Source organism: Oreochromis niloticus, linkage group LG19 (genome assembly GCF_001858045.2).
Source record: "Oreochromis niloticus isolate F11D_XX linkage group LG19, O_niloticus_UMD_NMBU, whole genome shotgun sequence".
NCBI lineage: Eukaryota > Metazoa > Chordata > Actinopteri > Cichliformes > Cichlidae > Oreochromis > Oreochromis niloticus.
In genome coordinates, this window is record NC_031983.2 from 25,625,902 (window position 1) to 25,914,259 (window position 288,358).

Below are 288,358 nucleotides of genomic sequence, written 5' to 3' on the forward strand. Positions count from 1 at the left end.
ATGTAATAATTTGTCCCAAATCCTCCTCCGGCAAACCTCTCAGCTGTGAGGTGAAAACCCCAGATTAGCACAGCCAAACAAGCCTGGAGATGCGACTGGGCCAGTCAGTCAGCAGAACTTCCACCCTTATTGATGCCTTTGTTGTAAACCTAGTTTTTGATCTTTAAAACGAGTTTCTTGTATACCTAATGTGTTTGGTTTTTTTTCAGTGGTTTAAAACAAATGTGCCATCCAGAAATACCGGTTAAAATGCTGTCATGCAAAGAATAAGTGATATGTTAACAGGATCGAGAACTGCAGCTGTCTTTTCTGGACCACAGTTCAGTTAAAAGTGACTGAGGCAAAGTGGACACCTGTGGTCAGTCTAGTTGAAATTTTCAGTTCTTTTTGGAAAACTTTGATGCTGCATCCTCTGTTTTAAAGAAGAGAGAAACTACTCTGTTTGTTTCAGCACTCAGTTCAAATACCTGAATCTCTGATGATATGTGGGTGCTTTAGTGCCTATGAAATTGACAGCTTGCACATCTGGAAAGACACAAGTATACAGGCATTAGAAAAATATATGCTCATATCCACACACAGCATGTTTTCAGCAAACAGCTTCCATAATTTGACAATGCTAAACTACCTACTGACCCAGGTCTACTGAGCAGCTAGAATCCTATATGAGATGAGAACAGGATAACATTCCTCTCTCAAATGTTCAACAGCTGCTCTCCTCAGTTCCCACACATTCTGTTTTTAATAGAAGAGGGGATGCTACACAGTGGTAAAACTGGCCCAGTCCCAACTTTTATGATGTGCTATCAAATTAAATTATTTTTTGCGTATTAGCTCAGTTTAAACATCTGAAATGTATTAATGTTTTATTGCGAATAAAATATATGTTTTTGAGATTTACAAATCATTACATACATTCAGATTTTATTTACATTTTTACACAGCATTTTTTGGAAATGGAGTTATAATAAATATTTAATTATAAAATGGATAAGCCCCATCAGGGATGTTCTGTAGTAAGATTAAAAAAATAAAGAAAATCTACAAAAAAAAAATTTGTGCTGTCAGCGTTAATCTCGTTAATATGACGTTAACGCCAACGAGGGCTGCACGGCGGTAACGCATTAACGAGCTAACAGCGCTAACGCGTTGACGCCGTGCAGCCCTCGCACAGGGCGATCCGCGTTAACTCGCTAACAGGGATTTGCCGCGTTAATGCGCTTATGGCGTTAACGTTGTATTAAAGAGATTAATGCTGACAGCACTAGAAAAAAATCTAACTAAAATCTAAATCTAACTGTGATTACAGAAATCTAAAAGTAGTAAAGTTTTGTTTCTTTGGCCGTATTTGCATGTCAGTAGGAGCACATGTACAGTACAGTGTCAGAGGCATAGATATCTACTGGGTGCTGAATGTCTGATCAATGGTATGACAGAAAAAAATGACAGCATGGCTGCACCAAGGGATCACTTGTCTTTGTGTGTCACATGACTGACAACTGTCACTGAAGCTGTGCTCTCTTTGCAGTTGAAAGGCTTTGCTGTCATGATTGGTGACCGTCAGCGATGAAGAGCTAGTCATCATCAGTCAGTTATTTACAAGTCTTTAATATAGTCTACTGTTTAGTATCCACATTGTGAGAACTGCTGGTGAAAGACTTCAAGTCCAGCACCATGCATGAATATTTTGCTATAGCACAGTTATTCAATAAAGTGCCAAGAACTTCAAGTATTACTTTAGCTCTATTGAGGTAGGTAGGCCACATAAACATTACAGTGGAAATAAAACAATACCCTTCATCATCCAGAAAAGATTAAGCTGCCATCTGCCTGCATCATCAAGACTTGACAAAGTCTGTGCACAGCCCGGAAATGCTTCCGCATGCAAACAAATAACTGTAACTCTAGTACATGAATGGCAACCCTTAAAGCTCCTTAATGGTCTGTAAAGGCCATAAAGCATGTATGTAATACTAAATGTATTACCACTAGAGTTTAGTCTTGAGATGTTGGCTCAGAGTCACAGTTGAATCCTGACAAAAAGTCCTTTCAGCTTTTGTCATGCCATGCTTTTTTTTTTTTTTTTTTGCACATTTTACCTGAAGTAGAATTTAACGTTTGTTATTAGAGAGCAAACGACCATTACGGGGGCACTACTATGCATGCTTACTCAAAGCAGACTGGGAAACTGGTATAATTAGAACAACTTTTCATCCACGGTGTTCACAGCTGTCCACATGGGTCTTTACAAGTGACAGAAAAACCCAGCTTTAATGCACAAGGTTTGGCTTAAGTTGCTAATGACCTTTATTAGAATGCTCTTGTGTAGCTTGCAGGCCAGTGATGTAATGTAAAGATGTCAGGCATCATTGCAGATGGTAATCTGACATCTCTTTCAGTATGACACTGTTATTATTGGCTTAAAGAAAGTAGGAAGTGCAACAAACCTTCAGAGAGAATTGAAGCAGGCACAGGTCTATGGAGTTTTTCAATATCTTTATTGATTTTTTGAAATTGCATGAATATCATGTTCTATATGTATATTTTGTTCAGATCTATGGCTGTGTGATCTCTGCCTTTTTATCAGTGTTGTGATAGTGATTAGGTCATCTTTAAACATAGAGTTCTTTATCTGCCATCAAATTGACCAGATCGCTATCTGCACATTAAAGTCCTGAGCAATGTTTGCCCAAACATTTCTATTTAACTGCAGAATCAGGCCATCTCAGTCCCTGCCATGTCATGGCGCAACAGCTAATGTAACACAGCAGTACTGGTATTAATACTGAAAAAATACACTAACCCAAACTATATTCCAAAAATATATGTCTGAAAAAGTAAAGTTAAACTTTTATTTGTGTTACAAATAAAATCTTGTGGATTTGTTTTGTCATTTTCATGATTCCTGTTGACTTATAAATAATACAGAGGCATTTGGACTTGCACCTTCTACAGCATCCGCTGGCAGAGGGCATAGATCTGTAAGTCGGTGTGCAGATGCATCAAATCATCAAAATGCCTTAGGCAAGAGATTCAATGATGTGCTGGCAATGAGGATAAATGGTTCTTATTACCTCTGTGAGTTGCATCTCCAAGTTAAGGATTCGTCCCTAAAGTCAAGTCTGCAAGCAGGAGTCCATCCCCCTCCTGCGAAAAGTCACGCAGGGGCTTTAAACCATATGAGTGCATAAATATGCCTCCTGAGGAGATATTGTGTTTTATAACGATTCACATAGAGACTAAGATGTGGAGATTTGAGTGAAAATTAGTTCAGGTTTAGGTTCATCATGCCCATTATACCATTGCTTCTCATTCAATGAATCTCCACATTGTCAGGTCACTGTCCTCCCTAAATACCCTCATACATAGTGATGGATGTGGCCAGTTTCCAATAAGTTTACCTAGTCCAGAATGCATAGTCAGGAGGTGCCATTAATCTGAGTAAACTCCATTCTATTGATCTGCTTTGCTCAGAGAGCACTATTTGGGAGGGCAGTAGTGGTTTCTGTCTGCGCTATGAAAATGTACACTCAGACAATAATTTAACATTAAGGGCCACACAAATACTTATTTATTGTTCAAAGTACTTACAAATACTTAGATATACATTATTTAGGAAACATTATCATTCATATATTATGTGCTGCAAAGTCTTCACTTAAATCCTGTGTTATTATTGCTAGCAGATTGCCTGACATCCATGCAAACTACAGTAGTAAAATCTCAAACTGAGTGAAACACAAATCGGAAACAGCCACCGTTTGTCTTCAAAGTCAAAGTTGCTCCTTTTGAAATGTGTTGGTTTTAGCATTACAGCACAACTTATACTGTAAACTTAAACATTCTGTTTCCAGTTAACGTTGTAATATTTCACTTTTTTAAGTATCAGTACCACTCTGCTGAATGAATAAATACACATTTTTCCCTACCGACTAGATATTTCTCGGGGGTCACCGACCCGGTTTCTAGGTCTGTGTGACTGAGGCTGCGGATGAACTATTTTTAATCTATTCTCATAGTGTAGCTTTAAGGTTAGGAATCAGTTAGCTGTCGGTAGGCCAGTCTACCATTTTGATCCAGACTGACTGTCTTAATAGATATTGGATTAATGTGGAATCGCCAATCCCTAGAGGATGAATCTCATTTTCTTTTGTCTATTAGATGGCCAGCAACAAAGTACTGATTACAGATCCTCAGACGTTTAAACTAGGACATAAATTAATTTAACTAAAATCCTTGTTTTTATCAATCTCCTTTTAATGTTGTGACTTTTGATTGGCGTCATAGCTGTTTTTATACGTGCTGGTACGATGACAAAGAATCCTAACTGACACAGTCTGCAGCTTGTGTGTTACAGATTTAGCAAGAATAGTAAAGAATAAGTCAAACCCCTTTTTTGGCATCTTTTATTTTTGGTGATTATTGCACTCACTTGCAATGACTGTCTCATTTGCAACCTGGTAGTTGTTGAAATGAACCACAGTGACTGAGTGTAATTTAAATCTCCCTGTATTTAAAGCTCACTGTTAGTGAGGTCGTGGATCATTAGCTGTTCTTCATCTTCAGTCCTGTCTATCGCGATCTATCAAAATATAATGAATTATAACAACGTGACCTGGGAAAAATAAAAGGAAACAACACATCACACATTTTCTGACTTTGCTACACATGTATTTACTAGCCCAAAACAGTCTAATTAGAGTGTGCTCTATATCAGGTCTCATTGAGAGTTTGAGAGTTTTCAAATGTAATATCTGTTGTATTAAATGGTACAAAAGCTGGGTTATATGTAATAAATGTGTCCCTATTGCTGCAGTGAAGTGTATCTTCTACCACTTTTAGAGATTTCAAGGCTACATGAAGAAAGTATAAATATATACTGTGTCTAAGTCATATTTTAGATCCAACTATAGAACTGTCTCATGAGTTCTGACACCCGTATTAGTAACGCTCAATGTAAAAAAACATTTAGGTAACACCTTTTAGCACCTTTAGCTGGTATTGTGTGGTGTTTATTGTCTGGTGCATCACTTCATAACAATAACACTGATGTATGATTAGAGTAAACTGAAGTTTACTGTAATTCTGCACTCAAACACAGAGAGCCTTCTTCAGTCAGAACCATCAAAATAATCATCATATCATGGGAGAAATTAAAGTTTTAGTTTAGACCAGTGGTTCTTAACCTGGGTTCGATCGAACCCTAGGGGTTTGGTGAGTCGGTCTCAGGTGTTCGGCAGAGTCTCTGCCGTGACATGCACGGTTCATTTTGTGCACCAGTAAAAAACATATCTATGTCTTGAATTTGAAAAAAAATAATCATATTTTATTTTTCACTAAAGAGGGGTTCAGTGAATGCGCATATGAAACTGGTGGGGTTCGGTACCTCCAACAGGGTTAAGAACCACTGGTTTAGACTCTTTAGAGTTTAGATCAATGTAAACAAATTGTGAACCTTGACTGAAGCTTCTGAAATCATAAATCCATAAACCATGATTTGCAAGCCCTATAAGGAGATTCAAACAATAATTAGGATAAATGAAACTTTAATTTAACCCAACAGTTACAGCTAGAGGACATGGTGTTATTTTCTTTTACAGTACACTCAAATGTAAATTATCTATTCAAGAATTTAAATCCATTTTAGGGAAAGATTTTAGGATTTTAGGTATTTATGCAGGGGCCAGCTGTTAAAAAATGTTTTTACCATTCCTCTGTTTTACAGTGGATCCACAAATTTCATTTAATAGTTATCTCTGTATCTCTACATTAGCTTAAAAGTTGTGATACAAGAAGAGAGAGAGAAATTAGTCACTGTAATTTTCTCATATGTTTGTGTGCAAATGTTTGCTTTCTTTTAGTTTTCATTTAAAAGTTAATAAGAATAACATTTCCTAAATTCCTAAATTTAGTGTAAGAAAAGAAATAAATAAGAAGTTAGATGGGGAGGCTACAAAGATCCCTGTCAGAGGTGTCAGAGGGACAAAAGGCAAACGGAAAAGTTGAGAAAAGCAACGGTGAACAAGAAAGAGATTAGAAGAGAAGTTCTCCAGGTTTAATTTACTATCTCCCTTTATCCTGTAATGACCCCGCTGGCTCTCTTTGTGCTGTGACTTCAGCTATGAATATAGACAGACCTTTAATCACTGCCTCGTGTATCCCACTGCAGATAATGTTCATCCGCTGAGTGCAGTGATAACAGTTGCAGGGCAGAAGCTTATGCGAGAAGCTTTACCCAGAATGTTCATTCATACATTACATTTACTTCACAGTACACTTTTTTGAGTGTGGTTAGCAGCAGAAGCTCACAGCAGAAAGTTTGTACCTGTGAAGCGTGATGCTGTGGCTTTGTTAAAGTCCAGCTGTCAGTTGTGTTATAATGAGATAATCAGTTTATACCAGTTTATACCTAACAGATACCTTGGCATAGGGCTTCTACTCGTTTTGTGTGCTGATCCAATACCAGTGTTAAATCAATGAGCTCCTTCTGTGAGGAGCAGCCTGGGAATTATTCATTTGTCTTTAAGGCAACCTTAACTTGAACATTGCTTCTCAAACCTTGCAGCAATTAAATGCAACCAAGAGGATACATTTACTGAATTGGTATAAATTAGTAAAGGACCAAATGACAACATAACAAAAATGGATAAAAATACAAATAAAAGCTGATATTCAAGTTATTTGCCTAATTTATGTGCACTAGTGTCACTTACGCTCAGTTTCATAGGCTACATCATGCTGCTGTTTGCGGTCACATTACCTCTTCCCTTCCTTTTTTCAGTCTGAGTGCCCCTCCCTTGGCTGTTCCTCAATACACACACACACTCACACACACACATCATGTAAAGTTGAACTGATAAGAGATGAAGTGAAATATTAATGGAGCTGGTGAAAACACGTAATGTTACTGCAATGAAGTGAGACAGACGTCACTGTTTTTCCACAGTGTGAACTCACTTGACTAAAACTGCTGAAAACATACAAATAAGCTTCAGTGAATTAGCAAAACGCTGTGCTTTGTTATTAGCTTCCTCTACGCCACATTACCTTTTCTGCTAGCTACTGGGATGTTGCTGGAACAAAGAGAGAGAGTTTTTTTTATTTCTTTTTATTTCAAGGAACCCTGAAATTATTAATCAACACCAGCAACAGTGCAGATGTGCATCATATGAGTACATCATTTTACGAAGAATAATGAATAAACTCAAAAACGTATCTCAGCTGCCACAGTGACAAACATGAAAAATAAACCATATACTTTTTATAACACCAGACTATCCCTTTCTTAAGACACACTTGCAGGCAGCCACATTGCCAGCACTGCATTACCAATGTAAGCAGTTGTTCATACTGATGCAGGCACATGACAAAAGTAAATGGAAAATGGGAGAAAAAGGAAATGCTGTTCAAAATATTTATTTGGCACTTTAAAAAATGGCGGTGTTGACATTTGCTGCTCCTGTTTGCTTCACAAAGAAATAGTTCAAATTGTGCTGAATTTAAAAGGTTTCAGAAGAACAGTGCAGTAACCGAGGGGCAAGTGTATTGAGTTCATAAGCTCGGGAAAGTCTCCCTGCTTACATTTTTTGTATTTGAATACTGCACTACTGGGTGTTTTTTCTTCACTACTATAGTGTTGTCATTCTGAAAACACAATGTTGGTTTGTCAGCTCATGCACAACTTTGGGAAGGATTAAAATATATGTAAGATAACCATCTACTGCTTTACAAACTCTAGCTCTAGCCAGAGGTTTAAGTCTGCATCTATGCTTTGGACATCCTTTTACTCCTCCTAAAGTGTCACCAAGACGTTTATATTCACCAAGGGCTGCTAGAGAATGAAGCATGATAATTTATAGGTCAGAAGTTTTTCATGATTTAACATCTACAGTAAGGGATGGATGAATGGATAGACAGACAAAGAGACGGTCGGGCAGGCAGACACATAGATTAACTTGGATATTATACATGTATTTTATTATGACATTCATTGTTCTCAGGGTCTCTTTCATGATGTGTTTTGAGTCATCGTGAAGATTACCATGAAATCTGGTAACACAGAGTTTGCATTTCAGTTATTTTGCCAATCCTCAGACTTTTCATCTACCATGTAAGAACTGGATAGTGAAATCACGTACGCATAGCAGTTTTTTTTTTTTATATCAATAAATGATCAAGAATTAGGATATACATTTTATTGAATGAATTTCTGTGTTTCATAGGCTAAGTCAGTTTACACATTTCAGGCTTGTAATGTTAACCCTAGGCCTTGCTCTCTGTTGTTGGTAGTCACTAAAAAGCAGGTAAAACACACATTCTAGGTCAGTTACTGTATGAGAGAGCTGGGTTTAACTGGGTTACTTTAGACTGTACACCAGATTTTCACAGCAGGTTTGCTACAAAGACGTCACTCCTTGTTTCAGGATTCGTAAACTAACAACTTTTCATGATACTGTGGCTCCATAAATTCCTTGTAGCCATGTTCAGGCTTAGAACGAGTATTATTGAATTAAACATTTAGTTTAAAGCCAAACGGTGACAGTGATCAGCAAATAGAAACATGACCTAGTGATGCATGGAACCATCATGAATGAGAAATGACATATGAATTTATTCATATAGTACAAAAGAGGCTGCACAATTTTGTTTAGTGTGTCTTGGTTCTGGATAGTTTGCTCCAACAGCTGACTCACCCACTCCTGTTTTCCCCTTCTCCCACTCACTGCCTCTTCAGAGTTTCTCTTCAGTGTCTAGTGAAGATGTAGAAAGCATTCTGTAGCATCGTGGTCATGCTCAAGTGCCTCTTTTGTGTGAGTGTACTGAGTTTGAGATAGATTACATATTTTTTAATCTGAATATACAGGATCGAATCAAAAAATAGGAAAAATGATCTATATCCGCCGCTAATTCTAAGCTCGTGTGGACGCAGTAAACATTAGTGGTGGAACGGATCACGGTTGATTCGTAATCCGAACCGATCCCACTCCACGGTTCGGCACGCACGTGATCCGAAGATTTGAAAAAGAAGAAAAAAGTATGTGTATGGTGCGCGTGGTCAGTCTGTCAAGTGATAGCTATGGTCAGCGCTAGCGGTCCAAGTGGAGGAGCAGAGGAGTTTGCGGTATTTAAGCAGCCTTTTGCTGCCCAATCCGACGGGGCTAAAGCTATTACAAAAGCTATTGGGGGTGTTTAGCTGCAGATGGAAGGCAGTATTCTGTTGTGCAATACAAGGGGTTTAAACTAGTCAACGCGTTAGTTGACGCATTGACATTCAGCCCCACGCACGGGGCGATCCGCAGTAACTGGTTAACGGAGATTTGCCACGTTAATGCAGTTATGGCATTAACGTCTTTTTAACAAGATTTACGCTGACAGCACTAGTTTAAACTATGATGAACATGCTTGAGCCACGCTATGATATCCCGTCGCACGTCCACTTCAGTGACAAGATCGCTCCAAGCATGTATGAGCAGGAAAAGTTTATAGTTATGGCTGAACTGTCCCAGGCATCTTCTGTTGACCTAACTACAAATGGGTGGACCTCCAGGTCAACGGAAAGCTACATGACCGTGACCGCTCATTATATTACAGCGGAGTGGTAGATAGAAAGCCCTGTACTGCCCTATATTGCATCTTAATTTGTTTTTATATAATTGCGTGGAATGAGTCTTGAGTTGAATGTTTTTTAATAGGCAAAAAATATTTAAATAAGTAAATGGCGAGTTTAATTTTTGTCTTTTTTTTCTTTTTCTGCTGATATGGAAAAAATGTGATCCGACCCGAACCGTGAGACTTTTGATTCGTTGCACCACTAGTAAACATGATGTCTTAACATAATGTATACGCAACAAATGGCATATTACACTCTCATTATTTATTTAAGAAATATATAATGTAAGCCAAAGTGCAGAAGCAGTGTGTGAAAAATTACATACACTCCATGATTCATTTGCTCGTCAAAAAGACTTTAACGCCAATAATTTGAAGCAACTTGAAGTAAATGTTTTCTGCATGACTTTATCAGTCACTCACATTCTTCTGAAGGAATTTTAGCTCACCCTTCCTTAAAACGCTGCTTTAGTTCATTTCGGTTTTCAGGCATTGATTTATTCATAGCTTTCTTTAGTTCCCACCACATCATTTCTGGCGTGCTGAGATCTGCACCACTGTGACTCTTTTGCTTTGCAGCCATTCTGTTCTGTAGTGGATTGTGCTTGGGATCATTGTCCGGTTTCATGACTTAGTTTTGTCCTAGCTTTTAGCTGTTGGACAGATGGGCCCACGTTTGACTCCAGAGTAGTTTGGTATAGAGGAGTTAGTAGTCAACACAATGAATGTAAAGTGCCCAGGTGCTGTGGCTGCAATACAAATCCACATCAGCACCCCTCCACCACCGTACTTCACAGCTGGTATGAAGTGATTGTGCTTATACGGTGTTTCAGTTTTGGCTAACGTGGTGCTGTGTATTATGGCTAAAATCTCCACACTGGTCTTGTTTGACCAAAGGGGAATTGTTCCAGAAGTCTAAAGGTTTGTCCGGATGCAATTTTACAAAGGTAAGTCATGCACACACATGAAACGATAGACGTAGTCTCACCACATTGTAGCACATGAATTAGCAAATTCAAGATTCTTTATTTGTCACATGCATAGTTATACAAGTACAACACGCACTGAAATGTATCCTGACACACTCCTCGACTGTGCAAAAGGGGAGAGAAGAACATTATATACATTAAGTGAATATATACATGGGGGGCATTATGTGCAGTAAGTGGCATTGTGTGGAACAGAAGTTGGAACAGTTTGTTGCCAGGATGGGATGGGTCCTTCAGTATCTGAGTTGCTCTAGTCCAGCATCTCCTGGTGTAGATGTCCTGAAGGGGGGGGAGCAATCCTGCCACAGCGTTCTGCTGTTCGGATCACTCTCCGAAGAGCTTTTTGGTCCTTAACACAGCTGTTCCCAAACCAGGATGAGATGTTCTGTGTGAGGATGCTCTCCACAGCGCCTGCATAGAAAGTCCTGAGGATCACTGGTGAGACCCTGAACTTCCTCAGTTGTTGGAGGTGGTGCAGGAGCTGCCTAGCCTTTTTGGACTGTATATGAATGTGGGCAGACCATGTCAGGTCTGAGGAGATGTGGACACCAAGATACTTGAAGGACTGCACCCTGTCCACTGGAGCTCCACTGATAATAATAGGCTTTTAGTCCCTGTGCTGACTCCTTCTGAAGTCCACTAGTAGCTCCTTGGTCTTGCCGACGTTCAGCTGGAGGTGGTTATCCTGGCACCACGATGCCAGACTCATTGTTGTTGGAGATGGCGCCCAACACCACTGTGTCGCCCAACACCATAATGGAGTTGGAGCCATGGGTGGCCACACAGTCTGAAGTATAGAGGGAGTAGAGCAGTGGCGAGAGTACGCACCCCTGTGGTGCTCCCGTGTTGATGGTGATGCTGTTAGAGACGCATCTACCCACCCTCACCCACCTGAGTTCTGCCAGTGAGGAAGTCCAGCACCCATGCACACAGACGGCTGCTGAGTCCTAGATCACTCAGGTTTGTGAACAGTCTGCTGGGCACTATTGTGTTAAACACTGAACTATAATAAACAAACAGCCGTCTCACATAGTTACCCTGTTTCTTTTCCACGTGGCTAAGGGTGGTGTGCAGGACATGGGTGATGGCATCCTCTGTGGATCTATTGGGTCGGTAGGCGAACTGGAGCGGCTATGTGTTGTTTGGGATGGAGGAGGAGTTCTTCAGCAGCCTCTCGAACACCTTCATTACTACCAAGGTCAGTGCAACTGGCCAGTAGTCGTTCAGGCATGAGGGCTTGTGGTTCTTGGGCACAGGGATGATGGTGGATCTCTTGAAGCATGTGAGGACCACAGACTTCGCCAGGGATTCATTGAAGATGGAAGTGAACACACCTGCTAGCTGGTCAGCACAGCAGCGCAGCAGACGGCCGGTGATGTCGTCTGGCCCCGCCACTTTCCTTGTGTTCACTCTCCTCAGTGCAGCTCGGACGTCGTGCTCTGTGATGCTGATCACCGGTCTCTCGCTGATGATGTCACTGTCCTCAGTTGTCAGGCAGTAGTTAGCATTAGCCGCCTGGCTAACCTTAAAACGGGCGTAGAGTCGGCGTTGATCGGCGCAGTGTCCCTGGCTTTGCCTGGCATAATGGTCATAGTCCCTGCCAGATGCTTCGTGTATCGCCCTGGTGGAAGCAAGGCTCCTGGTGGAAACGCGATACCGGCGTTTGGCATCTCTCACGCGTGCCGCACGCTGTATGAGGCCGCTTTGTAGGTGCGCATATTGCCAGTGGCAAGACCCGCGTTGTAGGTGGCGGTCCTGGCATTCACTGCAGCGCCGACCTGTCCACGCATGGTTTCTGGTTTGGGAATGTGGTGACTCTCGCAGTGGGAATGATTCGATTCAATTCAGTTTTATTTATATAGCGCCAAATCACAACAGCAGTCGCCTCAAGGCGCTTTATATTGTACAGTAGATACAGAGAAAAACCCAACAATCATATGACCCCCTATGAGCAAGCAATTTGGCGACAGTGGGAAGGAAAAACTCCCTTCTAACAGGAAGAAACCTCCGGCAGAACCAGGCTCAGGGAGGGGCGGGGCCATCTGCTGCAACCGGTTGGGGTGAAAGAAGGAAAACAGGATAAAGACATGCTGTGGAAGAGAGACAGAGATTAATAACAGATATGATTCGATGCAGAGAGGTCTATTAACACATATTGAGAGAGAAAGGTGACTGGAAAGGAAAAACTCAATGCATCATGGGAATCCCCCGGCAGCCTACGTCTATTGCAGCACAACTAAGGGAGGATTCAGGGTCACCTGGTCCAGCCCTAACTATACGCTTTACCAAAAAGGAAAGTTTTAAGCCTAATCTTAAAAGTAGAGATAGTGTCTGTCTCCCAAATCCAAGCTGGAAGCTGGTTCCACAGAAGAGGGGCCTGAAAACTGAAGGGTCTACCTCCCATTCTACTTTTAAATACTCTAGGGACAACAAGTAAGCCTGCAGTGCGAGAGCGAAGTGCTCTAATAGGGTGATATGGTACTACAAGGTCTCCGCTAGCATGTTGACGAAGCTTACTGCTACTTCCGTAAACTCGTTGATGTCGACTGCACCAGGAAGATGGCGTTGTGGTCAGACTTCCCAAAAGCCGGGTGTGAAACAGCTTTGTAGCCCTGCTTGTATGGCGTTACTGTGCAATATGTAGGAAACATCCTGAAAATTTAGTCCCAAGCCGAGATATTCTTCAGCTTTACTTAAACGTAGGCTGGGCAATTGTTGTATACTGTTTTTACTGCTTGATTGATACAAATTGGTTACTTCAGTGGCCATGAGCGCTCAAAACACTGCGATTTAGGAAAACATGCAAAAACACTTTTTAAAATCCCTTTCCACAATTAGTAGTGCTTTCACATCCAGGCATTTAGTCAGCAATTATTAAAGCTGAATGACTCTCAGGAATCACACAATTTGAAATTATTCTAAATAAGAACCAGCTCCTGATTATCTCTTGTAATTATCAACCCCATTTTGGCAAATGAACATTTTGGTGTCATTCGTTGTGTCATGAAACATTATTATGTCAGTTTTTAATGAAACATGAAGTTGCTGTTTAAAGTGCTTTTACAAGGTAATTACCCCAGAAATGGACACAGTAGTCATGGATTCTTTTATTGTGTCCATGTGCACCCACTGACAGAAATGGCAATCAATGGCATGTTTTTACTTTATGCTGTATAGGAAATGATTTCCACAATAATACTATTTTCTTGAGGGCGTAAAGACTCAGACTAATTTTCTGACATTTTCTTCCCTTTACCTAGTCTCTCTCATGCTTATGTCTCTCTAGGAATGCCAATGTTTTGGAGCTTACAATGTGTTGGCCATGCCCGTATGAGCCTCTTTGAGAAACTCTAAATTCGTTGGTCATATCAGAGCATAGAGTTTATTAGTAATGCCAGCCTTGTTGTTGTTCAGTGCTGAACGAATAAGAGGCTTGCAGGGGAGGCTTATCTGTCAGGGTGCACACGCAGGAACAGACACATAGCCCCGTACGCAAACACACAGTCAATACAAAAAGGCAAATATGTCGGCAGAGGCTCAAAAATGCCAAAGGAGCATGCATGTAAGCACAGATAGTAACACAACTGTTGGCATATGTAATGTATGGCATGTAATGACAAAGGCACACTAAACATGCAGACACACAGCTCCCTTTGGTCATGGTGAAGTGTAAACAAGTAAAAGACGGTTTCAGAGTGATTGTGGCCTTGTCTTGTTAGGTACAGCATGAATAAGAGGCTTGCAGGGAAGGCTTATCTGTTTGCCAGCGCACACACACACTCTTTTCTCACACACATGCGCACAAACACGCATCTACACAGTTTTAGAAGCCTTATCTGAGTTAGGATAGATAACATTGCAAGGTAGAGTGTATGGAGCAGATCTCACCATGAAAAGAACATGTACATGACAGCATACACACATGCATGCACACAGACACATGCACACAGAAGCACATTCCAGTGTTTCATGGTGTTATGTTAGGACAAAATGTTCAGGACTGTTTGATAAAATAACACATTCATGCAGTTCTCCTTAACTTTTCAACATCTCTTATCTTTTTGTCAAGAGACTTTGATCCTTAAAAGAGTATTTTATGAAATATCACAAATGTAGTGAGCTTTTACAAAGAACACTGGGTTTGCCATCTTTTAAAAACTTTATTTCCCATTTTACAGCCACTTCTTTTGCAGCTATTGTGTAAGAGGTTTTGCAGGCCAACATATTCTGCTGATAATTTGAGCTGGTTTTTGTTTTTTCAAATTAAAAATGTTGTATCATCGTTTACTATAAGGGGCTAGAAAGTGTGACATTACTGAAAATCTGTAGCTCAACACTAGGATCCAAAATGCTTAGTAATTACAATTTCATTATTACAAAAACACATGCAACTACACACACACACACAGAAGGGAAAATTATATTTGTATAGAAACTGTGTGGTGTAATGTTTGCATTTAGCTTTATTGCGGTAGTGCAAAGATAACTCTAAGAGTCTGTTTCTTTAAGTGTGTGTGTGTGTGTGTGTGTGTGTGTGTGTGTGTGTGTGTGTGTGTGTAATTTAGTATGGATAAAAAGTGTTTCTCAGCCTTATTATTTTCTAACAAAGCTGACTGTGTCAGAGCTGTCAAAACTTTGGCTGATAATGAACCTCATACTGTAGACTGTCTGTAGATGCTTCATGCACTATAGATGACTCAACAGTATAAAAAGCCTACTTTAGTGCCTTAGTGTCTTACCCATGGAAAATATTTCTTTTCAGGCTTAAAACCATGTAATATTTTTATTTAATTGTATTTTATAGTTCCCATTAACCTGTCTTCCACCATATTGTGCGGCTATGTATGTTTTTAAGCAGGTTGGTCTGTGCTCACATACTCTAAATCAAATTAAACTGCAGTAGTAGCATACAGCTGTATTTTTAGCAAGAACATCTTTTTTTATTTTTAAATTATTCTTTTATCCCCTTTCAAATAATGGCAATAACATAGTATATTGGAATATACTGTCAGTGAAAGTACAGACCAATAAGAAACCAGATACTGTGGACACAGTAATGTTAACTGTATAAAATAGGTTTTGTGGATACTTGTGGAGTTCGGTTCTCTGTTTCACTAATGCTGAGGCATTTAAGACTGTAGAACCAGCTGACTGATTCCCTGCATTGTGCTGAAATAGTTGAGCTCTTTGATCAAAGCTCTCTGACTTGTTTAAAAATGTAGTAAATATCAAAACAACTTACTTTTGATCTCATTATAAGTAATAAAATTCAGGCAAGTACTGGTTTAGTTCATTTAATAAGAGCATCAGTGCAGTCTTGTTGTGACTCTTGCACTATCCACTGTATTGAAAAGCTCTGATCTAACAGCTTGAAATGGCTCTGCTGCCTTTTTTTTGACGGCTAACTCCTTCTTTGCACAGCAGGGCTGTCTGTCTGCGCTGGCATATTGTCCAAGATGCTTAAATTACCTCCAGTTTTAGCAGCTATACTGAATTTAATGAGGGTGAACTCTCATTAATTCGAGTTCCACAACAGAATAAAAAAAGGGCAGGCAGGGGATTACTCATTAGTCTGCTTTCCGTATTAATAATATGCAGCCTGAAGTTGTCAAAGTATATTTCTTTTTTGTTCTTGCAAGTTGCAGTTAATTATCAGAACATTTAATAATGTCACAAATAATTACATTATTTCTAGTAGTGTTATGTACTACCATCAAAGCATCATGGCTTCTGAACTGAATGAAGCAATGTGGTCAACAGGACCCTGCAGAGAAATTTCAAAATAAATCCTTAAATGTAACATTTGTTTAAAATTCTATCCTTGTAACTTATATTCCTGATATGTATAATAGAGTGAATATGTGGACACACTCACCTGTATAATTCAGGCTTCATTGTGTCAATTAACTTTGGTGTTTAACAGGAACACATCCAGCTTTTGGTTGTGTTCGCTTTCTAAATTTGGCACACAATGTTCCAATTACATGATACCAACCCAGCTTGAAATTTTCACATAAATTCACCGTACTGCAGGGGATTTATGTTCACTGGATCATCTGTATTATGTGAAGGGTATGCTGCACAGCCACTTCTATCATTTACAAAACAAGATTCAATCATAGCTACAACCTGGTAATGAGTAATTTTACAAGACCGATCAGAAACACAGTATCTAATCATATTTTCTTTATAGTAGGATATCCTATATTCACCTATATAATTATAATAGGGATAAAATACTGTTTAACTTTTCAAATTACTGAAAATTTCAGCGGTCTGATTCCAAAAGCATCCTAGGGCTAAGACGATCAAAAAATCCGTGTTATCAGTCCTCCTAAGCTTAAGAACCATTTCCCTGCACCACTATAGCTTAAGATGCGCTTAGAGATGATACCAAACCTGCAGGAAGCAGGAACATTACACTTTCATTTGATTCATCTGCCAGTTTCTCCCCTCGTGATCCTCAGCTCCCATTTCCTGCTACTGTAATCATCCTTTCTGGATGAAATACCACTCTCCCAATACGTTCTATTTTCTTTTATTGGGTGTTGCACATTGTATGCCTACAGAATGTCATTTACAATGGATGAAAAGCATACTCACAAAACTCACACCACCACTGCTTTTAAGTATTTTATGTGCAGGAAGGAAATAACTTCCTGCAAGAGCAACTAAACTGATCAAAGTTTTCTGTCTTATAAAAAGCCATAAACAGCAGTAAGCTGAAAGCTGCTGAGTTACAAAATGTGTTTCCCCGTGTGTAATAAGACATGCGGTTTGTGATTTATTGTTTTTTTTGTTTTTTGTTTTTTTTACTAAAGCTAACATATACAGTACAGTAGCTTAAGATAAATTACTATAAAGTATATTCAGTAATTTGTCATCTAGAAATTAAATGTGTGTGTGTGTGTGTGTGTGTGTGTGTGTGTGTGTGTGTGTATATATATATATTACTATATACATAATATATAGTAATATATAAATTAACTATATAAATTTTATGAATTCACTTGCAGGGACCAGCTAGTTGTAAAAGTTGGAGATTTCAGAAAATGAAAAAAGAGGTATGTGCTCTGCTGGACCTTTTAATCAGTGCAGATCCATGTTCTCATAGAATTTTTACACTTAATGCTTAATATTCATGTTGTATGGTATATATGTTGTAATTTTTTTTAAGTTTTAGTTTGATTAGTTTTGTCCATTGGTGTACATTAGTACAAGTCCTTTTTCCTGCTGCCTGGAGCAGGGCACCTAGTGAGGTCATTTATGCATGCTCTAAGTGTTTTTGATTTTTTTTTTTAAACAAATAAGTAAATATATAAAAGATTAAAAGAAAAAAATCCTGGATTGCGTCACTGGTGAGTAGGTAGGCCTACACCCCTGACCACTCATCTGTGTGCAAATGGACTGCAGTCAGTATTACCTGCTGCCATCTGCGAAAGCCATAACAGCTAATCAATAGCTTGATCCATAGTGACAGAAGGCTAAAGCTTCGGCAGCTTATGTTGATACTTACAGTGCTTTTGTGCTCCCATCTCCAGGTTTCGCTCCAGTGGATCGAGGATGGCACAAATAGTACTTGTCCTGGGGATTTTTGTAGCTTCAGTTACAGCCAGTTGTATGAAAATATGTGTGACCCAGTTATATTCTGGTAAATGAAGAGAATTTAAAAGATTATCTCAAAAGAGTCTGCTCTGACAGCTGCAACAGGTTGGACTGTTCTAAAAGGCTATTTCTGTAAAGCAAATGTTCTAAGGTGATACAGAATAATAATACAAATATCACTGAACTACAGCTGCTTTACACAGCCTTACACCACATCAGACCTTATCTTCAATTGGTTACTGGATGTCTACCTCTGTGATCACTGATCCAAGTCTCAGTGAGCGGATTTTTATCTAGCCATCCAATTATTTCCGTCTTACCACTGTTTCCAACATGGTCCCCGGATGATCATACAATCAATGCACTGATCGGCACCACTGGAAGTCTCTGCTTTTCTAGCTCAGAGTGTCAAGAGGATCGGTCAGTGACTGCTTGTGCCACTTTCCTTATTATATATTAAACTGCAGGTAGGACTGATTTTAGTTTCAAATAAAAATGACAGAAGATTAAAAAAAGAAAAGAAGAACTGTCTATAGTTTGACAGGACATTTGTCAAAATTTGTCCTTCTTTATCCAAATTCACTCATAAACCATGTCCCATGCTGATTAATGAAAATAACAACATCCCCACCATCTAGAGGAAAAGCCAAAGGATTACTAAAGTCACGATGATGTGTTTGTCAGGGCCATAAATGTCTGTATATAATATCGTCATACAAAACGAAATGGGAATTTTATCTGAAGGTGTTGGCATTCATTTGATTGTACTCATAAAGTTAACCTAACCACAACAAAGTGACACTTCAGGACCTATGCCATCACTGCATAGATTATCATGATGATTTTTTTAAAAATGCCATAGTAGATGAGTCTGATTAGGTTTCAAATGGTTAATCGATTGTTGATTTCACACATTTGTGGCCTCTTGGCTAACAAATGGATTGCGATTTCAGCAGGGAGCAATCCCATCAGCCAGCTGACAATGTCGCACTGATTTTAACATCTGTTAAGAGCTAATCAATAAACTGATTGGCAGCAGCAGTAGCCTGAAGGTTAGACTTTGTCCATTTATTGTCACTGCCAGTCAGTCTGTGGCACTGAGGTCACACATGTAACGGTAAACATTCAGCTCTATTAAGCTGACATGTAAAGTAGCTAGTAGTTAGTGTAGCTGACATCAGCAGTTCTTAAGTGCTATTTGAGTCATAACAGGAAAATGACCTTATTTAATCCCTCAGATATGACTTCCATCCAACAGGACATTCCAATTCAGCATTTTTTAATAGACTACAGCAGTGTTCACTCATAACAGCTTTACAACTCTTCAACAAGTAAATCAAATAGAAAAATATACTTTTGCACAACATGTTGGGTTATCGCTCATTCACCATGCAAATTTAGCATGGCCAATAGAGACTAAATAGAGAAATTATTATGGAACATCCCAGGTTAAATGAAAACTCATTAGCCTTCAAGGCACCTAACCCAGCAACCCTGTTGATGATTTAGAAAGACTAGCCCATTGATTAATTAAACATTAATGATTACAAAATGAGAGAATCCATTAGTCAGTAATGACATCTTGACTGTATGGCAAAGCTACACACAAAACTGCTCTCTGATTTTTTCTTATTTTTTATTTTTAATTTCCTTTCTGCTCCAGCAATCCTAACCATAGACCACCCAGTCTCTGATTCCATGGACCACCAGCATTTCTTATCAGTGTCCTGCAGAAAAGCCATATCTTAAATTTTGACTTTTGTGGAATGGAGAGCTGATAAGACCCCATACATCTGAGCGGATCCCCTGTGAACCACCGAATCTGATATCCCCTGATTTTATCCCTATCCTTAACAGTTTTAATATATTTAAGGTATGTGATGCCTTGCAGCCTGGATCACGTTCTCAGACTACATATCCACTTGTCTCAGAACATCATGTCGACTGTGAAGTGGGTACATAAAAATCAGACTAGATCCACTTCAAACTGTATAAATTCTCTAATCTCTGTCAGCAGCTTCACCTCTCCCTTCCATGTCATTATTTTACAGTGTTCTGCTTATCAACGCAGAGAGGGGTCACTTGATTACTCACTTCTTTCTTTTCTTTAAGCCATAACCATCTGTCACATAGAGACATAGGAACAAGAAGAGAGTGAGTTGAATGACAACATGACAGGTGATGCATATTTGATGTTTAGAGTACTGTGGACTTCCAAATGAGCCAGAACAGAATGACGACCACCGTCGAGACTAACTGACAGGGGAGATGGAGGCATAGACAAGAAAAATAATTTCGATAAAGAGGAGAAAAAAATATGTTTGCGGTTCGTGCGCTGCACACTTGGAATAAAAATGTTTCAAATAAGAACTTCCACGCACCTGTTCTGAGCATTGTAAAATACCACAGGGTTATCGGTGGGTATTCCGGAAGTATGGTCATTTTATTTCAAAATAAAAGCGCAACAATTCCATACACAACGTATTCTGGTACTATGGTCATCAGCGTTAAGGTTGTTGAATATTATGGTTAGAAACTAACCATCACCATACATGCCAACCCTCCCGATTTTTCCGGGAGAATCCCGAATTTCAGTGCCCCTCCCTAAAATCTCCCGGAGTCACCATTCTCCCGAATTTCTCCCGATTTTCCACCCGTACAACAAATTTGAGAAACCATAAACCAGATTGGCCCAGCCAATTCCAGTTTCCAACAATGGCTACTACTACTGCAGCTACTTAGTTTTAATATTGCTCGTATTACTCTTTCTGGGTCGCAAAATAAACTTTTAACATCTTTTCAGGTGAGAATGTAGGCGTGTAAACTTCAAATATCTGAGCCGGGAGAACAGCAAACTCCCGGCACATCGTTTTCAAACCGCGGTCTTTCGCTACTCAGGTTAAACGTGATATATAAGTCACTTAAATAACTTAAACATGTTATTGTGTGGCTTTTTTCAGTGTGGCTGATATTAAAGTTATTAGATTAGATGGGATAAATAACACTTTATTAATCCCTCGGGAGGAGCTGAATAAAGTCAAACAGAAAACTGATTAAACAGAAGTGTGAGATGGTCGAAAATTTACAACAGCGTCCAGTTATATTTTAGATAGCAAGGAGCAGACAGCAGAGTTTAACTCCACCTAGAGATCACGTGATGTAATTCTGAAGGCTAGACCGTCCAATTTCACATTGTAAAATTCAAGTTTTTTGTATATATATATACACCCCCCAACAGGTCTTTTGAATGTCTCCCTAATTCTGAGGTTGGCAAGTATGACCATCACACCTACCTGGCTCTCTTTTGCTCTCTCTTAAATTGATATTGATTGCATTTTGTTTAAATACAGGTTAAAGTTAATTTACCATATTAAACAGATTATTTTAGTTTAATTGACTCAATGCGTTTGTTAATTGGCCCACATTGGCTAAAGATAACCCTCAGTTCTCTGCATTGCATAGTCAGCAGTCCCCTTAAAGCAGGGTGGGCAATTAATTTTCCCAAGGGTAACATGTGAAAATGGGACAGTATCTATTTATGTCTTTATAAGCTTGTTGGTGCAGTCCTCCACAACAGCCTGGTTTCTTGTGTAAACCCTTGGGAAAATTCATTAAGTGATTGGTAGCAGAATTCGTGTTTACATAGGAACATCACGAAGCAAAGGGCTCTTCTATGGGCAGACAATGAAAATCAGACACTTAAGGACTATGGACAGCCTCAGACATTTTTATATGACTACTTTATCAAGAGCGGATGTCAATTAAGCTTCACATTCATGGCATGGGGGGTGCCTGGGGTGGGGAGTTCTATTACCATTCAAAAGTGAAGACTTTTAGGAATTTGGGAAATTTTGGAATGAATTTTGAATGATATGCACCCTTGCATGGGTGGATAGATTCCTCAAATGGTATTCAGCCATCTACCACTGTAGCACCAGTGGTGCAATTTCCTAAATGTTCCAATATCCAGTCACATTTTCAGATTCTGTCCTTAGCTTCAAAACCAGACCCATATGTTTTTTTGTTTGTTTTTTTAAAGTACTTGAAAAGCGCCACTCTCTGCTTTTATTTTGAAATGTGTATGAGGAAGCGGTGTTCTCCTCTCACATGAAACATGGCACTTGTCGGACCCGACACGCTCCGGGGATTAACGGTAACAGAGCAGCGACCTGCGAAGAGGATCGCGAAGCAGGTTAAGCTTTCAGTGAGCGAGTAACCGGGCGACAGCTTGGCCGGGACGTTACTGCTCTTTTTATTCTGCTTCATTTTCTGCCCTTTTATACATTTTCCTCTTCTCTTTAACTCCTGACTGCAGCGGAGACCCACAGAGTTGAGAGAGGGTGAGCGACGGGAAGAGACACTCAGAGACAGAAAGAGAGAGAGAGCAAGAGAGAGAGGACAGCGAGAAAGAGAACGGGAGGGAGTGGGTGTAAAAGAAAATCCCAAATTCGATATTAAAAGCTTGTCTGACAAGCCAGGAAATGTACTGGTTTGGATTTTTAAGTGCTTAATAACCAACAAACTCTCCCTAACCCGCGGAATTTTTCTGGATTAATTTGAGTTTTCCACCCCCTTTTTCCTACCTGGGATATTTTCTGCCTTGCAGCGGAATTCTCCCTGTTTCACCTGCCCTAGGTGAAAGAGGGAGGAGAAGGAGCGGAAGAAGAGGCGAGAAATAGAAGACAAAAAGAAGGAAGATAGAGAACAGGAAGGAGACGGGTGGAGGGCTAAGAGAATCACTCCAGTTTTCTCTCGGATGGGATTCTTCCCTTACCAAGCGGATGGAGGGATGAAACCGGGAGAGAAGAAGACGGGGGAGAGTGTGAAAGAGAGAGGAGCGAGAACAAGAGGAGGATGTAGTCGTCGGGCGCTGTGAGAATGCAAAACGGACGCACCCCTCCGGAAGACCGGATTGAACTATAAACCTAAACGGAATTTACAGACAACCAAAGGATATTACGCACATTTACTAAGATATATACGTATATGGGGTATATTTTCGTATTTGGAGCCTATTTGTGTGGAATTACAACTATAATTGTCGCAATAATGGGATTTGGAGAAATAATTGCGCGCTGACAGCCGGTGAACGAAGAAAACGTATCCTTGAAAGAGGTAAAGTTTAAACTCTTTTATTTCTTGTTTAACGCACAAAATGAAGGCTCGGCTTTCTCTTGCCCTCTCTATCTATCTACCTATGCCTCCAACTCTTCCTTCTCTGTGCCTGGGTCTGCTGGAGCCGGGGAATGGTCGTCTGTTGAGGGGTAAAAGAGTTATTTCTAGACACCCGTGCGCTGACATTTAGTCTGGATGCTGATATGCTGCGGGAAGGAGGCAGAGGGGGTGTAGTTTTGATAGCATTGGGTAGGTGGCTGGAGGGCACAAAGAAGGGGCTAGTGCATTAAAGAAAACCACCGCTGAGAACATTGTAAGGTCAAAATTGAACCTGGCGTAAGTTACAAAGGCTCTGTGTGAGTCTGTGGAGGTAAAGCCTACATTTTGAGCAGCTCTGTGTGTGTGTGTGTGTGTGTGTGTGTGCGTGCGTGTGTGTACGCGGGCGCTGGAGCCCGCGAGCCCAACCAGAAAGAATGAACAACTTGAGCGTGCGCGCAACGTGCGTCTCCAGCGAGCAGAAACCCACTTAAATGTCCATGCAGCGGTTATTAAAGCGCGCAGGTACACAAATCTGCACTTCAGCACGCCTTTTTGTGCAGTACGCGCCACACCTTTACCTGATATCCGCGCGTGTGTGTGTGTGCTTTTATGAAAAAAATAAAAATAAAATCATGCATCAGTGTTTGTGCGCGTGCGTAAAGCAATTAAACCCGCACACAATGCAACTACAACGATGTAGCTTTAGTATCCGCCGTCTGTCAGTTTGAAATAATGACAGGGATGTTTTGTGTATGTGTGTGCGTGCGCGGGCACGCGTGAGAGAGCGATAGAGGGGGAGAGCCCGCTACCACTGAATGGCATAGGACATATTTTGTGTGCGTGTGTAAAACCGAGACAACATCAAAAGTACAATATCTAAACAACCTGAAATGTTATCCATTTATTGATTAATTTCAAAGTTTCCTGCATTTTCAATCCATTGCGCTGATCTTGACTCTGCATCAGAGCAGATTATGTGCAGGGCCCATGTCAAATGTGCTCTTCGAGCTGGAACTGTGGCATCCACAAAGATATAAAGTCTACAGTGTGATAGTAGATATGCTTACACAACAGAAGCAAACTGCTAAAACCGCAAGCCTTACACATATTGGCCCAGCTCTGGACTGTAGTCCACTGGCACTCCATGTAAACATGGTCATCCATGCCTGCAGTTCATATGGGTTTTCAAAAACCATCATTTAAGTTTAATGTTTGTTTTATGTATCATTTTTGACAGTGTGTAGCTGGAAGGTTGAATATCCCTCCAGCCCACAGGAAGTATTTGTATAAAGAAATGAAAGCAGTTTTGAGCTGGCATTGTGCTCCATCCCTTGGCTCAGACTCATTCCTGCATTATAATGTATGAAACACAGAAAAAACACACACAAAATGGCTGCAATGAAATTAGCTCTAATAATAAAATAACGTTTATAATGGAATATGCTATTGCTAAGTTTGTTGCTGTCATTCCAAAGAAAAATCCTGTTCACAGATGTCCTTTCAAGGGGTTCATTTAAAGCAGAATGAAAATTATTGACCAATTATGTGTATTTTCTTTTAATTAATTATGCCCTTAATACAAATTTTTACTAATCTAACCAAATTTGTTCCCATGTCATCGTTACCCTGTCTCTGGGGTTTCTTCTTTTGTCTTTCCCACGGTTCTGCATTTTGCTGGACTGGAGTTTCGTCAGTTTTTACTAGTACAGTAGCTTGCATTGATTGATCAAGGCAATAAATTTATGCACACGAGCCACTCGTGCTGGTGCTAATGGCCCGTGGATATGGAGGCATTATGCAAATGCATCCCCTGCTCTAGAAAAAGAGTGTGGGTGAATGAGCGAGGAGGGAAACTGGTGATTTTTAGTCCATTTTAGTTGTGTTTAGCCTCCTTTTTATGCCTAAAAGGAGTGGTTTACCATACCATTAGGTTTGGGATGAATGACACTGCATGCGTGTTACAAACTGAGTTTTCATTTTGAAAGACTTGGAATAAAGAGTTTTTATTAAAGCTACTTCAGAATAGTTGCTGACATTTGATTCACCTTGGTTGCATCAGTGTAAAATTAATAGCATTTGATGACCATCTGATGGGCTTGTAAGACTTGGTTTATGCTTTTTTTGTGTGCTACTGTCTATGAAATTTCTCTCAGGTGTAGGTGTGATTCAGAAACATTATTCTTTACCTTGCATTACCACAACCTCAAAGCACAGCAGGATAAAGAGGTGGTAAGGCTGTTATTTATTCTTTATTATGCCCATCTTTTTTCCCCCTCTGTTTATCTGTCTCCAACTTTTTCCCTCTCTCTTTCCTCTCTCTGTTTAGCTATCTGACAGAGGGCTGCAGGATCCTGCAGAGTGGGTGGTGGAGCTCTAATTCAATTTATTCTACTGCTCAGAGACAGACAGAGAGAGCAGGAGAGATAGTGAGAGAAAGAGGGATGGAGACCACAGATGTTAGGGAACATTTCCTATTAGCAGAGGAGAGGCAGGCCTTATAGGGAGCTGGCCTGACGATGTGACATCTGGAATGCTTCTGCGGCCGTCTGAAATTATGTGTGCATGAGTGTGTGGTCATTATCGAGTGAAACAACATGTCCTTAAAATGCCATCAGAGTCTGGAGGACCAAACAAAAACAAACCCTATTCTTCTGTCTGCTGTTCACCAAACTATCAGCTGAGGCACACATGAGTGACAGCTCAGAGCTGTCAGACAAACTGACCGGTGACATTCACTGGGCTCGTTTCTTCCAGTAAAAAACGAGCAGCTGAGAACCTGTTATCTTACAGTATGTTGTCAAAATACTGCGTGGAAAATAATCTATTAAATGACTTTTCTGTCATAAACCACAGAAGTAAGTAAACCCTCAGTCAAGACTTTATTGGATCTTAAAGTAGCTTTTAAAAAGCCAGTATGACTGCATCAGAGTCACTGTTTCCTAAATGGTTGAGATGTTTCTCATTATGCAATTAGAGCTATTCTTTTTGATTGGTATTGGAGTCTCACCTGGCATTTATGTATTGCGATTGTTGTTTGCATTAATCTTCACTGATAGTACCTTATCACTGAAGTGTGTCTGTCTTATTGCCCCTTAATATGCCCCATAATTAAGCATTTGTCTCAGAGACTGTCAGTGTTCTCTTTATTTTATTAGAACATGTCAAGTGTCAAGTTTAATTAGGTGTATTCAGCTATGTATCTGCAGTCAGCGATGATGTGCCTCAAGATTTGATTTGGGTCCTCATTTCTTGTGTATATGCTTCCATTAAGTGAATTATTATGGATAACAGCTGATATACAAATAACACAGCCGCTGGAGGAAGCCAGAGGCAGGGTGGGTTGGAACTATGCCTCCCATATCATATATTTCCATGTTTGTTTGTTTTGTTTTTTTTAAATCTCACCAAAATATTGTTGTTTTTTTACTCTGGCATTAACCACAAATTTGCCTACAACGCATCAATCAGGCTTTTCATTTGTTTGAAGAATATTATACATAATTCCTGAATGTTAACCCAATTCAGTGGTTTCTGTTTGAGTTTAGAAATTTAGCATTTGAGCTCTTAACTACAAAATTCACTGCTCCATTTTGTTATAAACAAAAGCAAATCCATAAATAATAATTATATAGAATTTACCAATTAAATTAACATACCATTTCACATACTAACACTAAAATACTGTTAGGTATAAACTAAGTAACAATTTGATTGCTTTGCTAACACACACTAATAAAGCTATAGTGTATTTGAGCTACTAAGTTACTTAATTAATAGTCTTTCTCTGTAAGGCAGGATTAGTCTTTGGCTGATTGGTAGCTCTAGTTAAGATCCTGATTGAAACCCATTACAAAGTCTGTAATTATTGTTGAATAGATTTGTATAAATTTGTAAATTTAGCTCATCAGCTTCTTAAGTGCAGCTTCAACACACCATCTTTGTTTGTAGTAAATATGTTCTATTTTTCTTCTCATATGGCCTCTTTCTTTCTTACGTAAGTTACATAATGTTCACACCCACATTAGCCACCCCACCCCTCCCCATGCTACCTTTTTTCACACACCTGCTGGTTCACAATCACCTGTGATGTGTCTGACACTGCATCCTGCTTTAGGAAGCTGGTGGAGAGGGTGTTTGGGTGTACGTTTGGCTGTGCGTGTATGATGGTGTGAGTATGAAGACTGTGTGACATGACAGATGTGAGGCATGTTGGGCGATAATGAGCTGTGTGCAGCACAGATAACTGAATGTGACACAATACAGATTTCTGGCTCAGTGCCTACAGCACTGTTACCATGTCTGTGTGTGTATCTGTCAATCTATATGCTACTGTGAGTGACACATATGCATTAAGTACAGGCTGATTAAGTAGACATTCACATTAACCTATGGGCCAGATTTGTTAAGTGGGAAGCACTGGAAATATGTGATTCCACTCCCATGGCAATGCAAAGTTGTGATCTACTTAAAATGTGCTAATTTATAAGCAAGTAATGTAATGGCCAGCATTCCACCAAGACCAGGGGGCAGCTAAAGAAGAATTGATTTGTTTTTGATTTTAAATGTAAACTTAAAAATTGCTTGAGGCTGTGTGTTGATAAATGTTGGTGCTCTTTGGGTAAATCTGTTTGCTCCAGAGGAACTCAAGACTTAGCCATAGGAGGGCATCAATTACAGTACAATCAGATTCCGACCCATCCATTTATTAATCCAGTTACTGTTATTGTAAATCTGTGAATCACATTCATGTACTTGGGTGATGAGGGCGATGATTTATTTAAGAGCTGCAGAACAAAAGTAAAGTTTTGCCACTTTGCTCACAGCTTCAAGCCATCCATATGTGCTGATTATGCACTCTATACAGCAATTTTTCCCCATCTTTGAAAAAACCAGCAAGTGCAAAAACAAGATTTCTTTTTTTAAAAAAAGATTCAACACAGTACATAGTGTGCCATGAATTTAGTAAATCACACTTGTGTGATTCATTTAAACGCTCTTCTTCTAAAATTTTGTATACTGAAAATGCAATTCTTTATTTCTTTTTGAATGCATATGTAATAAATCCTAAAATTAAAAGCTTTAAACTATTAGCTACCCAGGAATACCACCATTAATTCATTCTTATAGGCTTAAATATTACCAGGCTGTTACACATTAACATTAACACACTGTAAACATTAAAGAGACAAATTTGAAATCAGGCAGGAAAAATAGAATAATAACAAACCCCTAATGTTTTATTTCCCAACGTGCTAATCACCTTTAATCAGCTTACAGTCTCTTGAGTCTGTCATTTCTGGTTGAACGACCAATCCCCCAGTTTCCAGACCTCTCCATAGTGCATCCTTGCGCCAGGTGTTCTCCAGGTAAGCAACGCACATGCACGCAGCCATCCACGTGATGAAAAAGAAAATGTGATTTATCAGACTAGGCCACCTGCTTCTATTGTTCTGAAACAGGGTAGGCAGTTAGAGCTAGGCGATTCCCCTCGCTGCTGGCTAAAACTAGTTTCATAAGCTTAATTACAGAAGAAACAACAAATACATCCAAAGAAGATATTGACTACTTGACTGTGACTTCTTTTAAAACTAGATTTAAAAAAAAAATTAAACAACTTTGTGTGAAAGTACTGAAGACCACAAGTATTGTTTGTTGCTCTTCACATGTATACCAAGGATACCATATATAATACCAAGGGACTATGTATAATAAAGGGCTACAATTTCTACACTGTACAGAAAGTCAGATGGCTTAAAACAACACAGTCAAAAGACAATGCGATAATGCCTTGCCCTCTTTATGGCTTGTGCTACACAACATGTAAAGCTATATTATGGAGCTACACTTTTCAGGACAATGGACAGCGTTAACATGAAGCAAGTAGTCATTTCAGCACCACGGACAGCTCAGTGTGCGCCAGTAGTTTGACTGTTACGGCTACAAACAGGTTGTAGAGGCTTTAAAGAGTTCAGTGATGGTCAACTGTTGTTTTTGTTTTTGTTTATGCTACGCTCTCTCTCTCTCTCTCTCTCTCTCTCTTCCTTTTTTGACGCAGGGCTGAAAACCGAGTAGATTAAATGGTGCATTTAATTAAGAGGCTTGGGATCAGGAAGTCAGAGATCAGTGTTGGTTCTTGCCAACAATAGCTACATTTAGCCTAGCTTGTTAGTGCATGCCATCTGTTCACACGCAGATTAACGCTACACAGCAGGCTGGCCCCTAGCTATGGGTGCATTTTGCAGTGTGGCACAGTATAGGTTGCTGTTTAGCAGACTTGAATTCCTTAGGAAGTCTTTGGGTTAAGTGAACTAAAAGGTCACCTTTTTAAATTGTAATTATTAATACAATACAATGGAGGTCATGACTCTGTTGTTTCTTCCTTTTGAGCTATGACATTGTGTCTCATTAAACTCCCCAACTCCAAGTTAATAAAGTATATGCCTTGCTTCTTCTGAAAGTGCAGAGCTGAAAATATTATATTCAATGCACAGTTAATTGCAGTTAAAAACTCATTTGCATCCACATGTGCTGGTTGTTGTTTAGGGTTCCATGCTGATTTGTTTTCTTTTACTCTTACGTGAAGCCTACACATAATAGTATGTTTTAGGGTGGTTTTGCTTTCACTTGAGGTTTTATCCATCTGCTTTATAAGAAATAATGACTTCCAAATCACTGCATCCCACTTAGCTAGCTTTTACACCAAATACTATAAATAGCAGCCAGCTAATCCTAGCTGCTGGCTGTATTTTTATTTATTTTTTTACTCTTTCTACTTGGCAGTAACCTGAGCTCAGCAAGCTGCATCCCAGCAACAAACACTTCAAAATCTGATGACTTGATATGTTTGGCTAAGGGATATTGATATGGTTAGAGGCATTTTCCAAAAACTTTGAGGATGCTGAGCAGTTAATTATTTGGGGGGAAAAAAAGAGCTGGGGCACAGTGTAGCAAGTCTAAAACAGATCGATTGGACAGCAACTGTGCTGTGTGTTTTCATTAGATTAGAAATAACTGTACATATAGAGGTTGAAGTTGTGGAAGCATTTTTGCAAGTATTTAGTAGGATTTAAATCTCCTTTAAGGAATGTGATTAACCATACTAGTCCTGCACAGTTCACTTGGCCATTTAGCACTCTTCAAAAATACATATTTCTTTAACCTTGGGGGTTATAATGACCAAATAATGTCATATATACTCACAGTTTCAGTTTATGTAACCAGGTTGTATTAGTTACTAAAGAACAAAAAGCCTTCATTTTAGAAGGACAGAGTTCTTCACTGAATTTGCATAGCAAAGAAACTTGCTGTGCTTAGTTTCCCAGAATTCTTTTATTCATGGAGAACAAGGCCTTCATGTTGGCTTTGTGGAGTTGTTGCTGATCGAATTCGGGGGTCTTTTCAGGTTTCTAGGTAAATAAACAAATGAGTAAAAAGGTAGATAAAAATTTCAAGAGGGTTATGTAGTTAAAGATAAAGGGATGACGTTTTCATGTAATTTACAATCAATGGCAGTTTAAATTTGGACCTGTTCTAATCCTAGACTGAATTAAGTCTTTAAATTGAAATGGTAGCTTATTACTGTTAGCTTATAGACGTTAGTTCTGTAACATGAGTTTTTCTCTCATGTGTACCTTTTCTATTGTGTGTGTTACTCTTGTTTCGTATATATTCCTGATGTTTGTTATTTATTCCTGCTGTCTTACTATTTATATTTTATTCTTGCAAAATTGGTGTGGAGCACCCACATTTTTTTTTTACATGTATAATTACAATAAATGGCTATTCTATTCTATTCTATTCTAAGCTAAAATATTTTTATGCATGTTTTGTTATAATGAGTTATAGCTTTGTTCCATTATCTTTACACTTAGTTTGCTAATGATTTTTTTCTGGTTTGATGGTTGTTGTTAGTGTAGAAGTCAGTAAGGCAGGATTCACGCAGTTTTATGCGTCATTGCTCTCACTTAGTTTGAACAAGGTGATGTTGTGTATTGTCAAAATGAATCATGGATGCAAGACTTTGTCTTGCATGCTCTGCTTGCACTCAAAGTTGAAGTTTTTTGGGGCAGCTGCTGCTAGCCAGTCAAATCACAGAATGAAAATAACACCACAGGAGCAGGGCTCCTGCAGTTCAACAGAGTATGTATATAAGCAAAGATAATAGAGAGCCGAGACAAAATACTTAGATATTTAAAAATGCCATGATTTTTTTTTTTTTGACAACAGACTATTACAGCTGCTCTTTTTGGTGGTTAGATCAAATGAATCCATAGACCAGCAGATACTCTTTATGGTCTCTCCCCCCACCTCTGTGTGTGTGTGTGTGTGTGTGTGTGTGTGTGTGTGTGTGTGCGTGTGTGTACTCATAGCCTTAGGGGCTGTTTGTCTGTGATAATGAGCTGTCATTTTGTCAGTCAGAATGGCTTGATCTATCTACCACTCTGCTTTCTCACAAACACACATAGACACACAAACATTGTAGGGACAGACTAATACAATCTGTTACAAACTAGAAACAGAAAAAAAAGAATTGTTTTAACATCCTTCTATCTTTATAGCCTTATCTGCACTTGTGCTCTTTGTACAAAACAGACTCACAATTCACACACAGGGAGCCGTGGCTGATGTTTCGCATTTTGCTTTTGGTCTTAATTATTTGGACCTGAGGAGCAGTAGGATCAGTATTTAGACGTTTTATGGTTACATAAGCTTTGAGAGCCAATGAATATTCTCATCCTGCAGAGTAACAGATGTGAACCATGTCTAAACTTATTTTAATTACACTAACCTGTTATTAAGACACAACATTTGCCAAAGGGCCTAGAGTATGGGGCACCGAATGAGGAAGCTGTCTGGTATTAAGAATGGGTTTACCATTCTCATGCTTTGTCTGTTGCATAACATTTTGTGAAATAACAGATGGGAATTATAGTGATTTATTAGTTGGCAGTTAATACTGTAACATTAAAGCTTACATATGAATAAACACAAAATTGTTTCCATTAATGCAGCAGACTTAAAACTGCTAATAATCTCCACTTCTTGAAAATGGTGGACTGCTCTGCCTTTTATCTTTTGCCATACATGATATCATGAATCCTTTAAATGTAAGTGTACTTAAAGCAGATGAATATCTTCTTATCTTTTTTCTCATTATGCCGATAATTAAAGAAGTTATGTCACATGTGGCACAATGCTTGATGAGACACTTTGTATTTAAGAACATTTGTACATTAAAACAAATATGTTATTATAGTAAAGGAATTCATGTTAGGGAACTGCAACATTGCGGTTTGTAAGAGCATCCACTACTATGGTTTGCAAACATTAACTTCTGTGCAGACTTGTATCACAATGCTAAAATTAGATTTTTGATTTTTTTCAGATTAAATCAGTAAGGTGCTAGTTTAAAATTGATGGAGAGGCCTTTCAAGATTGATATCGTGACTTGCAATCTGTGTATCTAACAGTATCAGGAGTGTCTGTTGTGCAGGAAGGGCTGAAAAAAGCAAATGATTAATGGAGAAGATGCAGGGAGTAGCAGAGTGTGGATTCATATAGCACAAACACATATTCTTTCCTGCAAGTGTGTACACACACACACACACACACACACACACACACACAGCATCTACTTATGTAGGCAACTATTTGCACACACACAAACATAGCAAGTAGGCTGATAAAAGGATGTACCACATTACTGCAGCTGTCCTCTGGGAACTAAAGTGGAGGCTTGATTCAGCCATTTACCAGCACCACACAATGACTCAGCACATTTACAAGATATGGACTAGGCACACTTTTGGACATGCATACATTAAGAGTAATCCTTGGTAGGTTTTGATCTCAGTCTTGATTACAACTGGGTGTTGTTATTGTAGTAGACCAGAATAACATTGCAGTTGTGGAAGGGGCATGTGTTTCCTGCAAGCTGGAAATGCAACAAAGTGAAAATCTTGTTCTGGTTGACCTCTGGTGGTTTATCCTTTCCCATCTGTAGCACTGTGATGATAAAGTTGCTATGTGACATTTTCAACTGTGGAAGACAGTAAAATACTGATTTTCACATTGGTCTATCTACCCTGGAGGTCCTTTTACTGAGACCAGGCCTGTGTCTCTCATTAAAATGTAACCCAACATCATTTTTAGATGATTTCTATGCTTAAATGAACTAAAGTGAGTGTAACAATTCAGTTCTTTATTTCTGCTGCATTCAGTGCGTAGTAGCATCAACTACTCTGGCTGATAATAAATGAGAAGTCGAATTGAGAATTTTTGCACCCCAAGGTTTCATTTTGGCCTCACAGTTGTGAAGTGATCACTGATTCAATGTTGAAATGTTTTTAAGGTGGAAATTGAAATTCCTGAAGCTTAAGGTTTAGCAGTGTTAAGCCTTTCTTTTTCCTTCATGAAAAAAATCACAACCGGCAATCTAATTCCTTATGTGATGATTTTGATCTAACTCTCATGGTGTCAGATTACAATTTAATTTTTTGGTAGTTTTAAGTAAATGCTTTACAAAACAGCATTCACTCCCCTTATTTCACAGTTCTTCAGGGCTGCATTCAGCCCAAACAAAATGCATCAAAACATCAATTTAATCTGCTATACGTTCAATTTCAATTCAGTTTTATTTATATAGTGAAAAATTCATTTATATTCTAAGGTAAAGACCCTATAAAAATTAATAGTTAACTATTAATTTCTATTAATAGTAACTAGTGATTGAATATAGTTGTGGGGTATTAAACACACAAGGAGGGAAAAAGAAATGCTCAGTGCACCCCCAAGGAAGCCCCCCAGCAGCCTGAGCCTATTGCAGCATAACTAAAGGATGGTTCAGGATGACCTGAACAAGCCGTAACTATGAGCTTTATCAAAAAGCAAAGCTTTGAGCCTAATCTTAAAAGCAGAGAGAGTGTCTGTCTTGAGAATCCAAACATACAGTTATGTTGCCACAGTCTGGAACCCATCTACTACTCTCTTGACCTCCGCTCTGATGGCAGTGCTCTGTACTTACTAGGCTTCTGTGCAGTCAGTGATATCCAGGCCAAGACCTTCTGTTCTGTCTTCCAGTCTCTATTTACATGACTTATAATTCATGACTCACATGAATTATAATAGCTTGTAAAAATTAAATGGTTGGCATACAATTTAGCCCATGGTGTCAACACTATGTTCTTCTTCGTTCCCCACAGAGGGTTTTCATACAACTTGCAAGGTCAAATATACGTAATCGGTACTACTTGGACTATAAATGGAAACCAGAAAGCTTCTATGTACCAACAATCTTGTTTATTCCTTCTGATTTATATGCAAGGAATACAGATTGTTATCATGCCTGCCAAGCTGTTTTAATATTACAGTGTTTTCATACAGACCACTATTGATAAAGTTTATTTTACACTTACACCATTTTGGCCCGATCCCATTGAAAAATGCTGCAGATTCAAAATGTTCATGCTCTGACCTTTGGTATTAGAATGCTACTTTTACTTTAGCTTTATGTACATTTGTCTTTTTGTGGAAAATAAGTTAAGAAAGCTATAGTATACATCATGGTCTGCACCATCCTACACTGACTAATGGCCACATTGTGGTACTGACCTTTGTTAGGGTTTGCTGAGGGAGAACCTCAGCATAACACAAAAATTTACACCTCCTCTTCCTGCTCCCAAAGATAACAAGTGGCAAGACAGCTGCAGTCCACAGAGATTTGATTTAATTGTTAGTGAAATTTGAAGTAGTGTGTGGATCGACCAAAACAAGTAAAACTGACTCAGGTTTCATGAAATAAAAAGAAAAGAAAACATCTTACCTTCCTCAAACCAGAAAAAAGAAAATACAACAAAACAGGCTTCTCACTGCTACTAGGACGGTTCTTTTATAAGGCATTTACGTTATAGATAGGGCTGGGTATCGTCACTGATTTCTAGAATCGATTCGTTTCCGATTCACAAGGTCCCGAATCGATTTGATCCACGATTTGATTCAATTCGATTCGATTCGATTCAATTAAATTCGATTTGAATCTGGGAAATTTTGACAGTCAGAAATATTATAATTCAGATCAGTACATTTACATATTTTTGTATCTATAAAAAGGAAGCTGACACACGCAAGACTTTATCAAAGGTGTGAGTGTCACAGCAGATGCCTTTGTGTCAAAGTAGCTGAAGATAAAACACAGAAAAACATCAAGGTGGTTTTCCTGGCCTGGGATTTTATAAAAAATATTCTGCAGTACATCAAAAACAAAAGAAAACCATTAATCAACATATGAACGTTACCTCTGACGTTACAGCGGTTTTATTAGAGACATGGCTAAGCGTTTTGCATTTTGCATAATTTTAAAAAGTTTAAATTTGTTCAGTATTGAATGGCAGAAATTAGGTTTTCTTTTCGGAAGTAAGTAAAAGGAAAAAACAGAGGCCGACAGCGCTGTAAACAACAGTAGACTTGTGCGGAACAAGCAAGCGAATAATGCAGAAAACAGATTTTTAGACGGGAAACTGTTCTTGAAGTACAGAGAGAGAGAGAGAGAGAGAGAGAGAGCTGTGCATGAAGTGTGATTTTATCGTGGTGGAAGCAAAACAGTAAAAGTCAGAGTGATTTCATGACGATGTTTATGTGAAGCGTAGTTTGGATCTTCTTTTGCTGCTGGTTCAGTCAATATTGTTTGGAGAGAGATAAAACTAACAGCTTTAGAATCAGCGCAAAAACGGCGTGAACACAAAGCGCGGACCCGCCGAAACATCAGAATCAGCGAGCTGTCGGCTTTCAGCCCCGACTAGAGCAGGGCGATATGACCAAAAATATTTATCACGATATACATTTGAAAATTTGCGATAACGATATAACTGACGATATAATTGACACTAGACAAAATACTTTACTCCACAACTTTATTAGTGCAAAAAAACCCATCAATGTATTTTCACTTAAACAAGCAGCTGTTTTTTTTATGTGCAATAAAGTTATATAAAAATGTAACAGTGCAAATTCCTCGCTGACAGTTTAACCAAAAGGCATTTCCAGTGGAAATTGGCCCACATATCCTCAGCATAACCATGTATAATATCCACAAAACTTAAAAAGAGGTCATACACACACAATACGGTAATATTATGTTGAAGCACAGTACGTATCACTCCGCGAGGCGCCTGCGTACGATAGCCATAATGCTCCGACAATCCATCAAGCTGTGCGGCTTCGTAGCGTAGCAAAGTCGTACTAAAACATTTGACAGATTTTCGAGCGCCGTGTACCACATAAAATCGGTTCGAGGTCAGTAAACACAACCAGAATTCATACATAAGGCACACGGGATTATAAGGGGCACTGCCGATTTTCAGAAAAATCAAAGGATTGATTTTAAGTGTGCCGTATTTTCCAAACAACACGGTAATAACGACGGCCCGCTAGCATGCGCTACCAAAAATAGTGCTTTGTTGTGTATCTGACGGACGAAAGCTAAACCAGTTCCACACCACTGAAGTTGCAGCATTTTTACAAACCAGTTCTGGTTCATTCAATTCAATTCAATTCAATTTTATTTATATAGCGCCAAATCACAACAAAAGTCGCCTCAAGGCGCTTTATATTGTACAGTAGATAGCACAATAATAAATACAGAGAAAAACCCAACAATCATATGACCCCCTATGAGCAAGCACTTTGGCGACAGTGGGAAGGAAAAACTCCCTTTTAACAGGAAGAAACCTCCGGCAGAACCAGGCTCAGGGAGGGGCGGCCATCTGCTGCGACCGGTTGGGGTGAAAGAAGAAAAACAGGATAAAGACATGCTGTGGAAAAGAGACAGAGATTAATAACAGATATGATTCGATGCAGAGAGGTCTATTAACACATAGTGAGTGAGAAAGGTGACTGGAAGGGAAAAACTCAATGCATCATGGGAATCCCCCGGCAGCCTACGTCTATTGCAGCATAACTAAGGGAGGATTCAGGGTCACCTGGTCCAGCCCTAACTATATGCTTTAGCAAAAAGGAAAGTTTTAAGCCTAATCTTAAAAGTAGAGATAGTGTCTGTCTCCCGAATCCAAACTGGAAGCTGGTTCCACAGAAGAGGGGCCTGAAAACTGAAGGCTCTGCCTCCCATTCTACTTTTAAATACTCTAGGAACAACAAGTAAGCCTGCAGAGCGAGAGCGAAGTGCTCTAATAGGGTGATATGGTACTACAAGGTCATTAAGATAAGATGGGGCCTGATTATTTAAGACCTTGTATGTGAGGAGCAGGATTTTGAATTCAATTCTGGATTTAACAGGAAGCCAATGATGGGAAGCCAAAACAGGAGAAATATGCTCTCTCTTTCTAGTCCCTGTCAGTACCCTTGCTGCAGCATTTTGGATCAGCTGAAGGCTTTTCAGCGAGTTTTTAGGACATCCTGATAATAAAGAATTACAGTAGTCCAGCCTGGAAGTAATAAATGCATGAACTAGTTTTTCAGCATCACTCTGAGACAGGATATTTCTAATTTTAGAGATGTTGCGCAAATGGAAGAAAGCAGTCTTACATATTTGTTTAATATGTGCATTGAGGGACATGTCCTGGTCAAAAATGCCTCCAAGGTTCCTCACAGCATTACTGGAGGCCAAGGTAATGCCATCCAGAGTAAGAATCTGCTTAGATACCATATTTCTAAGATTTTCAGGGCCGAGTACAATAACCTGAGTTTTATCTGAATTAAGAAGCAGAAAGTTAGCGGCCATCCAGGTCTTTATGTCTTTAAGACATTCCTGCAGTTTAACTAATTGGTGTGTGTTACCTGGCTTCATGGATAGATAGAGCTGCGTGTCATCTGCATAGCAGTGAAAATTTATGCTATGTCTTCTAATGATGCTGCCTAAGGGAAGCATGTATAATGTAAACAGAATTGGTCCTAGCACTGAACCCTGTGGAACACCATAATTGACCTTAGTGTGTGAAGAGGACTCTCCATTTACTTGAACAAATTGGAGTCTATTAGATAGATATGATACAAACCACTGCAGTGCAGTACCTGTAATACCTACAGCATGTTCTAATCGCTCTAATAGGATGTTATGGTCAACAGTATCGAACGCAGCACTGAGGTTCATCCGTTTCATTTAACGATCCACTTTCGCTCTTCTCATTCTGCGTCGCCGCCATGTGCGTATGTAAACATAGGCACTGCGCATGCGCGTTTTACCCATATTCTATCGCGATATTTCATTTTCCTATCATTGCCCAACATTATACCGGTATTACCGTGAACGGTATGATATAGCCCAGCCCTAGCCCCGACCGTGTCCGTGCAGTTGTTGTGCCAAAAAGTGATTGTCTGCCAGAAAGCGCGCGCAGCCGCTTAAAGCTGCAGCGCACGTCGGATGAGAAAGGCGACATCTCACTGATTCTGATCCGCGGGTCCGCGCTGTGTGTTTACGTCCTTGTGCAGAATCCGTGTACCTGCTCTCGTTTACTGTCTTAGCTGTTTGGTGGTTGTTGAAATTTTGTGAGGTTTCACCTGAGATTCTGGCGTTTCGGGCAAAATAAATTTATATTAAAAAATCGATTCAGGATTTTAATGAATCTATTTCACGTTATCCAAGCCAGAATCGATTTTAATCGATGAATCGATTATTAAAACCCACCCCTAGTTATACACTACAGATGGCTGTCAATGAACTTTAAAAGGGCATCAGTGAAGCTTCAGTTTTAACTATTATAGTAAACACAAATACTCACAAATCGCTCACAAATAAGCCTACATTTGGATAATCCGATAGATTAAGTTAAAGACTAACCGCAAACTTTCATTGCTCCATATACTGAGTAAACAAAAATGTTTGACAGTAATAAATGCACAGCAGTGGAAGTCAGAGAGAGCTCTGTGCTGACGCCACTTTGCTGGGTTAGTTTTAATGAGTCCAGGTATATTGCAACATACAGTGAGTCACAGCCTGTGACCCAGTTGAGCTTTGTTGCTCAGCATGACCTCATTCTGACTGCACAGTAAAACAAATCTGATGCTACTGCAGCTGTCTGATTTGGCCGTAACACAATCTGGAGAAAGCTAAAAAGTTACCTGAGCTTTTCAAATGAGTTTTGCCTAATTTCACAGATCTTTATTGTGCTATGTAAAAATGTCACTCCTGCTTTCAGGCAAAGCCATAAATGCATTCAGTCATTTCTGGTGTCAAAACAAACTGCCTGACTTTTCAAAATGAATATACAGCTCATGTTATGTGAAAAAGTGAAGTGTGTGTGTGTGTGTGTGTGTGTGTGTGTGTGTGTGTGTGTGTGTGTGATCTCAGGTGATGTTGCGCTAACAGAGAACAGGCTAGTTGGCCTTAATCCTACCCTGGATATGTGTGTGGTAGTATTAGATGTGTCATACATACAGTAGCGGGTAACCAGTGCTCACAAGACCACACACATATGCACACACACGTGTTCATAGCGTGCATGATGAGATAAGCTTGTTAGCAAGGCTTTGGCTCAAAGGAAATATCTTATTGTGCCAACAGTATCTAGGCAGGTTTTATTTCCTTGTGTGAGTGGCAGTAGGAAGCAGCGTATACGATCACAGTTATCACATGAAATGGAGTGAAAAAATATGTCTGATGTCAGCTTAAAAAACAGTTTTAATTAAAGATTTACCTTTTGACTTATGTTAAAGAAAGTTGGCTAACACTTTAAACCATATACCCATTTAACATCACTATGACAGCATTGCCAATAGCAATGTCACTCGAAACTTACATGGGCTTAGCTATAAATGCATTTCCATTTCCTTACATGTTTCCTAACATGTTTGCTATGCTAACCCAGTCTTAGTGGTACATCCTCTAGATGTCAAAATCTGGTTTTTCATGCATTTGTAATCCTTTTCTCCTTTCTCCTCTTCCCCTTTCTTCTTTTTGATGTTGTTTTTATGCTTTTATGTTTTTTCCCCTTCTTTCAGTGTGAGTGTGTTTGTGCATGAATGTGTGTGATCATTATGTCATGATCTCAAGCCATCTGGGTTGGCTGGCTTGTTTGCATATCTGGTGTTAACTGTTATACATATTCATGACCAGGGTCTAAACTGGCATGAATATTCATTTTGTCTCCGGGCTGTAGACGGGTGGAGTGGGTGTGATTCCAATCAGCAGAAAAGAAATTAACTCAACCTTTTGTGTGGTGGACAAGAACACTTGATGATTGCCATGGGTCTGTTGGTATGCCTGGTGAGCGTCCCGTGTATGCGGGCTATTGCATTTACTTAAGTCATGTGGCAGCCATTGGCAAACAGTGTCTGTGATACAGGAGAAGATGAAAGCAGAAACAAAACAACCTCATGATATGACAAAAAACATTTAAAGAGATATGTCCTTCCCATGAAAGGGCATGGAAGCTGCTGGGCAGAGTTAAAGCAAAGTCCACTTCCATTTATCCAGTTTTGGGTTGCAGGTGGGTGGAGCCTGTCCCAGCTGTTATGGCGTGAGAGGAAGGGTACACCCTGAACAGCTCGCCACTCTTTCGCAGGGTTAATGCAAACAGACAGACAACCATTCATGCTGACATTCACACATAAACACTTCACAACCACATTAATTAATTAGTAGACTGTTTACTTACTGTTTGAGGGGATACACATCTACCGCACTTGTGGACTATTGTATAGATGACAAAAAAATAAATTTCAGTTGGTTAATATCAGCCGAAGCGCATCCACAGCTGATGTTTTCCTTTATTCCTCTTGCTAAAGCCTGCGATTTGGACCTTGACATCTCTGTTCGCTGTGGCAGTATCAAAAGAAAATTTGTTTCTATATTTAATGTTATTTGATTTTCATCCAATGTGCCTGACGTGTTTCTGTCTTTGATGTACTCTTCTCTCACGACTTTGGATCCTCACTTCTGCCTTTGTGTTGGAGGAAAAACTGACAAACCCAATGATGATAAATGTGTGTGAAAATAGCAACAAGCAATGCTGGATGAGTAGATATTACCAAGAAATGTGTGATTAATTAGCAATAAAAACAAGTGTATGACTTTTGCGATAACCAAAAGCAGGGCTGTATCACTTTGAAGGTGCCCAAACTTGGACCCTGAAGTATAAACCCCAGGAGACATATTCTCTCACAGGACTACACATTCAGCAAAGCACAATATCAAAAAGAGCCTTAGACCCTGTTTGAAGGAATAAATTATATTATAATTAAATACATTTTAAAGGTCAAGACAAAACTGATCAAAGAAATAGAACCTGGTTGACACAATGCTAAGAATAACCCAAAGCCAACGTTGATTATGTGCCTTTCTATCAAGCAACAATACAACACTCAAGTTAGAATCTGTAGGATTGTAGTCGTATCAAACAGAATCACTTATACTAAATTAACTGCCATATATTCTGTTATAACCACAACGTTTACACAGAACAACAATGATTAGTTCCAGAGTAGCTCAAATGGCTTCCAGAGAACCACTGCTCACCCTATGGTAGGCGGAAGAGTCTGTCTGTGTATTAGCCCTGAAAAAGACGTAACAGCTGGGACAGGCTCCAACCTACCTGCAACCCAAAACTGGATAAGCGGAAGAAAAAAATGGATGGATGGATAGTTCCAGGGTCTTCAATTCCTGTTTTAGTGTTGCATGGCATGCACAAGACATTTAGAGAAATGCCACATGTATGCTCTAGAGGAAATTCGTAAGGCAAGAGCTGGCCCAGGCATGTACCGAAAGCTTTCAGCTGCTCCTTTATTCACGATGGTTCACCAGACTGGGTAGCTCCATGTGTTTTTCTTTTGTTTTGTTTTTTTAAATTTGGTAGATGTTTACACTGGATGCCCTTCCTGACCCAACCCATCAGGTATTTGTGTCTCCTCTTAGTTCAACTCGATTCAATTCAGTTTTATTTATATAGCACCAAATCACAACGATAGTTGTTTCAAGGTGCTTTATATTGTAAGGTAAAGACCCTACAATAATACAAAAAAATCAGAGAAAACCCCAACAATCATATGACCCCTTATGAGCAAGCACTTTGGCGACAGTGGGGAGGAAAAACTCCCTTTTAACAGGAAGAATCCTCGAGCAGAACCGGGCTCAGGGAGAGGCGGCCATCTGCCGAATGTGTAAACCACTAAATTTGTATTGGTACAGTTATAACTGAGAAATACTTACATTTTTACTGAGATGCACTTTAATTTACCTGATGTAAATGCATAGGCAACTGTAACATATCACCATAAAGTTTTGGGAATGGTTCTAAATAATATCAATGTATGTGTGCTGAATCCTTCCCAGTGTGTTAAAATGATCATCCTTGAACTTAATTTTAATTTCTGCAAAGTGGACCAAGTTGCTGGGAGCAAATCTGGAGAGTGGAAAATGTGGTGAGCTAAGATTGTGTTGTCAACACACTCTGTGCTGGCACAAGCTGGCACACACCGAAGGGTGTTTCCATCGATCGTTCTTTCTCAGATGCCTCAGGACATTTGAGGAGAATTTTGAAATGACAGTCGAGCCTGGGGGACAAATCGAGGGTTCAGAACCCCTGGAATGTTAAAGAAAACAATTATAGTCCTCGCTTTGCTCCTTACCTGAAAAAAAATGCCTTTGGGCTTGGAAACTGTTGGACTGAAAAGTGCTTGCTCGTAGCTGGAAATCCAGCGCCTATCGGCAGTGATGATTACTTCAAATAAAATTCAGGTCAGTTTAAAACAGAAGTTGATGTTTGTTCACCGCACAAGTTTGAGGTCCACAGTGGCATTGCAGAGCACCCAGTGCAATCTAAAAATAGTAGCCTTAATGGGATCTGTCTAGACATGCACAACACGATCATCTTGAAGGTGAGAATAGCCAGTTTTAAATTAGGTCAGGTGTTTGATTTTTGAGTTTTGATTACACCTCATATTTCTAACATGGTAGCTGAAAGGAGTCTTAACACTATATAAGTTGCATTGCTTTTAAAAAATGTGATTGAAAGGTTTAAATCATTTCAAATTGTGGTTAACTTTAGCACGTTTACTTGTTTCTGACTTGGATGCTGCCATTTTAAAATACGCTAACAAACTGAATCAAAGGTTTTCTATATCAACTACAAGTGGAATTAGGGAATAACTAGATGTAGCTGTTTAATGGCATAATATTTTTATATAATACCTTTTTTTGACAGTACAACAACCACTGACTACTGGTTATGAACTGTTATTGTAAAATTAAACATCTAACACATGCATACACTGTAAGGTAAAAACACTGTTATAGGAATTTTAATGCATTCATTTACTGCAGTGAGGCTCTTGTCCTCGGTTCAGCTGATGATTTAAATGTAAAAGTGTCTCTGAGTGTGTTTAAGTACATACATCAGTATGCAGGACAGAGGGTTTAGATAGGGCTGAACTAAAACGATCTCTCAGGTTCTGTAATGCATTCCCATAACCAAATTGCATTGTTTTCTAATGCTGGGGTGAATACTGATAAAAACCATATTTTAAGATGGTTTCTCCCATTTGGAGAGAGACACTCGTTTACTCAGATACACAACACACTCACTTAGGCATGCTTTATAGAAGACATAATAGTAAAATTCACACTTTTATGTGCTTTCACGCTCGCAGTGCATACCCATATTTGCAAGAGAACAACACCGGCAAGCACATCACTAAGGCACACCCACACATTTACCAGCATACAGAATTCACATTTGATATTTCTTTGTTGTTTGACAAAAAAAAAAAAAAAAATGTTTTCGGAAATATGACTTGCTTTGTTTTCTGTGTTTGTGTGTGTGAGCATGCATGTATGTGAATAAAAGGGGGAACTGGAGTTTAGCTTTGTTCAACCACACAAATGCTGCACACATACACACTATCCCAAGTGCTTTAAAAGAAAACACCAGGAGGGAGAACAGAGAGCCTCCTTGAAGAATAGACATGAATTATTCACTCAATCAGATAAGAGGACAAAGAGAGAATGAGAGAGAGACAGAGAGAGAGAAATGGAGATGGAGTGTGGGTGATACAAAGAAAGAGACAGACTGATGGATTGACAAGTACAGTAGGGTTTTATGCTGTATTACCAGTAATGACAAGAAGGTCCTCAGGAGATTTGAAATTAAACAACACAGCTAGCTATCATCCTCTAAACTGCTCCCAAAAATCCACAAGGTACAAAACTAATAAATGGCTTTAAGTAAATAAATAAATAAATAGAACAACTCCTTCTTGAGGTACATTGCAATACTTATCAGTAAAAGACAGATGCTTTGGAAATCTGGGTCTTTTTCTTAGCGGTAAGGTGTTTACTTTAAGGAAAAAGTTTATCCAGTGTAAATCCACAGGCAGCAACAGCTTAGCTGTAGAATCTTTGCTGCTTTTCAGCCAGATATGCTTTATCAGATCTAATGTGGTGCTTCTTTTGTGTTCTACTGCTAATGCAGTGAGGCTGTAGTAACTTCAGTAGCAGCAGACAATTCAGGTATTCTATCTAATATAATGAAACTAGTGACAACAAAGTGTAGCTGCCTTATCAGCTTAGCACAGTTGTTGCCTGTATTTTAGTGTTGTGGTGGTTTTTCTGGTGCAGCTGACTTGGCCTATTTTATGTGCTGGAGAGTAAATACATATTTAATTAGGTTAGTCTGTTTTTACATGATATTAATTGTTGTGTAATATTTTCTTATAATTACAACTTATATAGCTGGATGCAGACATTCACACATCATAATGAGTATCACATGACAGTAATGAGGTTTATTTCCCCTTTTGTTTTAGAAGAGAACCACTAGTCCTGTAGTACTCTTGTAGCAATTACCACAAGGAGGAGAGATAAAAAAGATTGAAATAAGAGAGGATTGTAGGATAAACAATTGCATGAAAGACTTCAAAATCTCATCCTTTATTCAATTGCTGGAATTAGGATGAGAGGCAGTAGCACAGAGCGAAAAAGAAAGAGAACCAAAAGACTGGAGTGATTGCAGAGTCAGATTGAATTTCATGATTTATTCAATAGTCCCGGAGAATGAGAGAGAAAGCCGGGACGGTAAAGTGAGAGTGATTCAGAGAAAGAGAGTGAAAGAGCCTAAGAGGTTTTAAGAGACCCTGTAAGAAGTTTAATATCAGGTTTCCTAATCGTCTTTCTCCATTTCATCCATCAGCCCCATAGCTGGCAGACAGTCAGAGGACGGCAGATCTTACACTACTACAAACAGGTAATCATGTTAATGGTAAACAGGGTGCACTTTCATTGCTGCAGGATGAGGCAATGTCACAGGATTATGATGTTAGGTGGCACAGGATACCACATCTCTCTCCTTTAAATTCTGTTAATGCAGTTTAACTGCTTCCCTCTCACCTGTTTAGCTGTATGACACAGTTCTACTGTGTCAGTGATAATTCAAAGGTATCTGTAGGACAAAAGTAGTGAAATTATGTAAAAGGACATATAGATACAAATCCGGGTCACTCCATTGGGAACATAAAAGGCTTTCTGAGCAAGTGTTAGCTCAAGCCAAACTTTCTTTAGATTAAATAGATTGGATGTGTGAATGAGCAGCTGGACATTTAGTTAATGGAAAAGGATAAATAATTATATCCTCAATAATAATATAATCATAACTCATGGGGCTTTAATAAATCTGATGCGAAATCAGTACGACTTCTTCATTTTTGGCTGTCTGTTTCATGATCCATACGTCTGTTGCAGTTTTTAGAGTTGCTGATTGGATAAGATTGTGACAATTCACCAACACGCAGCCATTTGTTTCGTCTGAGGCCCCGGGTGACACAGGAAAGGTCCTGACTGAATAATGTGACTGCGTTCCTACAGTAATCTGTCTCCAAATCTACGGGGAAGCCAGCTACTTGTTTTCCGTTAGCAGCTGTTCCAGCTGTAAGCACATGGTCCACAACAGCTCCAAACACACACATACCCACACACTGGGTCAGGCTGCCAGATGCTGCCCAGACAAGGTAATTGAGAGGAGGAATGGAAGGACAAAAGGAGCAACAAGGGGAAATGAGAGAAAAGAAAGTGCGAAAGAGAGAGAGCAGTGCTCGTTAAGCCCTGAGGAGGAAGGTGCGAATGTCAGGAGAAGAGGAAACAGGAAACACAAGAAAGTCATATTTGAAAAGTGTGAAAGGATGAAAAGGGACTGAGTGACATGGGAGAGGATAAAGTCACATGGGGTGGCGCAGTCAGATGGAGAGAGAGACTTCGGAGGAGGAGCTCCAGGGGTCAAATTAGAACAGTGTGCATCATACTGCATCACCCATGAGGAGGAGTAGGTGAGTACAAAGAAGGTGACAGGGGGACTGCAGGATGACAGAAAGCACAGTTAAGTGGTGAGGAGTAGCTAATTAATGTTAAATATATATTTTCAAAAGTGATTTTTAAACTTTGCCAAATAAGAATATGCAGGGACGTTAAGGGGAAAAAGACGACAGGAAAAGGGTGGAGAGACCGCAGAGACAAAAAACCAAAAAAACGCATACTTATGTGCAGGTTTTTATTTGCTCAGTAGATCTGCTCGTTTGATTTATGATTTTGCTTTATTTATGATGACTAGTAGGGGGTTCATTTAAGAGTTGCTATATTACTTTCTACAATTCCATTCCTAATTTTGCTGAATGTCAAATGAATGAATGAATTACAGTTGCATTATCAATCTTAACTTAATGAAATGTCATACCTGTTGTCTGTACTTGGCTCTTGAAGGATGGCATTGTCCCAGAACATCCATCAGTTTTCTATCCAAGTCAGGGTCTCGGGGGGGCTACAGCCCATCATAGCTGTCACTGGGCGAAAGGTGGGATACACCCTGGACAGGTCGGCAATCTATTAGAGGGCTAACACAGAGGGACAGGGAGCTAGACCTAGCTCCAGTTCAGATTCTTCTGTTACTGAAGGAATCTTTGGACTGTGAGAGGAAGCTGGACTACCCGAGAAAAAAAAAGTTCCAGCTGGCCATCAGATTCAAACCCAGGAACCCATCTCTTTTTTATTGGGCATTTCACAATGAATTAACCATTATTTTATTGAGAGCAATGTCACGTATAATTTATTATTTTTTAACCAACTGTGGGGCAAGTGGGTGAAGTAAAGTATCTTCCCCTGCCTTCCTCCTTCCTCGTTTTTCCATCTTAAATAATTATGTTCACCCATTCCTTCTTCATTCTTGGTGCTTAAATACTCAACACTGCATATCATATTTGTCTCACTTCCAAAGACATAATGAACACACACATCCCCACTCACACACGCACATGCACACGCGGGTATAACCATCTAAACGCTGTTTGTACAGCTCAATTCAGCTCACAGTGGGCAAGCTGGGAGCAGCCTCACAGCCAATTCTCTAAATGCTCCTACTGTGTGCGTGTGAGACTGTTTGCTAATGGGAATATGGCTGTGGGTTAACTTTGCCACCAAGTCTCTTCATTTGGGTTGTAATGACTCAATTGAGAAAATGTTGAATCGTGTTCCTGCCGTTATCCTTACCAAACTTTTAGTTGGTTGGAGTGAGAAAGCATCGGACATATAAGAGAAAGCAGAGTGATGAAGACTGTGAAGTAGCTCTGCTTTCATTTAACGTTTCAGCACACACATACATGCGTGCAAAAATACTTAAATAGACAAAAGTCGATTTGTTACTGCCCTTGTTTGCATAAATTACTAATTGAGCCCCGGCAGTTAATTTCATCGTGATTTAGGGAAAAATGTGACAGAAAACAACAAATTGCCTTCCTACTATTCCCATGTTTTAGTCTGAATAAATTTTCCTTTGAGTGAAGCAAAAACACCCACACACATGGATGCATTTGATAGGTCTCAGTCTTGGCACTGAGCCCTGCCTCTGTGTTCCTTGACAAACCGGGGCCATAATAGATCCTGTGTAACACCAGCACTCACACTCAGGGAACAACACACAACTAAGGAGCCATAATTGAGATGTTTCAACATGAGATAGGGAGAATCAGTGCATGATGGTATGTATGCAAATTCAGGCAAACAAATCATGCTCGTAGACACACAGCACACAGCATACACACAAAACAAAGCTATATTAGCCCAACCATTAGTCTCTTCAATAAAGAGATGGGAGCTTAATTTACAGAGGCTTTTAGTGATTATAACCATGGGAAAACGTTAAGTGGATTGTGTGCATGTTCTCTATTTCTGAGTACTTAATGCTCTTACAAAATACAGAGTGGTTTTCTAACATTTAAGAGATACATCAAAGCTTGTTTTGTTTGTCTTTTCAGCTACTATGCCCCTTAAAGCTCAGTAGTCCTATAAATCACATTGCACCTTGCAATTTATGCCAACTGTTCTTTTTTTTATACTCACTTTATGTTGAGGTGTAAAGTAAGTTAGTGGAGGTCATCGTGATGGATCGGTGCGCCTCTGAGTTTTATGTGTGTCATATGACTGCAATTATAATTCAGTCATTCTCAACATTAATCTTACCTTTACAGCAGTGTATTTGACCATGACACTAATGCTTTTCTATCCTAAAAAGGTGTGCTTTACTAATTTAGCACTATGCCAACATATTTCTATTAGCCATTTCATTTTTAGCCCTATGCATGATTAAAGTTTAAAAACTGTGGAACCTAAACTTGCCAAACAAGACTGCATTCTTGCCATTCTTATCAAACAACCAAAGTTTGGAAAGGATACAAAAATCTATAGACTACAAACTCTTCTGAAGGCTGCATCTTATGTATAAAAGTCTTGCAGTACTCTTTTAAGGTTAACTACATGTAATGTGGATAGATGTGAAAATATTGCAAAAACCACATTTATAAATATTGAACTCAAACTGAAAACAAAAGAACATTTTCTAGAAACATGAATTACCAAGATCAAATGCACTAGCAGTGTTAGAATTCATATTCTGTCCATGTCTGTCTCCTGAAGTCATGTTTCCAAGTAATAACTTTAATAATTTACTATTCTTTTAATGTCTTTGTCTCACCCAGTTGCACTGAAGTCAATTATTTTAGGCTAGCTTCAGGCTTCTTCACTTTCCCTCATCTCTCTTTTGTGGTTATGAAGAAAGTAGAAGCGATGTGTTTTGCAGTTTTCAGACATAGATGAACAAAAACAGTTTCTTTTGATTATTTTAGATTTGGGTCACAGGAGCATCCCGCAAGCCTCTCAGTAGCTCTTGACCTGACGTCTGGCCACAACAATGTTTAGAGTTGACTCGAAAAATCAAATATTTGCTAAATATCTTAACAGATGGGGCCAGATGTTATTAAATAATCACATTTTTGGTCAATCTATTACTGAACAGAGACCTTTGGCTTATTTATGAATATTATTGCTGCATTAATATAACACAGGCCCCTACAATCAAACATTTGGGCACACATAAATTCAAAGCTTTTCCTTCTTTATGTTTACTACTTTCTATTTTGTAGAACTATACACACAGAAACAAAAATGAGTTTAATTAAGTAAACAAAATAGTTTCAAAACAAACCAAATAAATGTTTTATTGTTTAAAGTCCACAGTGTTGCACACTGCTCGCAATATCTAAACATATCCCGTATGAAGTATGTTAAGATATTCCCAGATTAACAGGTGAATCTTCCCCTGTGGTCAAATTGCTTCCCTCCAGTTGTCTTGTGTCCACGTTATTCAGCAATTGGCATTATTTAGATACTGTTGTGACCAGTATCATGGCAACACCCGCGGTTACAGATAAGTTTTATTTTAGTTACCAGCCTTGAATTAATTCAAAATCATCGTATTTCCTTCTGTTATATTCCAGCCTGTTTTCAGATTTCGGTTGCTAGACACCCCTGAACCCCAGACTGGACTCTGTGTTCCCTGAATTCTAACACATCTTTCCCAGCCTTTACTTCTCACAGCAACTACAACCTGTGCTGTCAGGTTTATTATAATTTTTTTCAGGAAAAGTTTTTTTTAATTTTTTTTTGCTGAGCCATGGTGTTCTTTTCCAGCAAATGTTGTGACTTTCATTCATTTATAGCACAAAAACAACTTTTACACTATTCTGCTAGCAAGAATGGTATCCAAACACTGTTAAGTATCTTGCTCCGTGGATTCTTAACAGTATTTATTTTCTTCCATATCAAGTATGACACTTTTGTAGTCTACATTAGGAGAATTTTAAACATGTTTCTTATTCCCCGAGTAGACCCACGATAGATCCCTAAGGTTACTTACTAGGTGTTAAACTGTAGAGCTGTTTAAAACTGGTGAGCGTGAAATCATTCTCTAACCCGTATTTTCAGTCTTGCTGATTTAAGCGCCACTGTGTACAGAAAAGGATGAGTTAAGTGGAGGAAAGGGGGAGTATATGACAGAGTGTTTGTGAAGTTGACAGGTGTTAGAGTTGCAGGGTCATTAGCACCATAATTACCCAGTAATGACACAGTGAAAAGGATGTGAAGAAAACACTCCCCTTTGTCCTTTTCTGTCTCTCTACATCTCTTCACCTCTCCTCCTTGACATTGCAGCAATCAGTCAGTATGCACGATTCCTCCCTGATTGCCCAGTGCGTGCACGGCTGTCTATGCATGACATAAAATAAGTGCAGAACACCATTTGGTGATTTTGAGCTTCGTGTGAGTGTGGGAGTGACTGCTTGAAAGTGCATGTTCAAGTCTATGCCTGATGACTCAAGGGGAAAGTGGTTGTGACATGTGGCATGCTTGGTGGGCAGCAGCGTGCCAGGAAGTTGGACGCACACAAGTGCAGCGAACAACCTGTCAGCATTGCATTAAGAGCTTTTAGCACTTCTTAGCAAAGCAATCTTGCTTTTGACTTTGAAAAGACACATGGAAAAAACTGCATAGCCGCACACACATACTGTGTGTTGGGAACAGAAATGGAGTTGGAGTCAGAAAATGTATTTATGTTCAAATCGACCTCTGGGTTCAGTACCTCAACTGCATTCAGAACAGAGTGACAGAAGTGTTTCCTCAAAATAAAAAGGCTCTCATGTTCTTCCAGCAATTTAAAGTTAATTTGCTGTGGAACAAAGCTGCTACAACTGAAGACAGTCAGACAACATTTTGCCAAATCTGAAACTACTTCCATTTGTTTATCAACATAAATGATTTTGAATCCCATACTGAACCATCCTAAATGTTCATTGGTAGATTGTCTTGATCTGTTAAAACCATACTGCTTTCATTTAGCTCAGAGATATTCATTTCAATTCAATTCAGTTTTATCTATATAGCGCCAAATCACAACAACAGTCCCCTCAAGGCGCTTTATATTGTAAGACCCTACAATAATACATACAGAGAAAAACTCAACAATCATATGACCTCCTATGAGCAAGCACTTTGGCAACAGTGGGAAGGAAAAACTCCCTTTTAACAGGAAGAAACCTCCGGCAGAACCAGGCTCAGGAAGGGGCGGGGCCATCTGCTGCGACCGGTTGGGGTGAGAGAACGAAGACAGGATAGAAGACATACTGTGGAAGAGAGACAGAGATTAATAACAAGTACGATTCAATGCAGATAGGTCTATTAACACATAATGAGTGAAAAAGGTGACTGAAAAGGAAAAACTCAATGCATCATGGGAGTCCCCCAGCAGCCTATGCTTATTGCAGCATAACTAAGGGAGGATTCAGGGTCACCTGGTCCAGCCCTAACTATATGCTTTAGCAAAAAGGAAAGTTTTAAGCCTAATCTTAAAGGTAGAGATAGTGTCTGTCTCCCGAATCCAAACTGGAAGCTGGTTCCACAGAAGAGGGGCCTGAAAACTGAAGGCTCTCCCTCACATTCTACTTTTAAATACTCTAGGGACAACAAGTAAGCCTGCAGTGTGAGAGCGAAGTGCTCTAATGAGGTAATATAGTACTACAAGGTCATTAAGATAAGATAAGATGGGGCCTGATTATTTAAGACCTTGTATGTGAGGAGCAGGATTTTGAATTCAGTTCTGGATTTAACAGGAAGCCAATGAAGCGAAGCCAATACAGGAGAAATCTGCTCTCTCTTTCTAGTCCCTGTCAGGACTCTTGCTGCAGCATTTTGGATTAACTGAAGGCTTTTCAGGGAGTTTTTAGGACATCCTGATAATAATGAATTACAGTAGTCCAGCTTAGAAGTAATAAATGCATGAACTAGTTTTTCAACGTCACTTTGAGACAGGATATTTCTAACTTTAGAGATGTTGCACAAATGGAAGAAAGCAGTCTTACATATTTGTTTAATATGTGCGTTGAAGGACATGTCCTGGTCAAAAATGACTCCAAGGTTCCTCACAGTGTTAGTGGAGGCCAAGGTAATGCCATCCAGAGTAAGAATCTGCTTAGATACCATATTTCTAAGATTTTCAGGGCCGAGTACAATAACCTCAGTTTTATCTGAATTAACCTCCTAAGACCCGAACTCTTCTACGGCATGCATTTTTAATTTCTCTTTGATATTTGGGCATATTGGGGCCCAATGATTCTAAAAACAAAGAGTTACCAGATTTTTTTTTTTTACCTGATTTTTGTTTTTAAGAAAAATGAGAGCCACATATGAGGATATTTGTTTAAAATTTTGATAGAACAGTAGCAGTATAATGTCCTCGTAAGTGGATATCAGGCCCTTGTAGAGCAAAATTGAGTATTTTGGTTTAAATAACCCAAAATGTGATGTCCACATATGTGGACGCCAGGTCCTAGGAGCAGAAAGTTAGCGGCCATCCAAGTCTTTTTGTCTTTAAGACATTCCTGCAGTTTAACTAATTGATGTGTGTTATCTGGCTTCATGGACAGATAGAGCTGGGTGTCATCAGCATAGCAGTGAAAATGTATACTATGTCTTCTGATGATACTGCCTAAGGGAAGCATGTATAATGTAAACAGAATTGGTCCTAGCACTGAACCCTGTGCAACTCCATAATTAACCTCAGCGTGTGAAGAAAACTCTCCATTTGCATTTACAAATTGCAGTCTATTAGATAGATATGATACAAACCACTGCAGTGCAGTACCTGTAATACCTACAGCATGTTCTAATCGCTCTAATAGGATATTATGGTCAACAGTATCAAACGCTGCACTGAGGTCTAGCAGGACAAGCACAGAGATGAGTCCACTGTCAGAGGCCATAAGAAGATCATTTGTAACCTTCACTAAAGCTGTTTCTGTGCTGTGATGAGCTCTGAAACCTGACTGAAACTCTTCAAATAAGCCATTTCTCTGCAGATGATCTGTTAGCTGTTTGACAACTACTCTTTCAAGGATTTTTGATATGAAAGGAAGGTTGGAGATTGGCCTATAATTAGCTAAGACAACTGGGTCAAGAGATGACTTTTTAAGTAAAGGTTTAACTACTGCCAGCTTGAAGGCCTGTGGTACATTGCCGATTATTAGAGATAGGTTGATCATATTTAAGATTGAAACATTAATTAATGGCAGGACTTCTTTTATATATTGTGCTATGCTTGCAAATGCTGGTTTCTGACTTTCATTAATTCTTTAAAGTCTCTGGTATTTTAATAGGGGAAAAAAAGAAAAATCTCTAACGTCAGTAAAATTTCACAACTATAGTCAAATGATGCGCTGCCTGGCAAAATAGAAACAAAGTCCTGGGATTTTCTTGCCTCTACTTGGTCCCCACTCTTTGTTAAGGTCATTTTTTTTAAGATTATTACCGCTTACACTGAAGTAACGATTATTATTCTTTCACTGATTAATTAAAAAATGAAGTAGTCAGAAATGCATAGCAGGACTCAGTGATACTGAACAGGCCAATCACAGTAGTTACAGACTGTGTGGTTACTTTTCCAGGGAAGTGCACATGAGGTTATGACATCGGAGAGTTTTTGAGGTTAGTTCGTACCTACAATGTAGAATTCCAGCTGAAGCATAAATCCCCGGTATGTTAAGAAAGATTTTCATCTTGAATATTTCATTCATCAAGAGCCAATGTGTGATTCAAGTCTTTCCTTGAATTTTTTGAGCTGTATATATTAGCACATCAAAAGTGTGAAAAAGCAGATTTGAGATTTGTAAATGAGTTGGTAGAGCCGATACTGAAGGAGGCAGTGAGCTCCAGCAGTTTAGGCTTTTACATCAGCAAACTGAGCTGTGTTCTAGTGGGCTTTGACCAAGTTTATCCTCTGCCCACAGCTGTTGTTGGTCCATATATTATATATATTTTCATGAAGATCAATAACAATGATTACGACACTATTTTTCATTTGTCTGATGTAGTGAAAAAATACAATATTACAAGAATTTTTTATTCTCTTTCATAATACCAAAAAACAAAAAAGATTTTAAGGTTGTTTGAGGTAATGTTGTGCTTTTGGTAACTTTTTGTTCTGATCAAGTAGTTGCTACAGCAGCCCGACACTGTTTCTGTCTACTGGCTGGAAGATCTTTCTCAGCTTTAATCTGGGACTTTAAGATAAAAATAACACTTTTTAGACACAAATAATTGTGTTACCCTGTTACTCTAAAATCGTGTATTAACATAACAGATGGGTAGGGCTGATAACATTTGCTACCTAATTCCCATGTTATCATTTTATTCCCAGCTATAGCCTCTAGCTGCTACCTTCATGATAACAGACAGCTAATGTGGCTTTTGGGTAGCTGGTGATAGTTGAACTTTTAATTGTAACATGCACCGACCAGGCTGACATTGATGATAACGTTAAAACTTAAATTTGAAATGGGAGCTTTACTTCCTGAAGTGTTGCTTGGGTGGCTTGGCTGCCTGTCTGCAGTGGTGCTGTGTGAAGATGACACTGTTGAAAATGAGGATCAAATCCCATTTAAAAAAAAAAGCAGCATTGATTAGTATCTGAATATTGAGTTTTTTGACGAAGGCTAAAAGAAGGTAACGACAAATCAAATGGAGGCTGTTACTGTGCTGAACAGGACTTATCTCCTACAGCACTGCAGGTTTGTTATAAGAGTGAAAGATGGCTGGCTGTTACTTTCTTGAGGTGAGGAGAATCCTTTTGATCTTCCAAAGATAAATCCTGGGAAGAGCACAACTGTGTTTAACTGCCGCAGGAGAAATGGTAACATGGGTAAACCAGTTAGTAGAAAGACATGGTGTGGCAGAAAGAGATGTAGCCGGGGATTGCTTATTTTCACTCACGGTCACATTCTCTCATTAAGATGCACTTTATAAGTTATGCACAGTGATCTGTTTTGGGACTCTCTGTAATTACCGTCCATCGTTCTGGGATCCTGTAGCAAGGAAATTCTTTTAGTGTGGAGATTTACAGCTAAGAATGGACTGAAGTCATTGTGTGGATTGGGCATAAGTACACCAGCTGTAGTAAAATCACACCAGTCTGTGGATTAAATCGCTCATTACTCAAGTCAACAAAGGAGACTCAATCACCACTCAGATACTAACTTGTATATTTTCTTATTCTGAAGTTAAGTGTGTGTGTGTGTGTGTGTGTGTGAGACGAATTAAATCCTGTTAGTTGTGGATATACACAAAATGTTTCACCACACGTCGTTGAAGCGCTGACTTTATTTTCACACTGTAGAACAATAACGAAAACATGAAAATTACACACCAACACATACGGGAGTATATAGTGAGCCAAATATGTTTTCATTCTTTGATTTTTCAAAGTAGCCATCTGCTTTGCTTTGATAACAGATTTGCATACTCTTCCCATTTTCACTGTTGGCTTCCTGCGGCAGTCATCATGTATTGAAGAGCTCCTGCATATGCTGCTTTTCATTCATTTTACGATCCAACTCATCCTAAGCCACCTCGGCTGGGCTTAGATAAACATTTTCCCTTGTCAAATTTTCATTCCTTTTGTTTCTTGGGTCTAGCGAGTTTTTTCTTTTCGGTCTTGGTCCTCAGTTAAACTTGATATCAAGGTAAACTGGTGGCGCTTTGAGGAACTTTTGTCTGCATTGAAGAAAGCTGTAGAAATAGAGAAAAAGCACAAAAGAGGAGATATTTGCGCAGCATAAAGTAGTACTCTGAAATTTACGACAGATGTGTACAGTGTGTGTTTGTGTGTGTGTGTGTGTTTATGTAAACTGTGTACATCTACTCTTGTTTGTGTGTGCATGTTTGTAGGGCTCATATATCATCTGTGGGCTGACAAACTTCTCTGATTAATCACCTATACACACATATGAACATAAACAAAAATACCCTCCCCCAAACACACACACAGACGAATAATGTAATTCAAGGTTGTGGTCCAGTCATTTTTACCTCTGAGTACATGAGAAGGTGACATTATATTTGCAGCCTGCTGTGTATGCGTGCATATTTTTCCCTGCAAATCTGTGCCTACTGAACATTCTGTGGGCAAACATCAGTAATGACATATTAAGGACTCTCTCATAAGCAGTGTACTTATCTTGTACCTTAGTTTCAACTTAAGGAAAATCAGGCTTCTGGTTGCATTATGTTTAGAATGAGTATGAAAGCGTGGTAAGAAGCAGAAAGGTCAGTGGAACAATAAGTGCTCGATCCTACTAAAGAGGGTCACACTGAAAATCTGAAGCTTGGCAGAAAAGTAAAGAACACCACAATCAGTTTTCTTTTTCTGTGCTAAAGACAAGGAGGCAGTTTTCATTGACATAGTGGTGTAGAGTAGGCAATAATAACAAAACAACAAACTGAGAATTTAAATGGCCAATGGCTTGCTGCTCTGCAGGAGCAGAGTAGCACGAGTTTTGAACTTGGAATCTTACTGCTAGATAATCCTACATGCAAGCACTACCACAGGAGCCTTTCAGGGTATAAAAATGCAATTCATTTTGTGAGAAGTAATGTCGTTCACATAAATCAGGGTGCAGGGGTGACACAACAGAGACATGGTTTGCTGTTCTTTTTCCAGAAACATTTTCACACTACAGGAGTCAAAGATAAACTTATAGTGTTGTTTGTACATTTTACAAATGTATTTACACACATTACTGTAAAAAGTTTTTCATTTTTAATGTGAAATGGAAAAAAACCCTCATTTTACAAACATCAACCCATAATACCTGCAAAAGCATGTTTTGATTTTTTTTGCTTTTCTAAATTGCTGAAATCTCTGTCTTAAAAGTTTGTTTTTAGGGAACTTTTGGAGCAAAAGCAAAATAATTATCCACTTTGATGGGTCTAAAACAAAACCATTCAGGCAGAATTTCCAGTATGATGTTTGGCAGACTCCAGCATTGCTCATGATTTAACTAATCCATTGAAACATGCTTTGAAACATGGTGGTAGCAGCATCATGCCATTGAGATTTATCTGTGCAGCAAAAATATATAAATATTATAACTGAGGGCAATGATGAAAACTGCCAAATAGAGCAAGGCCTTCGAAGAAAACCTTCTCTAGAACTTACTGACTGAGACAACAGATTACCTTTAATCCTAGAATGACCTACAAGTATTCTGCCGAGGCAAAGCTGGAGTGACTTCAGGGCAAGTCTCCGACTATCCTTGGATTGTGTGGCAAAATCCTAGGCTTAAGGTCTGTAGCAGATCTATGGAGTGACCAGAAGATGGAAAGATCTCATAGAGCTTCAGAGATTCTGTCACAAATAATGGGATAAACCAGCAAAATCCTGCTTTCCAAAGCTTTTAAAACTCATATCTGTAACTACTGACAAAGGACTAGAGTAAATGGATAAATACTTAAAGTGTAAGTTACAAATGTTTACAAAACATTTCTATTGAAAGTCATGTAGGGGTGTCACTATATATTATACAATATACAATATATATAATAATATATATTATGTTCAACACCAATAAATAGTCTTTTTGTATGTTTTTCTACATTTGTAGTTACAGACCCCTCATATTTTGAGTTTAATAAATATGCAATATGCAACACAATGCATAACAGATAGAAAATGTAAATAAATTACACAAAAATAGAACAAACAAGTGAAGCGTTCAATAAATCAAAATATAAATAATATAATAAGGAGCTTCATAATTCAAATCTAACACATAAATCCTGACATTGTTTAATTCAGGGCCTTTTTATTTATATCATGCCTCAAGGTGCTTTATTTTGTAAGGTACAGAACTGACAATAATACAGAGAAAACCACAACAAACAGATGGCCCAAGCACTTCTCACTGCTGCCAAGCGCAAGAATGGGAAGAAAAAAAAATCTGTTTTAACAGGAAGAAACCTGCCACCAGTTGGGGGTGAGTGAAGGAAGACAGGACAAAAGACACAATGTGGAAGAGATCCGGAGATTTATAATAACTAATGATTAAATGTGGTGTAGTGATGTATTGTGGCATGAAGTAATAACGATCTGTCCTTGTTGCAGTGGAGCTAAAACAGAGTCTTCCGCTGCCTGTTAAGTAAATGGTGCTGAGGATAGTCAGGATTCAGCATAGCAGAGTCACTTGGATGACCTCTGTCAGCCCGTGGAGGACTCCAAACAACTCTATTCAGAGTAAATTCAGAGTATAACAGCAATGATGGAAGAGAATTCTGTTAGTGAGTAAAACAGCCACATTCTACAGTTGAAGTTTGATATTCAGGGATTCCTTTGTAGCAACATATCTCTTTTAAGATTTCAAATATATGTATTCATTGTTAGTAACAGAGTAAATATAAACAGAAATTGGTCATCGTCCATTGGAGAGTAACAGACTAATATTATTACTCCACTGAAAAAATGAAAAGAAAGGTTAGAGAAGTGTTGTGTCATAGGGAGATGGAATACAACCTGAAAGCAGTGGCAAAAGTTGAAGGCAAATTTAATGTCACTGGGACAAAGAGAGGACAGCAGTAAAAAGGTATAAGTCAAATGTTTTTTAAACAGACACAGTCACTGTCACCCTGGCAAGACTTTAGTGTCTGCCTTCATGACAGAGCGAGACTGAGAGAGGACAAGAGTAAGAGCAAGGTAGAGCGAGTGTAATGTCATCTCTGAAAGTGAGAGAGGTAAAGGCTACAACCTGTGTATAGCTCACAGTACCTGACACAATGACTGTTAACAATGTAATTACATCAGTCTCTGGCAGACAGCCCAGCTCTGCCTAATCCAATAAAACAGAACCAGCATGGTCAAAGTAAAGTTTTGCTAGAGAAACACCGGGAAGACAAAAAGTGGAAATCACAGCACTGCAATTCAATACTGACACTGGTTCAGGAAGGTTTCTGCTTCCTTGTCTGGTCATCTGCCATCCTTGTATTTTTTTTCCCCACATCATGTGTGCGGCCATAGGAATATACAAAAGATTTGGGGGCTTTGGGAAAAAGTAATGGTGGACCTTCTAAAAAGAAACATCAATTTATTTAACATATCCATCATGTATCTTTGATTAATAGAAGGTAATATGCCTCTTTTTGTGAATCATCTCAACAATGATGGAAACTGAGCTTCCTGGCTATCTGAGATCCATAAGTTGCCTAAAACTAAATGGGAGTTTTTCTAGGAAATGTGCATTTCAAATTTATATTACAAGTAAACCCATTTAGTTACATTTATTATGATGCAATTTTCAGTTTGAAGTCAGGTAGCTGATGTCAGCTTTTAGTCAATTTATTATATTTTTCTACAACTTTGCAACCACAATATCTTCAGTAAGTGCATGCCCCTGTATATGAATATATAGTTTGTTGCGTCATCAAAATAATTACACATTCTCCAGTAAATGTGGGTTTTACATTTGCAAATCAGTAAGACATGTGATACTGTGATATCTGGATTGCTTTTGCTTATTCTTTTATTGTAGGGTCTCTAACTTACAATATAAAGCATCTTGAGGCAACTATTATTGTGATTGGGCACTATATAAATAAAACTGAATTCAACTGAACATAGTGAATGATGGTATACTGTGTTGGATTCAATAGCTGGAGTAAGAAACAAGTTGACTATTAGTTACTAACGTCATTGTAACCAGATGGTGGGTAGTTCCATCATGATCTTATGTAATGTAGGTATTGCTGGCCTGTATTATTGTGCAACATTAGTGCATGGATTAAAGAGCCGTCTGTCACAGAATTTGTTGTAGGTTTATGAAAACCATGACGGTGGAAGCCTGAAGGTAGGCCACTGGCAAGACAGACATATTAGTGGTTAGTGTCAGCTATTAAAACATAAAATTAGTGATGCAGCATTCATATCATACAGTTACAGGTTAACACCCCCCCCCCACACACACACACACACACACACACACACACACCACACACACAGACAAAAAAAGATAGCAGGTCACAATTTTGTGAAGTATTTTTATAACATATCCATACTCTAAGTAAAGCTAAAGAGAGGTATGTATGCCATAAAGCTGAGAAAATTGCATGAATGTGTTCATGCTGCTGCATTCATGTGGATCAGCTGTTATCAAGAATGAAGCTCTCCGTAGCTGCATCCCTGATGTTCCCTGCGAGCTGAGGATGCGAGATCCCTTAACAACAAAGTGGATGAATTGGTGGCCCTTACCCAGCATCAGCGGGCTTATAGAGAGACCCGGTTAATTATAGTCTGATATGTGGCTAACTCTGGACACACACTTAAACGTGGACATCTTTTTTTTTAATCTACTCCGTGCTGACGCTGCAACAACCTGCGATGTTATCCATACAATACTCCGGTGATTTTAATCAGGTCTCCCTGTCCTCCACTCTGCCCACCTTCACCCAATATGTTACCTGCTACACGAGAGACACTAAAATGTCTGTACACTATTTCTTTCATTATGTTGTAAATAGTTTTTTGAATCTGCATGCTCCATCTGCCTGTCACTTTGCTGCTGGACATATTCTATTCTATTCTATTCTATTCTATTCTATTCTGTTCTATTCTAGTGTCTCTTTGCTGAATTGTATGTGTGTGTGAGATGTGTAAAGAATTGTAACTGAATTGGATGTATCCATACTGAACTTGAGCCATACTGAAATTATGTACAGTACCCAGTGAACCTTTCCAGCCTTTGAACAAAAAGCTCCAGTTTACAGTAATTATAACGGTTTTTATAGCACAATAGCATCATTAATCATGAAATAAACATAATTCTGTGTGGTCATTCATATGTAATGAGTCATTGTCATGCGTTTGTTTCATTTTGTTCCCCAATTCAAACACTTTTACAGAGATACACTGACTCAGAACAAATTCAAAGCTATAGTATTTTTTCCCATGGTGCCATGAAAAAAAACTAACAATGTTAGTTACATATGGAAGTTAACTTGTTTGCTAGATGCTCACTCAGATTTAGCATGCAACTGATTTCACACCATATAGCAGCTCATGAGGCAGTTGTTTTTTTCAGTTTGTGAACATAAACAAAGCAATATCCTCTCATAAATGCTCACAAATCTCAATGTAATTGTGCAGAGTTGATAATGACTAAATGGGCAAATTCTGTGGTGTATTTTTCCCCTCTGAGTATTTTAATATGTATGGGCCTGCTGGTTTATAAACGAGATGCAAATGCAAGTGGAAAAGCAGTCAGAAGCACTTTAACTACTAATGAGACTTGTGAGTATTGGAATGTTTGGAATGGATTTCTGGCTCTAAAGTTAAGCATTTTCCAATGGTCTCAGTTTAGAAAAAAACATTTCCTAACTAATATGCAATAACTCAAAGATTTGGTCTGTTGCTTGTGAATTACAGAATTGAGTTAAGATTGAAGTAATGAGTCAGTATGTGAGAAATAGACTACTCAGCTGTTGGATCACATTTGCAATCAAAAGCACATTATGCATAGAAATCGTTTTCATTGGGCTGTTGCCTCATATTGTCTGTGCATTTGTTAGGAATATAGAACAAGCAGGGGCCATGAGTTCAAAGTTTTCAACTAGGTTAACTAAGTTAAGTTAATCAAGAAAAGTGAAAATCTAAATCCTTAGAATCAGAATACTTTAATAATCCCCAAGGAAATTATGTGGCAATTATAAAATTGCTGGCAATGTTGTTGTACACTTACATAGGCTGTGTTTGAAGCTCCACATATATAATTGCAGAAGTATAATTTAGGCGTAACTGCAGATGCTTCTCTAATATGAAAAATTCCCATCAGCAAAAATCCAAAGGCTTGATTGGAATTTCCCAAAAAATATAGACAAACCAGAAGGGTCCTGAATCAGTTTTATTGACAGATGAGACCAAAATCAACAGAAAGTCCAAAGTGTGTAGAAAGATAGGAATCCAAACAATTCAAACTCATCAGTGAAACTTGGAGAAGGCATGGCCTTGGAATGTGTGGCTGTCTCTGGCAACTGGCTCAGTGTCTTCATTGATGATGGCAGCAGCAGTTGGATGAATTCAGAGGTGTACTGACACATTTTGTCTGGCAAATCCTTCAGTCTCATTGGCCAGATCTTCATCGTACAACAAGACAATGAGCCCAAACACACAGTCTGCCAGCTGAGGCTTCTGTGATACAAACTGGAAGATATTAGACTGGCCAAATCAGTCATCATATGTAATCCCTATTGAGTGTTTTAAATGCGGAAAAGAAGCCTAAAAACACTGAGCCCCTGCTGACTTCAATAGTGCAGGCAGGTACTTTGAAGGGCTTGAAAAAAAGAATAAATTCTAAATGTTTAGTAATGTAAGTGGGTTGTAGACTTGATACTGTTATTATGTTGTCTGTAACTATCTCTTACATTATCCCCTATGTTTATTCAAATTGCAATGTCATGTAGTTCATGATCACAAAAGTGTAAGTAATCAACAAATATAAAGCCAGAGTGATGAAACAATGTAGGTCAGGGGTGTCAAATGCCCAGCCCGGAATATAATATCCCATGATAACCAAGATTTGTTTTAATCTGAAGAAGTACAATTTACATTTAATTTAATGAAATATCCTTTTGTAAATCAGATGAGGAACATACTGAAATGTATATATTTTTAATGAGTACAGTTTTAATAATGAGTTTTTATTTTTGATAATTCCAACAGTTTGTCAAGATTCATGAATACTTTCTGTACATTTTCACTCAAGTGAAGAAATACTGGCATCACCTCACCAGAATGGCGAGTGTATTTTATTGAAAAATTTAAGACATCCCTGCAATTTTTACACTTACAAAGCCATCTAGTAGTCTAGCTTGGACTGTTGGGCTGGTTTTGGTTCCCTGTTTTACACCACAGGTAGAGATAACAATAGATAGTTTACTGTCTATCCCTGTTAAAGGCTCAATTCAGCTTTAGACAACTGTAGATTTTGTCATCTGTTGCCCAAATTTCCAGTAAACTCAGTTATGAACAGGAGGAAGCTATTCATTGTGTAAATGGCACCTTCACGACTGTTTTACCCTTTAAAGCCTCTAAAGTTTATCATTTTAGCTACATAAGTTTTTGTGAATTTTTTAGACTTCTACATCATCAGTGTGATTTTATTTTGGTTTTTCAGGGCATCATACTGATGATTCTTAAGGAAAAAAATATTTATATTTATTTATTTAGTTTCAGAAGGTTCAATTAACACTCCATTTTTCCAAAAATTAGAATTTTCATGGTTCAGGCTTTAAAGGATTAAGATGGACTCTCTTAAGAACACTGTAACAAGGTGATGGAAAGTTAGTGGTGGTTTTCTGTCGTAAACTGCCAAATGACACTTTGCATTACAGCAAAAACCCATTGTTTGATTAACAATATTGTTGGCAATCTTTCTGTATGACTTTCAGCGGGTGTTCACCATTGTCTATGGATGGCTAGAGCTTATGGCCTCTCCTATCTGACACACATCATCTCATCCAATTATAGCTTTTTTTTTGCAATTGTTCTTGTTGATTTATAGACTGCTTCTTACAGTTTTGTCCATTTCTGTTTTGAGACATAAAGAATTCAGTGATTCTCATGGGACTTGACTTGCTGCCTAGCAACCGCCTTCAAATATATTGTATCTGTTGCCAAATCTGCATTCTACTCTCTTTCTTTGCTTGGTTGTTGAGTGTGTGCTACTTCCTGACAAGCTGTGCAAGTTGGAAGGATTTCGTGGTTTGTTAATTCTGATCCACTTTAGTCAAATTATAAATGACATACCCTATGGAACTTGCACTATGACAACAGCATGTAAAACCTGTGGTTATGAATCTGTGTATGTCATTGCACCAACTTTCCATTCTTGAAAACTACTTTTTTCTCTTTGGTAAAAGATGGAAACATAACTGGAATAGAGACACTAATTCTGTCCTACATACACGCACGGACACGCACTCACGTCACAAACACACTCTAGAAGAGTATATTCTGGGCTATTTCACAAAATAATGGGATATGCAATGTGTGTGTTCTGTGTACTTGTCTGATGTCCTTTGAAGTCCACTGACATTTTGCAGAGAGAGATACAAAATTATGCATAACACAAGCACACACATACACACATCTATACATGCACCCATGCACTGCAAGAGTGTAAGATAGGCTGGGCAGTTTCATGGGGCTACAGATCAAAGGCATTTGTGTCTCTGTGGTGAACTATCTTCTCCCTGTTTCCTCTCCAACTATTTGCAATATATATATGTGTGTATATATGTGTGTGTGTGTATATATATATATATATATATATATATATATATTGATATGTGTGTATATATATATAGATATATAGATATAGATATGTATATGCCACCCTCTTTTTTTTTGAAAGGGACCAACCAAAAGCGATTGACTCAAAAGCTATTTCATGGGCAGGGTGGTCATTATCAATTAAGCAGATAAAAGGCCTGGAGTTCATCTGAGGTGTGGTGCTTGCATTTGGGAGATTTTGCTGTGAATAGACAACATGCAGTCAAATGGGCTCTCCATGCAGATGAAACAAGCCATCTAAGAAATTGCTACAATAGTAGGAGTGGCAAAATCTACAGTCTGGGTCGTTCTGAAAAAGAAAGAAAGCATTGGTGAACTCAGCGATGCAAAAAAACCCTGAAAGTCCATGGAAAACAACAGTGGTGGATAATCGCAGAATCATTTCCATGGTGAAGTCAAACCCTTTAACAACAGCCAACCAAGTGAACAAAAATCTCCAATAGGCAGGCATATCGATCTCCAAGTCTACCATAAAGAGAAGAGTGCACGAAAGTAAATACAGAGGGTTCACTGCAAGGTGCAAGCCACTCATAAGCCTCAAGAATAGAAAGGCTAGATTGGAATTAATCTTGGTCCTTCAAGGTGTTCATCAAGCTTGGGTCCTGTGCCGTATCTTTGCCACTCTCTTCTGGACAGAGATCTTAGATGTTGTTCCTGGCCCACACCCAAGTTTGAGAGACACTACCCTGAGTGCTCCAATTACCACAGCGAGCACCGTTTCCTTGACCCTCCACATCTTCCGGACTACCCCTCTCTGCCCTTGGTATTTCTCAAACTTCTCGTGTTCCTTTTTCTTGATGTTGCTATCACTCAGTATAGCTACATCTATTACTACGGTCGTCTTCTTCTGCTTGCCTACTACTATGTCCAATTGGTTAGCCATCACCAATTTGTCCGATTGTATTTGGAAGTTCAACAGGATCTTAGTTTGGTCATTCTCAACCACCCTAGGAGGTGTCTCCCATTTTGACCTTCGGACTTCCAGGCCATACTCATCAGAGATGTTCCTGTATACTATGCCAGCCACTTGTTTATGCGTGCCCTGCCTGCTAACATCTTGCATCCTCCTGTTATGTCCTGGATTGCCTCAGGGGCATTTTTACACAGCCTGCTCCTGAGGTCTTGCCTGGTGTGGTAGACCCCAACCGCTATGGAGGCTGAGACCTTGTGTTTAGAGCTTGTTCCTGTGCTACCATGATTAGTGTATCTGTGCTTTCTCTTCCTAGTTTGAAACACCGAACTAGTTGTTTTGCTTTTGGTCTTGATGTTGGGTATGAAAGATTCCATAGGTTCCATATCCTCTTCATCTAACTCTTTCTGCTGGGATTACTTGGTTAGTAGCATACCAACAGCAACCTATTCTCATCCCTTGCCCATGCATGCCTTTTTGTTCCGGTAACCCACTTCTCATCAGTATGTCCTGGTTCCTTCACCACCAGACGCAGACCTTGTTAATCTGGGTGATGTCCAAGCCGGTATGGCTTCAGTTATATCTCTCTTTCCCATATCCAAGGTGATGCTGGACAAGAAGGTCTGGCTTGCGTTCTCTATCAGGGATAGGACATCCCAAAGGTGTTCTGTCCGGTTCAGATCAGGACTCTATAAACCTTGCTTTGTACACTGGTGCGCAGTCATGTTTGTACAACTTGTACATTTTTCTAATTGTTGTTTGTTGTACATATTAACATATGCAGTCAAGAGTAATATATTTCTAGTAATATTTCCAACAACTGCATAGCCTAATAATAGCGTGCATACAGGGAAAACTAATTGTGGAAACTGTAATGTATCTGGTGACTTAAATCAGCCCTGCACATTTCTCTTAATCTCCATGTTCCTACACTAAACTCTTAACAAATCTAACACTTTCTTAATCTAATTTGGACAAATTATTCTTACTCTACTTTTACCCACAAAATTTGACTCAAGGTGACAAAACTTAATCACCGATTTTCTGTATGCAAACATCTGTAGAATGCCTTAAAAATTTTCTACATTTATGGTTTAGAGTGCCACTCGGCTCCGTTTTTTTTCTCGTTTCTCTGTTTTGTGTGGACAAACCATCTGTTTGGTGGGCTGTGAAAATGTATTCAGCCTGAAATATCACTGAAATGCAGCTCAATGGACTTAACGGCCTGGAACAAATAACAGTATTATTCTGAGTGGATTACTCTTAAACATGTCTGAACCACCTGTTTCGTGAAATCAAAATGGCATAAATCCCCAATGAAATAAATAAATTTGAATTAAATAAATAAATAAAACTTTGTTTCACCATGGGAGATTAAGCCTGTGTTGACTTAGAGAATGAAATGAAAATACTCTACAGCTGTTTGTCTTGCTGGCAGGATCGCAGGTTCGCAGGTTGGCTTTCTGGCATCACTGTTTTAAAATAGGGAATGTTCCTGACAGCACAACCTGAATTACTGGTAAATTCCCAACCTACCTGGTAAAAGAAGTGTGGTTGTGACTGCACTAAATTTGTTGACTGCAAGGGCATTTCTCATTCATCCATGCTTCAAATGAGTCTGTTTCAGTTTGAAGAGCAAAGATAAGTCACTCTCTGAAAGAGATATAAGAGACCATGTGGCCAAGTTTGCAGTCTGCAGGAAAATGAGCCTGCTAGGCTCATTTAAACTGCTTTTGTTTTAGTGAAGAGGATGCCGTGAATTTAAATGCCAAATGCAGACAAATATGACTCCAGGATGACTTTGAAATACTGTATAACAGCGGTCCCCAACCTTTTTTGCGCCACGGACCGGTTTATGCCCGACAATATTTTCACGGACCGGCCTTTAAGGTGTCGCGGATAAATACAACAAAATAAAACTAGTACCGGTACCGAAAAAAAGAAGATTGATTCATAACACACGTGAAAAGACCCAGGAAAACCGAGTTAACGATAAAAACGATAACAAAATAACGCTGAAAACCGATAAAAACCCTGAAAACCATACATTTCACACCCGAGCCTCAACTCTCGCGGCCCAGTACCAAACGACTCACGGACCGTTACCGGTCCGAGGCCCGGGGGTTGGGGACCGCTGCTGTATAAGATGATTTCCTATTATTCCTATAGTTATCATTATTATGATAACTTATGCAGGAGGTTTGTAAGACAAATTTTTAAACAATTTGTTACCACCTACAATTTGCATGCAACCAGCTATCACAAATTACTCACAAACGGGTATCTGATACAGATGTGATGCCCTCCACTTCTGTTTGAACATGCCAGATTTCTAATTCAAGCTAAATCCTGAGTGAATACCAGTCATCAAAACAACTTGGTGGATTGATTTATTATCAATTAGTTCACTGAGACTTTTATTTAAGTACCAAAACATTGGAAAAAAACGAGCAAAAATATTCCATTAAAATTTAAAACGTCCCAGTTGTCTTGTTTTGCTTTGTTTTAACCAAAATCACAAATATTCACTTTCTTTATTTGGAACACCAGCTTATTCATGCATCCAGCCAGTCGTGGGGTAAAAGTGCAGTGCAAAACGTCCTGCAACAGCAGATCAGGGAATTCAGTTAAATGTGAGAAAATAACTGATAATTGTAGGGACACTATTATTTAAAAAGCAGCCCTTACAAGTCTGGTTTTGTACTTGAAATGTGTGAATTTGATGCCTACCGCAGAGCAGATTACTGGGATAAGGAGGCTAGAGTTACTTATTATTTTGATATAAATAGTTTAATTAATTGGCAAGGCTATTTAATCAGGATCTTTAATCCAAGCGATTTAACTGACTAATCTCTTCTTTCTGCAAAAGCATGGAAAACCACAGCCTCTATGAAATCAACATTTGTGCAAATAATCCATCCAGATATTGGGCCCAGTGTCCAATTGTTTAAACTGAGGTAGCTTACTGGAGAAGAATATCAGGGATTTTGAATTTCTTTTCATTCTCATTGGTGGGAGTTTATTGTTCCAACATGCTGAATACGTCTCAGATAATGAGTTTCTAAAAGCTGACGTCTCAGCATCTGGCCTAGAAATTGTTGAGTCACTGTTATTGATCAACCTTACACCTCCCACAGATTATTATGTGCTGTGTAGCCTCTTTGAGTGCAGTACAGTGCATCTCTGTGCATCCACTAGTGATGTATCACATGCAATAATTTCATGGAGTTTTGGATCGTGAGAGATTGATAGAGATGTCTACTAGTGATTTATCAGTTACTCAGCAATATTTGCGGGTTGTGTTAATAGAATCCTGCCACCAGATATTTAAGACTGAACTGTTCGCTAACCTGTATAAACATAATTCTTGAAGCTCTTAACTCAGGAAGAAGTCTTCTTGTAAACAACAGCTGCTGTCTATGTGAAGTGAGTCTATGTTACTTTTTTCCTTTGTTTGTACATAGTTTGCAGTAAAATACTGAATAAGATACAAGTTCTCTCCACAACTCCAAGGTCTAAATATACCTTCCTTTGATCACCTGCAATCATTAAACTTGGATAGTGATCCAGTGTGTGATCCCTTTCTAATTCAGTTTAATGGGTAATATATAATAACATGATATGAAGAGAAGCAGGTGGGATGCTAAAGCATACTGGGATCTTTGTGATTTAAGAACACTGTCATCGACTGAAAAGGCTTCTATATCCATTATGTGTTCAAAACGGACTCAAACTAAGAAAAGCAACCTGCATTAACCATGCAGTCATAACTTTTCATAATGACACCTTAACTACAAAACCTTGGAACCACATGTTCTGTTCAGTGCAGAAAAAAGGTATGCAAAGTAAAAACATCAAAATGGATTCCACACTTCCACACTTCAAATTCTAGTTTTCTTAACAAAAAGGTGTAGTAGCATTTTGCTGTGCTCCGAGGACGCTGAAAAGCACTAACCAGGAAGGTGGCCTTTTGCAGCATGTCTTTTTTGCTGCAGGTGTTAGTGTGAAAAGAGCTTAAGTGGAGATAAGTCACTAGCAACGGGATTTTCTAGGAAACCCTGCTTGCATTCAGAGGAACTTTTTCGCACATGCATGTGTGTGTATTGGTGCTGAATGTGCATCTATGTAGGAGTGATGCTGAAGGTGTAAAAAGAGTGCCCACTTTCTTTGCCCTGCTTCTGTTCTTTCATTGTCGGCCTGTAAGTTTGTCTTTTTATGGAGCCACTGGTGGAATATGAGATATGTCTGCATGTTGTGTTAAACAAACTATAAGCAGGTATGGTCCATATATCATTGGCTGTTCACTCTTCACTTATTAGATAACATTACTAACTATGTTGTAATTCTTCTTCACCACAACATAATGATGTGCTTTGGTAATACAGAGATGGTTTCTCTAATAATTATTGGAGCAAACTTCTGATGACATTCATTATCATCTACACACATAGTTAATGCACTGCTTTACAGTACCTAGATGAGGTTTTTATCCCTACTCAACAGCAATGGTTAATTTCCAGTTACAGTAACATGCTCAAGTTTAAGCTTATCAGTGATGTCACTTACAGCCATCTTAAAGTGGCAGGTGGCACCCAACCTGAGCAGTGTTTGAATCCTTATTCACAGCACTGTCTGGCCAGATCACAGCCTCTCTCCTCAAGGCTTCCAGTTGATTTCCTCACTTCTATATCAGAGCCAAGAGGTTCCACCCAGGTCACTCCCAGCCATGGGTTCACTGCAGTAGTTGTCAACACACTGTTACGGCCGTGTATGTCTTTTAAAGAGCTTTCTGCCTTGTTGATTGCAGTGCTGGTGGCCCACCTCTGCTCTGTTATTACTTTTGTTCACGGTCTTGGCAAATTTGAAATTGCCCATGGTGGTGTGGCGGTGCACTGGTTACAAATTTCCCCTCACAACAAAAAAGGCTCCAGTTTTGACCCTGTTGAGACCTGTGTCGACAGTTGTGTGTGCAGACTAAAAGGTTCTTGACATTTCTTTGTAGGACCCAAGACAGACTGGTGCCTGTCTGTGGTTTTAAAAAAATGGATGTGGGGATGGTGTGCGCTAATTTCTGTTATGTATCAAAATGTGTCTTTTATGATGTTTTCTTTCCTCCTTTTACACATTATTTTTTTTCAGTACCTTATACATTGTGTTTTGCTAGAAATAACTGATGGATGCATTTGCAACTGTAACAGCTAGTGAAATGGCATAACTCTCATACCATTAGGGAAAGGTGGCATAACATGCACTGACCAGAATTAGTTTTAAATGTTGACACAAACAGTGAAATCCAAACACAGTCTTGATCTTACGTAGCTGAAAACACTTTGGTTTTCCACCATGACAGAACAACAGGGGGTAGATATCCCATCATCCCTCAGTACACGCAGGTGTACTAAGGGATGATGGGTAGGAAAAGGGACTTGGGTGGGCAGAGATGGATGGATATACAGATCAACAGAGAGAGGCAGAGTTACAGAGGGCGGAGTGGATAGCAGTCACTGAGATGAAGGGATGAGGTGGTAAAGAATGACAGGTGCAAGGATGAAAGATTGCCCAGCTGGAAGCACCACACCCCACCCCCAACCCCTCACAAAACGCACCTCCCCACACATGCACAAAATCCTCTCATATTGGGTCCACGATTTTACACTGAGCTGTGGTTTTGTTTTTGAGTGGCGTTCTGAATATTCATCAGATTTCAAATTTAGCAGTGAAAAAGAAAACCAGAAACTTAAGTTCAGCCACACCCCATTTTAAGAGACCCAGAGCTACAGAAATATACAGACATTTACTGCTGCACTCAGTTACTGCACATATAAAAACACAGATGTAGGACCTGCTGGTTTCCCAGGCTTCACATAACAAATACACAACACATAACGGATTACAATAGATGGGCATAAATATGCTAATTGTCGCAAAAAAAAACAATGAAATGGTTGATATTTGTGACAACAGCCATACATTCACAGATCTTTGTCAACAGTCACATTGTCCATATTAAGCAATTTAATAGTGTTTATTTTCCTAATGGTAGTAGTACAGCTGGGATATCTTACAGCCCAATCACAACCCTGAGTTGGATAAATGAATGGATGATAGTGATATTTGTCTTCTGACATCGTAATTAGGACGTGGGATTTTATCAACAACATTAATGTCGAGGAAATATGAAAAATTTTGTTAAATCTCACAGTTCTGTTCGATAAATTAACTCTTTTGTTTTGTGCAAAAGATGATTAATATGATTGTTCGGGGGTGACCATAGTGGTTGAATGTGTTGATATAAAGAAGCCATTGCAGTCTGGACAGATATTAGAGATATTATCATCTGTATAGGTCAAGTCCAAAACAGCTACCTGTTTTTAAAACCCAGCGTTATTCTCTGAGAATATGCAAATCTTAATTGCTCACTGGCTTCATTTGAATTTGGAGACAGACATGAAACACACAAAAGCAGCAATGAAGACAAACAAATCCCAACTGTGGCTGAGTGCTTGTTCTACAGGCGTGTGGTTTATTTGCACAGTTTCACAGCTGGTGAAAGTAGCATCACAGTAGTGAGACATGCTGCACATACGCTTGCTTGCTAAAATACACTCATCGTTGCTGAGTTGTGTAACCGCAAGTGACTGACCACACCTCAGTTATATAACTGCTCTCTGTAGTACACTACCAGCTTTTAGAGTGACTGGATGAGTTAATGCGTATAAATGTGTGGGAGCATCAATACTGCGCTCTATTACTACTGAGTGGGTTGGACTCGAAGATAACACTGCGCTAATTAGACTTACTCATTTTCCAGTTCACAGTATGCACTTGTGCAAAGATAACATGGTGCATTTGTAAGATAAGCTGAGTCAGGATGGTCTTTATAGTCTCCTAGGGGGCATGGGGGTGTGCAGCAACAAAGAATACAGATGTAAATTGGAGAATAAAAGAAGAAAGGAAAGCATATAAATGCAAGCAAAGAAACAACAAACAAAAAGCATCTTTATTGTAATAATAAAACAAGAGCTTCCAGGGCAAGAATAGTAAGAAGTACTGATATCCCTGAACTCTGAACACAGCAGCTGCACTTTGATGGTTTTATTTGTGTATTACTGTCTCTATCTATCTAGATCTATCTACATTTAGTATTTTCTTGCCAAAGTAAACAGTTAGCAGCAGGCACACCAGATTCATTTCTGTTAAAATGACAGGTTCATGCGATGTGTTGATCATTGTTTGTTTGTTTGTTTTTTCTTTTACTCAAATCCAATCCTTTACTATGTTTGAACTAAAACCCAAACCAAAGAGAGCACATTTTATTAAAAGAAAAGTAACGTTTTTACTTTCCTTTTTTCCAGGATAAAAAAAAAGCCAAAAACAAAGTCCAACAACTCGTTTGTGCATCTGTTCCATTGGTGCGTTAAATATCACAGCAGCACAGATCAGAAGCGCTGTCTGGCTTCTTTATATTTATCTCATCTAGGAACATTGGTTACCCTTGGTATTTATACTGCTGCGCTATTTATTTTGGCTGCTTTTGGTTGGACAGAAAAACGGCACAGGACAACAACAAGAACAGAAAAGAGCACAGCTGCTCCGAAGCTTCTTCTTCTGAATTTAATGTGACTGAGAAATATCAGCATTTTTTAGGTCATCCCAGGTAGATGTTTTTACTTTCCAGGTAAATTTTTTCGGATAGAGCTCTGTATTCAAGACGTCTAACTATTTTCAACACACCTAATCCTCTGTTTGCAGCATTTTGCATTTGTTAAAATGTTGACTTGTTTTCTATTTATAATCTTAGTGAATAGAAGGCACGGCCATTAATTCCCTCTATAGAACACAGCAGAAAGCTTAAGCTCTGAATTTGCAGTGCACTGCTGTGCACAGACAGACAATCACAAACACAGACGTACAGACGCTGTTCTCCTCTTGCCTACTGACCTGTTTCAATAATTCAGAAGAGTGACTTGCTGGCTGGCTGGCAATGGGTTCTATCCATGGACTCAGTCAAGCGTTACACACACACACACAGACACAGACTCACGCACACAAGTAAACTTGCATAAACAGGGCTTTATTATGCCTGGCACTTTTGCTTCCACAGTTATACTCACTAGAAACAAACTTTAAAGATTTGACCACAACCTGTCTGTGCATACAGAAGTCTATCCGACCCAAAACATCTACCACACATCATCCATAATGGGTTAGTGGAGTGTGGAGTTGCAGGTGTAGCTGGAGTTAGTGTTTAAATGACGAAACACATTCATTTGAACACACATTATGCCTTTCTTTATTTATTCTATGTACTGATTCAATGATGATGATACAGTGATTTAAACAGTTACCAATAATAACATCAGGGTATTTACAGTTAATTCCTTGGAGCTGACAGCTCAGGCTACAGAGTGCTCTAAATGCTCAGTCTTTATTTTTTCTACTTATAGGTTTGTATGATATCAGTGAGCAAAGAAATCCAGCTGTACAAACCTTTTGTTTGCAACAATCAGCTGTTAGAAGAAAGTCTGCTTGAAGGCAGGCTAGGAAAGGAACTAAAACTTCTTTAAGACAGTGGATGAACTGAGGGGCTGCACCAAGGACCGATGTAAAGCACAAAAGAAGAATTTTGAACTGTGAATCATGCAAAGCTACACTAGTAGAAAGGGACTTGGAAAAATAACATTATAGGTCCCATTTCAGAACATAACAGGAAATAATATTATAATATTATTATAATTATTATTATAATAATATTGTTTATCTAACTATGAGAGTCGTGCTGGTAATTAAAAGATGTTCGTTTGAATGAAGTAAACTAATATGCAAATGAAAGTCTGCACAGTTGTCAACTATGAAACCATAAAGACGTTTTCTAACATTTTTTCCACTGTGAATGACATCATGACATCATATTGCAGTGATTTGCTGGTACACACCTCCTGGCTTTGACTACAAGAAATCTTTGATGTCTGTGGTGTCTCACTATGCTGCCCATACTGTGAACTCTAAAATACAGAATAAACAAACTGTAACTCCGAAGACATCCTGTGGCTGTTCAGCCTACTTATGGCATTTCCTGGTTTGGAGTTACATAAGATATTGAATAATTGAAAGCAAATATTTTTAGGATCCCTTTTTCTCTTGACAAATTGGAATTCTTCTTTTCACCTTGGGATCATTCAAAGCTTTCAACATCATGGGGAAACCATGTTGAACAAAGTTGCTATGGCACTTCACCCCGGGTATCCAGGCCTCATTAAAGATAAATGCACCCATGCAAACTCCAGACTAAGGTGGAGTTAATGTAGTCTCACCAGGATGCAGGCTCAATAAGCTGGACTGGTTGTCTTGTCAAGCTGGGAATCTAAAATAAATGTATTGATTCACAGTTTGTATAATGCTGGGTTTTTTTTACAGAATTCGGTACCGATCACTACTTAGACTTTTAATTTAAAACTGTACCAATTTGAAACTGTAAATCAAGTCTTAATAACAGGTTTATAATCATGGGTAGGGTTAAATTATTCTCTGTCAAATTGGCTGGGGACTGAGACAGTCAGTAAGGAAAGGGTTAAAGTAAGGTGAGAAAGACCTGACTCCATAGATGACTTCTATTTGTCTGTTTGTGTCTGTAAGTAGCTGCGCTAATAAGTTTGGTGTGGAGTTACATAAGAGCCTTGGACGAGATTCTGCTGCACAAGCGAATTAATTGGAACACTTTCCACTCTGTATTCGTAGTTGTGCCTCCCTCAGGGTCATTTTCAGGGTAGCAGAATTCAAAAGTTTATTAATAAATGAGTATTTAGGGGAGGAAACAGACGATGAGTAGCACACTGAATCAATCATTCAGTAATTTGTTTTATTCAGCAACAAAACATACAGTATAAAAAAAAGCAACAGAGATAGATGATACTGTGTGCTTACTAAAACATGCATTTTTTTTCTGCCCCATGAGCCCAATAGATAGGCCTCATTGCCTTGCATGCATTGGCGGGTGCAGTTGTGCATGTTAACACAAGTCAATCACTTTTGCTGCCAGTGGCAGATTTGCTGACAAAGAGACTTTATCTCACTACAGAAGTTTCCTTTTCCTTTCCAAGGTCATCTTAAGAACTATGAATAAAAATTAAAAAAAATCTGTCTACAGTGTCTCTGTACAGTAAAACATTTGTGTGAATGAGACAGCAATGATAAATAAATAAATTGTGTTGAAACCTGTGATAGCAATCCAATGGGTTGATTTTGGAAAAGTAGATAAAATGAAGTACCTGTGTTTGCGTTTTTTAGGGCAGATTTGTGTGTGAGTGTGTTTGTGTGTGTGAGAGAGAGATCCTGCTGATACAGACTGATACACACTTTTGATGTGAGAGCAATCTCTCTCCATCAGTCTCTGTCTTCGCCTATCCTTCATCTTTTCTCTTTCACATACCTTTTGCCCTTTTTTTTTTTTTTTACCTCCATCCCTGCTTCATCACTCTCTGTCTCTTGGCACAACCTGCACCCCTCCCCCAACACACACACACTTGTGCCTTCATTTTCTTAGCCCTGTCCTACACCCCTCCCTTCCACCTTCTTCCACCTTACTCTTTGCCCTCGTTCTTTCCTGCTTGCCTCACTTTCATCCCTTCATCCTCCATCCTTCCCTGCTTCCCTCCTTCCCTCCATCCTGCTGGCTCAGCTGGTATACAGGCAGCCTTTGTTTCAGCTGTGTCCTCTGTCCTTTGAAGGAGGAAAGCTGAAAAGCAAGAGCCACAGAGGGAGGGGGAGGATAGAGGAAAGGAGTGAAGCAAGGGGCAAAAAAGGAAAAAATCCATGTGGAAAAGCAGGATAAAAGACAGAGGAGAGGAATTTAAAGAGAAACTGGGAGGGGATAAAGCAAGCAAGGGAGAGAGAGAGAGAGAAAGAGAGAGATATCTCTCTGGATCAATGGTCTGGGTTGTTCAAGTCATTGATATCCAGTCACAGCAGCGTATGAGAGCACATTTCCTGTGTGGTAGGATCAGTCTATGCGACACGGGCACTCACCTTAGCACACTTCCTCCTGGTTCAGTGGTGCACAATTGCAGCTCTTTAGTTCTCAGTTAAAGGCCAGCCAAGCAATTTATATATAATTAGACTGTTTTTGAAGCCAATCATTGGTGTGGAACTCTGTACACCACAGCTACACTATAGGCCAAAACACTTAAAAAAAGCCACTATAGATCTTAAAGGCAAAATATGGCATGGAAACACTCAATTCTATTTATGTTCACTGTTCACTATTTTTCAAGTCCAGTAATGATGTCCTTTTTTTACCTCTATAGTGAGAAAAACCCAGGAGAAAATTTTGGACCTGTACCTTCATCCATGATGCTGTAGCTGTGGTAGCCTTGGTAACATGTGAATCCTGCGGCGTGTCATCAGCATTTACATCTCTAAAGGTAAGAAGTATTTTTGTAATTTAAAAAAAAATACATTTGATGTTTTTTCTTGCCATGAGCTTGAAATTGCTAGCATTCTCATATAAACTAGAAGGCCAGTAATTTAGCCTATCATAAAGCCCGAACAAACAGAAACAGTTGTCTTGCCAAAATTGTATCAGATGTACAGAAACAGTTTTATAGGAAAATGCTGTGCCAACAGTTCTAGATTGAAAGCCATTATATTACCACAATTAGTTGATTTAAAAATATGTCCTTTGTATGGTTAATATATCCTGTTGGACACATTCTAATGGTATAAATATTTCACGTGCCAGCAAAAAGTAAAATTCCCCAAAAAGGAATTTTATAATGGGAACAAAGATCCTCTTAGTTTTGTTTGCTACAACAGAGGCTTAGTGGAAGGCAGGCCAGTCTCATTTCCGTTAGCAGACACCAGGCTTTGAGTTGCAATAGAAAAGAAAAGCTGGTGAAATCTGGGGCAACCACCATGTTTTGGTGGGTCATTTGGATGCCAGGTTAGCTCAGTTTGACTTGATAGTCAAGGATACAAGAAGTACGGGGGCCAAGGTACCCTTGTCCCAACGGTCCCCATTTGTCATGTCAACACATTTGAAGCATTCGCTACCTTATTTCAGGTTATTTTGTCCTCATTAAGAAGAGATTACCAGCCATCACAACCAGTATGTACAAAGTGTGGTGGCTAAGCTCGTTAAGCTTCTGTTTATAAAAACGAGATCAGGCATTTGACTTGTGGGCACAGCGTATTATACAGTGACCATCTTCACACTTTTTTAATGAATCCGATGCCCTTGCTTGTATTTGAAATGTAGATTCAGTGAAAAGCAGCTAAGCCTTTTGGCATTTTTGTGGTGAATATCAGCAAGGTGTTATCTCATTGCCCTTGAGTTTGCCTTGGGGAAGAGTTTGGCCCTGCAGTGGAAACGAGTAAAAACAAGGCTATACTACAGAAATTAGTAGCCCCACTGGACTTAATAGGTTGCATGATTGTTCTTCTTTGTAATTAATAAGTCCTCACTTATTTTATTTCCATCTGTTTTCTTCTTTCAGTCCTTATCTCTTATCTCCCCCATAATGTTTTCAGGCTGAGGTCTAGTAGCTTCATCTTCATATTAGCTTTTTTATGTCAGAAATCCACCTCCAACCTCCTTAACGTCAGAGACTTTGTTGTTGATTCCCTCTCCCCAGTGCCCCCGCTCTCTCTATGGCTCACTTTCCCCTGGCCTGCTTTTCCTTTCCTCTCTTCAGCTAGTTGTTAGAGCTACACTTATAACCTCAATGTGTCCCTCTAGGGCGTGGCTGACTGCTGAACTCAGCTGTACCTCTGAACAGGAAAAATGACAGTGAGGAGACAAAACAAAAGGGTGGGGTGTGGTGTGGGGTTATGAGTTTGTAGTCTCATTTGATTAGAGACAGTGCACTGATTGTTGACTAATCTTTAAAGGAAATTTTATTTAAATGTCCCCAAAATAACACTATATAGATAACTGTGAAATTAAGCAGATAATTCAATGATGAAAGGTACTTGCAGCCTAAACGGTGTCCCCATGTGTATACTGGGGTGTAGCTATTTTCACAGGTTAACTACCACTCTTAGAGTAAACTGTAAAATTAATGAATCAGTAATTTCACTGACACAAGAATTAACTGCATTGCTCTAAACATTAATTATAATAATTCTATAAGCTTGGCATTTTATTGAATTATATGATAATTGTTGTTTATTCCGGTGTAGCCAGGAGATATTTCAAAGTGCTGTAGTTTCCAGTAATGCAGATACTACAGTGCAAATGATGGTGTTACCCTTTGTGATCGCCTGCAAATTTGACAGAATCTGGACAGACTGAACATATGAACCGAACACACGGACCTAAAAATATGAATTTGACCTCATAACAACAATGAATTTGGTTCTTGCACATGGGTCATTCACACGCATACACTTACTGGTACAGATCTCTGCAGAAGGATCTGTCTTGGAAATACCCAAAACAATGTCGATTATAATATCAGGGAAACTTGTTATTAGGCTTAGATGAAAATTACTTATTTACATAGCAGCAAGGATCGTTTGGATGCCCCCCACCCCTTAATAAATGAAATCATCATTTAAAAAATGCATTTTGTATTTAACCATGGTATCTTTGTCTGATATTAAAATTTGTGTGATGATCTGAAGCATTTAAGTATTAAAAATGTGCAAAGAATAGCACAGCAAAAAGGGGTCAAGTAGCTTTTTACAGCCCTGTACTTTCAGCTGCTCCCTTATTTACAACAGATCACCACAGCGGGTTCTGTAGCGTCACATGTTTGATTTGTCGGATTTTGATGCTAAATGCCCTACCTATCATATTGCTCAAGGGATTTGTCTCTCCTCCTGGAATCAAACCAGGAATCAGTCAAACCATCTTTTTTCTTTATTAACTCCTGTGAATGTGCAGATAAACCAAGAGAAGAAATTGTGGTGATTTTATGTATTTATTTATTGACCATTTTTTTTCTCAGGGCTTTAGGGGGAAAAGAGTGAGAGAGGTGCATAGAAGTAGTATGAGATGAGAGATCAAACAGCAGCCTGTGTTTGTTTTATCTTCTTAATGAACAAAGTGCGACACGTTTCAGTTCTTTAGAGTTCACTCAGAGGCCTGTATGCCAGCTGGGGAATTCAACCTGCAACCGTGCAGACTCTTGTGAGCAACTTGAACAAATGCTTTCCTTAGAGATGGATCACCCTTATGTGTGTGTGTGTGTGTGTATCCATTTGTGCTGAAGCCCTCGAATTCTTAGCAAAACAGATCAAAGTCAAAGTCGAGTCTGCCTGTCCCCTGCTCACTTTGATGAATGGAGACCTGGCTTGATGGAGGGATGGGGAGGAAGGATGAATAAAAGGGGGAATGAATATATGACTGAAGTATAAGAAGCTCTGAATGAAGTGACAGGTTGGAAGGATAGATGGGTTTCACCTTTCCATCACCTTCTTCAATGATGTTCCTGTAAGGTACACTTTTAGTCACATGTTCTCGTTTCTCCCCCTCAGTTGTTTTTTTTTCTGTAATGGACATCTTTCTGCTCTCTTTCTGTGATGCTTTTACTTTTTTCTTTTGCTTTTTTCCTTCTCTCATTTTACATTTCAAGTCTTCATCACATATTTCCATTTTTCCCTCACTTTCTTTTTGTGTAATCATACTACATTCCTTCTGTTAACCTCCTCCTTACCTTTCTGTGTGATGGCCTTTTAGCATATGTGTCTTCTCTCTACTAGAGAGTTGAAGGACTGCCCTCATCCCAGGGGGACATTTGGCAGCCGAGAACAGCTGAGGGCAGGCATAGTCTGGGTCACCCAACTAACCTATTCCTTCCTTCCTTGCCTCTGGTCCTGTGGGATAATAGGTGTGAGGAGGAAAAGGGAGAGGACAGGGAGAAGAGATAAAAGAGGAAAAAAACAAAAGGAGGAGTATAATTCACACATGAGAGGAGACGCAGGTACATAGGACGCACACTCTAAGGTAATTAGTCATGTTTACAAATCCCTATTTCTCTCTCTTTGTTTTGCGTGCAGCTGTTAGTCATGCTGAACACTTCCAAACTGGTTTCTGTGTATTTTTTTTTTTAAATGAACAAAAAAAGAGATGGCAAGCACATTTCCTGCAAAAGATAAATGGAAATTATAAACTTTGAACAGATGTAACATAGTGTGAGATTTTATATATGTGTCTAAAATAAGGATCTGATCAAGGTTAGATTAAAACAGTTATTTAATTTATGACTCAGTTCATCCTGTTACTGCGAAGAACCAGACTACCAATTGTGCCAGCTAGTCAAATGGCAGATCGGTAAATTGCCACTCGGACCCCTGATAAGCTTTCTGGCAAGCGACTGAAGAGACTACCAGTGAGAGTGAAGAATACGTTTGACATATGAGCTGCTAGTAAATGCTTTAGAGGGTCACCCAGGTAACCCGAGCAAGGCATGTCCGCAGCAACCAGCGGGCAGCTTCATGACAAACAAATCTTTTTCACTGTGTATGCAGCTTTACAGCTGAAAAGATTTATCTTCCCAATACATCGTAAAGCAGTAAAAGCTTGTGAATATGTCCATTATAACCAACCAAGGGAATGATTTATTGAAGGTACACAAGCAAATCGAAAACAAAATAAAAGAAATCTCAGCCGTGACACATGTTAAAGTGTGTACTTTCGTGCTAAATGAATCAGTTATCAAAAGAAAAAAGGTATCCCTATATTAAAAACCAGAAAAATAACATCATATGGGTGTAATGAAGGATTGGAACGGGCACTTACTGTTAGACTATGTGGAATAAGATGACTTTAACGACCTTAAAGCTTCTTTATGGACGATGGAAGGTGAAACCTGGATGTTAGAGGGTTTATTTTTTGAAGCGTAAAGAAGATAAAGCTGCCACGACAGGTGCCAGCAGTCATGCTGCCTATATTGTTCACTGAGTTAATTTGGGAGTGATTTATGGATGTTTAAAAGTGGAACATGTTTGTTTGGCTGCATACCAAAGATTAAAGGATGTATATCAAACAGAAAAAGCTTCTCATTTTCTCTTTGTATCTGCTTTATTAAGGCCATTTCTTTTTGTTTATGAGATTTAGAAATGCCATTCTTCACAAAGAATGCCTCTCAGGATTTGTTATCTTTCGTACAGGAAGTGAATTCCTGTCTCTATTGCTACCTCGTCACATCGCACACACTTGTATTATTTCTGACTTCCTTTCTAAAAGTCTCTGTCTCTCTGTTGTTCTTGTTCACCGTAGGCAGAAGCAGGAAATGGAGTCTGTGAAACTAGACGTGAGGGTAGCCATACTTATTTATTTTAAACGGAAAGCCCACAGGCTGGCTAGAAACCAATGATGGATGACAAAGATGGACAGAGACAGTGAGGTTAGGGACAGACTCTGGTCCTCAGCCTGGTTTCGATCAATCAGACAAAGTAAAAATAACTATAGAATACAAATGTATAAGTTAATCTCAGAGATGGGCAGTAACGCGTTACACGTAACGCCTGTAGTCCGATTATTTTTTTCAAGTAATGAGTAAAGTACTGGATTACTATTGCCAAAAAAAGTAATTATATTACTGTTGCTTTCCCATAAGCACGCTGGGTTACTAAACCGTGATTTTGTTTGTAAAAGTGTCTCATGACAATGACGTATGATCAACAATGGATAATATGGAGTGCAGGAGAGAGTACGGCCATACAGTGTTTAAAGCGTGGAAATACTGACCTTACTTTGAGTTTGATTCAGTAAAAAAGTGACAAAAACATTAGCGTCCGCTGTTCACTCTGTGTGGGAAGAAAACTTCTTTCTACAGCGAAAAATTAAATTTCAAATCTGAGCAAGCACCTAGCACACCGCCACGGGAATGTGAAATTCACAGAGAAACCCCCGGATCCGCCCTCTGACATGACCCGCTGCAGTACCGGGCAAACCTCCACCTGCCCCACTCCTGCTAAACAGGTGAAAATAGATTTAAGAGAGACAGGGCTTAGTCCTGCTGAATCTTTGATTTTATTTATGTTTTGCTGTGTTTTACTTGCATGTATTTGAAAGAGTGAGTGTAAAAACTAAAAATTATTTTATTTTATCTGCTGGAATATGCAGAAAATAGGTTAAAATGTTAAACAATTTTTGTCAAGTCAGAGACTATTGCATATAATTTAATTTTTGCTTGATGCAATGTGCATAAAATTAAAAGATTAAAACTAATAAAACATTTTTTTTAAAAAGAGACTTTTCCATTTGATTCAATTTCGCATGATGGATTATGCAGAAAAAACAGAATTGGGCTAAAAGGTCTGTTGCTTTATTACGTATTCAGGTTGTGTATCATGTTTTTAAAAGGAACTAAGTAATAAAGTAACTAATTACTTTTGAAAATAAGTAATAATGGGATTACTTTCCTGGAGAAGTAATCAGTAATTAGTAACTAATTACTATTTTCAAGTAACTTGACCAACACTGGTTAATCTACACCTTAGAGGTGTGGACTAACATATCAAACAAATTGAAGACTCTTTTTTTGGTGTATGAGGTTATCCAGGGGCAGCATGGTGGTATGGTGGTTAGCACATTTGCCTGACAGCAGAAAGGTCTTTAAATCCAAACTGGGGCTTTTCTGTACTTGGTACTTGGTACTACAGTCCAGGACAGAAAACTCTGGCTACGTTCACACAGCAGGTCTTCATGCTCAATTCCGATTTTTTGATCAAATCCGATTTTTTTTGTCTGCTTGTTCACACTACAAATAAAATGCGACAGCAAACGCGCTCTAGTGTGAACGCTCAAAGCGGCCCGCATGCGCAAAAGAAGACGTCACACACAACGCGCTCTGTTTAGACCCAGAGCAAACAATATTGTTTGACTGATGGCCCTTAATATAATGACTTCGGACTTTACGTTTCCCAATTTTTGCTTTAAGTTATTTTGTTATTTACATAATAATGTAAATAACCTAATAATTATCCTTATTGGTGTTTTAGAGGAGCGGTGCTTCAAAGGATAGTTGCAGATTTCTGTCAGAATCTGCAGATTATACAGTACAAATAAAATGTTCACGTTGTCTTCCCAACAGTTTCACTGACATCTACACTGGATGGCCAGGAAGCGTTCGCGATGTCTTCTCGGGCGCTTCTCCGGCGCTGATAATTGGCGTCTGTCTTGTGTCAGTGACGTAAAAGACGGATTTAATGCGACATGACCGTTCAAACAGCAGTCGCCTTCTAAAACATCGGATATGTATCGGATTCAGTACCACATACGAAAGTGACCCAGATCGGATTTGAAAATATCGGATTTGTGCCGTTCACACTGTCATACCATGATCGGATATGGGTCGCATAGGGTAAAAAAAAAAAAAAATCGGATTTGATGCGCTTTCGCCTGCAGTGTGTACGTAACCTCTGAGAGCTGCGATAGGCTCCTTTGACCTTGAAATGGATATATTATACAATGAACTGAATTATTAAATAATTAACTGAATCTTTAAACAACAACAAAAATCTTTGTAAAATACTGGCTACAGTACTTGATTCTTTGGTTTTAAAACTGAATATTTTTGACTTCACTTAGTGAATTTGTTGGGTGGATATGCTCTCATCACAAGAACAACGTTTAGTGTTGGCTATATTCCCCAGTGTACTTTTAAAATTTGCTGTTTCCTTTCTGCACATCAAACTCCACATTTCTGTTTCACTCAGACGCCCCGTTTACTTTTAAAACCAATGTGTTCAGGCAGACAGCAATCCTACCTTCCCTTAAGCTAAATGTGCCTCTACCAACATATCTGGCTCCGTTTTACAGCTTTGGCCTCTGATGTGTCTGATGTCTTTTTTTCTCCTCTCATATTTCTCCTTCCTGTTCCTGCTTGGTGTCTCCTATCTCTTTTCATTGTCTCTCAGTCCCATTCGCTCTCCCTTATTTGTTATTCAGCTGAGCACCCAGAGATTACAAGGTTTCTTTTCTCTTTCTCTCATTGTCTTTCTTTCTTTTTCTTTTTCTGTTTATTTCACTATTTCTTTTTGTTGGAAATCTCTTTCTCTGTTTCTGCCTCTTTGTGTAATCCTTCACCTCAGTCTCTCTCCTGATGTAAAAATACATTCAAGAACATGCTGAATTCTTCATATAAAAAGTGCTAAGTGCATGAGTTTGCATTGATGAATGCATGTTCTCTTGTGGAGATTCAAGGATAATGTTGGAGTTTCAGCAAGTTCGTATTTTCCCTGTACTCCACTTAAAGCTGCAACTTACTTTTGCATACTGCATAATGATGTGTTTATTCATTTTTAGTGTGGTCTGTATTTTGGTGTGCACTGACAATCCCCAAACTAAAAAGCTTTTCTCTGGATACTTACAACCCATCTCTGGTCCAGATTAAAAATGTTTGAGTACTCCTTGTAATTTTAAACCGGATCTGAACTTTGTATTGCTCATCTAAATGTCAAAGTCCTCTTCCTAATCTGGGTTTGGTGAAGATTTGAGTGACATCATCAGATACTGATATTCTTGTTTGAAGCTTGGCTTAGAAAACTAATTATAGACATTTCAATTACAGATTCAATCTGTTTCACTGTGACCACCTCAGAAAAAGGTGGTGGAATTGGAATTTGCGTACAAAAAACAAATGCTGTGCTACTATCTGTTAGTAAAGAATGTACATTTTTTGCCCTCAAGAAGCCAGCTCTGAAGTCGTTCAACCTTAAAAAGGTCCTACCTCTCAAAAACCATTTAAATAAGAAATTCTTCTTACTTGGATGCAACTACAAATGAGATGCCAGCTCTTGTTGGAAAAGATTTATGTACTTTAACTGAAATGTGGAACATTTCTCAACTGCATTAATGAACATGTCTGTCTGTCTGTTAAGTTGTACAAACCCTCTGTGCTTTAGTCCCATTTAACACAACTTAAGTTGATGTTAAGTCTAAGTTTATATGATTCCCAAAGAGTCTTCATCTAAAATTCATAGGTTCAACGGCGCTGAAAGGGCAGAAGTAGTCATACTGACAAAGTTCTCTTGGTCAATATGACTATTTTTGCTGTTGCTCTTGTAATGATCTGATATTCAGGTTTCTTTGTTCTCTTGCCTGTACTGAATATCAGTTGTAATTCTGCCTTTACTTATTACGTTGATTTGTGTTCTAGTTTGTGTATTTTCTGTAAATTCTGTAGCCCTCTTGGCCAGATTTCTCTCGCCTGCTACAACAGCTTGTCAAACTGTAAACAGATCTGAGGCAGTGTTACTGGAATTTAAAGGCCAGTTTAGATGCATATAGAAAGTAGCAAGAACATATGAAGCTTTTCAGTTCTGCTTTGGTGAATTGTGCGTGAAGTCTCATATTTAATCATTTAATTAGCTTCATGTTATTATATGATTTGTTTTTTTACTCTGACATTCGTCAGACTATGTAGACTTAACTGTCAAAATGTGCTTGACAGCTTTTGCTGTCAAATACATGGTTTTACAGCACACACACACAAGCACACACACACGCACACACACAGTTACTTCATTAAGAAACTGTAGGAAGTGTATTTTCTGTTCAGGGAGTTCACAACATATTTCTCTAAAGAACCTACACCCATGCATGTGCAACAGCAGAGCATCTCCTGCCTAAATTTTCCACATACATCAGCAATTAACAAAGGTATCATGGGACAGAAGGTTGAAGAAGAAAGACAGCGAAAGAATCAAAAGGAATAAGGGATGGGAATGAGCATAAAAACACCTAGTTTAACTTTTTATTTTGCTTTGCTGCGTTCATTAATCTGTTTATGTAATGATCATCTATTCAGGGTTTAGGGTTTTGGGGTTTGCCAGAGTTTATGCTAAATGACAGAAAGGCAAAAGGCAGGGTGCACACTGGACAAAAACAGCTTTCAGTGTAATAAAAATATGATGCTGTCTACTGCTGCTGTGCTGATAAAAATGCAGGCGATGAGCATTAGTAGTGAACATTTTAGAAGTGTCCATTCACCAGGCTGGAACGCGAACAGCTTAGAGAATAAAGGATGTCGATGTGGGATGCTGCAACTATACTGCCCACTCTCGTACTGTTGTATTCTCTACATACTAGAAATACCTTGATGTATTAAATATATGGACAGAAGTGACAGAAAGGATAAAGCATTTCCCATAGCTTTAGGACACTCATTCAGTACGTCTTTCACACTGTCCAAGGATGTATCTGTCACCACCAATTGGAGATGCATCACTTGCTTCGCTTCACTTTCACTGCTGAATTTCTCTTTGCTTTCCAACCAGCATAAGGCTAACCATAACTGCCTGGAGGCAACCACCATTGTCCGTAGGGAACTCCTTGAGCTGAACTCCAGATCTGAGAGGCACAACTTTATTGGGCACATTTGCAATGGATCTGCTTTTACTGTATGGACTTTTAAAACCACAAGGCCTAGGAGAGAGAAACATAATCTGCTTGCGATCATGACCTCCACACCTCTCTAGCTTGAATGGTGACTGTGTGTCGCTAAGTGGCATATGCAACCTCTGTGTGAGTATCTACAGCCTTGGAAGTCTTGGAATCAGCCACTAAGCCAATAATCTGCATCTCTGAGAAGTCTCAGAGGTGAAGCATCACGCTCCACAGTGTGGTTCCAGAGTGATGCTGAGTGCCACAGTCTCCAAAGACACTATACTTGAACCACAAGCATAAATCCAAGCTCTTCCTTAGGGAGAAGTTTAAAAAATAAAACCTGCTGAACCTGTGTTTAACCTTCTTTGCTCCACTACATAAATCATCACTACCTACCCTTTGAGAACAGTTTTTCTGCTTCAAGTATCTTGGTTTCTTATTCTCAAGCAAAAGTCAAAAAGAAATGGAGTGATATCAACAGTAATGCAGAGGATCTACTGGACCATTGAGGGAACATTTAGAGGAACATTTCAACTCTCACTTGCAGTTGTAAGCTTTGGGTAGTGACTGAAAGACTCAGATGTGATCAAACTAAGCCGCCTCCTTTTGTGGCAGGACTCATACTAAAGGAGAAAGTAAGAAATTCAGACATTTGGTCAGAGATCAGAACAGCAAGAACATTTAGCTCTCATGTGGCCTGAGAGTGGCTTGAAATCCCCCAAAAGAACCTGTAAAAGGCTGTTGGTGACAGGAACAACCTGACAGATTTGCTTAGTCTGCCTTGTGTGCAGGCGAGCCCAGGATTAGCTACAGATAAAGACTTTCTAGGAAGATTTCCTAAGTTTCAGTTAATGAAAAGAAGGAAGAATGCTTAATGCCTGCTTCTGAAATATACCTTTGCTGACAAAAGTTAAATTATGACCTCTCAAATGGTATCGCTTACCGTAGCTTACATAGCTCATGTCAACCTCGTGCTATTGCAACTTAATGATGGATAAGGGTTGCTGTGGGCATATAGATGTATAGGTAATACCTCACCAACTGTCAGTCCAAAATTAATAACCTCAGGCTCTATGAATAAGAGTTGCTTGGGAGAATTTTGAGATATAACAAATCTACTTTTTCTTGCCCAGAATGACATTCGGAAAACCACAGGAAAAACGTGATATATATATATATTTTTTTGCTTCTACTTAATCAAAACTGCTAGATGCAGTGTGTAAACACAAATGTTGTTGAATCAGATCTAAACAAATATATTTAGACAAAAAACCCAAAAACAAAACAGTGCTAAACCATGTTAACACATGACCATCCTTCTGAAAATGCTTATTTAAACATTTTTTTTGGTCAATCAAACTGTTTAGCTGTATGTGCTATTGGTTAGTTTAATCTATTAGAAAGTATCGTATTAAATATATCCATTACATATGGCCATATAATTGATCTATATCATTTTATATAAAAGTTTAACTACTTGGTAAAGAAACTTCTTTTTCTTTTTATTAATTAATGTGGCCAAAACTTGGACAAGAGGTTGCTTCACAAAAAACAGTAATAGACAGCAAAACAGTTAACTCCAGTAATTATGGGGATGTTTCTGACATATATTCTAAAAGATGTGAGATTTTTAAGCTTTTTCTTTTTTGCACATACAAACATCATCATCATCTTTCACCTCAGTCACTGAATCATTCTATGACTGTGAGGTGACAAGTAGCTTTTGATGGATAAATTTAGATTAGTCACACTCTCAGATGTTGTGAAGTGTGTATAAATCCTGATATAAAAATAGATGTGCATGTATTTTTATGCCACAGCTAATGTAAGCACACATACGCACAAACACAAGCTGTATTTAGTGTAATTGTTCTGTTGATTATTTGTGCATGTTTTTATGTGTACACACATGAAAACACACACACAGAGATACACCATTGATCTGTATTTAACCTAGATACTGAAGTGATTAGCCAGTGGCTCTTGATAAGTCTGTCACACATTAAAGGCAACATAGCACATCCACTCTCACATGGACACACACACACACACACACACACACACACACACATACATGGGTATTGACTATGACTTGAGGCCTTCTTGTAAGATCTTTGTAACTCACTTGTCATATTTTTCAGTGTAACTTTTGCATCTTAGTCCAAAAGCTGAGAAAAATAGAACAGGTCAGAAAATTACGACGATATCACTGGTAATCAACCAATATTATTAAAAGGGATCCATTATCTAAATATAAAATCTATAAAAAGTAAAGTGAAAATTGGTGGATATAGATAAGGCATTATTACACAGGTTGAAATCATAGGCAATTTCTGTAACTCTTTCAAAGAAGTCCTTTATGAATAACTTTTAATATTAATTGTAGCATTATTAAGACTATTTTAATCTTTAAATTAAATGAAATTAAATGAAGGGGTTTTAGGAAATGCAACAAACAGCAGGTAGCTATTTTTTTCAGAGCAAAGAGTGTATTTCTTTTCCCTTCAGCTAAAAAAACTACTTTACATTTACACACACTGACACCTGGGAAATGGCTAGTACAACCACATTGTTCTGCATTTAACCACTGGCCTGCTCCACTGAAGCAAGCAGGGTAGCACAAGAGTCTTTGCTCAAAGGCACCTTGGGCATCACTTTCTCTGTATGGCTAAGTCAATTCTGGAATTATATTTAAAAAGTTATTGCTTGTGTACTATCAGCTTTGGGGAAACAGAAGCAGTGAAAAACCGCAGATGACCTGACCACAGTACTCTCACCCCCTGTTCGCTTTGAAGTACTCTACTACTATTTTTATTACTATGACACGATGGGACACCAAGGAGCAAGGTAAACACTGAGACAAAGGTCTATGCAAGTTTAATATTTTCCTCACATGGCTGATTTCCTCTAGCCATGTCTCTTACTGAGATTCGCCTTTAATCTTTCTTTCTTCCTTTCGTTTTTCCTTCTTGTGCCTTTCTCTTTGTTGCTGTACACTTACCGAGCATTTGTTAATATTTCATCTCTTTCACTTTTTTTCCCAATGCAGAGCACATTAAATTTAGCGTTTCTGTGTGATTGGGTGTTAAATGTACTGCATGTAAATAATGTAAGAGTGTGCTCATGTTTGGATGACTATAAATTATTTATCCCACCCCCAGCCCACACACAGACAAATACAATATCCCCTGCGACAGACTGCTTGCACGCTACAGTCCTACCTGTTTGTGTCTATCCGTCCCTCCTCTCTTGCTCTCTGTATCTCATTTCTTATTGAGAATGTCAGTTAAAAATTACAAGAGCAAGAGAGCTTTTTTCCATGAAGTAAACATCTCAGTGGCCTGGCTTGAGACCAGTATTTAGCATAGTCTTTTTCAAACTTAACTGTGTCTTAGGTACATCCTCCAGCTACACTCACAGGGGGGAAAAGAGATATGAACATTCTTTATTTAGTAACTTGGATAACACCAAGATGCAGGATAAACTAGGTAGTCCACTGGTTATATAACCTCTCACTGTGAAGTATTTTAGCTCTATATTTTCATTTATATTTTATATACTTTTTAGCAAAGTGAACCAAGTAACTCTGCTTTGTGCATTTTTTCCCAGATAGCTTGTGTTGAGGTACTGCGCAAAACAAAACTTAAATTGTCAGCTTTCAGCTTTCCTTAAAAAATCATTATTCAAATGACTCAACGGCAGAACCTTTAAGAAAGTAAAGCACAAATGGTGCATTCCTATTTAACTCTTAAGTAAATCCTAAAATCAGGCAGTGACTGAACAAATTAGCGTGATGGATGTTGCCCTTAATTCTTTCGGTATTAGACTTCTGCTGTACTAGTGTTACATGCAGGAAAGTGTGCAAAAGAGAACATCATGAAAATGTCAAAGAAAGAAATATGTTATAAGGTGAAAGATAAGACCAGCATGAAGATGACAGGAAAGCAAAGTGTGGTTAAAGAAATCAATTCTTTTAAAAACGGAGGTGTGCTATGGGGGTGCTTCGTCAGGTCACTATGACAACACCCTAATAAGTATAAAATATATAGTCGGGGCATTATTTATCTATTTAAATGTTGCCTGAATAATAGGGGGAACATAGAAGTAGAGAGAGAAATGAATCTCAGTGACTAAATCTGAGGTATTTAGGTAGATATAATTTGCAATCAGCTTTCACACTGATGACTGTCAACAGCTGGTTTGACTATTGACAGAGATGCCAATATTGTGTTATTGATTCCCCCGGGGATGTAAGGTAACTAATGTCTATAAATGAAAATATAATTACTGAACTATACACAAATAATAAAACAAAGACATTCCTATTCACTAAACACTATTAATATTTTTTATCTTGTGTTATCAAAGTAAAAAAAAATAATAACATTAGTAACCATTACTTATTTCCCCCCTTTTTCATGTAGGTAAAAAGTAGTATAAATACCACACAGTATGAATGAACCAGAAAACAAACAGTTCTGACAGAAGGCATACAAGCATGAAGATTTGCTTTCTTGAATGTGTCACTTAAGCATTTGTAGAATGCTTAAGTGTTTATGCTGCCAAATAACACCGAATCATTGCAGAGATGTTATTTAAAAACCAAAGTGCAGCTTTGCTCAAAGCTTCATTTGCTAGATTTGACAAAGTCTTGGAAATCTGCATATTATATGATACTAAGACTTGCACATGTAAGATGCCATTTTGGCATTTTGTTATGGAATAAAGACAAATAAAGTTACAATATTATACTAAGTATTATTCATCAGCATAAACCAATTAGCTGGTAATTAGCTGTATCTGAACTGCCTGGATGAAATAACATCACTTTGGTGCAAATTACATATTTTGTGGTGTAGCTTTGGATATTTACGATTATTTGTTTCCTATGTGATTAAAGGATGCAAGATCCATATTTGCAATATAATAAGCAGAAACCTGATTATCTTCTTTTAAGATCAAATTTTCGAAAAGAAAAAATGAAGAAAACCACATTCAAGGTTACATTCAGAACTGCAGAGGCTGTTGGGGATTGTTAAAGGCTGTAGCTGTTTGATTGCTTCTGCACCGACACAGAGAAAAGTCAATAGTTGAGATGTGAGGGGCTCGTGCTGGGACAGAGGAGAATTTGGGAAGAAGAAGCTTCTCCTCCTCTAGGAAATTTCCTTTCTGTTAGATTTGCAAGCTGTGGTTTTCCAGCAAGAATATTGCTGTTTTATCTTTAATTCCTTGGAAGACTAAAGTTGACTGCTTCTCGATTATCATTTTCAAGTGCCTTACACACATGCACACATGCGCACAGAGAAATACACACATGCAATCTTAGTGTCAAATGCACTAGTGCAGTGCAGTAGAAAATAAGATGAGAGACAGACAGGCACATGCGAGATGTGAGACCAGAGTGTAATGCTTCCACATTCCACGTTGTGCTCTCATGCAGGCTATTTTCAGATACCACACACACACAGACCGACAAAGTGTCATTACAAGCTAATGCCATAATATGTTTGCCATGCCCTCCCACAACATTTTGCTCTGTAGGCCAGCCCCATTTACTGATCTGCATATAAACAAACAAAAACAATGTCGTTGTGTGTGTTCAAATGCATATATGTGTGTTTTGCGTGTGTATTCTTATATAAGCGTGCAGCCTCCTCTTGCCTGGAGGATGATGATGGAAACTGTTTGTCATCCTCCCACCTTTTTCTGTCTTTCTCTCTCTCTCCCGCTCCCTGTCTTCATCCATTCAAATCAAACGTACTTTATTGGCACAAAAAAAGGCATTTGCAGACTAACATGAGAGTGCCGACATACGCAAATACCCACTTAATTATGAAATCTGAACGCATGTAATGATGGAGAAAAAGTGACTGCTAAAAGTGAGTGAATGGTTCAACGTATGTGTGAGTGTTCTGGGCAGCTTTTCAATGCATTTTAGTAATGAAAAATGCAGCTTTATTGCATTTTATTATTCCTTATGAAATGATCAGTTTCCTACACTGCTGTCAGATAACACCCATGCATTCATTTAAAATTATGCCCCATATTGCAATGCTTTCAGTTGCTAGAGTAATGGAAGAGGAAATAGTCCCGTTCAATAAAGCTTTCTCAACTAAGTGTGTCCATTAGGCATCTTTGACAGGACACTCTGCAGCTGGTGCAACAATTTGTGAGTGATTCAATGTCAGCTACCGGACCAGCTGACCAGGAGGTGAAGCTGGACGGTTTAAAAGATTAGAAGAAACTCAAAAATTAAACACCATAAAACAAAGTGTTTTGTTCTTAAATAAAAAAGACTGTGTTATGGGGCATATTGTTGGGAACCTGACACATATCACAAAGACTGTGTTCACAGCTAGTCGGGTAAATGTGTTAATTGTGTTGAGCTTGAAAAGGTTCCTGTGATCAATAGAAGTTTTGTTAGTGTTTCTGTGCATTTTAAGTTTTAGATACAAAAATATATGGGGAAAGAAAACCTAGCAAAACTTTAACTGTGATTTTCTCTAAACTAAAAACGCTATTTGTGCACATGGTGCTCTCAGACACTAGAAAGGACTGCTACAATATGACTTTGCTACTAACTCCAATTCAGCATGTCACTTTGTATATATTTATGGCTAGATTATGTGAATATGTGTCTGAAAGCAGATTCTTTTCCTTTCATAGTGTCAGAGCACTTGATCAAAGTGCTCTGGCAAACTGGTTAGAAGAAAAAAAGAGCTCACCCCTTAAACAGTCACCCAATGGTAGAGACCAAAACAGAGATTAGGACTTAAATCAAGCCAGAAATTCAACTCTAAAAAAAATGTTAATGTCGCTCTGTTTCTGATAATTGTGTTGCATTTTGCTTAATTATTAACTTTATGAAATCATGTAGGTGGTGTTCATGATTAATTTTAATAACCCCAAACAACCCATAAAATAAAGTCATTCTACATCAATACTAAAGAATATTCATTTTTGCTGGGATGTATTTTTATTAGCTATATTAAAGCCATTTTTGATGTCTTCAATAAAGAGAGTGTCCCCTTCTTTTTTTGTCTTTCTCTCTTCATTTTATGTTATCTTGCTTACCCTCGTACTGTATTTGAATCCATTACTGCCAGTTTCTGTCTTTCATTTATTCTAATATAAAGGAGCCTGACCCAATTTATAGGGCTTAAATAAAATATTCATTGCCCCTTTCCAATTCACGATTAATACTTTTTTTCACCCTAGAGACCTAATTATGAAAATAAACCCTTTCTGTGTATCTTTCCCCCTCCGAGTCTCTCATTTCTTCAAATTCATCTCAGTAATCCCACTTCCTTTTCCAGAAGGGGTCGATTCACTTGTTTTGCATTTATTTATGTCAGAAACAACACAACATTTTGCTTGTAAAATAATTCTACTGGTTAAGTTCTGGTTTTGCTCAGTTTGCTTGTAAGTGTACACTCTGCTGCCACATTGACGTCCAACCCTCTAAACAGGGTGAAGACATTTACAGTACATAATATTTTTAGCAACAAAAGTGTATTACTGACACGCCACCATTTTTAAATTAAGCATGTATTAGTATTAATATTGAGAAAGACACATTTTTAAAAATGTTTTTGTATATTGAAATAACAACCTGCATGGTTTTAATTTGATTGTAATCTAGCTTCCATTTTAGTCCAAAGCATCCACCTTTGTCACTCCAGTCACTGCAATCACTACATTTGTAAACCTCCTCTGAGGTTTTTTCCTCCATCTTCATGCCCTTTGTTCTGTATATTCAAACTGCTCAACGTGAGCTGTCCCTCTGATACACTCCTTTCTAACTCTCCACCTCCATCTCTGCCTGTTTTCTTTGTGTTAATGCCACTTTCTGCAAACCATAAATCATAGCAGGTTTTGTTAGTGGGGGGAGTGGATGGAGGGCACTCTCTTCTTCGCCTCTCTTGTGCATAGTTGATTGCGTTGTATTGTTGGCCCCAGGTATTTGAACTCATTCCTCTTCTCTCCAAATCATATCTCCACCTCTTCAAGTCTCATCACTGTCTCGCTACCCTATCATGTGATTTCTCTACATTTACAAAGACACAGTGCAGCTCATTCTGACCTTCTCTACACTTCTCTGACAACACTCTCAAAGCAAACATCACATTTGTAGTGCTCTTTCTCGACATAAAGCCACGCTGCTGCTCACTGTTGTCGCCTCTCTTCTTAACCTACCTTCAACAGCTTTCCGTAGCTCCACGGCATGGCTCATCTGCTTTATCCCTCTGTAGTTACTACAGCTCTGCACATCACCCTTGTTCTTAATTCCTCAGATATCCACTCACCCTGCAATATTGGGAACACTTTTTTGTCTATATTTCCTTTGTGCCGTGTTGTAGGTTAAAATGTCGTTTGATTTTTTTAAGGTGTGCTTGCTTGAATGAGACAGAAAGTCATAGTTGTAGGCAGCAGATGCTTCCCTTCTCTTGGTTTGCCACTCTTCTAAAAGTTGGTAATGGCTCTCATTTTAACTATATTGGGTGGGACTTGTCACAGTAAAGGGACATACAGACTTTGATATGTTAGGTGTGTCCTTCTAATTTCTTCTCATATATACATGCATGAGTATATGAAAATGAAGTGCATCTGTAAAGATGGTATAGATTAATAGAATTAGAGAAACATACATACCTGTGCTTCAAGTATGGGATGCATGTGGTATGTGATGTAAACATTTAGATGACAGAGATAAATGGTACTCTTTATTTCAGCGTAAAAATGAACAACTTTATCTAAGGCTGTTATTTACGCACTGTTGCAGTTTTGATTAGGCAGAAGTTATTAATGAGTCTTTTAAGCCTTACATTTTAGGAAGGATTTTAATTTTTTTTCAGTTAAAACTAAATAACCAGGAATTTTGTTCTCAAGGTTAAGCATTTCAAGCTAGACCTCATGGCCATGAGCAGGAAAGCAGGTTGATGAAATTGAAGTGAACCCTTTTTTGCTTCAATCCACATCGTTCTGTTATCATATGTATTCACAATTTTAATGCAAAAGCACTTTCATCTGTGTGCTGCACTAGTAAAGAGAATATTTTTCGAGAAAATTCTTCATACCGGTCTCCAAACTGCCTTTTTTCAAAATCAAGGGAATGCTTTTCAAAGGAGACTCGCAGTCACTTTTCATACTGTGACTATGAGTCATAAATGCTTCTTTTATTCACCTGTTGTATGCACTCAGAAAAAATGATGCCCAGCCGAAACAAAGCTTGTTAATCTTAAGAGAGCTTTCCAGAAGATCACCAAAAGGCCTTCGAGCTGTACTCACAGCCATAAATAGCAATTATTATTTACCAACCCTGCATTAAACATACAGTAGCTCTGGGCATTTAGGAACCATTATTGTTTTTATATTGTGACAACCTAGATTTTTACGGGGTGTACTCAAAACAAATTGTTTGTTTTGAGCATTCACGACTATTTTAACACATGTTAGAGGTTTTAAAGTGTTTCCTGTGGATTGATGGAATAAAAACATCATTTTTTTTTGTTAGGATGACAAAACACAAACACCTAAAATAAAATCACTGTGCTCAATCACTAAATGTTAAATTCCAGACATTGCCAACACAGAAAAGTGCTAGTATGCTAAAGGATGCAAGTACAACTAAGGATTTTGACAGTCTCATTTCTTTTATGGATATTTTTATGTTTTAAAATGTTGAACAGACTTGGCCCAATCATGATGCTACATCTAAATCCAAAGATCATCTAAGGATACTACAGTGAACATCAAGGCAATCCATGAGATGCTTTATCATTTCAAATGCAAAATCTTAATCTGCATGTGAAATAAATGAGTAAAACAATGGTTTAACATATCAGATTAGAAAAATTCAGGACATCACCAATGCAAGTGTGATTCATCTTCTGGGATCAATTTCTGATGTATTTTGTTCTGAATATGCGGTGAACCATCCAATTAGCTTTCCAGTTAGTTTCCAGTTAGCCTCATTCAAGATTTTATCTTAATTCAGAATGCATTCTAATCTAAACCACAGTCACCAAAAGTCATTGATACCTCATAAAACAATGAGCTGAGACAGTTTTACACAATGTCTTCAGCAGCTTTGATGTATGCATCTGTGTGCGTTTTGACAGGTAGTAATTTTATGACATAGAAAGTGTATTGTGAACATGAGGGTGCATCCATTCAGTGATAGATGTACTTTGCTGTCTCTTGAAAAATAGTGGTGTGATGCAATGTTGCAGAAATAAAATTGTAGACCAGATATTACACAGCTTCTCCATGAATCAGGCACTTAAAGCACCAAACCGCCAAGATCTCATGTTACAAATCTGCTTTCTTCCTTTTACTGCTTCTCTTCTGTTCCTTAGTCAAACAAAAACAGAAGCGAGTGCATTTATAACTGAATCTAAAATCAATACATGTCTCAGTATAGTACATCTAGTATACATTTCTGTGTGCATGCATTAAACATGCTTCCACATCAGTGTGTAGCCTATGGCTTTAGGGCATGTGTGTGTTCTCACGTTCCACTCCTATTAGAATGACCTTGGCGGTGATCATCTTGAATTTCGGGCAGCTCGTGTACTCCTATAAATCATCCAGCTGGCTGTATCTGCCTTTGATTGGTTTGATTTGAACCATTAAATCCAATTCTGTCATGAAGCAGAGATTGTGATGCAGGACAGGAGGCAGGCTTAAGGAGGATTTCTCGTCCTTAATGCAATGAAAACATGCATGTGCAGAATGAATTCAGTATAAAGTGAGGTGGAGAGACTGAAATGGACTGTTCAGTAAACCCCTTTCCTAACCAGCAGTTGTTCTCTCTAGGTTAATACATATAACTGGGAATGAGAGATATTTATATACAAAACTCACGTTTTTTAAATGCCACAAAGACCAGAAGTATAAAAAATGGACTGCACAATGTGTTTACCTGCTGCAAACACGAGTACCCAGCGGCATTTGTTTTTTTCAAAATTAGTACTTTTAGGTAATTTTGGGTACTCGCAGTTGAAAGTTGTTTCTTCTCCATATTATTTATAAACTTTTATACTCTAGTTCCCATGACTTTTGTTACACAGAATAGTCCTTATCCTGATACCAAAATATTAAGCTAAACTATACAATTCAACCTGAATATTACCTGCAAAGGTGGCACTCCATTCAATCCTGATATAAGTTGGTCTTATTGTTTTTTTTCTTTACAATATATAAAAAAATATTCATATTACAGCCATTCTTTGTTCAAGTTATGCATTCTAACAGTATTTTCGGGATAGTGTTTGTGGGAACTATGGTGTTAAACCTGCTTCACCTCTCAGCTCATCTCATACTAGAACCAATAGGCTTCTCAGATAAATCCATCACCACAAATAGCGGTGGTTTGTATTTTTAGTGATTGATAAAGCCTTTTTTTTTGCACATTGACCACTGAGATGAAAAGGTTAATTGAAGAATGTTTTAACACATTTTTAGGTTAGGTTGATATTTTTTAAAATTATTAAGTAAAATCTTTGGCAAATCTATCACTATTATAATTAATGTGTGTCTGTATGTACACAGAAGCTATTGAGTATCTGTTTTAAATGCAAAGCTTGCATACAGATTAGACTTGGTGTGGCTGGGATTCATTTTCCTGTGTGTGTGTGTGTGTGTGTGTGTGTGTGTGTGTGTGTTTAGGCCTACTCAGCGCTACGTTCTCAAAGTGCACTAATTGAATAAAGAGTAATTGTGATGTATTTAGGCAGCTGCTGACCCCTGTTGTTCAAGTGAGTAAAGCATTAGCTTAAGCATAAGGTTTACTCCAGTGGACGCACAGAAAAACAAAGCAAACGGTGCAGGAGAGAGAACAGAAAGCCAGCAGGTTACTTTAAGTGGTCTGGGCATTGGTGCATTTTGTTATGCATTAGATGCTGGTACAAGCCATGAAGGTGCATTCTTGTAGCCACAGAAGACCATGTAAGCTATTAATTTGCTTGACAAAATGAAAAAAAGGAGCTCTAAGGTATTTCCAGCAACAACAATTATAAGCTACAAGCTCTAATTCTCTTAAAATCTGTGAGCATGCAAACACTAGTGCTGAATGTTGTTACATTTAGCTGAAATTTTCTTTCGATTGTCCCAGATCCTCCTTTAATAGGTGGGTGCATTTCCTGCAAGTGCTTAGGTGCATTAATGAGTGAAATTAACAGGGGATTGGGAACTTTTTCCAACATGGTCTAAGGAGCTTGGACCATGTTGGAACATGTTTTCCAACATGTTTCTCCAAGTCAAAAAAGAGCACACAAAACACAAGAAATCTTTTTTGATTCGATCTGACATTCCTTATTAATGTGAATAACCACAATAAGTTGCATTCATTGTCATTTAGTGTTAATGGCTCATGTCACATGCTGAGCTAAAGAAAACACAGGGTCCATATATTAACTGCTCTGGAGCTCTCAATCATGTCAAATGAGCTTTCCCAGTTGCAATATCTACAAGCACTTTAACCCTTTCCACCCTGGAGATTCCTGTACAAGGTTATATTATTGACCCGCTGCCACTTTTAGAAAGTGGATACAGTGCTTTGTTTCATTTCTGTTGCATCCCGTTTGGTAGGGTTGCAGCTGAATTGCAGTTTGGAGGAGGCTAAAATAAAACCTTTTTTTTTTTTTAAATCTCCTTCTCGTTTAGTGTTTAGGACAAAAATTCTCACACGTTTTTTTATCCACAGAGCTCAAGGTTATTATTTTGAATTACGTTCTGAAGACATGTCTTGCTGGATTTTGGGGCTGTTACTTTAGTTGGAAACTTCAAAAGTAGGCTAGAATCTGTTGGGCTATATTCTCTTTAATGTGCTGAAAAAACAGAAAATTAAATGTGATCATTTCTGTGTCAATAATCTGATGCAATGTGGTTAAAAGCTACAGAACAGCTCTGAAGTCAACCTCTCTTTTTTGTCATCCTCGAGTCAGCTTGAAAACTTTAAATGATTAAAAACGTGAATTCATCAGATTAAAGGAAAAATGCTTGCTTGTTCTTACCTGGTGGCTGTCGGAGGTGGTGCAGGTCATCGACTAATCTGGAAGGTTGGTTGTTCGATCCCTGGCTGCTCCAAATATCCTTGGGCAAGATATTAACCCCAAGTCGCTCACTGATGCATCCATCAGAGTGTGAATGTGTATGAAAGTTTGATAAAAGCACTTCAACAGAAAGAAAAAAAAACGAGGCGAGTTGTGTAAAGTGCATTTACCATAACTAACACATGTAACAGCAACAAAATCACTGAAAGCATTTCATTATAATATCTGATGTTGATGTTACAACACAAGGGAAACTTTTCAAACTGGGGTACATCATAAGATACTTCTGTTGTACTAACTATTCCAAATGAATGAAAACATTCAGGAAAGGCCTGTGATATAACATCTTGCACTTACATTTTTGAAGAACGATGAGGTGAATTATAAGCCACAAACACATGATAACTAAAATGTGAGACACATTATCTGCAAATAATACAAAATCAACAGCTTTATCATAATGTCATAGATTAGCTTGAGCTTTGCATGTTATTTTCCCTAATAGGTGATTGAGATGCACCTCAGCTAATGCTTAATGTTCTTAAATGTAGTCCCTGCGGTAATCTAATTGTCTATATCACTTTAATATCTGGAGGTTGTAAGCTTCTGTGTATTTTTTTGCTGTCTGGAAGAATATGTTGCAGTAAACAAATGTCACTCTCCCCAAAGAGAGCCCAGTCCTCTCAGACTGTGGGAGGACCCTTAAACGTGTGAAGGGTTTTCCTAACACTGACATAAATAATCTATTTCAACACAATAAGTGCTGTAGTAAACTACCTTACGCTCCTCAGTAAAGAGCCCTGCAAAACCACTGGATGACACTTTAGAATTGTCAGAATAGCTTCCTACTTGTGATGCTACATCCACGTCACGCGGTAAAGATTGTTGCTACGAGCTCTCGACTTACAACAGTCACTCAGAGATGAATACGAGCGGAACAGGTGCTGTTTTACTTAACGATTCACTTTAAATAATGATAGGTCGTTTTTAATTTTCATCTTTTGTGCATCACTTTTGCAAATTTAGCCTGGTTTTGTGGTAAGTCACTGGAGAAATACACTAGGCGCTTAGTTCCTACTATACGTGCATATTTCAAATGATGGGCAGTCTATGGTCTGATTTAAATTTCTGTGCAGAACCTTTGTTGAACCTTTGTTTAGCCTATGACATAACCTATACAAGTGGTTGAAGTCGTTGACAGCATGTATGCTTGTGCTGATTCTTAACGTATTAATAACTGTGTGGTTGTGTTGGGGCCACCCGAGAAAAGAATAAAATGCAGGGACTTTATTCTCTCCTCTCACTTTGTTAAAATCAGTGTTTTTTTTCAGGGGCAAACATGTTTGTCTCTGTAGTTTTTCCTCTTCTTTATACATTCCCTCCTGTCCATTCCAATAGTTTCAGCAATCTCTCTCCAGGAATTTGCTGACATTTGTGAGTCCTTATATTTGTGCTTAGATGTTTATTCCTCATACTGACGCGATTGTTATTGTCTCTCTGATAAATTTCAAAACTGTAGCGAAAAAGTAGCCAGAAATGCTCAGGAGGAATTGGTGTTAAAAAATTTGCTACGGTGTCATTTATTAGGTTTACCATAAAGTGCATGATCACAAATGTGTCACTCGCTTATTGGATGTGTGAAAAAGCTGATCAGGAAGAAAAAAAACACTCAAAAAATCTTCAGTCGTGGCTTCTACGCAGCTTCAAACAAGTTTGAATGTGTGAATACTTCCAAGCCATCGCTCTTAACTGCCAAGTTGTTCCTCTGGTTATCCCTTTGAGATTTGAATGCAGCCCGAGATCAGTTTCAGTATATGGAGCGTGTGGAGAATCCATTTGAGCTGTCCGGGGAAGCCAGTTGTTCATCAGTGAGCAAGCCAGGGGTGAAACTGGCTTTATGGGAGACCTTCGGGGGAACAGGGTGGATGGATTTCAAAGAAGTGGATAAAGCAGCCTGCACACATGTGTGAAACAGAATCGTATTTTACACATCGCTGCAAACAGAGCTTAATTTGTCTTCCTTACCCATAATCCCTTTGGTTAATTCACCATTCCATTTGATCCCAGTGGTCCTACATGTCACCTCAAGCTACATCAGGTTGCGAGTGACGAAGAGTTTGTGTGAAAATTAAGTTCAGTGCTGGTGAAATGTTCACTTTTATATGTGTGTGACATATAGCCTTATCCCTCCTGTATAGCGGATGGCTTTACGGTTTGCATATCGCATATAAAGCGTGACAGAACAACTCTTCATCTATCCTGCCTTGTCTCCTCTCTCTAAATGAAATTCGTCCCTCTCCCCCTTTTCCTTTCACACCTCAGCACTCATTTTAATTAGCTGGCTCTCTGATCTCTCTTTTTTTCCCCTCACTCTCTCTGATAATTCTCCCCGTTTCCTTTCCATTTCTCCGTCTCACTCATTCATTCTCATTACAGTCATTTCTCAGAGTAATTAATGAGGTGATATCTGCTTTCGTGTCAGAAGGGTCAAGAGCTGTCTCTCGCTCACTCTCTCTCTCTCACTCTGTAGCACCAGAGCATATGAGTCATCCGGCGATCTTTTTAGCTGCTGCTCCATCTTTCTGCTCTTCTTTCTCTGCACTCAAACAGAGAGGAAAAGAAATACAGGAATTGTACGACCTCTGACATCGTAGCAAATTTCACGTCAGTGATTACACACAGAAATGAAAGAAGTACAGAGAGGACCTCACAACTAGACTACGGATTGGTGAATGGTTTCGTAATCAGTCCTGGGTAGTGAGTTAATATTACACGACTCTATATAATTTATTGAACTCTAGTCTTAACATACAGGTGCCATTTACAGTAGTTCGAAACTCTAAAAGTGGCAAATAGTAGGATACAAAAAATATTTTTGACCTCCAGGTAGGTTATGTAGTGGCCAGTGCTCCAACCTGACACTCACCCCAACATTAAATGCCCATGGAAGGATTACTGAACTGAACATGGACACAGACTCAGGGATGCAAAGGGTCAAGAAGATCTGGCTCAGATTTGTCTTTTCCAGTCAAAAGACAAGAGAGGACAGGATGCAGAACAACCTAAGTAACACACATAAAGAAAAACACAGGACAAAACAATAAAATATCCTCAAAGTGATGTGATAAGATAAGATAAGAAAAGATAAGAGCTGCAAAACAACCATGAAGAGGCTAAGTATGACAACAAAATGATAACAATGGAATAAAAAACAATGATACACAAAAACAAAGCGACCACAGAGAGACTGGAAGTGGTAGGATCTTGTAATTCTTCTCCAGGAAAAATACATCTGACAAAAACAAAATGTGGTTCCAGTTTGGAATAAACAAGAGAACTGTGAGGTTACTATGAGCAGTGTTGGTTGTACTAACAGTGTATGTCTGGGAAGTGCAGTGCAGGAACACCACAGTGATGAATTCACACCACAGATGGAGGCAGAATTGAACAAAAAAGCATTTTGATTTTAACACCTTCACTGTGTGCTTGTTAGTGATGGGAATGACATCCAAGGACTGATGAGACGTGTTGCTTTCTACAAGACATTTGGTTGTGCGGCTCCTTTAATACACAGGGACTCGGGTAATGGTATGAACACCAGCTACGCAAGTTGGTTAGATGAACCGGCTGTACCATGTGCTTTCTTTACAAATACTGTGGCTTAAAATTCATTTTTCTGTTGAAATGGCTCCAAATGCTGCTGCTGTTTCATTCTGCACTCATTTCCTTTCCACTAACTGGCTGCTTCTCAGCAAAGACACTGATTGGAACAAATCAGTCTCCACAGTAATGACATATGATGGGCAATTCTCTCAAAGCAGACCAAACTAAGACTTTATTGTTGAGGTTTATGGTTTTTACCCTGCTTGGATTCTCAGATTGTAAAAAATCTGTTTTGTTGGATATTTTTCCCTTTTTGGTTTGGATTTGATTTATAAAGCAGTAGCATGTCATGAATAAAACAGTTTACCTATAATCATAATCATGGTGTGTTATTTATAATAGGTTATCTCATGAGCAGTATTCCCAGTTGTAACTTTAAAACGTCTTAACAAACCTATTATGGAACACACAGCATACAAGTTGTTTCTATTGTTCTGCTGCATTTTAGCTCAAATAAAAAGTGTGAGAAAAGTTCACAGAGACAAATCCTCAACTTCAGTTTCACCCTCATCAGGTCTGTGTTGTGTTTTTCTGTGAATGCGTAGATGTTTGCGTGTGTGTGCATGCTTGTTTGCACTGTGATCTGTTTAATGGTGATTCTCCCATGTCCTTCAAACCTGAAATCAAGGTTGCCATTAATGAGGATTTTCTCTGACCACCCTGCACTCTCGCACTAACACTCCTCTAATTAACTACAAGCACTGCGGCTTGTTAATGATGACTGAGTATGTGTGCTTTTTCACTCATGTTCATGCACAATAACACTGCTGAGCAATAAATGAGACTAATAAAATCCTCCTCTTGTTTGGTGGTCATAGTCATGTTGGGTTCTAAAGATTTTTTTTTTTCTGATGATCATGACTGATCACTTTATTCTTTGATATGCACAGAAAACCACATAAAAAAACCCACCACAAGTGATTTTACAGGCCCAGTCATCTGTCTCCTTACTGCACTCATCATCATATCTACACTTGACTTTTAATATACATCTTTGCATTTACAGTTATTTGAGTTGATATCAAAGGATGTGCAGTTAGTGATAAATAATGTATTACTATAGAGAAGCTTGAGAAAGTACGTCCTTCTCCTTTTAAAAATACTTTTGAAGGGGAAGCATGTTTTATCTCAGTTTCTTTGTCACAAGTTCCATTGGTATTTAACATTTTACTTGTGCCATAAGTTTTTCCTTCTTTCCTATTGCAGCATACATATCAAACAGATCCACATGGCCTCCAGATGGCTGTAACAGTGATGATCCAGAAAAGCAAGGACAGGGTTTATAACATGGTTAATACTGTGGAACAGTGTATGTGACTGCAAACCAGGAGTTTTGTTTCCTAAACATAACCAAGAACTTTTGAGGTGTAAATCTAACCAAATCACAAGTCACTGAACAATAACTGAAACATTTATTAAAATAGTAATAACAATAATTCATGTGAAAAATGGGGATGGGACCACTTAACTTAGTTATATGCATCTCATTTCAAATGTTGTTAACATCTCTATTTCTCTCTCTCGGTCTGTCTTGTTTCCATTTATTTTAGGTGTTGTTTCCAGGTACGGGGGGTAACCATGGAAAGGCTGCTACTGTGTGTAATGCTGGCCGTCGCCATGGCTGTGCGGGCACAGATATGCCCAAAACGCTGCGTATGTCAAATACTGTCACCCAACCTGGCAACCCTCTGTGCCAAGAAAGGTCTACTATTTGTCCCACCCAACATTGACAGACATACAGTGGAGCTACGACTGGCTGACAATTTTGTCACAAGGTGATCACATCATATCAATAATAACGATACTCGTGAGACTACAACCATTTACATTAAAACCCTTCGATAGCTGCTGTTGAAACTCTACTGGTAGAACGTCTGCATTACTGCAGTACATAATGTTATTTCCCAGCATATGCCACTCTCGCTATGCTATATTTTATAAGTGTAATGTGGGTCACTAGTATGGCAGTTTGTTAGGTTAAGGCTGTGTGCAGGCAGGAGTGGTGGTAAGGAGGACCCAAAGTGCAGACTCTCGGAGGCAAAAAGGTGAACTCAAAAACAGCTTTAATGCTGAACTCAAAGTAACAAACTTCCAAAGTGCAAAATAAACTCAGGCAAGCAGACAGAAACACACAGCATAGTAAACGGTAGATCGCGACAATGACAAACTGAAACACAGGGCTTAAATACATAGAGGGAGCAATCAGGGAATGGGCAACAGGAGGGAAACACAGCTGGGGCAAATCAGGACTAACGAGACAAGGAAAGCAAAACCAGATACACTAATATGAAACACGGACTTTCAAAGTAAAACAGGAAACATAACACAGAGACGCGAACTTAACAAGGGGATACAGCCGACAGGGGAGACCGAGCAACTATAGAACATAGAGACAAACCATAAGACGGAACTCTAAGAAAGAAACCAAAGACTAGAAATGATAAATAATATAATGAACTCAAAAGCCCTGGGTCAATGACCCAGGCATCCTAACACAGTTACTTCAGTTGGGAGGTTTGCTATAGCTGTTTGTAACAGATGGATTGTTAAATTTCTTTTTTCTAATTGAGTTTCTACTACTGAGCTAATGTTATAGCTACTCTGGAATAAAAGGGGAAAAATCATACGTGTCTACGGATAATTAAAGTGCTAATATCAAAAATTATAAGTGCAACTTTTGCTTGTACATTTAGAAATATCCCAAGGTTATCATATGCAGTAAGATCTGGGATATAATTATTACAGTTATTACTGCCTAAAACAGTGACCCCATACTTTTTCCTGATAAAATAGTGTAATTATTGCCTTTGTTCACTGAACCCTTATATTAACTGAAGATGAATTACTTCATTGTTAACTTGATCATCAATAGATACCTACATAAATAAATATGATAGCCTGTGGAAAGTTTAGTGTTAATGTGGATAAAATGTTTCTTCAAAACTGGAAGCACGATCCATGATGTCATCGGTCATCCCAGCCTCAAGCGTCTTGGAGAAATAACTAAAAATAACTAACTGGCTGAATTTCGAACAAAACGTCGTCACCAAGTGAGCCTTTTATGGGGGATTCAGACAAATTATCTTCAGTCATAGTCGGTTTGTTCTCAGCGGAGCAGCTCAGGGCTGTCTCCTGATGGAACTGCAGTTTAGAGACTCTAAACTGCAGTTCCATTGGACAGAGTTGTTCAAGCTCACTAATATTGAATGAGCTGGAAAGGATAAAAGGAATACCACACACAATCTTTGTTTGAGAATGTTTTTTTATCTCTAAATATTCAAAGAGTTTCTGCATTTCCCCTGTTAGCGATGACACTGCATTTCAACTCTGTCCTGACTCGCACACATTTAACATCAACTCTTCATTTTCATCTGGAGATTGACGTGTCAGTGCTTAAAACACAACATATTTAGTCCTGGAAGAACAGATATAGAGTTAGTCATGTTCATTTTAACTGTATTTTATCTTTGTCTCATCTTTGCCCACAGTGTGAAAAGAAAAGATTTTGCAAACATGACGCGTTTGGTGGACCTAACATTATCCAGAAACACCATTTCCTACATCACACCTCATGCCTTTGCTGATCTGGAAAACCTCAGAGCCCTACACCTCAACAGGTATGAACTAAAAATAATTTCTTACAATGTGAAATCTTATTGATACATTTTCTCTGAAGTTTTATTTCTCTTGACTCTCCCACAGCAATCGACTGACGAGGATAGGCAATGATACATTCAGTGGGATGTCCAAGCTTCATCACCTGATTCTGAACAACAACCAGCTGGTCATGATTCACCAGGGAGCATTCAATGACCTGCTGGCACTGGAAGAATTGGATCTTAGTTACAATAACCTCGACTCTATTCCATGGGAGGCCATCCAGGTTAGAACCTCTTTAACATGCAACACTACTTTGAAGCTTGTTTGGCTGGAGGGCATTGAAAAAAAAAAAAAAGCATCCTGAGGCAAAGACCTTAAAAAATGTGGGTGCATTTATTTTAGACTTAAATGAGCTTTGGGACTAAGCAGAGGTCATTATGTTGACAGTTCAATAACTGTATATGCAGTTTCACTGATGGCCAAGATGTGTTTGTAAGTATTGTCAGTACTGTAATGCTTGGTAACTAAGTATAGTCAACTTTAAAACTTTAAAAAGGTTGTTTTTTTTTCACCACACATTTTATTTCATTTCTCTGTTCCCCTTATAATTATCGAATGACTGAAAATGTAACCACATTGAAAGAAACAACAATTAATGTCTCTTTTATTCCTTTATTTATCCAGCGAATGACAAGCCTCCACACGCTGAGTTTAGACCACAACATGTTGGAATACATTCCAGAGGGAACCTTTTCCCTTTTACAGAAACTAAACCGGCTGGATGTCACCTCTAATAAACTCCAAAAGCTACCACCTGACCCACTTTTTCAACGAGCACAGGTATTCTTAGAATTTTCTTTCCCACCACATTCAATCAAAAACATTAAACACAGCCTACCACACAATACCACCGTATTTAGGCAATTAAATCCTGGGGGAATTCACGCAAAATAAAGAAAAAACAGGTTGTGAATCAGCAGGCTAAAGCTGTTTATCTATTTTTCAGTGCAATTATTGAATCGATTTATTTTACTGTAATGTAAAAAAGCTGCAAATCAAATGCAATCAAAGTAGGTGTGACCACCTCTAAAACAGTTAGTATGTGCATTTTGCTGGGCTCAAGCACACTGAATATCTCAGCAAAAGATCAGACCATGCAATGCTCAGACAAACTGCAAAAATACAGCAGCTACATCTCAGACTCTGCAGCCCTTATTTAACATGTTAAATGTTAAAATTGCAATAGTACAAATAGAAGGGAAGTGAAAAGTATGGTTTGTTTGGAAGATTTGAAAGGAGGAAGCCTTTCTTATCTAAAAAGAAGAGTCCAGAGTAGAAGTATTGATGGCCATAAAGCACAGTGGCGCATTTGGTGATCACCAAGCACAGCCTATCTGCACAAACACCTCATACTAACTGTCATGCATAGAATCGAGAGTCCATTATTTGGACTTGTTTTGCAGCCTCAGGTCCTGGGCACCTTGCAATCATTGAGTTGACCATGCTTCTTTGTATACCAAAGTATTCTACAGTCAAATGTGAGGACATGTCTCCAGCACTCTTACTTCTCATTATTTAGTAGTTTATATTAGATGGAGCAAGAAATACACATTCAACTGGCCAAACTCGACCGAACGTAGTGGAATTGTCTATAAAAATGTTGCTGTTCTAATTTTTTTAATGCACTTGTGTTGCACTCCCAGGTTCTAGCAACGTCAGGGATGCACGCCTCTTCTTTTGCACTGTCATTCGGTGGCAACCCTCTCCACTGCAACTGTGAGTTACTTTGGCTGCGAAGGCTGAACAGGGAGGATGACCTGGAGACGTGTGCCACACCCCAGCACCTGTCTGGCCGATACTTCTGGTCCATCCCTGAAGAGGAGTTTCTCTGCGAGCCTCCACTCATCACCAGATACTCTCACGAGATGAGGGTCCTTGAAGGCCAGAGAGTTGCTCTCAGGTATCAGTTCTTGCTAGAAATGCATCTAAACATAATATGGTGGTTATGAAATCAATAATAATTAGGGAGTAAAGTTCTTATTATGTGGTGCAGTTTTGCCATCATCCTGTAACCACCTAACTTGCACAAACATCCAAGAATATGAAAAGCCTCACTGCTTTCTGATGCACAAAACATCAGAGAGAGACAGAAACATTACCAAAGACTTTACAGGACAAAACTAAATCAAGACAACAACAACGTTTGAGAGATGGTGATTATTTCATTTGCATATATATTGGTCACATACTTATACTCATGATAGCTGTTATGTTTCCAGATATGGAAATATGATGAAAAGGGGAAAAAGAAAATCAGTGAAACATTATTATCCCCTTTTCTTTCATTCTATCTTGTCGTCAGTGTCATATAAAAGGTATAAGTGGACAGCGTGGGCCAATCTATTTAAATTTGTAATCTCGTGTAATACCAATTTATTTCATGAAATTCAAAAAGTGGAGAAAGTGTATGGTTAGGTAATTAGGTGTTGACAACACATTTTTATACCCAGCACTTACTTTATCATAGTAATATTGTTACTCAAAAGAGTGACCATTACTTGTTGCTTTTAAAAAATGGGGGAATTATTTTACACACTTTTCACCACTCAAGTTTTCCTCTGCAACATCTGAGGTGCGCTGTCACATAATTACCAATTACCTTTAAAAACCTTAGGTAGAAAATGTCAACAAATCAACACTAATCTTTAGTAATTAGAAGAAGAAATGCACAGTGCAGTTTGCATATCTTTACCCTTTAAAAGGTCTGGGGTTAGGGTTGAAACAGCTTAAATGTATGTGTTTGTGTCACTTTCATTTCTCCCTTTTTCACTTCAAATAAACTTCAGATCCCAGGAGCCCTTTTTAGTTCATTTCTAACATTAACAACCATGTGTGGAGAATGTGTAGTGTGACTCCAGCTGAAAATTAGATTTTTGTTAGCTCTTATTCTATAAGTTTTGCAGCACTTCACAGTAATTGTAATTACCTGCAGAAAAAGGAAAAGCTAAATTACCCTGACAAACATGCTCCTCACTTTGATTGTTTCTAATTTTGAATCCTTCAAATTGAGTCTGCTTTGTTGCAAAACCATTTTTGTTTGATGAAATAGAATATTATGAGCATTGTTTTTCTCTGACTCTTTCTTTTGGAGTAATTTGTGTCACTGATTGATACCGTTTCTCGCTGTTTATTTGGATCTCTGTCTCAAGAGAGCTATAACTATGACACAAGAAATTTTAATAACTACTTGTTTAGTATCTTAACTTACTAATTTTAGACCAAGACAAGGAATTTTTAAATGTCAGCATGGAGTTAAAATAGTTGTATTGATCCAGAAACCTTTTAATATAGAAGTAATACTACTTCAACCTAATACTACTCCATTATTAGCTAACCAACTGTAGTACAAAGGCTATCATTTGTACTCTAATTCAAATTAATGTGCTCTGTCAACATAGTAGATAAGGTTTAGCCTCTCTTACTTTTCACCCAAGTCTCAGAGGAAAGGTAGCAGGATTCCAGAAACCATTAAGCTTTGCTTCTACTGTACTCTTGTCCCTGTGCTGTCTTGTTTCGAGTTTCAATTCACTGGTTTTCTGTCTTTTAAGGTGTAAGGCAAGAGGTGACCCAGAGCCAGCCATTCACTGGATCTCTCCTGAGGGTAAACTGGTCTCTAATTCCTCCAGAACACTTGTCTACGCTAACGGAACTCTGGACATTGTCATCAGTAAGGTGCAAGACACTGGCTCGTTCACCTGCATCTCCTCCAACCCCGCCGGCGAGGCTCACCAAACAGTGGATTTGGTTATTATCAAACTCCCGCACATTTCCAACAACACAAACAACATCCAGGAGTCTGACACGCGATCGTCGGACATTTCCACATCAACCCGAGGCGGCGCCAATGGGAGCAACGCGACAGGTGATGTGAAGAGTGGTGTGGATAAGAGGGTGGTGACAGCTGAGGCCACGTCATCAACTGCACTGATCAAGTTCAACTTCCAGAGGAATATACCAGGAATTCGGATGTTCCAGATACAGTATAACGGAAGTCAGGATGACTCACTGGTTTACAGGTAATCTTGACAGCATCACTGCATTACATTCATTACACAGAGTGAGAAATTGAGTATGATGTGGCCTACTGAGAGAATGAGCCAAGCCTGAGCAGCACATATCAAATTACATCAGAATAGATCTAACTTTAATGATCCTCTTGGAAAATGTTTTCACCCGAAATACAAGTGGAACAGCTGGAGATAAGTGAGAATGTAAGGCATTTGGGCACTGACATACCTACAAGGCTGATATATTGGCACTGCAAGGTGACTATAAGAGAGTTATTAGGCCACTCCAAGTGGGCTACTGGGGCACTACGAAGAAAGAATAGTGACCATGAAAGGGATACATGTGGGAGTTGTAAGGTCACTATGAAGTCTCTGCATGAGCTCGAAGGTAAGTGAGATGTATGCACATGGGCAAAACAAGGCCATGGAAATTCTAGGTTAAAATACCCCAAAAGACAAACAAAAAATATGTATTTGCCAATTCTGTTTGATCATGAAAATGATTATTTATTCACTGTGATTTTTTTCAACCTACACACTTCCTTGTCTGAAATTTGCATAATTAATCCTAAAGTGAAAGACATAAGCTTGGTTTTTATCAAAGCATATGCACAGGCAATCTGTCCTTATTTACTGCCTTACATGACAGACAAAAAGTTCATATCAGGGCAAGTTCGACTAACAAGGATATGAGACGAGGATGGAAAGCAAAGAAACATGAGTGTTCAACCTCATCGCAAACTAACACAACACAGTCCAGCCTGCTGACTCAAACAGGATGGCCTTGACGCCGAGGACTCTGCTGGCCTTTCTTGACTTTTGTTGTTTGCACAGGATTACACAGATTAGATCAGTCTCACAGGAAATGATTGTTATTTGAGCCAAATATTTACTCCAGTAAATTAGGGGGGAGAGGGAATTAGCAAACACCTCAAGCTTCCATAGGGAAATCTCTTTCCTATCACTACTAATCCCTACACGTACATCAATATGCATAATGGTCAACAGGAACTCGAGGAACACCAGGAATGACCAATTGGGTCATCATGACCGTGCCCTTGGTTTCCAGGAAAGTCTTCTTTCTTCATAATTCTTCGTCCCTAAAGTGTAACATACAGAGATGGGACAAGTAGGATTTATAGCTGTCTGTCTTTTTAAGATAACATTGTAGCTGTTTTGTTGCTCTCACTTAGATTCACAGCACAGAGTCTGTGCATTTAGACCTTCACCTTGAGACTTCAAAATACTACATTAAGTATTACAAACAAGCAGCTTTCTGTGGGGCCACAGAGGAGGAATGATTAGACAGCCTATCACGACCCATGCTGATCATTCTTCTCTCCGTTAGATCACTTTCCCTTTCGTCTTGTGCTTTCATATTCCCCGCTTCCCCGTACTCTCCCTTTTTTCAGTAGGAAGTCGTTGGTGTGTCTGTGTTATTTTGCAGTTCCCTTGTCTTTAGGTAACGGATTGATTTCCATTCAACACCTCTGCTGGCACAAAGCAGCAGCCAATTGATTCTGCTTTTTCATTACCTGCACATCAAAGACAGAGAAGAGGGACAGAGTGGTAAAAAGAGAATAGTAAAAGAGGGAGAAAAGAGAAGGATGAATGGAACACAAAGAGAGATGGCAGAAAAAAATGGTGAACGTAGGCAGGAAAGAAAATGATAGACACGGGAAACGTGGCCCCACTGTCACTGTCAGATGGGGCTCTTACTTTCCAGGTTCAATGCCACAATAGACATTTTGTACTTTACTCCCCACCTGCTCAACATAATACCGTTGGGTGTTGGATGGGTTCTGTGTTTCCTTCATACGTCGAATGCAGTGAGTGACGGTTTAAACCTTCACAAATGTACCCTTTCATTTACGTTAACCTTATGACCCTGCTAGTTGCTGCAAATCTGAAAAGTAAGACTTATAATACTTGATTCTGTATCGATTTGTGCAGGGAAACCTCACCCACTACTTCTTCCTCAGGGAGATTGGGGTCAGCTGGAGAACAGAACCCCTGGAGCTCACAGGGATTTGGTGTCTTGCTCAAGGACACTTGAGACCGGCAGATGTTTACTGATACAGTACTGCTGTTTTAACGCCAGTCCTGCTGCTTAAGGATTGTATTTCTATTGCGGAGTCCGGTCTAGTCGATAGTAAACCTCTCTTCAGAGCAGCAATCTCACTGCCATTCTAGTTTTTATTAACATGAGTAATTTCTTTGCCTTTAATGTTAGAGAGAGAGCCCAGCAAACTGCATGGTTTTAAGAGAGAAAAAATAAAGACGAATAGCCACGTTTGTCTGATTATATACAGTATGTCTCTTTTGTTTGTATGGGGATGTAGATCAGAATCTGGAACATGCATCTCTCAAACTGTCGTCTTCCAGCTTGACCTGGCAGTGCTTAAATGATGGAATTCTCAGACTTGAATACCACTATACAATTTTTTCCATATTCAGGGTACTTGCTATAAATGTCATGGAGTATGATGTTTGCAGAAAGATAAGATAAGATAAGATAAGATAAGATAAGATGACCTTTATTAGTCCCACAGGTGGGAAATTTGTTTTGTTACAGCAAAAGTGCAAGTTATGTAGCAGAAATTAGAAAACACTGGAATGCAATAAAATAAAATAAAATACTATATACAATAGAATAAAATAGAATATAATAATATATACAATAGAATAAAATAGAAATACAAATGCTATATACAACTGAGTAGGAAAATACAAAAGTACAACTTCGTCAGAAAAAGAATTGCACATATAGCAGTTTTATTGCACATGTGTGGATGTGTGTGTTTGATCAGCTGCAAAAGTCTTTGTTGTGGAGTCTGACAGCAGTGGGGAGGAAAGACCTGCGAAATCTCTCCGTCCCACACCGTGGGTGCCGCAGTCTCCCACTGAAGAAGCTGCTCAGTGCTGTCACAGTCTCTTGCATGGGGTGGGAAATGTTGTCCAACAGGGATGACAGCTTAGCCGCCATTCTCCTGTCACTCACCACCTCCACTGGGTCCAGAGGGCATCCTAGAACAGAGCTGGCCCTTCGGATCAGCCTGTTCAGTCTCTTCCTGTCCCCAGCAAAGATGCTGCCGCCCCAGCAGACCACACCATAGAAGATGGCTGAGGCCACCACAGAGTCATAGAAGGTCTTCAGGAGTGGGCCCTCCACTCCAAACGACCTGAGTCTCCGCAGCAGGTACAGTCTGCTCTGTCCTTTCCTGTAGAGGGCGTCTGAGTTGTTGTTCAGATGAACACCAAGGTACCTGTCGCTGTCCACAGCCTTGATGTCCATACCTTGGATGTTCAGTGGTTGCAGTGGAGAATGCTTGTGCCTGCGGAAGTCTACCACCAGCTCCTTGGTTTTACTGGCATTGATCTGGAGGTAGTTCAGCTGGCACCAGTCCACAAAGTCCTGAGTCAGTCCTCTGTACTCCTTGTCGTCCCCATCAGTGATGAGGCCGACTATTGCAGAGTCATCAGAGAACTTCTGCAGGAAGCACTGGGTGGAGTTGTGGGAGAAGTCTGCAGTGTAGATGGTGAAGAGGAACAGAGCCAGAACCGTTCCCTGTGGGGCCCCCGTACTGCAGACGACCCTGTCCGACACACAGCCCTGAGTCCTCACATACCGTGGTCGGTCGGTGAGGTAGTCCAGAATCCAGGTAGTGAGGTGATGGTCCACTCCAGAGTTCTCCAGCTTGTCCTTCAGAACCGAGGGAAGAATAGTGTTGAAGGCACTGGAGAAATCGAAGAACACGATTCTCGCAGTGCTCCCAGCGGTCTCCAGGTGAGTGAGGGAACGATGTAGGAGGTGGATGATGTCATCATCCACTCCAATGCCAGACTGGTAGGCAAACTGAAGTGGGTCCAGTGATGAGCTCACCAGGCGCCGAAGCTGAGCCAGGACCAACCGCTCCAGGGTCTTCATCAGGTGGGATGTTAGAGCCACCAGCCCTTAGCTGTTGAGGTCCTTGGGGCGTGAAGTCTTTGGCACTGGAACAACACAGGAGGTTTTCCAGAGCTGTGGGACTCTTCCCAGCCTCAGGCTCAGGTTGAAGAGGTGCTCGATCACCCCACACAGTTGGTCCGCGCAGGACCTGACGACCCTCAAGCTGATGCCATCTGGGCCCGCTGCCTTCTTGCCATTAATCCTCCTCAGTTCCCTCCTAACCTGGGTGGTTGAGAGAGACAGGCTGGAGCCTTGTGTTGAATGTGTATTGGATGCTGTTGTTGGGGGTGGGGAGGAGTGAGCAGGGTGAATAGAGGAGGTGTGAAGTGTCTGAGGTGTCAGAGGTGGAACAGCAGCAGTGGGGGTGGGTGAGTCTGCAGCCAATGTTGGAGACTGCCTCATGGCTGAATCAAATCTGTTGAAGAAATGATTCAGTTCATTTGCCCACCTCACATCCCTCCCAGGCAGAGAGTTCTGATGTTTGTGGCCTGAGATGGTTCTGAGGCCTCTCCAGACTTCACCAATGTTGTTTTGCTGAAGCTGGTTCTCCATCTTCTGCCTGTAGCTGTCCTTCCCAAAGCATGCTCTGGAAAGAAAAGGAATGAAAGTCAGTAGAAGTAAGACAGAATACCTGTGTGTGAATGAGACAGGTGGAAAGGTGATGCTGGAATGAGTAGAGGTAGTCAAGGTAGCTGAGTTTAAATACCTAGAGCCAACCATCCAAAGCAACGGGCGGTGCACAAGAGAGATAGGATGGAGTGGGTGAAGATGAGTGGTGACAGAAAGACAGGAGCAAGAGTGAAAGGAACAGTTTATAATGTATCACTTGGAGACAAAGTTACAGAGGTAACGCTGAGAATCGTTTAGACATGTGTGGAGGAGGGATGGTAGGACCAAGGATGGTGAACATGCAGCTTACAGGCAGGAGGAAAAGAGAAGAGGGTTGGTGTGAAGAATAATGATTCTGGGAATAGGGTGAGATGGAGGGAGTGTGGTGACCTCTAAAGGGAATAATGAAGAAAAAGAAGTGTACCGTGATTAGTTTTATTTAGGGTGGGCAGCATTATGGTTAGTGGTTAGCACTGTTGCTGAAGTTGTGAGTTTAACCCTACTGTCCTGCTGGGGATTTGTGTGTAGGCCTCCACTGTGCCTGTGTTCAAACACATGCATGTTAGCTTGTTTGTTTGAGGATATTTTCTATAAAACATATTCAGCTACGTTATTGTCGAAATGTTGTCCTCAAGCTTTCTCTTCACAGGAAGGTACATCATTTTGGAGAAGAGTAAGAGAATAATCCCCTGGATTTATTCCATAGCCATCTGAGTTACATTGAATATTTGGAATCCCAAAAAAGGCAGCTGGACTGCAACAAAATATAATTTGACATTATATGTCAATCTGAAAAACATTTGTATTAACTGATTAATGAGCTATTGTCCTAATTAATAACTGCGTAGAAAAAAATATTGTGATGAAATACATATCACAGTGTCCTTTAACGCAAAGAAATCCAGCAAATCTTTGCATATTAAAATATTAAACAAGATAATATTTTGGTTTGTCTTTAAAATATGACTAAATTATCTATCATCTTTTTTTATAATATCTGACATTCTCCAAAGTATTACAGAACATTTGAAGTCTCGAGTTGTGATTATTAGTCACTTCTCAGTCCATTTGGACCAGTGTCCTATGCGATAAAGCTGATCAAATTCTGATCTTTTCTTTACTATTTGCCTGAGCTGCTTTCCCCAATTAAAGCCCTGCTCTATTTCGCGGGGTACAGATTGCTTTTAAATTGGATTCTTCGCGTATAACTTACATTCATGCAGAAGTATCTTGGATGTTTTTTTGCTGGCGCTCACTGTCACTTTTACTAAGTAACATGACAAATGGTGCCAACACCAAGCAAGGTCAGCTTTGCTAATTAATGTTAATTATTGTTTAGGTGGTGACAGAAATGTCACTGTGAACTCATGCTGCAGAATTTGTACTCTAGTACTCTACTTAATCAAAATACTATTTTGATTAAGTAGTTTGCAGCAAATTAAGGTGTGTCATGTTAATTAGGTATTTAAAGTGTGTCTGATATTTATTCAGCATGTACGTAAATAGAGTCACATCATGCCTGATACTGGCAAATATCTTATATCACAGAATTAAGATTAAAGCATAAACCAAGATATTCCTACTGGCTATGGCCCCAGTTTGTAATGATTTTTTCCAAAGCTTTATAAATGCCAAATTGTCCTCCATAAACTTCATTGTTCATCAACCACAGTGACCAAAAAAATAAATTTGGTACAATTTTTTCAGGGAACTTTTAAGAGAACTGCTTTGTCCGAAAGCAAAATGAATCAACCTTATTTTACAAGGTACTCAAGGTCTTAATCGAGCGCACCAAGAGCACCACACCATTTAATTCAAGCCACTTTATAATGTAGAACCAACTGTGGATTCAGTAAAAAATATTTGTAGTTCAATTATTAAGCAGCCGTTATGTCTCATCATCCTCTCTTCTCATGGTCTCTATAACTCTAAACTTGGATTTGGATTTTTCTCCTTTCTTCATTCTTAAACAGACATAACTGCCAGAGGAAGTAAATTGAGTCATCAACACAGCTCATTTCCAAATTTAAGCCTGATATTTCAGGGTCATGTCAAGTAAAGAGTGGTATTGAGTAAATAATGTGATGACCTTTTACTCATGACTAGAGCAGAAGCAGCACATATAGTCCCTGGCCTTAACACCTGACTGGTTTTATTGTGGAGGTCAGAGCCACGTCGATGATGATGATGCTGAAGCTCACAGTGAGTGTCGATACGGGCGAGTGCAAAATGGCCACAAAGTATAACACATTCTTATTACAGTGAAGAACCAATTTCTGTATTTAATTAAAGGTTTGGATGAATACAACCTATTATTGGATCAGAGAAAAAAATCAATTTGGAAATTATAAGATGAATAGGTGTCTTGTTTAGTCAGTGAGTTGCATTTTATAATGGTGATGGTAAAAGGCCTCTTAAAGACATGTGTGCACTGAACATAGAAAGAAATGTTGATGAATGCTGTTTTCCAGTGAAGTGGAGCAAAAGCAAAAATAAAGATAATGAAATTAGAAATATTTAATAGCAGTTATAAATGGTTTATGTTGCATTAAAGATCTTCTCGAGTTCAAAACTTTAGACTCGTTCACAACAATCTTGTGTAAAACCTAACTGAACCTGATGTGCATACATGATGTTTGAAACTTTATGAAAAAAAACATTTTCAAAAAATTCCAGAGACACTTGAACACAGTCACATCCATTAATTAAAAAACAGTTTAGAACAACAACTTAGATTGTTTGAAACGGCGTGCACAGTGCTCCATTAATATCCACTCAGATAACAAGCAGCTCTGTCTCAGTATATCCAGTTAAGTCTTGGTTCCTCAGAGCAGAAAAAAACAGAAATTTACCTCTCTATAGAGAGAGAGACAGAGAAAATTGACATTATAGCTAAGAGCGAAACCAAACTGACTTTTGAAAATGACTAAATAAAAGAACTTGTGCTGCACTGTATATACCCATAAACTCAAGCCCTGGAGTAGCAATTTATTTAAAGCTACAACAGGTCCTGTGACATAAAGACTTCAAAATATCTGCCAAATCTGAGGCTATGGCGTATCAAAAGACATTAACTCTCTAACTCTATATTACTCTCTGAGTAATATAGAAATGCACACAACCTCTATTGTGAACTGTGCTGCCATTTGTTCTTTGATATTTTTTTTCAGCTGTTGTTTTCCAGTCCAGCAGATCCATCGAGCTACAGGGGCTGGTTGCCATTTGCCAGAAAAACTACACATCAAGCAAATTGTGTGGCAAGCTTTTTTATGCGACCACACAACAGGGGGTGGGGGATGAAGCCAAGCTTTTAAAGAACACATACACTCACTCCCTCTGTTTCTCTCTCTCCTCTTTCTGTAACAGGAAGTACAGTAGTTTACCCTTGCCAGTGGTCCCTGTGGCCCAAGTATACAGTAACACCTAGCTCAACTGCACTTAAGACATGAAAAAGCATCCGCCTTTATCCCGCCGTAATGTTCCAATTCTGATTTTATAGTGCCATAAACATATAGCAGGACTAACATAACACTCTTATTGCTGTAAGTAGTCTATTGGGTTTTAAACTAACATAAGAAGTACAAGGAAAGTATCACAGCAGTGGGGATGAGTCTAAAGGAAAGAAGTCATGGTAAAAGTGAAACAAGGGGTAGACAAAGGGAACATAACGATTTATATGCCTTGGTGCAGCAGAGAAAGGCTGAAAGTGTGGAACAGTTGGGAAAAGAGAAGGAGGGAGTAAAGGATGGAAAAAAGAGGGTAAAATGATGAAGTAAACATGGAGGTAGGTGGTAAAGGGGGTGTGAGAAGGGGAGGGAACGTGAGGGCAGCTGGAAGAATAACCAAACTGAAATGGTTCAGAAAATGAATGATTTAGGAAAGAGAGAGAGAGGTCGAAAAAAGAAGGCAGCAAAGATGAAAGGCAGGAAAGTAAATGACAAAGAGGAAAGCTGGAAAGGAGGCAGAAGGATAGGAACAGAAAAAACATGAAAAACATTGCGGGAGATCAAGAACAACAGATTTAAGAAGTAACATTATGCAGGGAGGATATATAGAAGCAGCCAGCCAGAGCATTAAGGAGATGCAGATGACTCAGCGAAGCTGGAAGAATGGAGCTGAGCTGGGCAGATGGAGGTCTACGGCTTGCAGCAGATAATGCTGAAACATCTTTTGCACATCTGGGACAGCTTTAGCTGCATGACACTTTGACATCTAGTCATAACTGTAATGAGATTCAGCTAAGACTTTTTACATTATTTATTTAATAATAGTTTAGTCTCACTGCAGGTTGTTTATGTTATGTAAGTTACTGATTTTGTTTTCCTCACTCTACATATTTCAAGTGAAGTCAGTGGTTTTGTATATGTTCCTCATATAATATTATTATAATATTTTATTCACTCTTGTGTTACCCGATCCTGCTCTACCGCCTAATTTGGTTGAGGCAGTAGGGCAGTATTAGGTTTCATTTACCATCATATTGCTGGTCAAATGTGAATGTTTTGCTTCCCACTGATGTCACACACAGTGTCTTTTAGATGCTATCTTTGGATGCTCTTTGGTAATTTGTGGTTGTTTCATCTGGGCTGTTTATACGTTAATTTCTTTGGAAATTATGATGATGAGAGAAATCATCCAAAATACAGTATTAAAGTCTACCAGGTGACTGCGGTGCAGGAGCTAGAGCAGGCCATTCTTCAGTCCACATGTTCCTTCTCGAGTTCTTTGTCTTTGACAAGCTTTCATCTCCAAATTACCCTGATCCATATGTGAGACCATGTTATCACTCATGCACATTGCAGCACTGCATGAGTACAATTGGTGCTGTATGAAATGTGCATAAGTGGGTAAGTCTAGCTCATAGTGGAATGTGTTGTAAAAATGCCAAAACTATAATGAGCTAATGAAAAGCTGCACAGTTTATTAAAAAGTCTTCTGTTAGTTTGACACTGTAGGCAGAACCTTTTCACATTTGAAATATCTGTTACAATAAAAATCTCAACTAGAGCAGTTTTTGAATTATGAACTTTTATTCTAAAGTGTCTTTTGATCACAAATAAACTCAGTTTGATCTGCTCTATGTTACGTTACCCCTGAGAGGTTTTTTTTTAATATTCATAAAACTAATTTTAGAACTAAACTTCCTTCATTAATGAAATCTTTTATTGATGGTCACTGCAAGCAGTAATTCACATTATGATTTCTCAAGACCCCCAAAATGGCGTCTTTGATCAGATTGAAATTTTTACAGCCAAGTGAGAACGAACACTGATCTTTTAAGCTACTTTCATTCAGTGTGTAAGGATGATTATCTGGAAAGCAATTTGAAGGGTTGGGATAATTATAGTTTTTAGATAATGCTGATACACTCTGGCATTTAAATGAGGTGGCAGTGTGTTTTCTTGGGAACTGTGATATTATGACTGTAATTAAAGTAATTTCTTAACACTGTTTGTAGAAATGTTTTCCAAAGCTTTTGTTTTATTCCTTTGCTGCACCACAGTCTGACCGCATACAGGGTTAAATATGAAAGAAATGCACAAGTTGTTAGGAGTGCCCACCTGTCCTTGTCCCACCTATGACTACAAGCTGCGTGGGTGCTTGTTAACCATTAGTTCTGGTGTCAGGGGCACTATGCACGGTAACACAGAGATATAAAGCTCACTACTGCAATGTTTTCTGTCTGCCCGAGAGACTTGGACCTATTAGCATGGCGTGGTGCCATCTGCTGTGTAAGCTACATTAGCTTTGAGGTTAGCAGTAATGGAGCAGGTGTGGAGCTACCATTAATCTTTTTCACTTTGTGTATATAAACCTGTTATACGTAACTGGTTTGATTGTATTTGTGTTGTCGGATTGTTTGCTCAATTGTTTAGAAAATTAACTTGAAAGTTATTTTCAGTAGCCTGTGAAAGTAATGACTAATGTGAGTGATTGCTGTGCAATGCAAACCATTTTTACTACACAAAAGCAAAAAAGCATGTAATAAAATGAAGCTAAGGCATGTTTAAAAAGTGCTATGCAAAGAAAAGTTTTTTAAAACCTATAACTGCTTTTGCAGGCTATTTTCTTAGCTTATCTGACAAAGTTTTCCATGTTCCGGGCTATTTAATCTAGACTAGCTTCCATTGCAGTAACATGGAAAGCTCTAGCCAGAAGCACTGCATACAATTTTCTGAAATAATTGGACAACCTACTTTTAGATATCTGTGACCCACATTTTGGTCCTTTCTCTGTTTGAGTAACACTGCTGTGCAGTTTTACTGTGTTTTTCTGTTCAAATGTTGTTTAAGGAAAGAAGATAGTGGTGAAATACAGCAGGTCAAATAATGAAAAAGTAAAATAGAATTCAGTTGTAGTGCGTCATATCACATGAACTTCATCAGTACTGTTAATGAGATGACCAGTTCTATTAATTTTCACTCTTAGTGGTTTGAGTGTCATGGGTGATCATATATGTGCATACACTGTTTTGTTGTCTCAAATGTATTTTTTCGCATGGTCACTCTCAAACTTAAAGTAATCACAAGTAAAGTATGTAAGGAAGTAAATCACAAAATCCAGGCTTCAGGCCCAATGTTGTCTCCTCTTCTCACATCAAACTGACATCAGATCATCCATGCATGACCACAAACAGTGCCTGTTTTGTTGTTGCCAGAGTTGTTCAGCTTGTATTCACTTGCAGACTTAAGAAAACCCCTCAAACTCTGAAGTTGGAAAAAAAATATAAAAAGCCAGGATTTTGCAGGTCAGAAACAGGGAGGTCTTAAAGGGACATTTCCACTGTGGCTCGCTCATACAGAAGGCAAACAAGTGAGAAAGTACATAAAGTATTTTTATATATGTGTACATATATGTAAATATGTATTTTTAAACTGGAAATACTCCAATGAAATACCAGCACAGCATAAGCTATAGACCTCAAATAAAAACGTGGTATTTCGTGAGCTGTGGAGGCACTGCGCCTCCATAGCTATTTTGTTATAGCGCTATGGCTTTCACTTCCTTTTTGTTTTAATGGCCAGCAATGCCACGTACCTAATTCTATCATAACTGTACGTACAAAAAACAAATAAGTACTGTATACTTTTCAAAATGTCAAACTAGCCCTTTAAAAAACGATCTTCAACTTTTTGAAAAACACATAAACATTAAGCTAAAGTGCTAAACTAGAAAACTCTCTCTCTTCTCTGAAATGGAAAAAAAAAGATTTCCCTGCAGATACACAAAACGACTAATGAGCTAGCCGAAGCAGTGAAAATAATTGTGTGTTGTTCACCCAGTGTGTCACATATGATCTAACTGGACCGTGCTGCTGGGGGCAAGGACTACAGCTGAGCTATTAGAAGTCCTCGGCCCATATTGCAAAACTCCAGCTTGACCTGAAGGTCCTGGTTTTGTGTGTTGCACCACTGCCATGCATGCCTCCAAACCTCCTGAAAGACTGCATATCTGTGGCCTTTAGGCTTTGTCCAATGTTTAATCAAGTGAAAATGTCTGAAACAGAACAATCTGGTATCAGAGTTCACTGTTCCATTCATGGATGGAAGCATTTGTCATGAGACAGAAAGCAGGAAGCAACAAATTGAGATGCTTGCTTTGACCTGAACCGGGGTGAGAAAAGCGAAACTCGATTAACATGCACTCTAATACAACGCAGAAGCCACAACCGTGCACATGCAGGCTTGTGTTTACAATCATATAGACGTGTTAGTGATGAAGTCCAGGAGTCCAGGTACGGTGACAAACAGCAGGAATAGTAGACTTGCAGTGGAAAAGAATATTACTGTAATGGAACTCACACACACAAACACACACATAATAACATACATGTAGCAGACACATATAAATATAAGTACATAAATGGATACTCATAGAGAAACATCCAAGCTGACATTTTCTCTTGTGTAATGAAAGTGTAATGAAACCCTGAAACACACACACACACTCACACAGAGGCGCCCTGGGCTGAGGGCTTGGCAGAGCAGAGTAGATAGATTAGTGTAATAGTCTCGGCCAAGGCAATCATCTACCCACTGTAGGGCTTCAAAGACTGGCAGCAAGATCCAGCTCAGACACAAAGAAATTAACCACAATGAATGAGTCACTTTGGATGAGTTCACACTGCTAACAGCTCAAGAAGGAATGTAAGGGGAAAACACAAAAAAGAAGAAAAAAAACACACAAAAAATGTGAAAAAATGTACTTTTGTGTGCTGAGTAAAGCCCAAACAGATTTTCAACATCTTGATTGTTGATTGTATACATAAATTATAAATGATGATAGCTTTGCTTCCACACTGAAAATGAAAACGTTTTTCAGTATTTCATTTTAATGAAGAAACATTCTGATTTAGTACCTGTAAAAAGGAGGGCTCATGCAGCTAATGGTTTCTTGGAAAGATTCATGTATGGCAAGGAAGCGAACAAGCCCTCGAGCCCAGTGCATTACTCCTGCCTATTCTTTTCCCGGTTTGTTTTTGACAGTAGAAAATGCTTTTTACTATTTAAAATCATATTTTTTCTGCCTCCATTGTAAAAGCGGAAAATGTACATTTTAGGAAGAAATGTTTAGGAAGAACAGCATTTCCCCTGCAATATTTTCTTTTCCTATTTTAAGTTACTTTTCTAACAGACAAAGGTGGACAAAAACTGTTGATGATTATGATAAATATACTTAAACTATATTTAAACAGCCTAGATTTTCTGATCCAAGAACTGGACTGAAAATGACTGGGGGGCAAAAGCAATGTCCAAAGAAAAACTTTGACCTCAGAAGGCCTGAAGAAATATTCCTCAAAACCATTAAAATAAATAAATAATAATAAAAATAATAATACTACTACAAGGAAGTCTGACTATTTGAAAGCAAATAGTTGAACGATACTATACTATAAAACCAGAAACACTATTTCCCACATTGCCATTGAAAGTTGATGACTTTTTAAACCCACATACCCTTGAAAAGCATTATACACTACCAGTCAAAGGTTTGGACACAGCTTCACATTTAATGGCTTTTCTTTATTTTCATGACATTTATTTTTATAACTCAAAACATGTTTTATATTTTAGATTCTTCAAAATACTCACCCTTTGCTTTGATTACTGCTTTGCACACTCTTGGCATTCTCTCGATGAGCTTCATGAGGTCGTCACCTGAAATGGTTTTCCAACAGTCTTGAAGGAGTTCCCAGAGATTCTGAGCACTTGTTGGCCCTTTTGCCTTCACTCTGCGGTCCATCTCATCCCAAACCGTCTTGACTGGGTTTAGGTCAGGTGACTGTGGAGGCCAGGCCATCTGGCACAGCAATCCAGTTTCGTCATAGCAGTTGCTGGTTTTTGTGACTTCACTTGGGAACTCATTCAAAGTGTTAGCTATTTTCTGGACTGACTACCTTGAGTTCTTAAAGTAATGATGCATTGCCATTTCTCTCTACTTAGCTGATTGGTTCTTGCCATAATATGAATTCTGACAGTTGTCAAATAGGGCTGTCAGCTGTGTACCAACCTGACTTCTGGTCTACTGGTGGCACCAGTGTCCGGCAGCCTCGCCTATGTCAGTGCGCCCCAGGGTGGCTGTGGCTACAATGTAGCTTGCCATCACCAGTGTGTGAATGTGTGTGTGAATGGGTGGATGACAGGTTATGTAAAGCGCTTTGGGGTCCTTAAGGACTAGAAAAGCGGTATATAAATACAGGCCATTTACCATTTACCCAAAGCAAGCACAGCAGTTAATAGAGAAATTAATCCCTGTCTGTGGATGTGTATCCAAATGCAGCTGCTTGTGTTTGAGCTTGTAGGTACCAGTGACTTTCATTCCTATCATTAACCTGCTATCTTCAGCATCCTTGTATGTGTCCCACCATTGAACTAATGGCATTTTCAGGATGTGTGTTTACGTGTAGTCAAGGTTCACCACTATTGTGATAAAACCATTTAGAGAAGCAAAGGGTAGAATTCTCATGGTCATCCACTGTTTAGATGATCCTATTAGTATTCATAGGGTCATATGAATACCCTTCCTCACATGCACTCACACCCACTTAAAGCCTTGTGCTGTTATTCCATAGAGGGTATAGTGATGACCTGCCATTAAATTCATCCCCGAGCTCTTAATACTAACCATTAAACCTTAACATGTCTTCTAACCTTCGCTTAACTCGAACTCGAAACCAGATGCTTTAACCTGGCCAAAGTAGCCCTCTGCTGCTCTCAGTGCACGCTCGACCACGGGCTTGTGAACTAGCTGCCCTCTTCGGATTTAATGAGGAATTTCATTAGCATTTTAATGACGAATTCCAGGACCGCTGACAAGACTTTTTTTTAGAGAAACTGAAGGACAAATGTGCAAAACCTCCAGTCAATGTGACAAGTGTCCAGTAAAGAGCAACAAATTTGACTCAAAGTGGCCGAGTGTCCAAGAGAATATCCAAAATGATTCATTGTTTATTCATCCTTATTGTCAAAACTGACGAGGAAAGACTGAACGGTTTAAGTATACTTGTGCATGGTCACAGGTCCATGCTGTCAAAGGTTGTCGGCTCAAAACTTCTGTGCCATAATAAGTCTTTTAATTAGAATCCTTTTTTTGAGGCTTCAGCATCCAGCTACACACAATGGAGCAGAGTGTGTTTACTCTGTCATTTCATTTCTTGATTTTTTTCTGCATTCCTGTCTTCTTTTAAATACACTGTACTGTTTTATTACTCTGGAGGATGGTGTCACATGTTTGTAGAAACAAAGCAGTGGATATATTAATTATTTAGATTGTGCAGAAAATATGCACAGTGTTTTCGCTATGATGACATGAGGAGCCCATTGTCTTGCCCGTCTTACAGTCGTACACAGGAGAACTGAGAAGAAGTTCACCTGATGTCAGAAAATGGTTTAAGGTTATGAATGATGGTTCATTTGAAATAAAAAAGAGTAATGTCCTCCCACAGCAATTATTTCATGTACTTTTCATATTTTTATGAAAATCTCCCTGTTTAGTTCAACTTTATTTTTAACATTCCATGGACAGAATAGAACAACTGAATATAGCGAGGCCACTCAGTCTTGTTGCAATTGTGATACTGCACCTAAACTATCTCTTACAGTGCTAATTATGTTAATTTCCTTCAACCTACAAATGTTAAATCTGCAAAACAGCCACAGGAAGGGAATACACTGGGCTAATTACTGGTGTATGTAACTGCTCCTGATTCTTGCTATTCTGCCTCTTAGGCACTATTGCCATGACTTTAGTTCTTTATTTGTCAGGAACCATGCATAGAAGCATTTAACTAGTATCGACTTTCTATCTGCACTCCTTAGGCAGGAAAACACAGCATTAGTTATAAAATCAAAATAATAGATGTTGAGTCAAATATAATTACTAGTTTATTTGTTTCTCTATGAAGGCTACTGTTTTCCAATAAGGTAGACTATATTAGCCATCTCAAAAAGGCTTCAAGAAGCTTGATAAAGCCAAGAAACTGCTGACACTCACATGTTGAACTGTCATTTTGCCTCCCCTGTCTTCTTGCCACAGAATGATCCCTCCATCAAGCAAGAACTTCCTAGTCAACAACCTGGCAGCAGGCACCCAGTACGACCTCTGTGTCCTGGCCATCTACGATGACGTTATCACCTCTCTGACAGCGACGCGAGTGGTCGGCTGCGTGCAGTTCACCACCGAGTCAGAGTACATGAGATGTCATTTTATGCAGTCTCAGTTCCTGGGCGGGACTATGATCATTATCATCGGAGGGATAATAGTGGCCTCGGTTCTAGTTTTTATTATCATCCTGATGATACGATATAAGGTGGGTCTATCTCTGTCGCTCTTGTCCAGTCTAGCCATAAGGCAGCAGGAATGAGGCAAGAGAGCTTTTAGCTGAATGATTGTCGTTATGGTGATCATGTAACAAGAAAAAGTCACAAAGTGATCTAGTGATTTTTTTTATTTTTTGGTCTTTTTTGTATCTTTCTAATCAAAACTGTAAATTAGAGCTTAAAAGCATTAAAATGATTTGTCTACATAAACTGAAATTTTTAAGCATTTTAAAGTATCCTTAACTGATGCAAAAGCTGCATCTGTTGTAGTCATAGTGGTATTAGGTGGCCTCCTGTAAATTTTTAAATATCATAGCATAATTTGTTTTATTTACAATAGCAACTTAATCCTGATACAGGGACCAACAGGTTGGACTCAACGTGAATTTAAAAGGGAAGAACCAGGTGAAGACGTACTGGAGAGCTCATCAAAAGGACTGAACGTGTGCCTTAAGATGCATAAAAGTATAACTCAAAAAGTGTTTTTCTTGTTACTTGAAAGGGTTCAAAGGGAGACACTCAGGATGAGAAAAATTGGATCTAAATTTCCCTTTTGCCTATGCTTTTTCCTCAGGTGTGTAACCCTAGTGAGGGTGGCAAAGGCATTTCAATGTCAATGACCAACGTTCACTCACAGACCAATGGGCAGCAATCACAGGGCTGCACCGTGACTCCAAGCTCCTCTAAACATGGCTCAATCGGATTAGACGACCTCTCAGGAGGCACAAAGAGGAGTGGAGCTGCAGCAGTGGGAGGTGGGGGAAAGGATACAATAGCTCAGGCCTCTGAGTCTTCCCTGCCTGACTGCTCCACAGCCACATCGGTTCTCAGCCAGGCTTGGTCAGCCAGAAGCCCAACAGCTGGAGCCGAGGAACGAGAGAAAACAGTTGAAGAGAGAGCTCAAGCCGGCATTGCATCACCCACCACCACCACAGGCTCCCTACACAAGCCAAAGCGAAAGCCCGCCCCAACTAAGCCCGGCTCTGCTTGCTCCAGTGGCCAGGGGATGATCGAGAACCTCCCAACTGCCTCCTCGACACGGCCACCTTCCTCCACTTCCACCGCCTCCTCCGCCCTCCTTCATTCCTCATCCCCCGGTCCCCTGGAGAATCTCAACACCAACCGAAATAACTCCACCGCTCTCAATCAGACCCCACCACCTCCCTTTGCCTCTTCCCCTTTCTTCAGCCCCATCGCCACACCGAGCCCAGTCCCATCTGTGCGATTCAGAGAGACGCCCATCCTGCGTCGGGCTCCTCGCACCGCCGCCTCCTCTGCCAGATATCAGACTCTTCCTGTGGAGGAGGGAGGAAGAAGCAGAGCTAGGAGGAGGTACTCACTCAGTGAAGGAGGCTCAAAAACTCACTCCGCCCACCAGGGAGGAGGAGGAGGAGGAGGAGGAGCACCCAAAATAGGGCGCGTAATACGGAACAAAAGGAGCCAATCAATGAGCGGTATGCTACTCCCAAAAGATGGGGACGAAGAGTCGGACAAAGGGCGGTGTGACTCTGACTGGATCTTAGAAAGCACAGTTTGAACTGGAATGAGCCAGTGACCATAAAATGAACTTTGGTTTATTCATTGTTTGTCCTTTGTGTGAGTGGATGCGTGCAGTGTGAATCAAAGTTTTGTTTATAGGCGTATGCGTGAAAAGCCTGCTTGTGTCACGAAAAACTTTGTGTGTTGTTACTGTGTGTTTTCCTGTTTGAATTTTCTTTCTAAACGTGTGACAGGATGACTGTGTTTCTGGTAAACATGTGTGCGCTTTTTTTTCTTTTTTTTTAAAAAATAATCAATCTTTTCATAACTTTTCTCCACAGTTATTTGTACTTGGTTTACAGTTTACAGTTTTGTTTTCTGATTTTGTTTCCACTTCAACAGTATCCATTTTGCAGTCAATCATTCAGCGAGTGGATAACTTGCCTTGTCTCATAGCGTCCTCGAGTTGTCTCGTTGGTTCCACTTTATAGCACAAAAGAAAAACAAGACAATGGACTCGCCACGTCATTTCCCGATTCACGTTCACCTTATCTGAAAAATACCACAAAAAGGGAATTAATACAGGAAATAAGAGGAATAAAAAATACAAAAATGGGAAAAGCACACCATTCTTAATGTTCACAAGCTCACAGAGATGTGCATCCATAATGTGGCAAGAGAATAGCAGTCGGTGCCTTCTTTTGCACTAACAGACCCTCACTAACAGATACTTTAACCGGATTTAGGACTCCACCATGGCTCCACGAATGAGGGGACGGATTAAGGAAGAGAGATTTCACACATAGCCTTTCTTACCTATTGCGGAGTACCGACCTTTTCTGGACATATAAAGACAAAATGTTACAGACAGATGAAGACTTTAATGAACCTCTTATGAAATTGATATTTTTTAAAGGGAAGTATTAAAAAAAAGCAAAGAAAAAAAAAGCAACGTGAGAACCTTGTGAGCTTTTCACTGACACTGGTATAATACAGCCTGTGTTGGTCACAAGCTCACAGAAAGCTTCTGTACAGAAAAAGACAACATGTACTGTGTTGTTATGTTGTGTAAAATAAAAAAGGGATAAAATGAAAATGGGAATGTTATGGGTGTGCTTTACAGCGAATATACAGCATGTCTAAAATATACTGTATTGGCGTATTGCTCCAGTTTTTCATACCATTATTATATATTATCTTTTCAATTGTAAAATTGTTTGAATGACGCGGCTTTTCATTCGTCTATTGATAATTTGATGTATCGGTGTTTACCTTAAAACCTCAGGCATAGTTACACACACACACACACACACACACACACACACACACTCACACACAGACATAGTCTGGAGGTTTATTCAGAGCACAGAATCTGATTTCCATACCTCCCACTTCTCACTGACTGCATTTATTAGAGGGAAGCAATTTAGGAAAAAGTGCTCCCTGTGAGGCTTTGACAGTTTGCCAATGTGCCAATGAGTAAGGCTCACGTGACCTGTTTTTAAGTGCTTACAAAACAATCATAGCTCTCTCAAGAAAAATAGACAGGGAAGCCTGTTGTGTAGCACATGAGAAATAAGAGAGGGAGCACTAATTCAGCTCCATACAGTGCTTTATGATTCTCATATAGAGCGCTCTTCTAAAGTAACAGGCACTTCTTATAACAGAAGAGCTACTATCCTCTCCACTCAAAGGAAACATGCTGTTGTATCTCTGTCTGTGGTGAGTTTTTAAAAGGTCTTATGCATGGACCAGAATGATATTCAACAAAATCTACATCCAAAATCTGAATGTGGTAATGAGGATAAATGGAAGCACAGCACAATTGCCAAAGAAAATTATTTCTGTTGATTCGCTGGCAAGAACCATAAAAATCTTCACTTGTGTGCAGAAGACAGGAGGGTTAATATTACGTGGATTCAGAAGGTTGCAGTGAAGGCTACAGTTCAATTCTATTCTGTTCTATTTTAGGCCTAATACAGCATAACTAAGGGAAGGTTCAAGGTCATCTAATACATCCCTATTTATGACCTTAATCACCTTAATCTTGAAAGTAGAGAGGGTGTCTGTCTCCCGAATCCAAACTGGTTCCAAACTGGTTCCATGGAAGAGGGTCTGGAAGCTGAAGGTTCTGCCTCCCATTCTACTTTTAAATACCCTAGGAACCATGAGTAAGCCAGCTGTCTGAGAGCAAAGCTCTGTTGGAGTTATACGGTACTATGAGGTCTTTAGGATAAGACGGCGTCCAATTATTCAAGACCTTGTAAGTGAGGAGCAGGGTTTTAAATAAATTTAGCAGGCAGCTGATGAAGAGAAGCTGTTGTGGGAGAAATATCCTCTTTCTATTCACTTTCAGCAGTGTTGCTGCAGCATTCTGAATCAACTGAAGGCTTTTTAGGCAGCTTTTCGAGCAAACTGAGAATAATGAATTACAATAGTCCAGCCTAGGTGTAATTAAAGCATTATTACTGAATTATCATATATATATTGGGTATATGTCTGAACTAAGAACTGGTGGACTTTGTAGGACTCTGTGTTACAATAAAACATTTAAACCCAGATTATTTCCTCAAAAGAGACAGTAGAGTTGAAGGGCTGATGATTCCAAGTGAATGGGGTTGTGACGAGATATGTCACTGATGCTAGAGGAGCCGGTGAACAGTGGCAGTCTATATTTGCAAGCATGAGGTTGATTTGGTGGTGAGTGGGATTAACAGATGGCTGTCTTGCTGGCACACAAAGGAAATCTAGGGCACAAGAAGAACTTGATTACAAAACTGGAGATCAAAACAAGAGCAAGAAAATTAGACAGGAGCCTGGGTGTTGTTTCCCACTACAGCTGACAAACCAGACATCAAACATCAACGTCTTTTTCATACTGACCCAAATTTAATGTGAAGAATCATCATTGGTGATGAGAGGTGGGGCTACAGCTACAACCAGACAATTTTCAGTGAAACAGTCCACAGCTGTCAAACCATAAGGCAGCGCTTTAAATGAGACCAGTGCACAGTGGTTATTTTTTCCCCAACATTTACTGGGTTGTGTATTTTAACATCAAACATGAGACTACGCTACTCATAAATGAAAGTCGGGGATTGGCATTTTGACATCCTGCTTGGAGGGCTAACTCCCATAGCACAACAGAGGCACTACAGAAAGGGGAGAAAACATGACTTCCAACTTAAAGAACAAACTTAAACAACCCTCTGTATTGTAACTGCCCCATTTAAAAAGAAAATATCCTGTTTTTTGAGTTAACTATAGTTTATAATAGTATTTTGTGGTATTTTTTTAAATTATAAGGTGGTATATTAAGTTAGAAGTTATAATTATGATATACAGAGGTAGTGATATAGATAATTGTATGACTAATGTCGTCAAATTATTATGCACACATCTATCCATTTTCTCCTGCTTATCGTGGACCAGACCACCGGGTCAGCAGCCTAAACAGAGAAACCCAGACCTTGCTCTCATCAGCCACCTGCTCCATCTTATCCTGGGTAACATCGAGGCATTCCCAGGTCTGCCAAGAGATATAATCTCTCCAGTGTGTCCTGCATGGGTCTACCCAAGGCCTCCTCCCAGTGGGAGGTGGACCTGTGTTGAACTGACACTAAAAGCTGATTTTTCTCAAACATTTTGTTGTGCGATTTTGTGCTAGTAGATTTGTTGATTTTGGAAATAATTCAAACCGACAAAAACCTCCATATTGTAGCCTGTAAACTCCACAGTCAGAATGTGCCATACACTCGCACAAAATAGGAACAAAAGAATTTCCAAATAGAATTTCCACATCGACAAACACAAAGAGTAACGAGGCAGTCTGTGGGCCACACTCAGTATGGGTGAAGTCGATATTAGTTAACATCAATGCAGGAAATTGATTCACTTTTAAATTAAATTACCAAAAAATTGTTTGACATGAAACTGTTCTGACAGGCAATTGCCAATTGATGTTCTCACTTCAATTAACAGACACTGTTGTTTTAATTAAGTAAATTGAATTGACAGAACTAATGGTGAGTCATTACTGACCTTTACAAGCAATTTGAGTGTTTATTGTGGTTCTTCTTCCCGCTCTGGGTGGCATTTAGGTTAATATATTAATATTAATATCAATGAAAATTGTGTTTTATTCTGATAACACAATTTAATTAGAGTGGGAATCTTCAAAACCAAAATCCCTCCCCCCCCATCACCATACCCATATCACTCCCTGGTGTTAAATTACAGCAGCTGATGAGGCAAGCAGACATGGAGTAAATGTTTAAATAGGAACTCGAGCCACTGGAGAGTTACAGGAGAAGATGAGAGAGGAAACAAAACACCTTCCTACAACTCTCCTTGATTAATTTGTGTAAAAAGTCCACGGTAACTAGTGGACAGCTGTCCTGTTCGTTCACAAATGGGAATATGACACGAGGTTCACTCATTCGTAGGTTTCCTGTCAGCACACAATGCCAACCCAGTTCTACGGTTTCTCACAAACACTTTCAGCAAACATGAGAAACACATTAACAGAGCTTCTTCATTACAAGCCCAACTCTGCACAAGCTTTCTTAACAGTCCTCTTTTCCCTGCTAGCTACGTGCACCACCTCTGCAGGCCCAGCAGAGGAGGCATTACTAAAATACGGAGAGGGACTGATTAGTCTCTGCAGAACAGGTGTGTCACTCACCTCACCTGAGCTGTCCCATCAAGCCCAACCTCTCCTGTCCGCAGCCAATCAAAGAGCTCACCCCACCAACACAGGGAACTTACACATTCATAAGCTTCCTCTCTTTAAAAGCATATCTCCTTCAAATGCCTGCCTTAAGCTGTGAATGCTTAATGGTAAGATGCTTTGGAGGAGAATATCCCTCCCTGTATCCTTCTTCCTCAATTCCTTTCCCTTTAAGCCCAGCTCTCTTTCCCTTTCCACCCTCCCACTGTGGTTCTTTCATTTCTGATTTTATATTTTGAGGATTTAAGAGCAGATTTTATACAGTGAATGATCGTTTTTGTAACAGAGAAGAAGCTTAAAGTAATAATCTGAGGCATTTGCAGTAAATTTCACTTAATATTCTGAGTAAGATGGTAAATGAATAAATAACTGTGGTGAAGAGTGATCCATAGCTGGGGAACAGGATATGGAAGAGCAGTCTAATGGAGGCCATCTGATCAAGCACCAGCTGAAGTGTGAGTCATCTGGAGGAATAAGGGGTTGGCTAGAAGTGTGCCTTGGAGACATAACAGTGAAACTGTGGAAAAAGGTGAGTTAATTAGAAAAATCTGAACATCTGTTGGACACCATAGTACAAGATCCAGTTGCTTTCCTTCTAAAAGAAGGACAATATCCCAAATCTTAAACTATGTATAAAGCCTGACATCTAATGGTGAAAAACAGGCCATGTTGCAAAGTAAAGGACCAGTCAGGGTGGTCTCAGGACCCCTTGGCATCAAACACACGGGGCACAGTGGGTTGTTGCATAGACGTGAACAGAGGTCCCTCTGGAAACTGCAGCTGAAATGTTTTCTTGTGGTGAAATCATTCGTGCCTAACATATTGTGTTATTCAAGATAATGGAAGAAAAACTTGATGCAGGTAAAAAACAGTTGGCTTTTAACATGTGTTTTTAGTCTCATTCTTTAATAATAATAATCTCATCCTACATATGACGAACCAGCTTTCTGACAATGAGCCATAATTTTCTTTTTGGTTAGATTTTTTATTTTGGAGTTTGTGCCTGTCATGGTCTCCGTGCCTGCCCGGCCGGCCCCACAAGGCTACATGTTCTGTTTTGGTTCTCTCTCTCTCTCTCTCTCCCTCTCTGCCTGGGCGGAGCTCACTGCGGGCTCCCGCCCTTGGCCCACACACCTGTCATCAATCACCAGTCATCACCAGGAGCACTACTTGAGGCTGGGACACAGATCCTCTCATCGCTGGATGATTGTGCTTAACACGTTAGTGACCCTCTCAGCTCTTGTGACGTTAGCTTGTGTGAGATTAGTGACTTGGAGTAACTTGCCTTTTCCCTGTGTGTTAGTTTTCCTCCCTGGACCTGTGACCTTCCCGCTGTGTGGTTGTGTGTGAGTTGGAGTAAGAGGAGGGGACGAGTGCGCGAGCGTTTTCCCCTGGATCTTCCCTGGGACCCTTCTCCTACCCGGATTTCCCCCACTGTACATATTCTGCACTTGGTGTTGTAAATAAACTCTGTGTTGGAACTGACTACCCGCTCTGCGCTTGAGTCCCTGCACCAATTGTGACAGTGCCACGATATTGATTATTAAATAAAATAGAACCATAGTCTTTGGCACCGGATTGCTATCCATCTTTTGTTCACTTAAGATCAAAGTGTGGCCCATGATGGAAAATGTAAAAAATAAGGGCTTAGTTTAACCCTGACTTGATATTCATTTATTTGTGATATTTAGTGGAAACTAAATTCCAAAAATATGTCTGCCTTCATACAAAAGAGACTTGTATGATACGATAAAGAAGTGCCTAGAATCCTACTTCTTTTCCGGGAACTCCCCACACACAAAATTAAATAAATAAATCAGGGAACACTTAACCATATAGTATGACACAGTCTGTCCAGTTAGGAAGCAGAACCCTCTGTAAATCCATTATCCATTTCATCTGCTTTGGTACAAATTGAAACGATGACTTTGGTGCTTTGGAGAGGCAACAACAAAACACCCCCCCCCCAATGGTTTTGGAGGTGATGGCCACTGTCCTTATCCCTTCTGACCAATTTTTCACTCATTTACATTTTGCTATAGTCCTTGTCACTGGTGGTACCCACAGACCAGTCAGAATGCATAGGTAGTCCAGCTGCTCCTGTTCCTACTCACACTATTGAGGAAATACTGGTCCTGCTCCTGTGCTGATGCTGTTCTATGACCCTGCCCAGCTCTCCGTGTCTAACACCCAATCCCCTGATGTCTCCTTCAAGCTATTAACACTGTGCTGAGGACAGATGTCTCCTCTAAGTACTACTTTGAACAGAAATATGAGAGTTATTAAGGGCATGACGTTCAAATTCTTCAGAAAAATGAGTTCTATAAATGAACATCAGTAGTGAGAACAAAAGGTCACTAATCAGGCATGTTGCAGTTTCAAAAATATTTTACACATCTACCAAGACATTACGTCCATTTTTTACATTATTTATTTATTTATTTTTAATGACATAGTTTCAGTGCTTTTACATTCACTTGTTCTTGAATACATTTGAAGACACAAGAAAAAGATACTCTTCAGAATAGATAAAGGGTCCTTGAGATGAGGCAGCTTATGTAAATGGTTGTGCAAGTGGATACGACATCATTTGCTGCCAAGACTGTGTGGCCATGTGCAGTTCTGAGGTATTTCTACATAATATAAGCAAAGCCATCAAATATTTTGTTTAACAACGTGGACACACATGAAAGGAAGACTGATGTGCTTTCGTATATGGAAAGAAGAAAATGAAGAGCGGGTGAAAAAATATTTTCAAGGAAAGAGGACAATAATAAAAAGGTTAAGCAATATCCCATCTGACTCAAGACAAGGTGACCTTGAATATTCAAACTATGCATGACACTGAATTGTCCTTTATATTTTTCTCATGTGAAAAACTCAGGACACTTTAGGGTGTAGATTTGTACCAAGGGGCCAAGAGTTCGCCAAGAAAATATCCCCCATACCTTGACGCCACGAGATGCAGTGTGAACCATTTATACAAGGCAGGATGGAGCCATGCTTGCATGTTGTTTAAATCAAATTCTGTCCTCTGAATATCAAAGGAAAAATCAAGACTCATCAGACCAGGCAAAGTTTTTCCAGTCTTCTGCTTTCCAGTTTTGGCGAGCCTGTGCAAAGTGCAACCTCAGTTTTTAGTTAACAGGAGTGGTCCTTTGCTACTGTTGCCTATCTGCATTAAGGTTAACCATGATGTGTCAAGAGACTCTCTTCTGCAAACCTTGGTTGTAATGAATGGTCATTTAAGTTACTGCTGCCTGACCTGCTGTTTGACCGCTAACATTAACCAGGCATTTCTTCCCAGAGCATTTTTTTTTAACACTTGATATTTTCTACAACACATCACCATGGCGACTTTACGTTATTTGCTATCAATCACAAAAATTAAATAATAAATCAAATCATCCATCAAAATGTCCTTCCATTTATCTCATTCACTGTCAAGGAATAAATTACAACATATATTAAATGAGTAGAAATATCACAACCACGTAAGTTTCATCTCAATAAATCAGGTGAAAAAGTGACATATATCGACAGCCATGTATGGACTAATAAGTAAAAAGCAACAATCCAAAACATACACTTAACATTAATATTAATATTTCCATTGTTTTCATCTGTCTCAAGATTGGCTTCCACTCTTACATGCACGATCTTAAATGTGCCCTCTTTTCCTGTGGTTGTTTAACGTTACACTGCTGGAGACTGAGTGCTGCTATCTCCTTCATAACATTAAAAGCCGGGTACGGGTACATGCATTAATTACAATTTCCTTCACGTCTTCAAGGAATTCAGTTAAATATCAGATCCATTTAGGTTCCTGTCTGAATTAATTTAGTGTCACAAATGATGCTGCTTCAACAACAGATACATGTTGCATATTAATTAGAAGTGTTTTCCTTCTCATGACTAGTCACAGTCTAGTTTTGCCACTTCCTTAAAAAAACATCTTGGCATTCAATTGTGCTACTACTGTGTTATTGTAGGTTGTATTCACACCTCTATTTTGGATTACTTACTTGTAAACAAAGAAAAAAAACAATGCTTTGGTGCACTGTAGTTTCTTGTCCATGCTCATTCATTTATTACATTTACTCAACAAATATAATGACATATCATTCTGAACTGAACCAAGATGAACCAAGGAAAAAAAGAAACATTTAATTAATTACACTGACCAAAAGCTGGTCATGCGGCACTTCACTTCAGTCATTGCTTCGCTGCATTTCTTCCTGTCTTTTATGCGGTTCCTCTGGATGTGGGTGGTAGTTTGCCAAGAAAAGTAAAAGCGCACCAAAAGAGATAGGAAAGAGAAAGGCTGTTAGTGTTGTGGAAGTTGTCATGTTTGAAAGTTGCTCATATTCTGAAGAAGTGAAGAGTTAGTGCTATGAATCACATCCAATTTCATGCAGCATGGGAGAAAGAGGCACATAATTTTTAGTTCAGCCCCTGGGGTGCTGGGTTTGTTTTTTGGTGTGATTATGTTTGTTTGAGCTCATTTTCTCACTTGTGTCTGAACCCACACGTACATGAATAGGTGGGGTGGTTGAAGAAGACAAGACTGTATTTCTTTAGTACCAACTCCATTTATGGATTTTCATTTTTGTTATCTTTCAAATAGAAACGGTATGGTTTTGTTAGTAGCATCATTTTTCTGGATTGTATGGAATAAACCCGCATACATGTCCGCAAAAGTGTATCCTTCTCTCAAATGAAACTTGATATAATTCAGTCATAAATTCCTCAGAATATAGGCACCTGTTAAACATCACAATGCCAGCAACCATAAACAGTAAAACTGACAAACTACAGCCAAGTTGGCTGTAAGTTATTCTGAATCTATAATTTCTTTTTTATTATACATTGCTCAAAAAAAAATAAAGGGAACACTTAAACAACACAATGTACCTCCAAGTCAATCTCACTTCTGTGAAATCAAACTGTCCACTTAGGAAGCAACACTGATTGACAATCAATTTCACATGCTGTTGTGCAAATGGAGTAGTCAACAGGTGGAAATTATAGGCAATTAGTGAGACATCCCCAATAAAGTGGTGGTTCTGCAGGTGGTGATCACAGGCCACTTCTCAGTACCTGTGCTTTCTGGCTAAAGTTTTGGTCACTTTTGAATGCTGGCGGTGATTTCACTCTAGTGGTAGCATGAGTGGCTCTTCCTAACTTTTTTTTTCTCCAACTCCTAAAACATCTTCCGAAAAAGCTCTGAGAGAGTGATGACACATTGTAGCCAACAACAGGATGACACTACAGTGAAAAGGCTGTTTCAGTTCCAGATTGTGTGCTCTGGAAGTTCTGCTGTCCTGGAAAACAAACAAGCAAAAACAATCGTTTTTCGCCGTGTTGCTTTTACTTCATGAATTTGACTTGCCAACCAATTAGTCACACAGCTGAGCTTTAAACAGAATAGGAATAGCTGAAGTAAGAGAACAAACACCTTCCTGCAGCCCCGTGCTGAGCTGGGGATGTCAGCCGTGCTCACTCACCACAAAATGTTAAAAATCAGAGACAGAGCTGAGTGCCAAGTACACATGAAAGGCTTTGTGTCGTAAGGGACTGGAAAGACGGATGAAGGAATGAGGGCAGTGCTTGTACAACCCTCACACTACTTTCTCATCCATTTTTGCCACCCTTCCATCCTAAAGCACCTTAAGTGTGCACTCTCCTGCAGCACTCTCCTAAGGGGGCCAGACTAATTTGAATATCCCATGCTGTCTGACTTTTCATGTGATGCCCCTCTTTTTTTAAGAGGCATAGATGAAAAAGCCAAGAGGGTGGAGTATGGGGTGGCGGGCTGTGCCGAAAAGGAGAAATGGCATCAGGGTACAAGGGTAAGTGAGGTGTGAGAGGAAGAAGGGAGAATGTAAGGAGGTTTGAATCCATGTTTATTAACTGTGAGGATGAATTGTTGAGTAGAAGACAGGCTGCACTGCTGAAAAGGTATAATTTCTAAAGTGTAAGCATAGTGTTGTCAAAACAGCATGTGTTAAAGCTGCAGCATAACAAATGCATACAAACAAAGCACAGCATGCCACTCTACATCTTGAGTTGAGAAGCTACAGCACAGTGTAAGTGCAGAATTCTAAATACCTCCTAAAGACTTCAATCCACAGTAGGCCCCATATGGGGATGCAAATTCTCTTTTCATTTTAGAAAAAGACACAACGGGAAATTCAAAGTCAGACAATTCAAGAACTTGGGGAATAAGCTAAAGTGCTTTCTTGCTGGGAATATGTGATACTAATTTAGGTACACGATGCGATTACATGTAGCTCTGGAAGTAAAATGAGAAAGGAAAGGCAGCTAGCTTCTACATGCTGGCCCAACTGACACTTGCTGACTTTGCTAATTTGCAAACCATTCAGCCCTCAGTGAGCACTCAGCTGAAACTGAGGTACAAACACATTTTAAAAAATGAAAAGCAAGAAAGTGGAAACTTGAAGAAAGGCCAAGAAAAAAAAAAAACTTCTGTTTCGGGTGCAGCTTCTTTTGTCTACATTTATTAGAATCAAGCTTCAGTCCCTCAAAACAAGGCAGTGAAAAGCATCAGGGTCTTTAGGAAAATTGCTGAGTAGATTGGTAAGGTTATGCAAAATTTATATTCAGACTTCACATCGAATTGATGGAAGGGTGTGTTTGACAGAGGAGAATGATTGTGTAAAGAAATGGGAGCAAACATGGTTAAACATACTTTACTGTGGGATAAATATGCTGTGAAAAAGGGAGAAAAATCAAAGACAAAACAGCAATTAAGGAACAAAAATCAGATAAGAAACTACTCCCAGTCCAATCCAAAGCTCACCATTCTGCTTTCATTTTCTTTTCCTCCTCTCTTCCTTCTCCTCACCCATTCCCTGCATCCCAAAAGTGCAGACATGGTTCACCAATTTACTCCACTCTGCACTGTGAGCACATGTTTCTTTACCTCTCTGCAGATGGATGAATGACTGCTAACTGGAAATATGTTTTGGATGAATATATTGGATGTTCTTGTAGACTGAGAGAGAGAAGGAGGAAAAGATCCATGAATGCATGTTTTTTTTAAATGTGATGTTGAGCAGAGAAGATTTTTTATTTTATGTTTTGAAATGTGTTGACAAAGAGAAGTTGCTCAGGGGCATTAGATAACAATGTGTCACATTAAAAACATCAGAATTTATGCAGCTTTTAAAAATCTTTTTTGTACATATACAAAAAAGGAGTACAACTACTCAAACACTGCAGGAGTTAATTCGTGTATCTTGTAGTCCATGGCAAGATTTTGGCCAAGAAAGCATAATTGGGTCTATGCTTTTACTTTAGAAATTGCTTCTTGAAGACATATACCCTGCCTCTTCCTCTATGATAGCTGGGATAGGCTCCAGCAACCCCATGGCCCATGAAGATATTCATCCAGCATTGCATTTGAAGTCAACTTTAGCTTCTTCAGGCAAGTGAAGTTAAGACTGAGATTTTAGAGTGCACAGGGTGTGAATCTGGCACAAGTGCCATGACACAACATGTTTTTAGCAATATTAAAAGATCTCTCACACTTCTCACATTCAGACACTTATTAATGAGACACTGGTGTTCTAATGAGTTGAATTTGTTTTTCAACAGGTTCGACACTGCAGTGACTGCTCACATCCCCACAACCTCGACTGTAGTCAGCCTGGAATCCAGAGCCACACCGCTGTGTCTGCCTCTCTCTCCACATAGCGCTGCTGCCTCAAGTGAGAATCCTGGCACCCCTTCCCCACCCATCACTTTCACTCAAGACCAGGTTCAGATGCAAATGAGCTGGCTCCACTCAGGCAAGTCTGCTGGACCAGACGGAGTGAGTCCCAGCGTCCTCAAGGCCTGTGCCCCCCAGCTGTGTGGAGTCTTCCATAAACTGTTCATGCTAAGTCTGAGTCTACAGAGGGTCCCAGTGCTGTGGAAGACATCATGCCTCGTCCCTGTAGCAAAGACACCACGCCCCAGTGGCCCCCAGGACTACAGGCCTGTGGCACTGACCTCCCACATCATGAAGACCCTGGAAAGGCTCATCCTGGACCAGCTCCAACCTATAGTCAGACCACATCTGGATCCCCTTCAGTTCGCTTACCAGCCCCATCTCGGAACTGAGGACGCCATCATCTACCTGCTTAATCGTGTCTACACCCATCTGGACCAGCCGGCAAGCACTGTGAGGGTCATGTTGTTTGACTTTTCCAGTGCTTTCAACACCATCAGGCTGACCCTCCTGGGAGATAAGCTGAGAGCGATGCAAGTGGATGCTTCTTTGGTGTCTTGGATTGTTGATTACCTGACAGGAAGACCACAACATGTGCGTCTTCCACAGTGTATGTCTGACAAGGTGGCACCACAAGGGACCGTCCTCTCCCCCTTCCTCTTCACCCTCTACACCACAGACGTCAGCCATTGCACAGAGACCTGCCATCTTCAGAAGTTTTTTGATGACTCTGCAGTGGTTGGATGCATCAGCAGGGATGATGAGTCATAGTACCGGGCTGTGGTCGACTCCTTTGTCACGTGGTGTGAGCAGAATCATCTTCAGCTCAACGTCAAAGACCAAGGAACTGATAGTGGACTTCAGGAAGACCAGGAAACACTTGACCCCTGTTTCAACCCAGGGGGCCAATGTTGACATTGTGGAGGACAATAAATACCATTGGAGTATACATTGACAATAAACTGGACTGGGCTAAAAAAACACCACAACACTTTACAGGAAGGGCCAGAGTCGTCTCTATTTTTTGAGGCGACTGAGGTCCTTCAACATCTCCCGGACAATGCTCAGGATTTTCTACGAGTCTGTTGTGGCCAGTGCGATCGTCTACGCCATTGCATGCTGGGGGAGCAGGCTGAGGGTCGCTGATGCTAACAGACTCAAAAAACTGATCAGTAAGGCCAGTAATGTTATGGGGATGGAGCTGGACTCCCTTAAGGTGGTGTTGGAGAGGCGGATGTTGTGCAAAATAAAGACAGTGTTGGATAACACCTCCCACCCACTCCATGACATCCTGGTCAGTCACAGGAGCACGTTCAGTGAGAGACTGAGATTACCAAAAAGCACCACTGAACGACACAGGAAATCATCCCTGCCTGTGGCCATCTCCCTCTACAACTCATCCACTTAACACACTGTTTACTGCAACAGCCACACCCTTTTTGCACACGCTCTTCTTCTTATTCAGCTATTTATCAATAAGTGATTTATATGTATATATTGTGTCTATTTCTTACTTAGTGTATTGTCTGTCTTTGTTAATGTTTATACTGGAGCACTGTAACCAAAATAATTTCCCCTAGGGATCAATAAAGTATTCTGATTTATATTCTGATAATAAATATGCCTTTATCTTAAAAGTAAATTTTATTGGATAAGCCTGATCAGCAGGTGAAAGTTAAACTAACCAGCGAGTAACAAACAAAGCAAGAAAAAAACAAAAACTTCAAAACACAAATGTCCCAAATGGGATATAAGCTGCAATTTCCTGGCTTTTTCCACCGCCACCACTCTGGCATCATGATGTGGGCTTTATAGCTTTTCAAAACAGTTAACTTGTAATAATCAGGAGTTTTCATTAACTCATTATGGGCATGGATATCATGGCAATTTGATCCTTTCAATTATTTCTTTGAATGTTTCTCTTTCCCGAATTAAATGATTATTCAACATGCATGTTATGGCCCCTGGCCTTGGAAGAAGTGAGCCAGCCTTCCTTCTTGCAAATTCGAGTGTGGCAACCCACACAGACAATTGGCTGCCTGGGAACCTGTGGTTTGCACCTCCAGGGAACGTCTATGGGACAAGCTGAGGAATGCCAGACCAATCAGCAACTGATTGGGCACACCTGCATCTTTAAAAGGCTGTAGAACATTCATGCAGGGGCTGCTGCTTTGTGTTGAGTGTGCAGTCTGCCCTGTATGCTTCTGTCTATGAGCCTTGTTTGCAAAACCTTGTCTAAATTGTGAGATTCTCTCAAGTAATATTAGTTGTGCTATTGCCCGTGAAGCAAATTTTGATTTCTAAGCAAGCAAGTTGTTTTCTGTTCGGTTGTTTGTTGCTATTATTTTTCAGTACAGAGTTTTTTTGTAATAAAACTTTTTTGACACCGATCTCCCTCGTGAGAATCTCATTTATGTTACCCCCCCTGCCCCCTAGCAGAGGTGGGTTGTAACAATACATCATTAATAACATATAAAAATGTGTACAAAATTATTATTTGTTTTGTATTCTCTGTTTTCTGTAATTCATATATACATACACTCATTTCAATCTTTTAAATATTGCTGAAGGTTCTACAGTTTCTTTTAACATGCCAAGGCATAGTAACTTCCAGTTATTGATTGACTACAACTGGTAGTTTTTCTTTGCTGGCATAAAAAGGATTTGTTTGAATAAACTCATTGGATTGACAAATACTCAGAACTACAGGAAAGTCCAGTGAACTTAAGATCTAAGAAGGAGAATTGTAGATTTAGACAAGTTGGGAAAGTCTCGTGGAGCCATTTTTTTTTTTTTTTTTTTTTTTAAAACAACTGCAGATTTGCTTGACCACCAGCATCACAGTCCACAGTGAAGCCAGTTTTACATTGGCATTGGACTCAGAGGTTTCTGGCTAAGAGAGAAGCCCATGCTTCAAAGTCAACACCTTTAAGCGCAATTGAAATGTGGAGGTGCCTACATGGACGTGCCAAATACCTTTTGGAGAAAAGTTTGGATGGAGTAAAGGTGAAACTTTCAAACCTCAGATGACTGTACTAGCTGTGTGGCATAGTGGTGGTAGAATCATGCTCTAAGGCTGTTTTGCTGCCAGTAGTGCTGATACATTGCAAAAAGTGGACGGAATAATGATGAAGGAGGACTACCTCCAAATTCTTCACTTTCACCTCAACAGCTAGATAGTTGAAACTTGGGTTTCCTACAGGACAGTGATCCCAAACAAATAAAAACTGGTATTGAATGGATACAACAAGATAACATTAAGCTTCTCAAATAGCCTTTCCAAAGCCCCAAACTCAACCCTTTGGAAAATGTGTGGACTATGTTTAAAAGCTGGGTCTGTGCTAGGAAATCAACCAACTTAAATGAACTCTACTATTTCTCCCAAGAAAAACAGTCAAATATCCAGCCACAACTGTGCCAAAAGCTTGTTGATGGCAACCAAAAGTGGTATGCTTGAGGTACAACTTCTGAGGGAGATTGTGTATGTATTAGAGCCTGTATGTATAATTCTGATCCACAGTGGATTAGAGAAAAGCCAAAATAAATTCAAACACTTCTTGTTTGCTGTATAATGTATTCTGTGCAAACCTGGAAAAGGAACAGTGCAAAAAGCCCCAAATTACCTTGACATTCATGGTGAATTTATGTAAACCTCTTAATATTTATCTCCTGGCAACCAATATTGCTGTGCCAAGTGTGTCAAGGCACCAAAGCCAAAGGACACTTCGCATTTGATTAGCTTTGACATTGGATGCTGAATTAAACGATCACCCTGTGGTTCATAACACAGAACACCTAGCACGAAAAATAATACCAGATTTCAAAAATGAAAAGGGGACAGAATTGTTGTTAGATCTACAAATTTCTTTCAGATCGGTTTGGTTTGGATTTTGTTAAAAAAAAAAGGCATTGATGCAGAATTGATGCTCTATGATATGCAATTTTGCAATTAGAAAATCATAAGGTTACATGTTTTGTCTTCACTGGCAAGCATTCATCAGCCTCACTACCAAGTTGTGCAAGATGGAGCAAAAGTAACCCTCAAAGCTAAGTTGTCCATTATGTACAATACAAAAAAACAAAAAAAAAACATCACTAGCTGTAGGTGTTAGTTTGTCATCTTTTCTCACTGAAGATGACATGGAAAGAAGTAAATGACTTCTTGAGGAGCTGTGGTAGGCAGCAATGTAGAAATGAGAGACAGACGTCTGGAAAATACACTTGAGGTCAAGGAAGGATACGAAGAAGGCATGGGAGAGCATGCTGGGGGAGCAAATCTGACATGGGAAGATGAACAAGAGAAAGATTAGCATCAGAGAGAGAAAGTAGGAAGGCAGATGGAGTAGAGTAGCTGCAAAGATCAAAGTAAGTTGAGTTGGCTGTTTATTTTATCAATCCAATACTTCCTGGTACATGGAGAAGCGAGCGTTGGAGCACAGGAGGAAGAGAAGAGAAAGAGGCGATTCATGGGATCAAAGCAGGGCAGTTAATGTGTGTGTGTGTGTGTGTGTGGGGGGGGGGGGGGGGGGGGATCAGAAATTAATGTGTTTATATGGAAAAAGAAAAATGTGTTGGTCTTTGCTAACTGCTAATCTTACTTGCTAAATGATTTTTATGACAGAATATGTTTATTCTTTAGAGACTATCACCAGAGTTATGTTTTTTGCTGCCATTAACATGCATGCATCCATTTAAAGCAACCCAGGGGCATGCTGCGCTGCTCCTCTAACAAATGCAGTTCTTCTGATATCACTTCTGAATGCCATGATCACACTACCAGAAGTGTATGTTTTTACCCAAAATGAAAGAGAAACTCACTAAATCTCCATCCAGTCATTATTCATTATAAGCTCTGTTTGCATTGTCACTGTTTTGCACGCCTAATGAGGCAAACCTAAAAAGAGTTTTCCTCAAAGCAAAAAATATAAGTGAGGGAAAGTAAGTAAAAGTTGCATTTCACATGCTGTCCAGCATGCTTTGCTATAATAGCTCAGTGCAGCACTGTGTCTGAGATGTTTTAGGCATTTCTGAAAATAATAGGTGCCTGTGACGCCTCTGAGGTAAGTTAATCCTCCGCCAGCAGACAGCTGATGCTTTGTGGTAAATACATCTTTAGACTCCTTGCAGGCTTTATTAGCTGTATGAAAAGGAAAGGTACACCAGCATGATGCTTTAAACCAGGCTATCTTTTCAATGGCTTTGTGTACTTGTCTGTGTGTGATTTTGTGTGCATGAGTGTAGTGACAGTAATGTAATTACTACTATTGGCAAATGAACAGAGGGCGACAGAACATAGCACAGACAGACTCATACACAATACACATCAAAGAGAAGAAAGCACAAGACAGAAAAATCCCATCTTGGCAGAGACGCCGTCACCAGCACTCAGGAAACACTCTGGACTTCCTATTCTAAACTGACTGACCCAATACTGAACCTGCTGATGATGTGATGCTCTTCTTGTCCATGTGCAGCTCGACTCCTCACTCCCACTTAGTCTAGACTTCTGAAAATAGAATTGTTAGAACAGATTGTTTACTTTGCAAGTCTTTTTGTTGTCTGACCCCGCCCCCTCCCTTTTGGGAAACTGTAGAAACTAACATTTCTGCAGTTAGAGACAGAATTCTTGTAAATTCCTTTTTGCACACCAGCACAGTAGATTTTAAATGAAACAATCAAAATGAAAGTGAATTTTCTGGTTTAAGAAAGAAATGCTGTTTTATACATAGTCCCACATTTTGTGTCATGGTCTGATGACTCAGTGTTTTGCGTTTATTAATATTATCTTATGTTCTTGTTTAAGGAGACAAAAACAAGGTGACAGAGCTTTTGTTTCTGTGGCTCCCTGACTCTGGAACTCTCTTCCATTGAATTTGAGACTCTGTCAGTTCTTTTAAAAAACAGTTAAAAACCCATCTTTTTAAACTTGCCTTTGGTTGATGTTGTTTTATGTTATGTTTTATGTTCTGTGAAGCACTTTGTAATTTTATCTTGAAAGATGCTATATAAATAAAATTTTACTTTATTCTGGTTATGTATTCTGTTAAGATTTGCTAGTAGTTAGATTTTGGTTCTGTACTCCCTCTGTTCCAGTTCAGTCAGGTCTCTGTGTAAAGCTCGTGTCTCTGAGTGTGTGTCTCTGCATATGTGATGAGTTTCCTGTTTTATTTTGAAAGTTTTTGTCTTATGTCAGTGTCAGTTTTGTGTGCTCTCCCGTCTCGTCTGTTTAATCAGTGTCAGCCGTGTCTCCCAGCTGTTTTCTCTTGATCCTGTTCACCTCTTGTATTTAGTGTCTGCATGTTACCCTGCTATCGTTGTGTTGTCCCTTATTCTACACTGTGTGGTCCGTCTGCCAGCTTGCCTGCCTGTTTAGTTTATTTGTATGATCAGTTTAGTTATTTTTCTGTTTTTCTGCAATCCAGCAATAAAGCTGAGTGGTTTTGAGTTTGTTTGCCTCTGTGAGTCCTGCTCTTGGGTCCACCATTCCTGCCTGCCTTCACACAGCCGTGACATTTTGACAGTTTCAAAAGCAATTGACTGAATATCATTGCTAGGGGAGGTCTGTTACCTCATTATTTCATAATAAATTAAACTAATGAAATTTCTGAGTTGATTTACAGTTTTGATGTTTGCCTTTTCTTTCTTTTTTTTTTTGCGTTCCCCTTTTGATGTAAACTCCACTGTCACTACATTTTAGGCCAATGTTTGACAAATACTGTCAAGTGAAATGCTGTTAGCATTTGGGATGACTGTATGCCCATAGCACAGGCACTGGCTGAATTTGTAAAATCCATAGTATTATAAATTTGTAAACAGAAGACAAATACACAAAAAAACACAACCTCTTTTTAATCTTGTGATTTGCTTTAGAAATCTATGGTTTCTGGCTTAAATAGTAATCTTAGAACTTCTGAGATTATGAGGACTACTGATTTAAAAAGTCGGGGTTGGGGGAGGGAGACAGCTAACAGAAACCTGCTGTACCCAGATGAAGAAGCAAATAGCACCTTTGTACTCTCCTGTCATGTCATGCTTTCGACCTCCAAACCTTTCTTTACTAAGGGGAACTTAGCTGTAGAGCTACACCTGGCAGTACTGTCATCGCTTTAAAGGTCCTGTCAGTCAGCAGAGGGGGAGGAGTAGAACTACAAGATCCATAAACAAATAGTGTTGGAGAAATTTTGAATTTGTTGAGAGTTTGTTGGCTGAAAGAGTAAATATCATGTGCACATTTTCTTATTTGAAGCTATGACATAGAAAGTTAAGTGCAGGCATCTTTATTTGTGTGGGCGTGGCACATGCTCATGGTTACCCATGCTTGTGTCCTGATGTGTTTATGCAGGTGTCAGTCCGTTTGCAAACTCTCGCCACACAGTTGCAGGGTTGAGTATGTACACGCTTGCCAGCACATGTAAGTGCATGTGACATTTTCTTTTTACCCTCCTGTTTCCCTCGGTTTGCTTTGAGTGCTGTAAACATAATGCTTGTCCTGCATGTTTGTGCGTCCTCAGTCGCACAATTTTACTTTTCAGGGAGCCTCAGGAATGACTGAGTGAGCAGGCTTCAGGATTATAGGATTAAAAATAAAGGATGACAGTAATTCTGATTATTACCTGGATTATTTAAAAAAAAAAAAAAAAAAAAAAAAAGCACCGGTATCCAATATCAAATGATATAAACAAAATTAAAAAATATATATAAATAAAATATTTGGCTACAAATTTACTTTTTTAATGATTCCATAAAACAGAATTTAGACAGAAGGCAGGGTTATGTCTACTGAACCTATATAACTGAGGTTTGAAAAATTATGTGTCCTTCTTGCCTTTCCATCCAATTAATGTTTGTATTCTTGGGTAAACGTAGCCATATCGTACCAGTTTAATCTGGTGTTCATTGTTTTACAAAGATATATGAATTATATGAGTGCTCAGCTTCTCGTCTTAAATAAAATGCACATTCTGTATAAAATCTAAGGTAGGCTTACAGTTTTTCAATAAAAAGCAAAAATATTAGTATTTTGCAGACTGTAAATGCTTGTAGTGTCTATTGTTGTGTCCACAGCCAAGGCTTTTTGTTAGATCGGTCTTTTCAATCAACACTGGCAATCTTGTAACTCTTAAATCCATGCTGCTAGGGGGGAAATGACTCAGGCTTTGACTTGCACTACAATAAAATACACCCACTTAGATACTGCGGTGAAGCTTAAAGTGGTAGGTGTTAGAATCCAAGACAGTGCGAGTCGCTTTATTAAATGAAGACCTCATTTTCCTCACAGACACAAGGTCAGATCAAACCAGAGCAAGTGCATGAAACCTCACTCACACCATCTCTGCAATGATATGAGGGGTCCGTCAGGAATTTCCCAAAGGAAATGATGTTTTTGCAGCCTTAAAGTATTTGTGTTCACCTGGGGTAAACGGGTTTACCACTGATAACAGGACACAGGGGCTAATGTACCCTATTGCCTGACTGCCACCTACGTGTGGTCACCAAATCAATCTTTAAGTTCTGATCTCTTAAATCTGGGACAAAAGATGATGATATTTGCTTTGAGAGGGTTAACTATAAACCAGGTTATATGACCTGTGAAAATTCTTAGCAGGTCCCAGAGGGCCAAGACATGATTGTGAGGCAATAAATCAAGGAAAATGCTGTAAAGATGCTAAAAACGGCCAGTACTCCTCCAGAAACCCTCAAATGTGTCTGTACTTCCTAGATTCCCCTACAATATAGTTTTCAGTGTGAAGTATATCAGATAAATACCTCTCAAGATCAGACAACCAAAAATGTAGACTTGTCTGTTAAATAGTGTGATCTACAACATAACAATTTAAAAAGAAAATATAGCTCTGACGGGTGTGGATCAAGAACTTAGTGGTTTTACGGCTGCTGATACCTTTCTGATTAGCTACTGCCTTACCTGTGTGTATTACCTGTGTGCCAGTGCTCTTGCTGACTACTTCAGGGCTTACTGCTACTGCAACAATAAGCAGCAAGTAGCAAAACCAATTTTATTGCAATGTGCAGTAACATGTAGCAGGTTATATAAACCTTAAAATGACCTTATTTAGTCTTGCTGCAATCTGTATTCAAACTTGTTTAACTTGTTGATTGCACCGCAAAGCAAATTCCATATAGTTAGATTTTATTTGAATTAGCTGGCTCTAGAAAACTTAAAAACCCAGTCAGTGACCAGGGATATCATGGCAGTGACAATCAAGTTTCTTTGTACTCACAGGCTTTCTGTTTCAGGCTCTGTTTATGGTTTAACTTGTCTATTGCACATCAGTGGAACACTTCAGTCAGGAGGAGAATGTCATTGATAGTTATGAAGAACATAAAAAAACAGCAAAACAGAAGGCAGGTACTGTAGCTAAAACAAGAGATCTATGCTGCAGAAAGCTGTCAATCTCATGAATTCATAAATAAATAAAGCTGTGTAAAACAGATTTGGCAGCATATCTGGATCAGTCCAGAGAGAAAAGAACAAGTGAACTGAACATATCTCCAGATCAAGTTATGTGTTCAGAATAAGTTACATAACTCTTGCTACAGGCTCAACATAACCTGCTAACACATTAATCTCACATATAGTATACCTCTCAGATAAATCCCACTGATGATGGTAACTTAACAAGGTAGTGACATGAGGCAATGTTAGGTAAGATTACATTATTTAGATAAAGAATACTAAAAAATTCTGGAAAAATCTGGAATGATTTAAATGGTTTTCATGAAAAAGGCTGGTGCACATTGAGTGATGAATGTATTTCTGCATGTCTGATGCACTGGTTTCACTGCATGTTGCTCAGTTCTTAGTGCTTCATCACCCTTAATCAGAAAACAGTGACTGACCAAATGGTACACTGAAAGAATCAATATTCATCACACATCAGTCTCTTTTCCCTCCTCTCTATCTCTGGCCTTGACTGGTGTTGGCATAGCAACATTGCACTTCCTTTAAATTATGGTGTAGCACTGAATCAGACACTAGCAGTGACCCTGGAGAGGCAGCAATAGCAAATCAGCTTCCAAGAAGAAGTATGTGCGTATATATGTCCTATTGCCAGATGAGAAAATTCACATCTTCATCTTATGTTGAGAAGGGACCTTTGACTCGAGGCTGTCTGAACAATTTTTCATACTTTTGATGGCCTCCTCTGCTTCCTTTCGCTGTTCTTCACCTGTACTTGTCCTTGTCACCTTTGTACCACCTGCCAAGATTTTCTATGGTAACTATTACTGGGATCAGAATCTTTCCCCTCCTACGGAATCAAAGAGAGGATAAAGATTTTACCACCTATCACAGTGAAATACCTCAAGGCCTACTTTATTTTTATGCAACATTTGAAAAAATAAACATAAGACTGATAAACTTCACACATCTGTATGTTACAAATGTCACCCCGCCTGTAGAGTCCAGATTTAGCTGTGCATTTATAGTTTGATCCGGGCGCACACTGACACTGGCGGTTTAATGACTATTCGTAACATATTGTAAACTTTGTGTTTGGCAGCTGATAAAGAAGCAAACTGATGGTTTGTCAAGGAAAGTGTGTTATATACAACAATAACAGATTATCCAGAACACATACAGAAAATGTAGAAATAAGAAAAAGCACCAGTGAGCCTTGTCAAAAGTGAATTGTTGAGATCTCTTTGTGTTCCTGCAGAGCAAATAGCACTGTTGGACTGCTGTAGTAGCCATTATAATGCAAGAACCACAGAACTACATTTGACTATTTAGGGCCACCAAGGTTTATTCCTCAGGTTAGATCAGTAGCCTGTGGTATCACAATAGATGGATTACTGTATGGGCAAAATGAGTAGATGACCAGGCCCTTAAGACTTCTTTAATGTCTATGGCAGTGTATTGATGTTTTGTAAATTAGCCTAGTAATTGAGACCATAATGAAGAACCTATAGTCACAGCATGGGAGAAAGGCACAATGTAAACTCAAGCCTAAATTATCAACAGCTGTGCAGATGTTAAAATCCTGCCTCCTGTGTAGGACTAGGATTACTTTCTGAGATGAGTGATATTGGTGGTGTAGCCATGGTAGGCCCCAAAGGACTGGAAAGATTCAGAGCACCATAAGACATTTGCACTCGGAAAAACCAGGGGCATGATTTTGGATTACATACATCTTTGTTAGCATGTACAGATAAAACTATTTGATGCTACCTGTTGAAGATGGGCACAGAGAACAGTCCTTTTTGGAAAAGTGCAGGATATTATAAATGATACAGGATAATGCAGAAACTCCTGAATAGCCTCTCACTTACTGTCACTGAATCTGAACTGTCTGACATTTACTTAAGTTCTATAGAAATTCAGCCAGACCTATTACCATGTTGCAAATATATAAAAGATGTGATTACTGCAATACTGGCTGGTTAAAGACATCGAAAAGTTGTCATTTTAATGCCCACTACTGTATATACAAAGAAGTTTCCAACAATGCTTTTAAGCTTAAAGTGAACAAAACTTGAACACACAGTTGAATACAGTCTGGCCTTCTGTCATTTGATAGATTGAGTTCTTTTTTTCCCCTAAAGCCTTTCTGAAGTTTTCAAACCAGAGACTATCCTTCAATAACAGAAATAGTGTTACTTTCTGTCTGCTATAACTTTCTGTCTAGACTAGCTTTCTCTAATTACTGTTTTGTCAGAGCTCTCTTTTTATTCCCAGTTTGTCTTATTTTAGTGATTTTTCTTTCGTTCTATCAAATCAGCTCCACACTTAATCTCATTAAAGCTAACAACAACTAACCTGCTGAGAGTTGAAAGTTTTCACTTTCTCTCTGCATATTTTGTCTGACATAAATACAGGGTACTGTTCACAGCTGTAATCTGAAGTGGAAGCCTGAAATGCCAGATTTATGAAATGTAGCATGAATCCAAAAACATAGCAATTAGAGTGTGCTGCATAAATAAGCATTTGAGGATGGAGGTGGTAGTTCTGCTTTTATTAGAGGAAACGTTCATTAAATAGCAAATTTTTTTTTCAGCTTTTTTATGTTTGAGTGTCCTTTACTTTCTTTCTGTCTTACCTCTTATTCATGTCAATTTTCCTTGATAATATCTCTTTCTTTTCTTCCAATCTTATCAATGTCAGTGTTTATGACACTGATAAGATTTAAGTGTGTAATGAATCCACGGTTTAGTGGTTTCTTTTTCAAGGCAGACATGATTACTTGATTAAGATTTGATTAAGATGAACACTGTTATTCTGATTCATTTCCTGTTTATTTATAGCCCGAACTTTCTTTTTGCTTACAAGCCAAAGCTGCACAAAGACATGACTATCTAACATGCCATTAAATATTCCAGTTATTAAAGTTATTCTTCGGCTTGTACAGTAACTACTTTTGTTACATAGAATAAAGAAGGTTGAATCAAGGATTTCAAAGAAATCGCCTCCGTTTCCCAAAAGTCTGTCTTTTTTCAGTGGTCAGAACAGTAAATAAAAATATGATTACAAATCTGCCAAATCTGACAAAAACATCATGCAGTCATGTCAAAATCAGGATTCAGCAAACAACAAACAATATTTCTGAGATCCTTTTGTTTCCAGACCATGAGTAATTTAGAAATAAGATGTGGACTGGGCCAAAATAACCCGCTGTTAAATGGCTAGAGTTATCTGCTATTGTTGGTCCTATAATAAACCAAGATGAATCCATTATTATTGCAGTGCAATGCGTAACAGCCTGCATCATTATGCCATGTTAGTTTGCAAGGGAAAAATGCTTAGCTTTTCTTGTAGATTACAGAGTCTTTTGAAAGTGCAGAGTCATACACTGGAAAACTGCAAACCTTTGACATAAATGTAGATATAATATAACTTATATATAAGGAGGTGCATGAGACAAATATTGTCACCCCATTCAAATCAATGTGATTTTTATTATGTGAATAGGCCCAGTTTACTGGAATACTTTATTAAAATAATTAAAGGGCATGATAATATGGTGCTCTTTTGTTAAAGTAACATGTATTTCCCTATTTCCTCCTAATGTGTTGTATAATGTAATAGAAAAGATGCTGCCACTTGCCTGCACTAAGTTACCTGTGTGTATACAATACATACAGCACACACAAGTTGTTGTATAACCTTGGTTGTTAGTTTGATTTCAAATTTTAACCTAACCTCCCATTACACCCAATTTAACACATTAAAGTCCACCAAGTTACTGGAAACATATTTAGGGTTTGGGTTGAGTTATCTTCCACCTCTGCTTGAAACACCCTGACTTTATCTGAAACGTTACATCTTCTAGTTTTCTGAAAATGTGTCTTCTGTAAATATAACATGTGGATAAAGCAAAATCCAAACTCAGCGAGTCAACAGGGACCTGGTGGTAGGTAAGAGGTTATGTTTCTAAAGCAGTGACAAACTCTAAGCACTGATTTTGTTTTCATTGTTATATGTTGTACTTCCCTTTATATATATTTATCTGGCATTCAAAAGTGATGCTTTGCTACTGCCTTTTCATGCTCACAGTTCATGACTTTGTACCAACGAAGTCTCCTGTGAACTGGGCTGTGGAGGGTAAACACACACAGGATAAACCCCTTCATCATCCTGTCACTTGGTCCTTTGAGGTACGGGATGCAGCCGCCCGAACCTCAAATGTTTTCTCTCTGCAGACTGAAGCACGCTTGATAAGTGACTCATGGCTGTACCACAGCCGAACCTGCAGACTTTAGACTGTATTAAGCTCCTGCTGCAACTCATCAACTCTTAAACTCATGTTGATTTCTAATCCTTACTGCCAGTGTTTGGGCTGTATTTACTGGATCTCGTTGCCTTTGAAGACAATTGTGCTTCTCTTACAAACCAAAGAAGCAATAACAGTGTATGTAATTGGTAATTTTCCTGTGTCTTTCTGCTGTGTGATGACTCACTAGCTCTACACCAAAGCACTAAACTGAGTTGGAAAACTCAGCAAAACAAAAATCAATACAACAGATGAAGCTGTGTACTGCAGAACTTAAAGCCGCACCATCATTGTAGAGGTTCTATTTTTAGGAAAGACTATGATGAAGTGTGTGACACAGAGACAAAATATCACCTGCCATTTTCTCCCCCAAAGAATATCTGTTAACGAAACTGTGCATTTATGTCATTTTTACATTTTTGTTCAGATATTAATGCATCTCTAGGATAGATTTTAGCACTAAAGTGTTTTTCCTTGACTAGTAAATACATTAAATTCCTCATGTTCACACCTTGATATTATTTAAATAGTACATTTATAACTGGAAAAAAAATTAATCTCAGTTTCCTGGAATGAAAGTTAAAAATTCATTATGTCCTTTTTATTTGCCATTGTTGTAGCTTTAAATCTGCAATGAACATTCTTTCAGGAATAAAATTGTTGTTTGAGCTACTTGGGATTTGCAGTAGCTTGCATCTATCAGACCTGCTCATTCAGTCCTACAGGAAAAAACACACAAAACAACAGATTTTATATTTAGCACAACAGACTGTGTGAGATTTTGAAATGTCAGCCCAGTGAACCAAAACAAAACTAAAAAGAACTAAATTTGTAACATTAAATAAAACATGCCAACAGCAAATGTCTCTTTCAAATAAATGTTTTAAAATTGCCTACAAAGGTAATCTTTTCTGCCTAAGGCTGAGGTTTACGAAAAAGGGAAGTAGCATGGCTTCTATTCCACTTGCCACTGCAAAAGCACTATGAATGTTCCTTCCCATTGAGACACTAGATTAGATTACATTTGAGGTAAAGCTATCTCTCTCTGAAATTTCACCAAAGTAATGGATCCACAACCACATTATAACGATGACAGAATGACGCCATACTCAATCAGTGAGCTAGTTTATCAGCCTCAGCTTTTCAGTGCTCTTGGTTTCTAGCAAGCTAGCTAGCATGCTGGTCAGGTTTGGGTCATAGTGCTTCTCGGTATGAATCGGGTGCTGTCGGGTGTGTCTCCCGTACCACTGTTAAATAGATTCTCACTACAACATCTTGGACTGCTGTTAGCAAGGATAGTTCTTGAGCTGCTCTAGAAATCTACTAATAAGAACCTACAGCAAGCAGAGGACTGTTTATGTGCCGCTATGGAAAGCTTGCCCAGTCTGCAGACCAAACGCTGACTGTGAGGGTGGAGTCCATCCGTGGGATAAGATTACCTTACAGGAAGCTTTGTTCTTTATGTGTCACAAAGCGGTTAGAAATGGAAATATGTGCAAAAGAGTACCTCAGAACTGCACTTGGTAAAGTTAATTTCAGAAGTGAGAAAAAAACAGAAATATTAATTTTTTTTTTTAAAAACCTCTGAAATAAAAGTCCATCTTGACAAATGCAGAAAAGGGGAAAAAAAGAAGACAAACTGCAAGTACCAGTTGAGATCACTGTGTGCTTCACCAACAAAAGAGCTGAACTGAGAGATGTGAAAATAACAAACTGGAATTCAACGCTGTGAATCATGAAAACAGGAGAGAAGAGATAACAAAAGACTTGAGAGACTAATGTGTTCTCAGTTAATAAATAAAGCACATGATGTTCCTTGAAGCAGAGAAAAAAAAAGAAGAAAAGTAATGTTTTTCTGTGAAAGCAGCGTTATTGCATATACAGTATCATGCTTCCAAGCACAAGGTAAGATACAAGAGGGACAAATAAAGAGGAAAAAAAGACTGTTCCAGTATTCCAGTCCACTGACCACAACTGACAAGGTCCTCTATCAGTCTGGCAGTGTGCTGATCCCGCTCACTGTGCTGCGCTGAAAATATGTAAAAAAAAAAAAGTCTTAAGACTGTGGAGGATGGAAATAGGCAAAAAGATAATAAGGAACAAAAGAAAAATATAAGGTAATAATAAAAGAACATTTATATTAAAGAGAAATTGGTTCTCTTCCACACCAAATGCTGTACTCTGTTGTGTGTTCATTTTCCTTCTCCTTACCTGCATAGGGGTAAATATTGGACAACATTTTAACATTTTAATAACAATCTCTCTGGTAAAAATTTGATGATGATCAGATCTGGTGATGATCGACTGCATAAAGAAGACAGATGTACCCACCATGATATGAGTCATGTCTCAATGTTCTCAAAATGAGCATTTCCTTCCATCATCATCTTGGTGTGGTGACGAGCGAGGGGTGGAACTAACTGGAAAAGCAAAACCAACTTTTCAGTCACGGTAGACCCACACTGTTACTAATAAGTCAAAATAATACGTGTCTAGTTAGAAATGAAATCTTAACCTCACCACAAGATCTTTACTGAGTTCAAGAGATCAAGTGAGTACCAGACATCTAAATTCAGACATATTTTTAACCAGAGTAATTGCCCAATACTCACCATTAAAAAAATACAGGTTTCAGACACACAGTCTGCGGATGCAAAGCTGGAAGCCTGAAGCTGAGTGAGTCAGTCGAGTATGATGTGTTTGCATTAGAAAAATGCCATCCCCTGAAGCGATATACTATCAGAGGCAGAGATTTTATGGCAGGCACAAATATAATCCACATAGTTTAAAAATAGCATTAATGCTGGTATAGTTTTCGTGGCTGGCACATAGCTTCTCATACTTGCCAGCCTAATATGCTTTCACCTATCTACGTGTCATTAACTCATCTTTGTTACTATCTGAATCTATTCAGTGATTTAAGGTACTAATCAATAACAAGTTTTATAAAAACATTTAATAGTCTACATATTTTATATTAACAACAAACAATATTTCCCTTTAAAATGGCATCTGCCATTACCAAAAATGCAACTTAAGATTTAGAGACAACCGGGGGGGTTCACATCTAGAATAGTACAGATTTTTGTAGCTCTGAGTCGTCATTGAGAGGAATTTAAGTCAGATTTAAGGGACAAATTTAAGCACATCTTATCCTAGATACACAAAAGACTTTCCAAAACTTTTTTGTTCTTTTCCACATATTTGTACTGTCTAAGAACTGCAAGGAAATCACACTTATAACAAACATTTAAATAATATCTCATGATGCTTTAGTTGCTTGATTATGGGACAAAGCCTTAACAGCTGCTGTAAGTATGTATGCATACAAACGTGTACCCTTCATATACAAAAGAAAAAGCTATTTTTGAAAGTGAAAAGGCAATCTGTCCAGCAAGTCTGAAAAAACTGAGTTGCACCTACAGTGTAGACCAAGTGCATATCTAGACTGAAATCACATTTCCATACTAGGTGTAAATTAAGTCTCCTTCTCTATTCTCCCTTTCCATCCCTTGTGACTGGATTAGTGCTGAAGTGGACTCCTCAATCTAAAGCTGCTATTGCTCTCCGCATTAGCCATGATATTTTCACTCTGACGGGTGATATTAACAGGTCACTGGATTATTTAAAGGTGATAGGAAAAAAGAACAGCCAGAAAGGCATATGGGCAAATCAAACACAAAACAGCAGATGAGATAAGGAGATGAGAAAGGCCAGTTCCTCTAACTCTTGCTGACCGGTGTGATTTCAAAAGAGATTTGAATCAAAGGTGCTTTGATCTACAAAGGTAAACATCACAACTGACGTGTATTCAAAGAAACCTGAACAGCACACTGTCAGTAAAGCTGGATTTCAATCCAAGAGAAATGAAAAAGTACCATATTAACTATTGATTGGTAAAAGGTAAGATCTAGAAAATAGTACATTTTATTCAAAGTCCTTGAAGACCGAAAAAAGTCACATCCTTCCTGTAGACCATTACTGTTTAATATGATGTGGTTACGTACAGCAAAGAGCACTGGAGAAATTTATTTAAAATAGATGATGTGATTAATCAGATACATGCACCACACATAACTGACAAAAATGCTGTGGGCTCTTCACACCTTTCAGGAAGTACCCTGCTATAACCCTGCTACTGTCTACCACAAGCTAAAACAGATGACCATGCCTATATCTATATCCTATCTATATACAGATGTCAAGACTGAGCAAAGCACAGAGTGATTTCAAAACATTCAAAGTGTAATATGCAAAGAAGTGGTCTTGCACAAGAAGGTAAACCATGAAACAAATAAATGAGTCAAATCAGCTAAAGGAACAATATGAAAATAAACATACAAGGAAAAATAGATAAAACGCCACAGAACAAAAAGATGCACCAGACTTACCCAAAATAATTTTTTGGAAAAAACAGGGCTAATGATTTTCACGCAAGGTAAGGACTAGAAAACACAATGAAATGCTAAAATTATCCACATGAATAAAACCATTTGGCGAATGTTAGGAGCGACAGGGGAGGCATGCAGGGGTGACTGGCAACTGAGAACTAAGTGTTACAAAAACCTGTGACTACAGTAAACACTAGAATTCATTTTGCTAGTCTTACTAGTTAACAAAGATTAAAGCGATTAAAGACCAACCAGGTTGGAAACCTCTATGACAACAGTGTTACGGAGCTACAGTAGCATTGCGGCTGTGTGGGCTGTGTGGGTGTGTCCTGTTTTCCTCACTCTGTGCTCCAGTGCCAACCACTTTCTCCTGTAGAACCAGTGCACAGCTGGCTCCACTCAGCAATCACTCACCTTTGCAGTATAAAAGCTGGGGAGACGCGCTTCTTTCTCTCAGTGGGCCAGCCTTAGTACAGTTCTGAGCTTCAGTGTAATTTTGGGCTTAGTTTGTGTACCGAGTACTGAGCTGTTAAGGAACACCTACGTTGTCCAGCCCCCTGAGCAGTGTGTGTTGTTGTTGTTTTTTATTTGTTTGTTTTTATTTAATTCAGAATTTAGGCTTTGCATACATGTTTTAAATTCTTTCTTAAAAAGACGGTGGTGGAGCTGTCTCTTTAACATTTAAATATATATATTGATTACTATGCTCATCTCCTGGCCCAATTTACAGAATGTAACAAGCAATTATACCTTATCAGAATAAACTAACAGTGAAGCATCTTCTCACTAGTTCTCCCAAGCTCATTTTATTATGGTTTACCTCATGCAAGGTAATGTATGTGTATATCCTAGTGTGGTCTTACAGGTGGCTGTACCACTTGTAAAATTGTGACTGATGGGAAGCAATATACAGAGAACGACTGCCACACTACTTTTTACTTAGTTTAGGGTCTGCAGTGTGTGTGTGTGTGTGTGTGTGTGTGTGTGTGTGTGTATGCATGTGTAAGCATGATAAATAAGTGTTTGCGTGGCTGACTAAGTATGCGGGTGGGCATTTACTCTGTGTGTACTGGTGCATGCAAGCATTTATGCATATCTCTGTGTGAGTGGAAATGGACAATTTGCTGCGTGACACCTGGCCATCAATCACTGTCTCTTCTCAACCCAAATGAGGTAGCATGTGGTGGTCGACAAGGGGCTTCTAATTTGCTGGCCACATCACAATAACTGACATCTACATGCAGAAGGAAGGATGCTTTTTATTGCCTTTTCTCTCGATAACCTACAGAGCAGCAGCAAGAACAACTATAAAAGAGGAACAGCAGCTGGAAAGTTTTAATGATGTTCATCAGGCCACCAGATGAGTTTTCTGTTAGTGTACCTGGGTTGTTGACCCAGTGTTTGGAGTTTTGCATCATTATTGAACTTTGATGTTGTTATTATTTATAATTTATAGTCTTTTGGTTTCTATGTTAGAGTTCTTAATCTTCTGGCTTCTCTCTCTGTGTTCCATGGTTGCTCTGTCTCCCCTGTCAGCTGTACCCCTTGTCAAGTCTGTGTCTCTGTGTTATGTTTCCTGTTTTACTTTGAAAGTCCGTGTCTCATGTCAGTGTTTCTAGTTTTGCTTTCCCTGTCTCGTTAAGTCTAATTTGTCCCAGCTGTGTTTCCCTTCTGTCTCCCATTCCCTGATTGCTCCCTCTGTGTATTCAAGCCCTGTATTTTCGTTGGTCTGTGTGGCGATCTCCCTCACCCCATGCTGTGCGTTCTGCTCGCCTGCCTTGCCTATCAAGTTATTTTGTATTTTCAGTTTAGTTATTTTTGTGTACAGTAATAAAGCTGCTGTGAGTGCACTTTTCACCTCCTGGAGTCTGCAATTTGGGTGTGCCATTCCTGCCTGTTGCACACAGTACATAACATTTTCTAAATATTCATATAGCCTTCATAGATATGTCTGTTATAGGCATTGAAGATGAATAACATTTACCTGACCTGTTTATTCCATAAATGTTCCCATAAAGTTGGAGCTGTTGTATATTTAGTTGTAATGCATCTGCTTAACCTAAAAATTGATCACAGATGCAGATATGAGTATTCATTGTTTGATTTTAGCCCTGTGGCAGACTGGTAAACTGTTCGGGGTGTTAGCCTAAATTAGGTAAGTGTTGTGAATAATTAATAATGTTTCAGAAGCACACCTTTGTTTAAGGTCTCACTTTCATAGCAAAATACTCCTTAATTCTTTGTAGAAGTCTGCAATACAACTGTGGCCTAAATTTGAGGAGTTTTCTAAGGACATAGTGGCCTCAGTAACTGTAAAATAGAAAAAGTTTGGAACAACCAGCACTCTTCCCAGAGTTAGCTGCACTGAGTAACTGAGAACAAAAAAAAGGCCTCTGTCAAGGACCTGACCAAGAACCAAACAGTACTCTAAGGGGTTTTCAGAAGTCCTCAGCAGAGATGGGAATTCAGCAGCACTTCATCAATCTGACCTTTAAGTAGAGTGTCCATCCACCAGAAATAAAAAGGCAGCCTGCTGAGTATTTGCCAAACAGGAAAGAACACTGACAGTGTGAGGGGGGAAAGACTCTCTTCTCTGATGTATAAAGTTAGAATCTCCCTACTGTCCGCTGAGCAAGCAAAAACATTAACAAATACTAGTTGCATACTTCAAAAACAAGTCACCTTTGTCTACTGGTATAAGTCTGCATGATGCAGAAGATACAAAGGTAGTAGAATGTGTACTCAACTTGTATTCCACGTCAAATGTTCAAAATGCAAGAACTACTTGAGAGTTTTGCTCATATATGCAACTACAGTCATCTATTGTCCAGTGAGCTTTTTGTCAAGTAAACCACATGTTTTTTTTTCTCCACTGTTTCAGAATGTAAACAACAGAGGCTAAACACAAAGCCCTCATACCATCTGTTGCTGATGGAGCTAGTGGCTTTTGTTAATACAAGCCTCACTGCAGCAGATGTACACTGCCCTCAAAAAGTATGTAAATAGTCGAGGGAAAAACATGTTTTTGTGCTTCCATTTGGAATTTGAGATCAATGCAAGACAGCTACCTCAGGTCTCTGAGCAGTTTGTTTAGAGCTGCTGTCTTGCATCGTGATAAAGGTGGATGAAGGCAGTTCCTTCATCTACTGGTTATTGGTTTGTTCTCCTGAAGAGCTGGAATGGTTTATCTATTACCAACACAGTCTGGTTTTTCTGGTCAAAGGTTGGGTCTGTTTTAATAAACTTTTAGTCAGCTATTTCTTCAGCCTCATAAAAAATCCCTCAGCGTGACTCAACCCTCCTGTCTAATTCATATTCAATATATTATTAATATACAATGTGTCACTTTTTATTTTTAGCTTACTTTGCCCAGTAGGGAGACGGAGACAGAAGATCAGTGAAGGAGAAGAGGGATAGAGGGACTGAAAAATATGTCAGTGGTAAGAAGGAAGTCGAAGGTGGAAAGACAGGGCACAAACACAGAGACAGATTGATGTGGTCAGGAAGCTAATAAAAGTGACAGTGTTTTGCTCAGTCTCCAAACAGGATTGGACTTCAACCCTGTGCAGTCTGTGCCTAGAGGAGGGAAATTAACAATCTGTCTGTTCGTTTAGTGACTCGTCGTTTTGCTGACGCCTCCCGGGTGCCTGTTAGGAATCTTAACAAGGACAAGACATGGCAGCACAGACACAGATGGAAGGTGACAAAGAAAAACAGGATGAAACTGACATATATGCTGCACTTATTTCACATGAGAGGTGGGCTCCTTTTCTAAAATGCAGATCCCTTTACAGGTGGTGAACTAATGAAGTTTAGAAAAACAATCTACTTGACTGTTCACTTTACATGTTTGAGAATTTCTTTTTAAGTGTAAGAAATGATTCATTACATATAAATAGATTCCTTTTCAAAGCAGACATATGACATATGACTCACCAGTCAAAATTAAAATTTAGACTGCGCCAAAGAACATCAAGCTAATAAAGTTATACATAACTTTTTGTCCTCAGCAGAAAACTCACTTTTAGTCTGTGTGAATCACAGTTAAAAGCAATGTGACATTCTTTTCCTTTTCTATTGAACCCATAAAACACATTATGCAGCTCTACTTCATGTATGAAAAAGCACATTTGAAGAAGCTGTGAGCGAAAGAAAAGTCTCCCCTTGCTGTCTCAAGTGCCTAAAATGAGCTTAAATTCATGAATGCTTTTTAGCTGTTGCTTTAAACCTGCTGGACAGTTCCAGCAATACTAGACGATGTGACATATTGATGGGTTCACTGCGTTTTATTCCAAAAAGATTTTTTTAAAAGACAGTCATTCAATAATTCTCTCAGAAGTGCACATTAAAACAAGAGGCAATTGGTTATTTTATTTTATGAATTCAACAGAAATCTAATTATAATAGTTTGCTTTTTGTACTCAACACATCAATGCAGTAACAGTGTGGCTAAATTTTTTTTATTTTGATATTTAATCTGTCTGATATGTGTGAATAGAAAGATGGAGATATTCTTGACTACACCGCTATATACAATTTATCCAAAGAATAAAAGGTCTGACTGAAGCGCTGACTTTGAGCTCTTATTCAAAGTTTAAATAAAAGTATTAGTCATTTTTGATACTTTTTAAATAGCTTATACAATGTAACAACGAACTGTAATACTTGAACCCTTTGCAATAAATGACTGAAGTCTAGAACGCATAAATTTTTATGAAATGCAGTTTCCTCCCTCGTGATGCTTTGCAGTAGGGTTACATATATGTGAGTATGCTTGCCTTTTGATTTTGTCTTCCTTTTCTTTACCTTAAGAAATTCTTGGGTCTTTATGCAACGTGGTTTGATCAGAAGGGAAAACCTTTGTAAAATAGGAAGAGCAGTGGAGGAGCCAATAAAACTAAGTTTTCAAGCAAAAAAACAACCCTGGCCAGGGACAAGAAGAATTTAAATTTAAAAAAAAACTTAAAAAAATTCCAGCAATGACAGCTGATCAATTAAAACCGCTAAATGTCTAATGAAAGTCCATTAAAATACTAAGGCAGGGCAGCGTCCTCACACGTCCTCTCCACTCCTTCGCTCCTGCGCCAACTCCAGAGCTATTAACTCTGCCCATTGCTGTTCTCTGCTTGACAACCGTGGTTTGTGTCTCGCCCTCCGAATAGATAGGACCACCGTAATCTCTTCCAGCCATGGTGCTCTTTGGTGGTCATCATCATTATCATAGAGTCCTTTTGTCTGTTACATGCTGCTCTGGCAGCCATGTCACGTTTCACCACCCCATGACTGCCCCCTCATGTTTCCCGCCAAGGCTTCTTATTGGTCTTTAGGTGCAAGCAAGATTAACCCTGATTGGTTAATGGCAGAGTTCTTACAGGACATGGACAGATGTATAAAATTAGTGATGAGGTGTGATGTGTCTTCCAAGTCAAACACAAATATCACAATAAAAGCATACAATAAAACTGTAAGAACAAAAACCCTTAATATTATTAAAAAATTAAAAATAATAACACACGGCAACCCATGCAAAACAAGACAAACTTATAAAAAAACACTTATCATTTATTTAAGGTAATGAATATGAGCTTAGAAAACAATATATGCAGCCTGCTACTAAATATTTATGCAGTGAGATGTTTCCTTATTTATATTCTTCTGACTCTTATTATTCTGGTAACTAATTCAGCATTGGTATATACTGACTGGCCACTTTATTAAACTGCTATTTGTCTCAAATATCTAATCAGCCAATCACATGGTTGCAACTCAGTGCAATTAGAATCTGAACATGGTTAAAACAACCTGTTAAAGTTCAAAAATATAATCAGGATTGGGAGTAAAGGTGATTTAAATGACTTCAATGACTAGTCTGGGCATTTCAGAAACAAAATCACCACTTTGATTTACAGAAAATGATCTGAAAAAGAGAAAATATCTTCTGAGCACCAGTGATCTTGGTGAAAATACCTGTGTGAAGCCACAGGTCAGAGAAGAATGGCCAGACTGCTTTGAGCTGTTAGGAAGGCAGCAGATGGGCAACAGCTGCAGAAGACCACACAGGGTGCCACTTCTGTCACTCAAGAACAGGAAATTTGAATAGCTATTTGCTAACTATGTCTTCAGTACACAGCTAAAAGGCGGTAATAGTTAGTTAAAATTAGAAAAAGCAAGGCCTTTTCTTCACCGCTTCAAGCCTCGCGTTATGAAATTGCACACGATTAACAGGCAGGTTGCATCTTATCACTAGGCATATTTGATTTTAGTGTCATTTCTTGAATGATATTGTACCTTAACCTTAACCTTAACCAATCTGCATCACATTGAATGCTGTAAATGGCCCAAAAGGGTTAACGTGACCAGCAAAACTGGCCTGAAGAGCTCTTTATACTTAATCCTAAGATGCTTTTTGACTTTATACCAATCATCTTGGGATAAATTGGATGTGATATCAGAGTGTGTAGGAGGCAGTGCACTCTGGTGAGAAAAAATAATGATTTCATCATGCAAGAGCACTTTCTTAACTTTAGATGTAATATGTTTTCATGATCCTTTGGACTTTTAAGCACCATCACAGATATATTGAAGATTTTTGGCAGTTCATATTCCTTAAGGTTTAATAGTGTCCAGCAGCAGTGCTGTAAGTTTTATCAGCTTTGATAAATGAGGAAAGAAGACATTGCTGCTTTCCAGCCAGTTACTATAAACCCATTTCTTTTTTCCAGGATAGATTTTAAACTGAATACATTAACACAATTCTGCTCACTTTTTCATAGAAAGATTAAAGCAGATGTAATAATAGTCTACCATGTCGATCTGGGATTATATGAAATACCAAAATCATAATTGATTTTGAATATTTATGTGTGTGCATGGTAGTGAGATACTCACATACTTTAAAAATTGTGTTTTTCCCCATTCGAGTAGTTTATGTAGCTTTATAATTGCTACATAAAAACAGACTGCCTATTGATGGAATACATTTCAAAACATACAGACTACAATCTGAAGAACCCCAAAAGTAAGGATAGTTCCAAGCCCTACACCTTTGATGTTTTTTGTTTTTTGTTTTTGTTTTTTTTACCTTGCTTGTGGTAACTGGTAACCAGTCCAGTGGCCTTAAAGGTATTTTTGATTTTGTTGCATATCAGCCTTCAGGTCTGCAGACTTAACCAGTCCTCCTACACAGACCTGATGATGACATCATGGAGTCACTCTAAATACTATCAAATAACACTGAGACAGCCTAAATGTAAATGGATAGAAGGACTGTGGCATCCTCTCTGGTTCCCCTACTTGTTCCACCATTTTTCTGTTAAATTTGGCAAAAACTGGCACGAAAAACTGAGCCTCCAAATCAACAGTAGCTGTGCCAGTAGGAATATTTGCACTTTTTCCAGATTGTTACACACATTTTCAAAACCTAAATCAATCTTATTGAAGTATAATTCTTCCACAGCTCAATGCTGTGTGCGTTCTTTCCCCATGATTAAGCAAAACAACACTGAAATGTCCACCCAGAGTATGTTCAGTTAATAAGCACAGACACAAATTAGAAAACACCAGGACCATACCCTCCTGTATCGATACAACAGTGATCCCGTGAAGCTGTGAGTTATTGCCTCTGCATGTGTGACTCTTTAATTCTATTAATGTCTCATCTACAGTGCCAGCAGACTCCCCACAATGACAATGATTTATCCTGAACCAAACTAATCAGCTAATCAAAGAGCTGCAGACCGGCTGACCAGATTCATTGACTGCGACAATACACAGATCAGTTTAAACACCCTGGCACTTTGATGAAGTGGGGAGCCGGAACACCAACCTAGTAGTTGAGTCCAAATAAGTTAGTTAATTTCAAAATAACACATTAAACTCAATCACTGGAGCCAATTAAATAAGATCTCTGCAAGGTGTGCATGAATGCATACAGTGGAACTTACTGTTATTTTTGAACCAAATTATACACAGACTTTTCCTAGACAACACCAGATATGTTTCTTCGTGTCTCCACATGCGGAAACATTTAAATGAACTATTTAGTGTAAGATGCAACAGCCAACCAAAGCGCCTCATACAAAGGACACAAAATTGACTCATTTTAACTCATAAATCAGCATAAAGATCATCTTTCAAATGAAAAAGTGGTATCTGTGGTATCCAACTGTGCCATAAAACCAAACCTTTCTTTTTATTGATATGTGAAGAACAGGATCCTCGTGGCCACTAAACACAACCTAATTCAGGACCAAAATCTCAGTGGGTTTAATATTCTGAAAAGCCTAAAATCCACCCCAATATCTTCACCGAATTACAAATGCATTCAGCACACATCATTTTCTTCTTCGCTCAACACAATATTGCCATTGAAGATAATAAATGTAGCAGTTATATTTCCATCACCGTGTTTGTGGCCTAACGTCCTTTGATTACAAAGAGCACTGAAATACTTACAAGGACCATTTTTAGGCTCAGTATCCGTGAAACAAAGTCACATTTTTAGGTTCATTGTGTTTTATTATTGTACTTATATATATATATATATATATATATATATATATATATATATATATATATATATATATATATATATATATATATATATATATATATATATATATATATATATATATAGCTTTCATTTACCATTTCATATGCTCCTGACCTTGTTTTAGGCATCAAGCATGCGTGAAATTTTCTAGGAAAGTCTTTTTGCCATAAGCAGTCAAACAAGTCAGTCTTCAAAGGGAAAATGCACAAGGTAAAGTAATATGTTGTCTGACACAACATGTCTACAGTGTGCAGTCTCACTACATGTCAGAATACTTAATTTGACTACTTCTATCAGTGGAAGGAAGCAGTAACACATACATCCTCCCGAGGTGAAAAGCTTCTTATTTTACTCACTATAGCTTTTGGAAGTTGATAAGAATTCAACTGAAGACTGGCAATGGCTGACTTTAGTGTTCAATACTGTTAGTCAATAAACAGCTCGTGCCTGACAACCTAAATGATGATTCATCTCACTATATTTTGTGACTATATGAATATGAATATAGGGTATCTGCACTTATCTGATTGCAGATAAGTGGGGTCCTTTATCCTTTACTGAAGCTTTTTTCTTAAACAGCAACCTATCATAGCCTCACACATATTATAGATATTCATTCTGCGTCTCAGCTGTGAACTCTCCTCCAGCTGTGACTGTCAGTTAAAGCCAAATATCAGGCATATCATGTTGATAAAAAAAAACAAAACATGCTATTTGGCATGAAAAAAGGGAAAAATCAAAAAGGCCATATGATTCATGCATGTCTTGGTCATTTTTTTCAGAACTAGATGTTCAAAAATTACTAAGCAAAAAGCTTTTAAAAAAGAAAAATCATGATGTTGCAAAAAACATCACTTTCAGGACTTACATGCAATATTATATTTTTTATGACAGTAAGTTATTACACATATTTATTACACTTTGAGTATGTTTATACTATATACTCCTTTTAAATACACCATTGAGGTTATTGATGCTATTGTCATTCAGAGTAAGGGCCATGCTGTCAATCCATCCCAGAAACTCTTGTCAGATCCCAGGAGTGCTACCATGACAACCATACTAATCAGGCTTCTGCTGCCTGATTAGCATCACAGAATTAATTGGAGCATGGAGACAGGCACAAACTCAGAGCAACCTATCAGGTCTGGCAAGTGTATTTGTGACTTGCTCTATCTTTATTAAACTTCATCAGCCTTTTTATTATTCTGCACAGGCAACGCTGGGTTCTCTCAACACTCCTTTGTTGATGTATGCAAATATATAAAAATTTAATTAAGCATTTATGAAAATGTCTAGGTTTGCATCAAGCTACCAAATAAAAATCACAGTATAAGACTTTTCCTATAGTATTTTTTTTTTCTAATTTCCAATGGGCATATCCCAGTGACAATAAAATCAGTTTCCATCTATTAGAACAAGTTCTGCACTCATGCATATAGAAAGTTTAGAGACAGAATAAGTGAACAAATATAAGGAAAAGACAACAGGGAAATTCTTGTGGCAGTACAAATTACTGGTTAACTATGCAATCCATGCTTTTTACTTACCTTTGTTCCTCTTATGAGTATCGAAAGATTCTCATTTCCAACATGCCGTCATATAAACGGACACTTGGTTGTGTGAGCATTTAGATTTAAACTTCAGACTTCAAGCATTTTCATTCATTTTTATAAATGTCTTGCTTTGCACATTTGACCTCAGAAATGTTTTTGAACTTACATCCACACTTCTATTGGTTGAGAAAATGTCTGAACTTGGAAGTTAAGCTACCTAACACCTTCTTTTGGATACTGTTCAAAAGCATTAGGGGTTTTTGACTGAATGTCTTTGGGCAAGCTTTTCTGCTAAAGAATATTTCTTCTTTCATATCAGCTAGACTCGAGCATATTAATGAAAACCCCTGACGGGCTGAATTAATCTGGGAACAAGTCTTAAATGGAAATACAACCAGAACATTTGAGATGACCCGCATGCTTTTATTTTGTATTTCTTTTTTCTTTTTTCAGATCACAGCAAGAAGGAAATATAACATGAGCTCTGATATTTTTTCTGCAAAATCTATCACAACTAAATTATATACAGAAGGCAAGGACAAAATTAACTGTGAGCGCCATGCATACTCTAATCCATGGATTTGTGTGGTGGCTTTCCATTGAGCGCACTGCATTACTAAAAAAGCAGCACATAGAATGTAAGTGCACAAACTCAAACATAAGTAGAATTATGTGTAAACAATGTATATTAAGGATGGATATGGCCAATTAGATGCCACCTAATGGTTTCTATAGTTTGGAGTGACGTAATTGGGTAGTGCAAGTTAATGCAAGTTGCATTCATAAACTGTACGGACACAAACTACAGACACACATAGTGGCTAATTAGTGCTAATTTACAGACTAACAACATTGTGCTTCTCTTTTGATGAGGAAAATTCTACAAACTACACAGCATATGTTTATTAGCTACATACTCAAAGTTATAAGAAGTGGACTGCAAATGCACCAAAACCACACATTTTATTCATAATCAGAATTAACCAATCATCTCTGTGGGTAATGAACAGAGAATGAACCCATATGGGTTACAGTATTGCTAACATGATATGGAGCATTGGAAAAGCTGACCAAAAATGCAGACTGAGCATCCCAGCCCCCCCACCCCAAACAAGTAAACAAAAAAAACTAGCAAACAACGGGGAAGGCCGCTTAATGTAGCCTCACATGCCTACCGTAGGGTGTATGGTGTCTTGTAAACCTTGTGGTGTTATTCACAGAAAAATAATAATTTACAAACTTGCTACAACTGAGGATGAACTATTAACTTAGTAATAATGGAAAAAGATTAAAGTTTAAATAAGCAATTCATAGAAAATACACAAAGATAGAAAAATAAAATCAGTTTTTTTGTATGTTGATGTTAAATTTTATTTTGGGAATTTATTAAATTTGCAGTTTAGTCTTACTTGCGTGCTGTGCTTTGCAGTTTCAATTTGGACCTCAAGCTTCGTTATGCTAATGAAATCTTATTTCTGGCTACAGCTGAGCAGCATTCCGTCAAAGAATCCCCAGCCAGACCACGAGAATGCATCTCTTTTATTTTTTTTCTTCAACTAAGTAAATTGTGTACCGTGAGATTTTGGCCACACCAGCATAATCTTTGCTCACCACCTGGCTCCTGTGATTTTTGTCCACTTACCAAAAATGAAAACCTAATTAAAATAACTGCTGTTTTGAGACACTGGATGGGATCCAGCATGCATTTTAGATGAATGCTGGATTCCAAGTAGAATGGGACATAACAAGATTTTTTTTGTGCTAAAAATAGCGGTTTGATTTAAAAACCAGTGCTTTATAAGGTTTGTGTTAGCATGTTTGAGCAGTGAAGTTATAAAATATGATGCCAATAAGTCACTCTGCCAGAGTAATAATTTATAAAAAGTGGAAATCATTAATTAGTAATTGACCGATTATTTAACCTGCTCCCGTTATCAGTCACTGGCATTTTATTCAACAGGACATGTTGCTCTAGAAGGTATTGTAAGAGGCAGCTGAGTACAAATACATACACATGCAACAACAGCTGTTCCTCAATGAATACACGTGAGAATTAACACTCTTCACAGGTGCACAGTTGCTGGAAGACATACAATCTTTGACATAAAATCTGCATGTGCACATATACACTCCCACACGTTCGTCTGTGATCACGTGGGGTTAAACTGTACAGTGTGGATGTAAACACACACGCACATAAGCACACTCTTACACAGCCTCCCCTCGATGCACTGAGCTGAGTACATTTCCATGCATAATGAGCCTGGGTCACATCTGAATAATTGATAGGAGAAAATGGATTTGGGAATCCATTGTAATTTCTCCTCCGAGCAAAATAACCACCTTCCCAAAACAAGACACTGATGAAAAATTTATACCAGAGAGAGGGTGTCAGGAGATGGAGAGGGGGTGTGTGTGTGTGTGTGTGTGTGAGCAAGAGTCAACACAGTTAAGTGTTAATTAAATCAATATTCACATTTACCTGAAGCAGCCCGTGTTGCCCTTCACACTTCCTACCTTTGCATTTCCTCTGTTTCAAATCCATACATCTTTCTCCATCCATTATCTTTTCCTACCCACCTTTCTCCCCACTTGCTCCTTTCTTCACCATCTGAGATTCTGTTTTGCTCTCTGTAGTGCTTTTAACAAATACTGCAGTTATAGACCCACAGTGCTCATCCAGGTACCCAAGGGTATGGCTAATACTCCTGGTCTGGAATTTTTGGGAGCCTCATGTGGATATTAGTATTTTATATGCTAAGCTTCAGACTTGGTTTGAGCATTCCTTTCAGTAATCAAAACCCAGTTATACTCATGTAAATGGTTTGACAGCTTTGCCAAGGATGATGATTTTGTACTTCGATGGGAAACGTGCCAGGCATGAAACAAACAAACAAACAAAAGATAACAAAATAAGTTCAAATGAAAAACCTTGTGTTCTGGAAGAGTTAGGAAAACTTTTCATGCAGGATAATTCAGCCCATTTATTAGATCCTTGCAGTAGCTTCCAGTCAAATAAAGAATTGAATTTAAGGTCCTTCTTATTGTCTCAAAGATCTGGGTCCAAAACATGCCAGCGATTTCTTTGTTTAGTGCAAGCGTGCTAGATACCTCAGATCTGCAGAGACTGCTCAGTCAGTGTTGCCCAGAGATCAAACCAGGCATGTGGAAATGCCTTTCAGCAATCTGCTGGTAATCTGCTGTAATCAGCTCCACAAGGAAATCAGAAATACACTAAGTTTAGCAACTTAAACTAAACAAAAGACAGTTCTTGTTTCAGGAATTTTAAGACAAGTTTTTATGTTGCTTTTACTTACTGTCTGAATTCTAATATAAACTTGTATTTTATAGCTTTTAGGCTTCTTATCTTTTGTCTGTAAAACTCAGTTTTATTAAGATTCTTATGACCCACAAACAACAAGCATTTGGGAAATTGAAAGACAGGCTGAGACATGCATTACTGTGGATTAAGGTTAAAATTTCATTACAAACATAATCATAGTAGCACATCTTTTATATTTTGGATGTATTTTAGAGGGAAAACTCTAAAACACTTTATATTAGATCTTAATGCAGGTTGTAAGCTTTGCAATATGTTACAAAAAGATTCAGCTGCATTACAAAGGTGACCAAGGTTCACAGATCACAATGAAACATTGAATAAAACGTCTCATATCCATCCTGCAGCATAATCAGTAACAAACTTCCACAAAACATAGTGCAAACGTACTGCGTCTGGATATTCTGCAGTTCTTTATATTTGCTTTAATAACTTTGAGTAATTTCATGAAATTACTGGCTGATACTATACACCAACAATGAACTGCTTTCAAAATTATTTACACCCCTCAAAATACAAAATATTGTGAGAAATCACTTCAGCTAAAGAGATAGAAGATAAGGTTATGTATAGCTCTATAGAGAGAACTTTGAGACCATAATATTGGGCTTTTTAAAAGCAATAAAAATAAAAAATAAAGTTTTCTCCCAAAAGACAGGCAGTAAAAAGAATTCAACCCGAAAATCAATGTTTTGTGGAGCATAGTTCTGTCTTTATGACCTACAATAAATCTTTTCAGTATTTTCTCCCAAACTGTAATTTATTTGAAATTCTGGTCCATCCCGTATGAATAAAAAGCATTCAGCCTATTAATATTCTTTGGTTTCCATGGTGTCACTATGTTTTAATCAAATTGGATTCAAATTCAAGATATTGATTTTTGTTATATGTTTGAGATTATCGTCCTTTTAGAAAGTCCAGTGATGACACACTTATAGTTTACACACTGAAAGCTATACATTCGTCGTCATACTGGTCTGGATTTTAAAAAAGTCTATAAAGCTTTCCACATAAAATTCCTGCAGCAGGAAAACTGCTGCTGTTAATCTGGTACTTTGTTTTGTATAGGGCTCAAATGTTTCCACTTCTGTGCAATAGCAGTTATTGTATTAACTGTAACAGTGGTACTAGTATCAGCTTTAATAGATGTATTGTCAAATATTAAATATCTGTTTGTATATTCGTATGTAAGTGAGAAATGATTGTTTCAGCTAGCAGAATGTAACGAGTGTTTTGTTGAGTTTGTTGGCTGATGAGCTGAACTCTTATCTGTCAAATACCTTCCTGGCCTGAAGCCATAAACTCTCCATCTTGTCAGGCTGAAGGCTTGTAGGCTGTGGTCTTCCAGCTGCTCACTGAAATTATTCATTTGTGAGTTACACTCTTATACAGACATCACAGGAATCTAAATGAATAACTGCCAAGTACTGAAAGTAGGTAAATATTATTTTTTACTGAACAAGTCACAGTCAGAGGGCAGAGTGAATGTTCCACAATTTGCCAAATGCTTCGTCTAATAAAACCATTTGCCTGTTGGGCTCATTTCCATAAACAATTATTAACCTGTAAAATACTGATAAAGAAAAATAAGCTCACAATTCTAGGCAGAAATATATGACTTATGGAAAGTTCTGTGACATGCTGCCTGTTTTTGCCGCTATTGCTAAACGTATATATATTTATATATTAAAACACTAAAACTAAACATGTTCTGACATTTAGACATAAGATTTGTGATCTTTTTCTTGGAATATGTGGAAAAACATGCATCTCTCCCGTTTTTTGAAATTGCTGTTGTTATTATTACTATATTTATACTTATACATTTTCTTCTGCTTATCTAATTCAGCTGTCGTGTAGTGAGAGACTGCTCTGTTGCAGAGCATCTGAAAAATCATGTGACTGTAGCAGCAGAAGAAACAGTTAAAAAAAAAAGCTTAAACAAATTTATGTTGTAAATTGTGACAACATTGTTCCGCTAGTCCGTTTGATCCGTTAGTCATGCAAGTTGTGAGGTGGGACCTCCGTGGGTCAGGCTTGCTTTGTCTAGCACATCCCACAGATGCTTGATTGGACTGAGAATTTGGAGAAATTTGGAGGCCAATCAACACTGTGGTGCACACCTTTCTATCAGAATCAGGATTAACTCTTTCATCAATTTAAGCTACAGGAACTCATCTGTTGGAACAAGTCTTTGTTCAATTCAGTTCAATTCAATTTTATTTATATAGCGCCAAATCACAACAACAGTCACCTCAAGGCGCTTTATATTGCACAGTAGATCCTACAATAATAGATACAGAGAAAAACCCAACAATCATATGACCCCCTATGAGCAAGCACTTTGGCAACAGTGGGAAGGAAAAAGTCCCTTTTAACCGGAAGAAACCTCCGGCAGAACCAGGCTCAGGGAGGGGCGGGGCCATCTGCTGCGACCGGTTGGGGTGAGGGAAGGATAACAGGATAAAGACATGCTGTGGAAGAGAGACAGATTAATAACAGGTATGATTCCATGCAGAGAGGTCTATTAACATACAGTGGCTTGCAAAAGTATTCGGCCCCCTTGAACTTTCCCACATTTTGTCACATTACAGCCATAAACATGAATCAATTTTATTGGAATTCCAGGTGAAAGACCAATACAAAGTGGTGTACGCGTGAGAAGTGGAACGAAAATCATACATGATTCCAAACATTTTTTACAAATAAATAACTGAAAAGTGGGGTGTGCGTAATTATTCAGCCCCCTGAGTCAATACTTTGTAGAACCACCTTTTGCTGCAATTACAGCTGCCAGTCTTTTAGGGTATGTCTCTACCAGCTTTGCACATCTACAGACTGAAATCCTTGCCCATTCTTCTTTGCAAAACAGCTCCAGCTCAGTCAGATTAGATGGACAGCGTTTGTATTGGTCTTTCACGTGGAATTCCAATAAAATTGATTCATGTTTGTGGCTGTAATGTGACAAAATGTGGAAAAGTTCAAGGGAGCCGAATACTTTTGCAAGCCACTGTATAGTGAGTGAGAAAGGTGACTGGAAAGGAAAAACTCAATGCATCATGGGAATCCATGCAGCCTACGTCTATTGCAGCATAACTAAGGGAGGATTCAGGGTCACCTGATCCAGCCCTAACTATATGCTTTAGCAAAAAGGAAAGTCTTAAGCCTAATGTTAAAAGTAGAGATAGTGTCTGTCTCCGAATCCAAACGGGAAGCTGGTTCCACAGAAGAGGGGCAGGCTCTCCCTCCCATTCTACTTTTAAATACTCACCGTGTTCATCGGTGAGCACTGTTGCTGATTCACCACTGTTCCTTCCCTGGACTACTTTTGATAGAAACTGACCATTGCAGACCAGGAACACCCTACAAGAGCTGCACTTCTAGCCATTACAAGTTGGATTTTGTCAAACCTGCTCAAATGCTTACGCTAGCCCATTTTTCCAGCTTCTAACACATTGAGGCCATAATGTTCACTTGGTCCCTAAGATATCCCACTGACTAACAGGTGCCATGATGAAGAGATGATAAATGTTATTCATTTCACCTGTTAGTGGTCATAATGTTATGCCTGATTCATGTACAAAGAATAGATCAAAATGTCTACAAGAGACGGTAATAATAGGCACAATAGCTAAGAAAGGGTCTCCAGAGTAGAAAGCATCAAAAATGTAGAGACTGACTGATATCAGCTATATGCCAATATAATACTATCAGCATTTATAATGAGTGATCAATGAAAATTTTATAACAAAAAATCAGGAGAAACACCTTTCAATCATGTTACGAGTGTTGATGTTACATAGTTTGTCCAACAGAGGGCACTCTTCAACTTCTCAGGTGTCGACAAATGTTTGGAAGACCACTAACACAACAATCAGCTAATCTGGTCGAGCAAAACACAAACGAGAAATCCTAGACCTGTTGTGACAATAAAACAAGATTATTTTAAACTGCACTTTAAAATCTTAGTTATATCTTAGCATGGATCCACTTTTTGGACCCTCACTTGTCATTGCATTTAATTGTTACTTTAGCAGACAAAACACAACATAAAAATAAGGTGGAAAGTTTACTTATTTAACATTCAGTAAATTTTAATTAAATGCAAGGCATGTGCTAGTTTAAAACATGAAACATTGGTCATGCTGTTTTAGTCATTTCTAATGTACAATTTTTTTAATTGATTCAAAATGATTTGAATATTCGATATACAAAATTGTTTTTTCTTTGAGACACATGAAACAAATAGATTGTGCTCATCAATAACTACACATAAGAAATGCTAGGCATCCCTGTCTGTGAGCTTCATTTAGAACTGAAACAACATAGCATCACATTGATATTCCTTTAACATCACTGGTGACATCCCAGATGCTATGCAGCTCTTGCCAATAACTGTTAACCTCTGGCACCCATCGCATGGAAAACACAGATTTCCTTTTAGAAATTGCAGATTTAAGGAGGTGACCCTTTCAATCACATTCTCATTCCTGCTCAAGCAGTCAAGTGCCCTGAATTATGTAGAAGAAAGTGACAGAGAGAGATAAAGTAAGGTGAAGAGAACGTGACTGAGCTGGACGTTAAGAGGCTGTATAGCTCGATATGCCCGGGAACCATGTTTAAATAAACATCAGACAGGCAGAAAAGGTGAGAGCCATGCACAGTCATACTTCAGGGATATTCTGCTCAGCCCAGTCATACATAATTCCTCTTGCTTTCTGGAATATCAGGCTGCCCTGCCCATGTGTAAGTGTCCATAGCTACTGATATCCATGCATATACAATACCAACTGTAAATCTCTTCAACCCTCCCTTCTTTCTACTATTTCTTGAATTTGCCTACATGGGGTCTTGCTGCTGGATGTAAATCCTAATCTCAATTTTATTCCTCTCCTCGCTTCTCAGAGTTTAGCTGCATGAGGTCTGCAGCCAAAGACAAAGAGACTCAATGAAAGAACCGATCAGCCAGCCTCTCTTTTCAGTTTTGGTCTCTAGCCATTCGTATTACATCTTGTGAGGTCTACATGTGAATACTGGTATATACATTTATAAAATGGCATTTTGAAACACGGTAACAATTTTACTTGGCTAAATAAAAGACATAATAATGTAAACTTAAAAGAGATGAAAATCAGGAATTGCTTGAACCAAGCAGGAGATGACATTTTAAAATCATGAAAATACATTTATAAACTTCACTTAATGTTCAGCTTACCCTTCCAAATGGGAAAAGTGTGATTTCTCAGTGACTTTGAAAGTGCTCCGATTGTTGGTGTCAGACGGGCTGATTGAGTATGTCTGAAACTGCTGATCTCTTGGCTTGTCACCACAGCAGCCTCTAGAGAGAAAAACAAATCTTTTTGTTAGCTGTAGACCTGCAACTCTCAGCCAAAAAAAGGAAATCTGAGGCTACAGTGTGAACAAGCTCACTTAAGCTGGACAGCTCAAGACTGGAAAAAAACCTGTAACCTAGTGAATCAACGTGCCCAGGCTCCTGCTGCTGGTAGTCTGCCAGTGTGTGGAATTCCTCAATATGACTGTTGACCAGTTGCATCTATTTAGGCCTCAAATGACTTCTAATATCAGGATAATGCACCAAGTCAAACTGCTTCAATGGGCTGAATATACCCAGCAGACATAGGGGTAACTTTGATATTTATTTTTATTATAGTCTCCCAAAGAATGAGAGGTATTCAGTGGTATTCAGTTTGTTCCAACATGAAAATAGTCATCTTCAGTAGCCATGCTGACTTAATTGTCCTACAGTGGAGTCTCCAGCATGAGTTTTTCTTCTTTGGCATCCAAGAAATGACGCAAAACTAAAAGAGGTAAGAACTACAGTTCAGTAATCATTTTATGTCTGTGGGGTGTCATTTGATAATATATAAATGTAATATAACAAAATATAAAAAGGTTTTGAAGGCAACTTGAGTGAGTCACAGCAACATCATCATAAACAGCTGCTTTTCAGATCATCTCTTTCTGCTCTGTGTATTGTCTTTGCCTCTGCAGTTTATACTCTCTCCCGTGAACTCATATTTCTGTAAATATTCAATATCGAGATAAGATGATAGTGTGTTGTCATTTTGTGCTTTGGCAGTTCAGTTGTCAAAACGTGACCACAATGCAAGTATAAAAAATTTGGGGAAGAACTTATAATATTAACTTGGTGTTTGAGATTCTCCTCTTCCCGAGTTGTTGTTAGGACACCATCTTCAACTGCATCTCTAATGCAGCAAAAGTGCAAGAACCACTTCAGTGTTGATTACAAAGGAATAATGAACTTTGATTTTCTCAAGGTCCAAAAACAAATGTCTTTGGGGAACTTATTTTAGATGGTTGGGAAAAATGGAGCTTTCAAGGCCATAATTTTATCCACCTCTTTCAGAGGCAAACAGGTATCAGTCTCCACTGTTTTGGTGAACCATCCATCCTTTGGGGTCTTTCTTTAATTGGAGGACAGTTTCCTGGAGCAAAGTTCACCTCTTTCCAGTGAGCAAACACTGTCTTAATTATTAAGACAGACACTTTTTTTCTTTTTTATCTATGCAAGTTTCAAAATTTTTTACACAGTCACAAACAGCGGGACAGAGGAACACAGACAATAAAGACAACAAAATGAAAATCAAAACCAAAAACAAACACACACAAACACACACACACACACACACACACACACACACACACACACACACACACACACACACACACACACACACACACACACACACACACACACACACAAAAAAGGCAACAAACCCAACAACAGCATACACGGCCAGCACTTATTAAGAACAGCAGAGAAGGAAAAAGCAAATGGTATAGATGTCAGACAACTCATAGTCCAGTGAGTCCAGTCCACATTGAAGATCGAATCCAGAGATCCAACGCTAGCAGGAGCCGATTCATAACAGTTATGGGCAACAGCTCAGAATAATAATAGTTAAGACAACGTAGTCAGGACCCAGGGTGTGGACTGTCTTTCTTAATGTGATCAAAGGGACCCCATATCTTCCTGAACTTCTCCATGGAGTTAGATGTAGAAAACCGAATTTCTTCCAGGTATAAACAGGAGACCATCTCTTCGAGCCACCTCTTGAAGCAGGGAGGGGAGGTCGATTTCCACTCCTTTAGAATTAGACGTTTGACAAGACAGATTTGACAAGTCTCTCCGATGCTAATTACAATTATTAGTTATCGCCTACATTTTCTACTTCTCTACAAATATTTTGTAGAGAATATATGTGTTTCACCATATAAATGCACTTTTTAGTCATTTAGATTACTGTACAAATTACTGCATCTGAAAACTAAAGATATATCTTTGTGTATTATTACAGATTCAAAGGCTTCTGTGCAGATCCAAATAATGCTGTTCAAATCCCAAATTCTCCTGCTGTGTTTAAAGAAATTATTTTTAAATGCAGAATATTATCTAATTAAGACTGCTTTGGGGGGAATTAATGTAATATTAAATGAAGATAAATGAAGATACTAGACTGAAATTGCTGTCGAGAGTCTCCTCTGTGTTGTCTCCTCTCAATAACCTTTAGAAAGGAAGCCAGAGAAAAAGAGATAGCAAGGAAGGAGGAAAAGACCAGGAGAGAGATGTGATTAACTGCTTTGAACTTTAACTGATGACAAGTTGCTCGTGTCTGCTAAGCATATGTATAACCTATTCTTTTCTCTAATAAAGCTCCTGTGTTGTTCCCCCTTTCTCTTAGCTCTCGGTCAGGGTGTTTCTGCACCATCATCTTTTGAAATTGGTTTGAGGAATAAAATGCTGTGTGAATGATCAGCTTGTCTGTGATATGTGACAGTGAGTCACTGACAGGCTGAAGGCAGATGGTAGCAACATCTGACTCTGGATTTAAGTGCTTTCTTAAATCTTCATCTGCTTAACAATTTTCCTTGTGTTGAGGTATGTATTGATGACTGAAGCCCCCTTTCCTCTACCTTGGACCAGTAGATCTGAAGGCTTAAGGTTGCAAAATACCAACCCAGTCTCAGAATTACATGTACATCAAAACCCATCATTCTCAGTGATGTTTTCTTTACATTGAACTATGATCAAACATGTATAAACTGCAAAAACTTTTAGTTTAGTGCTAATAAACTTGCAGATATAGCTTAACATTGCCTAATATTGCGTTTAGATTTGTAGCCTAATTTAGGGTGTGTTTTCCACCAATGCACTACAGTCCAGTTGTCATAGCTGACCACAGCTGCATACATTCTGATTAAAGATCTAAAAGAATATGATAACCAATCTTAAAATAATACGATATATTTACTTGACAGTATAAGACTGATCAAGCTCCTATTTTTGATGCTTTAAAAATGCATACATAATGCAAGATACAGTATATGTCACGGTACTGGGTCTGTGACCCAGTGTTTTGTGTATTTTAGTTTTATTCTTTGATTATTTTATTTTCTCAGTGTTTCCTGGTTTATTTTGGAAGAGTCTGGTGGGTCTTTGTCATTGTGTTTAGGTTCACTTCCCCTGTGACGTCGTTAGGTTCATTTGTGTCACCTGTTTCCTCGTGTGTTTCCACTTCCCCTGATCAACCCTTGTGTGTATTTAGTCTGTGTGTTTCCGTTCACTCATTGTCAGGTCGTCTGTTATGCCACGCCATACTTATCACAGTTTTCACCAGTTTCATAGCCCATTTCTCAGTTTAGTTGTTGTACCCCTTCACCTTAGTTTTCATGTGTGCTTCTGCCATCAGCCCAAATAAAGGCTTGTTTTTGGTACAAGTTGAGTTCCATCTCCTGCGGTATCTGCTCTTGGGTCCGTTTAACAAACACATCGGCACACCTCGCTGTGACAGTATATCCTTGTGAACAGAAAGCAAAAAGCAAGGCAGAGGAAGTTCATTAAAAGGAAGTGTTAAGATATGTCGACAAGGCAGAGTTTCACCCCATTCTTTCCCTCAAGTCTATTTCCTGTAAAAACTATGAGTCTCTCTTAGCCCAAGGTGCTTTACCTTTCCACTGTTCCTCCTGAAGTTGTCTCCTGCAAACACAGAGAGAAGAGAAATGTGACAAAACACTGTGAGACACAATTACAATCTTGCAGAAAACTCTCGGCTACTACCACATCTCACAACACCCCATTACTTTTGGTATGTTTGTTTTTAAGGTTGAGGTATTTTTTTATTTTTTTTATTTATTTATTTTTAAAATGAAAGCCTCTTTGTCAGATTACACTGCACAATGTGTCAAGAGAGCTGGTGAAAATAGACGCAATCCATTTCAGTTACAGTGGGTGAACTGATGGATTTTATCTAGCTCAGTGGGACCAATACAGCTGCAGCAGCAAAGTCCTATGTTAGTGAAGTCAGACCACAGCAGACACTTAGAGTAATTGGATATACCGCACTTTGTGTATTTTTGTGTGGGTGAGAGAGCAGATAGCAACATTTGAGTGAGACCTGAAAGCATAGACGAATTCCCTTTTTTCCCCCTTTTTGGAATTTGTGATCAAATTAAAATAATATTCCATTAATTACTTCTAATTTGCTCTCCTTTTTTGAGTAAATGGGGATCTAAATACATTAGTGTTATTAATACTGTAAAGGAACAAAGCACCAAGCTCATCATCTGGGAACTATCAGTTCCATTTAAAAAAATAAATAAATAAATAAAAATAAAATAAAATCAGTGCCTTTTTACGCAATTTCTGTGATAGGAGACGAATTTCAAGCAATTCCTAAGTTAACATGATTGATCTTCTTAAGTTCAAGTTCCTCAAAGTTCTTCAAAATCTACCAAAATGATTTTTATGACCTAACATGATCCTTATACCAGCACTGCCATCTCTAGAAATGACAACAAGAGCTCATATGATCAGACTTCCATCCATTTATCCTCTTCCACTTATCCAATTAAGGTTCACTGGGGGCATGGACCCTATCACAGCTACAAACTTAACTTGTTTAAGCATAATTTTTGTCACTACCACGTTTGGTCCCCAGGTCTTAGTGACATTCATTCCGTTTCAGGAAAAAGTTCTTTTCCAGATTCAAGTCAGAGAATGTAGAAGTGGACAGAGATTGAATGATAGATGAATTAAACACTTTACCTGTCTAGCTGCCTCTCTGCACATACAATAGGCCTTGACTGACACGGGGAAGACGAGCTACAGTGGAAGGATTGGGATACAGAGAAGGTTGCAATGATTGATGAATAGAACCAATACAGATGGTTCCCCAGGTTTATAGAATGTTTGGGATAAAAGGATTGGAAAACTGAGAGAAATGGATGTCGACAAAGAATGACTGATTGATAGGAATTCCAGAGAGGGCTCTGGTAGGTTAAGAAAAAATTGTCATGAATGTGTCTGCAAGCAAAAACACACTCTTTTTTTGGGGGGGGATCAGATCTGTAACATTATGTGTTGCTCACTTGTCTCCATTTATCAACCATCAAGCCAGTCCATAATAGGCAGAACAACTACAGATTATTCCCAAACTAATTTGAAAGCATGGCCTGACAACACTGACTGAAAAGATAAGAACGTAATAGGATAAAGTCTTGAATTTTTCATTTTGTTGTCAGTTTTTATTTGAAGTCTTGTAGTGACTTGACATGCAGAGAGGAAACATCGGCTATAGCAGGAAGAGATCCATATGCCGAGAGAAGTTCAGATGCTTTGCAATCCCACAGCTCACAGCTACGCATTCAGCATCAGACATCAGAACACACAGTCTATTGTCAAGGGTAATGTTATCTCATGCTACAGTGAGTTAGCAGTTTCTTAATATCAGACCATAGCAGTTTATTTCACATCTGCTGCATAAATCTATTTTCCTGCCCAATCAGATCACAACACTTTAATGGCATATAAGTATGCATTACTTAAGACCTAATGATAAAATATTTTTGCTGGGCAAATGTAAATTTGCTAAATTGCTGCAAGAGTTTGCAGCACCCACTTACAGACGACGCATCAGATCATAGCTCAACAAGGCAATAAGAGTGGCAAAGTGTGAAATGGACATGTTGGACAGGCATGTCTGTTTAACACTGCACTTTGTAAGATCCCAACACAATATCACGGCAAATCTGGAATATGAAGACCAAGTCATGAGGAGAACAAAGTGCGGAAGCAATTGAGATTAAGTCAAGTCTTGCTCTAGCATAACTTTTCTTTCAACTTGAAGACTGCACATTTATGACAAAGTCCACAATTAATACAAACAATAAATCCTAAGCAGGATTAAGTATATACATTAATAATTTGAAATACTATAAACCAGTGGCAGGTTGTTGGGGTGCTTGAAACTCCATCAGCTTAATATCTTGGTGGCATAAACCATAAGGCATGTTCAGAGGTCTTGTACAGTCACTGCATCTTATCAGTCATATCATAATCACCACTCTTGCCTTATATGCTCTTGACTTACTAAACCATAGATTCCACAGCCCTCCTGAAGCTTCCCTCTGGTGTCAATCTTACTCTGGCTTTCACACTTGCTTATTTCTCCTACATAAATTGACTTACTGTAGGATATTTTTCCTTATTTTCTTTACCTTGAAAGGTACAATTCTTACAAATTAAATCAAAACTGTTCTCTTGTCCCGTGAGTGGTCACAATTGTTTTCTTTATTCCACAGACAGATAGCATATTGTTTATAATTGGTCACAGTTTAAGTGTCTACAGCATTCGATGATTAATGTGCTGTCTGTACATGTTTTGTGTTATCTGGCATTTTTGACCAATGGCACATGAAAACACACATTTTCTTCCACTCTTCCACAGCTTAAACTGCATAAACATCAACCAGAGTAATCTGCAACCTTTCCAGAACATTCAGACTGAGAGCAGAAGGTGAGGGATCATCACTTCACTGGCAGGCTGTGAGCTTTACAGCATATCTTAAAATCCTTACAGCAAGTCATTACATGGACTTGCACTCTAATACCCAACCAATTTACTTCAACTTTACACTTGGCTCCAGCAATGCCAGGCTCTTAACCGTCCCTGTCATTTCCAAAATGTGAGCAGGTGGTAGGTCATTTCATTTTATAGAAACAGTCTGCGTTGCCATGTCAAGGAATTAGAAGCAGTTTCTAATTTTAAAATGAGAAGGGGGGAAAAAAAAAAGCAAAGCCTGTTTTCAGACTTTGCCCTATACCTGACCCAGCCTCACATATCAGGTCTTTCCATCATTATCATCTATATATCAATAGGTAGGAGTGTATGCATTCACTTCTCCATTAATGACTACCTGTGCTACCTAGCCAGTCATTAAAAAAACAGCAGCATGAAAAAATGATGGGAAGGGGGGAAATCTATGCTAAATTAATCATTAGCTATATTTAGTCCAGCTGGGTTTGATGGGTCTTCAGCAGCTGCATGTATTAGATTGTGAGACAAAAAGCAGCAGGATTTCAAAAATAATGAACACATAATTGGACATGAAATTAGTTTCAGTGTTGGAGAGATGGAGCAGAAAAAAATAACAGATGGCTAACAATTTGAATGTTTAAAGATAACTTCAACCCGTTAATCGTCCAAATTGCACAAAAACCATTTTAAGGTGCAAAACAATCAAGCCAAGACACTATAGCTGATGCCATTCCTGGCTATTAACAGACAATAACTAAACATAGAATAGGATGTTAATCACCGTAGTTACTTTTGCCTGAGGATAATTGTTACTCTTAATAGTCATCCAGTCTTCAACATGTAGAAGCTGCTTTTCTGACAATAAACATGGCAGACAGGTAAGAATGTAACACTGAAGAAAAAGCTTTTTGTTAAACATTTTTAGTGTTTGCACTGTTTTAAGTTAATTAAATGTCACATCCTCTCATATAATACTGCTTATTTGCACCCAGCACCTTATTTGCAAAAGCTAAAACTGTTTATCTTGGTGACTTAACTGATGATAATCAAATGAACAACACTGAATGAAAAGATGGCTTTGCCAGTTATTTGGAATCTGGGTTAAAATTGTGGTGTAATATGACTGGAAACCTCGTTGCTGTTCCTGGAGTAAGCTCAGAAAAACTCTTCTGAGTTAGACTGAAATTCCTCTGATTTAGTGTTAAGCATCATCAGGTTGGAGCCCTAAAAGGTTTAAAAGACTGCTTTTATTGACAGTAAAATTAAAAAATACCCAAGGGTACATTTCCAGGGACACAAAAAAACATATTATGACCCAATGTGCCTTATGTAACCAAACCAATGAATACCCAGATAGCCACAGGAGATGGACACTGCTACTGTGAAGTCATCTCTATGTAACTTTTTCCAAGAAACTGTCTTTTCAATCCTCTGATAATACTCTTGAGTGCAAAGAGCAAAAAATATTTAAGTTCTGATGTATCATCTGCCATTTGCAGGATGGCATGTACACTCTAAAAAATATTTTGTTGCCTCAACTTAAAAAATTGAGGCAGCAATTTCCACTCAGCTTTTTAAGTTACAAATTTTGCATATTATTAAGTAAATCCAGCAAGTAATTTTTAGGTTTGGCTAACTCAATTTGTTTAACAAACCAACATGATTTACTTTGACCTCCAAAAGCATAATTAAGTTTATACAACCTAATATTTTACGTTTATACAACCTAATATTTTAAGTTTATACAACCTTAAAATTTCTGGTAATATTAAGTTGAGAAATTACATTAGTTGAGTTACACCAACTAACTTTTTTACAAATATCATACTCACAATTATCCATGCCAATTAGTTTAGGTTTCTATAGTAACTTTTCTAAAATCACACAAAGCCATTTCACTTATTCCAATTTATTATTTTATTACAAAACTTTTTCAAAGTAATACACTTCTGTGTCAATACAACATAAATGAAACATTACGCAGCCCTTTAATTATAAATGACTAAGCAAAAAAAAGTTCTTCATGTACATTAACATTAACTTAAATTGGTATCAACTTAGTCAACTTGTCACAGAATCAAGGAAATGAAAAAAGATTTTAATGTTCAACAATGGAACAATCCAAAGCTAAGGTTATATGTAATACGAACTTCTCTCAAAACTACATTCATGTAGGACTGCATACAAAAACGTAAGAGGCACATCGGAATGCTACACTCCAATTCACATTCGTTTCACAACAGAAGTTTGCACTTAAGAGACATTACCCGTGGACTGGCTTTAAGCCCATCAAGTTCCAGAAATACCTTCTGGAATACCTCTAGAGTGTTCTTTACTTGTTTTGGGTAGCTCAGATTGAGAGCGTATATAAGCCCCATCATTAAGGCACACGCTCTGGGCACATCAAGGTCTTCCAGGACTGCTGTTCCTTCAATCACAATTTTAGCGATGGCTGGGAGAGACACTGCTGCACGTCTGGTGACTACAATCTTTACCACTTCTTCTGGGAACTGTTCTTCACCATCCTGGCAAGTAAGTAGGTTAAATGGAAACATGTCAGTATTTTATGTGCCATTTAAAAATAAAACACAAAAGAATGCGAGATTCACCTACCAGCTGTTCTCTGAAGAGATCCTCTTCTTTCTCTTTCAGATACACCATCAGGCAACGGATTGCGACCTCTCTCTTTATTTCCACCGAACTCTGGAGAATAAAAAAAGCAAAACAAAACTTAAACTTACAGTTTATTAGGTGAAAAGTCAAAACTGTTACATTTATGTGACTTGCATTGTGCCAAATATTGATTTTAAATATGTTTTTAAAAGAATTAAAGATTTCATCTTTGTAACTACAATTTAAACTGTTTTAAATGCTGCTTTAAATGCACCCTTTGCTAGCAGTAGGATAAGGTGAGTAAAGTAAATGTAACCTAAATGTAGAGACTATTTTAAACTGTTTTTGTTGAGTTGTGTTCTAAGGATTAAACTATAATTGTTAGATGTAAAATATGTGCAAAAGTACCTGTGGACGAGTCTTGCAATGATGTGATAAACCAATAAAAGCTCCTATCCACCCTCTTTAATGTGTTTGTGTAACTTGTCTTCCTCATAAACATTCATTGTGCAGTTGATGAAGATACTTGTAACACTCCAAATTATTAACTCAGGTTAGTCTCCTCAGGTTATCTGCAACATGACCAATACTTACATTAATGTATTCTCAAGTTACCAAGTCACCTTACATGAAAAGTACCTATTTAAATTTACCAACCTCAGTTTGCAATAATGTGACCAAAAGTTATATTAAAGGCCTTTTAACACACTTATGAGGTGCAAGTTTTATTTTTTCTCTCAAAGCTCAGTTAACCATTAAGTTACAAGTACATCACTGTAATCTTGACTTGGACAACCCAAAAAACAACAAAAATAAAAAATAAAAAGCATGTTTTGAGTGATGTGCATTTTAGCAAATTTTTACTCTGTCCACCTCCGATTTTCACTTATTCACTCTTCAATAAAAGATAGCCAACAATGCTCCTAAGATAATGAATTAGATAATTAACTTTTGTTGTGTAAGATTATCAGTTATATTCACTTTTTTGATTCTTACCTCTTGCAGCATGTTCCTGATGCGCTTGATCTTAATTTTTGCAGCACCTGCTTTTGAAGAGGCCAGGGACATTATTCTTGCGGAATACTGGTCCAGTTTTGCCATGAATGTTGTTTCCAAGTTAACAGTGGTGATCCTTTGGAACTCGTCATTTATCTAAAAAAAAAAAGACAATCAGTACAACATGATAATGTAATACACAATTTCCCAATTACAAGTTATACTCTAAATTATTTAATAAAATCACCTGTGTTGCATCAAAAAGTGCAGGCCATCTACTTTTGAAGTCACTGACAGGTGGTGCCAGATTAACAACTTCCTGTCTGCGACTCGAGAATGTTTTGGCCATTTTTTCACTGATGATCCGATAGTTGTTCCTCTTCTTCACTTCATCAAGAAGTTGCAATCTTTCCTTTTCCAAACTTTCCTCTGTTTCTCCTTGTGGGTTAGGTGGCAAATAGTTCACCTCAGCCTTTCTTGGCTTTTTAAGATTCTTTGAAGGTGTCTTCTCATGTGCTTGCTTTCTTTTGAGAGAGTTCACATCCAGCTCAGGGCACCCAAGCCCTCTGAGTTTACTTCTGTAATTGCCCATTTTATATTTTAGTCTTTGTTGCCATCCATAGCATCCATTATAGGATCCTGGTTCTTTAAGGCATGGATGCTGTCGAACAAGTGCTTCAGCTACATCTGCTAACTGTGCAGATGTTGGGTAGGCAACATACTGAAAGATCGTTTCAGCCAATTTCTCAAGGATATCTGGAAGAACTGGAATAAAGTTGAGTTTAGTTCCATCCTTTTTGAAAGCTTCATTTCCTGAAGCAAGTAAAAGCTCAGTGTCATAAGCAAAGCGAGGAACAGAAAAACTGGTAGGCCAGCGCTGTAAACGCTGACTCAGATGTTCAGGTGAGGAAAGAATTACTGTATCCTGAGATCCAGATGAGCAACTGGTGCCACAGGACACACTGGAAGTCTCTGACATTGCTGAAGCATTGACCAAGGTCTCTGATGCAGATATAAAGGAACTGTCTACATCACTAAATGTCAGAGTAACTGTGGGGGGTTCAATAATCTGAACCACCTTGAGTGTGTCCTTGTCCTTGATATCACCTGTTGATGTCAGAGAAAAATATTCTTCTCCAAAGTCAGCATCCTTATAGTGCAAAGTAAACTTTCCATCAACCTCAAAAGTGTCTTTCACAATAGATTCAAGTTCCTCCACTGTTCCAGGGATTCCATGTGGTAAGTCCAATTTTCGAATGTTATGGTCTTTGAGTATGATCCGAAGTTTAGCAGGATGAGACATTGAGATACCTACATAAAAAGGAAAACAAAAACGAAACAGAATTTGAGACTTCAGGCAGAGCAACAGACTTGAGGCAGAGCAAGGTAGTTGTACTACTAAATGTCTAATTATTGATTGAACATTACTATCCACAAAATTATACCATTTGAGCTATAGTGAAAAACTAAAATAAGGAAGACAAAGCAGCTTTGACAATACTGTATTGAAATGGCTACTGTGCCTTCTACGGCACATAGATGTGGTGCTTTAGGGTCACCATACGCTTCCCTGCTACAGTGTATGCTGCCAGTGGGATGATATCAGACAGATCACTGGGCTCAATAACTTTAACACTTCTTGTGTTTTCAAGCTCAAAGCTCCTGAAATGTTCAGAATACCATGCATTTAAGCATTTCACAATGAAGCCAACATTTCCATTAACTACAACCATCTGAGTCAGTTCCACAAAATCTGGCAGACCACCTGTTGATCCATGTGCCAGGATCATTCCAGTGGTGTAACTGGTGCCACTGTAAGACACAGTATTTGCCATCTGGACATTTGACTCCCCAGGGAACTTATTTTCCACTGCTTTCCTAATGTCTTCTCTTAGCACAGTCAAATTCACAGTTAATAGTTTTGTTGCCTGTAAAGAGGGCTGGGCTGTTTGATTTCCATGTAGATGGTAGGCAATCATTAACTGATGCTTCACTGATAAAGACAACAGAATGTTTCGAAAACAGTGGGTATGCCTCACCACACGCTTAAAAAAGCTGTGCTTGGCTTCAAAACGCATAGTCCACAGAAAAACAAGTGGACCAAAAGCTTTTATGAGTTGTGGATAGTGCTCTAGGAAATGATGTTTTGGTATCAGTCTTTCCTGTGGGAAAACTTCCTGAAATCTTTGCCGATGCTCAAAAATCTTGCTGTCAAGAAAACAAATTGTTGAATCTGTATGAACAGATGAAAGGACAAGTTCAACTATATCCTTAAGGTTGAGAAGCAGCAGCCATGCTGGCTCACTCTCTGGTATTCTTTCCCCAACTATAAGGGGAAGGAGGCGAAGCAAAGCCCAGTTTTCATGCGCATTCCCTCCAACTGTTTTTTTTGTTGCAAAATTCAATGGAACTGGTTGTGGTGCATCAGTTTTATCAGCCCATCTGTATGGAAACTGTTTAATTGATTTGTTGAGCTCGTCTAGAGTAAAACACTTTCCCTTGATTAAGGTACTAAGGCAAAGTGCTAATTCCAAAGGTACAATACCTTCAAAGAGATCATGTAGCAAATCCGGTGGATAGCCAGATAAAACATCAAAATGTTTTAGGTTTTCGGTCAGTGGGCACAGTTTTTTTACTCCATAACAGTGAGACTCATTTTTATCTCCTTTTACAGTGTCAACATGTACCCTGTGTTCTTGTACTGTTCTTTGACTAAATGCTCCACTTCGAACATCACTTACTTGGATTTGGGACCGTTCTCCAAGACAAAACCTGCAGACATACGCACTTGAGAAACTCTCCACAAATCCTCCAAGAGAGTGTGCACCAAGGTTGTCTGCAACAACACAAAACACAGTTCCTTTGACACATATGCCTAATGAGGGAATGTAAAGTCCTTCTTCTTCTAGGCATGCAAGATCTTTCAACAGTGGCTCAAAGACAGCAGTGTAACCAAATTGTTTTATATCATCAGATTTGCATAGAATGGCTAGGTAGATTGATGTCAGTGAGGACCTGAGCAATGGTGGTACATTAGCTAAAACCCAATATACTGCTGTAATTTTGTGCTTTTTTCTTGAGGTGCCAAGTGGATTACACACTTCAAACTCATCCACATACAAAATGAGGGAAATGGCTGGACTCTCTTCTGATAACAATTTATTGTTTTTAAAATTAGTGCCATGACGAAATGAGGTGTATTGTGTTTCAGAGCTAGTATCTGTTTCAGAGGCCTGTGTGAGGAAATCTTGGATCTCCTTTTTTTTCCAAGACTTCATTCAGGGACTTTAAAACAGGTACATACTGGAAACTTCTCCGGTCCCCAACACTAAGCAAATACTCAGTGGGTTCCACCAAACAAAAATGCTCCTTGAAATATTTGCTTCTTTTGTAAGAGGTAGAAAGAGGACCTTTATTTCCAAAAGCCAATGTGACTGGGTTGCACTGACAGAGGTCTGCCACCATATCTGAAATCACTAAATCATCAACAGCACAATTATGCTTTTTTAGGCTTAACTGTAAAATCTGTTTTAGAATAGGACCTGAAGCAGAGGAAGAAATGAATTGTAACTGTTCAACTAATTCATCAATACACCTGCGAGGTACATTGTATATACTTTCCAATTTTAGTAGTAGGTGGGCTAAATGTTTCTCAATTAAATTAGGCAATTCACCAATTTCTTCATCCTCTGCATTTGCTTCATCTTCACTCAATGGATTTTCAATATGTTCCTCAAGAGGATCATCTCCTGTATTCAAACGATTGACACACCTCTGTATCAGCTCAGGCTTGAAGTCATCCAATGAGTGAGGAGTGTGTTTTCGGTTCCTATGAGAAGCATATGTTCCATGAACATTTGTTCTGAAGTTACAGTTTTCAAAAACACAAGCAACAGTTTCCAGTTTTTTTAAATGGTGCCCAATATGCTTAAAATATTCCCTTTCAGTCGAAAATGTCCTTAAAGAGCAACATGGACATTTGAAAGATAAGACCTCTGAAAATGTCACTATATCAGAGGATGAATGGCTTCTTGATAAATGGCTTCGGAGGCTACTCCATGTTTTAAATGAGCAGTAACAATCCCAGTATAGGCAAGGCATAAACAGTCCACCATGGCTATGTCTAAGCCTGTAATGCTTTAAGAGCTCACTCCTTCTTGATGTTTCAAATTTGCAAATTTTGCAAGTCCAGTGCATTTTGAAATTTACTGCAAGCTTTTGTAATGCAAAGAATTATTGAAGCTTTTGAGTTAACAAGCTATTTTAAGTATAAACCTTCTCTAAAACACTACAATGCAACACTGAAAAAAAATTAATCATAAAGACTGAACAAAATTGAATTTTAAAATGTACATCTACAGACTTCAGTTTAAACTTGTAATAAGGTGTCAAATCCAAATGTGTAAGAGAAATTTCTTTTAAACTATTTAAATACCACTGTGGACATGCCACAATCCCACACTTTACATTATGCTTACAATTACAGAAAGCAAATGCAAGTCGTATGCACACAAACACAAAATATTATTTTGGGGGGTTTTTTGCTAGGTCAACCAACTTTAACCTCAGGCAGAGTTCCCAGTCGAGCTTAGAACATCAGCACAATTGATATAAATACTTTTAGTCAAGGATAAATTCACCACATTTTACTCTGTCAGTAATTAGTTACCTCACCCGAGACCATCTTGTGGAAACACGAATTTACTCTGACACCATGATAAAAATGCAGACAGCTGCTGACTGGTTAATTTGAACATATACGGGTTCAAATTGAACATGCTCTGCTGTCGGCATGGTCTATCAGCTAACCAAATGTACCCTGACAAGTCACATATTTTAACTGTATCTGTACTCTTTTATTTGTGAGGAACGTTTGCTAGCTAAAAGAAACGGCTAGCTAAACTTAAAAAAACACAACAACAACTCTACTCTGCTAAATTACGATTAAAACCATCAAATTTCAGTTTTTTAAAGATGACATTTTAAAGTGTACAAATATAACTTGTAATTCATCCATTTAAAATTCAGTACTTACTTAACTCACCGAACACAGTCAAGGGCAAACACACCTCTTCTCCCACGAGGCCACAAGAATCCAGAAACTGTTGTGCACGATACGAACATATGCTACGGGGTTGCCCTCTGAGGTCTGAACGGTCTCAATTCAAACAGGAAGGATGTTGAAACTCATTTTTACATGTTACACAAACTTAATATTTTCTGTTGTTGATTGATGACAAAAGTATTTTATTCAATATACTCAAACATTTAAGTTAAGGAGCTGTTTTTTAATTTTTGTGTTGCACTGACTTTTAACATTGATTAGTCAACTCACTGAAACGTGTACATGTAGACAACTTACTTTTTTTAGCAGAAAAGTGGTTTTTTGTTAAGTTCTACCGACAAACACAACGAATATTTTTTAGAGTGTATCTGAGTGTCTATATCGGGAACTGGATTTCAAATGTAGCCCAAAATTAAACTGAACTGGGCGTAAAAAAATGGCAGAAACAATTAAAATATGCTTGTTATTCTCACTTTCTGAGCTGTTCTGTTATCCAGATATTAGAAGGTGGGTTGTTGAAATAAGCAGCTGGTGTTGCTTTTCCAGATGATTGTCAAGATGTCCCAGCTGAAAGAGCGCTAGTCAAACAGTGACAATGAATATAGAAACCCTGTATAATAATAATAATAATAATAATAATAATAATAATAATAATAATAACAATAACATATATTATTAATTCAAAACCATCCATGACTTACAATAATAACAAGTCTATTTCCTTTTTTTGGCATATGGCTTTAACTAAAGAAACATTTATTCATTAATAATTCAATTCCACACCTCAGGGCATTTCATTTATTAGTGGTAGTATAGCAGATGTCTGCCAGGTTTCAACAAAGGACAGTACAATGAACTTGCTCTTGGGCAGAAAATGTAGCAAGGTGTTAAAATGTAGGCGTTTTGGGGTGTTAATTAGTCACTACATGAGAAAAGTAGCTCTAAGGAGACCAAGCAGGACCCAGCAAGTTGGCCAGGCAGGAGGAAGACAAAGATACCAGTGTCTACTACCACCAGGAGGTGAGATCACTGTCTGTTTGCTGAGGGGAACGATGCATATTCTCATTTGGTCGGCACTCTGGGTGGTCCTACTGAGCAATGGTCATGTGAAAGCTGTGACAAAAGTGTCCATTCTAGAAATAGAGATCAGCTGTCAGGCTTTGTGCAGTATGTCTGTTCACTAATGTTAAGAGTAAAAAGAATTAGAGAATAGAATTAGAGAGAAACTGAATACAAGAGTTTAATATGAATAAATGTCAATGTGAATACAGAATGTATACTGCAGGAGAAAAAAAGATAAAAAGTGGATTATAAAAAGGAGGTAAAGGATTTGAAAGATACAACAAAGCAAAAACAGGAAAAGACAAGACAGTGTTGAACAACTGCTATCAGTCTCAGTTCCTGTCCAGCTGCTTACAGTAGGAAGGACTGCAGTGTCCACACACACAAATATGCACACACACCAGACATTCTGCCGATGGCTGACACAGATACTGCAATGCAGAGAGATGAAGGGAAGGAGCCAGCGAGCAAACGAGTAGGGGGGAGAAAAAATGAAGAGAAGAGGGGATCATACTGTGACTGAGAGGAGGGAGGGGGAGAAACAGAGTAGGGTTACTAAGGAGCTCTAAAGTGGAGAGGAAGAGTAAAGAAAACAATGAAAAGACAGTGGTTGACAGAGAGGGTGAAAAATTAGGAAGGATGAAAGTTGGGAGGCAGACTGAGGGCAGCAGAAGGAGAAGCATGGACTGTTAATGAGAAAGTATTTGTTTATTCATTCAATTTTTAAGTTTGTGATTGTGGCAATTTAAATAAATAAATAGTAAATAAAAAAGAGAGTAGCAGGAATGCTTACTTTCAAAATTTTGAGCTTCTTAATTGCCAAGCTCATAGAATGATCATCAACAAGAAGCATGAATTGGTAATAAAATTGATGCATCCATATTATAAAAGAGATTACAAGAAAGGTCATCATTTTACTGTTTGTTTTCCTAAATTTGGTGAATTTAACAAATTACAGCCCTGAATAGGGTGTCCATCCATCAGAGCCAAAATAGAGAAGAGCCAACTAGAAGAAACCTTTCTGTGCATTGACGGCAAAGTGTGTAAAAGACATGCTTGAAATGGACACGCATGTAGAAATTGCATTACCAGCAGGGGGAGATTATATATTTAAAGCTATGAAGTCTGTAGTGAGCATAAAAAGTATTAATTACATTCCAGAAGCCTTAATTGTCCGAATCTATTAATCCCTTTCCCGTTATTATTTTCATGTTGGCTTAAAATAGAACATCTCCCTCTGCTGTTACTGCAGATTACTGCAACTTCTGCATGAGTGTACATTTCATGTTTTGGAGAGGCAATGCATGAAATGGACACAGTGGACCACCATGTCTATTGTGATATCAGGTTGAGGTGACCTACTAACTACTGGAGAGTTGTTGGTGTATTGTGTCATGTAATCACATCACATTTTTCAGTGTAAAGTGTTAGTGTACTTATCTGCACACCGGACAAATAGAAAACAAACAAACATGCCTTTTCTTCGTCTGCATTAGCAGTACAGTTATAGTGGGGTGGGGAACAGTTTAAAGGAATTGGAATTTTACAACTGGGCTAGCTAACTTTGCAATCATATGCACAAAGAGCATGCTAACACAAAGCTAGCAAAAATTCCATAATGTAAATGCATGTATAAATGTACATCTAAAAAATGTGTTGTTTAATTGATTAGTTGGTCAACAGACAACTAGAAAAAACAAATTGAAACAATTTATTTTACCTATTTTTTTATTGTCAAAACAATTTCAGAAAAATGTCATATCCATTTTCTTTAGCCACTTCATTAAACATGCCACACTCAAGTAAATGATCTGAATTCATCTTCCACATTGATAATGTTATTTATTAAAAGAGAACTGGTAAACCTTTTACATGCATTGTTAGATTCCAGATTCCACTCAGAAAGCTAAAATAGGGTGCAATGAGTGTGTTTACCTTTATTATTAGACTTAAAGGAGCTGGACGAAATACATTTGATGATTTATTATATTTAGAAGAATGTAATTTCAAGGGAACTAAAAATCAACTTAAACTTAGGAGAACATTCTCCTATGAGGCAGAGAGATACAGGAAGCCCAAGGTCACAGCACTTAGAAAAATCACTTATATCCACTATTTATCTACATCTTTTCCCATTCCCTTTGTCCTTTTGCCGCTCATTATCTTGGTCTGCCTTCGTTTCTCCCTCTCCCTTGCTTCCTGTTCCCTTCTCTCACATGCACATGAACAATAGCACAATTCTTTCCAGGATGCAGGATGATTCACAGCTGATGCAACTCCTGCTATTCTGTCACATGTCCTTTTCTTTCTGTGTCCATTCTTTTTCATTTCTTTCTGTGCTCAGTAGATAGAACTATCATCCCCATAGCTGCCGTGTGATGAACAATAATCTGGTGATAGACCATTTTACAGTGCTGCCATCACCATTGTTGTTGTGTAAGTGGATGTAGTTGTCTGGATATGTGGAATTTTGTGTGTGTGTGTGTGTGTGTGTGTGTGTGTGTGTGTGTGTGTGTGCGCATGCGTTTTTACTGGAAACTATGAGTTTGATTGATACTGTACCTTCCTTCCTCTATTATTGACACTAGTGTCTTTCTTCACAGTGGCAGCTTTTGTGTCTGAGATTTATGAGCTGCACAAGAAATACAGTAATAACCAACTTTACAATAAGAAAATCACAACAAACATTTGTAGACTTGGATTTGTCTCCTACTTTATTGTAGAGCTGTTTAGCAATTTAAGAAAAAAAAAGTTTAACAATTGCTAAAGTTTAACAATCAGTTATAGCCTAACAGCAAAACTGTTGTGCTTGTAGATATGACCTAACTGCAGACTGAAGTAATATGACAAGAGGATGCACAGAAAAAGAGATTTGTTTGAAAAGCTAGGATATGGAACTGCTTTTTAGTGAGATTTTACAGATGCAGCTTACACCTTTGAACACAGGGTAATACAATACATCCAAAGTTTTATTACTGGATTTTACATGGCCTGAAAATATGTTAACTTTATATTCCTTAATTTTGATTCACCTTCACTTTGGATTCACACATTGTGTTTTTCCTGAGAGCTGCTTTCTCCTTCTGTAGATATTGGAAGTGCAGAAAAAATTTGACAACATGAAAATTGATTTGCAATAACTGAAAATCATTTTAACACCCTCCCGGGCCTTTTTAGATCCAGGGTGGCAGGAGTGAGAGGATGGTGGTGGTGCGTATGTGTCATATTTCCTGTCTTATTTTGATAGTCTGCATCCTACGTCAGTATCTAGTTTTACCTTCCCTCATCTCATTATGTCTGATTTGTCCCAGCTGCGTTTCTTCCGTTCCTCATCCTCTCATGATTCTACCTGTGCATTTTAGTCCTCAGTCTTCCCCTGCTTGTTGTCCCATCGTTAACCTTTACTCCCTCTGTGCTGTGTTTTTCCCGTGCTGTGTTCTGAGAATTTCTTAGCTCATGTTTCCCAGTTTCCAGTATACAGTTTAGTTTTTAGTTTTCATGTTTTGGTTTGCTTTTGTGAAGTTCATTATTTATGTAGCGTTTTTCCCGGCAATAAAGCTGCACCCTGAGTTTAACTTCATCCGCTCTGCCACGCAGCACTTACCATGACAGTAGCAGGGATTGTTTTACAAAGTCTGTCTGTTTGTTCATGCATTTCTCCATTAACCTGGGGTGTACACTATTGTACTGCATATGAACCAGCTGTAAACAATATAGTCAATAGTTTTCCAGCAGACTACTCGGTAAAGATCTGAGAAAATCTTCTAATTGTTAACTTCTCAATGAAATCAAGCTTTAAAAAAACTAATCTAAGAACTAGGCTGAAAAACAATCCTGTGATACATTTTCCTTTCGTTACTTTGGCTCCGAACTTGCCAACAAAAACACTGGAAAAGGAATGAATATAATTCATTTGCCATTTCATTTTTTGGCCCTGGCTTTTTGTAGCTTCTACTGTATGTAAAACAGGATAAAAAAACAAACAAACAAAAAACAAAACAATAAGCACAGAGACGAAAATGCTGCAGTACAGGAAGGAACTGCAAAGTCTGGTGGTATGTTTATGGTATTTAGTTCACCACAGGAAGTTTGCCCAATTGTGCATTCACACAGATACAGTTTGAAGTAAAGATACAATACCTTTCACATATAGTGGTCACTACAGTGGACAGCTATTCAAAGGCTGTTTTCTTGTATTTGTGTCAGTGTTGATGGTATACTTGCACATAAACCACTACATAGGACACTGTGTCCCTCCATATCCTGCCACCCAGTCAAAATGTATGTTGTCCACCTAAGTAGACATGTTAAAAGCTCAAAGCACATGTTTAAAAAAATGAAGTTCAGAAATCTTTTTTTCATGCCTGAGGATAAATGAAAATACATAAAAATACTTAAGAAAAAAATCCTGATTGAGGTTGTCATAATTCATGCATGAAAGGGTTAAGCAGCAAAACACCGATTCCAAGTATCATTGCTGATAAAATCCAAAATTATTTTAGCCCCGTATATAACAGCACACAGCATTGTTATACAAGAAGCATGGCCACATCTTAATACATCATTTTTCACAGCAACTGCGATTATTAAAGATGTCAAGCTGATCTCCTGTGACAGATATGTTCTCATTAGATAGATTTCATATAATTTGGTTATCTTATCAAAATATTACTGTCTGGTTATTCTCTATTTTACTATCTGAAACTGACTGCAAAAACCTTCTGCCATTTGGTCACATTATACTTTTTTTTTCCCCACACGAGAAGGGATTTCAATATTTCTGGCATTAAACAGGTGGAGGATAGATTGACAAGTTTATGCCCGAGTTCTGTTGCACGTACAGTATTTGTCACATTGCTTTTAACAATGTTTTCCCCACCTGGTCACAGTGCAAGTGACTAAGACCAGGTGGGAAAAACAATTTCTTTTGAAGAAATTTAAAAAATATATATGCAATTTAACACAATTTCCCTTGAGTTAAATGGTCATTTTAATGGATTCTCTAAAAAATTATTACACAGACCAAATCAAAAACCATTTGTGAGTAGCTAATATCCGCCGAAGGGATGTTCGACTAATGCCACTCTCCAGTGACATGCGGCGAGTGCTACGCTGTGGGCTCTTGCTGAATGAAGCTAGAACAGCCACTGATGTTCCTTCATTAGTGACAGTTTTTTTGCGTCCACATTTTGGCAAATCCAACACTGAACCAGTTTCACGAAACTTAGCAAGCAGTTTGCTAACTGTAGCTTGGGAGATGGGTGGTCTCGTAGGGTGTCTTGCATTGAAATCTGCTGCAATGACCCGGTTACTGCGTTCACCAGATATCAACACAATTTCGATCCGCTCCTCACGTGTTAACCTCTTCGACATGTCAATGGCTGTGAACAAAGAGAAACTTGTAAATAACTCATGAAAGAATAAAGTTACATTGAAAACAAGCACACCATTGTTTTTCTTGTGACATTACCAATAAGTTTGATGTGTCACATGGCCCTCTTCCTATTGAAAAAACAAAAGCTGTATCCAAGATGGCCGACTTCTAAATGGCCACCATGGTCACCACCCATCTTGAGGAGTTTGCCCCCTCACATATACTAATGTGCTACAAACAGGACTTTAATATCACCAACCATTCCCATTTTATTACGGTGTATCCATATAAATGGCCCACCCTGTACATGTAAAAGCAGCACCAAATAACACATACAAAAATAAAGATCTTAAATACTACAATAAAACAAATTGTGCTGCAATACAGTGAGTAGCTGGACACGTAAATACAGGACAAGCACTGCAGGGAATAAAAAAAGAAAAAAAAAAGGGGGGGAAAGCTGCCCTGTGTCACAGGTGGAATGCAGGCAATGTACACTGCAGCCCTAAAGGGGCAAAAAAAAATGATGTAAGAAAAGTCTTTGATGGCCAAGCAGAAATCCAGACGAGCTAAGCAAAATCTTGGCGATATGTAAATTAAAGCAAGATATAAGCATACTGTGCAGGCTACCTCGAAAGGAATATCCCTCCTACTTTACCATACGGCTATGTTTCAATTACCCGTCTCCAGGTTAGGACCCCACTCTGATAAGTATCAAAAATTAGGTGGCAGAGTCCAGTAAAGATTTCCCATGGGAATCAAACAAAGCTTTCTAAAGGGTAAAAACAGATTTTAGCATCACACTCCACAGAGACTCGAGCAGAACATTTTTCTATAGCCTGCCTCTCCTACAGGGGGCTGTGAACCCCCCACCAATCCACCTTTAGAAAGATTAAGAAGGCTAAATGCCACTACTCGCACCAGGAATTCTCACACAAGACTCTGGGTTTAAACAGCAAGAGAAAGACCCCAATTACCTGCACCTGTGCTTATAAATGGGGAAACAACCCAGTCCTCCCTACAAGGGGCAGTTCTCAGGCCCAGATCTCATCTCTCACAGTAAGAAATACTAATTAAAGCAAAGCCATAAAGGTATGGGTTTAGTGACAAATATCAAACTGTCTACAAAAAATATGAGGCATCTCTTTGTTGCATGTTTGATGGAAAATCAGCCTGTAACTTAGAAGTCCAAAAATATTACTCATCCCAACTTTTCAAACTGTACTCAACAAAAGGGTTTTTTGGACCATTGTGGTTTCTACTGAATGACAAATGGAGAGAAATGATGAAGAGAGAAACAGCTTTTTCTTTACTCTGGTCCACATCAAAACCACATCAAAATCAAAACTTGTACATGACATTGGTGCTTCCTTAAAATGACAATATTCAGATGAATACGTTTGATCCAGTGATTGGTTAGCAAAAACCGAATAGCCTCCAGAGTCTGGGTTGACAGATCTGTCTGATATCAGCCTAGTACTTTAAAGAATTGTAGTCAAAGGAGGGTTTCTGAGGGTTTTGTTGAGTCACAAGCTGATAAAACATTCCCCACATCATTGCATCACCACCTTCAGCTGTCTGGACTGTTGAGAATTGCAAACTGTCAAAGCACAACCATCAGGTTAACTCTTGTTTCAAGACAAAAAAGTGCAAAAGAGCTATTACTGTGAAAACTACAAGCTGCGCTTTCATGTCTATTATGGCAATTCCGTTTTGAAAACACTACAAAGTGGGATAGCAATGAAATCTGATTTGAGAGTGAATAAAAAATGAAGGAAATGGTAAACAGATTCCTGTTGATGATATTTTAAGAAGAACAAGGTTGCCAGTTTTTCAGATGCTCAGTTTATTAGAATAATTTACTGAGCTCTTGTGCACAACTCTGACTCATTCACATTAGCAACTACACACCTTAATAAAACCTTAGCTGGGTCAAAAAGGCAGCAATTAGCAATTTCACAGACTATCTCATTAATTAGAATAGAGAATAGGGACACAAACACGTTAACAAACACAAAGTTGCCCTCACGCAGCATAAGAACACATCAGTCACACATGTATTACAGGGATGATGAACAGATGTTGGTTAGAAACACACAAGAGGGAAGAGAGTCAGAAATAGAGGTTTGAAAGAGAAAGACAAATCATAAGAGACAGAGTAGAGTTGGGAAGGTGTAAGCAATAAAAACTTCACCCACACAAGACATAGGAAGTCACAGAGCTAACCCACACACTAATGAGACTCTGTGTTAATTGAGGCTAGTAATTAATCAGTCCTGCTGCTAAATAATCTAATTCCAGCCTCCATGTCAGTCTGTCATAATATTAGTTTTACAGTCACGCAGCCACCCTCTTTATACACTGTAGACAATTGCATAAACTGCAGCATATCCTGCAGTTGACATGATGACCCGTAGTGACAAACAAAGGCACAATTCAAAATCTTATCGACTCCAACTAATGATTGTTTCTGTTATCTCTTGGTTTCATGTTTCATTCTGTGCAATGCTGCAAAGTAAATCTGCTTAGAACCATAAAAATATTTTATTTTAGTGGAAAGGGTGCACTACACAACTATTTTTAGAAGTAAAGCAAAAAGTTTGCCTCATTTGATATCTAGACTTTTAAAACAGAGAAACCCAAACATCAGAGCTGCTACAGAGAAGTCAAGAAACTTCTTGAAAGCCGTTGAGAGCTTTACTTTGCTGCACTGTGTTCTTGTCGCGTTAACAAAAGATCCCAGCACAGTGGGATTCATGGAGGCACACATCTACTACCAGTTTCTACTTTACACGTGTTCATTTATGGATATAAAGTGGGTACAATTATATGTGATTTCTTTTTTAGGTTAACTGCTGTTGTGACACATTGTTTCAAATCAGTTTTTTTATTTTATTAGTTTATTTTTTGTTTTCTCTAAGGCAGGTCCATGCTTTGCAGTAAAATGCTAAACACCTATAGGGTATGCCAATTTAATTGGCTACCGATGGGATAAAAATAACTGCCTGAAACTGTCTAAGGCAGCAGAAAAGAATTCCAGACAAAATCCTGTGAGAGTCGCTAATGATTCGTTTTGCACTTTGTCAAAGTTTTCAAAAAAACCCAAAAAACAACTTTCCTCTGACGCTATAATAAGTTCTTGTCACAATTCATTTTAAGTACGAAGATACAGCAAAACACAGTGAGAGGGCCCACTAACAAGCACACTTGCATAGAGACATAACAATTCAATTAAACTGGTGCATTAATTTTCTCTTAATCAATTAGCAGTGAATAAGAAATGCAATCAAATAATGTGCACTGGGACAGTGAATGACCAGGCAGTGGTAACCTCTAACAAGGTTTAGCCACACACTTAGGCCTCCGTTTCAGCATTTCAGCTCTTCCCTTAATGAATGCTTGAAAATGTTAGAACACAGGAAAAGAATATCTTTGATTCATTATGTATATACCATGGAACCTTATCACATCTTGCATTATTTAGTCATTTTTTCTCATTTAAGCAAATCCCATTCAGATTTAGTAGTGGACGATTTATGATATGTTGCATATTTTGTGTTGGATAAGACTTTCAAAACAAAGGTGGAGACAAAGGAGAAAAATGGAGAGCATAGGGACAGGAAAGGGAAATACGCAGGGACCTGGACTACAGATGTATTAACGCGACAAGACAAGAAACCTAGACGGCCGTGGAGAAAGAATAAAGAGAAACCAGACAGACACAGGGACACAACTGGAAAGACAGGGATCACAAAGGGAACTAACATCAACCAAGGAACAGAACCGGAAACATAGATATTATAATTAAATGAACAAACATTAGAACTAGAAGATAAATCACTTCATAAACCCACAAAACTCTAAACACTGAGTCATCGATCCACTGTTTTATGTTTATTGAGGAATTTATATTCCTGGGTTATTGTCTTTCATGATTTTCTGCTTGTGTTTATTCTTAGTACTTAGGAAGTATAACACAGAGACGTGGACTAAAGCCTAATCTAAATCTAAAGCCTGTTTTACTTTGACAGTCCCTTGTCTCATGTCAGTGTTTCTAGTTTTGCTTCCCCTTGGTCTAGTCATGTTTGATTTCTCGCAGCTGTGCTCTCCTCCTGTGTCTCATTCCCTCATTTTACTTGTTCTGCGTCGCATCGTACCCTCACTAGCTGTGTCCCAAAACGTAGGCTGTATCCTCCGGAAGCCGCATTTGAAGGCCGATTACGTGAAGGCCGACTCCTTCAAATGCGGCCGACAAATGCGTCCTTCATTTCCCCAAATTTGAAGGATGGGTCGGGTGTGTCCTTCGTGGCCCACCATATCCCAGAATTCATAGCGTGGCCCAGCCAATTCCAGTTTCCAACAATGGCGGCTGCTACTAAGTTTTAATATTACTCTTATTAATCTTTCTGGGTCACAAAATAAACTTTTAACATATTTTCAGGCGAGAAAGTAGCTGTGTAAACTTCAAATATCTGCTTGGTTTATCAAGACACTGCATATTTGCAAAAGTGCTCCGACATTTTCGGAGACGTCTGTTACCCACCCGCTCGATAGCTAGCCTGGGGTTTCAATGGTCACTCGACCCGGCGAGATCAGTGGACTCCCGGCTTCATCGTTTTCAGACCCACGCTGTCTTTCGCTACTCAGGTTAAACATGATATATAAGTCACTGGGATAACTTAAAAATGTAATTGTTTGGCTTTTTTCTGTGTTTTATTTGTTCCGGAGTAAATCGGTTTGGCTGAGATCAAAGGCTTAGATTAGATTAAATAAAACTTTATTAATCCATCTGGTGGGTTCCTCCGGGATTTTTACACAGCTGAATAAACGTCAAACAGAAAACTGATTTAACAGAAGTGTGAGATGGTCGAAAATTTACGCCAGTGTCCTGTTATATTTTAGATGGCAAGAAGCAGATGGCCGAGTTTATTAAACTCCACCGAGACAGCGGTGATGCAAATCTGAAGGCTAGACTGTCCCATTTCACAGCCTCGCACTTCCGGCCTTCTCCCTCTTCGAAGGACCCGGCCCACATAGACCGCGAAGGCCGGGTCCTCAGGAGGATGCAGCCGACGTTTTGGAACACAGCTAACGTTCTGTGTTTTTCCTTTGAGTTTATGGTAATGTTAAGGTTCCTTGTTTCCTGGTTTTGGTTTCTAGTTTCCCAGTTTTTTAGTTTGAGTTTTGTGTTTGCTTTTCTAGTTTAGCTTTTCTTGTAAGGTTAAGGGTTTTCTCCAGCAACAAAGCTGCTGCCTTTAGTTTATCATTCAGTCTACGAGTCCTGCATTTGGTTCCTACATCCTGCCTGCCACACAGCAAACATGACAGACACTATAATATATACAGTTAATGATAGTTTTTAAAGACTGGGTTCACCGAGGTGGGCTTTCAATTGAAAGGGAAATCCCCCCCATAAGGATCACCCTGAATCACACTTTCTGCATGTTTGCCCTCCATACTACTCTGAAAATTAAACAGGTGTTGCACAAATAATTATAATCACACAGGAGAGAGGATCTCACCAGGAAAAGAATCCCACTCACTTCCACTTTAAGCTCAGGCAGAAATGCACAAAATATTGATTCTTTTACACGTCATTGAATCAGTCATACAGTTTTTATTGTTCCTAAATTTGGTTTACTGATGTAATGATATCCAATGCTTAAAACATTCCACTTTGGAGTCCAGTGAAGGTCTATAAAGCTCACAGCAGCCAGTAGAAAGTCTAACACTAAATCATTAACTGAAAAGATTCAACTCAAAATCCCCAAAGAAAAAAAGGAGTTGGAAAAGCCAGACTATCTCTTTGTGTCACCATCACAAACCTAATTTCCAACATGCATCTATAGCTACAATCTAGGCAGCTGTTTACTTTTAAATTAATGATATGTCAACATTGTATTTATGTTCCTTTGCTTCGTGTCTGACCCTGATCAGAAAAAAGAAAAACACTGGTCTTTTCATGGTCTGAGTAGTGGCAGGAATAAAACGTTTTCAGCAGACACAAATGCCTCAAAGCTAACTCTCCATGCTAATGAGGGTCCATGTTAATTGATGCTACTAATTAATCAGCCTCACTGCTAAGAAATCCAATTTGGTCCTCTGTTTCATTCTCTCATAACATTAGCTTTAGAGAAATACATCCCACAGTCACAGAGAGAGAGAGAATTCTAAAGCAATTTTATCAGTGACCAAGCATGCTCTGAGATCAGGGTATTTGAAATGTATATCTTTAACACACGAATCCACAATTACATTAGTAATAGTGTGAAAGAGTTACAGTGAGACTCTCAATTGTAGACTGTTTTCAAACTTGTTTGAATTGTGTGAAGCAAAGTGTTACTGCATGGAAAACAAATTTTCCATTGTGAATTGAGTCCATTGTCTGATTTATAGTTGCAAATGAATCGATAACTTTCTGTGAAGTAACACAGTACACAAGTTGGGAGGGTTGCTAGAAGCAACTAGAAAGTGTAATGCTTATTACACACCAGCACAGGGATCATTAAATCGGATTTTTTATTCCGATTTAATGATTGTTCTTTAAGTTTGACTGTGGAAGAACAAGTGGCAGTTATTGCAATGGACATGACCTAGCTTCTTCTAGGAGCAGTTAATAAAAAAATCAATGGAAAAAATCAATAGGTATGCAAGGCAAGACTCAAATGACAGACAGAGCTGGTACTGCTATGGTGATGTTCTGAAATACTATGAAAGAAAATGGTACTTCAAAGTAGGTTTGTTGGGAGGGGGGGATTCTCACCCAGACCACAACAAAATTCATAATCTGTGGGGCAATGTTTTTCCAGGCACTAGACACTTTTGAAACATCCAGTTTTCATATCTGCACTTTATCAGATACAGATACAAGGGCCAAATGAAGTCCACAATCTGTTTCTCAGACTCAAAGAGTCCCTTGCCAGAGGCGGTGTACCTACAGGAGAGGCTCATAGTTTTAAAAGCCACGAGTTTCCCATGCTTTTAGGAGGAAAGCACACTACCACAGACTTCTTTCTCCTTCATAGACCAGATGACAAAATCCTGGTTTTGCTGTCAAATTTGATTTGACATTATAATTTGATTAATGACAGAGTGCTGGGAACTGCCTAGTGCCTGGGGAATTTAAAAACTCAGGAAACTTTTTATACACCGAGATCCAAAAGATTCTTGCTGCATAAGAATCTTTTGAATCTTTTTTCATCAATTTTCTTGTGTTCTGTACTTACACAAGTTTAAACGGTTAAAACAGGAATATGGTTGTTAGTTCATCTGCGTATTTTTTAAGACATGCTTGCATTTTGAGCTGCACAGATTATGACTTATGTTTAACCCCACATTTAACTCCACTCCCACTGGTTGTACTCTTTGTACCCACTCTATAGACATTCCCTAAGGACAAATATGCTTCCAAATATATAAAGATGCTTTATTTCACTCGTTCAATTAAACTAATAATGGTATTGCATTATAAATAAAAGTTAAAAAGGCTAATTAAATAGTCAAATATTGAAAGCCATTCAATTTAGTCTTCCTGGTGTATCCAAATTTGTCCCTGTACTTCAATATTCTACAATCCCTCCTTCTTTTGAGCTTAATTAAGAGCCCTTAAGAGTTACATGAATTTAAAGCCTGCTCACATTTTTTTACACTCATGCTGGTATGAATTGTCAACTTCCATAAAATTTGTAGTTGCGTACTGTACTCAGTACATACAATATTCACAATGAATTTGAAATGCCACATCGTACAGGAAGAGACAAGCGTCCTTCTAAGCTCAGTTGGTCGAGAGCACGCAACTTATTGCTGAGACCTTATCACAGCATCCCAGCTTTGATGTTTCCTTAAGCCCATTGCTGAATGTCATACCCCAATATAGTGACTTTCTCTCTACAGGGCAAGCTGGATTCAAATCGCGAAATAAGATAAGCTACACTTTCATTATCCCAAAGTTGGGAAATTCCTTTGTGTTTTCGTATGTTTGTCATATAATGACATTTAATGTGTAACAAAACATCTTAGATTAATATATCTCAAAATTCAACATTGTAATTATTTTATTACTTGATCATTTTCTTATTTATTGCATTTTTTTGTGCCCACATTAGTTTTGCTCTATTAAAAGCTTTGATTTGCAAACTGAAATATGAATATGAGATAATAATGTATATGGCAGTAAAAAAGATCAATACAGCAAAAAAGCTTACTAAATCTAATAAAAACACCACAATAAAAATAAAAAAACAATAAAATGGCTGCTTATAACAGTGTATAAAGAATGCAATACTTCTGTTTCTGCTAGATACGTGTGCTACACTGTAGATAGGACTTACATAAGGTGTGCAAAATTTTCTGCTTCTGTTCTTGCAGCACTGAAGCTCAATCACTGTTAGAAAAAGAGTGCCACCTGCTCAGTGAGTGATGCAGAGGGTAGTCAGGATTATCAAGTGGTGAATGACAGTTTTTTTTTTTAGTGCCATGCTCTCCACCATAGCTTCAAATGTATTCAGTTTGCAGCAAGGATTCCTCATCAGTTTATTCAGTATGTTAGTATCCCAGTATGGAAGTACACTGTGACAACAAACACAGAAAATCTTCTAGACGCATGAACATTTAGATGCAAATTGCAAAGACTATCAGTCTCACTAGGAGATGCCCATCCTCTTTTTGTATTCAGCCTCTCTGTTGGTGTTTAAGTTCTCCTGTTGTTAGTGTGGGTGTCCATGTACTTGTATCCCTCCACCACATCAATATCTACTCCCAAGAAATGGGCCATTTAGTTGTCCTTCTATCTGAAGTCAATCAATAGACATATCATGGTCTATTGACATTTCTCATAGCTTCTTCCTCAGTACCAGAGGTCAGATTGTGATGAACACACTGGAGAATCCAAATAATTTGATTATCACCATGCAGACACAGCCATCCTGATGAGAGTGAGCTCTATGGCGTTCTTATGTATGTGATTGCAACATCCACTCCCAGATTTGGTTGGTCTGCGAACTGCAGAGTGTATACAGATGATTTCACTCTCTTGCTTCAGATACAGGTCCAGGCCATGATGGCCTTTGGTGCAGCCAGCCAGCTTTGGTGCAGTTTTCTCACCTGTCTCCTAAGCTGGTTAGATATCGCAGATATCAAGCAGGAGGTGTTTGTCAGACCCACTTTATTTGGGGGTGAAGAAGAGGAGAAATGCAACAGATATAAAGGTAGTGAGGGTATGTGGAGGCAGGGTGTTTGCAGCAGAGGGCTGTAAACTAAACCTGTAACCTTCCACACCAAAACATAGACCACTGAGCTCCCCAGTACAGGGGTGAAGGCTTTAGGTCTCACTTTAATTTGTCACTCGTAAATCTTACTGCATGAAATCCACAATTTTCAAAACATGAAATTGCTAAATCACTTGACATTTGACACAGTCATACCTAAAGTTGTAGATGAACAGGTTAACTTGGGAGGCATGGAGGATTTTTATATCTGTACTTATTAAATTATACAGTCACAGACAGGCATGTGCACTGACTCACATGTGCGCACACAAACACACACACAGCTAGAGAGATATGCTACACTACACAACGTTTCAGTGACAAAAGGAGACAGGTAAATGCAACTGGAAGCCATGTTGTCAACACTGATATTTCATTGTTGTATGTATGAGTGTGTGTATGTGACATTACTCATTTAAGAATTTACAAGAACGTGTTCAAAATGATTAATATGAGATGTTTAAGGTCACTGTGTGGGTGGACCCCATGAACATGACTACAGCCTTGCTGTACACACACATACACAGGCAACACCAGAAATAATTATATATAAATATATCGAGACTTATGCATATATATGAGACTATTTCATACAGAGAACCCTGTGCGTGTCTTGTGTCTGAGTCAAAATTGTACTTGTCATTTTTAATCTACTTCTCTAACTATTGCTAATCAATAATAAAAGAGCCACTCAGTGTTTGGCACACACAAAGCAAGCTGTTATGGCTTTTCTCAAAGTGCTTCTCACTCAGTTTATATCATCTCAAGCATTTACATAGACTTTTTTTTGGTCTTGTCTTTCTTCTGACCTCTTTCCAAAGCTTCTCCAGCTGACTTATATGTCACTTTTCATTATTGTTAAATAAAGTGCCTCTAATGACATTTCTTCGGCTTCTCTTTTTATATTACGGTCATTAGCTTAACATAATGCGTCTGTAATGGCTGAACATTTGTATTTAGCTGACAGACTCAGTTGAGCTTTAATTTTACAGACAAAACAACTCAAGTAACACACTGACGGTAAAAACAAAACTAAATCAGCTTTCATTTGTAGTCATCGCAGTCATCTCATAAAATTTTCAAATCTGTCCAATCCTACCCTTATCCATCCACCACTACGCCTCTGCACTCAGAGCACGTTTTTTTTTTCCATGTGCAAGTTCCACTAATGTGTTGTTTGTAATTTGTGAAGTGACATCCAGTTTGAGACAAGCTATTTCTGCAGTATACACAGAAGGTTGGCCATGTCAGTAAATTTGTCCCAGATGAGTTGGCAGGCTGAGGAGTGACTGACTAACAGATTGAGGTCAAGAATGGACTTGTTTGAAAATTGTTCCTGTCTTTGTTTGTTCAAACAAATTTGAATGGCAAGCATTAAGGACCTGAGATATGTAGCTGCTGTTGTATTTGTGCTTCTGTTTGGAATGGATTAATGTCATTAAGCTCTCACAAACGTATGCATTCACACAATTTCATAATCAATCTAAACATGTGTTTTGGTAAAGATTTAGGCATAGATACAGATTTATGACTCTATTGAAATTTCCTAGAAATCAAGTACTGAACATCACAAAGAACTGAAAGTCAGCATTTTTAACACGTGTAGAGTTGTTTAAATGTACCAAGCCCTTCTATGTTTATATTTTTTTAAAAGATTAAGCAATTCCTGTAACTGCCAACATAAATGGCAGTTAGCTTCAAATTCCACAGTGGATTTGAAGGTACAATTCAAAATCTGTTCTAATCTTGAAAACTGTGACTTCCTACGATGCACCGACAACTGGCGAGAGGCTCTAGATCCCTTTATTCCATAACATTTAACATAACTTGCTCAATTGCACATCAGCCAGACACTAGTGATGCATAACAGCAACTCAAAATCTTCCATCTTTGGTTCCTGAAAACCTTTATTATTTATTTTTATGTTGTTGCCTTGTGATCTTATGATAGTATGTTACCACTTTGAGGTTTTCTTTTATCTTAACTATTTCAAAGAGACAACTACAACCAACAGTTGCTTTTACTCTAAATAATTTATATGTGACTGTTTTTGTTTTGTCTTTTTTCATTTTGTGAAGCCAAATTTATCATACTTTTTAAAAAATATATATGTATTTGTATCACAATCAAAAATAATAGATGTGAATGATAGCAGAATCTACTTAAACTTAAAAAAACCCCAACCCATATATATATAAGATTTTTTACTTACACTAAGGATCATATATGAGCAGATATCAGACAGCCTTCAAGTGATTCTGGCAAACCATCAGGTGACCTCAGGGGAGAAAGTTCCTGCCCACCGATTCTGCTCATTTTTAGGTGCAGTCAAGAAGCAGAGGGTGACTGACTTGGTGGTCTCAGGAGCTTGTCTCTACTTTTTGCAGATGATGTGCTTTTGTAGCTTCACCGAATGATGATCTCAAAGTGGCGCTGGAGAGGTTCGTGGCAGACTGTGAAGCAGCTGGGATGAAAATTAACACTTTAAACGATAAGGCCATGCTGCTTAGTAAGAAAATGGTGGAGTGGGTGGGAAATGAGTCACTGTCCTAAGATGAGGAATTTAAGTATCTCAGGGTCGTGTTCATGACTAAGTGATTAACTGTTGTATTGGATGTGGCATCAGCAGTGATATGGACACGACACCAGTCTCTTGTGGTGAAGAGAGTTGAGCATAAAAACAAACTCGCCAATCTACAATCCTACCCTCACGTATTGTCATGCCCTCTGGATAGGGAGTGAAGGATGAGTATGTGGATGTAAGTGGTGAACATGAGCTTCCTCTGAAGGAGAGAGGATGAGGAGAGGCTTGAAGTCGCTATGCTTTGCCATTGAAAAGAGCCAGCTGAGGGGGTTCAGGCACCCGACCAGGATTTCAACAGGGTGTTCTGGGTGTAGCCATGGTGTAGACCTTGGACATGTAGGAGAGGTTACATTTCTTGGCTGGCTTGGGAACACCTCAGTGTTTCCCCAAAAGAGCAGAAAAGGTGGATGTCAACAGATATGTCAGATATTAGTACAATATTGTACTTTTCACTTGAGAATTATTTTAATGATAAATTAACTCAAAAGTGTAATGTTCATGTATTTTCTGTTAATTTAATAATTATTTCAGCTCTACAGTAGTTGTTCATTTCTAGCTGCCCTGGGGAAATATTAAAACTACCATGTATAGTGGCGGTTAATAAGGACTTTAGTTATTACCCCCCCCCCACAGATAGATAGAGTGTAAGACTACTGTAGACTTGACATGTAGAAAAACTCTTAAGGTATGCATAGTATAATGTTCACTGCTGAACATAAATAAGTATCCATGTAAATCTCCAGCTGTCTTGTATTGTCTATTAACGTGTACACTTTGAGGAGTGAAGGTGACACAAATCACTGAATTCAAGTTTGATAATAAAGTTCATAAATGATAGAGAAGGAGAGTGAAACACAAGATGTTGAAAGGAGGGAGAAAAGGACAGCTATGTGACTGACAGAGAGATGAAAGACGAGGAAGGCAAAGAGGAGTGTGAATGGCAGTCACAGAGGTGAGTAGAAGAGATTAAATGACTGGGTTACTGAAGTGAAGGAGGAGAGGTAACAATCATCTGCCTGCAGCTCTGTGAGGGACACAGAGGACAAGAAGAGAGAAGCAGAGAAGGGACAGAAAACCAAGTAATACATCTCAAGAAATGGTTTTTGCTATAGGATTTATATTATCACATTACATAATGGAATACATAAGTCTGAGTTAAATCACAATAATAGTGAACGACATCAGAATTTTGTTGTTTATTATTTATTTGCACAGGCCAAATATATTTGGATTTGAGATTAATGTTCTTAGGCTGTGAATAAGCTTAAGTGCCTTTGTGTGTTTATAACCAGTGAAATATGAGCATTTTCATATAATTATTGTGTGTGGTGCTAGAATCAGAAGTCAGTGCTCTACAGAGAACCAACATAAGTGACGATAATATTCAAATTCAGTTTTCAGTTTTCTGACAGCTTATTGAATCCACAATCAACCCAGGCATTGTAACAACAGTCTATTATAGGACAAGGTCCTCTAATCCAAATATTCGCTGTCAGAAAGAACAATTCAAATATCTGTAATGACAGACTTCTGATCCCAGTTTATTTGTTCAGATGGTCACATCATGTTCCTACAAACAAAAAAAATTACATCACCAACATTTATATCATTTCTTAACTTAAACATATATTTGATTTAATTGCTGATGTTCACTATCCACACTCAAAATTGTATTACATATACTGCAGTATTAACTATTCAGACAACAATGGGGCTCATTCAAATACAAAGTGCATATGCATATTTTGTGCAGCGTTTATCAACACTGCCATGATTGTGGTTTGCAAGACACCAAATATCTGAATGCTTTAGAAAAGAATCACTATGACGCTAAAAGTTCAATGGATACATGAAGCTTTAGCAACAGGAAGATTTCATATAGAGTCATCGAAACCACGCAGCAGCATATTCATGACTCTCAGGTCTTTTCTGGACTGAAGTTTTCTCTGTTCAGAATTTCTTTTCCCTGTCATATGAAGGCATCTTCATCGTAGCTCTGCAAAAGTGTTTATATTAGCCTAACCATATTTCTGTAGCTAGCCACCAGGTGGCACACCATTATATCGAAGTGCTAGCCCAACTTCAGTAACCATACAAACTTTGCTGCTCTTTAGTTTTTTGTCTTCATTTATGTCCAAAGTGATAGTAGAGCTGTTGTTTTAGATTTTCTAAATTTTTAGAAATCACTCAGCTAGCTAACTTCCTGCTAACTTCCCCTTTTGACGATGTTAAAAAGCAGCCACACTGATAAGTGAAGATGAAAGAATTTGGCCTATTTTTAACTCTGTGATGGTACAGTGTTTGTTTGAGAACCATAGAAGAGTTTGGATCTGGAAATAGCTAATGACATCAGACTTAAGAGGCTGATACTTGGTATATTGAAACCATATCCATAAATGCATCCTATCTTATCATCCATTAAAAATTATTTCCGCTCTACCTTTCATTTGGGAGATCAGGTAATCCTGGCAATCCACTTATTTTCTTCTTTGTGTTTGGGCGATCGTGGCTCAAGAGTTGGGAGTTCGCCTTGTAATCGGAAGGTTACCGGTTCGAGCCCCGGCTCGGACAGTCTCGGTCGTTGTGTCCTTGGGCAAGACACTTCACCCGTTGCCTACTGGTGGTGGTCAGAGGGCCCGGTGGCGCCAGTGTCCGGCAGCCTCGCCTCTGTCAGTGTGCCCCAGGGTGGCTGTGGCTACAACGTAGCTTGCCATCACCAGTGTATGAATGTGTGTGTGAATGGATGAATGACTGGATATGTAAAGCGCTTTGGGGTCCTTAGGGACCATAAAAGCGCTATATAAATACAGGCCATTTACCATTTAGGCCATTTATTCTGGCCTGTTATTCTTTGTTTTTTCATAATAACTCTTCCTCCTTTGCTCATAGTGGCTGTAATGCAGGGAAAATTCTTAAGTCATTAATGCATTGTAAATAGTGTCTTTGAGTTTGTATAACATAACACAAAATGTATAAAACAACTATATCAAGGATTTTAAAAATAAACGTAGTCTAACTTTTTTCCCTATTATCTTACTTACTTCTACTTCTGTCCATTGTCTTCTGCATATCTAACGTCAGGTTATACTGATGACAGGTTAAGCAGAGTATTTCAGATGATTTTCTCCTCAGAAACATTTTCCTGTTCCACCTGGTGAAACCTGATGCCTTCCAAGGTCAGCTGAGATATATGAACTCTCTAGTGGTTTCTGTGCCATTCTTAGTCTCCTCCTACTTCGGTATTCCCTGAAAAGTTTCAAAAGGAGTGATCCTGTTTATATCCTAACCAGGTGATCAAACCACCTTTTGATGTGGAACTCTCCAGAGGGATGGATTCCCACTTCCCAGATCCCAAGATACTTGAACTGGCAGCAAGTGAACCATGGCTGAGAACAGAGAGGCGCTGAGTCTCATCTTCACCCATTTCACACTTCTAAGGTCATACTCTTAATAAGCCAACAGAACAACATCATATGCAAAATGTTGGGCTGCTGTTCTAAGGTTTGAAATCCTTTCCATGACTATCACAAAGGAAAACTGTGGTGGAGCCCAACACTAAATGAAATTATGTATGACTTTGTGCCAACACAGATGCTAACACTGCCTTCACCTTGGTAACATTCAGTCTTAAGCTTCAGTCAGTCAGTTCCACGGCGAGGATGGAATATTCATTGCTCCTCCCAAATTCATGTCCCCAGCCTTCCCTGTGAGGCAACAAAAATCTTCCTCTTCCTCCTTCTGTGTGGTGTTACACACCCTATGGACAGGGGCCTCTGTTGTACTTTACTAGTCTGGGTGGCAGCCTTCCTCAATCTGATCAAGCTCACCTCTAGGTGGTTGTCACTTGAAATGTTGCTTCTGTTTCAAGACATATGGTTTTAGCAGATAATATAACAACAAAGTTAATTGTTGGCCCTCGGCATAAGCTGCTCTGACACCAAGCACACTTATAGACAACCCGTGCCTAGCACAGAAGTCCAATGATAAAAGATCATTCTGAATTAGATCAGGGCAACTGATTCTCTGAGTTAGGGTCACTCAGTAAGGGCCACTCAGGAAAATGGAAGATTACAGTTCTTTTCAAGGTGTTTGTTTAGTTAACAAATGTAAGCCCAACTTAAATATATCTAGTTGGTATCACTGCAGAAGCTTGGGTTCCTTCACAACAAGTGAGATGGTCATCTGCCGTCCAAAAGGCTCTCTGTGATGCTGTGGATCAACACGTTTGGGTCCCTGCTTTCACCTGCCACCCAGCACCAAATGTGCATCTCTGTGGGCTGTGGATCCATAGGATTCATGCTATTTCTTATGCCCACACAAAGGCTCATGAATCTGGGCATGGCAACAAGACATTTGCATCCAAAGCTAACTCTACAGTCCGATTCCAGAAGGGAACCCTTGCGGTTCATCAGGTGGTGTCTCATTTACAGAAACCAAGTACTGACTAATATTAATTTTCTCGATATTGCTCTGTCAACCTGCTCATTGGTTTACAATAATATTTTCATTTCCTCATCCTTAACCTTTGCCTGACTGTATTGATTGACATGTTTTTTATATATATTTATAAGGTAGGTGAAAGCACAGGAAGAGAAGCAGACAGTTAATCAAATCAATAGGTTTTTGGGGCGATCGTGGCTCAAGAGTTGGCAGTTCGCTTTGTAATCGGAAGGTTCCCGGTTCGAGGCCCGGCTTGGACAGTCTCGGTCGTTGTGTCCTTGGGCAAGACACTTCACCTGCCGGACACTGGCCCGGTGGCGCCAGTGTCCGGCAGCCTCGCCTCTGTCAGTGCGCCCCAGTGTGGCTGTGGCTACAATGTAGCTTGCCATCACCAGTCTGTGAATGTGTGTGTGAATGGGTGGATGACTAGTTGTGTAAAGCGCTTTGGGGTCCTTAGGGACTAGTAAGGCGCTATACAAATATAGGCCATTTACCATTTTACCATTTTTTTGTGGCTGGGTTTCCATAGGATTTTGTAGCATGAACATGTAGTGGAATCGATTATCAGCTGCAACCTTCATTCAAGATCCTTGGAAGGATGGATGAATCACTGCATGCCAAATATGAAATGGTATAAGTTGATGAATGAGATGTATGGTTGGATAATTTGCAAGATGGATAGACGGTCATTAACCACTCACACTAGATTGACCCATCTAAATGTACTCCATACACAGCTGAACCTGTAATGTCAACCAGACACAGATCAGAGCAGCCTTGACAGATTTTATTTCCCAGAAGGCTACCTGAGACTTCCCGTGCTGGTTTTTGGATATGAATAATTGCAATAAATAATAATTGTATTTAAATTAAATGTCGGTACATACATACTCATATATGTGTATGTGTGTGTGTGTGTGTGTGTGTGTGTAATGTTACTGTCAGTCACTGATACTAGTTATTTAACCTAAAATGTAAAAGTTTTTGCAGGTAAAACAAGAACATAAATAAATTAACAAACAAACAAACAAGCAGATAATTAGCAATGTCAATGCAGCTGAGTAAAAACAAAGGCGCAGCACAGGTACAAAAATCTTTAGAAAAAAGGTATAAATATTAAACTGTTTACCAGTTTAGGGAAATGCTCAGTATAAAACTGTATTAAGGAGAAGCTCTTTGTAAATATCAGGAGGACTGATAGGTGTTTGAAAAGTTCTGAGTAAGGGGCCTTTAACGCATTTAAAGTATTGACGGAGAGGATGTTTTGACTTGTTTTTGACCCTGTGGGAACAGCAGAACTGTTAAACACAATTTGAGAACTGTCTGGCCTTTTAGCTGCTAAATGTTCTACCCGGCTTAAGAGCTAGAAGAGAACTCTATCTGATGTTCTAACAAGTAGTGGTGAGCATAAACGATAAATAATAATAGTTTTTAATGTGTTCAAATGATTAAAAACTTGATTAAAGTTGGCTATGTTTTTTATTCTTTTTTTCATGACAACAAGTGACATTTTTCACATTAAAGAGGATGTGAAATGCTACACATATACATGTAAAGGCTAATTTACATCATGAAGCCCAGCTCTCAAAAACTGACATAGATGTAACACTGGATGTGAAGCTGGATAAGTGCTAAGTTTTTAAAACATGTGTAGCACTATCTTCTGTCAGTACTGAACATTACATCGTGTGGTTGGTTGGTTGGAGCTTCACGCAGGGCTCCATGATGTAAATTAACCTCTATATATGCAGCGTTTCATGTCCTCTATAAATATCATTCAAGTGTGGGATGAAGTACTAACATCAAAAATATTTATTCATCCAGCTCGCATATCTAGAAACTGGAGCTTTAAATGTTAATACCAGGTTACTGAAACCTAGGGCTTCAATTTCAGACCTGCGTGATAAATCATTACAGCTGAAGGTACCATTAATCTACATATACTTGACACTGACATGACACTTTTTGGTGGTGATTTATTTCTTTATTTTTCCCTCTGAGGACTGAATTCTACTCATTTTCACTTGAATGCAGCGCAATATTTTACTCATTGCACATATTTTTGCATCTAGTTTTTATCGCTCTATTAAATACATAAGTCTTCAAACATATACTACAAAGATGTGCAGACACAGGCAAATTATTCTGTTCAGACACAAACAGCTGGCACCACATACAAAATAAGACATGGTGCCATCCAGTCTGGTTAAGTATTGTTTGGATGGTAGTTGGCGTCTTATTCTCTCATTCTATTAAGTCTACAGAGAGAGAGAAGGAGAGAAAGAGCAATTTAACACTAATCCTCACCAAATAATATATTCATTTGTGTGCAGAATGGGAGGATTTAACGCCAGCTCACAACCAAGCTAGACTTCAATGAAATGGATACCAACATGTCTTTGAGCATGTGTCTGTGTTAGTGACTCCATTACAGATGACAGCTGAAAAAATGTTTTTTTTTTCTTACTCATTTGAAAGTGAGAGACACATCAGTTTAATTTACTGTGTTAATTTTGATACCTAACAATTTAAAATATGTGTAATAAATAAAAGATGCAGTGGTAGGTTGCCATCTCCTTTTTCAATGCAGAAAATCAGTTATCATGTCTGTGAAAAACTAGCTGTTGTAAAAGCAAGTTATTACTATACTGTATGTCATGCTGCTGTGACATTTAGTCCACACAAATCAAAACGTGCACAAACACACACACCATTCATTTATGTTTAAAATTATGTAGTCAATTAACACTGACAGAAATTACATTAACAAAAGGCAGCAAGTAAAAAAAGAGTTTCTGTTTTAAATCAGACCAAGGGTCAGATTTATTAGCAATCTGTGCCAGTGTAAAAGTGTCTGCTTTGTTCCTGCCAGGACAGTATTTATCTGAATCATACAAACCTGATTTACTGAGGTTTGCAGCAAGAAATTGACTTCATTTTTTCATTTTTTACTAGTAGTAATTAGCATGGATTGATGACTCAGACCTGTAGGCAATGTACCAAACCTTTGCCTCGGTGTTGTAATGCTATACTTGGATGTTTAGAAGTGAGCCCCCAAAATTTCTTGTCTTCTGTAATTCTCATCTTTTGATGAAACAGAGCACAAGTTCTGTAAATGTTGAGCGTGATATGGAACTGTGAGGTTACTGATTACTAAAGACTGGTTAACCTTTCTATAACTTCTCTCTAGAACCAAATTTCTTACAAGTTCACAATAAAGAATGTTTACGAATTTACCAACTACTAAACATTCTTTATTGTTTTTTGAGGTTTGCAATAAAGAAGTTCACAATCATTTGCAACCTTCAGCACATCAAGTCAGTTGATCTATAATGTATGTTCGAAATAATCAGCCCCTCTACTGAGCTGTCAGACCTTTCTGGAGATCATACACATTATTTATTTATACACAGTCACCAGCAATTTCTGCCGTCCAAATTTTATTTGAATCAAAAACATTTGGATTCCTCTTCAGCACCCTCTCATATCCTGATCTAAATTGTCATAATGTTTCCAGACAGAAACTCATCCATAAAATTTACAATGATTTTATTTTGGTTTGTCCATTTTTCACTCACACATTACGTCTGCTTGTTTTTGATGTACTAATTTACACTGTTTGTAAGTTGTGTAGGTCAGAAATGAACTGCTGCATCCTTGCTTTGTAAATTAGTGCATTTTTAGTCGATCACCCTCAGAGCTTTCCCTTCCCGTTAGAACATTTGTGCAATTCTCGTGTTATGGTAATTTGCACTGCTTAGCAAATTTGACCAAATTTTACAATATTCTGTTTGTTTTTTTGTTTGTTTTTTTTTCAGATTTTTGTAAAGCACTACAATCAAAGATAATTATGGCTCCATTGTGTATTGGTGTATTTAAAAAAAATAAGAATATGGCAAAGCAAATATGCATAGCTCATCACTAACTGATAGAACTGTTTTCCAAGTCTTCAGTAAGATTGGTTCCTAAACCACATCCCTGCTCATCCTTGAAATCATACCAAAATAGCCCCTAGCATTATGCAAATGTGTAACAGTGAGGGAGATATATCATGAAAAGAAAAACTTGGACAGTCAGCTTTCCAGTTCATTCAGTTCAGCAACAACTCTTTCTTTGAGAGATTTCTCTGTGTGTTAAAATGGTGTTCAGCCATAATTAAGGATTGTACTTGGTTCTGGAGAACCAACCCAAATTCAAATTATCACCTGAGCTACACAATATTTTCTCAAACTCCAGACATACCCTTTATTTTTTGATTCTGCTAACAGTAGGTGAAATGTGGAGTCAATGTTAAGTGCCAACAAGAGTCAAGGTCAGCACCACAATTGCAGTTAAGGCAATAAAATGGATCCAGGTGCAAAAAAAGGCAAACTGGCATCCTGTAAATTAAAGATACTTCAACAATGTGATCACAAAGGCATAAAATACTGTATGGTGTAGCTGTAAAAAAAAAAAAAAAAAAAAAAAAAATCAAAATACAGTTTTCAATTTAAATGAAAAAGAACTAATCAGAAACAGCTGGGAAAAAACAAACAAACAGGAATATTAAGGAACAGAGGAGAAATGAGGCAATGACCTGACTGAGGTAAAAGAATGATTATATAAAAAGAGGAAGAAAGATAATTGGATAAAGGCAAACTCAAGAACAAGAACAGAAGAGGGAAATAGAAGAGAGGAAATGTATCATGCACAAAAAGGTAAAACTAATTTTAATGTCATTTTGTTTATAATTGCAGAAATAATTTTTTGCTAAAAGTGGTCTGGAAGAGAACCTTACACCTTTTTGCACATACAGACAGACATATGGGGGCTCTGTCATTCAGTGCCCACTATTTAGAATTCATATTAGCACATATGGTATGTGTTCAGATGTCTCTGACTTTTGTCAAATATGAGAAACTGAAGGGCAAATAGTGTGTGTGGCACAGTATGCGCTTGAGGCAGCTGTCATGATTTAGCTCTATATAAATGAAATTAAATTGAATTGAGCGGACATTTTCCAGGGATTCAGTGGCTGAATCATCCTCCAAGCATGCTGAAGTATCCTCGGACAAGATGAGGAAATGTGACCTCCCCCCAATGCATCCATTGGAGTGAGGTGTGTGTGTGTGTGAGCATGCAATTTTTAGAAAACACTTTGATAGAGATAAAAGTGCTGTATCATTGTGTGAATGAGACTTGCAGTAGAAAGTGCTTTAAGTGCCCAGTTGAGTAAGAAGGCATTATATGAGTACCAGTGCACTTACCATTTATGTTGTTTTCTACTTGACCAATCCTCAATACTAGGATGTAGAAATCATCATGACAGACAATCCAATCTTCCCAGTATTTTACATGTTTGATTAATGTGAATGTGACTTGAATTTAAAGTAATTTACAGCAACTTTATTCAGCTTAGTGACAACAGAGAGAGGCTGTGAACTGAGGGAGAAGGAACTAAGTCTTTTGTCATGGCTCTTGGGTCTTGGACCCAGAGTTTTGAGCTTTTTGTGGATTGATAGTTATTTTGGTTTGAGTATGATTTATGTTTAGGTTCTTTATAAGTTTTTTTTTGGTTGCTTTAAGCTAATCTCTATGGTATTCCTTTGCACGTCTTTAGTTGTTAGTTTTAGTTCCAGATCGTTTTGTGGAGTTTGTTTTCACTTACTTCCCTCTTTTAACTTTCAGTCCCTATTTTGTCTTTCAGTGTTCCAAGTGTTAAGTTAATTTTTTTTAATCCTGTTTAGTTATGCCGTACATCCTATTTTATTCCGGTAGCTTTGGTAGCTAGACTTTTTTTTTTTAATCTTGTGCTGAATTTTACTTCTTTTGTCATTTTCTTAATTAGTTTCAGCTGTATCTTTTTACCCCAGGTGTTTCCACTCTCCCTAATTCCCTCTTGTGTCGCTTCAGCAAATGCTTCAGTCCTCAGTCTGTTTCCTCTTTCCTGCTTTGAAGACTATGGATTTTAGATTATACTCATAGACTTCAATATCCTATATAAGGGTTGTTTTTAGTTCATTATTGTGCATCTGTGAGTGCTGAATTTGAGTCCTTCCTGCCCACCTGTGACACTTTTGCTGACATAACATTGTGTTCATAGCACATTTATCTTCAGCTCTAGTACTAGCTCTCATTCAAATTCTTGAAATATATTTGCATAAAAATATCTGTATATACCTTCATAAATACAGTTGTTGTTTTTTTTGTAGATAGAGCATAAAAAGCTCTTCCTGAGTGTGTTTTGGACTTGAAACAACATTTAACATTCAGGCTTGCATTGTTTTTAATGTCATGTAATCACCAGGGAACTTTGAATTTTATGTTATTGGATCCATTCATAAACCACTTTATTCTATGCACTCGATCATACAGACACTGACACACCGATGAATGCATCAGGGACAGTTTGAGATTCAGGAATACTTCAACAGACTGGCTGGAGATATGAACTGCCAGACTTCCAGTTAGTAGATGACACATTGTGCCACCTGAGCCACAAATACAGGACTTGGACTTTCTCTCTGATACCCAATTATAATTTTCCTTTCATTCTATATTTCAGTTAAATCTAGAGATTTATATATTATTGCACTCTGCTATAACTTTTATTTTACCCATTAACAAAACTTGAAAATAGTGTCCTAAATGGAGGAAGTCGGGGCACACAACCATTCTACTATGCTTTGTGGTTAATTATTGAGATGGTAGGGGGATGATGTTTCTAATTGTCTTTCATGAATTAACCATGACAGACCAGATATTATCGCTTGAGATTGAGAAGAAAGAAAGAAAGATTGTCTCAGCTGCAAAATATCAAAGTATTCCTACTTTTGAACTTTTATTGCCAAAAGGAGAAAGCAAAGCTTTTAAACTATATCAAAATTTGGCCCTATTGCAGTGTGTGTGTGTGTGTGTGTGTCTGTTAGTTCAAGATTTTCCCTCATTGAAGAAAGTGCCCAAGCACAGCAAAGGAAAGCCTTACCCTTTTCCTCATGGTGATGTGACAATATTAATAAAATCCAGAGTTTCTCTTGCTGGTGCTCTTGTGTAGACCAGTAAGAAATAAGTGAAGTGGTGCTTGAGGTAAATAAGGTACAACAGCTGCTCGATAGAGAAGCCTGCTGTTCACACATCAAAATGACTTCAGTTCATTTCTACATTCCAAATAATTCCAATAGCCCTCTTTCCATCGGGTATTAGTGTGCAAAAAGTAATTTCAATACTGTTCAACTTGACAACGACTGTAACTGTTGCATGCATAGAAATTATAAAACATGGACATGGCTTCCAAAAAAAAAACAAGAAGGGAAAATGAAGCCAATGCGGAGATACCTTATGTCTATTTTAGAGATAGTACTACAGTATTTAAACCCATTAAAATCAACACTTGAAAAAGAAATACAGAATAACTATGTTTATGTTTGCATGTTTTTATGCATTTATTTTATCGATGTAAAATACATTTAAATGATCTATTTTCCATATCCTTGAAACTGAATAAATACAGAAACTTCATGCAATTAAATGTTGTATTTAATTGACAAAGAGAGAAGGGATAAGCAAAAAGTTAGGAAGTCCCAGTAAGTAAAGGGATGGCTGGAAAAGTGAAAGAAAAGTGAATTTGAGAGTACGTGCAAGAGTCACCATGGGCAGTAAAAAGAGATGTGAACAAGGGAGGAGGGGAAAAGTGTACAAGGGAAGCATGGACTGATAACTAGATGGATGAGTTGAGAAGTGGGAAAATTTCAGCATGACAGCACAAGAGCCGAAATGGCTGAAAGTTATGGGCAGAGAAAAAAGAGACACACTATATGAAAATGAGAGGAAAAAAGTGACAGGCAACAGATGACAGATGAACAAAGTGAACCGTCCTCTGCTGCAGACAGAAATCCTTTATTAAAGACAATAGCAGAAAGGGAGGTGAAGAATGAAAAAAGGAAAAAGATGAGGATGCAGTCAAAAATGGGTCAAGAGAAAGATTACGAGACAGCTCTGCAAAAGAGGAGGGAAAGCGTGTTGAAGTGCTGATGGGGAACAGAAGAAGAGAATGACAAGAAGTTACAGGGAGGAGACAGAAAGACAGGATTAGGGCTGCAATGGATGAGATGAGAGGCGAGTAAGAAGGAGAGGGAGTTGCTTTTCAATGGAGCTGCTGATGATTTCCACTTGATAGATCTAGTCAATCAGCTTGTCTCACTACCCGTTCATCCTCACACACACCTTCTCTGACTCATGCTCACTGTGGTGTCCCGCACACAGATTGATGGTCCATAGCCAAAACAATGGACTCCCTTGTTCTTTTCTTTGCCATCCAATGTGTTATGAAAGGTAAATGGTTCAAGTGCTTTTCTTGCCCTTCATTTTCCTTGCCAGGGGGAACACAATTAACATAAGCATCCATGCGTCAAGGGTTTGGACGGGTGAAACTACCAGAAGGACATCTCATGCGCATTTTCAGGCTTCCTGGATATTGTGTAACTGACTCAAAAAAGCAGTCAAAAAACAAAAGAAAAGATTATTTAACACTTCTCATTGGCAAGTCTGTTGACACAGGACATTGCTGGCAGTGATAGCTAGTCCTTACATCTGCTAATTTAAGTCACATAACATCTTTCAAACATTGATTGAACACCAAACTTTCTTCCAATTATATAATATGTACATATTAAAAAAGCCAAAAAAAAAAGTGCAGTAGTTATTATAATGTTTTTAGATATCATTACAAATTGCATAACAGAAGATACAGCATTGTAATGACTTGCCATTTCTAAACCTATGTGTCTCCAACATGACATTATGATTTAGGGTTCTAAATTCATGTGGTTTGGTACAGGTGTCATAGTCCAGGTGAGTGTGGTGTTTTTCCATAGAGCTGGGGCTCCACCTCTGGGAGGAGTCTCCATTCAGCAATCTCACCTGTCTGCAATCAAGCTACTGGTATTTAAGACCAGCACACTCAACAAGTCTTTGCCACATCTACAGCTAACCAGTGTTAGTGTTCAGCTGCCAAGCTTTGTTGTGATTTCATTTAAGTAGTATTCTCGCTTACCCTGTGTCTCTCTGTTCTAGTAATCCACACACTTCCCCAACAATACTTACCTTCATTAGGATGCTGGTCTTTCTGCAATCACGCAGTCTGGTTACGCTCCATTCCTCTCTACACACCGCCTGCCTGCCTCCCTGTCTTGGCTTCTGGAACTCATTTGGTACAGTACGTTATGGACTCACCCTGGATTGGAACTCACCTGGACCTTTTGGACCACCCTTCTTCCATGTCGTTCTCCACCTGCAAAGAGTAAGCCATTAGAAACACTTCGAACCGTACTTACTGTTAATCACTGGAACCCAGCTGACTCTCTTTTCGTTGCAGTGACTGTGCACACCTTCCCCTGAGCCACAGTCCCTCCTCCCCTTGTCCCTGTTTCATGGACTTCAGTATAAACTTTAGCTCACAGATTAAGCTTCACATTTTGACTTTTCAGGTTGTCTCATTTCACAGTTCATAGTCAGCATCCAAAGGTTTTGTCTCACTTTGTAAATAAAGCACTGTCTTCACATTAATCTGTGCCTCTGTCTCTGTCTGCGTTTGAGTCCTCTCACCTGGTCTGGCCTCTGGGCCGTGACAAATGATTTGACACAAATGTGCATATGTGTATACACATGCATTCAAATATCAAAAGAAAAGTTATGAAGTATAAAGCTTTTACTTCCAATGTATATGCTCCACATGCAAGACAAAAAAGATGTAATGAATAAAGAAAAGAGAGAAAAAACAGGATTTCAAAAGTGAAAGATTTAAACTTCAACAATAGGACCTAATCAGCACAAAACCTTGCTAGACACCTGTTATTCTTTTATTACTGGTGTGCATAATGTATTAATATTACCAATTCAAAACTTCACATTGTTGCAAAAAGCAAAGGCAATTCATCATATATCAGCTCTGTTTAGAACTCAATGCAATTTCTCTCCTCAATTCTTTCACTTCATTTGTTCTGTTTGTGATTCTGAACAAGAGGATAATTCAAGGATATTGGAAGCAAGGACGGTCTTTTTGTGGTTCAGTCATGGCAAAAAGCATTTCAAAAGTTGTATGGAGGTAAAAAATGAAATATGAAGATAAAATATATGAAGGACAGAAATCTAAAACTTGTATTGTTTACTTGTGTTTGTTACTGGCTGACAGAGGTATTTGCATGGACAGAAAAAAGTAGAAAGGTACGGTTATTCGTGCAAAACTGTCCTTGCACAGGAAATGAATGTAAAGGTTGTTGGCGCTGTGGCTCTATCAGCTCTATAGGTGTGGACAGCAGGTAAAATAAGTATTGAAGATGTCACCAGTTTAGTTTTGTCAAAGTGCCTTTTGACCAACATTACTGTTTTCTTTTAAACAATTGTACCTGCTGATTCCAAGTCTGAATTGATATTTTTGATGTTTAATACATCTGACCAGTGAAGAGGGAACAGACTCGTTACACTCATTTAGTAAGCAGTATTTTGCTGTCTTTTTATTGACTATGTGTCAGTAATGTGTTGATTCAGCTCCATGATTTAATTTAAATATAAATATATTTATAATATAAATTAAATTTCATATTAAACAGCAGCAAGGATACTGGCAAATAGAACATAATCTTTATCCTAAAAAAATATATTATTCTTGATGCCTGCATTTAGAGACATAGAAAAGCTGAATCCTGTTTGAAAAATAAACTGATTCCTCTCCCACATATCAAAACAGCTGGAGGCTACAACTTCAGAAAGCTTAGAAGGACCTTTATTTCAATTATCTGTCCCTTCTCCACAAACATTTTGTCACTCACATACAAAAAATAAAGCTATAGATCATCTCGAGTTAGTCCTATTGTACATGAGGGTGTGTGTGTGTGTGTTTGTGTTAAGAGCAGTTATGGGTAACTGAAATAAATGGCCACAGTCAGCAGAGGGGTTGTTCACCTATTGTTAAGTGTCTGTCTGAAAGTGTGTGTGTGTGTGTGTGTGTGTGTGTGTGTGTGTGTGTGTGTGTGTGTGTGTGTGTCTTTAAACAGCGCCTATTTGGACAACAGACAATGCCATCAGATTTATCTCTCTCAAATACACACTCTTACCAGACAGCCTGTAGAAGGGATTATTCCTCCTTAGGTGTCTAGAAGAATAGAATGGAATTGGACTGGAACTGATATAGTGCTTTCCTAGTCTTGCTGAAACTCAAAGCATTTTACACAACAAGACGAAGGGTCTCTCCTACCAACATCCTCCAGGCCTCATCCAGCTTTTGCAGGCCACTCCAGGACTGTCAAACCTTCTCCAATCTTGGCCTGTGTCAGTGGCTAATTTATTATCAGCTTTCATGATTATTAACAGCACATTGCATAAAATATTTTAAGAACTTTTAGAGAGTGAATAAATTTGTAAAGTCAGATGTTTTCTTTGCCTTTGTGGAGATGTGGAGGGTGAAGGCAACATTGGTCCCTGAATCCTCCCTTAGTTATGCTGCAATAGACGTAGGCTGCCGGGGATTCCCATGATGCATTGAGTTTTTCCTTTCCAGCCACTCACTATGTGTTAATAGACCTCTCTGCATCGAATCATATCTGTTATTAATCTCTGTCTCTCTTCCACAGCATGTCTTTCATCCTGTTTTCCTTCTTCACCCCAACCGGTCGCAGCAGATGGCCGCCCCTCCCTGAGCCTGGTTCTGCCGGAGGTTTCTTCCTGTTAAAAGGGAGTTTTTCCTTCCCACTGTCGCCAAAGTGCTTGCTCATAGGGGGTCATATGATATGATTGTTGGGTTTTTCTCTGTATTTATTATTGTGCGATCTATTGTACAATATAAAGCGCCTTGAGGCGACTTTTGTTGTGATTTGGCGCTATATAAATAAAATTGAATTGAATTGTAGTAATCGGAGCACTAGTGGCAGTGCTCTCCAAACTGGGTGAGTGGCTCCAGGAGATCCCAGGAGCAGTCCTGGGACAATAAAGATACTGTACAGGACCCTCAAGCTCCCAGGCCAATAGCCACTCAGCATTTCTGTTATGTTTTACATCCTTCTCCCATATGCTCTTCCATTTAGAGACATTGCTCTGTCTCCTGTTTTGGTGGGTTTTTGCTCATATTGTTCCCCTGACCCTGAGCATACACCTTGGGTGGCTCAGTGGAGAACACCTGGTTTATTCTCATGGCTTCTGCTTCTCTGGTATACCTCTTCAAATGGACCAACTAAGGCTATGAGTCTATGTTTGGAGGTTTCTAAAGCCTCAGGTATGGACAGCTTGTTGTGCTTCTTAGGCACCCCTTTTTTCATCACACCTCTCTGCAGCACACCTTACCTCTGTGCTGCGTATATCCTGGCCTCTAGTCTCTTTCTCCATGGAGGATACTGCTTGTGGCTGTTCATCTTGCAGTGAAGTATCTCAAGGATAACTCTGCTGTGGTGTAGGTCAGATGGTTGGTTTTACTGATCATTGCAGTAGAGATTGTCCATAATGATGCGTTCACATATTCTAGTAGAATTTAAGGTTGTACTTCATTTAGTCTCTCTCCCTCTATCTATAGAATGAGGAATAAAAATGGGGAATGATGGACTGGTGATAGCCTCTTAATTAAATTTGATCACTGCTTTTTCACAGGCATGGCCAGTTAAACAAGTGAAAAGTTTCAAACAGCTTCACCTTCTACGGCCAAGTGCATCACTGTTGCTGCTTTGCTTTCTCCCATTGACATACACACTATTGAATGTCAATCAATAAACTGAGGCTGTAAAGACACCTGCTATGAGAGAGAAGGGCACACTGGCATTAAACATTATAAACAATCACTCGAAGACTCTGTACACCAATATTTGACAGCATTTTCAATTTTGCTTTTAATACTGTCTTCCTCTCTGTGGGTGTTTTGAAATGAAAATCAAAATAGATTGTCATGAAAACATTTTTTGTACCTTCTGAAAGACACCTTAATGTTTTTCCATCATTTCTTTTTGTCATGACATGATGACAGCCTGTAAATGTTGTGTAGCGCTGCTGCTCTTAAAATGAGAGCCCTGCGGAGAAGACGAGGGCCTAGCAATCCCTGTTGACTTCTGAATGTGTATTAATGGTGGGAGGAAGTAACCAGGCCAGATAATTTCTGTGCTGTGACTAGGAATATTTTTTCAGCCAGTATATATATCGTGCTTCATGTATAAGTTTTTTTATATACCAAAGAACTTCTATATAGTTAAAATATATATAATAATACATCCATTTTCTGTGCTGTTTGATTAGGTTTTGGCACCCTAATGATTTCTTCACATTAGGAACATATATTCCCTTTTGCTACACTTCATTCACTCTGTATATGGGTAGAAACTCCCTTTTAACAGGATGAGATCTCCAGCAGAACCAGGCTTAGGAAGGGGCACCAATCTAACCCATCCACTAATCATCAATTTGAAAGTAGAGCTGATGTGTGTCTCCCAAACTGGGAACTGGTTCCATGGTGTATAGAAGTCACATAGATAAAGGCTTTATGTACTTTTTAAAACTCTATGAAACATAAGCCTGCAAAGTGCTGTATTGAGATATACAGTGCTGTTGAAAATTATGTGTCCACTTCCAGGTTTCCTGTATTTTTTCCATATTTGTCACACATTTGGGGGGAAGCTATCCAAACCTACTTGGCCCTGTGTGGAAAAAGTAGTTGCCCCCTAAACCTAATAAGTTGTTTCATCAGCCTTGACAGCAAGAACTGCAATCAGGCATTTGCAATGTGATCATGAGTGTTTCATGTCGCTGTGGAGGGATGTAGCCCGATTCTTCTTTGTAGAATTGTTTAAAGTCAGCCACGAAAACCACCCAGATGTGTTCTCATAAACCTTTTCTGTACATATTATCTGCCATGACAGTTGGTGATTTCCAAAGATCATCATCTTTATTTTGCTCAAATGTATTGACAATTTGTTCATATCAAACCACTGTTTCAGAATATCCATGTCTGCTGTGACTGGCTGTAAAGCTGCTCTAAACTCTCACTGGAACAAAAGATATTTGTATCATCCCCAAATGTAACTATTAGGGATGCAACGATACCAATTTTTTCAAACCGATCCGATACCGATACTTGGATCTGAGTACTTGCCGATACCGAGTACAAAAACCGATACTTCTGCCACACACAAGTTAAACTTAACCGGTAGTAAAGAAACGACCCCACACAACTCTTTAACACAAACGAAAGGTTTACTGAAGGTAAGGGCAGAGACAAATACTGTACAACACATCCCTTTTTTAAACTCAAATGATATTCCAATTCCTTAACCAAATGAAATACACTGTATAAATGAAATAATTCCCTTGCAAATTATATTAAACAACCCAACTTATGTTATCACCTTTTGGTAAGTGACTCACTAATATACACTCCAAAACACGTTATATAAATCCACTAAACATACAATATTCACACATGGGCTCCACACACACTCACATTCACACTTGTTGCAGGCCTGTTTGCTGCTCACGCCGGACGATGGAGAAAAATCCTCTTCTCCCCAGTAAGAGCACAAAAGTCTGACTTACAGTTCCGTTGCTCGGTAGGTCGCCATTCACCAGTCCCACACTAAATCCACTCCCTGCGGACCCGATGCTGTCTCTGCTACAGCGCGTTAGCCAGTCACTGTCCAGCTCTCCGACAGTCCATAGCAGCTGCCTCCGTGGCGCAGCCAAGCAGTCCGGGCTAGCCTTTAGCCTCGGCGGTCATGGCTGGAAACACAGTTTTCCACGGACGGTGGTGCGACCGTTGAAACAAAAAGTCACTTCACCCACACTCTGTTGCGAAGCTCTCACACGGTTAGCTTTCTAGTCACACACTCTTTTGTGCAAGTTAACCTCAGTAAAACTAGCCGAGTCTCTCACTTTGGTTCAGCTAACCTCGTGCATCTCTCCATGCCGTTCTCTTCTGTGAACTGTGAACACCTTATGTGGCGTTCAAGTCCATGGGAATTATGAGTATCTACTACCAAATTCCCATCCGGGCTACATTAGTATCGGTTCATGCTATCGGTTGACTTTTACGAGTACGAGTACGCACACATTTTACAGTATCGGCACCGATACCCGATACCAGTATCGGGATCGGTGCATCCCTAGTAACTATGTTTGAGACACTGTATATGTTGTTTATGTGAATAAATGTGGACCGACCCCTGAGGAACTCCCACAATATATATCGATACAGGTTGATTTGTATTAACCTATTTTTGCAAATTGCTAAATTTTTCCTAAGTAGCTCATCACACTATTCTGCCAAACCTCTCTGATACCGTACCTTTTCAGTTTGTTGAATAATATGTCAAAAGGTTTTTTAGGTCAATAAATGTTCCTGCTGCATAACATTTTTCTAATCAATAGAACAGTTGAGGTTGGTGGGTTTTCAAAACTTTGTTTGCACTGCACAATGTATGAAGCTTTTTTTTAAAAGAAATCTACATCACTGATAGGCAGTTAAGAGAGACATGAGAGATGTGGTCTGTTTTCCACCAAATATTCAGAGAGAATTACAGTAGCTAAGGCAACAGAAATTCAAAGCATAGAATGTAGGCAGTGTCATGAATGATAAATTTGTTTTTTTGTGACCTTTGCTAAGGTTAAATGATTGGTTCAGTTGTTTGTCTCTTAACAAGATTACTGTAAGTTTTTGATCAATTTTCATGAAATTTTTAGAGAGAGAGGGCTTGGGAAAACTTTGAATTAGGTAACATTTGTAGTTAGCCCTGAACCAGAGCTGGATCCAGGAAGAACTATTTACCATTGTTGATCCAGGTCCATGCACGGTGTGGGCTGACTTTATCCCTGGAGAGTTGTGGGCTTTTCTTTTTCAAAGTCTTCCACGATTTAAAAAGGAAAAATAAACTCTTTTAATTGTTTATCAAAAATTATACAAGAAAGTTTTCTTGCGTTAGGCTTAAGATTTGATTACAGGAGGTTGAGCTTTAATTGTGGTGGCAGAACTATCTACTGCAGCACAGGATGGTTTTTTTTCTCTCTAGGAATTTACGTCCTTGTGACAAGGATCACAAGACTTAAGTGGTGGGAAGCACACCTGGGGAATCATCAGAATGACAATAGTCTAAGATAGCAGAGTTTCTGAGAATGGACCCCAAAGAAAGGACAAATAGGGAAAAGAAAATGGGCTCTAATTACAAGTCTTCTTGTACTCCGTGGGAGGAGGCGTAGATAAAAGGACATTTCATCCAGCCTATCTCTGTGAGCTGTCTTGAAGTTAGTAGGTAAACCACAGAAAGGCCTGTTCCTGAATGCCAACAACATGCAGGAGAATTGTTTCCTAAAAAAAAAACTAACTTTCCTCAACCTTTGTAAAGTACTTACTTTAAGACATGTGCAATCAGTTCTCATTTGTTAATATCTACTCACCGCAGGGCAGGCTGGAGGCTAAATCAAGGTCTCTCTAACAGGATATGCTGCACCAGGCTATTGTTAATTTGTACTGAATTCAAATGGAACATATAAGTCTCATATAAATCATGTGACAACAAAAATGTCAAAAACCATTGCTATTCTCTACAAAACAAAGCATGTCCTGAACAAAAAATCATTATACACACTTTATTGTTCTCTGTTGCTTCCATATATGACTTATTGTCTGGAGATATGGGGTAATGCATATAAAACAAATACTCTTCCTATTTTCAAGTTACAAAAAAGAGCTATAAGAATTATAAATCAATCAAACTATATAGAACCAACTAACATTTTGTTTATTAATCTGAATACCCTAAAATTTTATGATTTAGTCGAATATAAAATGGCACAGATAATGTATAAAGCACAAAATAACTTGCTTTGCCGCAGTATTCAGAAGCTGTTTAAAGTCAGAGAGAGTCAATATGACTTAAGGGGAACAGATGTCTTTAAAAAAACAAGATAAGGACAAACATAAAGCAGCGATGTGTTTCTGTTAGAGGAGTTAACCTGTGGAATAGTTATGACAGTGATTTAAAAAGGTGTAGTTCATTTTCCTTGTTTAAAAACATGTTTAAAAAAAGAGTATTAGAAAAATATATTAATCAAGAATGAAAAGAGCAAAAATAATAATTCTGAAACTCTTGATTGTTTTGCTTTGATGTAGTTATCTAAGGTGGAAAGTTTTTTTTTTGTTTGTTTGTTTGTTTTTGCTTTGCTTTGTTTTATTCTTTGCTTCGAGCCCTGTGTACAGCAGCTGCATGCAAAAGATTTTTTGTTAAAAGGGTTGGCGTAATAAGCAAATGCTTCAGCCAATACCTTTTGATTAGCCTTGTCTCATGATTTTTTGCTTTGTGGTAATCTTTATTCTGTATTCTGTATTCACTGAGATATTTGAATGCTAATCAATCAAATCAAATCAAATCAAATACTGCTCTATAAGCCTATGAGTTCTGCCCCACAGCTTTGTGTCAATTCTGCCTTGCCAAACCAACAGCTGTGCTTTGATAGTTCAGTCTAACTAAATTTAAAAAAAAAAAATAAAATAAAGCAGCATTGAGCCCTTCATTTCTCTGTTGCTAAGAAAATGGAAGGTGCAGTGGTTCATTGAAACATTTGCAAACAGACATGGAAATAAAGCATATAAAGCAAAACCTGCACTGAGTCTGTGTAATTCTTACAAGCTTGAAAGTCAGTGTTTGGTATGACCACTTTTATTCTTCAACACAGCCTGAAATCTCTTAGGTAAGCTTTCTTGTAATATCTTTAGGTAGTCTTCTTTTCTTCTTGTTGACTGCCTTGTGTTCCATTGTCTTACAAGATCCCAGCTTCAGTAATGTTGAGGCCCCAGCTCTGCGGAGGCAAGTCCACTATATGCTTTCTAGCCAGGTATGCTTACGCTGCACTGGCAATGCATTTGGGATCATTGTCATGTTCAAAAATGAAGCACTTGTACAGCAGTCATCTGAAAAGCATCTGATTGGCATCTTTCCTGACCTTCATCCATTCGTAAGACTTGTTTCCACTGATTTTCAGCCAAGTTAATGTAATTTGAGATGTCTCAGACTTTCCTCCTGGTTTCACCGATCCCATTTGGGATGAGACTCTGGGTAACAGTAAATGGATTAACTGAAGATCCAGGTATTGTACCTGATTATGATTTAGGATTTCAGGCACATTGTAGCAGTTTAATGGCTGTTAGTCCAAGAGCAAACATACATGTGTATTAATAAACTTAAGGTTTATGGTGTAAGTCATTGTTCCTCATTACTTGTTCTCCTGCTGAATCACTGACTGCAACACTGTTGATGACACACCTGCACACACTATCCATACCACTATTTTGATTCATCCCTTGGTGAGTCATATATTATAATGTTTATATAGGACATGAATAACATGGTTACTCTTATGGATTGCTTTCATAGCCTTGTAAGCAAACAAATTGCAGGGTTGAAAAAGCATAAAAATGTCAGCGTATGTGAGAGGCAGCCCCCTGCAGAGTGCTCCCTCCACACGGTCTGTAGTTGCCATCAGCATCAGATGTTTACTGCAGTGTGAGAAGTGTTTTATTTATTTATTTATATATTTTATTTAAATGGATATTAGTGACAGATTCTTATTAGATCAGAAGCAACAACAACAAATTTCCATCCTTCTCTTAGCAGGTCCTCAAATTAGTGGAGCCTGTAGCCATTAGGATGTGCTATGCCAAAAAGGAGCACTGCAAATCATGACTTTATTTTAGCATTGCAGCTTAACACAAACATTTATAGTAAATAAATGGTGAGCAAATAGCAGGGAAGGACATTTGGGTTTGTTTGACCCCTGCTGCTATTAAAAATAGTACAAACCGGGTCAGTTCTGAAGGAAATGGCTTCACAAAATCTACTGGGTCAATAGTCACGTTTCTGATCCCAGGTTCAGTTATGTTTTCTCAATTCATGCCATAAAGTGAAAATGAAACTATAAAAGGCAAAGGAGCTAATGAGAGCTAAAAAGAGGGAAACACAGTCAAGAGGAAATTCCACAGAGACTTTGAGTCTTGGATATGGCAGGGTTGATCAATCCATGTAATATCAGTAGAGACAAACAGTCGCTCTCAATGGAAGTGTCAGAGGACTAGATGAGAGAGGACAGTTAGCCAAATGTGTGTTGTGCCAGCTGTGTATGTGTGGAGGCCTTGGCTAGCACAAAGTCACTGTGGGTTTATAACATTTTGCCAAGGACATGTGGGGTTTCTATGATGCCATGTTTGTCTCACACACAGATGGATCAAATGAAAGATGAGTGAGTACACAAAACATCACTTATGCATTTTTGGCATTGAAGGGTGAACTGGGAACAACATTGGTGAAACACACTCATGCACACTGGGCCTGAGGGGAGGAGGACCGTGCACTGGACTAATACATTACATCAAAAGGCACTGGAGAACAATTTCAAAATATTTAAATAGCAAATAACATAAAACCTTTAAAATAACTTTTAGTTCACTTTGAAAACAATTTTAATGAGTAAGTAATAAGTAATTTTATACCGTATAACCCATCTCTCAGATTTGTGAGACAGGAAACATAATCACATAAACACAGTTGAAAGTGAAAAAGAAAGTTGTTCATACTGCTTCCATTAAGAGGCCAAATAGCAGCTGCTAATGAAATCCACCTGATATACGTATTAGCAAGTATCACCACCTTCATGAAAACAGACGTGGATCGTTCACATTCAGACTCATTATTAGCTGTCACAATATTCCCAGGTGCAGACATCTCAGCAATGTGACCCCAGTGCTCAATTACAGGAAAATGGTCAATGCAATGCTCAGAGAAACTGCAAAAGACGCGAGAGCTACATTTTGAAAACAGCATTTTGAATGTTAAACTCCATGATACTAGAATTAGCAAAAGACTGAAAATTACAGTTTGTTTTGAAGCGTTGCCAGGTAAAGCATCTTCTCAAAAACAAAAAAGCATGCCAGCATGCAGGGCTGGACTGGTGAGTACTGGGAATGTGCCCAGTGGGGTGATACACTTCTGGGCCAATGGGTCAATATAATTTTTTTTCTTTGTCAATATAATTATACAGGTTACAGGCAGACTTTAAGGGCTACTGGGCACCAGCCCTACAACCACTGACGCCAGATTGCCCAATCAAATCTCTTCTAAGCAGCACCTTTCCTGTGCACTGATGCAACCTGTGGAACAGAGTTTATTGTGGAAAAAAATGTTGATAAAGATAGACAAAGAAAAAGAAAAAAGGTGGAGCTGAAATGCTATAACAAGAAATAGAACAAAATCTGTTAAAAACAAATCAGCACGTCAACTGTCAGGGCTGCTGCTGCAGCTGCACCATCAGAAGTAGCAGCAACTAGTAATTTATTTTTTCACAATTCAATTTATATAGTGCCAAATCACAACAGCAGTACTACCACTAGTAGCATATTAGTCATTCATCTTTTAAAAAGAAAATAATGTGACTAATTACTATATTTACTTTTTACATGTACGGCTTTTTCATTGCTTTAAGGAACTGCACAAATATGTGCGCATATTTATCTGCAGTGTTTTGACCAATCATGGTTGGTACCCTGGACCAAAAATGCCAGAACCAATCTTTTTTTTTTATCCCACTCGAGACCTTTAAGCAATTGATATATATATATATATATATATATATATATATATATATATATTGATATATATTTGATAAAATCACAAGATTTCTGGAACAGATTCAGATTCAGAGATACGGAACCAAAGAGGATGCATAGTGCCACATATAACAAAACGTAAACACAGTATATCATTTACTTCTGGTTTTGGTAGCAACAGGACCTGGGCATTGTACAGTCAGAGAACATGTGGCTCCTCTGTATACCAAAGTATTGTAGAGACAAAGCAGAGGCTGAAGCATGGATGAAACTGGGTCATGCAACAGGACCATGATCATTTGGAAAGAATTGAATCTACAACAGGATGTTTGAGGAAGAATGTGTTGCAGTGGCAATGCAATCAAAGTCCAGAACTTTGTGGCAAGACCTTTGTGAGAGCTGTGCCTAAATGAATGCTTATAGTACTCTTGTTATTGGCACATCCCATGTGTGATATCATTTTATTTTTCCTTGAAAGCTTCATATTACAATTAAGCATACAGCTATAAGCAGCATCAGTAGAAGATGTGTTTGCTGATATATCTCTGTAATAGTGTATGCACCTAGTTCTAGATTACTCACAGTTCTAAAAATCTCTACATTAGAAATCTTGAAAATATATTTTAACTCCATGCCACAACTCATGTTGCCTGTAATAATTACCTTTGAGCCACCTCTTTTGAAATCCTGCTCTGAGTTCAATAAACCAGCAGGAGTTCATCCTTTAGCTCCAGAGCTCAGCAATCAGGAATACTGAGCCGATGTAGCATGGGTCACATCTGCCACAACCCCACTTTAAACAGTTATCTGATAGCCCATCTGGTTTTGATACTTCCGTGTTATTCCCCAAGTGCAGCTTGAGTTTAAGAAATGTGAGCTGGAGATGGTAACATCCCAGACTAAAATTAGCTAAAACTGGCACTAAGAACCGATTATTAATAAATGACCCAAACGGTCTCTGAACTTCTCAGCATAGACTTGATGAAAGGGTATTTGTACTTGGTAAAGGCAGAAAGTTCCCTCAGACATGTATTACGTAAATATAAAAATAAACATCCCACAAAATTTTATAAAACGCAATCTGACTTGTTTGTTCAGGACACTCATTCTGAATAAAGCACACATGCATACTTTATAAGGGGATCCAGTAATTGTTTGAGAAATCATCAGGGCCCATATTCACAAAACATCCAAGTGCAAAGTTTTGCTTCTGATAAAATTCTAAGAAAAGTCTTTGAATCGTGATATTTTCAAGAAGTTAAAACAAAATCCTTGTAAATAATTGTTAACTGTCGGGAGCAAGAGGGAAGTTTAAGATGGTGAAAATCTGCTTAAGTGTACAGAGAAAGAGCAGAAAACCAAAGTGAAGTGTTTGGGGATCTGTCAGCCTCAAGTCCTGTTCTATCACTTTGGACTGGTGTCTCCATGATATACAGTGGATGTCTTATGTTGTCAGTTTTGGGAAGTGGACAAAGTTGAGTGGTCCAGGCCAGAAAAAGAAAAGATTTTTTTACTGTGCTCTGAGCCGACAAAAGATGGCATGATAGTTCACAATGCAATTTAGGTGCTTTTTGACTCTTGTCCCTCGAATGCCTCGGGACGTCAGAGTAGAATTCTCCCTGGTGGACAAGTTAACGTTGCACAACCCGATAAATGTTCGGAAAAAAAATAGCTGAACGTGCTTCTGGTCTCATCCCTCACCCAAAGTGCTGCCTTTAAGCTTGGAAATTGTTCACTTCTCAACTGAAACCTTTTGAAAACTGCTCAGTTGTAGCTGTGGGCCCAGCTCTCTCTCACCAGCAATGATCCTTTGCACCAAATACAGGTCAGCTTGAAAGAAATTGATGATTCATCGTTGAAGTGTGCAGTGCAAGCAGTCAGGACTGGACTTGGTGGGAGGAATCTAAAAATAGAGGCAGCACCACGACTTATCTGGACATGCCTGAAACGATGATCAAAATGTGATATCAGCCCAACTTTCATCAGGTAAGCTTCTTAATTTTTATGGATCTATTTGTATGTAAACTTGTCATCATGAGAACAGTGGTTATATAACTCAGCCCTGCATTTGTTTTCTGTTTTTTAAATATATTAATGAATCATAATTTCAAAAGAACCTACACACTGTCAAATGTAAGCGCCTTAATGAGGCCACAAATGTTTGGAAGGGTCACCAAGGACATTAAAATTCAGTTTGAGAGCAGACTTAATTACTTGTAATACATTTTATGACACTGCAGTTGTCAAGACATTTAATTCAAAACTTCAAATGTCAGCTTATCATCTAGCGCCCTACTGGCAGACTGAAAGAAGAGCAACAAGAGTAAAAAAGATTAAATTAATTAGTGGCACATCAGTGAGGCAACTGGAAGCCTTTGTGGCTAATTGGTGCTCGTTTATTTACCAAAGAGCTGAGGGGAGGAGATGACTCTAATTACTACGGCTCCGTTTCCACTCAGCTTTCTCTCTTTCTGTCTTGACAGATTTTTATGCTATCAATCTTTTTTCAATTCTGTTTACTGTTTACACCCCCACACACCACCACCACCACCCTCCAACAATGTCTCTTCATCTCCTCCTCTGCAGTTTTCTGGTTTCTGCCATTCTTTCCATCTTCAGGATGGTTGATCAGCAGCAGAAAGCTCGGCTCAGCATGAGTGTTTCTCATCCTGTGATAGTTACTCAATAGTGCAATATTTAAATAGAGACTTCTCTCTCACATACACATTTATGCAGTTTTGCTTTCAAAGATTAGATTGAATCTAAATTTCACTGATATAACTCAGCATTTAAGTCATTCCTCTACAGTCATGCTCAGCAATTATACTCTGAAACAATGCAGCAAAGTAGTTGGTTGCAGGCAGCTGTGAATCATTAAAAACATCTGTGTTGCAACTCTTGCAACAGATGCTTACGCTGTGGCCACTAGCAATGTTTTAATGGCATGACACCTTTCCCAATTATTCTGCTGATGCATTTTGCTCCTGGTTCATGAGTCACTTGTGTGCAACAGCCCGTTTGACCAAAATGGTTTAAACTGAAGAAACTGAGCATCCCCGATGTTCATCAACATCAAGATGCCCTTCAGTGATGTTCACATGAATTCAGACTGTAAACCAGCACAGACAACATAATCATGAGTTTCACTCTATCCTCTTGTGTCAAGGCACTCCCTTTGGTAAAGGGTAATTTCATTGCATTTTCATCAAGCTTTTTACTACATTACATTATGATTACTACAATTTGTTGTAATTTTGCCTGTGTACACCACAATAGTGAATATCAAATCAAACAATCAAGATGTGACTGAGTGCAAATTTCCATTTTCATTATAAAAAGTTTAACAAAAGGTTTGCCTTAATTGTTCATTCAGGTTCAAGTCTGGGCTGTGACTGGGCCACTCAAGGACATTCAGAGAGTGGTCCTGAATGCACTTTGTTATCTTGGCTGTGTGCTTAGGGTCATTGTCCTAATGGATTACCAACATTTGCCAAGTTTGCCAATAAATATATTTGGGCAAACACTTTGTATTTTCTCATGGAAGCTAATTTTAACAGTTAATTGACCACTGACCTGCATGAGAAATCTTTACTTAAGAGAAAAAAATAAAAAACTTCAATCACAACTACGGGTCAGACATAATATGTAGACACCTGCATTATAACTGTATTGAATGTAACATGTAACCTAAACCACCTAGTTCCGAGTTCTTGGAAGCATACATAAGAGTTTCAGACAAGGTTCAATCATGATACATGTGTTTGTCTGTGTTACATAATCTAATAAATTGGGCAGTCTATAATGAATTAGTTGACAGTAAATCACAGCATCGACATAACCATATCCTCCAATACCAATCAAACACTGACATGACATTTTTTACCTGGTTTTGAACAGTCCTGAACACTTACATTCCTGATAACAGGTCATACAAATCAGAAGAGCAGTTGATTTGTGCCATGCTGTGTCATCTACAAATTCTGTGGTTTCTCTATAATCTGTTTAACCCTCTTATGAAATTCACTTTAGGCCTAAGGACCTGTGGTGCAAACACCGTGCTTGAGATGCAGTGTCTGTCTCAGCAGCAGTTTGTCATTTGTGATTGTAAGAAAGAATGAATGTCATATTTGGTGGAAACCTGAAAAAACAAATTGATGGCTCAGTGTTTTTAATGTTATTTTGTTACTTTACCTTCTCGGTGTAGTGAATTCTACGACAACAATGCAGAAAAATGGATGCATACATTCAATTCATCCAAGATTTTTGGTAGATACACCTATGGTATCAATTTGAATCTCCTACATCACCTCGTTCTCGAGTTATCGCATTCACAAACTTGGGTGTCCACGTCCAACACCTGCCCACACCAGCAGGGTGACGACAATACCCCGTCATTTCTTTAAATGGGGCTACAGAGGGAGAACAATTTCTACAGGCAACATTACAGTCAATCCGCTAAAAAACAAAACCATATATTTGCAGAATCTCAGACATTTTCTCATCCCAGGAGGAAATTATTTTTCCAAGCAATGTAAAGAAATCACTTTCCAATAGAACTTCTCTGCAACACTGTCGAAGATGCCTCTAGTATCAGCAGTTATCTTTTGCAGGTCTGCAGGAGACGGTGTGGCATGCAACTGCAGTTTTTTGACATCCACAAAGGCTTGAAGCCTTTTTTGCTACTGGGTCAAACTGTAAGACAGGCTCTATCACTTTTCCATTTGTAGGCCACCATTCTGTGTCATGTCTCTACCCCCTAACTCATTTAAAGGAAGGAGGGAAAGGTGACACTGGAGGGTGACAGAATCCTGGATCCAGAAAAAAAAAGCTGTCAAGAACATTTGAATCAAACCTTATTCTTCTAGCAACTGACTGTGCTAGAATTAAAGAGGTGAAGTGGATTTATGCAAAGTTTTACACCACCCCATCTAAGAGTTGTCAATAGATCCCCCTAATAAATGATGACACTAGAGGCAATGTCAAGGAATTACTACAGTTAGCAAAATTTACTCTCAGGGAACCATGATTTTCATGCAAATGCATCCAGTGTTTATCTGTAGTACTCTTGTTCAAGTGTAGTGGACCAACAGCATTTCCAGCCCCTAAAACTGTCATGTGCAAAACATATGGAAGCAATTTACATAGACCTGTCCAACACCTGCCAATCTTGCTTGTTAAACTGAAACATTAGTATCTATTCAATGACAGCCTGACAGCTTTAATTGGAACCAGCAACAAACGTCATGAGTGTGGCAGCTCTCAAATTTAACCATAATGTTATCTATTAGTTCTACCAAATAATAAACAGAGGAGAAACAAATGTGCTGTCAGCTGTATTGTCTAAAATATCACGTTAGAAATGACAGATCAGTATGTGATTAAAAGTTCACTTTGTTGTCTTTTGACAACTTTTAGATGCAATGGTGTCATTGTCAAGACTCATTAGCTGTGTCATATTTTAGTGTCAGCTTTTCAAAAGGGCATTCTTTCCAGACAGACGTTTCTGCAAGAACTGCTTTCAGTAAAAGAAAAAAGATTGACGTTGCAATAACTTCTATATTTAATAAAGTCCCAACCTACAGTAACAGAAACCCAGTTACTGTTGCTATTGTACTGTGTTACGAGTTCAAAGTATTGGAGATGGATACAAGAGGAAAACCTAAATAACAACACTGGTCCGGCCGGGTTGAGTCAAACGATGATTTTTAATGAACACACATGTGGGAGATGAACACTGTACGCAGACAGCATAAGATCTCAAAATGGTGGAGCATTGCTCAAACTCTTATAGCCTCTAGTGGCCCCCACCTAGTCATAAAAGCCTAAACATTCACATTCTTTCTCTCACACGGCGCCTAAGCTATGACCTTGGCTCCCTGTTTATCTGCTCCTGCTGAGATGCGGCAGAAAACCTCTCCGGTATGTTCTGCTTTCTTCTAATCAGACAAATAAGGCGATGACTTTCTGAGAACAGTATTTCTTATAACTGAGCCGTATAATGCATCATAAAACAATATCATTCATTCACAATAAATCAGCAGTCTAATGTAATGCAAATCAGTTTAACAAACGTAATAGTTATCACCTTCTTCTAATTCAGGAGAATAATGCAAACTAAAACTACATAATATTTCACAATCTTTAATTACGAGTATAACATGGCATAAGGTAATATTATAATCCCACAACTGTTACTAGGTTATCTGTAGTTAAGAAGGATTCAAGCACAGCAACACCTACTATGAACATATGGACACACATTCACAGCTATCTACTACACTGCTGTGATTTGACAGTGACAGCCAATTACAGAGACAGTGGTGCTTCTGAAAAGAAGGGCAAAGAGACAAGAAGTACTGAGACAAAAAGGTGGGAAATTAAAAGGAATACAAAGGTTTCTATGAAATGTCCTGTGTGAGTGTGTATTTGTACATTTTGTTAAGTTTGGGTCACTATTGTATATGTTCTGCTCCATTGGCCATCGTCTTTGTGCATTCCACTGCAAAAGTGACCAAACTGCATTTGACTGTAAAAAGAGATGGAAAAGAACACATCGACATATGCATTAATATAGTGTGTATTTTTTTGTGTGTGTATTTTATTTTAATGTTTAATGTTCTTGTAGCTTGTACCCGAATGATGAGGGTGTCACTGACATGCTTTAGATTTGGGATATCTATATAACTGTGAGTCTTTTGTCTTCACAAAGTGCTGTGTTTTTTACTGCAACCATATTATGATTTTTTTCTAAACCTTTCCTGTGACAAATCTTCTTCTTCTAATGTCAAAAATGATTAAAAATACCAATGAAACCAAAGGAAACTAAACCACAACTAAATATGTTCAAGCAATAATAATAATAATAATAATAATAATAATAATGATAATAATAATAATAATAATAATAATAACCTTTTACTGGTGCTAAGGCCAGTAATACACTGATGGAAACCTTGAAGTAAATGTTAGCTGTCACAGTCACATAAACTGTAGATCAGGGGTCTCAAACTCCGGTCCTCAAGGGCCGGTGTCCTGCAACTTTTCCATGTGTCCCTGTTGCAACACACCTGAATATAATTAGTGGGTCATTAGTATAGAACTTGACTGCGTGCTGAAGTGGAAACCCCTAACCCTACCCATCCCAGCACATGTATGTACGGACGGAGTAGAGTCGTTGAGACCTGGCTTGTATGGTCTTATGTTGCAAACGTCAAATAAAGGTCTGTTGTTCGATTTAACTTACTGGCCGCAAGTTATCTGGCTAACCTCCACACCACGTGCCCGCTGGACCTGCTAGCCACTCCTTCCTCGCCAGACTGCTGTTACAGTGTGTGTATGAGATTCTGCAGATAAGTGGCTGAGGCGATAGAAAGCACAAAGACACAAAAACAGCACCATTCTGGTCCAGAGTTGCCACTGTGTGCTGCTGCCGCGCCGCCAAGTAACTGTGGATAACCGTGGACACGTGAAGAAACCTGCTAGCCTAATGAGTAAACAGGACTGCACAAAATTTCATATAAAGGGGATAACAATGGACATTGTCTAATGCCCAAATATAAGAAATGAAGAGCTTAAAATATATATTTTAGAGACTAGTAACTTTACTTAGTTACAAGTATAGAGACCAAGCAACAGAGAAGAGAAAGAGAACCATGGAAGTGACAAGAATCAAATTTACAACAGCCTATTCCCATGAAAATTCCCCCATTAGTTCCACTGCTTGCAGATTTTGAATCTAAAGTAATATTTACAACACCTCATGACCTGCTACATCAGGCAGAGCACAGATTGTGCTCAGTCCCTCTTTTTACCTCAAAAGAATCATCTGTTCACCCATTCTGTGTCTCTTTTTCCTGTGTCCTCCATTCTTGACTTACTGTCTTTGGGCTTTTATAGAGATGAGAGCAGTCTTAATTAAGATAGCTCTATATTTCTGCACAGAAAAGGCATTAGTAATACACAAACTTACCTAATTGCACATGTCTGACCCAAATGGATTTTGAGTGTCCCGGACGTACGACAGCACAATATCGACACCTTCATACACCCTCAGTTTGTATTAGATGTGGGTGAAGAGAAAATGAAAGACAGAGAGAGAGAGATGTGGAAAGGAGGCAAGAGGGAGCTATGTGGAGAGTAGAGATAAGAATTGAGAGTGGGAAGAAGGTAGGGAATTGTAGAATAGGATGTAAGAAAGTAATTAAGGTGGGGAGAAGGGGGCCCATTGGGACCAAATTTACAACTGTTGTCTGTTTTCATAGTACAGAAGGAATGCATGGAGATTTGGGAAAGGCACAATGGAATTGGCATTAGAGTCACAAACCAAAGAAAGATTAAAAGGACAAAAGAAAGGGGTTGGGGGATATGTAATGCAGGTAAAAAGAAGAGAAGACACCAAGTAGGAAGGCCTTATGGAAGCATTTGTTTATGAGTGTGGCATACACTTGCAATATAAGAACACTCGCTGCAATATACAATATCATATTCAATAAATTCTTGTAAGTCACTAGGAGCACACTGATAAGCAATGATTAGGAATGTAATTCCACTTTCCAAAGTTTGGAAAGTTATATTGCCTTTAATGCAGTATCAACATCAGAATCACTGCTTCTGTAAATAAAAGAAAACAGTCATCATTTCAATATTTTGCAGTAACATGAGGTAAAGGGGGACATTGAATGCATTATCAGAGTAAATTTGTTGTACTTTTTTCTCTATTAGAAGCTGAGGAAACGAACCCCAGAAAACCTATAACTGCACACCTTTGGAATGCTTTTAAAACTTTATAAAAGAAACTTTTCACTCAGCAATTTGAAAAAAAAATCCAGACAAATGGACGTGGATCTAAAATCCATAATATCGGTAAAACACAATTGCACACCGTGTAGAAAAGGCTCTTTATTAGGTACACTTTGACAGTAACAAGTTGGTCCCTTTTTTTTAGCCTGCAGAAATAGGTTCAGTCAATCAGTCAGTCACTCAAACCTTTATTTTGAACAAATAGCAGTTATAGCATGTTTATTTGAGTTACTGTTGCCTTCATAGCAGCTCAAAGCAGTCTGGATATTTTCTGTTATTCAAACCATTCTCTGTAGACCCAAGAGATGGTTGTCCTGAAAGATCCCAGTGGATGAAGAGTGTCTAAAAAACCTCAGAGCTGCCCATCTGGCATCAACAACCATGCCACACACTCATTTAAATCACCTTTCTTCCCATCCTGATGCTCACTTGGTCATCTTGATCATGTCTACTTGCCTAAAAGTTTTTGCCATGTGATTGGTTGATTAGGTATATGTGTTAAGATTCAGTTAAACAGATGTATCTAACATACTGTAGTTGAGAGTGTTATAAGTGAATCCTTGTTTTTCATGTTTTATACTGGATTAGTTTATCAAACAAGGGCATGTGTGTATGCCAGTTCCAGTAAGTTTTATAAATGCAGTCCCACCTGGTCCTAAAGAACTACACATACCAGCTATCAGTGGTCATACCCCATATGACACCTCACTGTCTAAGGCTACTGTTTCAACGTGTCTCAAGGTGTCCACTATTGTCTCTGTGTCAAAGGCCTTGACAGTGTCCTGTGTCGGTGACTATCATCCAGTCGTATTTACTCCAACAATGATAGAGTATTTCAAGAGGCAGTTAATGACACACACACAAGTCCATTGACATAACAGCTGACTCTCACCAGTATGCCTGTAGATGCTCCACGCCTGATGCCATCTCTGTTGTGATCCATCAGTCTCTCAACCATCTAAAGAACAAGTACTCTTATGTGAGGCTTCTCTTTTTTGGATTTTAATTCCACTTTTAACCTCTCCCACACACTTGTGAAAAAAATGTCAGGACTTGGAATAGCCCCATTACTCAATTGAATTTTGGACTTCCTGACTAACATACTCTCTGTTAGGATCAACAACATCACATCCCTCATCCACTGTTCTCAAAACTGGCTCCCACCAGGGCTGCATTGTGAGCCCACATCTCTGGACACTGCTTATATTTGACTGTAATTCAATTAAATTTTATTAATATATTTGTATTTATATATGATTGAAGAGCACACTCACTGCCTGCATCATTGTGTGGTAGTGCAGGTGGTTGAGTTTGCACAGAGGACCTTCCGACAAAGCTCACCACCCCTCTCTGATATTTACACCAGCTGATACAAGCATAGAGCAACCTGCATCACAAGAGACTCCAGTCACTCTCTGTGTGGACTGTTTTTCCCTCTTCCCTCAGGCCAGCGGCTGTGCAGCAAGATCCACAAGAGTGGAAATAGGTGTTTTCTGGATGTCGAGACTGTAGAACTTAAAACTGCCACAACTCTGAATACATTTTAAATTAATGCACTATTTAATGGACTTACTGATTAAGCTATCATTAGTTTGTCATAATTTTTTTTCTATAGTGCTATGTTTTTATTATATTTTAATATTAGTTTTATTATTATTTTAATTAATTCATTACTTAAATTAAACATTATAAGCACAGAGACCCAAATACCTGTATCTCTTCACTTTTTCATTTCCCAGAGATGCTGAGCACTTGTTGGCCCTTTTGCCTTCACTCTGCGCTCCATCTCATCCCAAACCATCTCCATTGGGTGACTGTGGAGGCCAGGCCATCTGGCACAGCACTCTCTCCTTCTTGTTTAAGTAGCCCTTACACAGCCTGGAGGTGTGTTTGGGGTCATTGTCCTGTTGAAAAATAAATGATGGGATGGAAAGTCACTGTAGGATGCTGTGATAGCCATGCTGGTTCAGTGTGCCTTCAATTTGAATAAATCATCAACAGTGTCACCAGCAAAGCATCCCCATACCATCACACCTCCTCCTCCATGCTTCTTGATGGGAACAATGCATCCAGAGACCCGTTCACCTTTTTTGCATTGCACAAAGACACAGTGGGTGGAACCAAAGATCTTAAATTTGGACTCATCAGACCAAGGCACAGATTTCCACTGGTCTAATGTCCATTCCTTGTATTTCTTAGCCCAAACAAATCTCTTCTGCTTGTTGCTTTTCCTGGTCAAATAGCTGCTAAGAAACCACAGACTCCTCTAAACAGTTGATGGAGAGATGTGTCTGCTACTAGAACTCTATGTGGCATTAATCTGGACTCTAATCTGGGGTGCTATAAACTTCAGATTTGTGAGGCTGGTGATGAATTTATCTTCAGTAGCAGAGGTGACACTTGGTCTTCCTTTCCTTGGGCAGTCCTCATGTGAGCCAGTATTGTCATAGTGTTTGAATGTTTCCTCAAGTGCAGTTGCAAAAACCATCAAAGTTTTAGCGATTTTCTAAATCATGGACTGTCTTTTCTCTTTACTTGGCTGATTGCTTCTTGCCATAATATGAATTCTAAAAGTTGTCAAATAGGGCTGTCGGCTGTGTACCAACCTTAATTCTGCACAACACAACTGATGGTCCCAAACCCACTGAAAAAGAACCCTAACAAGACACACCTGTGAAGTGAAAACTATTTCAGGTGACTACAGCTCATTAAGAGAAGGCCAGGGGTTTGCAGTGCTGTCAACAAAGCAAAGGGAAATCTGAAATATAAGACATATTTAGAGTTATTTATTATTTTTTCTTTGCTACATAATTCCATATATCTTGGTTCATATATTTGATGTCTTCAGTATGTATCTACAATGTAGAAAGGAGTTAAAATAAATAAAAACATTACATGAGAAGGCATGTCCAAACTTTTGACTGGTAGTGTATACGCTCAAGAATTGTCTGCCATATGATGGCTACCAGATTGCCACAGTTGTCTGTAGTTTTTCATGTTTGTCTGCTAATTCCAGCACTAGTAAAACTTGAAAAACTGTGATGCAAACCATGCAGAAATGGAAAAGGCTCGCCTTCAAAGTAAAAGCTGTGCCTTGGCACAGCAGCCATCATATTTCAAAAGGTGCAGCTTTAACTTTGAAGGTGAACGTTTCTCCATTTCTGCTTTGCCTCATACTTCTCACAGTTCCACTGCAGCTCAGTGAGTAGCTGGACAGTGTTTGTAGAAAAGTCTCTCAACCAGTTAAACTATAACCACAGCAATACGCTAGTGACCAAAGCAATCACAAGGAATTTTTTCCCACCCTTTGGGAAATACATATTTTTCTGTAGTGACAGGTGGTTCCCATTGGGTCACTGCTCAATCTGTAGACCTGCATGACTGTGACTTTAGCAATCATTTTTCTTGCAACTGCCATCAACCTCCAGCAACCAATCGCAACTAAATGGGGAATACTAATTTTGCAGACCAGTCTCTAGACCTGTGTGACTGAGACCTTTTTCACTTGATCCTAAATTGTCACCATGATTGTCAAATGTCCAAAATGGCAACTACCTTAATGTCATGTGGTCAGTGACATATGTATAAAACCTATAATGCAGCAGACACATTCAAATTCATTCAACATGTTTTTAAACTCCTGGGCTAGATTCATGCTCAAGTCATCATCAATCTTCCTGAATAATTAACAAGAAAATACACAATGTTAGAAGATGCTCAACTGATGTAGCCATTCCAGTCATATTGTTTAACACATTATTTCTTCTCTGCTTCAAATCTAACAGTAGCTGAAAAATCGTGTGCAGTAATTCCATATTTTTCCCATGTTTCCACTTGAGACAGTGAGGCCTGTAACTATTAAGGCAATTGTTTCCGAAAAGTCCTGATTAATCAAACACAGCCAAAAATGAATCCCTTCAGCATCATACCAACTTCAGAGCTGAGAAATAGCCATCTCTCAAGGGTCTTAAAAGTCTGAGAAGAATAAGTTTAAATCTGTTAAAGAAGAAAAAACAAGTGGAAGAAAACAATGTTCTGACAGCAATTAAATATTAAGAAGGAGGAGAGAGAGTTGTGGAGAAAGCTTTAAAGAGCCCCTGACTAAGACTTCCCTGTGTGTGTGTGTGTGTGTGTGTGTGTGTGTGTGTGTGTGTGTGTGTGTGTGTGTGTGTGTGTGTGTGTGTGTGTGTGTGTGTGTGTGTAGCTCAACTTGTTAAACCACTTTGATAAACCCTGCCATGAATCTCCATTTTCAATATCACTGATCAATGTACAACAACCCTAGAAATACCTCTCAGGGTGGTTTGTCTTTCTCTCTTTTTCTATGTATGTGTGTGTGTGTGTGTGTAAGACAGAGGTCTAACACTAGGGGTTTATTTTGCTGTTTTTTGATAAAGCAGGTTATGGATAAACTGCAATGGAGGTCATGAGAGGAAGTGGAGGACTACAATAAGAAGGAAAATGATTTTTTTTTAACTTTTCAAGGCAAATGAAATGTGCATTTAAATCAGCATTTAAAATCGCACTACTGACCAAATTCAATTAAAGAAGAGGTTGCCAGAAATGTTCCTCTCACCAGGCTGACACAAATTAAACCCATCATTTGATGAAACATTGTCCTATTTATGAGCTTTTTATTGGATTTATTATTTTATTCTTTAGTTTCAAAATTGTCTAGATAATGGCAATAATGATGGTACTGCTGCTGCTCACACAAGAGGAATAAATTAAAGTGAATGTAATATGAATAAAAAACTCTTCATTGTGCTGCACACCACATCAAGTACCAAAAAAACCTGGTTTAGTGAAGTCTGAATAGTTTAATAAAGATAGAAAGAATGATTGTGATTTGCTATCTGTTGCTCAATAGCATGTCATGATAATGTGAAGTGTAACTGTGCCTTTGATTCTGCATTCCTTTTTATATTGAAACAAACTGGGCACATTGTTATAAAGCCCAGAGATGATCTCTGATTTCCTTTGCTGTTTAATTTGGACAATTTAGGAAATGCTTTAAGAAGCTCACAGTACTGATGCTTACTCCAAAGTAACACACACAGTGTACACATACTTTCACAGATTGCACCGTATGCTTGTGAAACCTGCAGCCTGCAGGCATATATTAACAGACAGCCCATACCAGTATATGAGACAGGAACGATTAAGGGATACTGGGGGTGGTTTGCACAAAAGCCAGCCACAGAGCCATCACAAGCCATCACTAGTCCCAAGCCTAGATAAATGGAGAACATTGTGTCAGGAAGGTCAATGACCCTAACAATCTTGGCCAAATTAAATATGCAGATCATCAAGAATGACATTTCCAAATGGGAGCAGCTGCAGCCCAGGCCAAAAACGACTGTTGCTGTTGATGTCTGCTGGTCGATGTGCCGAGCTGCTAGTGGAAAAATGTTACCGTAGGGTGAAGACAAAGGAGGGGTAAAGGTGGAAGCCATCTTCGGACAAAGTAGGAGTGTGGAGATTAGAGTATAGAGAAGATAATGGGTGAAGTGAAGGAGGACATGCAGAGAGAAAGGGATGGAAGCTAAATGAAGCCAAATGATCTGCTGTGACAACCCAAAAGGGAGCAGCCGAAAGAAGAAGAACGAGTGAATAGCACCAAAGTGTAGTTTCAGCATACATGAGTACACAGGATGTCATGTTTACATTTTCACAACAGTCATAACATTAAAAAAAGACGTACAGCTCATAGAGGTAAATGACATTTTGAAGGTCCTTTGAAATTATGATAACATTTTTTCAGTAACATTATTGTGGATGTCGCTTAGACACTCTTAGTCAACAAAAAGAAAAACACTGACATGAGTGCAGAGTTGTAATTGCAAACAAACAAACACAAAAAACAAACAAAAATAGATGAAAGTTAAAGGCAAAAAACTGAAATGACATGGATCATCCTGTTCATAAGACTTGACCACATTTAGTGAATTATTGTCAGTCTTTTTTGACATTGGGCTCTGTTATTAGTAAAAATTCAAAGACTTATTTTTTTATGTAGGATATGATCTTTATTAAATAACTGCAAACCCTGAAATCGGTTTCACAGCCCAACAGCTGCTTGATGACAGATAAATCACTCTCTCTCCTTCTCTGTGTGAGTGTATACAGCTTGTATAGCTATCAAAGTGAGGACCAATTTCAGGTTTTGATCATCAAATTTGGACACGTGTCCGATGTCCTTTGACATAATCCATTGTGAGAATATTTTTCAGGTCCTTACTACTACAAGGCTCCTACATGACACAAAGGTTACAGGAGAGTGAGGGTCAATTGTGATCCTAAAGGGTAATGTCATTGTGAGGGCTCATTGTTTTTAATCACCTTAAACTTTCACCGGGACATTAATAAGTATGATGACACATCTTTTGTTTTTCCTCCACAATAAGCCTCAAAGTGAGCCTAGCTGGTTGTTGGCAGTGCAGACTATGCTTCCTTACCCAGAGGGTAGGTGAAGGAGGGGATAAATAAAACTTTATGGATGTATGAACAGATATGGATGACCATACCCATTGTTGATATGTGCAAACATGTGTTTCTCCAGTTCCTGAGGAATTACTGCAGAAAGGTTTTCTATAACACTTAGGAGTTTGCACTATGTTATTCAGGGTTTGCAGTTTGTTACATATGAGAGGTGGAAGACGTATCTACTGTCCCATTAACGAGCCTTCTCCTAAAATTTTTTTATCTGTGTAAAATGTATCACTGATGTCTTGTTATATCTTAATGTCACGATTTAGCTCAGACAGCTCCATTTTTTTTAAATCTCACTTTTGAATAATTTTTGTTTTTATGTTTTGGCATTTTTAGGCAAAGTACTTTATCTTGAGAGGTCTGATGCAAATAATTTACTTACTTCTAACACATGTGAGTTTTTTCTTAATCTAAACATTGACACTGGAAAGACAGGAATTTCAAAAATTATAGTTTTAGTAGCTTATTTCCCACGTGTGGGACTAATAAAGGTTATCTTATCTTATCTTATCTTTTGGGGTGGAAATAGTTTGTACGTGTTCTTAAACAATTTCTATATGAATGTTTTTTTTATATTTTTTTTATGAAAAAGTCATTTTCAGTCATTTTGAAATGCGAGTAGTGCACAGATGGCACACTCAGTAATTAAAAAAACCCAGAAAGAGTTGAAAGGTTCTTTTGTTAATTACAAAACAATAACAGCACTTTAAAACCTCCAGTTTTACATTTTTTTCTTTTCTAATTTAGATTGACATTGAAATGCAGATGCCAATGGGACATTGTAAAAAGGAGTTAAGCAGATTGTGACAGTAATGACGGACCTGACCACATAGTTCGCACTTTACACACTTTCTTTATTCCAGCTGTTCATTTTTACAACTCACGGCCGCAGCTTTTCAGCTGCATCCCACATGTCACAACAACAACCTCCAGTCTCTGCACATTTAATACAGGGGAGACGTGATGAGCCGATGGAGCTTCTCTGTGTCAGCCTCCTCTGCAGCCGAGCCACGAACCATGCCCCGCCACACAGATCAAATATTTGGATTCAGTCGAGAGGAAGTGCTATTTCTCCTTCTATTTAGGTAGTTTTCACAGCCTAGCTCCTACTGTTCACTGTGCTGTTAAATGTGATAAACCAGTGGATTAACATTAACTATTTTTTATTACTCTATGCAACCAACTCTTTTAGGATCTTTAACACCCCCCTTCAACCCTTATGTCATCTAAACCTTATGGATCCAATATTTTTCAGTCAGCCTTATAGACTGAAGCACATTTATCAACACAAAAGGCAGGAATAAGAAATTCAAGAACCTCAAGTAAGGTCGACCTGTTTCCAATAATGCTGCATCAAAAGGCATTTATTTGGTCTACTAGGTTAACATATTTTACAAAAGAATAAACCTTTGCTGCACAAGAAAAGCCATCATAGTGTTTAGCCAAAAGAATGATGAGGACTTTGTCTCTGTCACATTGTTCATTTTGGTATTCATGTTTTAAAATGTATATAACATTTTCATTAGAAAATATAATATAAACAGTATTTTGTCTCAAAGAATGACATTTCAGTGCTTTTGCTACTGAACTGAATAAAAATGAACCGACCTGAGACAGAGAGAGAAGACAAGGGATTGCTGCCAGTGCTGTTAGTGGACTGTGTGATATTTACCTCCAGGTTAAATGGAGGTGAAAACAGCTCAGTTTAACAGAAGCTTTCCAGATGCTTCACAGTCAGACTGTGTGTATACATGTGAAAAAGACAGACAGAGAGTGTGTGTAGTTAGACAGAGAGGTTGATGAGGGTCTAAAGGTCAGCGTAAAAGTCTGGCCTTCAGTCTGAATGATGCAGTTGGCATTTACATTGACATACACAAACACACAGCAATTACAGATGCAATAGTTCTTGAGCAGAGCAGATAACAGTGAACAATCAGGTTTGGAAGATAAAAGACTTCATATAATGTGGTCACATATTTTCCTGGAAAAAATAATGTAAAGAGTAGTGGTTAAAATTAAAGTAACAACAAAAACAGAACATGGAATTGACAGAATGCTACTATGTCAGCTGACCAAATGAGGTAATAATAACAAGTAGTATGGATATAATGAGACAGTCCTGGTAGAAGAGACTGGCTGAACTAGATAATGCCTAGATACATCTACTGTGCTGACGGTGAAGACTGGCCTGACTCAAAGTAGCCACACAAGGGCATAAGTCAGTTTTGTGTTTTGACATCAGTGGCAGTTATCTCCTCTTGCGGCTGACTTATTATGCCAGTTGGGAATCTGGTGCATGTGATTACCTGTAGGGGGCATGTTTTGATAGTTTTAATCCTATTCCTGTCTTTGAGCTGGCTGCTAAGCTAACACACCCGATTAACTGAACACTAGCAAGTGTCACCACCTCATAAAAGCAGACATTTAGCAGTTTGTTGGTTGGGGGCACTCAAAAAAATGTTATCACAATACCACAATCCTCCCAAGAGAGAAAATTCAAGGAATTTTACCCCAGGTCAACAGCAGAAAACCCAAGAGCTACATCTCAGACTCTACAGCTTTCAATTAGCATGTAAAACATTAAATTTAAATTAGAAAAAGCCAAACTTAAGGAAAGAAAAAAGGCTCTTTGATCTACAAATGATATCATAGCTGGCTTTGGGGATGCAACGTTGCTTGGGTTTGCAAGTTTTCTACAACAATGTTCTTTGGACAGATGAGACTAAAGTTGAGATGTTTGGCTGCACAGTGGGACACAGATGGGTCATATAACAACAACATTCCTACTCTAACAGAAAGAAAACAAGTGATGTAAAACGCTGTCTAGTCTTCTTCTTTAGTTGGATAGTTAGATTGCAATACTTCTACCAGAGCTGGATTGGTAATCTAACATACTGGGCATTTGCCCAGTGGGCCAACGCACTTGTGGGCCATTGGGTCAAAATATAAAGTTTTTTTTTTTTCTGCACACCAGCTCTAGAAATACTGACAGCAGCCCACTGGTAATTTCTTTTTTTTTTTACTGACCCTAGATTGGACAACCAAATTTCATAACACAACTGGCCCCTCCCCTGCCTTTATAGGATTGAAGATCATGAACCGAAAATACCAGGGCCGATTTTTTGACTTTCACCGTTGAGCTTCTCTGCAGTTTAAGAAAAGTAACCGAAACAGAGTCAGTTTAGAGATTTGTTCCTATTACTCTGGTCACAGAAGGGTTAAAAAGTTTTGTTGTTTGTAGTGTTGAAAATTAAATTGTCCTGCGCTAATAGTAAGTAGCTGTGAATAGAATCAACATATAGTCCTGTAATATTAACATGTTTACACATAAAGGCAATATTTGCTTTTACATTGTTGATATTAATTGATAAACTGCCTTTGTGCATCATTTTCTAAATCATTATATTACATGTTCAGCATGTTGGTTGTGCCCTTATTTATAGTATATGATTGCTGATACCATTCACTGTGAAGCATTTCTCTATTTCAGTGAATGATATCAACTTAACGAATCCCCATGATTCATGCCATTAGTCCAGGTTAATGGGGTCACTGCAATGTAAATTGAATTTCTCCTGCTTTCATGTTCTCCATTTTATTTGTACTTCATGGTCTGACACTAGTTAAATTAAAATTCATCATTTACATTTTTTTATACATATAACAACACAAATGTGTTACACAAATGTTAAATAGAGCCGTAATGCCATTAAAATCAGCCCATTGTGGTTTAGCATGTTATTTAGTGTTTTTGTTCATGAGGAATCCTGTTGTTACAATGAATGTTACAGATAATTAAATTACAGGATGTTCTTCAGGAGTGTGTCTGACCTGTGCCAGAAATGTGCACACAAATAACATAACTAGATGTAGGGATAAAGAGATGTTGTGTTATTATTAACATGTGGGGGTTGGTGAGGGCTGACGCCCATCTCAGTTGCCATGCGATATACACCATGGACAAGTCACCAGTCTGGTGCAGGGCTAAACAGATGATGCTTATAAGTATCAAAATAATTCACATGTCATATCACAATCACATTCTACCTGTTTTCATTCTCTTTGCAAATTTATCAAGTTCTCCAAGGTATTTCCATATCAAAGGGATGGATTTATACATACAGAGGGCTGATGACTGACAGCTGATGTCTCAGCATTCATACATTCAGCACCACACCTCACTAGAGATGTGACAGAAATCCTATTAAAAGCATAGCCAGTATTTGTGACTGATGTAAGACTGCAAAATTATATGAAAAAATGAAATGTACTTTTTTGATGATGCAAGTCTGTCACTGTATTAGCACTGTATTAGTATGCAGGAGGATTGGTAAAATTATACTGTGATGTCAAAGTCACCACAGAGGCATATGGCACCTAGAAGAAGAAAAAAAGATATGTTAAATTGCCAGTTCATTTAATTTTAGACAGACAGTGTGCTTAAATGTGATAAATAAATAATAAAGTTCACTTAAGCTTTATTTACACAGCACCAAATCACAACAACAGTTGCCTAAGGGATTTTACATTGTAAGGTACAGACCCTACCATAACCCAGAGAAAACCCCTATACTTAGCCCAGTATTAGCAAGCATTTGGCAACAGTGGGAAGGGAAAACCCCAACTATATGCATTATCAAAAAGGAATATTTTAAGCCTAATCTTAAAAGTAGAGAGGCTATCTGTCTCCCTAATCCAAACTGGGGGCTTGTTCCATAGGAGAGGGGCCTGAGAGCTGAAGACTCTGCCTCCCATTCTACATTTAAATACCCTAAAAATCACAAGTAAGCCTGCATTCTGGGAGGAAAGTTCTCTATTGGGGTCATATGGTACTATGAGGTCTTTAAGATAAGATTATTCAAGACCTTGTATATGAAGAGAAGGAATTTAAAGTTGATTCTGGATTTAACAGGGAGCCAAATAGGAGAATATGCGATAGGTTATAAAAAATAGACAAAAGTATCAACAGCCTTTCATTAAAAACAAAGTAGTAAAAATAGACTATTTTTTAATAAAAATTCCCATTATCTTTAATGACATGTGCATCTTGGAGTCCCTGTCTTTCGTTCTTTGAAAAGCTAATTTGGAAACACCAAATCAAACAAGGGGGTCAGTAATAAAAATAGGTCTGTTGTACCCTTTCTCCTATTTTTTTAATAAGCTAGCATTGCATATTCTCTCAATGTGATTATTAGCAAAGGATTTCCCAGACTGAGCCACACAGAAAGCCTTTCACACGCGGACAGACTTAGCTCTTTCATGTTGTTGGAAGGCCGACATGTTAGAGAAGCTCACATTATATGACTACAAAGGCTCGACCCTGTCAAAGAATACTGATCACACAGAAAAAGAAGCATAAACAGCTTATTAAGTGAGGCTGAGATGACAGAGACAGAAAGAATGTCAGCAAAGCAAGGATATATTTGTCTTTGCATTGTTATCCAGCTACAACGGATACAGCTTTAGATACACAGCCAAAGAAAAAAGCTAAAAGATTACAGCTGGATGGAGTGGAAGTAAGAAGCAGAGTATGCTGCTGTTTGTCTTTCAGCATGTGGCTGCTCTTACATTGCAAGCCAGTTCAAAGTGGTGATGATGGGCAACGCAAGCTGGGAAATCCCTCTGAAAATGATATATAAAAAGTATAATGTTTATCCCAATACAAATGCATTGTAAGTGAGTCAGTTATGTGTTTAATGCCTGTAATAAAATATTAACATAAAACAACATCAATAATATAAGTAAAAATAACATAACTTAAGAATGATTTGTTGACTTTCATATGGGAATTTTTTTTTGGTATTTTAGTTTTTGCCAAATGACACATGAAAAGCTTCCGAAAGTAAATCGAAAATGCACAAAAATTGGATACAACAAAGGACAAGATAAAAAACACTTTGTGCAACAGAATATCAAAAAATGATATTTTAGAGCAAACTGCACCTGAATAAAAACAATGCTGGCAACATATCACCTGACAAAGTGTTTCTGTCTGGCATACAACATCAGGTTGAGTACAGACTTTTATTAAATAAGGTCATATATATATATTTTGAGCAAAAGACCCTGAATTTTGCTTTCTTCTGAGTTTGACCTTTGTAGTGTTGAAATTTATGTTTTTTTAAAAAAGACTGAGTTTATTTTACTGACCTATGTGCAGAATACACCCCGTTTTAGACAGGGAGTCAACCCGTGATGGGAAACAGAACAATGGAATAGCTGAATATGGGCCCATCGTCCCAAAAAACAGTATAAATAAATCTTGGTGAAACACAGATATGAACCTTGTGGAAAATCTGTGATTGGACTTTCCTCTGGGCCAGATTAGAGGACATTTTTGAGAAAATGAAAAAACTCAATAAATCAGCCTGTACATGGTATATGTCTGTGTGCAGACTGATATGTGTGGAAGTGGTACAACACTTTGTCTCACTAAGGTTCTATGTTAATAACACTGTTACCATGGTGATTCTACCTCCCACCCTCAACACTCTGTTCATATTATGTCAAAGAAAAGAAAATCCATGAACTACACGAGCATTCAGAGAGTGCAACTGCCCCTGAAGTGAAAGGGCTATATTAAAACTATGATATTCCATTAAGTTTTTATTACAACATGCTGACGTCAGCCCGTTCTTGTTACAATATAATGATGTCAGCCTGTCACGGCATAGTTGTGACACCGTAGGGCGTCGTATTGAAGAAAGTAATAACTGTGTTGTAGCTCTTTCAAATGATGTATTAGTTTTGTTCAAGGTCAACTTTGAGTGCAATCAATGAAAGCCAAAATCAAATGCTTATGCTAATTTCCCCCAAAGCCTAGTATATTGCTGTGAAATTTGAAGATGATCCATAAAAAAAATTGTGGGTAATATAAGGTCAATGTCAATATCACATATTTGGTGTCTTGACCTTGACTTTTTTGGCCCAATTTTCCCCAAAATTAAGCCAGCTTGAGCTGTTATTGGTATCAATCATCACACAAAATTTGAAAATGATATCATGATAACTGTGGAAGCTGGACTGCCAACTAACGGCACCCACTGCATGCTCCCTCCCTTTGGAGGAGAAATCCACAAGATCTGAATTATCAGAACATTTGATCTGGACGAACGAGTCATTGGTAATAACTAAATAATGAGCTCCAGTGCACACATTTAAAAATACACGCAGAAATGTTTTCTTTAAAATGTTACATTTCTTTAAATTTCTCTCAAAATTTAGATCTGTTTATTGTTTCTAGCGCAGGAGATGCAAAAACATGAAAAAGTTGACCACTATTAAATATTTGACCCTCTACTGGCTAACATAATTCTTATAACAACCTGGGTGTTTCCAGTAAATGATCTTTTTTGTAATTTTCACCTCTAATATTTAGTGATCTCTCTCTCTCGCTCTCTGTCGCTTGTTGTGGATTGATGACTCCTGACCACAGTTGCATGTTCCTGTGTCTTGAGGCTTAACTGTGTGAAGCTGCTGTATTATATCTGCAGGCTAAAGCAGGTTTACAGGCACACACCAAAAAGTAACAACCTGCAACAGCTCAATCAGTTACATAGCTGACAGCAAGGGTGAACTCACAGCAACAAAACCCCATGTATACAGTCATGTGGCACAGAAAGCACCTCACACACTTTATCGCTGTACCACACAGGGTGATCAATCGGAGTGAAGGTCTCTAATCAAATTCCAAGGAGAGGCTATTAAATGGAGGCAGGAAACCAAAGGGCAATGCTCTTCCTGACAGAAACAACCCAAAAACACTTATTCCAGGACACAGGAAACCATTCATTTGATTTTGAATAATTTTATTGCTTTTTACATTGAAAAGAAAGGCATTAACATCTTCCCATGTATTTCTTTTATTCATCTTACTTGCTATGCACAAGTGAGAAAAATATGAAGTTATCAGCAATGATAGATGAGACCGTTTTTGCAGTAGCTCAGTGCTGATCAGAATCAGTTCTTTTTTCTCTAATAACTCAGGTATTATTCTATGAATTTATTGCATACTGGAGATGTAAATTTTCACTTCATTTTACCCCTAAAAACCTGAAAATGAATAAGAATAAGAAAAAAAAAACATCTTGCTACTTAGTATACTTTTACACAGAAAGGTGTAGTGGGGAAAAACAGGAGACATTGCTTGACTAAACAGCAAACACATCGGTTTATTGTCCTCTAATCATTACACAAGTGGCAACCTCCAACATGGCAACCATCCATATCCAGCCACATCCAGCAGTCCACCTATATACTTTCAGACCCAGCCTTCTCACTTCAAACTGGCCTATCACATAATAATTCCAGATAAGGAAAAGAAAAATGAAGAAGTTTAACTTTCACAAATAACCACAACATTATCAACCATTTGTCAGTAATGGAACGCAAAGCATACATGTCATGTATACACAAACACAATTTATGAGTCATTTCACACTTCTCCTACTTACTTTGAATTCCCACCAATCAAACGCCTACTCGTGCCAGCTCACATTTTGCATTTGATGCAGTCTTCTTGTTTACCTGCTAGACAAGATGGCTGCCACAGAGGTTTGACCTGAGTAACTTAAACCAAAGGAGTGTTTACAACACTTAACAACCACTACAGGGAGATTGGGAAGCATTAAGTTCTTCCCTAAATATACAGCATAGCTAATAGGAAGGATATGGAAGGATAATGGAACTTTATCATCCCGTAGAGCATAAACACTGTGGCACTGAGCTCCTAGCAACAGAGAAAAATGTGAGCATGTCAATTGTTATTTTAAACCACACCTGAAGTATGACAAAAAATTCAAGGATCTTTCATGTGAAAAACTTCTTGTTAAAAGTGTCTCTGCCCTTAAGCACTGCACAATTATTTCCCCTCAACAGGAAAAACTTTACCCTTTATTTCACCCTTGTATATGCCATTATGCTCACACAAGACCTCTCAGTGGCACAAAAGATTTAGTTTCATTCAGGATGTCATAGGAAGAAAGATTCTTTTGTGAAATTCCTCATGCTCCCAAAAGGGAAAGGCAGGCAGCTGTGAACAATGTGACTGCATCAAGAGATTTGAGTCGAAGCTGCATGGATAGAATGATACTCACATTGCCCACCGGGATTGGCTGTGGAAAAAAGGGCTGAATTTGTGAAACAAAAAAAGGACACTTAAGGGAAAAAAGGCGAAAATAGGAGAGAAATGTGTATCTTACTCTACAGGGGATTAAAGATGATTTAGTTATGCATGTTTACTCCTCAGTGCAACATCATTTAAAACTGCACTAGTCAATAAATTTTTATATTGACAGTGAATCCACTTATCAAGTATATCTTTTTTGGGGGGGGGTCAAAGGCTCTAAACTTTCTCTAGCTTTGTATCTAGAATCAGCAGACAAGGCTAACAACTAACTAGCAATAAAAAAGTGGCTAAAAGTGTCAGAGATGTGGGTAAAGACCAAAAACTGAGCTACAAACGGAGTAAATTTTACCTTTGGATGCTCAAGTCATGAGTGTTGTGAGTACATGCTATTAGGTGACATCTTTATGGCAATAGTGCACTAAATAACAGCTGTGATATGTTTGCATGAAAACAAACATGAAATGAAAATAAAAGCTGACTGACACTGTGGCTAAATTTCATCTTTTTTGCTGTTTGTAATTATGATTTAAAAATTCATCTTTTCGGGGGGTATCTTTGTTCATCGGGCATTAAGTCATTGTTCATAGAAATAATGTGTGAGCCCTCCTGTGGATGTTTCTTAGGTTTAGGTTGGCTTCTATTTATATCCTTGTTATGTGTGTGATTTGTTAGTTCCTCTTATGTTTTGCTATCTTTCAGCTGACCTAATTTGAAATTGTTCCCTTAGCTGTGTTATATTTGAATTTAGTGAAACTTTTTGTACTTATAAAATGTTCTGTTTAAATAAACTGTGAAACCCTTGGCTTTTCCATTAATTTAAAAAGAAACCGCAAAGGATATTTTAAATATAATACTTATATTTTTTATACCGCACCAATTTTCCAGACCTGCATAGGTGAACTAATAGACAACAACTTCGAATGTAAGCAAAAATAAAAATAGATAATCCTCTTGGCTGAGCTCTGACTCACTCTACTATCTGTATCTCAAATAGCTAATGACAGTGTCCTTGTCAGCTGTATTACTCCAAGCTGAATTCTGTCTAGTTTCCTTTTGCTACTGTGAGTTGTGACTGTACATCAAGTCCTCTTTCCAGGTCAAGGTCTTCATCATGTACTACCACTTAGTGTTTGCATTTTGGTTTGCTGTAAAGATCATGCTGTTTATCTCATAAGCACCATCTCTGAGTTCATTTATCTGCTGTAGAGACAGTGATTCTAGACTGCAAGTATTGCAGCCAAGACACTTGTGTATGCTTGATTAGTCCCTGTGGATACTGGTCTCAGTGTTGCTGTGTAGCTCACACTGCACCACTTGGCAGTTTCACACTACATAGCTCTGTAGTTGTGATAATCACAATTTCAAGTGTCCAGATTTCCAGCAATTAACAGCACCCATTCTCCCTCCGCATGTTTTCTTCCTTAAAAGACATGCAGTTGAAGCACAACATCAAAATTAGCATTGCTTTTATTTTATGGCAAGCACCAAAAGACCCCCACTTCAACTTGAGATTTAATTTCGAGTAATAATTGCTAAACATGCTAAACAGGATATAGTGCATAACAAGCTGTAGTGAACTTGTGTTTCCCTTTAAGTAGTAAAGAAGAGTTTAATCTTAACGTAACAATTAACCTGATTTTAAAAAAAGCTGAAAAGGAATCTACCTCATTTTGAGATTAGTGGCTGAGATACACACTAAACTTCAAAAAGAGATCCTCTTTCTCATGACATTCAAAAATTTTATGAATAAATTAGATGATAATTTAGATCAGGGGTGGGCAACTCCAGGCCTCGAAGGCCGGTGTCCTGCAGCGTTTAGATATCACCCTGGGTCAACACACCTGAATCAGATGGTTAATTCATTGCCAGGCCTCTGGAGAACTTCAAGACAGGTTAAGGAGCTAATTTAGTCAATTTAATCAGCTGTGTTGGGGCAAAGACACATCTAAAGCCTGCAGGACACCGGACCTTGAAGCCTGGAGTTCCTCATACCTGCCCTAAAGTGACACAAACCCCTCCTTATATTTATACAACATCGTCAGCTCTGCCTCTAAATATAATCTCCCCAAAACAAACAAAGCATTACAGTTTTGGTCAGTGCAATCTACTCTTATAATGGAAAGAGTAACAGTGTCTACCCCTTAAACTGTTCATGCAGCATAGAAGATCATGGTGAAAAAATGATTTGATAGAACTTTTGTGGGTGGAGTAGTAGGTGTTTGTTTTCTTCATCTTGTGTGCTTCAGTCTGTCTGAGACAGTTGGGTGAGCATCCCTCTGCCTGACCCAATATATCACAAACTGTCAGACAGATGGACACTCTGCTGTGAATGGATATTAGCATCACTTTGGAAGTTGGTTATTAAGACGAGGCGTCTAGCACCCTACCTGTGTTTGGTTGAATTCTATTGTAGATAATGTAAACTAGCACTGGATAAGGGAGAAGAACACATTATCTGTTGCATTTTATATTCATACTTTTTGTTGCAAGTCTGAAACAAAACTCAGTGAAAAAGACTTTCAAAAACACATTAAGATGACATATGTGGCAAGCATTCATTACCATCAAGTCTGCTACTATTCATGCTAGAAACTCTTATTTTAAATTAATGAATGCATTTTTCTCATGTTTGTGTCTGTGCTTCTGGATGAATTTTTTTCTCTTCCCCCTTCTAAGATCTGTAAATCAGTTTAGCTGTTTGACACCACATTCGGGGCTGTTGAACACACTGTAAAATGCAGTGGCGAGGCTTGAGAAGAATGCCAAACTTTTCAGCGATGGCAAGTTATCTTAATTATAGTCATTTTTCAAATGTCAAATATCCTCTTGTTCTAGTTTCTCAAATGTAAAAATGTGTTCCTTTTGTGGCTACAAATGACTTTGCAGTGAACTTCTTTGGGATTATGCGTAGGTTGAGTAAAATGAGGTCCTGGAATTTATGGACATTTTTCATTATTTTCTAATATTCTTGTATACAAAACAACTAATCGAGGAAATGATCAGCACTTGGGCCTTACACGTGTATGTGGAAGGATTTCTCTGATTTCATTTACATATTACACATACTGTATAATACATACATTGATTGTCGGATGTAGAAGAGAGTACACTTTTGATGGAATGTGTAAGAGTAAAGAAAAGGCTTTGCACCAGGTAGAAACAATAAAACCAGCCATATAAAGAACAGTTTTCCTCCCTTTTGTCTTTCTCCTAAACTGTCACACTTACTCAGTCCATCACACCTTACCCCCTATACACACAGTAACACACTGTTACAGAGTTGCTACAGTGTCTGGCTGCCAGTGCTAGGCGACTTTCAATTAAGTCTTAACTAGACTTTTAATGAACTCTGTCTGCTTCCATAAAGAGATTGAGCCAATGAGAGGATGGCGTCAAGGTGCCCATCAAGCCAAACCAGAGAAGGACCAGTAGGGCTTAACTGAGTCTTTAACAAGCTAATCAAAGCTCTGAAATGGCTTGTTAACTGAAGGGCTGATTGATGGAGGCAGGAATGTGAGATCCTGGTTCCACCACACATACGTATTTTTTAAGAATGATCTTCATTGTGTGTGATAATAAATATGTGTCCATATGAGTCAGGTGGCCCTATTTTCTTGCCCTGCTGTGAGTAAGTAAAAAAAGTACATTTTATTTGATGTGTTTTCAAGTTGTTAAAGGGTTTAGTTAGCATGAGCAGCTTTTTACTGCAGATGCCTTCCTCAAACGGCATCAAAGGCTAATTTGGGTCAAAACCTCTATGCTGAGTTCTAATATATTATTCAGTATGGTAGAGTAGGCTTTAAATTTTGAACTGTGCTGTACACATAGCACATTGCATTTATTTGATTTCTGCTTTTTAATCAAGGTTAAACTGGTTAAACCTTTTAAAATCTTACATTTCTTTTAGTGTTATTTCTGTTCCAGTTATTTTAAATCATCCAAGTTGTAACTAGTTGCTTGTTTACAGTGGCAACACTGCATTATATGATCACATTCGGTAGGGGATTGCTCTGATATTAAAGATAAAGGTACACAGCAAAATCGCCAGTGTCAAATTGACACTGTGAGTGTTAAATTTAACACTAGAAAAGTGTCTATATGTGTCCACTCTTTTGAGTGTTAAATTAACACTTTTCAAAGTGTTATATTTTTAACAATGAGCTAGTGTTATTTTAACACTGCACAGAGTTAAAGATTAACACTGAGTTACACTGACCAGTGTCAAAAATATTCTACACTGGTGTTAAGTGTTAAAAAATTAACACCGAATAGTGTTGGTAGTACTTTACACTAGCCCTGGTGTTTAAAAATTCAACACTGAATAGTGTTAATTTTCTAACACTAACACTAGTGTCAGTCAAATCATTAATACCACCAGATTACAATAAACTCCCATTAATCTCTGATATCTCTACTGCTACAATTAACCCCTAACATCTACCCATTACAAAGAAATACAAGACATTAACGTTCCAAAATACTTTGTATTCTGATACACCACAAATAAACAAGTTATACAAAATTACAGTATGGGACAATGTACATTTTGTCATCAGTGCCATTTGAAAATTGCCTATCATAAGGTCTATAGTACACCAGATCATCTACAGAGATCAGTGCAAAGACATCTAATCCATCCTCAATAACAAATGCATTTAAGTGATCATTGAAATATACTGTTGAAGCCTTACAAGTTAGAAGATAAGCATTGCAATCTAACAATTATATTGACAATCTTACTGAACAAAGGCATCTCATTTTCAACACCAGAACAAACATACATCCCAACTTGATATCTGTATCATGGTATCAGTTGACAAACAGTCAACAACAGATTGTTTTGCATGTGCATGGATGTCATTAACCAGTTCCTCCAATGAAACAACTAAACACTGCACAGTACTTTCAGGAACTCCTGATGATTGTACCTGAGCAATAACAGAGCTGCACATGTTCAGTATTTGCCTTTTTTCAACTGGAACCTGTGTAGTAATTGTCATGGGATGAGCCACATTTACAGGCTGTGAAACAGAGGTTCCATCGTTAGGTACAGGCTCAAAATTATTGATGACCTCAGAGTGAAGACAGTCTCCATGTGCTCGGAGTAAGTGCCGCTTGTAATCAGAGTACGTGCGAAAGATAAATGAACATCCAGGCTCTCCACAGGTCAAACGTAAAAACCTTCCTGGGTACAAACCATGCTGGAACTTCAAATGTCTAAATAACACTGAGCAACTTGTGTGGTGTATCTTGCAAATGTAAGAGATGAACATTTCCAGTCAAAGTGCTGAATAGTGGATATCTTTAAACTGTACAATGAAGACTTCCTCTTGTTTCCCTGACCCGAGGACTCTCCTTCACACTGCCAACATCAATGCCATACACGGTGGTCTGGATGAATGTGTAGAAGTTGTCCAATGGCTTGTCAAAGGACACGGCAAATAAAAAATGTGCCTTGAAAAGTTTTGCCTTGTCAAAACCTGCAACTCCCATCTGTGTCACACAGGGAATAACCTTTTGATCTAGGATAATGTAGAAACTCTGGATGATGTTCTTTCTTTCTCCAACACACAGGACGAATGGCTGAGAGGCCAGCCTTAAGAAAAGCCGCTGTGCTACCTCCCACCTGAGGGAGAGAAAGAAACCAAGTGATTCACATTAAACAAAATTGGTAATCTGATGTTGAGGCATAGCTGCCTGAAATTATGGCAATATTAAAATGTTTCACTCCGCGCGCACAATTATTTTTGTTTCAATGTGTACATTTAGTTTTAATAGAAACAATAACATGTCAGTCCTGCAACACCAAGCCTGTCTGCGACAGATACATCTGCTGCACGTTGGATCACCTTGCCATCTTAAAATATCAGCCCTTGATAATTTGCATCTGTTCTCATCAAAAGAGAAATATACAGTTCTAAAAATCATACCTTGATGAATTTCATTAGGTGGTGAGCAGCATCTGATGTGCTAATCTTTGAAGACTTCCCTCCCTTAGATGTTGGAGGTACAAGTGAAGCAGCAAAAGCTGGCAGCCACCTCGCAGTCCCAAACTACAGAATAGGAATTAAGATCATCACAATTACTGTCATTTAAAGGACCACAGCAGTCATTTTTTCCACGTTATGTAATACCATGATGACATTTTAGACACCCGATAATTTTTCAAATAAGGCAGTTTTCCAGTGCCTTGGTATATAAATTTCTTTCTAGAGACTTAAAATCTTCTGGCCACCACGTGAAGTACATATCGAGTCATAACAATGGTAAGATTACGTAACTTTTTTTGTGCTCAAACTACATTAAATGTCATTTCAGGTTTAACATGTTTGTAAGCTTGTTTTCATACCATACACAAATGAACAGAAACCCAATGTGATTTAGAAAATGGACAGCTGTATTCCAATTTGTAGTAAAGGTTTACCGGTATGGTCTAGTGATATATTGTGTTGTGGGAATTAAGCAAATGCTGTAAAGGCATGCAAAATCTACCATTTCCAACTTACACTTACCACCCTCGTCAGAGTAACGCTGTGCAGAAATGAGCAGCTCATCCAATTCTGTACTCTAAAACAGATTTTTGCAATCTTTGATGATCCTTGGCTTGGTTGGCCACTTTGCAAGGAACTTAGCAGACACTTCCTCCCCAACAAACAGCATTGTGAAGTCTTGGTCAATCTTAAACACAACGTGTAACAACAGAAACAACACATTAACAAGAAAACAAACAAAGGAACCACAAACCTGTCACTAAATCATTTTATGCCTTACCAAGCCAGGTGTATACAGAAATCTTGGGAAAAGGTCCAGGACAGTAGAAGCTGTGGCAGGTTCTTGAACCACTTTTTGCCTATGTTGAAATGTCACCTTCATGTTGTCTTTGACATGTTTCATGTCAGTTGAGTGCCTCTTCCTTGCATTCATCACCTGACAACAGCCTCACATTTGAACACAGGTTGCGAGGAGTCTTGGGGCTGTCTTGAAAAGCTGACTTTGATTTCTTCATCTCTTGTCAGGAACCAGCATATCACCACCTTCCAAGAGTAGAATAAGGTCAAGCATATAACACCATTTCTTTGCAAAATATCTAGCATGTCTAGTCCCTTTAGACTGAGCTAAAATTCATTTTGTTAAGAAAAAACATCCTTGGTCCATCTTTAAGTAGTACAAGCTGTGTAACATGACTGCAATACAGTATTCTCTCAATTATCGCAGGGGTCAGTAGAAACCATATTTCTATTTTATTATATATTTTAAGCCATAAAAACCCTCCCCACTCTCTAACAAACCCTAATATAACCCTGTTATTCATTTTTAGACTAGAAAATGCTTAATTTACCATGAAAAAATTTTAATCTAAAAAAAAGAAAAATACCCTACTGGCTACAGAAATGCGCACTATAATGAAATTCCCATAATTTACAAGATGTAGGGGCCATTATAGTGTAAAAATACTCTCAGGTTACCCTTAAGCATCCTAGTTCACCTAAGGCAGGGTCTCAAACTTAAATGAGCTGTCATCTCATTGGAGGGCCACTTCAGTGTTCAAGAAGTAAAAAAAACAGAAACCACAAAGAAAACACCCACAAATATTCCTGACAATGTAGCGTTTGGTTTGTTTGTTTTTAAATTTCAAATATTGTATAACAAGACAAAACTGCAAATATGAACGCATTTTCCCCCCTCTTACTCTTAACTAACCGATGCCTTTAATTGAACTACCAAATGAACACAATGGTCCTCTCTTTCTGGTCAGACACTTTGCAGCACTTCTGCTGTAATTTTGTTCATATTTAACAAAATAAAAATGCAGAAATAAGTGTACACATTAGTTTTTGACTCTCACTGAACTAACAAAGCCAATCCCTCCACATGCTTGTACTCTCTTGTTACCTCAGCCAGGTCCGCGGCTCTGAACCGTGGTAAAGAGACCTCTGGCTAATACGTCGGGTTGTCGGGCTTGTAGCTTTACTGTCAGCGAACACAGTGTACAGTCGAGTCTTAACAGCTTTCTTACAACCAGGCACTCCTTTTGGCGGCAGTGGTTATTATTATATTTACATGCTTTCTTCTTCCATTTCTCCTCGGTAACAGCTCCTACTTTCTCCCTCTCTCGCGCTCAAACACACAACGTTCTCCCTACAGCACGGACTACACTGCCCATGAGGGCCTGTAACACTCTGCCCTTATTGCCTTCATATTAAATCATTTTTGGTTAATGACCAAAAAAAAAGTCACTTCAAGGGCCAAATTGCATTATACTTCTTCACCTCAATATACAGGCCGCAAGAAGGGGTGACGTGGGCCGCAAGTGGCCTCTGGGCCTGGAGTTTGAGACCACTGACCCTAAGGCTTTGGCAGTTTAATTAAAAAATAAATAAAAGGCATTTAATAAAAACTGTGACATATATTAAGTAATATTCATTACAGTCTGCCAATAGCCAGATTATGCTAAATGAATATTAGGAAAGTAACTGGTTAGGGCTGGGCGATATATCAAAAATTTATCGTTACCGAAATTTATGACTCTCATCGACGTCATTTTGCCCATGTCGGTAAATTCGGTATTTAAAAAAAAAAGAAAAGGCATGTGCAGGTTGGCGATGTTCATGTCCCTTTAAGACGCTGTGCTACGTTACAGACTTGACGGGGTGGAGTCACATGACTCTACTACCTGTCAGTGTTGCCAACTTAGCGACTTTGTCGCTATATTTACCGAGTTTTCAGACCCCCTTAGCGACTTTTTTTTTCTAAAAAGCGACTAGCGACAAATCTGGCGACTTTTTCTGGTGTTATTGGAGATTTATTTATGACGACTTTTTGACGTGAAAGTGGGTATCGCTTTTACTCTCAACAAGCAGCGGGTGCTGCCGCACCTCGCCCGTACCAAAGCGCTCACAGGCGGAGGATAGTCCTCCCCCAGCTGCTATCAGGGCAGACGATGTTCACACCTATGCGTCCGAACTGCAAATGAATCGCGCATGAGCGAAGCCGCCGCTCCCGCACTGACTGTAACGCAGTCAGTTCTTCTTTTACTGTTATGCTGTTTTGTGGATCACGAGGTTTAAAACTACTTATAAACACACACACAAAGTAACTCCACCAGAGTGCCTATTTCGGGTCTTTTTTGCCGGTCCAAGCCCGGATAAAGGAGCAGGGTTGGAATTCTGACTTTAAAAAAAACAATAATTGCTAAAATAAATTTAATTTGTAGTTCTAAATAAATTCTAAATGCATTTAGGACGTTTTTTACTCACTTTATGTCTCTAACACAATGTTATTTCTCTCTCCAACAACGTAGGTTACAATTATATTAGCATGACCAATTATGCAAATTAGGCGATGATGTCATTTAGCGACTTCTGGCGACTTTTAGGACAGCCAATAGCGATTTTCCTTACTGAGGAGTTGGCAACACTGCTACCTGTAACAAGACGAGACACGGGTGAACAAATGGAGGATGATTTAAATGTTGAAGCAGCAGCGACGGAGGTAGAGCTGGTGGAGGAGGAAGAGGAGACGCTTGTTAACAAAAAAAATGCATCATCAATCGTTTGGCAACATTTTGGATTCAACAAGGATGATATTGATCAAAAAATTGTTAAATGTAAACTCTGCAAAAAGACTGTTGCGTCAAGTCAAGGTAACACAACCAACCTCTTCCACCACCTGCAGCACAACCATGTGATTCGTTTGTTTCAACGTTTGTTTTTTTGGCACTTGGGGTGGTTATCGTCCATTTATCGTTATCGAGGTTAACTGCTCAATTTATCGTGATATTGATTTTAGGCCATATCGCCCAGCCCTATAACTGGTACTTTGCAGAGTTCTAGCTAGCAGTAGCCCAGCTAAACAAAAAACAGTTAAAATTCAAATATGACACTTAAAGATGATGTATTTTGATATAAATACTATTTTTTTTACTAGTTATCATGTTACTTGTTCTAACATCAATCTAAAACTTAATATTTAACCGAATAAAACTTACCGCAGCAGCAAGAAAAAATGGCGACCGAAGATTCTGAAATGCGAAGCTCCACAGGAAATGAAGGTGTGGTCTAATTTAACACCCACAGTGTTAAAATGCAGTAACAACTAAAATCGACACCAACACTTTTCAGGAATCAACTCCCGATGTGTTATTTTAACTCGATTAAGTGTTGAACTAACTCGGAACTCTGTTGAATTCTACTAACACTGAAAAATCAACACTGGCATTTTTGCTGTGTAGTATAATTTATTTTGAAGCACATATTAATCAACCTTATACCTTATTTAAGCTGGAGCAAAACTGCAATGCTCATTTTTCATAGCAGACATTTTGACTTGTAGTAGCAAAAACATATGCAACTGCAAATTGTAGGACAGTGAGCCAGCATGCAGTATCAGGAAGCTGAAAAACCCGGCAGCTAAATCCCCCTGATTCATTTTGTTATGATGAATTTGGTGACTCAAATCAGTTTTTGTCTTGCTGTCAAAATTTCTTCCATGAAAAAGTGTTAGCAAAAAATAAAAGCAGGAAACAGGACATGACATGCAGCCTGGGTTAGCCCAAAGGCAAAAAACAGGACGTGTAAATTTTATGGTAAGCTTAGTGCTACAGTAGCTGTTTTAGCAGTTTTCTGTTAAACATGCTGCACATTAATTCTAGGATTCATTCAAATTTTTTGCTACACTTAATATCACAAATGACAGGACAACATCTACTATTTATTCTGTCTCAGATTCCACTGCTAATTACCTACTGTTTACCTGCTAGTCACTAAAATGTTCTAGGGGTTATTACAGAGTTGACTGATAAATACACGGTTCCTTGGATATCCCTGTGCCACCCACAGATAATGCTAAGAGCCCACATGTGACAGGACACATCCAATTTAAATTTACATTGAGTTGATAGAGTTGAAGAGCTCACACCTGGTACTAGATTGGATCGGTTAAAGGAACTATGCATCTGTGATTGGTTATTTTGTCAGTCCACTACACCCAATACTAATCACTAATACAAGCCTCAGTCCAGACAAAACGCAAGAAAATTTCCAACCTCAAGCACCAGAAGCAATATACTGACAGTATCATAGATACAGCTTATTCAGAACTACAGATGTAGTCCCTTTGATATGCACAAGACATTGAAGATTTCCCGACTGGCAAAATATCATGCAGCTAAGGAAATGATCTGGATGAAGCCAGACTTATACTGCATTGTGATATGTGTTTGTGAAATTTGCCTAGCTACCTTTCAGTATGTGGTGGACATTCAGTCGTGTGAGAACTGTGCTGACAGAGCTAAACAGACCAGTGGAACATGCCTGTAACATCCTGCATTTCCCCAAACTGAATCATGTGGTGTGTGAATAACCTGTCACAAAATGCTTCATGAAACTGGGATGTGGATGCAGTTGGAAATGAATTCATCAAGCACCAAGATGCATGAAGAGACAATTTCATTATTAAGTATAAGGCTAATACCAGCGGTGAGTAAAATAACTAGAATACACACTGGTAGAAACATAAATTGGCACCCATGGTATTAAGATGTTGCTTGTAGCAATATCTTTATAGCATTATCAGTAGTGATCATTTATTTGATTAAAAGTGAGTCTTCAACTTGCCTGAGAAACACTGATCAGCTGTATGAAATCTCATACTCACTTCATGTTAAGTTGATTTGTATATGGATATAAAGCTGTCTCAGGAGGAAAAAAACAATGTTAAGTCTCAACAAAAATGCCTAAAGAAGGAAACACAAGAAATAAGAAGGCACAAAAGTACTCATGCAAGTTTCATTTATAATCCTGTATTGTAGCAGCTCTTATGAACATGATAAATCAACATTACACCAACAGCTGTTCATATTAAAATGTTATACATTGTCGCTAGAAGTGGTTGTGACCTGGCACTTTGGAGCTGGTTACTTCGTGCACCGCGGAGGACACTGTTATGATTAAATCCCTCTGCTTGTATTAATCTTCCTATTTATCTCTTTCTTCTGTCGGAGCTTTCTCTCATTACATTTTCCTGTCTGTCCCAATCTACATATTCTGCTGCAACATAAATCAATAACTGCATTGGGACTACAGCACAGATCATATAAAAAGGCCATGATAAAACACACACTGGGGCACACACAGACAGGGGTGTAGTTTAACTATCCATTGTGGTTGTAGGAAACAATGTGCAGCCATAAATCAATAGCAGGTGTGGAGGCAATGAGGCAGAGACTAGGACACCAGGAGGCAGGGTACAGAATAACTGGACAACAGAGACACACAGACACACACCGAGATAGCAGAATTTTGTAGTATTTTTTTGTTATAATTCACGGAAACCATTTTGATCCATCGAAGCTGGTTTTCGCCCAGGGGGAAAGGAGAGGGGGGATCGAGGTGAAAAAAATGTTAAGGATACTTAGGAAATAGTTTATGTTTGTGGACTCTGCTGCCTCAGGGAGACTGACAGGTCAGTGCAGTAAGAGGCTTGCAATAAAATATGCTGACATAATCTTAAATTTGAGTTCTCTGTATACATCCTTGACCTAAAATCATCCATGGCCACAAGGCAGGTCTCCAACTCCTTTTTTTCCCCTCCAGCACCAAATAAATAGAGTCACATTTGGCAGCCGTGTCTATTTGTGTATTTGCTCCTCGTAACGTTGAGCAATAGGCTAAGGTGTGCAATATTGTCCTTTTTTGTGATACATGACTGTCCTTAGGCTTGTTCTGTGCTCCCACGCATACATTTGTGTTCGTTTCCATGTGACATCATTCCTCAATAAGGCTAATTTAAGGTTAAAAATAGACATTTAGACTATTGGTGAGGTGAAGAAACAGGCAAATTAATGTGGCCATTTTCTGCCAGAAAATATCTGTGGGTTTACAGGAGGGTGTATGTGTGTTTCAGAATGCAGCCCACATCACCTCTTTCTCACATTACCTAATCAATATTAACAGCTAACACGACTTATAGGGCCATCTTTCTCTCTCACACACACAAATGCACACACACACTTAGATGACACATAGATGACCTCCAGTACGGGTCCCTCTCGTCCAGGCCGGTTAGCCCCTCGGGGAGGATCAGTGCCAGGCATACATATTCAGATGGCGCTGGAGCTCTGACAGGCCCTGGATGGTGATGGCTTGTGTTGGAACACAAACTCAGAACTACATCTCTTTCCCTGAGGGGTTGTTCTTTTTGATTCACCATCATTCATAAACCTACTGGGCCATCCTATCCAAGAGATTGGTGAAGGTAATGGGGCAGTCACTGACGTCTTAAACTGACATATCGCATTATTTTATCATTAAGCACGTGCCTTTTTTTTAAACAGTGATGTTGGAGAAGCGATGTATTTCACAAGAAGCGGCAGCGTGTTTATCTCTCTTTGGTATAGTATCAGTTAAATGCTTTGTTCTTTTAATTTCCAGTGGAATAAAATGCTGTTTTTAACCACCGTGGTGCAATAATTATGTTGCACACAGTTCTGAATACACCGTATGCTTGGTGTAGCCTTTTTGATCTGTCAGTGCTAAGTTAGGAACAAACTCTAAATGGAGCCCCAGCAGTCTGTCATGGAACTGTGCTACAGCTCATCAGTATCTGGTCACCCTCATGCTGCTCAGCCTGCTGGGTGTACTGTAGCATTGTAGCATACGAAGTTAAAAGCTGTGGAAGAAAACGAATGAATCCTGGCAGGATTTTTAAAAAAGGGCTGGCAGTGTGCAGCCACACTAGCAGCTTTGAGAGGATGCAGTTCAGTGTTGGCTTGAAACGCTAATGCTGCCGTGACAATTCTAACACGCTATGTAGCAGGTGGCATGTCTACGTGTTCACACACAGCATGATTGTCAGATGCAAAAAACCCAGCTGTATATTTCACTACAGTCATTTTACTATTAGCATGTGAAGGAGTACTTCACACTAAGTGCATTAGAGGCTTAACTGTTACAGTTCATCAAATACAAATTTTACTGCACACCTTTTTCGATGTGCAACAGCCATGAATTCATCATATAAACTGTCAAGCGGTACTAGCACTCCAGTCATTAGAGTTCATTGTTTAAGGAAACCTGGATTTAAACAGGTAAAATGTGCAATTTCATCTGAAGGTAAACTGGTGTGCACTCATGTAAAGTCAGCTATTGAAGTAAACAAAGGCTATTTGTGCCAAAGCCTCAAGATTACCATTCACTGTTGCCAAGAGCCTGAATAAAAGAACTAACAAAATCAATAGAATGACCTGCATGCAGATGCAATTACCATGTTGCTTTGAATGTAGAAATACATCGCCTGCAATTTTACTACTATGTCCAAGGCCAAAACAAATGTATAAATAGGAATAAAATGGAGAAAAATTGATAATTTGCCAGGTAATTAATAAAGAGGCAGCATCACCAAAGACAGCAGATCATGAATAGTTCCATCATACTCAAAATTGTTTTTTTAAAATTGTGTTATGCTGCTACTACACTTTAACATACATGAAATTAATAAGTCATGATCAATAAATCATGATTTTTTAATAACAAGTAGCTCTTAGTTTGCTAATACTGCCTACCTAGTTTAGATATACAAACAAAGCTCTTATTTCTTGTATTATTTATCTAATTATTGTTTACTAATCACCAATTAGTATCTGTGTCGCATATCTGAATAATTAATAATAATGTTAATGTTACAGTAACATTCCAGTGTGAAGAGGGACTGTGTACTTGAACTTAATTAGGGAGTACTGATACAGTTAAATATGTGCAAGTAGTAATCAGTTCTTTCGAATGAGTAGAATTTTTAGTCTCAAATTAGCATCTTTTTCATACCTAACAACATACCAACATTGCTTGATCATCATTAATTTCAAATAATCATCCACAGAGACACACTAACAAAATCCAGAAATAGCACTGTACATGCGGTCCAGTTGACCATTTTTTTACCATTTCGATAGAAGCACAAGTTAAGTGCATTCCATGTGTGAATATGAATAGTTTTACCCACATATTTTAGGACAGTTTGCCCACAGCCAACTGGGAATCACAGCCAAAGTGCATATCACACTTGTCTGAAAGGCATAATATTTCTCCAGGGAAATCTTCCTAAGCCTTTACACTCGAGGGCCCTTGGTGAAAACTGTCCTTTCTCATTTCTCAAAGGCCTCTTAGAAACCCTATTTTCTGTGGGTTTGTTGGTGGCCAGTTATTTCCATACAGTGAGGACTGACTAGTCTCTGCTCTTGTTGATATGATTTCATTGAGACTAAATTCTGAGTGTTGATGTGATCTGATCACTAAAGTGAAGCCTTCCATTCAGTGGGACACCAATCAGTTCTGCTTAAGATGGTAATTTTCTCTCTTTTAGCGATAGCAATCATTTCTCACTCCCTCTGCTCTGCCAGCGACAATTTGTATTCTCATCATCTCTCCTCTGTGGCTGTGACAATTATCCCCATCTCCAATCAGACAGGGGAGTATCCAATGAGAGAAAATCTTGTTAGTCTGATTCAGGAAAGCCTCTATTGACTGTAAACACTGTGGGGAATATAAACACACAGCAGTAATTCTCTCAGCTGTTAGGAATCTTTTTTATTTTATTTTTTTTAGAACCAGTAGCTTTTTACATATTAACTCATAATACCAAACACTTAAACTCTGGCTTCTAGACCTATTGCACATTAAGAATACATACAGTAGAACATCTTAAAATCTAAACAGATCATTTTTACCTCTATGGTCTGTGTAGCTCTGTTTAAAACGTATATTTGGACATTTTATGTAGCATATACTGCCCCTGTCCGGCTGAGCAAGCTCATGAGTAAATAAAGAGTCTGAATCTAATAGAGAGTGAACATATACATATTAACTCCACTTGCCATTTGGAAACCATTTTTTTCAGTTAACAGACCTCAACCCTAATCTAAAGGTAATTCGATTCTGAATACAAGAGATTTAACACACATTTTATGTTAGGAGATCATTTCAGGTGTTACAACAAAAACGATATACATTACAGCAGTAACAATTCACTTTTGGGCCACTAGGAGGGAGAATATTTTAGCTAGTGCACAGCGGGCTTATCAGGGCTGCTTGCTGACAAAGGAACAGAGACTAAATCTAATATAAATGCTGAAAACAGTAAAATTACAGTAACACAGCTGCACAGTTGAAGAATAATCATCTAGTCTTTTTTTTTTTTTAAACAGAAGATCACTTGATGGTTACTGGATCTCTAGTTTCCAGGTTTTGAAGTAGAGCCTGTTGCCTTCATTGCAAAACGCACCTATAAACTCCAGCTGGTTTGGGAGTGTTCTGTCTTCTGTTTGGGAAGAAAACTATTACTTACCACTACTCATCACTGCTCTACATCACTTCATTCCTCTTTGAACTTGTCAACTCCTCGAGAAATAATGAGTAAGGACTCAAATCTATTTTCTCAATTCCATGAAACAAATATAATACTCACCTGGACTCGGATTGTTTGTCCCCTCTTTGGCAGAAACTCCCGGCCCAGCTGTGAGATTATTCATCCTGCACTAAATGAAACTCTGAGTTCTGTTTCTGACTCATCTTTTCTGTTTATTATGACATCTGTGACACCTGCTGATTAAAAAAAAATCCATCCCCAGCTGCCACTTCTAATTAACTATTATAAATTGGAATAAACCCACCAATTAAAAAATACACACATTTTGTTGGCTAGAGGATATCCAGCTAAAGTGAGTACACCCCTGTGCAATATTACTTAAAGGTCAAATGATTTAAAATAGTTTCATCTCTTAATATTAGCATGTTTTCTACAATGACATCTGGGGTATTTCCTCTTATGAATAATCATTTAAAAAGGCTGCAGTGTATTTAAATACAGGTCCCAAAGTCAAAACTTGCAACAAAGGTAAATACAGAGATAAAAAAAAACAAACAAGCAAAAAAAAAACTGGATACATGTTTGAATCGAACACCAGAACTTTCTTAGTTTTGGGCCTATGGTTTGTGCTTTTCTACATCATGGACATGCAGAGACACACTGAAAAGAACTGGTTGGGAAATGAAAAATCTAAATACCAGACTTCACAAAGATGGAAAAGAATATGGGTATATGGTACCAACTAAAAACAGATTCCAGCACAGCTGCAGTCGTAATCAGGAGATACAGAAAAGGCCATAATACATCTAATCTTAGGTGCAGCAGCCCTACACAGCAAAATGACACCCCAGACAGTATACTACCTGCACAATGTTTAGCTCTGGAAAACAGCGGAAAAATGCTTTGGCACAGGAGTTATCAGTGGGAATCTGCATTTCTGTGACAGCACCAAGGACATTGCATAATGTTGGTGTCTGGCACAAAACTCTAAGATTAACTTTGCTAAAAAAAAAATCCCAAAAAGAAGCCTGATGAATATTGGAAGCACATTCTTATTTCAAACCAGATAAATTCATACGATAAATTTGTTTGGCTGAGGTAGAGTCCAGCATTTTTTATGAGCCTCTCCAGGACAGACACAGTGAATACAGTCCCGACAGTGATTGGCGGAGGTTGGGGTCTGACAATATGGGGTTTGCATGCATGAGTGCAAAATATTTTGGGGAGATGACATTTATAGATGATACCATGAATGCCTGTGGATATGACAACGCAACTCCCAGGCTCCAGAGGCTTGCCAGGAGAGAAATATTCCAACATCATAACGATCCAAAACACACTGCCAAAGAAAAAAAACAAACAAACCCAAAAAACACAAGAAGTAAATAGAAGCCTGAAAACTTTGACATGAGGGTATGTACCTGAACTGAATCCAACAGAACACCTTTGTGGAATTTTACAGAGAGATGAAACAGCAAAAGTTTTCCAGCAGAATAAGAGTGTCTTGGTATTCTGGTATTCGCAGAACATCTGCTCAGAAATTGGTGCAGCACTCCTCTCTGCTGAGAGTGACCGACAAACAAAATCAATGTGGAAATACAACTTTTTTTTAAAGTTTTGAATCTCAAACAAGAAGTTCCTGTTTTGGGGTTTTTAAATCCAGGTACTCAGAATACTTAGTTTGGGGTTTGATGCTCCAAGAATCCTTTCCCTGCTATTTGTACATGATGTGGTTTTGTTGACTTCATGAAACAATAACCTGCAGTGTGTGAATGTGAATTGAGTGTGAAGTGGCAGAAATGACAATTAGCAATTTTGGAGATGAAGTCCTACCTTAAGAAGAGGGGTTCAAGGATCTCGGGGTCTTGTTCACAAATTGTGGAAGAGTGGAGCATGGAGATGAGCAGACTGACACACTGTCTGCAGTGATGTGCTGTATTGATTGCTGATTGATTGATGCTGTATTGGTCTATTGTGGTTAAAAGACAGAGCTGGGGCATAATGGCTGAAGCTTCATCTGAAAAACCCCCCAAAAAACTTTAGAAAGTCTTTGAAATTACAAGCCCCCCCCCTACCATTGGTGCACACCAATGTCCAGGACTGGGACATTATTATTTGTGTTCATCTCTTATATTGAACATAACTTGCTCCTAAGTTTGCAGCATAAGGGATGCCTCCCATACAACCCAAGGAAGAGTGAAGTGGTTTTGTTTGGCCTTGAGTACTGTCTTTGCTCAATTTAAGGAGGTTCTCGTGTCAGTATTGTTTGGATATCAGCTTGTACATATGGAAAAAAGGCATATCAGTGCTTTATTTTGTATTATATTAATTAAGTTGTCAGGGAAAACTTCAAAGTTATTTCATCATTTTATATTCAAAGATTTCAGAGCCAATATAATAAAAAAAAAATTACTGATGTCCAAATACTGGCACATAGAGCACTACATTCTCCAGCCAAAGGACTAAAATTGGATCATTATGCACAACAAATTCTGTGTAGTTGTGAAATTTTTTTAAAAAAAAATCTTCATTCTGCTATAGTTCAGATTGCTTTGGGATTTTCAGCTAAACCTTTGGCTTCCTTTCCTTTGAAGCAAAGAAAACTGTTTTTAGTCTTGTCCTATTTCCTTCCTGAAAACAGTGCTCAAGACAACCAGGGGATAAAACAGAACTAATAATCTATTTTTAGTTGTCTCACAGCATCTAATTAGGATGATTTTGTCAGGAGGTTTTTGCAATGCCATAAACCTTTGAGGACACACAGCTGGTGCCATGTCAGAAGACTGCAAGCAGCCACAGAAGTAATGCAATATGATTTGAAAAATTAGCAAAGACTCGTTAAGTTCACATAATCAAGAAGTAAGAAACAGTGTATTTTACTTGGTATTTTTTGTAGCAGTTTGTAATTTTTACATAACAAACCAAAGCATCATTGCTTTGTAATACAGTGTCAACTACATTTTATTTATTTGTTTATTTAATTCATTAAATCCAGGATGGGGAACAAAATAAGACCAAAAATTCTGTCACGCTGTTGAGGCCAAAGTGCTGTCATGGTTTGGGTCATGGTTTGGGTCTACTTGTACACTTAGGGGGACAGTTCAGATTGATCAAAGAACAGTTTATGTCGGTATTATTTTATTATTATTTCAATTTTTTCATAATGACCTAATTTTAAAAGTACAATAAATTAACTATTTCTCCACAACCCTTTAGGGTAAATGCTGCCTTAATTAGCTTAAACCATGTGATTCAAATGACTTAAAGCTGTGGTAGTGTTATGTATGAGTTTGGTTTGTGTATGTTTTTTAAAACCACTAATATTTCACAAAAACTTTTGGGATATGAAAACATCACAGTGCCTAGGAGCCTTTGATAACAGGGAGAGTCTGGCTTTTGAGATAACTCCATCTCTGGCTTCTGGGAGATTTTCACACACTTGCATAAATACAATTAGGCCACATCTCTCTATCTAGTAGTCAACAACACTTACAGTGCGTCCTGAAAGTATTCACAGCTCTTGTTCACATTTTGTTGTAATGTTGCAGTGTTTCACCTCAAAATTCTACACAATACACTATAATGACAATGTGGAAATTTTGCTTTAAATTTGAATGTATTAAAAATAAAATTGAAACATAAGATTAAAGCCTTTGCTCAGTACTTTTTTGAAGAGCCTTTGGCAACAATTACAGCCTTAAGTATTTTTTGAGTATAATGCTGCAAGCTTGGCACGCCTATTTTGGGGCAGTTTCTCATATTCTCTTTGCAGAACCTCTCAATCTCCATCAGATTCAACAAAGAGCATCTGTGCACAGCCATTTCGCCTCTATCAGGTTGAAGTCTGGGCCACTCAAAAACATTTATATACTGGTCCCGAAGCTACTCCTTTGTTATCTTGGCTGTGTGCTTAGGGTTGTTGTCCTGTTTGAAAATGAAATGAATGAATCCATTTAGCAATAAGGCTGTAACATGATAAAATGTGTGAATATTTTCCTGATGCCAGGTCTTTCTATGTGGTCATGTGTTAAGTTTATGTGTGTGGAGAGGCACTGCTTGTCACCAAGCAAGGCAGGGAACTGACAGTGACCCTCACTGGAACCTCAGACCAGTGGGGGTCACCTGAAGCATGACAGTTTAAACTACTGCAGTGGCAATGTGCTGAGAGGCCTGACCACTATAAGGGGCCCTGTCTGACTCCAGTAACTCCGAAGCAGAAACTATAATGATAAATAAGTGCTCCAAGTCTGTCCTTAACTGTGGGGGAGAAACACTTGAATATTATTTATATAATTTTTTTTATTTACTTTGACATTTTAACATTTGTTAGCTGGTTGGACGCCCCCTTTTTGCCTTTAAGCCCCAACAGACTAGAATTACCACTCTGTGTGTGTGTGTGTGTGTGTGTGTGTGTGTGTGTGTGTCCCATATAGTTACTGAACAGCTACAGCCAGATTGGTTCTTGCTCCCTCATTAGCTGGAGAACATACTCCATAATTAATAGGACACTGGTTAATATCCACTAATATCCCAAACATATACCTCCTGCAGATTAAGTAAAAATGGGTCACATTAAGGAGTAATGACCAGACATTTTTAAAGTTTAAAGTACTTTCATACAATTGCTGGCTTTTGCTTTTTATGGTATGAATACAGTACACTGCATCTAGAAAGCTATTTTTTAGTAGATAGTTTTTTTCAGACAGCAATATATAAAAATTTTGAGTCTGCAAACTCCAGACTTGCACTCAACTATTTATTGTAGCATAATAAATTAAACCAATAGTTATGGTGAACAGGTGCCTTATACAAGTCACAGGTGGATTCCATTTTATGCAGAAGGTGCAGTCAGATGTCAGGGCTAGGCAGCATCGGATAATAGTTTGTAGGATAGCTTTGGAAATCAAAGAGAGGAAGTGAGCCAACGCAGTAACGAGGATTAAATGGTTGACTGGTAAAAATACAGAACATGTATGTTCTGTATTTTTTTCTGTATGTCTGTTTGTACACAAGTTCAGTGTACAAACAGAGGGTGTGCGACTTCGTTGTCTACTAAGGGTGTCATTACTACACTATCATTTATTTATCAGAGTCACATTTCACCCCCCGTAAAGTACAGAAACCGTAGACGCTATCTTCACTGCAACAAGTTCACACACAATGAATAATGATGGATTTATGGTTTCCCATGTCCGTATCCACAGCAACCACAGCTGTATTGTCCTGGTCACTGATAGTCAAGGTTATGAGCAGGCATCACCACATCACGTAGTCAAAATGATAAGAATAAGAACACGGATGTTCTTTTGCAGATATCGAAATGCCTATCAGCTTCTTCACAAAGACTTACCCAGAAATGTTTGTACCTTTCAGGCGATACGCTCTACGGTTCTTTGTAAAAAAGTTTAACCTTGTGTTTTTTGGTGTTGCTCCTATTTGGTAAGCAAAATATCATTGATCTGTGTCCACCAGATAAGTCAGTGTAGATAAGCAAGACTGCTGAATGTAATGAGTTGTTTACACAGCAGTAACACAAAATCTATATAGACTTTTATCTACTGGACCATTAAATACTGTGTTTTCATTGAAGTTTCTTTGATTTTGATTTTTTTTTTTTTTGTAAGTCTTGTTAAAATTAACATAATCCATTTCATTTTTTTCAATTTTTCATTATGCTATCATATTTTCATCCATAATTTATTCAGCAAGCAAAAGAATGACCACAGCTAACACCAAAGAGAGAGACATTAATTTTCCTTCACAACGATCATAAGTACATATAAAACAATAAATGGATGTGAATCAAAGTGACAAGCTTCACATATATTTTTATATCATAGAGACTTATTAGTTTCCTGAAAGTAAGCAAGAAAATTATTTTAGAAGATCATTTTTCCATGATAGACACTTGATTATGGTTGTGATTCAGTAAAAGGACTAGATGTTACAGTCCCTGATATTGCATTGCCTTATATGGAGAGAATCTTGAGGGATGGCTGTTATGAGGAAAGGCAGCCCAGAAACTTTAGCAGCAGCACACATCGTTGTGTGCCTCAACTTTCAGTCTTTTACCCAAGCTAATATGCCATTTTTGGGGGATAAGACGCCTGGTCTAGATTATCATATTAAGATTTAGGACACATCATCAGTAGTGGACCATGGATTCATCGGGTGTTTCGGCCATTATCACTAGACACCCTCATCCAAGGAGGCCCTGCCAGCGCTGATCAGGCCCCGGAGTGTGTCACTGGTTTGTGTTAAATTGTTATTTCTATTCTTCTTCCTTCTGTTTAGTTTTCTACAGTTTATTTTCTCCTATCTATTCACTGCAATTGAGAAATAATACTTACCTCCTTAGCATTTATGGAGCCTCACTTCTTCAAAGGGATAGAAAAGGTGATAGAGAGAAGTAAGACAAAAGGGACAAGATAGGAGAGAGCAGAGAGGAGAGCCGGAAGGGGGGCGCCCGATCTGGCACCCCACACCTCCCCGCCGGATCAGGCTGTACGCTCTACCTCCCCACTGCCTCCCAGAAAAGGGAGAAGAGCAGAGGGGAGAAGAGCGGAATATTTTCTTTTCTCTCGGGGTTAGCTGACTGCCTTAGCTGCCCAATTCATGTCAGCCCTTTTTAACCATAGCCAGTGACTGGTCCTCTCAGCAGTGTTAGCTAATTCTCTTATAGCCTGCTGTTGCGCCTGTCCTCTGATCCCAATCTCTCCAAGCAGTTTTGCTGTTGTACTGCCAACAAAGCCCCTGCACCCCACTTCCACTGGGCGCACCTTGTTCTTCCAGCCTCTGTCCTCTGCCTTAGCTGCCAAGTTGGCATACTGCAGCTTCTTACACTCAAATGCTTCCTCAGTTGCTTCCTCCCATGGTACCGTCAGCTCAATGACGTACGCAAGTTTTTGCGAGTTACACCAAAGAACAAGTTCTGGTCGCAGAGTAGTTCTTACGATCTCTGTGGGAAAAATTAGCCTCTGATCCAAGTCCACTTGCATCTGCCAATCCCTGGCAACCTTCAGCAGGCCCAGGTCCGGGATTGAGGGGCTTGTCCTCGACTTGTCTCCCTCCCGGACAAATTTTGATGAAAACTGACGCTCCTCTTGGTTTGTGAAATGTTGAGCGTTGATGGATTTTCTTTTGCACTCAACTTTCTCGGCTAGACACCTGAAGACCTGGTTGCGTCTCCATGTGTATCTGCCCTGAGTAAGGCTAGTCCTACAACCAACCAAGATGTGCTTGAGTGTTGCTGGGACTGTACATAGGGGGCAGGATGGGTCCTTTCCAAACCACAGCTGCAGATTTATTGAGGAAGGTAGCACACTGTATGTCGCTCGGATTATGAAACTTAGTCTATTAGACTCCATGCCCCAGATTTCACTCCATGAGAGTTTCCTCTTTTCCACACTCTCCCAATTCATCCAGCGACCCTGCTTGGCCAGCGCTATGGCTCTGGTATGTCTCGCTGTTTACTCCTGTCAACGCACCTCCTCCACCACCATTTTTCGATGTTCGGTTACAGATGCCTGTTGCCACCGAGGTGTTATTGCTCCAAGACCAAATCCTCCTCTGCCCTGTTGGATGTGACCCACCACATCACGATGCTGAAGAGCAGATTTGGCCTGTAGCGCAGATTTGGCCTGTAGCACAGATGTGGCTGGGGTCCACTTCCTCCCCATTGCTAGGGTGGGAGCAGTGCCTCTCACTATGGGGTCCCGGGAGTCCGTGAGTGACATCTCAAGCCTCACTTTTGCACATTTAAACTCCTCTACCAAACTAGGGCTAGGCAATGACAGTATCCCATTGCTATAGAGTCCAATGCTGCTGAGGCATTTGGGAAGTCCGAGCCATTTCTTAACGTAGGAGCTCACTAGCCTCTCTAGTCGATAGAGACTAGATAGATATTGAAATGTCTTTCAAATCTAAAAGCAGATACACATTAAAAAAATCAAAACATCATTTTGTCCAATATTTAATGGCAGTATTTTGTATTTTCTCCATCTCTCTGCTTCACTTTTTCTCTCTCTACTCTCTGTTATCGTTTGTTTTTGCCTGTGTTCCTGGGCGGGACCAATTCTGGGTCACCCACCTGTGGGTGTCATTTTTGGAGCAAACCCTAAACAAATAATAACAACAATAAATGAATAAATGCATATATATATATGTATAATAAAACAAGAACCCTGCTACCTCCTCAATTAACAATACAGAAAACTAACACAACTGAAATTAATAGATCCCTGTGCAAAGGCCAGCTGCTACCGCCAGACAACGAAAAGCTTAAAGGCATTTTTACAGATTAATAAATTCTCCTGTGCCTTTTCCTCATGATAAAGCTGCATGATATTGCTTCTATCAGCTGCTTGTATTCAAGCATTACAAACTGTGTTTGCTACGATTTTGCTGGAAAGGTTTTAAACTGCTTAACTGTGTTTGCATGCACCACACAGCATTGTTTTCCTCTATATCCAGCAATTAATCAGCTGTTTTCTCCAAGGTACCTTCTGTGTGTGTGTGTGTGTGTGTGTGTGTGTGTGTGTGTGTGTGTGTGTGTGTGGCGTTTTAATAACGACAAATTACATACATGTAATCACCATCGCTAACAAATGTATTGTCACAATGCTTTGGGATGGATACATAATGACTTTATCATAACTGCCTAATAAGAAAGCCGATTAGTATAATTCACAGCTTAATTCCAAATTAATGGAGGTTGCACAAGGAGACCGGATATGATTGCCAGAGGTCCAGAGGCTGGAGACCCATGGGGAGGTGAGGATGGGTTAATCAGACGCTATTGTTCTCTTACACACCCACACAGATACACTCACACACATTCAAGCACCACAATTTAAGCTACCAAGTGTAATCAGTCCAGGTTTGAAGCAACAGGAGCTCTCAAATGATTTCCTACGGAACTTTTTATCACTGAACTCACCACTTTCTTTCTTTTTTACTAGATTTTTCTACTCTTTTACACTTCATTAGTCCTTCTTATATCCTATGAGATAATTACATGTAATCAGTTTAAAAATGATTTCAAGTGCACCTGAAAATGAATAACATACTTCCCCTAATGACTGACATAGTGTATTGTAGATACAGAAAAAAAGACAGCATAAAACAATCAATTACAGCTTTATCGGATGTTCATGCTTTCTTGAGCTGGAGACTCTACTTCCAGCCCATTTTGCTCTGTGATATCAGGGACAGCCAGAACACAGCCTCCATAGACACACATCTTATTTTTATTTGAATAACAAGGCTAATTCACATTATACCTGTCACACTTCATTTATGAAATAATAAACAAACTATATCGATGGCTATAGCAGGAATGTTGATTATTTACTGTGTCAGACTATTTAAAGTATTTAAGTACTGAATTATAATTTGCTTAACATGTACAAGAAACTGAACAGAAAACAAAAGAAAAGTAATGTAACATTACTGTTTTGGATTTTGCAAACTCAAGATTTTCTGCCTCTGCTGTCCATGACACAGCCAAAACACATGACACGTTTTAAAAGAATGAACCTACACATTCATTAATTTGGCAAATCTACAACCAAATTTAAAATTGTTTTTTGCTTAGATATTTTATTAACGTGTCCATATATTGATAAATAAATCACCTTTAAGTAAAGGGATGTATCTATCAATACATGTTTTTAAGTGTATTGTATTTTTACATTTATTTAACCCAGTGATTGAGGGACTGTGGTTACAGAGCTAGCTTATCTGACCAAAAGTGAAATGAGTGTACTTTCATGATTACAGCATTTGCTCACATTGATCCTCAAGCCAACGAACTGAAAGAAATGCAACTTTTGCATTTGAGAAAATTGCTTCCAGATAATTTGGTCATTTGTTCCAGAGTATTCCAAGAATTGATTAAAACTCCATTTCAAACCCTCAAATACCTTCCCCAGGGATCAGAGGCCTTCATTAAATGAAACTTGTAATTCCTCAAGTGATGAAGCTGCAGTCAATACTGCAGCCGGGGTGACAAAGGCAACATTTGCTCATAATGGCACTCCTCTTTTACTTTTATCGTAAATTCACATAGATTTCTTTGAATTTTAAAGGTGCAAGTCTATTTTATGATCTGACTTGACTTGACTTGGACTTGATTTTTTTTAAAAGGCGTTAGACTGGGTTAGAATCCAAGCAAGTTTCAGTGTCAATATTGGATCTAGTCGGTTAGTTTATGTTGCGTAATGTCATCAGATCAGACAAGCAGCCATAGGTGCTGTGGCTAATGTTAAGTAGCAAATTTGGTTTTAGGGTAATCCTGTACTGTCGACCAAAATAAAATAAAATGTTATTAAAATGTAAATAAAATGTAATGGTCTAGCTGTTATAAGACATTTAAATGT

General features: G+C 38.6%; 2 protein-coding genes and 3 long non-coding RNA genes across 13 annotated transcripts; 2 read left to right on the plus strand and 3 right to left on the minus strand.

The window, feature by feature from the left end:
* The first annotated feature begins 22,305 nt into the window (after positions 1-22,305).
* Positions 22,306-130,415, plus strand: lrfn5a (leucine rich repeat and fibronectin type III domain containing 5a). 3 transcript variants are annotated; one of them, XM_025901100.1, is made up of 11 exons: positions 22,306-23,318; positions 45,491-45,544; positions 77,048-77,164; positions 105,347-105,571; positions 107,285-107,413; positions 107,499-107,679; positions 108,081-108,236; positions 109,100-109,356; positions 111,005-111,472; positions 127,557-127,830; positions 128,415-130,415. In XM_025901100.1, exons 4-11 carry the CDS (start codon positions 105,375-105,377, stop codon positions 129,375-129,377), a joined length of 2,625 nt encoding a protein of 874 aa, XP_025756885.1. In that variant the 5' UTR covers positions 22,306-23,318; positions 45,491-45,544; positions 77,048-77,164; positions 105,347-105,374; the 3' UTR covers positions 129,378-130,415. The 3 variants fall into 3 exon arrangements, with proteins under 3 accessions (XP_025756885.1, XP_005477626.1, XP_003445534.1); XM_005477569.2 differs by lacking the exon at positions 45,491-45,544 and adding an exon at positions 80,573-80,688; XM_003445486.3 differs by lacking the exon at positions 45,491-45,544.
* Positions 130,416-155,880: 25,465 nt separating this feature from the next.
* Positions 155,881-158,739, minus strand: LOC109196030 (uncharacterized). Of its 2 annotated transcripts, XR_003215315.1 has the most exons (4): positions 158,123-158,739; positions 157,842-157,930; positions 157,480-157,539; positions 155,881-156,229 (listed from the first exon to the last, which is right to left on the minus strand). It is a non-coding gene; the product is annotated as an uncharacterized LOC109196030 (long non-coding RNA). The 2 variants fall into 2 exon arrangements; XR_002057507.2 differs by lacking the exon at positions 155,881-156,229 and having other exon boundaries at positions 157,368-157,539.
* A 28,360-nt stretch (positions 158,740-187,099) lies between these two features.
* LOC109196047 (sterile alpha motif domain-containing protein 3-like) lies at positions 187,100-194,235 on the minus strand. 6 transcript variants are annotated; one of them, XM_019349232.2, is made up of 7 exons: positions 193,860-194,235; positions 192,588-192,644; positions 191,557-191,651; positions 189,063-190,126; positions 188,816-188,971; positions 187,820-187,909; positions 187,100-187,731 (listed from the first exon to the last, which is right to left on the minus strand). In XM_019349232.2, the coding sequence occupies exons 1-7, from the start codon at positions 193,937-193,939 to the stop codon at positions 187,441-187,443; spliced, it is 1,833 nt and encodes a 610-aa protein (XP_019204777.1). In that variant the 5' UTR covers positions 193,940-194,235; the 3' UTR covers positions 187,100-187,440. The 6 variants fall into 6 exon arrangements, with proteins under 6 accessions (XP_019204777.1, XP_019204781.1, XP_019204779.1 ...); XM_019349236.2 differs by having other exon boundaries at positions 193,851-194,234; XM_019349234.2 differs by having other exon boundaries at positions 192,490-192,644; positions 193,851-194,234.
* Positions 187,605-188,283, plus strand: LOC112843181 (uncharacterized). The gene is made up of 2 exons (XR_003215364.1): positions 187,605-187,738; positions 187,859-188,283. It is a non-coding gene; the product is annotated as an uncharacterized LOC112843181 (long non-coding RNA).
* Positions 194,236-266,084: 71,849 nt separating the features above from the next.
* LOC109195768 (uncharacterized) lies at positions 266,085-271,844 on the minus strand. Its single transcript, XR_002057286.2, has 5 exons — positions 271,609-271,844; positions 268,392-268,654; positions 268,133-268,298; positions 267,551-267,673; positions 266,085-267,246 (listed from the first exon to the last, which is right to left on the minus strand). It is a non-coding gene; the product is annotated as an uncharacterized LOC109195768 (long non-coding RNA).
* Between the last annotated feature and the right edge of the window lie 16,514 nt (positions 271,845-288,358).

Coding starts and splice junctions, on each gene's coding strand:
- lrfn5a (XM_025901100.1), top strand. CDS start 105,375: ATGGAAAGGCTGCTACTGTGTGTAATGCTGGCCGTCGCCATGGCTGTG. Junction 111,473..127,556: donor GATGACTCACTGGTTTACAG/GTAATCTTGACA, acceptor TTCTTGCCACAG/AATGATCCCTCCATCAAGCA. Junction 127,831..128,414: donor TCCTGATGATACGATATAAG/GTGGGTCTATCT, acceptor CTTTTTCCTCAG/GTGTGTAACCCTAGTGAGGG.
- LOC109196047 (XM_019349231.2), bottom strand. CDS start 192,916: ATGCCTTGCCTATACTGGGATTGTTACTGCTCATTTAAAACATGGAGT. Junction 191,652..192,587: donor AAGCCTGAGCTGATACAGAG/GTGTGTCAATCG, acceptor GTGTTGTTGCAG/ACAACCTTGGTGCACACTCT. Junction 187,910..188,815: donor TCAGGAACATGCTGCAAGAG/GTAAGAATCAAA, acceptor TTTATTCTCCAG/AGTTCGGTGGAAATAAAGAG.